Here is a 274,403-nt window from a genome sequence, read left to right as displayed (position 1 = left end):
CTAGCTGGAAACCCTAACCCTAGTTTGAAACCCTAACCCTAGTTTGAAACCCTAGTTGGAAACCCTAACCCTAGTTTGAAACCCTAGTTGGAAACCCTAACCCTAGTTTGAAACCCTATTTGGAAACCCTAACCCTAGTTTGAAACCCTAGTTGGAAACCCTAACCCTAGTTTGAAACCCTATTTGGAAACCCTAACCCTAGTTTGAAACCCTACTTTGAAACCCTAACCCTAGTTTGAAACCCTAGTTGGAAACCCTAACCCTAGTTTGAAACCCTTATTTGAAACCCTAACTCTAGTTTGAAACCCTAGTTGGAAACCCTAACCCTAGTTTGAAACCCTAACCCTAGTTTGAAACCCCACTTTGAAACCCTAACCCTACTTTGAAACCCTAACCCTAGTTTGAAACCCTAGCTGGAAACCCTAACCCTAGTTTGAAACCCTAGTTGGAAACCCTAACCCTAGTTTGAAACCCTACTTTGAAACCCTAACCCTAGTTTGAAACCCTAACCCTAGTTTGAAAACCTAGCTGGAAACCTTAACCCTAGTTTGAAACCCTAGTTGGAAACCCTAGCCCTAGTTTGAAACCCTACTTTGAAACCCTAACCCTAGTTTGAAACCCTAGTTGGAAACCCTAACCCTAGTTTGAAACCCTAATTTGAAACCCTAACCCTAGTTTGAAACCCTAGTTGGAAACCCTAACCCTACTTTGAAACCCTAACCCTAGTTTGAAACCCTAACCCTAGTTTGAAACCCTAGCTGGAAACCCTAACCCTAGTTTGAAACCCTACTTTAAAACCCTAACCCTAATTTGAAACCCTACTTTGAAACCCTAACCCTAGTTTGAAACCCCACTTTGAGACCCTAACCCTACTTTGAAACCCTAACCCTAGTTTGAAACCTTACTTTGAAACCCTAACCCTAGTTTGAAACCCTAGTTGGAAACCCTAACCCTAGTTTGAAACCCTAGTTGGAAACCCTAACCCTAGTTTGAAACCCTAGTTGGAAACCCTAACCCTAGTTTGAAACCCTACTTTGAAACCCTAACCCTAGTTTGAAATCCTACTTTGAAACCCTAACCCTAGTTTGAAACCCCACTTGGAAACCCTAACCCTACTTTGAAAACCTACTTTGAAACCCTAACCCTACTTTGAAACCCTACTTTGAAACCCTAACCCTACTTTGAAACCCTACTTTGAAACCCTAACCCTACTTTGAAACCCTACTTTGAAACTCTAACACTAGTTTGAAACCCTAACCCTAATTTGAAACCCTAATCCTAGTTTGAAACCCCACTTTGAAACCCTAACCCTACTTTGAAACCCTAACCCTAGTTTGAAACCCTAGTTGGAAACCCTAACCCTAGTTTGAAACCCTACTTTGAAACCCTAACCCTAGTTTGAAACCCTAGTTGGAAACCCTAACCCTAGTTTGAAACCCTTATTTGAAACCCTAACCCTAGTTTGAAACCCTAGTTGGAAACCCTAACCCTAGTTTGAAACCCTACTTTGAAACCCTAACCCTAGTTTGAAACCCTAACCCTAGTTTGAAACCCCACTTTGAAACCCTAACCCTACTTTGAAACCCTAACCCTAGTTTGAAACCCTAGCTGGAAACCCTAACCCTAGTTTGAAACCCTACTTTAAAACCCTAACCCTACTTTGAAACCCTAACCCTAGTTTGAAACCCTACTTTGAAACCCTAACCCTAGTTTGAAACCCTACTTTGAAACCCTAACCCTAGTTTGAAACCCTAACCCTAATTTGAAACCCTAACCCTAGTTTGAAACCCCACTTTGAAACCCTAACCCTAGTTTGAAACCCTACTTTAAAACCCTAACCCTACTTTGAAACCCTACTTTGAAACCCTAACCCTAGTTTGAAACCCTACTTTGAAACCCTAACCCTAGTTTGAAACCCTAACCCTAGTTTGAAACCCTAGCTGGAAACCCTAACCCTAGTTGGAAACCCTAACCCTAGTTTGAAACCCTAGTTGGAAACCCTAACCCTAGTTTGAAACCCCACTTTGAAACCCTAACCCTAGTTTGAAATCCTACTTTGAAACCCTAACCCTAGTTTGAAACCCCACTTGGAAACCCTAACCCTACTTTGAAAACCTACTTTGAAACCCTAACCCTACTTTGAAACCCTACTTTGAAACCCTAACCCTACTTTGAAACCCTACTTTGAAACCCTAACCCTACTTTGAAACCCTACTTTGAAACTCTAACACTAGTTTGAAACCCTAACCCTAATTTGAAACCCTAATCCTAGTTTGAAACCCCACTTTGAAACCCTAACCCTACTTTGAAACCCTAACCCTAGTTTGAAACCCTAGTTGGAAACCCTAACCCTAGTTTGAAACCCTACTTTGAAACCCTAACCCTAGTTTGAAACCCTAGTTGGAAACCCTAACCCTAGTTTGAAACCCTTATTTGAAACCCTAACCCTAGTTTGAAACCCTAGTTGGAAACCCTAACCCTAGTTTGAAACCCTACTTTGAAACCCTAACCCTAGTTTGAAACCCTAACCCTAGTTTGAAACCCCACTTTGAAACCCTAACCCTACTTTGAAACCCTAACCCTAGTTTGAAACCCTAGCTGGAAACCCTAACCCTAGTTTGAAACCCTACTTTAAAACCCTAACCCTACTTTGAAACCCTAACCCTAGTTTGAAACCCTACTTTGAAACCCTAACCCTAGTTTGAAACCCTACTTTGAAACCCTAACCCTAGTTTGAAACCCTAACCCTAATTTGAAACCCTAACCCTAGTTTGAAACCCCACTTTGAAACCCTAACCCTAGTTTGAAACCCTACTTTAAAACCCTAACCCTACTTTGAAACCCTACTTTGAAACCCTAACCCTAGTTTGAAACCCTACTTTGAAACCCTAACCCTAGTTTGAAACCCTAACCCTAGTTTGAAACCCTAGCTGGAAACCCTAACCCTAGTTGGAAACCCTAACCCTAGTTTGAAACCCTAGTTGGAAACCCTAACCCTAGTTTGAAACCCCACTTTGAAACCCTAACCCTAGTTTGAAACCCTACTTTGAAACCCTAACCCTAGTTTGAAATCCTACTTTGAAACCCTAACCCTAGTTTGAAACCCCACTTTGAAACCCTAACCCTAGTTTGAAACCCTAGTTTGAAACCCTAACCCTAGTTTGAAACCCTAGCTGGAAACCCTAACCCTAGTTTGAAACCCTACTTTAAAACCCTAACCCTAATTTGAAACCCTAACCCTAGTTTTAACACGAGAAAGACTGAGATTTTCTCACCCCCCCCATACGTCTAGAGCACAGCCAAAAGACGGTGGGATTTTGAAGTAACAACTCACCAGCCTACAATTGGTAAAACTCTGTGATACCATGAGAAATCCTCTTTCTTCTGCAGCCAATATTCAAGCGGCCTTGTGCCAAACATTCCCACGAGACTCCCCCAAGAAACAACAAAAACAGTCACTGCCATTTTTTGCTTTAGTTTTCAGTAAAAAAATAAAATAAAAATGTTGAAAGTATTTTAAATTTTCATTGTGGTTTTATTTTTCATTTATTTTAAAGTATTTTATAGCAGTTCGACCTGTTTTGCTGGCAGAAAATGTTGGTTAACAAAATAGAATACAAAAATACATATAAAGATAGATGGAGTATGTAAATGTGCGGTGTGGTCATACATCACATATATGGTAAGGTGTTTTTTGTGAAAAAAAAAATGACCAGGTATATTAAGGCATTTTTTTTAAAGAAAAAAACGACCATGGCGTATTTTGTGAAAAAAATGTATAGTAAAGTGTTTTTTGTGGAAAAAAACGGCCACGTATGGTAAGGCGTATTTTTTAGTAAGCCGTTTTTGTTTATTCATTATATCAAACAATATGAAAGTTCAGCTGAAAGCTGTCTTGGGCTGCAATCGAACCCTGGTCATCCACGGCACAGTCACCTGCTCTAACCACTTAACTATGGTCATCTTGATGCTGACCAGCTATTGCAACAGAAACAAAGTGTTAGCATCATGTTGAATGCTAACGAATGCATCATACAAAGGCATTGTTTGATAGGAAACGAGACGACCAGTAAGGCGTATTTTGTGGAAAAACCGACCACGTATAGTGAAGAATCTGAATCTATAAGAATGGCTTTATATGAGCCAACAGGTTAACCAAAAACCAAATTGAATTACACGTCACATAATCAGTTCAAAGTCTCAGAGTCAGCTTGCCCTGATCTGAGCACGGGACCAGCAAGTGAAGATCAGCCCCATAGGCAGGGCCAGCCAGGGAGGAGACCAACCCGCATTATGTTTAGATTTTGAAGAGGGGCTGCATGTTCGACGGCGCCCCTTTTCTGCCCTCGCCCATCTCGGGTGAGTGGATTCGCGAGGATGGAAAAGTGCCCAGATCTGATCATTGTATGATTCCTGAACTTCAGAGACGGTCAAGAAAACTGACGAGAAAATTCAATCGATTTGTGTGAGTCTTTATTATAATTAGTATTTACATATTGGATGCCATCTTGAAAGATAAAACAAACACGCAGTGAGTTGTTTTTGTGAATTGATAATTGGGCTTGCGCCCTGGTGACCTTACAGCAAGCAACAACTCCAACATTAGTAAGGCGTTTTAAATTTAAAAAAAAAAAAAAACATGTATAGTAAGGCGTTTTTAAAAAAATATATATATATATATATATAGTAAGCCGTTTTTGGTGAAAAAAATTGACCATGTATAGTAAGGCGTGTTTTGTGAAAAAAAACCAACCATGTATAGTAAGCCGTTTTAAAAGAACAAAAAAAACGATCACGTATAGTAAGCCGTTTTTTTGAAAAAAAAAAAAAAAAAAAAAAATGATGTATAGTAAGGTGTTTTGGGGGGAAATAAATGACCATGTGTAGTAAGGATTTTTTTGTGAAAAAAAAATTGACCATGGCACAAGGCGTATTGGGGGAAAAAAAACAACCATTTCTGGTCCTTCCCTATGTAATGACCTCCCATTGGATGTTAGGCAAGCCCCCTCTCTGTCCATTTTTAAAACCCGTTTGATGACACATTTCTATTCTTTGGCTTTTAATCCGACCTGAAACTGACAACTTTTCGGCTGTTTTCCGGTGTCTATTGTATATAATGTTTTATGTTAATTTATTGATTTTATTTGGTGTAATATGTCTATTTTGTTGTTGTATGTCAAGTGCTTTGTTACAGCTATAACTGTTGTGAAATGCACTATATAAATAAAATTGTATTTAAATTGAACTGCATTCAAATTCTCACCGTCAATGGAAAGCACCTCTAAATTATATTTTCTTAAAAAAAAAAATTGAAAAAAGTATTGGCATGACAGATGGCAAATGGGTTGAAATCACAATTGAGTTTATTAGTGAATTCATTAACAGCAAATTGTCTTTTTACACTCAATCACCTGAAAATCTGACTGAAATGTCAAATTGTAATCACAAAAGGTGATTCAATGCAAATGAGACTTCAAAACTATTAAAACTATTTGTCATCAAGCTGTCACATACAAATGTCAAATATTGAAGAATCACTGTTTTAATGCAATGTAGAGCTAATACAAGAAAAAAAAATGAGACAAACAAATTGTTCAATTAACTTGATAAGAAAGGTTTCAAACTTCAGGCTGCTTACTGTTCATCAGCAATAAAATGAAAACATTAAAAACACGCAAGTGGTGCAAATCATCAATGCTTTGAAACACGAAGCCACAAAAACAAACTGACCATGAAACCGTGTGCTCATTTGTTTAGCTTAGTTTAGCATAAAGACAGGAAGTAGACAATCAAGCAGAACTCCCTTCATTAGGTACACCACTGAACAAAAATAATCCATTCTGAAAATGATCATGTTAACGCACAATATTTATCATCCCGAGTACGTATTGCGTAACAGACAGACGTTACTGATAGTTTTGTTTTAATTCTTGAATTGCGTTTGCATTAGTTCTGAACGGAGGGCGTACCTAATCAAGTGACCACCCCTCAACTTATCAGGCTTTGCCAGTGTTGGGCGAGATCGGGAAGGTCAGAGACTCCAAAGACGAGCGCACCTCTGGAAGAAGTCCTTCCTTGTCACTGAAGACACACAAAAAAATAAAATAAAATCACAATTTGGGCCGTTGAGGACAGGCGTCATAGCGCCACCCACCTGAGGGCAGAGGCGCTGCGAGACAGACGCAGACATGGCAGCTTGGTGACCATTTGAGAACAGACCCAGGTACTGGTTGTCTCGTACCAATCAAAGTACGGACAGTGGTACTAGAATTAGGACCGACCCAAGTGCTAATTACACTAACTATCATAGTGCTGATCCAAGTTCTGACGGTGGCACTAATTCTAGGACCAACCTGGGTACTGATTTTACAGGTAGCACTGATCCCAGTATGGACTGCAATACTAATTCTAGTACTGACCCAAGCACCAAATACAGTACCAACTGTAGTACTGATCCTAGTCCAGCAGACAGTGGCACTAATTCGAGGACCAAGCCAGGCACTGAATACGGTACCAAATCTTGTCGCGATCCACTTACTGAAATCGGTCATCATTTGTTAGGCCAACCAAAATACACTTCTTATTACTGATCATAGTACCAACAGTTGTACTAAATCTAGTACCAACCCCGACACTAAATACAGTACAGATGCTTGTACTGATCTTAGTACTGATCCTTGCACTGACATTAGTCATATTTCTAGTACCGACCCTGGTAGTGCAGATCTTGGCACCGGTTGAGTGCTTTCAGTGGTCTTATTTGGTGTGAGGCCAGGAGTCGTGTGTGGCGCGATGGCTCCACCTACCTGACGACGGAGGCTCTGCGGGTCGCGCTCAGACGTCTCAGCATGGTCACCACCAGGGTGGACACCAGGACAGTGCAAATGGCCGCCAGGGTCAGGAGAACAAAGAAGGCTAAACAACAGCATGAGGAAGAGCAAACATACCATCAGTATTGCTAATACAAGTATTACCGTGCACGAGTTCATCTGGAAGGAGCCGGAGGGGCAAGGCTTTTGAGTGCCGCCACTACGGCCAATCGCGTAAAAAAAAAAAAAAAAAAAAAAAAAAGCGGCAACTAGTTGTTGGAGAGTTGTGTGCTGCTGTCGAGGTGCTGGCCAATCCAAAGCGGTGTTTCTGCGTCTCTCTCTCAGGGCATTTTACCACCGTCTCCTCAATCGTGGTCAAAGGGGGCTCGGAATCAAACGCACAAGCTTCGGGTTGGGAGACGATCACTCGACCACCCGATCCACGCCGCCAAGTAGCTGTGGAGTTCCCCATGGCTCAATTCTGGGACCCCGAGTTGTTCTATGCGTGTGTGTGTGTGTGTGTGGAGGAGTTGGGAGCTTGAGCATATTTTGTTATGTATGTTGTTTACATGCCAACTGGAAGTGAACATGACACTAGCACTGCGTGCATTCAGTCCACTGGCTCCAGAACGGAAACGAAGAAGCTGGCGTGTGCGTGCAGATCATGAGGACCAACCTGCGGTCCAGCGACTGCGTGTTTTGTCCCGACCCGCAAAGGAACCTGAAGGAACAAACACGGCAGGACAGGAGACAACATGAGAGACAAAAGCGAGGGTCCATTTTAGTAGCCATCCCGGCGCTGTTGCTTTTATCCACCTTGGTACTAAATATAGTGTGGCCCACGGTATAAAGGCAGCACAGAGCCTTGTACTGACAACTGCGCTAATTGTAGTACCGAACCACAAACTAAATATCGTACTGAACGTAGTACTGATACAAAACCAAGAATGAAAGCGCTTATACTGGTACTTTACCTTGTCACCATCTTGGTACTGATCTCACTAACAACCCCGGGAATAAATGTAGTATCAAACGTAGCATGGATCCTGGTACTAATTCAAGTACCAACCCAGGGATTAAACATAGCACCGATCCTAAAACTGATAGGTGCACCAACTTCAATGCCGACACTGGTACTGATACTGTTACTCTTCCAATGACCAAATCGAGTTTCTACCCTGGTACTTCTCCAAGCAACAACTCACACATCCTAATAAGAGTGCTGGCCAAGGCACTGATTCAAGTACCAATCGTGGTACCCATTCGAGTACAGAGGACCGCGTGAAAACAAAAGCGTGCGATTACCGTCCGCCGCGCCGCCGCATCGGGTCTGACACTCCTCGGCGCTGTTGTATCGGTTTTTGTTGCCACCGCAACCTCCGTAGATGAATGATTGACAGCTGTCCGTGGCCGGGTTGTAGTAGAACTTGGGGAAGGCGGCGAGGCAAAATCCCGGGTCGGGAGATGACAAGCATTCTTCTTCTGTAACACCAAAAAATAGATACAGTGGATAACATCCAAGGTCAAGCCACGGCACAGTCACCTGCTCTAACCACTTAACTATGGTCATCTTGATGCTGACCAGCTATTGCAACAGAAACAAAGTGTTAGCATCATGTTGAATGCTAACGAATGCATCATACAAAGGCATTGTTTGATAGGAAACGAGACGACCAGTAAGGCGTATTTTGTGGAAAAACCGACCACGTATAGTGAAGAATCTGAATCTATAAGAATGGCTTTATATGAGCCAACAGGTTAACCAAAAACCAAATTGAATTACACGTCACATAATCAGTTCAAAGTCTCAGAGTCAGCTTGCCCTGATCTGAGCACGGGACCAGCAAGTGAAGATCAGCCCCATAGGCAGGGCCAGCCAGGGAGGAGACCAACCCGCATTATGTTTAGATTTTGAAGAGGGGCTGCATGTTCGACGGCGCCCCTTTTCTGCCCTCGCCCATCTCGGGTGAGTGGATTCGCGAGGATGGAAAAGTGCCCAGATCTGATCATTGTATGATTCCTGAACTTCAGAGACGGTCAAGAAAACTGACGAGAAAATTCAATCGATTTGTGTGAGTCTTTATTATAATTAGTATTTACATATTGGATGCCATCTTGAAAGATAAAACAAACACGCAGTGAGTTGTTTTTGTGAATTGATAATTGGGCTTAACATGTATAGTAAGGCGTTTTAAAAAAAAAATATATATATATATATAGTAAGCCGTTTTTGGTGAAAAAAATTAGGTAGGTGCTCCATTGTTCTTCTTCTGTAACACCAAAAAATAGATACAGTGGATAACATCCAAGGTCAAAACTTGTGTGAGGTCATCCGACAAGAGCGACTATAGAAACATTTTTTTTACAAAGAGGGTCAGAGTTGAAAGAATCAGAGAGTAACCGTACCTGACGGCGAATCAGATGGGGAGAGCTTCTCGGGGGCGGGAACAACGCCGACTGCAGGACGCCACACACACACGCGTCATAATTATTTCAAACATACACTTGAACTGTACAAATACTTATCTGAGTACCATCGCCATGACAGAAGCTTACTCGGCTTTTTAGCATTTACCTATCATAAATCGTATCGCAATACAAATGAACTTATTGCTTGTTGAAAAATCGAGAGAGGCGCTACACCTCGCAGCGCCCCTTGACCCAAATCTATGAGTGAGCGGCAGAGTAGTAAAGGTCGTGGTAGCGCCGAAGCGGGCTCGCGCGGCCCCGTGGCGGTGTTGTTGTTGTTACCGTGGCACGCTTCCAAGCAGCTCTTCTGGCTGATGTAGTTGTTCTTGTTGCCTCTGCAGCCTCCGTAGAGGAAAGTCTTGCATTGGCGCAGCCGGCCGTCGTAGTACCAGTGGCGTAACGCCGCCCTGCACGGACCCGCCGTCGGCTCCGCCTCACAGCGCTCTGATTGGCCCACGGCGAGTCAAAGGCAAGCACGTCAACTCTTTGGCCAACGACGGCGACTGAATGTCACCACTGTTCGACAACTACTTTGCTTGAGAGCAAAAAGAACACAATAAAATAGCGGGAAAAAGTGCATCGTACCAGAATATTCCTCAGCAGAGATCACTACAGGAGGGAGAGAGAGAGAGAGAGAGAGAGAGAGATTGAGAACTATGTGTCACATGACACAAGCGCCGTGCTTCATCAATCCATCAGTAAATCAATCATCTCTCAGTATTGAGGAGACCAGTCACCCACACTTTACCTTTCTCCTCGACATCGTCATCGTAGCTCAGGGCACCTGCAAAGACAAAAGACTGTTCCTGGAATCTAGTAGCAAACCAAATCCTGATCCTAGTACCAATCCTGGTGCTGGTCCCACTCCTGATAGTTGTTACAAATCTTGTAGAAAAACAAGTACTAATCTGAGTACCAACTCCGGTTTTGAATACTGGTAGTAAATAGAGTGCGGCGCTATCATGAAGACTGCTAGCTTAGCACAGTTATCGTTGCTGCGTTCCACCTTCACTGTGCTGCTACGACAGTTAGCCGCATGCTAACACGGCTAGAGTGACCGCGGTTGCGTTGTCGTCAAGTCTTAAGGAAATGCTAACCCGCCATTAGCATAGCTTCCGCCGCTACACCTTGTAGCAATTTGTAGAGTTGTAAATATTTACTCAGTTGGGAGACGGGAGGCATTCGAACGGATTTGGCTGAACCTTCTGGTGCCGCTGCTGTCGACCCCTCGGGAAGAACTGAACCTGAGGACAAAAGCGGAGACGACTAACTTCATTTTCTCTGACAATCTAGGCCACGTGCTCCTGTACCTTGGAGTCAATATGACGGATTCGCTTTTATGACAGTCGTACTACGGCAAGCCATTTGAGCTGTGCAACTGTGCACGAGCGGACCTCAGTGCACTACCAAGCACGAGTCATGAAGTGCTACGTGTTGACTCGCAGACGTAGTAGCTTCAAGAGGATAGCAAGGATGTGGAATCAAAGCCCCGATGGACAGCTGGTGTTTGTTTTGTGATGACGTCTTTTGCGCCTGTAAAATGAGACTCTGCGGCGCAATGGATAGCGCGTTGGAGGTTGTGGCTTCGAATCGCACCAGAGTCGACTTTTAACTTTTTCACACATCTAAACACATGGGGTGGGAGAGTTCTTTTTTTTTTTTTTTTCAAATGATTTATGATTAACTCCATTGTAAATAATTCACCAGCCGTTTCAACAATGGATACGGAAATGTTCAATTGTAAAATGTACCAGCTTCAACGTTAAATGCAACATTTTTAATTCATCCTCTTCTCTTCTACTTTATCATTCACAATAACTTCAATTATAGTATTACAAAAAACAGTGCAGAGTGCAGAGGTAAAATGTTATTTTACAGCATTTTAAATGTATTATTCACAGTAAATTATACACCAATTTCTTAATGTTAAATGCATAACTATAATGGGTTACTCTACTAATATTTTTGTATTTTATTTTTATCTTTTTTTTTTTTAAACAAAAAAATCATGCAAGCCTTTAAAAAAAGTTTAAATATTTTGCATCAATTTTTTAATAAATTACATTTTATGTTAAAATAATTGAAATTTATTCTTTTCACTTTATCAACCATTTTTAAATGTTAAACGATATGTAAAAGTGGTTATTTTATGAATGTTCTTTATTCTATTCAATAATAAATTGACAAAGTTATTTAATAACTGAACTGCATATGTAAAATTGTTTGTTTGACAAATATTTTCTCATTCTATTTACAAAATAATTTAAGTGATGGAACGCATTTGTAAAATTATTTTATGAATGTATCTTTTTGTTTACAATACGTTAATTACCTGGTTATTTTTAATGTATTTATAGCTTACTTCTGTTACTAATATATTGTTTAAAAAAACATTTATACTGAACAATTTTAGGAAATAACAGCAGAATGAACGCCTCAAATTTAAACGGACTCTTGCTACAGCTTGTGGCCAGATCAAAAATGGCCTTTTGACGAATATGGGAGCCAATAATAGGCCCGGCCCGGTCCGGCCGTCAAAATGCCGAATATCGGTATCGTTCTTTTTTAAAAATCTAATAGTCGAAAATAAATCAATTTAAAACTGTGTTTTCTTCAAGGAACTATTTATGTACATTTTCATTTAACTTTAGAAGACATGCTGATGACCCTGGTAGGTCCCTGAACTTTGTTAGAATTTTACAACAAAGATGTATATTGTCAAAAATGTATCATAAAAAAAAAAAAAACTCAGCAATATGCAAATCTGAAAAAAGTTCAATAAACATGTACTGTACTTGAAGATGTTTCGCCAAATTTATGAGTTTTCATTTTTTTCATATTTTGACACCAATATCTTCCTTTTGCCGAAAATTAATATCAGCTCCAAATATCGGTTATCGGCCTCCTTGACTACTAATAATCGGTATCGGTATCGGCCCTGGAAAAACAATATCGGTCTATCTCTACCTGTGACTCCACGACAAGTGGCCTCGCAGTCCTCACGGCTGTTGAAGTTGTTGCCGTTGGCCTCGCAGCCGCCGTACAGGAAGCTGCGGCACGTCTGATTGGCCACGTCGTAGTAGAACTTGGGAAAGGCGGCGCGACACGATCCCACCTTCATGGGCTGCAGACAGGGATCTGAAACAAGAATCCACATATAGTGATCATGTCAAACGTCACTGAAAGGAAAGCTACTCAGGTAACGCGCTCCAGCTCACAGGATAAATCCACCCACGCTCTCATTGGTCCAGCTCGCGCACGCGGCTTGTACTGCCCGTGGGTATGTACAAAGTCTCAGAGTCAACTATCTCTTTGGAACAACACGTCTTTCCGCAATATGGCTGCCCATATGGCTGTTTTTTTTGTTGTTTTTTTTTTATGAACGCTTCCGAAAAATCCCCGATGCAAGTCGAAGCGCGAAGTGGCGAGGGATCACTGTACTGTATATAAAATTAAGTACTTGAGTAAGTGAGACAAGATCATTATTTCAGTATGCATACTGTTATTTTTCTTTGGTTGTTTACCATGACGTTTTTCGTACACAAAGTCCCCGCCTTGGCGCCGCAGGTTGGAAGACACTGATCTTATAATTACTCGCCTTTATAAAAGCTCAAATGATTAATTAAGATGTGTCATGATTCACATCTAATATGGATAGAGAAATGAATGTCATTATAGTGGCCATTAGTTGTAATGTCTAACAAACAAAGGAACAAACACTAATAGAATATAAAAGTGCTGATGTCATTCGAAAAATTGGTCGGCCCTACTTTGCATTGCTCCTTTCTGCATTTGCATTCTTATTTGGTGCAGATGCTCACACCGGCAAGAGGGAAGAAAGAAAAGATGAAGAGAAAATTTTCCACAGAGGTGACATCTCACCTCAATCTTTTTATGTGCCTTCGGATTGGCTTTGTTTCCGTTTACAGGTGTCGCCTTGCGAGCTGGAAGGAACCGGACCGACCGGTCTGACATGACCACACGTTGTCGTTGTCGAGAATGACAAATATGTTCCCGGACGATTGTGTGAGGACAAAAATAAATAACAATGAGTAAGACGAAGGGTGTGCTCGTGTCAATCGGAGTACGTTGGAACACACATTACTTCCCGTTGAGTCAGTTGAACGGTTCATTCACCGTACTTGAAGATGTCAACACACAATACAAACTTGCTCACCATTTGAGGTCCACTCGACGTTTCAAAGCCGCTACTCAACGACAACTTGCTTGGGGGCATTTCAGAATAAATTTACCGGAATATCAAATCAATTGTCCCAATTGAAATGCCAGTCATCTGTTCAAGCTCCACAAAAAACAAACAAACAAAACAAAAAAAACGACTTTTTTTGTTGCAAGTTTTTAAATAAAGAAAAATAGCACTTTATTATAAAATCTAAATAAAAAAATATATATATATCATAAAACAGAAGATAAATAAATCATTTGGCTTCATAAGGTTTCATTATCCAAAAGATCGCACGCACAAAGTCGTACATTCGTATAATGTGCATCGTTCCGTAGCCTCGGAACTGACGCTTAGCTCTCTGCAAGTATATGCTCCATGCTCCTTGCGAGTGTTGTCATTTTGTATTTTTGTCTTTAACTATCACACTCAGTAAATGTTGGGAGTCTAACAGTAGCAGTGTATTGGACTTTTTATTTATTTATTTTAAATCACTTCACTGATTGGCAACATATCTGAAGCTCACCAACTGACAGTTATTGGGGCCTTAATAAATCAAGGTTGAAGGTACCGCCGCATTGTTTCAAGTAAGGAAATAAATAGCACAAAGTTTTGCCTCTTCGGCGCCAATGAACTCATTTATTGTTTGACTTCCTTCTCCATCTGCCAGCAGATGTGTGCTGGTGCAATCACACAAACATTTTCTTACATCCACCAAGGAAGTTATGTTGTGGATCTCGTTTGTTTGTTTGGGGATCACAGTCTAGTACACAGACGATCCGCACCCATTGTGACCACAATCCAGTATTATTTGTTGAACATACATTTGACATGTTTCTATCCTTTTATCTCATTTGTCTGTGGATTAAAATCCCGGAAAATACAGTCAGGGGTGATCGAAAGTAGGAATGTTGGGCCTTGAGGCAGGTCAACTAAGTGTCATTCTGGTCACAGAATTAACTTTTACATGAATTAAACTCCATAAATCTTTAATTTAGCACAGCAATGATGAAGTGGGTGCTGTAATTGTTTGTTTTTTCAATGACAAAATGACTAGATTGACGTAAACATTCAATTGTCAAATGAACAAACGTATTGAATATTTGCCATTTAAAAAGGCAAGATCTTGCTCAAAATTAAGAATGTAACATGTTTCTAAGACGTAGACGTACATATACAAAATACAAAAAACAACTCATTTACTACAAGTAAAAATAAAAAGAATAGTCTGAAATGTACTCAAGTCCAAAAGTAAAAACAAATGTCAATCGAGGTTTTGATAATCGACACAATTAAAAAAAAAAACTATTTGCGAACCCAGTATGTACTTGTACAGTAAGGGGCTATTTGGACTTGTGATTACTGTATTTGTACTTCGTCACTAGTTGCCACCATTGCTGTACAATACAGCACTTAAAGACAACATTCTAATGGTTGGTGCTTACTTGTGCTGTCGTTTTTGGAGGCTTGCGAGGCCGCCACTAGTGGGACGGCGAACAGGAGCTGGTCGCCGGTTTTATTTCTGGATGGTTCCGAGTTCCCATCAAGCGGGACGGCCATGAGCGGCTTCTTCCATCCGACCACGCGAGACTGAAAGTTGGGCTCCAGTTTACACACGTCGCGGCCGCCGCTCAAGCACTTCACCAGCTGGCACTGCGCCGGGCCGTCTGCCGGGTAGCCCAGCAGAGCCATCTGGCAAAGGGGATTCGAGCAGCAACGCTCCCGGCATTCCTTCTCGTCGGAGATATCGATCCAGTCCAGGACTTCAGCATCGGTGTCGAAGGACAAGGATTGCCAGTCATTTTCGGGCAAGTCCTTCCAGTCGCAACAAACAACCAGGCCGACACAGAGGAGCCACAAAGCACACCTGAGGGGCGCGCGCTTCATATTCTTATTTGATGTTAGCTTAAAAACACCCGAAAGGAGACGAAAAAGAAAAAGTAAAAGAAACGGGTGCGCTGATTCACTTCCTGCTTCTTTATGTCGCAGCAGATTCAACCTGACTCACAGGTGAGGCGGTTCTGGGCACGCCCACAGAAACCGTGCCCACAGAAAACTACACATGACGTTTTCCAAACAAAATCACTTTTATTGATTAAAAAAATAAATCTATGTAACATACTTTCCTTACAGTGAGAACGGGAACAATGAAACGTTGTGATAGGCAGTTAAGTCTCCATTTATTTGATATGTTCGAATTTCAATTGAAACTCAAAATGGACGCCCCCGTACGCATACCACGTGATGAGTCCTAGCCAATGAGTGAAGAGTATTGCTCATCATGAAAAACGTAAATAAAGTACACTCCTGTTGTGTACGGAAATCGGGATGACAGACTGTACAATTATATTTGCAGATATTTTTTATTTTATTTTGTATGGTACACGGTATTTTATTGTTTAGTATGAATATTACAACAATAACACGTGGTGATTTTCAGTTAAGTCACCGATTTATTATGCCTTTCTTTCTTTCTTTCTTTCTTTCTTTCTTTCTTTCTTTCTTTCTTTCTTTCTTTCTTTCTTTCTTTCTTTCTTTCAAAGAAGAAACCATATTTGGACGCCACACAGCTATCACATGACTTGTCACAACCAATCAGCAAAGATTATTGCTCATCATGAAAAACGCATTAAAAAACATATTTATCAACCATGAATAGAAATACTGTACAATTATTATCACGAATGTCTATATACAATTGTAAAAAAGGACTATAACAAGTAGTTAGCAATCATTTACGTGGGTAAAATAAAATTAAAAATGAGAGTATTTCATTGAGTATCTCTTTTTAGCTCCTAAAATAATCTAATATTAAATGCTATTCAAGAGTCGTTAAGTACAGTACAAGGTTTATGCATCACGTTCAGTTAGGAGTCATACCGGCTTTCTGGCTTTTAATTGACATTTTAACTGACAATACAGTAACCTAGGCTTTGTCAATTTAATAACGAATAAAAAAAACAGACAAAAGAAATAGCAGACTTTCCAGTTCAGTTTAATCGTCATATACAATGATTATACTATGATTATGTTGATACATATAAAGACTTGAAATAAACAACTTCAAGCATATCAAAAATCTTTTTTTTTTTTTTTTTTACAATTTTCAGAGACTCATCTTTCTATCTTTTATTGCCATATTGAGTAATAACCACGCGTGTACTTGTTAAATTGAGCCCGCAGGTGACGCTGTTGCTGCCTTTTCCATATTTTTTTCAAATGCAAAATAGGCACTTGGACCTCGGGAGCATGCCTTCTGCTGCCCGAAAGTCTAGTCGTCAATTAGACAATATAAAAACGAAATCAGTATTATAGTAGCACTCCGACCGTAAATTGAATTAGTATGAAGTTAGTTATTCTGTAGTTTCGATTGAATATCATTTAATTGAAAGTGAAATAAGAAATTCCCATTGTTGGCTGCGTCGAAAGTCAGAGAGAGTACCGCCGGTACTGTCCCGATTTCCCACAGCCTTTGAAGGCACCGCGCGCGAGTCACCGCGTGCGTGGTTCCCCACCCTGCTGCCTGCTGCCTGCTGCCTGCTGCCTCCTCTTGTCTCCTCTCCTCACTCCTCAGTCCTGTGTGTGTGCACGCGCCTCCGCCACAGTCTGCATCCTTTGCTTATCATTACCTTTATACCTTTATTTTCCTGTATTTTTTTACATTAGTTTTCATACTCACTTTTGTTCACGCCTCAACTAAAACAACACCCACGGTGTTAGTTCCTGTTGTTATTATTCATTATTGTAGAAAAGCAGTACTTAAGTCTTTCTCTTCGTGTCTGCGCCTTCCCGATGGCGGCGAACCGGGTGGGGCGGCGGGTCAACAAAGTGTGCAACCAGCAGTCACCCAACCGGGCCCGCGGCGGCAGTGGAGGCGGCGGCGGCGGCGGCGGCGGCGGCGGCGGCGGGCGTGAGCCGGGCGGCCACAGCCTGCAGCGGCGCCAGGCTCGAGTCACCGTCAAGTACAACCGCAAGGAGCTGCAGAGGAGGCTGGACGTGGAGAAGTGGATCGACTGCGGCCTGGACGAGCTCTTCAGGGGCCGGGTGAGTGCTGGACTTGTGACGTGCATGGCCCCGCTCAACTCAACTGCCGTTGCTAACCACAATAGTAGCACAGAGACATTTAGGAAACTCTCTGACAAATCAAAGTGCGGAGGGCTTTAAACGAGTTCCCGATCGTCGTAGTAAAGATGATCTTAGGTGACTACTAACTGCTGTACTACCACAATATGACTACAACTCCAATCAGTACCACCACTACTACTACTACTACTACTGAGCACCGCCCCGCCACTACTGCAATATTACTACTGTAGTTCTCTTACAATATTACTACTACTACTACGCCAATTAGTATTACTACTACCTACAACTACTACTATTACTACTGTAACACTATTGCAACTACTGACTACTATTACAACTTGGACTATTACTACAATTACACTGCTGCAAATACAATTAGTACTACTACACTACTACTACTACTACTACTACTACAGCAATTAGGATGACTACTACACTACTACTACCCAAATTTATTCTACTGCTATACTATTGCTACAACTTCAATAAGTACTATGGCTGCAACTACTACACTACTACTACACAATTAATTCAAATACTATCATTGCCGCTCCTACAAATGGTACTGCTACCACTACTACCAATATAACAACACTATAACTTCTCCATTTATTTTACAAATACTCTACAGTAATTACCACTACTAATACTCAAATTGCTACGACCAAATGCTGCTGCCACAGCTATTGTACTATTACAAACACTCTACTGCTGCAAGCACTTGTATTACTACTACTACTATTACTTCTTATACTACTACCACACTTGTACAATTACTAATACTAATACTCCAATTAGCACTACTACCCTAATTATTACAACTACACCAGTACTAATCCAATAAGTACTGTGACTAAAACAATTACTACTACTACTATTAATTGCATTAGTTATTGTTCGTAAAAGTCGACCATGAGGTCATGCGGAAGTTGATTGTCCGTGCGGATGAAAATGTCTTACTGCCTGTCACGATACGTAAATAAAGAGATTGTTAGTAAAAAAATAAATAAAAAAAGTTCAAGATGACGAGAACGTGCAGTAGAAACGTTGTTAAAGATCACACGGAGGATTGGCAGCGTGTTTGCCGTGTTCAGAGTGGACACAAAGTGAAGCTGACAGCGCAGACGCAGCTGCAGGGTGTGTGCGCGTGCGTGCGTGCGCGCGCGTGCGCGCGCGATTTTGTGCAGACATCCAAGCAGCACTTTTTGACATCACACGAAGGACATTTTGGTCCGTTGACTTTAGCTTGCTACTCGCCGTGGTCAGCTTGAGTGTTTCTATCGCGCAGTATCAAGTAATAAACCAACAGTTTCGCTATTGCTATGACAACACACTATTACCACTACAAGTACTGCTACGACCTTAGTACTAATACTAACAACAAGATTACTATTGCGGTATTAATATTTGTAATACCACATTACTGCTGCATGTACTACTGCAGTACCACAAACACACAACTGCTACGAAAGCTATTCCTTCTATTTTTGACTACTTTTACCATCACTTTTACCATCATATTGCTACAAGCACAAATACTGCTGCGACAGAAAGACTGCTAGTAAGTACAATTACTAGCAACCTGCCCTCTACTAGTACTACTACTGTACTATAAACATTCTAGTCATTCTAGCAGTACAATCGCAACGCACTTTTATTACCGGTACTACTTTGACGACTACCACGTGGACTTCTTCGACGGCGAATAATACAATATTACTTCCACTACTACTGCTAATATAATATCACCACCAGCACCACTACTGCTTCTGTTATCATATAGTACTACTAATTTTGCCACTAGTACTACTTCTGCAGCAGTACTATTAGTCTCTAGAATGCATTTTCTAATTATGTGAAACATTTTGTAATGGAAAGTTGTCAATATACTTCCCGAAGTTGAGTTTGAATACTGTTGATGTTTTGATCTACTCGAATCATATCAACTGTTTCCTTTTTTTTTTTTTTTAAATCAGACTCTTGAATGCGTTTGATTTAAAAACCTGGCCCTCCGGGGACGGTGTGGTTGTTAATGCGTGCGAAACAGGAAAAAGGCTTTAGATTGATCATGTGACCGTCCAAACGGTCGTCTTTGTTCATCTCACACACGCACGCGCGCGCACACAGTGATGCATAATAGATGAAGGGATGGAGGAAGACAATTATTTGTCCCCTGATGTTAGCCAGTTAATGTGTGTGTGCGTGTGCGTGTGTCCAGTGCTAAATAGATAATTACATCTGGCCGTTTGCTTCATTTCCTGTCAGACGTCCCATCTGCGGTCATACACACACTCGCAGACACCCACACAAGTGAGACGCACACACATCAATATGAATACACGTTCTATACAAGACATATAAGTACACTCACTCACAAAAATACAAGTACACAAATGTATACATACACAAGCAGACATAAATACACACATGGTCACAGTAATCCATCAGTGTGTACTGCGTCTCACAAACAAACACACACGCACACACACCGGCGACGACGCGCTAACACTTGGCGCTGGTTTGGGTGAGGATGTTCCACTGGTGATGTCATAGTGACGATGAGAGCGTTTGTCCAGTGAATCGGCAATCAATGAAGCAATGGGGCGGGCCAGCCAATCGGGGAAGCCTCCGACATGCAAATCAAGACCAACGCAAAGAAGAAGACAGATGCTAACGGCTATTACTGCTATTGATTGATTAGCGTGACATCTGTCTGTGGTGTGTGTGTGTTGTCAGTGATGGACCCTCCTCCCCCATTCATTCATTTCCCCCCACCACACGCACACATACTACACTACTACTACTTTTAGTATTACTGCTATTACTGTGAATACGACTACTGTTTGTGTCTCCACTAATAGTCCTACCGCTACTGTTCCATCGCTACTACTAAACTACTATCACCGCTACTACTACTTGTTAGGGCTGGGAAAAAAAAAAAAATCGTATCGCGATGTATCGTGAAACTTTTATGCCGATACCAAGTATCGATACGTTGATGAAGTATCGATAATTTCGATACTTTGTCATATTTTATAGGTTCTATAACATACTTTTGGAACATTTGAGATCCTTAAAGTTGAGCTTTGTGAATGGAGTTTTATTTATTGCACTCTTGTGTTGATGCACTTTTCAGACGTGACTCTTGACTAAATGTCAAATGGCACTTCAGTTAAAACTTTGAAACACGTGACTCATTTTTATAAAAATGTCAATCAATATTTTTATAATATGGAAGTATCGCAATATGTATCGGATCACAACCCGACAATCGGGATCCGTATCGGATCGGGACAAAAGTGGGCCGTCCCAACCCTACTACTTGTGATGCGAAAATGTCTATATGATGAATGTGGGACCTGTATTAAAGTCTTTGTTGCAGCTGGTCCTGTTTTTCCTAGTTTGGACCTTCCCCCACACACACGAGTCAGCATTAACGAGGTCAAATGGCGCTTCTATTATGGACCAACGCGCAGATTAGCGTGTGCGCGAGCGTGCCTGTGTGTATAGCGACACTTGCTGACACCACAAATCAGTCAGTGAACAATAATCTGAACACATACACACTCCATCAGTTGGACGTTATGACGTCATACTGATGTCTGCGGCAGATAAACAACAGGGGGCGGAGCCTCCGCACAAACACACACACCTGCTACTCTCTGATGATTTGGGTGACCAAGTTGTGTGGTCACCTCAAAAGTTATGTTTGTTGCAATAATAACAATAATGTCATAGTTGCTCGAGACTATCACTCATCAGTCATCAGCATTCAGCACACTGTTTTGACACACACACACACGTGTCTTTGGCTTTTGACCATATAGGGACAGAACCGACTGTGAGAATGGAACAGGAAACAGCAATGCGGCAAAGGAATGGCAAATAAACCCACACTGCATGTGTGTGTGCGTGTGTGCGAGAGAAAGTGATAAAGTGGGAAAGGTAAACACGCGCACTTGCACACATGCGCAGACGAGAGCATGAAACGTACCTGCCGCTGTGGCTCGCTTTCATCTCCCTTCTGTTGAATTTGTCTCCCTCTGTAGGCACACACAGGAAGTGCAATTAGCACATTTTGCATTTTTGGCACATTGAGCACATTGTGTGCTAGGCTAATTATTGTGGACTGACAGTTGTTGTTGTTGATGATGATCAGGAGGAGGACATGCCTGAGGAGGTGAACATCGACCATCTTCTGGACCTGGACACGGACGCTGAGAGGACGCGCAGACTGCAGGTGGCGCTCTTCTTCTCCTTTCCTTGACTTCATTAAAGACACGTCATTGTTAGCTTTTCTCCTGAGGCGGAATCTGGAATGTGTCATTTTCATGGAAGTTGGTCGTCGGAAACGCTAACGGAAGCCCGTTTAAAAGGATGGTCGGAGCGGCCTATAGACGATTGCTATTTGCTGCGGCCGGACAAAATGGCGGATAAAGGCGGAAGGCGGAAGGCTACCCTGGCTGTAGGCGACAAACGGACTGCACATTTTTAGTCAAATTCCCAGCTCTAATTAAAACTAACAGCACCACTAGTGCTACTAATAATAATACAATTAATACTACTAGTACTACTACTATATAGTACTACTACTGCGAACATTACTACACTGCTACTACTAATACTACTGTTACTGCTATTAATTCTACTGCTACTGTTATTACACTACTACCGTAACTACCACTACTATCACTACTACTGATTTGACTACTTCCCTTATTCCAACACGAGTACAACTATAACCACCACTAATATTACTACTGCTACCTCTACGATGACTACAACTACACTAATACTACAATTATCACCGCAGTAGACTGCTTCTACAACCACTATTCTAATAACACGCTATTACTGCAATCCTTCTACTTTGACTGCCATTGCGCCTACTAATATACCTTAGTACTATTTTTACTACTACTAAACCTAGGATTACTATTTCTAATACACTACTACGATTACTAGCTCTTACCTATTGAAATGTCCAGAATCAATTTCATTGTGATGCGTTGTATGTGTGTGTGTGTGTGTGTGTGTTCATTCCAGGAGATCCTTCACTCGTGCAACAACAACACAGAGGTACGCGAAACATCGCAGCTTTCAACATGTTGTAATAATTTTGATGCACAGTATTACCATCGAAGTATTGTGGTCCCTCAACTCGCGAATGCCACAACTATCAAGTTTTTCAAGTTTTGAGACGTCCCTCGGTCCATTTTTACTTGGTGTTGCGAGCAGAAAAAAAAGACATGTTGTGCATTTTAGAAAAAAGGACAGGTTGTGTGTTCAACCAAACCACATAACTTTGTCTTACAAAAGTTTGTTAGCTTAATGCTAACTCATAATGCGAAACATCATAGATGGGCTAACAAAAATAGTATCAATATTCGGGTAGTTTTAAACCTTTAAATTGCTGATATATGAACGCAAACAGTACACAACAAATATGGGCGGAGCATGTCACAAACACACAGGCATATATTCTTTATCCTTTGCAAAAACAACTAGTATCACCGCGGCTTAGTTGCAACGTCTTCTTTGTGATTCATCGCCAAATGTACGTGTAGTGTGTTTGTATGTATTACTGTATGTGTGTGTGTGGTCCTGGCAGGTATTCATCAGCGACTTGGTGGCCAAACTTCACGGCCTCCAGAAGCAGGAGGAGCTGCACAACGACGGCATCGACCTACCGCAGCTGCACATCTATCCCGCCCGCCCGGGATCGGCCGACAGGGAGGTGCTGCACTGAAGTGGGAGGAAGCCAGCGTACCCCTTCTACTAACCTCGCCTGGGCCACTTGCCAGGAGGGAGCTGGACTACAAAACGAGCGCACCCAAATCCCACATCCATCCACCTGCAAGTGTTTTGAGTCAGTCCAAACACCTTCGCCGTGAGGCAAAACAAACGCACCCCCCAAAAGACATCTCCCAGAACCAGCAAGAACCTCGAAGCACAACAAGAAGTGGATCGTCACAACTTTGATGCTGATCCAAAACCAGTCATTTTGCACGACAAGCAATCTGATCACTTACTTGGTTTTTCTTCCATTTTTGACGGGTTTCATTTCCTGGTTTCACTGACAAGCACACGCACGCACGCGGACACGCACTCTCACTCACACACGTCTGTTTGAACTGTAAACGTGTGATGTCATCTCATAGACCTTCACAAGGCTGCGTGTGTGCGTGCGTGTGTGTGCGTGGCCTCTTCATGTTTCGCACACAAACATTTATCACATACTTCAGCCTCAAGCCTTGTTTACTGCCACCCACACACGCACACACACACACTTAAAATATACACTTTATACATAGCACACACACACACACAGTTAATGATATGCAAACACAATGCATACACACATTAGTGTGGTCCAAACTTTCCAGCTGTGTTCGTACATGTTTTGAAATAAATAATAATTAGGAAAAAAAAACGTTGAAAGGATTCCCGTTAAACTTGTATTTTATTTTGTGATTTAGCCGTGGTTCATAACCGTGTCAACTGATCGCTGCCACCTACAGTGGCACGGAAACAGGAGTTCCGAACAATTGACCAAAATGAATCATTTGGCTGACAGAAAAAAATTAAATGTAGTTTACAAAATGAGGAAAAAATAAGGTTAAAGTATATTTTGAGTCATGAGGTTTTACAGAGGTGGAAACAGCACCATCCGCTGGCGTAATTCTGTACTGCCAGTCACAAGCGTAAACGAGAGGATGCGAATGGAACTAAAATGCTGCATTTCATTCATATGAACACGTTGTAAATATGTTTGGAACAACTTGTTAACTTAAAAATAATATTTAATTCAAAATGCAAAAATATGTATACATAATAAACATTAAAAATAAATAGTTAAATTAAGGAAGATTTATAACACCATTGAATAATACGTGATTTAAAAAAAAAGTAAAAATGTATGAATGATCATGATCGTAGAATCAACATTAAAAAAATAAAGAAACAGGTTTAATCAGCAATTACTAACAACAAATAAATACTTCTATTTGGACCTGCAATCATGTCAGTATTTTCTAATCAAATCAACGTGAATGAATGATGAAGTTATGTACAAAAAGTTCATGACACATCGATAAGCTTATTTTCTTCAAGTTTCGACCTCTTAATTCAGCTTCATTGGTTGGAAAGTGCATCAGTCAATAAAAAGGATTTGTTTTAAAGTGGCGTTGACGTCATCGTGATGTCACACCAAAACGGGGCCCAACTGAAACACACAAACGTAAATACTCTTAATATGGGCTTGACAAAATGTTTTGTTGAAAGGCCACATATGACTTTTATGTCAGCGTGGAGATGAAAATGAGAAATAGATAAGTTCATTTGGACAAAATGCGAGATGATTCATTCTATCTTAATTGTATTAATTATAATTCATGTGAATATAGTTAATTAGCCAACCACTTGCACTTGGATGCAAAACAGCCAATTTTATCCATTCATTACATTATATTATTTCTAATGAAATAAATGATAAATATAATAATAATATTTACAAATAATAATACATATTTTTTGAAAGACATATTTTTGAAATGATCCAGTATGTACCTTCTTGTCGCCCGCGCCGCGTCCCAAGATGACGCCCAACAGGGTGTTGATGACGTTGGCGGCGCAGAGGAGCGCCTGCAGCCCACTGGCGCCCCCTAGTATGCTGAAGAGAACTACATTCCACTGGACCACACCCTTGGGTTCCAAACACACACCCGACCACAGACTTGTGTTGTATAGGTACCCGGCGTCCCTATAGCAAAGTAATAGTAGTAAGGTCAGTAGTAAGTCCTGTAGTAGCAGCACTAGTAACATTTTTTCCAACTAGTGTCTTTCCACTATTTCTCGGTAGCATGCGACAACTTTGGCATACTAGTAGGACAACTGCATAGCGAGACAAAACTACTGGTGGGCCTTTTGGTGTCACGAGAAGGCTCCAGGAGGTCTGCAGGAATAATTATCATGGATAGTGTATGTGCGTGCGTGTACAAGTTAGCGTGTATCCGTGTGAGCACAAACGTGTGTGCGCGCACGCGCGCGCGAAAGCGTGTCTACGTGCGTGCGTGCGTGTGTGTTTGTTACCTGTCGGCGGTGGGCTTAAGCGGTACGCCCCAGGCTGGTCCACTCGTAGTGTTGTAGAGACAAAGAGGACCTTGGACCAGCCCTGTGACGCTAACCAGACAACACAAGGCAGAAGACAGCAGACACGCGCACGAGTACAACGCCTGGCGCAACATCTGCAAACACACGCACACACACAAACAAACAACAATTACTACAACTACCAGTTCTATCAATATAATAGTACTACTACTACTGCGCACTGTTATTACGTTCTCCTGCAAAATGACAAACATGTACCGGTAGTTAGCCCACTCTAGATGTCCGTGGCTCATTAAAGTAAGCAAGAAGTGTGTACTATTAGAAATACACTATTCCTATTTCTAATATAAAACTAGCATTACTACAGACAACCAATACTTCTAACATGCTACTACTATTACTACTACTATTAGTAATACAGTCCTATTATTAATTCAGACTAGTACTTCAAAGATACTATCACTAATACTGCACACTCCTATTTCTACTTCCATAGAAACAAAAGAGTACTCCAAATACGCTATAACTTTTTGCAACGAGGACTACAATGGGTCATTTCCAATTCCTTGTGATGAGCGTGCAGCGTCACCTGAGTCCTGAAGGCGCAACATCCCGGCGTGTGACTGCTCTGCAAAAACGCTCGAGCGCCCAGCACAACCTGAGAAGACGAAAAAGGCAACGCCACGGCACATATCAGAGATGCAAGATGCGACTGACAACGCGCAAGCTACCGGCTGCATTTGACAACAATAGCCAATAACGCAATCTCAAAAACGGCGGCTGCTCACACAAGCTAAACACATGCGTTGCATTCGCCAGATAGGAATGATTAAAGCAACAGTTAGTACCGATGCGACACACTGTAAAAGCAAAGAAGAAACTAAAGCTGCGATATGCAAAAGGAAAATTATTTACAGCATTTCAACAAATTAACAAATTCAATCGACCATATGTAACAATGCCAGCAAATGAAGGAATTGATTGTAACAAGCTACTAATTGAAAAAAGAAACTAAATTAAGGCTACCAAATAAAAGGGACAAATAAATAAAAAAACAAACAAACAAAGGAACAAATGAAAGCGACATTATGTAACAACGTCATCAAATTACGGAGCCAAAGCAACAATTTGAAACAACACTAACAAATGAAGGGAAAAAATGAAAGCAACCATAATGTGATTTAACACAAGATGTTGCAACGCTACGTTAATGAACAAAATAAAAGCCGAAACATCTAACTATGCTCCCATATATGGCCAAGGGAAATTAAAGATGTCGTTCAAGTGGTTTTCCAAGCGCCACAAGAATGACGGAGGAGCCCAAACATCACAAGACGCAAGTACAAAGTCACACGGCCCCAACATGACGAAGGCGACGACCGTGATGATGATGATGATGATGATGATGATGATGATGATGGCGTGTGGTCTCACCAGGAGTCCGGAGCTCCAGAGTCCCGTGGCCCAGCAGGCCTCTCTGGTCACGTGAGCCTCCAACAGGAAGTGCACCTTCAGCTCCGGCAGCAGCAGCAGGAAGTTGGCCACGGCGCATACGGTCGCCAGGGCAACCAGAGCCACGCCCACGCAGCGCAGACACCTGGACACGCACATCTGCGCCGCGTCGCAGCAAAGCAACCAATTTGCTTCATGAAATAGAACATCTCCAAAACGCTGCCGCACATTCCCAAAATTCTTTTCACGATGAAATTCCTCAATTGAAGAGCTCTTTTACACGTTTACATTCAGCTTTCTCAATTCTTGACCAATTGAAACCATTCCGACTTCAAATTGTTAAGCTTATCTGGGACATTTGGGGAACTTGTTTCCACATTCCAATAATTCTTATATTCCCCACAATTGCACGCCTTTGACAATAAAAAGCCCCCAAATCAGAGATTTTTCACATATTGATCTCCTCTGTCCACATTTCTTGACCAATTCAAACAATTGCAACTTCAAACTGTTGAGCTCAGACAAGACATCTTGGCAACTATTTAGAACGTTCCCCAAATTCCAACATTTTCCCAACAAAATTCCCAAATTTAAAAGCTATTTTACTTAGTTACCAACTCCTTCAATATTTTTTTTTTCCAAACTATTCCCACTTCATGTCTCTCATTCTGCATTTCAACAATTCAGTTCATGGCACAGCATTTCAGTTCAACTCTTCGGCATTCACACGCAAGTTGGGAGACAAACCGCAATCCTCTAGTTGCTGCATTCATTTTTGTTGTTGTTATCATGAAACGCACACGTGCAGGTCCACTCACCATCTGATGGACGTCCACCTCGGAGTGGACCAGGAGAGGAAGCTGAGGTGTATATAGGAGGGCACGCACGCACGCACGCACGCACACACGCACGCACGCACACTACCTTATAAGGATGCAGGAAATGTCCTGTTTCCTTATAAGGAAGCGGGAAGTGTCCTGCGGTCAAAAATAACAGAGGGGGAAACACTTCCATCACACTGCACTGCCCCGCATTCGATCCCAAAACACATTAACGCGATATAGGGAGCCACGCTTCCATCACACCGACACGCTAACAAATTCAAGCATCATAATGGAACGACAACCGTAAAATATTGGCTGCACCCAACACATCAAAACGCAAAATGCAAAATGTAACGTTACCAAAACATAGAGGCTGAATTGGACAAAATGAATCATTTAAAGCAATAACATGTCACAAAAGCAGAAGCGATGCAACCTAATAATTTGCTGTGCTCAATTAAAGTAACAACACAATCTGAACACACTCATAAATAAAATCAAATTAACTCTATGTAACACATCAAACTAAAAATATCAAATGTAAAAAGCCAAAACATGTAACGATGCTACTGGGGTGGGGGAGTCTAACCCTAACCTGACAAATTCAATCAAAAACAACTTGCTAAATTCCACGCAGCGACCAAATTAAAGCAACAATGTGTAACAACGCAACGGCAAAACTGTGGCTGAATTTGAATCGCTGACTCAATTAAAGCAACACTATGTAACAATGCAAACTAAAATGACGGCCTGCATTTGACACAATGAGCAAATTAAAGCAACAACACAACCTGAACATATTGGCTGCGGTTGACGTCACGAAAAAAAATGAAATAATTTGGAAATACGCTACACGAAAAGTACTATCTAGCAAATGAGAACAACAATATATAAGAGCACTGTCAAAAACTTTTGTGGCCACGACTCAGCTCGACCTTGCCAGGCTCACTGCAGAAGAAGACAGAAGAAGACCTACTTTTGCGCTCAAATTTTTGTGGACCAGCCTGGGTGCCTCTTGCACTTTTAGCACCAGCGTCGGCACCACTGTAGCTGGTGCTTGTACTAAAAATACGCTTAAAGCTAGAAAATAGACACTTCGTGTTTTTCTATTTTCAGTTCTTCTTAAAATGTGTCGTCCAAGTTTGAGTCACGGCGTTGGCAGCAAAGGCTCATGGGAAAACTATCCCACATTTGACACTTAACTCACTGACGGCATCCAGCAACGTGTTCTCCGCCGTTAATGTCACATGAGCAAGCAGGAAGCGGCAGAAAGGTCCACGGCCACAGGATGATGAAACTTGCCCTATGCGCTGACAAAATGACCGTATACAAATGTGACATTTATGGGTGAGACGTGTTTTGTCGCTTACCTCGACAAATATCTCCAAGTGGTCATGCCCACTTTGTTACTTAGTTCGTGTCTTTCACACTAAACTCGAAAATATATATATTTTTTAAAGATGTACTTAATCTTGTTTTGGAATCAAACAAAGAAAAGTTTACTTGTGTCAGTGACACAAAGCGAAAAAAATAAATAAATTGAAACTGGCTAAATTCGAGAGCGGACCCGGTGGGATCACACTTCCCTTTTTTGGGAGAAAAAAAAATACAAATATGCTTAAGTAAGGGAACATTTTCACCTTAAAAAAAACAACCTCAAAACAACTGACACTCAAATTGAAAGAGACGTCAGAACCACCCAAGTAAGGAAGTGATGGCGTTAACGACAAACTTGTAACTATTTCAACCATTTTAACATAAAATAACTGATTAGCTTCTTAAATACTTTTAGATTTTTTGAACGACCTGTTACCCTGTGGTAGTTTGCTATGATTATGGATGCTGCTCCTTCTGGAATCTTGATTCTGCGGAAAGATGTGGAAAGAAGAGCCTGTTAAATCTGGATCCTAAAAAAAAAAAAAAAAAAAAAAAAAAGACAGAACATGAACACCATATTAAGATCAAGTCAAAAAACAAGAAAGCCGTTAAAATTATTTCTTTATGTGCTTTGTTTAATGTTTGTATTTGAAAATGCCCTTTCTCTTTTGTTATTTGATACGGTCAATAAAGATTGTTCAAAAAAAACGGGTCACTTCCTGGATTCGTTCACACGATTCGAAGAGCGTCACTTTGAATGCTTCCTCGGTAGCATTAGCATTAGCATCCGACGAAGTAACAGCACAGAACCGAAAGTAAGGCAATTTTCTATCTTCGACAACTATAGAACAGACAAGCACAAGTAGCTGCTTTGAGAACACAATCGGAAGATTTGTTATGAGTTTATTTCCTCGGTACACGAGTACTTTATAACTGTAAACCAAATGTTGTTCTGTAAAACGTAAACAAAACCGTACATTGCACCAGCTGATTACGGTATGGTAGACAAACGTTACAACGCATTTATTTGAGTGTTATTATTATTCATACGGAAAGGTGATGCAACGCAGTGTTAACTATCACGCTGTCTGTGCTGTTTGGAACGTGGGGAAAGGCACGAGGGAATATGAACAAAGTTACAAAGTTGAAACATTCGTAATGGGAGTGGGACAAGTCTAATCATTCAGTACATGTGTACAATCTAAAAACGTACCTGAAAATAATTATTAAACAAGAACGTGTAAATAAATGTTCGACGCCAAAATCGACAATAATTGAAAATATTAGACGAAAAAATAATTACATAAAAATAAATGTAGAATGAAAAAAAGTAAAATATATTAGTCACAAATACATTTAACAAAAACAAATTCAAATATTCGCAAAACATATCAATGTATTACAAAAATGAAAACAATACTACAAAGATTTCAGAAAATAATACAAAATATTAGATGGAAAAACGCACAAATATTGGACACGTGCATCAAAATATTAGCCAAAAAATATCAAATAGACAAACTGCCAAAAAAACAAAAAGATTTGTTTAAAAAAAACACAACCTTCCCACTGCCTTCTACTGATTGACTGTCCCATTTACTTGAATTTGAATATTATTTGCTTTGCATTAGTCACATGCAGCTTTTTCAGCAGATGGTCATGAATGGCAATTGACATTTTGTGTTGATGCTCCGAAGCAGGTCGCGGCAAATTTTGAGCATGCGGGGCCGTCACAGGAGCTCGCATCTGGGCCTGCTGCTGCTGCTCTCGCAGCTCTACCAGGTGGGCTTGAACAACATCCCCCCCGTCACCCTGGCCGTGCTGGGCCTCAACGCCTACCTCTTCCTCTTCCCCGTAGCGCCGCTCATGAAGGTACGCAACGCAGCTTCATCGGATCCAAATTTAAACTTAGAGAAGTCATATCCAAACAACCGGAACCGTACCAAAGTGCTGTACACCTTCTTTCAAACACACAGGATATAAAACTGACAAGATTTGACAAGATTTAAAGACATTTAATAAAAGCAAAGGAAAGAAATAAAAAGTAGCTTTCTGAAATCACTCTGTTAAGATCAGAACCGTAAAAAAAAAACAAAAAAAACAATCTAAAACCAAGAAAACACTGGATACCATAGCATAAGTTTAGAGTGGAGCGCTAAGCACATGAACAGTAATTGCATTTGTCTTTTTGATCAAAAACACACAAATATATAATAAATGAGAAAAAAAAAGAAAAGTAGACAAGAAAATAGAAAAGGTTGGAGAAAAATACTAAATGTTTGAAAGAAATATTCAAATAATAAAAATCTAAATAATATTAGATGAGAAAATACAAAATAAAAAAAATGAAATGAAAATATAGACATTATAAAATAAAACAGTTCATAAAAATGAACGGTATTAGATGAATAAATATTAAAAAATAAATAAATACGAGTATTGGACTAAAAATGTAAAGTATTTTAAAAATGATTCAAATATCAGAAAAATGCAATTATTAAAATGAGAAAATACAAAAATGTTAGAGTAAAAATATAAGACAAAAAACTGAAAAAATAAACCGATGAGACAATACATAGTTATTGAAAAAATACAAATTCTATCGATGGAGGAATACCAAAATATTCTTCAACTTCAAATGTATTATATGCGGATATGTTTTTTGTCGAAGTAGACTCCAGATAAAAACAAGGATTGCGACACGCTGACCTGTGACATGACGGCTCACCCCCCCGCAGGCGTGTGTGAGCGTCCAGCAGGCGTACTGGTGGGGCGAGTGGCGCCGCCTCCTCCTGTCTCCTTTCCACCACGCCGACGACATGCACCTCTACTTCAACATGGTGTCGTTCGTCATGAAGGGCATCCGTCTGGAACGCCGCCTGGGCGCCGTTTGGTTTGCGTACGTGCTGGCTGTCTTCTCGCTGCTGACCGGCGCCCTCTACCTGGCGCTGGAGGCGGGGCTCACCCAGCTGACCGAGGACCAGTCGTACAGCGCCGCCTGTGCCGTCGGATTCTCAGGTCGGACTTCTACCCAAATGAGATGCAATGAGATGATATTGACTGCGTTCGACCCAGCTAACAAATTCAAGCAACCGCACACAACAGAGTAACTAAACAGGCTGTATTTGACACCTGAAGTAGCCAAAAAGCATACCTAACTATGGAATGTACAGATACTCTATTTGGCCGAAGGAACAAACTGAAGCAACAAATCTGCATTAACAAAAATACTGGCTGCATATGACACAAAGAACACCTTGAAGCAACAATGTATAAACCCAAATAAACCCAACAGACTGAATTTGACACACAAAGTAGGTATAGCGTGTAAGATGGAACCTACAGATTTTGGGCTACATTTGGCAGAAGCAATAATACATCAAATGTATTTATTGCGTCCGACATAACTTACAGATTAAAGTAACAGTATGTAACAACGCAACTTAAACATATCGGCTGAATTGAACACAATGAACAAATTAAAGCAACAACACAACCCATACTTATTCGAAGCATTTAAAGCAACTGACAAATTAAAGCAATAATTATGTAACAATAGGATGTAAAATATTGCCCTCATTTGAGACAATGAACAAAGTAACAATAAGTAGCAACACAACCTAAACTTTGAAACAATTCACCAAATTGACACATTTAACAAATTTAACCTAGAAATATTGGCTGAATTTGACACAGTTGACAAATTAAGAATATGAAACCATGAAAGGCAGATTAAAAAAAAAAAAAAAAAAAATGTTATACCCACTGAACAAATTAAAGATAAAATACACGACAGAAACATTGACTGCATTCAGCAATGAGTGACAATGTGAAATGATCTTTGTATCGATTACGTATGAACATTTGTTCTGCTGTGTCTTAGGGGTGATTTTTGCATTGAAGGTGTTAAATAACCACTACCACCCCGGCGGCGTGACCTACGTGATGGGCTTCCCGGTGTCCAACCGCTACGCCAGCTGGGTGGAGCTGGTCCTCATCCACATCACAGCGCCGGGGTGAGTCCTCGTCGCTATGGAGCCAAGCGGCCAGCAGGGGGCGCCGTTGACCTTTCATATTCCTCCTCACCAGGACCTCCCTGATTGGTCACCTGGCAGGTATCCTGGTGGGCCTGCTCTACACTGCCGGACCGCTGAAGAAGATGATGAAGATGTGTGCTGGTGAGCCGGAGCATTTCGAACACAGCCTTGATATCCAAATTCAGGTTCATGTCGAGCCGGGCAACGAATTGACATTTAAATCCTGGTTTCAATTTTGGCTTCCCTCCATCGTGAAAACGTTATAAAATGATCAATGTGCAGAACGGCGCGGTGCATTTGCAATTCCCGACGTTGTGAAAGTGACCTGAATGCAACGTGTAGTTCTGCCTTCCCAGAATTCTGCCGTCCTTCAGCTCCCAGTTGAAGTTGACTGTAAAACTGACACACAAAACCCTCGACAATTAATTCCAATAATCTGTGTAAATTTAAACCCCAGAATGTTCAACCAAATTCCATCATTTTGTCAACTGATAGTCAGCTAGCTTCATGCTAACATGTAATAGAATAAAGGGGGCCCTAGGCTAACAGAAATTAGCATTGATGTAAAGCAACTTTTAAACAAGTCAGAGAAGCAACACATACAAACTAAGCACACAACAGTACTCAAGGACTTATACTTCTTCTACAGCTGTAGCTGTTGTGAAATGCCCTATATAAATATATTTGTATTCTATTGCATTGTACTATGTACTGTGTGTACTTTTCTCATCAGGGCTGATGTCATCCAGCAACTTCACATCCAGAACATACCACAGATCCTCAGGTAACACACTCACCATGTAATCCACTTTTCTTTTTTTTTTTTTTTAAATGACCCTGCACCAATCTCTCTGCGTGCGTGTGTAGGCTACAGCGGCAGACACTCCCAAAGTGATCAGTACACAGCGGATGACGGGACATCAACGTACACGGGCGGAATGACGGAGGAGGAGCAGCTGGCGGCGGCCATCAGGAACAGTCTCCACGAGACAGGTGGGCACGGGGGCTATAGAGATAGATTATTACCACAGTGACGACATTTCTCATTGAGAGCAAATAGCTCTAGAGGCTAATTTGGAGTCAATCACCAAATGGCAAGTAGCTAGTAGGCTACATTGTTACTCATATGGCAGCTAGCTAGCCAGTCGAGCTAAATAGCCGGTAGCACAAAAGCAGGAATAAAAAGCCAGAGTCTTTCTCGGAGCTAACAACATAGCGCTTTGCTAACGTGTTTTTCAGGACGCCACGGAGACGGTGCGGCTCGGTTTGCGGCTCCACCTCCATACGGCTTCCGCTTAACAGATGAGGAGCTTCGTGCCAGGAGGCTGATGCGATTGGACGGATTGACGTGAGAAAGAAAACAAGGAGAAGAGGGTTGGCGTACTTCTCCCACCACAAGTATTGGCCACGGAAACTGATGAGCTTTGGCCTTTTGGAAGCTGGAATGTCAAATTTGAGAAGCACTTTTTTCTATTCCCATCTTTTTTTGTCTTTTTATTTATTCGCTAATGGCTCCCGTGTGATCATTTACATTTGTAATAAAATCTTTTTGGGTTCCAGTCAAAGTACGGAAACAATACCAATGAAGTGCATTATGGCAACAGTCCGATGGAACCTTTTGTAGGACTGTTGTGTATTATAGCAGTTTTGTGGTCATTTATCAGGGCCAAAAGAAGGGGTAGTACTTTTCCAAAGTTCAGAAAACTTTGGGACGAGGTCTGCAGCACTGAACATACCTGATTGGAACCTTTTAATTCCAGGAACTACAAGTACCAAGAACTAAATTTGGAAATTTGATGCAACCCGCGCATATATCGTATTGTCCTGACAGACCAGTCTAAGCAAAACGTGTTGGTAGACTCTGATCTTTTTCATCTATGGTTTGTCACTTGAAGGAGCAGGTCGTCTGGGATGCATACACCCTTGGGCCCAAGGACTTCTACCCCTGTCAAACATCCCTCAAAGTCACATTCCATTCTCCACTATACAAAATTGTATGCGAGCGCTCGTGAATGTCTGCTGGTGAAAGGTGTATGGCATTTTTTTCAAACTCTGTGCCAGTGTGCCGCGAGATATTATCAGATGTGCTGTGGGAAATGATCAAATTTGTGTGCCTATGTGCGGTCTAGCGCCTGGCAGCGTAATCATGTCTTTACTACATTGTAGTACTCTTCCATACCAGCAGGGAGCAGCACAGCAGCAGGTAACTTAATTGTCTTTGTTTAGAGACAAGCGAATCAGTAACGCATTTTGATCCAAACAGGCCCATGTTTCACACTTAAGTATCAATATGAAACATTATAAAATACTTTTTTCTTTGTGTTTATTTAATTCCTATTCAAGACGTTATAATGTAACGTCATTCTTCAATATTAAAAAATGCGTATATAAACAATATAACACATTGTTAAAATAAGCTTTTTTTTTTTCAATATTTCAGATGGTAGTGTGCCGCGGGATTTTTTCAATGAAATAAATGCGCCTTGACTCCAAAACGTTTGAAAAACATTGGTGTATGGTGTGTGTGTGTTACACAAGACAGAGTTTCCTTTATTCCCTTACTTCGATTGTCATACGACTGCTTGCATGTGTAAAGACATTTAGCTGTTTGAGTGTGATGACCATAAATGTGTAATGCAATTACCGTCTGATCAACATATGGCTAACATATTGGCTAATATAAAGCCATCCATCTCAAGTCAGCATTTTCGATGTGTATTGTTCCAAATGTTAAACACGGAGCTGAGTGGATAACACAATGCCTCACATTTGTAAAAGTAGTTCCGTGTCTTCACTGGAACTTCTTGTTTGGTGAGGTACTACACTTACGTGTCAAGCGTTGGCTACGTTACATGCTAATTAATTAAAGACACATGATTAGCATGTGTCTGTTGAGAATGATGCGGTGATCGCCCGTGAGATCCAACAACTTCCTTAGGGTGGCGCACCTGTAGATGTCAGAAACGTCTTTTGAGTGGGGGAGGGAGGCCTTGATTGGTGCAAACCCTTTTTTTTTTTTTTTTTTTTTTTTTACAAAGTTTTCATATCAGATGCAAGTCAACTTTTCTAGATGAATTTTTGAGCTGATTCCGTATCTGCCCTCGATTTTTTCCCTCTACCACATCAAGTTGTCATAATAATAATATTAATAATAATAATTCAACCTTAAAAAACAAAAATGCAAATATCTCAAAAAACGGATTACCTGAACCTGACCTTAAAAGCGTGCACAATAAGGACTTTACCATACGTTGTAATTTATCGCTATGAAAAAAAATCCAGTTGTTCCTGAACCTGACCCTTAATTCATAAATACTATTAAATATATTATATTACATAATATATTACTGTTATGTTATTATTGTGAAAACTTGATGTGCTAGAGAAAAAAAAAATCAAGGGCAGATTCAGAGTCCGTGCAAAAAAATTCTCTCGAAACATTTATTTCCATCTCTGATAAAAAATTTTAAAAAGTAAAAATTTGTTTGTTTGTAATGTTTAGAAATAAAACCGCAGACAATGGGGACAAACCAATAGTATTGATTTGTGAAAAACAAAAAACGGACCATATTCGGACATACTTTGTTTCTGCCAGAAAGCAACAATATACAATATACTCCCTTTTGATCACAGGTGTCAAACTCAAGGCCCGGGACCCAGATATGGCCCACCACATCATTTCATGTGGCCCGCGAAAGCACATTATGTGCATGCATGGACTTCCTGTTTCTTGCTGAAGTACCAAAATTGCAAATTCTCTTTCACTTTTAAAAACGCAAGCATTTCTTTTTTTTTTTTGGTTACCAATCCCCCTTTTCAAACAAATGTTTTCATGAACATTGAACAGCTCACAAAGCAACTGATATGCGGCTCCGATATATCGGCTTGATTCCAAAAATCAACGTCGTGTTCTTGAAGCCGGCCTTCAACTGCATATTTGCATTCCAAAAACGTCAACTATCACTCAACGCCATGATGCCATCCGTGCCAATCATCGTGATAACAGGACTCAGCCGGTCAAAACGAGACGCGTGCCCGTGGCGACATTTTCATCAAACAAAAGTTTGGCAGGGGTGCACAAGTTGCTGCATCACCCAATCAGCGCAAAGTATTGTACTGGATGTCGCGCTTTGACCCAGCAGATTGGAGCAGGCCCAGTTTTGATACTGTGGAGAAGGTCATTCTTGCCAGGATAATAATATGAGGCAATCATACATTTATTTGGGTTCCAAGGCCTCCCCCCACCCCCCGAGGAAAAGCCGCCGACTACGACGTGGCCCCCGACAAAAAATGAGCTTGACACCTCTGCTCAAGGTCTTGCTATCCCCGCAATAAACGTTGTTGACTGTAGCATCTTTTGGAGTCCTGTCTCACCCAACTTGACTTCCAAGTATCATGCAAGAGGCGTGGCCTCCCCTCATTTCTGGCATTCTCCTGACAATACCTGTCTGCTAATTACACCTTAATGACTCGGGTGTGTGCGAGGCGACCTGACGGTGTGCCACACACCTCGTCCAGTTTGTTCGCTCTCGCACACGTCGCCGCCATCAACTCGTCATGCTTTACATGTGGAGAAAATGGAAGTTCCTAATCCTGCTCAACATGCTGGGGCTGGCGGTGATATTCTTTCACTCGACCAACATCAAATGGTTCCAAATCGGTCGTCCGGCTTCGGGTGCTTCTCGGATGGAGGCGGAGAAGTCGCAGGCGGAGGCAGTGACTGAGCCAGAACTGGAGGAAGAAACCGAGGAGATGGAGAGGAGCGGCGGGAGCACGCAGGACACTGCCAAGAGGCTCCACTTCCTGGAGGACATCGTGTTCAATCACCTGGGCGGTAGGACTCAACCAATCCTGACAGTACTTCCCGGTCACGTGACCAACTTCAACATCACCTGCTTCATTTAACTTGTGCCCTGACATTGTTTGTCCACACACTAAAAAATGCTGGGCTGTTTTCCTAACCCACTCGCCTGTGGATTTTGAGCAGATTGGGTTACCAAGGTTGGCTTGATTATTTTGACCCAGCAAAGTGGGTTGAAGATCGCCTTTGGGCTTGCTGAAGCTAATCGCCATTTGGGACAGATTTGTGTCCTACTAAAGATGAAGTACATTTGATGTAACAATATTCAAAACCGCTGGTGGCGGCTCAATCTTTCAGTGGGTAAACCCCACTAGGTTGGAACACGAGGATCAGGTTTGAAATCCCTGTCAGAGTGAACAGTAACATCCGGTCGGGTCTCGAGCTGCAACCCCGGACTAGAGCAAGTTGCTACTTTTATTTGAGCAAATGTTGGTAATAAAACTTGTATCATTTTCAAACACAGCTACCAGAGCTGGGCAGCGACCCTCCGTCCACGGTTTCCGTCCCGCGTATTCAATCGACCCAGGTGGGCCCAGTCGGTCGGAGTCAGCCAACCGGCGTCCAGAACGGATTTTACCGATACCGCGTCACATGCAGGTGCGGCACTCCTGACACGCGGTCGAGTAAGGAAACAAAAAAAGAAATAAAAGGGTGTGGTGTACCTTGCGGTCCCACAGACACAATGACATGTGCCCCATTTTTTTTTTTTTATTTCACCGGTCATCGACCGCGTGTGTGCGCCGGTTGATTTTGTTTGATATTTTTCCTTTGTTTGGCGGCGCGTCTGCTCGGGCGGCACCTCCGTGTGACGTAAAGATCATGTTATCGGCGCCGATGGGCTGTCGGCGGCGAAGGACGGGCCGGGCCCACGTGGGTCCATTGAATAGGCAGGACGGAAACCGGGGACGGAGGCTCGCTGCCCAGCTCTGACAGCTACAGTATACTGATAACCCAGGAAACCGTTTCTTGGAAGCTTTAACTCATCGGAATGGCTAGTTTTGACCACTTGTTGGATCAAAACCTTGACTCAACATCCATACATCCATTCTCCAATCCGCTTCTCCTCACGAGGGTGGCCGGCATTCCGGAACCTATCCCGGAGCCTATCCAAGCTGACTTCGGGCAGTTGGCGGGGGACACCCTGAACCGGTTGCCAGCCAATCGCAGGGCACACACAGACAAACAAAAAAACACTCTCACTCACAATCACACCCAGGGGCAATTTAGAGTGGCCAATGAACCTAGCATGCACGTTTTTGGAATGTGGGAGGAAACCGGTGTACCCGGAGAAAAGCACACACAGGCACGGGGAGAACGTGCAAAACTCCACACAGAGAGACCGGATTCGAACCCGCGACCTCTGCACCGTGAGGCGGACGTGCTAACCGGTCGACCGTCAACATGCTGGGTCAAGTTGTCAACACAGTGTGCTGGGTATTAATAACCTAGCACTGGCTCAGTGCCTTTGTGACCCCACGACGCTTGGTTAGCTCTATCAAGCAATTTGCGTTACTTGGAGGCCAGCCGTTTTAAGAGCGTGCCCTGACATTGACTGGTGACCGGTCTGCATGACATTTGTAAGTCAAGGTACCACTGTCGCGTGCAGTATCGTGCGAGACCTTCAGACGACCGAATCGCGGTTGTTGTTGTGCTCAGGTCTGTCGAGACCTCTGGGCCTGGTTGAGGGCTTCGCGGCTCCGGGTTCAGATGGCGTTCCCTTCACGCTTTCCCCGAAAGACGCCATCCGAGCCGGCGTCATGAAGAACAATTACGGCTACAGCGCCATCATGAGCAACAAGATCTCTCTGGACCGAGCAATTCCGGACTACAGACCCAGCAAGTGAGTACGCCTCAAATAATGCTATGCCATTGCTAGCTAACAAAACCAAAAATAGAATAGTACATACGTATACTAATAATACTAACATCATCGTACTGACGTAAGGCCACGTGGTCGTCACTATTGTCATTCGAGTCAATCCCAAAAAAGTCCACCGTTGCGCACAATGGACTTACTACTCAACTAACGCTATACTATTGTTAGCTCAAAATGCTACTATATTGCCGAGTTGCTCCTAACATGAGGTGTATGATACGTGAAAAAATAAATACTGTGAATAAACAGGCAGCTACCTCTCTGCTCTGAGGTCAAATGGCCTTTGATGCTATGCTATGCAGGTGTTAGCTTAGCTCAATGTTCACATCATGCTACTGACGTGGTCTAAAAGCAATGTGGTGGTCCACAATGATCTGTGCAATTATGCAACGCCGTTGGTAGCTCAAAATGCTAATGCAATGCTTTTAATGTGCAGTTTCATTCTATGATAGGTCATCGGCATAATCCTTTAAATCATAAAAAAAAAAAAACGAAACAAAAATAAAAATCTGTAAAAACAGTCTGCATGCCTCGGTGCTTGACTTTAAACACCCGTGGCCACGGAAGTGATTGGAACATCTGATTCGGATTATTTGGGTGGCTGAGCGAAGGCCTTTGGCCCTACAGTGTATGGCGGGCCATTCACAATAAAGAATCAGGCAAGAAGAAGTGTGCGTGCTTACGTGAGCGTGTTTGCGCGTAGATGCAAAGAGTACAGCTACCCGACGGATCTCCCCACGCTCAGCCTCATCTTCATCTTCGTCAACGAGGCCCTGTCGGTCATCCTGCGCTCCATCCACTCAGCTGTCAATCACACGCCGGCCCACCTGCTCAAGGAGATCATCCTGGTCGACGACTACAGCAGCAACGGTACGGACAAACAAATACTTGCCGTCACCTGAATGCGAGCGTGAAATCAGTCAAAAAAGGAGCATTGAGCGTTGACGGATGGATGAAAAAAAAACAAAACACAACAGAGAACAATGAGAGTGAAACAACCAGGTGACTCGACTTACGAAAACTGAAGATTTGTCGATTTTTCTTGGGCCTTGCGTTGTGTAATGAACTGCTCGAGGTCTCCATTGTCCCCGGAAAAGAATACAGCCGGATGTCGAGATCGGCGCATGAGGCAATCCTCCGCTGACACGGGCTCACTAAACAAAGAGGACTTTATTTCTTAGCAAGCCAAGTACGCACCAGAGTCAAATGCTGCGGCATTTGAGCGAGAGGCCCGGCCAATTTGGTAAGTGGCCTGACCCAGCCCAAACACAAGCTTGGAAAGCCGACAAGCTCAGCTCACTGGGACAATGTCTTTCTTTTAGGATTTGCTCTTACCTGGTTTGTAAAAAGTAGTAGTGTTTCCGTCGAAACCCCAGATGAAGCCCCCAAATGGTTTTTATGCCTGAATCCCGATCACTGTCCCTTTAAGGCCCTTGAGTGGTTGGGCTATTGTTGGGCTATCACTTTCTCAATCGGCTGCTCATTTGCTATAATGGCTCGCTGCCTACGGATGGGCTCACACATTTAACAATGAGGGTCTTTTTATTTTTTTGATCACATCAAACAGATACTTGAGTTGCCAATGACACCATTTTGAGTTGCAAGGCCAGTCACGGAATACATTAAGCTCAAACTTTGAAATAGAAAGTCTCAGATGGGCCAGGACAGCGCTAGTGAGTCATGTAGTGCTACAGCATGTGGGGAGGAGTTGCAAATAGGGCCCGGTGGTATGGGACAGGACAGGGGGGCACAGCAAAGGCTGGTATGGGAGGGACACTGATGAAAAGGAAAGGACAGCGATAACCAGTCAGGCACTGCTACAACCTGTGAGGGAGGGGCCCAATGAGTAGCAAAAGCACTGGCCTGTATATAACGGAAGAGGACAGAGATGGCGATCCAGCCAGTACGACACTTAGGGAGGACGGGATGCAATGAGCAGCAAAAAGTAAGGGACAGGATAGTCAAGGACAGGACGGGAGGGTACATGACAAATTGTGAGAGGATGGGATAGGATGGAACAGGACAGGGGAAGTGAGCCAAGGAATACTGCACTCAACAACTACAAGAGACGGCAGGCGTGTGAGGAAGACACGCAACAAGTTCCAAATAGAACAGGATAGGGCAGGAACGGTTGGGACAAGATAGGACAGGGAGTGTCCATGTGTAAGCGCAGTGGTCATAAACTGACACGCTAACAACATGCCAAGTCTCTGATGGCAAATGTCAGCGCACGGAGGTCAAGTGGCATTTAGCAAAACAAGCATTTTGACATTATTACTTGACGTTTGCCTCGCCTTCATGTCAACCGGAGGGACAAGTTTCTCTTCTTTTTAATGACTATCACGCCTTAGCTGTAATTAGACTTGATCAGCTCCAAGTGCTCAAACCATGTCATTAATGTGAGGTTTATTCAATCCAATCCAAGCAAGACAAATGTTTCAATTCTGATTTCCATAAAAATGCTCCTTTTCTGCTTCACAAATGAGCAATTAAACTGGCCTTGCTGCAGCTAATCCACACAACATGTCACACAACACTACAGAGTTCTGTAGTGACATCGGGTGCCAGCAGGGGACGCCAAACTATTGTGGTAGTGTCTTAATGGTCACATCTGACAGTATCACTCTGACTTGGCTGCTCATTTAGTGTATGACGAGCTGCCTACGGATGGGCTCACACATCAGCAGGGGGCGCCGAACAATATTTGATGATGATGATGGTGATGGTGATGATGATGATGATGATGATGGTGGTGATGATGATGATGATGATGATGATGATGTTCGTGTTATGTTGCTGTGTTGCAGAGCAGCTGAAAGGACCGCTGGAGAATTATGTGAATAAGCGCTACCCTGGTCTGGTCAAGTTTGTCAGGACCAAAAAGCGGGAGGGTCTGATTCGGGCCAGGATCGAGGGTTGGAAGGTGGCCACCGCCGAGGTGACGGGAACCTTTGACGCCCACGTGGAGTTCACCCCTTTCTGGTGAGGCCATCAAATGACTTTTGTGTACCAGCTACCCCTTGTTCCATCGGGGGAAAATCGGGTCGTAAACTGTAAAATAATAACTGTCTGATATCCATTGAAATTCCCTTTTTATACCAAAACAGCAGTAGTTATTAAAGCACGTCAAGAGTTTCTAAGATGAGAATGGGTAGTAAGTGTGATCCGGGTTTTAAGTCACCCACTTAAGACAAAAAAACACCTCCCTTGTGTCACCAGAAAAACAAACCAGGTAATTGTCAAACTAGGTCAAACAGTAAGACTAATCCACTGGAATTCGGTTGCTAACCAAAACAGCAGCCCCTGGCGAGACGCGTTCACGAAAAACGCCTACGTCCGATAAATGCCTCCCTAACCCAGCGGAACTGTGTTGCTAACCCAAAGAGCAGCACCTGGAAAGGGAAGCAAATGGCAAACTCTCAGGTGAAGTGTGGTGAAAAACTGGAAACTGAAACTCTGTTGCTAACACAAAACAGCAGCACTCCCTTGACATACATATAAGGGAGACATTCTTTATAGACAAAAACGGCTAGTAGGCATGATCCTATCAGTTCTTGTGCGCTATCGTGCAGACATTACAGAAAAGAGTTAGTTGGACGCCTGTTGCGAACAAAGCTGTGGGATTGCTCTTCACTCAGGGCCGAGCCCGCTCTGGCCCGGATCAAGGAGGACCGCACCAGGATCGTCTTGCCGGCCATCGACAACATCAAGCACGACGACTTTGGATTGGTCTCCTACGGCCAGCCGGCCCACGGCTACGACTGGCAGCTGTGGTGTAAATACATCAACCCCTCCAAATCGTGGAAGGACCTGAAGGACGACTCTGCCCCCATCAGGTGGACCCGGGTCACTACGCGTACCCCGCAATATGCCTTTTCATCATGTCTGTAAACCAGGGGTGCCCAAGTCGGGTCGGTCCTCAAGAGCCCCTATCCAGCCTGTTTTAGGAGTATCCCTTATCCAACACACCAAAGCAAAGCTTACTGATGAGCTGATCATTTGAATCAAGTGTGTTGGAATAGCGATACACCTAAAACAGGCTGGACGGGGGCTCTTGAGGACCCGACTTGGGCACCCCTGCTGTAAACAATAAGCACGAGGTGTACGTCCACGGGGAAGAAAACTGATTGACTACCACTGACCTGAACAGCAACCATGACAAAAACTTGTGTTTGTGGTTGTACCGCCAGATATTACGTATGGAAGAATGGAAACACGTCTGACGTCACGGTGAAATGTCTTACAGAAGACGTCTTTGTAAACCTGTTTTTGTGGGTCGTGTGACAGGAGTCCCGGCATGATCGGCTGCTCCTTCCTGGTAAACCGGCTCTACTTTGGCGAGATAGGCCTGTTTGATCCTGGCATGGAAATCTACGGGGGAGAAAATGTGGAACTGGGCATGCGGGTTAGTATCTCATAACCCCCCCCCCCCCCCCTTCCCCCCCACAAAAATAAATAAATAAATAAAATAAAACAACTTCAAGGACAATTATACAGCAGCGGATAGCTGGTTAGCAGCTAGCGCTAGAAGCTAATGCAGTAGTCAACCAACATCTTCAGTCCGTGTGCCATCTTGTCAAACATCATAAAGAAGATGGACCAAAAATGTGAAAAGCTAGCCACTGGCTAAACACAAAAGCTAGCTACCTAGTGGCAAGCACAAAAGCTAACATAGTAGTTGACAGTCTCTCAGTTCTCCTTCGTGTCAAACATCACAAACAAGAAGGACTGAAATGTGAACAACATATGGCAGCTAGCCAGCCAAGTCTAACTAGCTAGTGGCTAACACAAAAGATGGCTACTGAGTGATAAGCATGAAAGCTAATGTAGTACCGGTAGTTGTCTTTCACTCAGTGCTCCTCCTTGTCAAAAACATCAAAAAAACAAGATGGACTTAAAATGTGAAAAGCATATACCATATCAAGTAAGTCTAGCTAGCTAGTGACTACTTCAAAAGCTAGCTACCTACATAAAAGCTAACACATAGTAGTACTAGTTGACATTCACTAAGTGGTCCATCTTATTGGATATCACAAAGAAGACAACACGCAGGACACACTCACACAACACCCCAGTCAATCAATTATTGTTCACAAAAAGTGATCGGCCAACTTTTTTGTAATATTGTGCCCGACGACGTCCCCTGCAGGTGTGGATGTGCGGCGGCAGCATGGAGATGCTGCCGTGCTCCCGCGTGGCTCATATCACGCGCTTCAAGAAACCTTACCTGGAAAACCCCCTGGCGGATCTCATGCGGCGCAATGGCATTCGCGTGGCCGAGGTTTGGATGGACGAATACAAGTCCAACTTCTACATGGCATGGAACATTCCAATGACGGTAACGCTCACACATCCAATCCGATCCAATGCAAACACGCCAGTCACAAAAAGTGGGGAATATTTGACTTGGGGGTGACATTTCAGTTTGAGCCAAAATGCACTGTGTCAGATTTTCACACCAAAGCCCAACCACTCTCACTTTTTGGGAGTCGTGTATTTGTTGCAATTTCCGGCTGTAGCCACTAGGGGCGTGATTTTTGTGATGGCCGAACATCCACATTTGAATGACACAAATCCACTAACACATCTACCACATTGTGTGCTTTTAAATGAACGATTGTTGTGATGTTGAGAGGTAAGATGCTAAACTATCCATAAAATAAACGAATGTATTTACAATCCCAGTAAATTGACCATAAATTGGTCTTGTAAAACTGACACACCACATAGAACAGTGTTAGTTAAAGAGGAAGTCAACCCCAAAACATATTTTTTTCAAGAATATGTTCTAAGCAGGCCCAATAGATAAATATTGCGTTTGTGGAATAAGAGTTAATCCCGTTTTCTTTTTTTTTTTTTCAATTAAAAAACATTTATGTGTGGGCTGGGACGGGTTAATGGCATTCCCATTCATTCTCGTCAAAGGCATCTGAAAGATTTAAATGAATGAATAAGTCATCAAACTTTGCCACTTTGTTCTTCCCACAAATCATCCATCTGTCTCGGAGAGGTGGTTCAAATTTCTGAGCAAAATCTACAAGGGTAGTTTAGCCTAAAAATATCCACTTCATACAAAATATCAGACTTCCTGTATCTTTTCAGGTGTGTCTTTTTGAGACACTCAATTGAGCTGAATTTTCCAATAACTCTTACTCACGAGTCATTAGAATTTGGTCTTGTGATCAGACAAAATTAATGACGTTAAAGACTGACAAAGTTAATCATCTAAGGGAAATTATTTTGGATATTATTTCCGTTTGTTTTTGTTTTTTTAATCTGCAAAAAAGGAGTTTTTAGAAATTGATCAATCATTCTTCAAATTGGAGTTGTTGTCAGTGATGCAATGTATGTGAAATACTAACCTGACGTGATGTCTGCTCCAGGGTCACGGGATCGACTACGGAAACATCAGTGACAGGGTGGAACTCAGGAAGAGACTGAATTGTAAGAGCTTCAAGTGGTACTTGGAGAATATTTACCCTGAGATGAGGACGCACCAAAACACCATCTTCTACGGCATGGTGAGTCCACACATCTCATTTAAGCGTCGTCCATCCGTCAAAAATATGTGGTTGCAATTTGGTAGCAATTGGACAGAATCTTCACAAGAAGTCTGTCTTTCAAGAGCTCCTGGAAATGGCCCAAACGGCCACATTGAATCAAAATGGCAGACTTCCTGTGTCTTTTCAGCCTTGGCTTCTTGAGACGTTTTTGTGGGTCTACTCACGTGTCGACCAACTGTTATGTTAATTAGTCAAACTGGCATTGGGAGCCCCCAATTCCAGTTTGACTAATTCAAATTTTGTTTTTAATTATTTTTAATTTGGATGAGCCTAAAATGGCCACTTCCAATAAAAATAGCGAATGTTCTGTTCAGAATTTTTGGGTGGGTCTGCTCAACAGAAACATGACTATCAAATTTTATGCTGCTCAAACTGGCTTCGGGGCTGATTTTTTTTTTTAATCCAGTTGAGCCTAAAATGGCCTCTTCAAGTCCAAATGGCAGACATCCTGTGTTTTTTCTAGTATGGCTTTTGGAGGCTTTTTTGTGGGTCTGTCTACTCATGTTAGACATGTCTACCAAATTTTTAGCTAACCCCTTCCTGCAAAGTGGTCACTACAGTGGACAGCCATTTAAAAGTTGCTTTCGCCTATATTAATTAATTGAAAAAATATATTTATACTTTAAATAATATCAAATCATAATTAATGCATGAAAGGGTTACACATATTTTTTTAAATTTAGATGAATTAATATAGGCCAAAGCAACTTTTAAATAGCTGTCCACTGTAGTGACCACTATGCATGAAAGGGATGTCTAGTCAAACTGATGTTGGGGGCAGAATTTTTTATGTATTTTTTTAATCTGGTTGGGCGTTGGACTGAGCAAATTGAGCCTTAAATGACCACTGCCAATAAAAATAGCAAATGTTCTCCTTTATGGGGGATGCCTTCCTGGATTTCTTTTGTGGGTCTACTCAACATAGACATGTCTACTAAATTTTGTGCTACTCAAACTAGCTTTGGGGGCTGATTTTATTTATTTTTTATAAAGACATTCGAGCCTAAAATGGCCACTTCAAAACAAAATGGCAGCCGTCCTTTGTCTTTTCTGATATGCCTTTCTGAGACATTTTTGTGGGTCTACTCATGACCTACATGCCTATACCAAATTCTACGTTGCAAAGTCAAATTGGCTTTGGGGGCTACATTTTCAAACGATCCGATTGCACACGACCAACCCAACTGTTGGGAGTCACAACTTGTGGAATACTGTCCTTGACGATGTCTTGCTGTTGTGTTGCTGATGGCTTGGAGATGAAAATGGCTTTATTTGTCACTTCAGATGAACAACTTGATTGCCCCCGACCAGTGTTTGGACCAGGGTATAAGGGAAAACCACGCCGTCATGCTGTACAAGTGCCATGGCTATAGTCCTCAGGTAGCACTTCCTTATGCAAACAACACAACATCTTTTTTTTCAAGAATATGTTCCCAGCAGGCCCACTAGTGGAAACGGGGCATTCTGATAAATATTGCCTTTGTGGAATAAGTGTTAATCCACTGGTTTTTCGCCATCTCGGGGGGCGGCCATTTTGTCTTCTGTCGACTGAAAATGACATCACATGTGCTCACAACGACCAATCGCGGCTGACCTGTTTTCTGAATCTGAGCCGCGATTGGTCGTTGATGTCCTTTTCAGTCGACAGAAGTAGACAAAATGGCCGCCCCCGGAGATGGCGAAAAACCAGTGGATTAACACTTATTCCACAAAGGCAATATTTATCAAAATGCCCTGTTTCAACTAGAGGCCTTGCATAGAACATATTCTTGAAAAAAAATAGGTTTGCGTTTGACTTCCGCTTTAAGAAAATATTACATCAGTGTAGTTACTTTTTTTGGGTTTATGTTTTTTTTCCTAGTATAAAAACTAACTGAATATTTAACCTTTGACATTTTGACCTTTGCTTCACAGCTTGCTCAAGCCATTCTTTATAGCAGCGCGGTAAAATGTGAAGGATGATTGGTCAATTTAAGTGAAGAAAACTCAAAATATTCAATATTTCATATTTAAAAAGCAAGAAAGTGTTGATTTCATCGGATTTATTTATTACATTTGTAGTGGCCCAGTCCGGCCGGTTGTTAAGGGTACACGTTTTTTTTTTTTCATCTTGGTCTTCACGTGCCCTCGTTCCGTGCGGCGTCTACAGCTGGCGCGCTACACCCAAGACAATCAGCTTTTCCTGGGTCCGCTGGGCAACAGCTACTTAGACACGCGCTGCGTGGTGGACCTTCCCCCCAACGACACACCGCAGCTCCTTGACTGCAAAACGGTCACTAACGTCAAGCAGACCAAGTGGAGTTTCAGTCAGGTGACACCTTGTTCTCGTGACGTCAAATTTGAGAGGACAGACGGTCTGACAGGTAGACTTCAAACTAAGCCTCTGCCTGTCAACCTTGTTCCCCACGCAGGGCCAGCCGCTCCTAAACTTGGCCACGGGGCGCTGCTTGGAGGTGCAGGCCAGTCCGACCGGTTCATACAAGCTGGTGATGCAGGAATGCTCGGGCCAGAGCTGGAAAATTACGATCCCCCCCGTACAAGTCTGAGCTGTTGTCATCTATTTCCTGCACTCTCCGCAAAGCTTCCGGCGAGCTCGTCTTCAACGCTAGTGCAGTTCTCCCTCTATCCTGCAAGAGGCGCTTCAGGGCATTGTCCTGGTGCAGCCATCTTTTGTAAATCGCACTGTTCTTTCCGAATTTATGCCGCGTGCCCTTGAGATCAAAAGGGTCCATGGAACCATTTCTGATTGTGTGGGCAAAGTGGTCAACCATGCCTGGCTCCTGTATGGGTGAACCAAAGCACATAAATGCTGAGTTTATCATAAATATACCACTTTTAGCCTGTACCAAAAGTATTGTGGGTGCTACAATTCCAAATCTTAAGAAATGGCGGCTTTTGCAACCCTTTGCAGATTTATGCTTTATTTCTTGACAGTTTCTGAATTACTTTGGACGGTGTAATTTTGTTGCAGGTTTTTTGACTTTTTTTATGATCATTTTCTTTTTCAGATCTTTTGCCCGGTTTGATTTTGCTGGGACTGATTCTGTTTTAGTGATCTCTTGATGAACAAGTTTGTTTTCTTCATTGATGTGGTTTTGACTGGAAGAATTTAGTTTCATCATGTCTTCCTGGTGTAACCTTTGTCTGTCTGTCTTGTTAGGTTGTTATTATTATTATTTTCCCGCTCCCTTGTGTCTTCCAATCAGCTCCCTCAACCACTTTTGTCTCGTCCAGGTCTTCCTCGCTGTGTCGTGGGTTTGTTTTAGTTTGTTTAGTCCTTGTGGGTTCACTGTCGGTGTCACGTCTTGTTTGTTTGTTGTCTCGGCCCTATGGCCAAATCATGTTGGTTTCCTCGTGTTTGCTCCGTTACTTTGAGCCTCCTTTTTTTGGACTTTCTTGATGTTGTGTTTTTTTGATTAATCCAACAACCTTGTTTGCATTTTTGTTCTTTTGAAATAAAAGTGTTTTTATGTGTACACCAGCCTGGCCTCCCTGCTTCCCTGCAATCGGGTTCTCATCCGTGGCAAACTGTGACAGAGATTGGTTCATTCAGTCACAGTTTGGCAAGGAAAAAGTGTGCAATATCTGGGGGTGAAAATGGCCTGTTTGCTTTGACGATTCGACGTTGAACAACCTGCTTTTTGGGGGGTCTCCTGAAAAGTGATGACTTTGGAGGTACGAGCATTCCGCCCGACGCCAGCGATATATATTAATGGGCCCATTTCAACATTTCCCAAAACGTGTTACTTTTGAATTTTTCTGTTATTTCAAGTGTAAACATATCATGTGGTGCAACCGTCTGGCCATGAGTGGCGCTTTGAAAACTTTTTTGAAATGACTCTAAATGTATTATAATTTGTTTTCGACATTTTTGGACACGATTTACAAGGTTTTTTGCATGAATGTCCAAACTGACAGCATTTGCAGTTGTACCGCCATCATCATACGTAGTACAACAAACTTTGTTTGATGGTGCAACTGTCAAGTTTTGCCATTTTGTGACTTTTATGTACAAATCGACCCAAGTGAGGATAAGCTGTTCGGATAATGGATGGATGAATGTACAAATCGACTCAGACAGGAAGTGACATCACATCATTAGGACTTAAGAAGCAAGAAGTTACACACGTAGCTCTCTCACATTTTGGATGAACCCCCCCCCCCCAGCTATTGCCATATTCAAATGTCACGTTGTATAATCCCCCCCCCCCCCCCCCAAAAAAAACCCAAAAAGTTGTTTGAATAAAAAAAAAAAAACTCTTTTATCATAACATTTAGTGGGAAGCGACCTTTCTTTGCTAAGATGACAAAGTGAGCCATGTAATTTATTCTGGTATTTGTTATTTTGCTAATATTTCAGTAACAACAGATGATTATCTTTGCACGATAAGGAAATAATAGCGCATGCCATGCACTCATTAGTAATGTATTGCGGGGTTTTCAACATTTGCATTTCAACGTTTGAATTTACATCGCTATAAATAATTCCATCAACCGGTTTTATTCATTTTAATACAGATGAAAAATGAGTCAGCACGTGCACTCATCTGTGCTTGCGCGTGCGTCTGCTCGACGCGCACGGAAGCCGCTCGCGTGCACGCGCATCCTCATAATTACCACCTTCATCATCGCCGGCTACGACAGAAGCGAACTCGAACATGAACACGAACACGTCGACGGCGGTACCGGTACGGGGGAGAGGGCATCTGCATCGGCATCTGCATCTGCATCTGCATCTGCTGCCCGCCTGAGATCGCGCTCATCCGCGGGATGCCTCGTCGACGCCGCCCGGCTCAAAGACGCCGAACCGCGGAGCCGAAGCACGGAGCTCCATCGTGAACCACTATGGAGCATCTTGCCGAAAATCAATGTTGATCATCTCGTTTCCCTGCAGTTCCGCCACGCGCGCCGCATGCACCGAGTTTTCCTCTTATTCTGCTCGTGGCCGAACCCGAACCCGCCCTGGCTGTCCATGGCTCTATTGAGAAGATGGAGGCTTCTGCTGGTGCTCAACGTGCTGGCGGTGGTCTGCATCATGACGCTGTGCAGGAGCCGCTGCAGCAGCGCGCGCAAGGCGGCGCTCCGCGTGGCCGCTCCGGCGGACGCTGCGGACGCTGCGGACGCTGCGGACTCTCCGGATGCCGAGCGCGGCAGGCCGAGCCGGGCCAACGGAACCGCCGCCGTCAGCCACCAAGTGCTGCTCGAAAGGCTCAGCTCGCTGGAGGACGTCGTGTACCGACAGCTGAACGGTATAGCAAGCTGCAACTTTTGTGGCCATTTCATCAGCACTTTTTGGGGCAGGCATTTCAAATGAGATGACGTCAAAGCAAATCATGTCGATCGTGTAATATAAATGATACAAATCACTAGAGAATGCCATTTGTGTGCGTGCAAATGCTGAAGAGCTGACTGAAAGGACCCAAGTTGACTTTTAGAATCAAGGAAGCAGTTTGTAAATATGTTTCCAAATGTCTTCCTTTGTGTCTGATATCGATAGCTTCGTGCATGAGCTGAACAGCATGAAGTTGGATTGTTGTGGAAGGAGGAAGACAGTATCGGAATTCATGATGAACTTTATGGGGAATTTTATGGGGAAAATGGAAAACTTGTCCTGAATGATCTGAATATTTTGACATTGGTCCAAAAAGGGTGCTCAAGCTTATCTGCCAAAACCGTCTCTAATTTGGGAATTTTCTTTCAGCACCCACACTTTTCCCAGTGAAAGGGTTCAACACCCACACTATTCCAGTGAAAGCTTTCAGCACCGACCATTTTTGTTGCACCCACGGGGAATTTTAGTGTTACAGCACTCAGACTTTTCCTGAGCACGATGCTAAGCTAATAATCTCCTAATATGTTGTGTTGAGGTCTGTCCAAATCTTTGGGCCTTATCGAGGGTTTCGGGGGCCGGGGAGCCCGCGGCCTGGCCGCCAGCCTTTCTCCGGGTGAGGATAGCGATGCCAAGTACCTGAGGGACAAATATGGCTACAACGCCTACCTGAGCAACACCATCTCTCTGGACCGAACCATCCCAGACTACAGACCCGACAGGTCAGTGGACGCACAAACGGTATATCGATATACCACCAGCAGATATCAATGCACTTGTATCAGATACAAGTATCGGGACACTAGTATCAGTATTGCATCATATATTGATACTTTCACATCAGGTATCAGTACACTACTATTGTGTATCGATACACTATCATCAGGTATCGATATGCTATCATTTATCAATCAAATTTGAGATATTGCTGCATATCAGATATCAATACTCCAGCATCAGTTATTGATTCACTAACATCTTACATCGATATACCAACATCGGACATTGACAAGTATCGATACTAGCAACAAATAATGATAAACCAACATCCGAAATCAATAGACTATAGCAACAAGTACCAATACACTATCACCCTTATTGATAAACTACTATCAGGTATCAATGCATGATCAGATGTCGGCAAAGTAACCACAGGTATGGGTATAATCCGATATCAGTACAGTCTCATCAAGTATCTGACGATATCTGATAGTAATCTACTGATACCTGATCGAGCAGCTGGTATCAACACATTACTATCAGATATCGTTACAGTAACATAAAAAAAAATGTTAAACCGGTACCGATACAATAGTGTCGGATACCAATAAACTTGGTAGAGAATAAAGTGAATATTTCAGCTGGCATAAAAGTCATAACTGGAGATCCCACCTTCACCAAAGCCACATTTGAATCACAACCTTCGTACGCGCAGGGCGCACTTCAGACATCACTCAAGTCAAAAATGTTCTTACTTTGCTTTTGGCTTGTGGCGAAGAAGAGCCGTCGACCGATTTGCGGGGGTGTCCATTCAAAAGCAACCTCGTTCTTGCTCAATCAAACCTGAAAATTGGAAAGGGCTTGTTACAAAACGGTGGCATTGAGTTAGTCCATACAACTGGAAACGTCCTGGGGTAATACACACACAACACGTTTTTGTCATAGTTTTAGCTCAAGGTCGGCGGTCGTCACCGTCGTAAGTCGTTTACAAGCATTCTGAAATGTCCTCTTTGCATACTGTCTCGACGTCCAGGTGCAGAAACGTTAGCCACCCCCGGGATCTCCCCCAGATGGCGCTGGTCTTCATCTTCGTCAACGAGGCCCTGTCGGTCATCCTGCGCTCGGTCCACTCGGCTGTCAATCACACGCCGGCCCACCTGCTCAAGGAAATCATCCTGGTGGACGACCACAGCGACGACGGTACGCTACGGCCAACAAACACTTACCAGACCGCCGAGGGGGTTCCGGTTCTAGCCGTACCCAAGACGTACAAAGCTAAAGATGCGACTACAGACTTTACTATTGAGTATTCATTTGGGTACTACAAGTCCCAAGACGTACGCGTTTCTGGAACTTCAGGTGGAAATGCGGCCATAGTCGAGTTCACTTCTGTGGTATTAACATTGATACTGCAAGTAACAAAGGGTAAAACAAACAATGTAGATGCAAGTTCGGGGGGAAGTGCTGCTGCTACAATTCTTGAACAACGTATTAATTTTTGTGCTATTTTGGTGAGCAACTGTTGACTAATTAGGAACACTTCCTCATCAGGACACACACGTTAAAAGTGGTGAAGGATGACGATGAAGAGGAGGAAGTGAGTACGTGCGAGCGTTTTGGCCAAGCAGGAAGCATCTGACCAGTTGAGTCACAGATCAAAAGGCGCCGGTGTGTTGTTTCGACTCCGTCCATTCCGAAAGACCGCGGGGGAAGTGCCATGAGTTTGGCAGAAGAACTTACACTTCAATCCTTATCCGGCAATTACATGGAAGCATTGAAAATATGTAGCTCAACAACGGAAATGCGATGCTGGAACATTGATATCGTGTTAGCGTATCATTAAATCACAATTTGATTGAAGCGGATGCATATTTGATGCTAGAATGTTGATACCTGGTACTAGTGTGTCGATACCCATGCCAGTTGTCACCATCTAATACTTGTGTAGAGATATCGAGCGTATCAATACTTGACGCTCGCATATCATTACCTGTTGTTACTTACTGAATTGACACCTGATACTAATGTATCAACATCGGATGTTAGTAGATGGACTTGAATACACTAGAATATTGATACCTGCTTGCGTATCGATACCTGATGCGACTGTATCGCTCCCTGATGCAAGTGTATCATTACCTGATGTTAATGTATGAATAGCTGATGCTAGCGTATCCACCTGACGCTCAGGTGGATCTCATACTATGGCATCTTAACGACCGTGGTTTTGCATTCCAAAAGAATGATAGCGTTCGTGGTTTGGGGCACGTCTCCAACTTGGAACACAAAGAGTTGATGAAGTCTGTTCGGATGAGAGGTAAGATCTGATACTGGCAGTGTTTCGATATTTGTTCCGAGCGAATCGATATCAGATGCCATTGTATTGATACCTGATACAAGTGTGTTGATATATGATGCCTGCAGTCCGACAAAAGCTGATGTGAGTGTTTGGAATCTCACGCGAGTGTAGTGGTACCTCATGTTAGCGTAAGGCTATCTTGGAATGCACCGGCACCTGTAACGAGAACCGCTGCCAGTCGTGAGCGCCACTCTCATCTACACTTGTTGTCTAGAACGTCAAGACCAAGTTGATGGTGTCGTTTTGTTGCTGTGTTGCAGAGCAGCTGAAAGGACCTCTGGAGGACTACGTGAAGAAGCGCTACCCAGGCCTGGTCAAGATCGTCAGAAACCACAAGAGGGAGGGTCTGATCCGGGCCAGGATCGAGGGCTGGAAGGTGGCCAGCGCCGAGGTGACGGGATTTTTTGACGCCCACGTGGAGTTCACGCCCTTCTGGTGAGGCATGCGATAGCATGGCTATCGCGTATCGTCGCTTTCACAGTAGGCCTACCGCGCTTGGTCACTGGTGCGACATGCCCCAAAAATGACGCGGTGTGCATTTATCTTCAGGGCCGAGCCGGTTCTGGCTCGAATCAAGGAGGACCGCAGGAGGATTATACTGCCGTCCATCGACAACATCAAGCACGACACCTTCGAGGTGGAGCGTTACGAGAACTCCGGCCACGGCTACAGCTGGGAGCTGTGGTGCATGTACATCAACCCACCGAAACAGTGGTGGGACGATGGGGACGTCACGGCGCCCATCAGGTGGGCGCGCCTCACGCGGGGACCGCGTCATGCCGATATCATCTCAGCCAATAAACCTCCACGAGCTCTCGTCGCGTTTCCTCTCGTCGCTGCTGCTTCTTCTTCTTGCGTTTGATTCCCTTGCGTCTCTTTCATTAGAGCTCGGTGCTGCCCTCTATGTGGTGGCACAACGCGCACTACACGAAGGCACGTAACTCTAAATTCGGACTTATTCAGAAGTACTAAAAACATTTTTTGGGACAAACAGTCAAGCGTTTCTATGGCGAATACAATCAAATGGATATAAGTGGTGTTGAACATCCGCAATCTAGTGGGCGAACACTAAATGCTTGTGTGCTTTGTTGCGACAGGAGTCCCGCCATGATTGGCTGCTCCTTCGTGGCCAATCGTCTCTTCTTTGGCGAGCTTGGGCTTCTGGACCCTGGCATGGACGTCTACGGGGGAGAGAACATCGAACTGGGCATCAGGGTTAGTGGAGCGAACTTCAGTTACGATTGTTTTCGTCTAAATGTTACAAGACTTAGTGCCCTATTTTGATGGACAGGCGCCAGTGCACTCATTTTTGTGCCAGCGCAAGTCTAGTCTAGCGTGTTTGGGGCTGTGTTGGGCCGATCCGGGCGTTCCGGTGCACAAAGTTGCCTCGCCCCCGACTCATCTGACCATTTGGTAAGAGAAAGTAGTCAGCGCTCAGTGTAGAAACGAGCGCATCGTCATTTTCGTGCAGGGGCAATGGTCTAGTCCAGCGTGGTTGTGAATTTGCTGGATGTGCTTCGTCTCACTGGGTGTTTCTGCCTTGCCCCCCAGCGCATCTGCAAATTTGGTTACACAAAGTAGACTAAATTATAAACAGGCTAAAAGGAGAGCTGTTTTGCAGCACAGGTGGTCCAACGCAATTTTGGTGTATATGATCGAGGGGCAGGCGGAGCCGGAGGCCTGGACTTTTAGCTGAGCGGGTTGTTTCCCAAGTTGGGCGGTTCAGTCAGGCACGGCGTACTCGGGTGTGCGCTACCGCCGCCCCGAATTTGATGCAAATGAGGTATGCCGCGAGGATTGGTCGGGAAAAGTCTACTTGCATCCCATAACGGGGCACAAGCGTGCAAACGCCCCCGTTCTGCTCAATTCTACCAGTGGAAAGTCTGGCAAAATACCAAAAGACTTATGCCCGACACGAAAATAGGGCCCTTAGTGAGTAAATATTTATTATCTAGTGTGCTTTTTTTTGGAAGTGGCAAAAAAAGTGTTTGAAGTCTTTTCGCAATGAGAGTTGCGTGACTGCGCCCCCCGCAGGTGTGGATGTGCGGGGGCAGCATGGAGGTGTTGCCGTGCTCCCGCGTAGCTCACATCGCCCGCGTGAAGAAGCCCTACCACAGCAACATTGCCTTCTACATGCGGCGCAACGCTCTGCGCGTGGCCGAGGTGTGGATGGACCGCTTCAAGTCCAACGTCTACCTGGCCTGGAACATCCCCATGGAGGTGACGCCCACATCATCTACCATCTTGTTGTTCCACGATGCATGTGAATCGCTCAGCTGATGGAATGTGACAACGGCTGCAGAACCACGGCATCGACTTTGGGGACATCTCTGAGAGGGTGGCGCTCAGGAAGAGTCTGCAGTGTAAGAATTTCCAGTGGTACCTGGACAACGTTTACCCGGAGATGAGGACGTATGGCAACACTCTCTACTATGGCGAGGTGAGTCCGCACAAAACGCGTTTTCCAGCCATACCCTGTTGAGGGATTGGCAAAGGTAGACCATGTCCCGGTCTGGTCTACAGTCAGAGTACAGTGGTGCGGGTAACACTGTTAAGTCCATACCTCGGTTTTTGGTCCATGCTTTCGCACAGTGCCGGTCTGCAGATTACACTCTGGACTGGTCTCCAGTAGGGGTGCAATAGTGCAGGTAACCCATGTTATGGTCCGTACCTCAGTTTTAGGGCCACGATTTGGTTCGCTTTCGTGTTTTGTGCATCCGCACAAACACAAACATCCATTTTCTATCATGTATCCTTTTCGGTGATTGCCAAAGATAGACGACTCCCCGGGGTACGGAAAATGTCACCGTGAACTGTATCGTAGGCCGAAGAATTTAGGTCCCTTCGAGGGATGTCTGGGTGAGGAGCATGTGACCTGGGAGCCCTCCATGTTAAGAGAAACCAAACCAGTTTGCGTGTATGGGCCATTTACCGTGGAAGCCAGTTGGTCTTACGGGTAGGTGCAACCGGGAGTAGACCTAGGGTACAACCTAGGACTTGCTGGACAGATTATTACTATGTCTCACAGCCAGCCTGGGAATGTCTCTTCCATTTGGTCACGGCAGAGACACTCAGAAAATGGGGGAAAGGACTCAAATTATTTTAGCCTTCTTCAATGTGTGAAGTGTCAGTCAGAAAGATTTTATGTAAGGAATATTGCACGGAAGTGAGAGGGAACACCAGCCATAGTTACATTTCAACTAGGAAGTTCAATTAAAAATAGACACGGTGGAAATTCAGACAAAAATAACATCACCGAAGCACTGGCTAATGAATTAACTTCTGATGCTCAGACGATAGCACAGACCCGTACGTCCTTTTGACTCTGAAATGGAGAGCGCGTTCTAGCGATACTCAGCTAGGCACTGACCCAAACTAAACTCACGATGGTGATGAAACCATTGCACTAAGCTTACCAATGGAAACTGCTATTTGTTAGCCTGGACCTAGACATTAATTGTACTTACAGGTACTTGCTTGCTTTACACTGGGCAAAGGCGAGTTAGCATTAGCACTGCCTAAGGTAGAGCTGATTTTTAGCTAGCATGCTAGTCACAATGTTTTGCTAAATACTCCAACACGTTTTTTTTCTCGTATCTTGTAAGTCAAAAGTGTTATGTTTGTCATTTCAGATGCGCAACTCTAAAGCGAGCCACCTGTGTTTGGACCAGGGCATGAGAGAGAACCACACGGCCACACTGCACCCTTGCCATGGCTGGGGTCCCCAGGTAGGTGGGATACACCCAAGTAACCTGAATTACGTACCTCTGGGGGTGTCAAAAGTTCTCACACTTTCTACTTAAGTAGAAGTACCAAAAAAAAAAAAGACTAGTAAATGTAGAAGTACTGATTGAAGAGTTTCTCTGAACTAGAAGTAAAAAAAAAAAAAAAAAAAACGGTGAAATGTAGGCTACTGGAGTCCAAAAGTTCAAATGAATTTTTTACTGACCAATATCTTTTTTTACGCCGCCATTTGCGGAGGTTGAGAATAGTAACAAAAATATTCTATCATATTGTCAAAGTGAGGAGTAGAAAGCACTGATAGTTATCAACAAACAAAAAAGTCCAAAGTCATGAGAAAACGAACACTCAAGTCAATTACAGACACCTAAAAAAAGATGTAGTTGAGTACTGTTATGAATTTGTTCATGTTACCTTGAGGCGCTGGCGTCATGCTCGTGTCTCTCAGATCGGACGTTACACCAAAGAGGGCCATCTGTTCCTGGGCCCGCTGGGCAGCACCGGGGAGGACACTCGCTGCGTGGCGGACGATCCCGCGACCAAATTACCGCAACTCCTGGACTGCGACAAAGACCAGGACCAACAGCGCACCAAGTGGATTTTCACTCAGGTGACAGCTTCTTCTCATGATTGTTACGGTTTGCTTCGTCTCTTTTATTCAGAGCGAACAATAGGCAAGTAGACATAACGTGGGATAAGACATTTTACACTTAAACGAGGCACGTTTACCAAATGATGTTAAGCCAGCAAGATTAAGGCAGACAAAATTGTATTGTATTTGTTCTTCTTTTGCTATGAACATATTGTGACCTGGTGACACCCTTAGTAAGCAGTCAGGGCGTTGTGTAATATCACGGCCTGCCTTAAACATGAGCAATACATTTGTACCACAGAGAGACAGAGTTGGAATGAAGTGGTACGGGCACACTATATGCACTGATTTCTAAACCGTTCCGCAGGCCAGTGGCAATTTGCCAGAACAAACAGATTACCCGATCCGGGCCTGCTACGACTACTATCTCTAATACTACTATTACTACCGCTACCTGCACGATCAGCGCTGCTACTTGTCATGAAGGTTGGGGTCTTGGTTGGTTCAGAAAACTGATCTTCCTGGTTTTCCCCCGTAGGGTAATTCCATGGTAAACTCCGCCTCGGGCCGGTGCCTGGAGGTGGTGCCCGCCAAAGTGTACTTGGGCCACCAGGTGGTGCTGCAGGCCTGCTCCGGACAGCGGTGGACCATCAAGAACACCATGAAGGATGTTGCCGTGTCCGGTTAGCAGGACCACTGCAGCTTCGCACATTCAGATGATTAGATGCGTTGGGGGGGTCGTCAGGGCCAGTCCTGATCTCCTTGGATACTAAGTTGGGCAAATGCACCAGTTGACTTCTACCAGGACAGGGAGGTGGCAAAACTTCAACCTGGATGGCTTATGGTTTGGAAGCAGGTTCTTAGAGATCAGAGGTACCCCTCTGACGGGTTTCGAGTACAGACATACTTTGACAAATCGGAATTGAAAAAATGAAAAACAATTGACTGAAAATACACCTTACCATTAGACACCCCCCCCCGCCCCCAAAAAAAACCCCCCCAAAGACTTGTTTTTTTGATGCTGGGTATTTTTGGGCTTCATGTGCCGAAGCACTTTTGACGGCTTCAACGCCTCTTGTGACATATTAAGCAGAGCGGGTTTGGTGCGTGCCAGTCAAGTAGCAATAAACCCGACTGCCGAGATTGTTTCATTGTTTGGCTTGTTCCCATTTTTGAAGAAGCTCCGTGAACACATTTTGTTTTTGCTAGCTCGGGGCTTACTTTGTTCCATGTCGCGTGACTGAGATGAGACGTTTTACAGACACGCAGGCAGCACCTGATTTTCAAAATAAAGCTATTTTCAGACTCTGGTGCTCAATAAAATACTTTGTGTTCAGCCTCTCCTTGTGTCCTGGGTACCGATCCACGGCCCAGTTGTAGGGGACTGCCGTTGTAGACCATTTCATAATAATAATAATATCAACAATAGGTGTGGGGCTAGGTACTTTCATCATGTCCATATATGTCCTTCGGAGACATGTGCAAATGTATAAAGGTGAACAATTGTATTGTGTTGTTACAATGATGTCACTTCCTCTGCCAACCAGGACAGTCTTCCAGTAAACAAAGTACTTGATACTTTAAACCATCTTTGTGTGCCTAACCTACTGGTTTAGCTTGTTGCTAACAAGCATGCAGACTAGAGAGGACTCCGGATTTGGGAAAGGGACCTGTGCCAAATAGCCCAAATCTGCCAGTAATTGATGTCCGTCCACCAATCGATGGTGGCAAATAACTACGTTTGTCTAAATGAAGCCCCTTGATCCACTTCAACAGAGATGCTTGGCACCAAAATGCCACAACATGGCAGAAAAGCAATGTACTGTATTGAGTCGAAATGAAGTTGCTCAACTGACTTCAACATACTTTCCAAAGTCACTTCATCATTTAGTGATTGTTAGCCTTGAGATACATCTTAAGGTCAGACTACTAGTACTGTCTTTGCCCTTCTAAGACAATTCAGTGCACTAGTAGAAAGATGAGGGGGCGCTACGAATGTTTTTTTTTTCTACTACAAGTTTTGTCCGAATAGTATGCCATTAAACATTGTTAAAATGTAAACTACTGTGCTGCACTAGTGACTACGAGGCCCAACTATGTAGTAGGCACGTGTTATGCAAGAGTAGTCTCCAGGAACAGGATGGCGGCAGGATTTTTTCTCTCCCGGGGATAAGGGGGGACTTGACAGATACGTAGTGGGGCTAGGAAAATAATTCATAAAGATATTCTAGAATATCAAACAAAATGCTGGAGGGGCTTAACTGGGGCTACGCAGATTTCTGACGGGTCAATCGCCCCCCCCCATAGCCCTGCCGTAGTGCCGTCCCTGCTCCTGGACCCTACAAGCAGCTACAAAATGCCCACTAGTAGTTGTGCATCATGTAGTTTGAGTTCTAATTGTGTCCAGAAATATTAAAAAAAAAAAACTTGTTTTATATGGCATTGTCATTTTGTGTTTTCTAGAAGGGAATGGGCAAAAGATTGATTAAAATTGGACATTTTTTGGAAAACTATGAAGAGATTTTCAGGCCATTTTGGCCAGTCCTATCGCTATGCACGGGGGAGCGAACTTGAATGACAGCAAAGCAAAAAAAAAAAAAAAAAATCAATAAAATAAAGTAGGCGCACACGGCGGATATTGGAAAAACAAAGATTTATTGCATCATCTTGTTTACATGTTCAGTATTTACACACTGAGCCTTGTTAAATATTACAATTGAAAGTCTATACGTGTTTGTTCAGTGTTGCACATGCAAAGTGTGTGTGAGCGTGTGTGCTTGGTTGTTATATTGTGGAGAGTGTCCACGCTACTCCAGAGACACCCGAGCATCCCTTTCCCCGCCAAAATAAAAGCCCAGGAATGGAGGCATGCAAACATTCCTGCAAGGCTGGTTTTCAAGATAAGAAGTTCCCCTGAATGGAACAAGCGCACACGCGCACACACACACGACAACTAAAAAAGTGTGACTCCCTGTGGTCTTCTGTACACTTGATAATATTCTGTGTTTCAAAAATAAACGGGAAGCTTTGAGAACAAAATTGCAAAAGCTGTTGTAAGACCACCAGGGGTGGGCAAAGTGTACGGCCCGCTGTGTTGTTTGTTTCATCCTTTCATTGTGAATAATGAAATGAAACCAGAATGAATTACGGTAGCGTATTATTAAAATAAACAATTCTATTCATGCATTTACAACGGAATTATTTCTTTTAATTAGATAATTGGTTCATTCACATTAAAAAAAATATATAAAATGAAAATGAATTCTTTTATGATTACAATACTTTCTTTACACATGCATTTGACATTTAGTTCTTCTTGTAAACACATTATTGGTCCGTTATAAATATAGATGAAAAATCAAATGGAAAATGAGAATGAATTATTAGTTTATTGTTTGAATAAACTATTTGGCACATTTAACATTTAATTATTAGTTTTATTGAATAATTGGCAATTCATCATAAAGAATTCTAAACAACAAATGCAAACAAATCCATTATGTTATAAAACTATTTTACATGTTTTACATACAGTATATGTTTGCACTTTAACATTTATTTGATCTCATCTACAAAGGACATGGCCCATCCGTCCATTTTTGAAATCTCGTTTGCCCACCCCTTGATCTTTCTCACCGGACACGTCATTAGGTACACCATCTAATGACATTCAATACTACAACGCAACCTAGGATTGATTCTCACTTCATTATCATTCATGTAACAAAATGTTTATTATTGTGCTTGTTCAAGCGTCACAATGACAATAATAAACACATCGTTGAATTCAAATCTGTTTTTGTTCGTGTGAAGCAACAGGCTGTTTGCGCGATGTCCACCAGAGGGCGCGCTTGTATCAAGCTTGCTGGTCATCCCGTTTCTCTTTGCTTCTGTTATGGCTTGGAACGCGCATTCCGCCTCAGAGTGACGTCATCCGACGCAAGCGTGTTACTGTAGTTGTGCAGTCACAGTATTTCGTTATGGCGTGGGCGGGGCCTAAGAGACCTGGTGGCTTTCCCTAAGTTATTAGAATTAAGTGCAGTGGAGGCGTATGGCGACTTTGATGCTGCTTTTCCGACTCAGTTCTACGGTGAACGTCCGCTCTGTGGCAGATTTATAAGCCATCGTTTTGGGTTTTTTCGGAATGGACTTTTACAGTATAGTCATGTCCCGATTTCGAGGTGCGCGCCTTCCCTGCAGTACCGCGTTGTACCAAACACGCCCGGCATGATGCAGCGTAATTAAAAGCAAGACGACCACACACGGAAGGTTTAAAGCTCCGCTAGCCGTCGCCGCAGAGCAGAGACAATATATGTTGTGTCGTTGTACGCGTTGCTGCTCCATGTGTGTTGAAGTAGCAGTTGTTGGAAGCTACCCCGTCTGCTGCTCATTATCGCATTAAGCTAGCTAACTTTCAATGCACTGCTGAGTCAGTGTGAGTGGGAATGATTTGCCTCGCCGCGTGTCCTGCAATTGGCTGGTGAGCAGTCGAGGGTAACTAACTCCCTGTTCCTCAAACAATTATGGGCGCGACTCCCTGTGCGGTTTCTTACATTTATTTGCACGTCTTTGTTGTTGTTGCTTTTTTGCTTTTCGAATCGATCACGAGCCCCCGTGGCGTTTCAAAACGACCGACACGAACATTCAAACACGAGCAACTGGATTACTTTGTAGGCACCGATAGGCCCCAGAGCTTGTGAGATTGCTCGTGGCCTCACAACAAGTTCACAAAGTCGCTCAACAAGTGACTGTGACGTCATCCGCTTACCCGGCCGGCTACATTAGTAGGGACTGGAACGTTATGGCTTTTAAAGCCGCGACAACCCCGGTGTTACTGTGGCCACATTGCTCGTGTGGAGTTGTCATGTGGCCAAACAAAACAAAGTTGCGCGGCCGTATTTCACGCAAAGGCTCATTGGGCCCAGGACTAAGGTGGATACCGCACGGTGTCCAAAAATTAACTGGGAGGAGATGAAGCTCACTTGTCACCCTAAAGAGGAGTCACAGCACGGTGAACAAGCGCACGTGCTTCACTCTTGCGAGATTCGGGGGCTGGAGTACTTCAGCCTCCTCCTTTCACATTTCTAAAACATGCACGTTAGCTTCCTCGCTGACGCTAAATTCTCCACGAATTGCTCTTTGTCTATATGTGGCCCGGCCGGCGAGCGGTCCGGCGTGCGCCGCGCTTCTCTTGCCAAATTGGGTCAACCGGCCACTTCAATGAGGACAAGCTATACGAAATGGATGCACATTGTGTTGTGATCTCAGTATTGCTGCTCCATGTGCTTGATCGTGCGTAAAGCTTAAGAAAAGTCACCTACAGCATCACTCGTCAATCAATCATTCATCAGTCAATTCATAATTCATCAAGTCAGAAGAAGGAAGTGGACATGCGTGCACGCACGCACACAGAAACAGCACAGATGGACGAGACGGGACGGCGCCGCCTGCTGCTCTCCTCAACACACTTGGTCGCCGTGTGAAACAGGAAGTCAGAAGAAGACGGCGACAAACGGGAAGAATATTCATGCTCCGGGGAGGCGGAGGGAGGAGAATCAGAAAGACTTGAGAGAGGAGGAGAACAAGAGAGGTGGATGGGGAGGATGGCAGGAGGAGAAAAAGTAAAAAAAAAATTTAAAAAAAAAAAAAAGGAGGGGAAAGGAGGAGGAGAGGATGACAAAGAGGGAAGATGAGGATGTAAAACAGGATGAGAGGAGGACAAGAAAAACGAATGAGAAGACAAAAAGGGAGGAGGATGAGAAAGAAGGAGGAGGACAAGGAAGGAAGATGAGAAAGGAGGACGTGAGGTGTTGGGGGTCCTTGACTCAGAGAGAGAGGCCTGTTCGTTCGTCCACTCGGAGGACGTAAAGTCCGGACTAACAGATTATAATAATAATTAAAAAAAAAAAAAAAACTTTTTTTTTTTTTCTTCAAACACCACAGCAATTCGCCGCACTCATGCGGCAGCCGCAACGTGTGTTTGCCATACTTGTGTGAGGTTTGGCAGGTTGGACGCGTCCTGTCCCTCCACACGCGGCATCAGGCCAGGCGCTCCTTCCTGTCCCCGTGTGTCCGCGCGAGCAAAAATTCAAGCGCTCCTCGGTGCCGGCCGGCGCCGTCTTATTGCATCATCACAAGAGGACAGAGGAGGATTGTGGGTAACGGCAGCCCTTGAGAGTCCCTGCTGTCGGAGTAAAGGGGTGGAGCGCGAGAAAAAAAAAGAAATCAACGTGTGCGTGTGTGTGAGGGTGTGTCACAGTGGGTGCGGCTACTCCATGCCGTTCCTCAGCATCTGATTGGCTGCGATCAGCATGACGCTGATGATGAAGGCCATGGCGAAGGCGCAGATCAGGCTCTTCCTTACGCACGTCTGCCGGTTCTTCTTGGACGGGTGCACTACGGGACAGAGACACAAACGAGAACAACGCTCAAGCCGCAGTGCCGGCGTTTACGGCGTGTCCTTGAATGCGGCATTGCAGTCGGCGCAACCTAAAACCATTTCACGCTTCATCGCTGGCCTCCATAATTGATGGCAGCCCTGATCAGGACGCCTTGAAAGCCTTCAAATTTGTCTTGCAAAAGCAAAAAAAAAGAAAACAAATGCTTCATGTCCGCTGTGTGACATCATGACGCACTTTCGGCAGAAGTCCTTCCCCATTGACTGACTGAAATCTTGACAAGCGGCGCGGGTGTCCAGGTCGGTCGGGTCCTCAGGCGCCCCCACCCACCCAGCCTGCTCACGATGTCGCCCGAGCTCCAACGCGCCCGATTCAAACGGGGGATCCTTGGCGGGCTTGCGCAAAGCTCGCGGATCAGCCGCTCACTTGACTCGGGTGTGTTGCTCGGAGCAGGGAAACATCGGAAACGGGCTGGACAGGGGCTCCCGAGGACCGCACTTGGGACGCCCGTTTGAAGCGATCGATAGGACGGAGGGCAACATTCCAACTCGCTAGCCATCTACCGAGCTAGCACGGTAAATGGCTAGCTAGCCCTAGCCATGGACCTAGCTGGTGAGCCATTCACCGAGCTGTCGCCGATTCATCCCTTCCGTCTGTGTAATCGTGTCACGGTCCTCCTCCCAGAGTTGACAGCATCTTCAAATCAATAAATCAGCAGGTGACGGGAGACTTGAAGAGAAAATGTCAAATACCTTCTGACAGCCCCCCATCCCCATACACCCTTACAGTATACACACACACACACACACGCGCGCGCACCTCCTTCAAATTCGGTCTGACAGTTTCCTGCGTTCTCCTTGAGGCTCTCTTCCTCGTTGATGATGATGTTCTCGATGTCCTTCATGGTCAGGTGGTCTCGGAAGGCGTAGAAGAGGACGTGCTTCAGCTCCTCCAGGGTGATCCTCTGCATATCAAACTGCGCACACACACACACACACACATAACAGTGAAGGTGCGCCACTCTCAATTCAGACTTTCCTGGAAATGAAATCAAGAAAGGATTGTTTCCACATCAGCCATTTGGAGTGGCTTTCACTCTATTTCACAGGTAAACACAATGACATCGCGTCAGGCGAGGGTGTGGCCTCCTAACGGACTCGGGAGTCATTGTCAGGACGACATGAAAGAAAATATGCTGAGTGGGCGTAAACAGAGCGACGCACGTCTGGCGCCGGCCGAGCCAAACCTGCATGTCACCTGTCCTCGGGGGAGGTCGGTGGCCCCATTGCTGCTGCCTGAAGCTGGTTGCCCCCGGCGATGGGGAGGAGCAGGCGCTGGCCGATAAGCAAAGTATGAAACATTTATTTCCCTGCGCAAGCCAGTGTCCACTGTCCTCCAGCGACCTTTAGGGGACAAAATGGCTGCCTGTGATGACAGCGGAGAAGGAAAAAATAAAAAATAAAAAAATAAAAAAAAAAGAGGCTGACGTACACATCAATCAAATTATGGAGCAAAAGCGTCCAATGGGGAAATGACCAGAGTCGATGAAATAATTACATGCTGCTTCCGGCTAAAGCGGCGCGACAAGAAATGACTCGAAAAGACAGCGAGGCACACAAGTTCCACCTCAAAATGTAACGCAGCATTTCAAGAAACATGACACAGGCGTGTAAACGCACACAGGCAAAAGCCGGAACGTGCACGTGTAAAGTACGGCCGTCAAATCCAGAGAAGTCTGCGACCGTCACGAAAGAAGTTGAACACGCAAATCGGTAACAAAGACGTTTAACGGCGCGAAACAGAGACACTGCATGCGGAACACACGTCTAGTTCACAACGCGACAAAGACGTCATACAAACAAGTGCGGCTCCCAAAAAGTGGAAGGCATGCAGCACGTCTATGTGCCCAACAGAAAAAAGTGCAACACAGACCTCGCTAACACAAATCGATTGTGTGCAACGCATGTGTGACTCAAATGACAGCAAAAATGTGGAATGCAAACAAGTCAACAGATGTGGCAAAAACGTGTGACACAAAAAAAACATTCTAACAAGCGGTAACATAGACCTGTAAGACAAAACAAGTGTCATGAAGCAGACATGGAACAGAATGGTAACACAAAAAAACGAAACAGTGTCACGTGTAACACAAACACAAAACACAGACGTACACTACAAGCAACTATAACAGACATGCAACACATCAAAATTGCGCAACACTAACAAGGAACTATAACACAGAGCTGCGTAACACGGAATACACGCCAACCACCCAGACATGTGGAACGGACAGATGCTAGTCATGCTAGCAAGAGGAACTGACGTGCAGCAAAAATATGCAGAAAATGTGCGCATTCCGTCCGTCCCTGACGATCGACTGGAAAATGACGGGACACTTTTCGGGAAAACGGCGAATGCCCGAAGTGGATTTGCCTCCGTCAGTGTCATTGCCATTAACTGCTTCCGTCAGTCACGGTCTTTCTGTCTTTTACTGATGGACGCCCATTTTGCTGATGTTTTTGGGGGGGGGGGGGATGAGGAACTGACGGCCCGACGGACTAACTGACGATTACAATTGGGTTTGTCACGAAAAATGAGGAGAGACGAATGCAAATGTTTTTTTGTTTTTTTTAAGTTTGCCACAGAGAGCGCACGCGAGGGAGGGGGAAAAAAACCAGGCCGTGAGATTGAGAGTCCTCTGTGTCTCTCGACGTCGTTTAGCAGCTCAAAGGTGAAGCGCAAAGTCATCAATAGCCAATTAGTGTCAGCGTGATTGATCATTAGCGAGATTAAGCCCAGGGGCCTCGTCGCTCGTTAGCCGAGCGCGCTCGATAAATGCCGCCGCCGCCGCCGCCGCTGCTGCAGGCAAAAAACAAACAAACAAATCTGCCTCACACTTCTCTGTCTTTGTCGGAGGGAACACAATACGTTTCAACCTTGGGACAAAAAAAAAAACATGACAAACAATTGGACCATTGCATCACTTTTACACTTCATCGCAAAATAAAAGCATCCCCTCATGTAAACAATGTCGTGTCTGCCAGAAGACGCACGCACGCACATTTCATCTTTCTGTCGGCATTCAAGTGTTGCGTCACTTTGGCTTGATTCATTTAAAGTCAAAGTCATTCATTCATTCATTCATTATCCATACCGCTTATCCTCACAAGGGTCGCGGGCGTGCTGGAGCCTATCCCAGCTGTCTTTGGGCAGTAGGCGGGGGACACCCTGAATTGGTTGCCAGCCAATCGCAGGGCACACAGAGACAAACATCCGCACTCACAATCACACCTAGGGGCAATTTAGAGAGTCCAATCAACTTACCATGCATGTTTTTGGAATGTGGGAGGAAACCGGAGTACCCGGAGGAAACCCACGCAGGCACGGGGAGAACATGCAAACTCCACACAGGGTGGCCGGAGCCGGGATCGAACCCACGACCTCTGAACTGTGAGGCGGACGTGCTAACCAGTCGACCACCGTGCCGCCCAAAGTCAAAGTCAAGCCAAACATATTTTTTTCCAAAAATTTGTTCTATGCAAGCCCGCTAGTTGAAAGTTTCAGGCATTCCGATTAATATTGCGTTTGTGGAATAAGAGTTAATCCAGCGTTTTTTTTGTTTTTTTTAGCCATCTCCGGGCGCGGCCATTTTGTCACTTCTGTCGACTGAAAATGACATCACAGTTGCTCAGGTAACGACCAATCGCAGAAAACCTGTTTCCTGAAGCTGAGCCGTGATTGGTGGTTACCTGAGCCCCGAGCAACTGCGATGTCATTTTCAGTCCACGGCAAGTGACAAAATGGCCGCCCCCTGAGATGGCTAAAAAGGGGTGCATATTGCTGCTTAATTCTGATTCCACAAACGCAATATTCGTCCGAATACTAGTGGGACTACTGGGAACATATTCTTGGAAAAAAAATGTGTTTGGGTTGATGTGAACTTGAAGTGTGACACAGATAGTCTGTTGTTCAGCACCCAAATTCTTGATTTTTGGCATTCTACTCCTTCCACATTTCCCCGCCGATTCAAACCATTGCAGCTTCGCAACTATTTTGCTCATTCCCCAAAGTCTCACATGTTTCGTGATGTCACATTTTCCATGACATCATTGCCGAATCGAAACAGATATTTGACGTATTTCACTCTTCCATCAATATTTCTCCACCAAATTCGACCATTCCAACTTGAAAATGTTGCCCTCTTTCAGGCCATACGCAGGACTGCTTCTCACATGATGGAAATTCCCACATTTGAAAAGAATCCAATTCACAATTGGAAAGAAACGTGACATATTGAAGTCCTGGTACATCTCTTGAACAATTCAAAGCATTTCAACAACTCAAAGCCAACTTCCAGTTCATCAATAATTAGACAACAACGCCAAATGCAGCCCACCAAACACGTTTCGTCTTTTGATAATAAAATGAAGCGTTGCGTGCAAAGGTGAAGCAACACGGACATGACATTAAAAAAGACTGCAGGCCGCTTTTCAATGAGGAATGTTTTCATTTTCCTCCTAATGGCCTATTATCATGTAACGTGACGGATGGAAACGGTTTGAAAAACAAATCAGTCCAAAGCCACTTTCATCAGAACGACTTGGTGTGATTGATTCGATATTTGCGGTTTTAAACGTGCACTTAATCAAGTGTCTGGTGTAACACACAAAAAATGGTAGGCCACAAGTGTCGCACGAACGTGTAAGACGGACGGACACACGGAAGACAAGCATTTAACACCAGGAGAGGAAGACAAAGACATGGAACGGGCACGTCGGCATTTTCGTGTTTCTGGACTCGAGTGTAAACAAGGGAGAACAGAATTGGAACACAAATCAGTCAAAACTTTCAAAACATGGAACACAAGAAGAGGAACAAACACAGACAGGTGAAACACAGACATCCAAGTATCTGGTGAATATAGATAACAAAAAAAAACTAACAAAAAAATCGGAAACAATGTAGCTATGTGTTTTTTTGGAAGCTAAGCCAACATGTCATCAATAAAAATACACGAGGGCAAAAAAAAAAATCAAAATGCATAAAACAGTAGTCAGTGTCACTCTGAATGTATGCGTTTCATTTGCATGTGTTCGTTGTGCTGCGTTGCGTGCGACAGCTCATTTGCATACGGATGAATGAGATCATCAGAGTACGCCGCATTGAGCTCTAATTAAAAAAAAAAAAAGGGAGCAGCAAGTTAAAAGCGCTTCTGACGGCGGGTCAGCCCAGAGCGACGATGATTAGCGCAATCAAAGCTTCCCGGGGGGGAGGGTCACTTCACGCTCACTAAATGAGAAAGAGAAAGAGAAAAAGCAAAAGCAAAAGCAAAAGCAAAAGCAAAAGCAAAAGCAAGCTGCGCACACGCTGACCCTGCCTGCTCCAAACGGAGACAAACGGGCAACACACAAGGAGTGCACCGCAAACATATTGAACGCAACAGGCGGGACGCAGATCTGGCGTGCCGACAAGAGCTGCATGTGTCACACAGACCTCCGGGAAACACAAAAAGAGGCGGCGCAAACGTGGAAAAACGTCAACCCGAACGCAAACATGTTGAACAGGTGCGCGGTGTTGGTGCACTTCCGATACCTGCCAGAAGATGGTGTCGATGGTGCTTCCCAGGAAACCTTCTCTGGTTTCCGACGACAGAAGTTTTGGTCCCAGGATGGTCATGAACTCCTCAAAGTCCACCTGGCCGTCACCTTCGCAATAAAACACAAACTGGAAATCAACTTGTGCTTCGTCCTTTCAAAATAAAGCTGCCTCGGCGCACATGCAAGCTAATTCTTCATCCGCACAAAATAAAAGCGAACACGCCGCAAGGTCACACGTCAGCTGATAATTCATCCTTTCAAAAGAAACGTTGCCGCTCCACAAGTTTAGGTGGTGGACGGTTCCGCATCCTTTCAAAATAATAGTACAAGGGTCTACGCCGAAAATACAACAACAACAAATCGAGCAGGCCGTTTCGTCATCCTTACAAAATAAAAGCCGGCAGTAACACAAAACAAGGTCACATCACGGCTAACTCTCCACAAGGTCATCATCGGCTGACTATTCTTCCTTCCAAAATAAAAGCTATTACAGGACAAGGCCACATGGCGGCAGGTTCTTCATCCTTTCAAATTAATTGCAACCTGCCAGAGGGAGGCTGATTCTTCATTCTTCCAAAATAAAAGCTGACCCACTACAAGTGTTTCATGTGGTTTATTTATCCTTCCAAAATAAGAACGACCTCACCACACGGTCACACGTCGGCCGATTCTTCATCCTTTCAAAATAAAAGCTCCCACCCAACAATGACATTTAGTGGCAGGTTCGCCATCCTTTTCAAAAACAAAGTCAGCAATCAACAGGGTTCTTCATTTTTGCAAAGTAAAAGTTGCCACACAACAAGTTGTCACGGCGGCTCGCGTTTCATGCTTTGGAAAGAAAAACAAAGAGTTGCGGGAATTTTGAGGCGGACGAAGCGGCGGCGCAAAGTTGCGCTCGGCTCGGCTCACCGTCCATGTCGAGCCGCTGCATGATGATGGCGAGCTCCACCTCGCTGGGCATGTAGCCCAGCGAGCGCATGGCCATTCCCAGCTCCTGCTTGGAGATGAAACCGTTGCCGTCGCGATCCAGAACCTTGAAGGCCTCCCGGATCTCTGCCACACAAACGGGAAGCCGGCGCGGCCAGTCAAACGTGCGCGGCCATTGTCCAGAAACATTTACAATCACACAAATGGACACGCCGACCCAATGAAGCAATCGTTTGAACCTCAAAATCACCCAAACGTCAATGCTAATTTCTGTTAGCCCATCTATGGTGCTTTGCATTACATGTTGTCATCAAGCTAGTCAACTTTGGGTTGACATTTTTGGGGGTATTAAGCACAATACAATGTTTGAGTCGCTTTTGTTGCACGTGTCAGTATTATAGCAAAGTTCAACCGACAAATTAACAGCTTGAAGCTTTGCGTCTTGTTTGGTGAACGGTGCGAGCAAGAGCCTTTTCATTTCCTCAAAGTGATGTTCTCCGAGTCTCCCATTTCTTGACGGGGAAAATAAACAACTACCGTAAATTGGGACGTGCCTGCGCACTGTAAAAAGCCATGAAAAAAATAGGGCAATATATCAACGGTGCAGCGGAGGAGCAGCGCTAAAGCAGGGGAACGCCGCTTTACGTGTAAGATATGAAGGGATTCATAGGTTGCAGATATTGTCCATGCTGATGAATATGAACGCAATAAGGATTTATTAATGCAGCGCTGATGCTTTCCAGCATATTAACACTCTTGACACAGCCTCTCGCTCTCGCCGCACAAGCAATTTTCCAGGTGGCGCCTTCATGTGACACCATTGGATTCCCATTACGTGCGCGCATGTGTGTGTGCGCCCGTGTGTGTGCGTGCGTGCGTGCGTGCGTGCGTGCGTATAATCCGCCAGGTGCTGGAGCCTCTTAGCAGCCGCAGCGCTAAACAAAACACACAACGTCGGCCCGTGTAATAAAAGTTAACGGCGCGCGTGTGCTAATAGCGCTATTAGCAATTAGCGGCTAATGCCGTCATTAAGTATGCAAATACAAAGTCAGCGACTATAAAGCCAGGACGGACTTGTCACCAAAATGGCCGCGGGAGCACAGACAGGCCCACGGCCTTCAAACGACCTTCGCGTTTGACGTCAGGGCTACAAGCTGCAAACGCAAACCAATACGACGACATTTCTTTCTTATGTACAATACGAACAGTAGATGTGTTGTATGCTCATGATACGCTACTGTATATGTTGCAAAAATGTGCACACGTTCCTTTCATTAAGTGTGTTCGTGATGTTGTCAATTGATGATGTTGTATGTTTTGGACAAAAGATTCTTTCTATACAGTGTGTTATACTATACGGGTGGCCGATGTACAGGGGCGGAGACGGACATTTTTCAGCAGGGTGGCCAGGGTAACTCACTGAGAAAAAAATGTTTGAAATAAAATGTGTGCAAACATACAGTGTGCACTTCCAACGAGTGCCAGGCTTCCCTAGGCATCAGACATCGACCGGGCTGCCTTGCCTGGTTAGCAAACGTGGCCCGAGATGTCATGGTTTAATCATACTATCCGCAGTCAGGGTTTCGTGAGCTAAGATGCGCACAGAAAGCACACGTAATCCAAGCAGGAAGCCGTCGAAGTGTAAAACGTTAAGCAACCTCTTGATACGCACACCCGCGAGGTAGCCGAGTAATCTCGGCAAAAGAGAGGCGCTCGCCGACGCCGACTTAGAGGGATTTGGGAACAATGTTCGGGAGAAATCGGCCTTTTCTACATTTGTGTGTTTACGGTCGATAAATGGCAGTCAAAGTGTTGTCTCTCTACTTTGTCCGCCTGTCATCTCTGTAGCATTCCGTTCGTGCTGGTGTGTACGTTACATACTGCCTTGCGTGGTGTGCAGCGCTGCGGCAGTCGGCGCGCGCACGTGTTGATTAGTATGCAGCCCATATTTTTCAGCTCTGACTTTGATGTGTTTAGTTGCACTGCTCTCCGGCTTCTTGAAAAAGTGGAAAGGCTGTGCCGCATACGCACGCAAACAGACTCCGCACCATTACCATAACAAGCTTGAGAGAAAATAACACAAAACATCTTCAGGCTAACTTGAAAGTCCTGACAGAAAAGATGAACGACGTGCCGCTTTTGAGGAGAGCTTGCGCTTTGGCTTCATAATGAGATCAAATGGAAACTCTTTGTCATTGCGCTTGCGCGCCGCCCTTTGGAACGGTGCGCTGACGTCAAAAAAGGAGCAATATGAAATGGAAACAGGATGAGGGGCGACTCACCGTGGAGTTCCTCCACAGAGATGCTGGCCAGCACGTCGCTGTCGGTGTCGGAGAGCGAGCGGCTCAGGTAGTTGCCTTTGTACAGCAGGCCCGCCGTCACGTGGTGGAACGGCATCTTCTCCCTAGCGACACCGCACTAAGCTGTAAGATCAAGTCCTCGGGTGAAGCAGCCTGTGACTCGTCGCCAAAGGTTGTCGCGTCTGCTTCCAACCGAAACGGCGGCCTTCCCCTGTCTCTTCAGGCATGGCTTTTTGACCTTTTTTGTGGGTCTGTGAGTCTATTCACGATTGACACGACTACCAAATTTCAGGCTGCTAAGTCAGATTGGCTTCGGGGGGCGAAATTGGCAAAACATTCATGACCTAGTTTCATGTGTCATGGCAAGAGACCAAACTTTGGGGCCCAAAACGAGATGACCTGTACAAAAACTAAATAAATAAATAGATAAACTTCACAATTTGGCATCATATGTCAACATGGTATACCTGATTCATATTTGGTAGCAATAAGACAAAAACCATACGAGTAGTCTGTCTCTGAAGGACACCTGAAAATGTCCACTTGAAACCAAAATGGCCGGCTTCCTGTGTCTTTTCAGTCATGGCTTCTCGAGACCTTTTTGTGGGCCTATTCACGACAGACGTGACGACCAAATTTCATGTTTCAAAACAGTCAAACTGTTTTCAAGGACTGATTTTATTTGAATCCTCTTGGGCGCTACTGAGCCAATTGAGTTTGAAATGGCTGCTGTAGACCAAAATGGCAGACTTCCTGTGCATTGTCAATCATGGATTTTTTGGGCGGGTCTATTTACGATAGACATCCTTCCGTCCAATTCTCGGAACCGCTTACACCAACCTAATTCGATGTTTCTAAGACTCATTTGATTCAGACCAGAACTTGTTGTGTCTTTTCAGACATAGCCTCTTGATATTTTTTTTTGTGGGTCTACTTAGGGTAGACCAAGTTTCATGATGCTAAATCAAACTGGTTTCTGGGGCTAAATTCTTTTAAATGAATCCATTTGGGATCAACCGAGCTAAAAATGGCCACCTCGAAGCAAAATCTTTTCTGGTAAGGCTTCTTGAGACTTTTTTTGTGGGTCTACACCCGTCTACCAAATTTCATTCTGCTAAGTCAATTTGGCTTGGTGAGTTGAATTTTTCAAAGAAATTCTTCATATTGAATTGGAAGGTGACCTATACTGTATATGAATGTGCTCTAGCGGTGTGCAGGTTGTGATATGAATTGTTGCCTAGTTTTGCCCTAGTTTGCTTGAACTTGACTTTTTTGCGTCGTGAAATGTGCTCCCTGTAGTGAAATGTTGTCGGAGGTGACGAACAGCCTCCTGGGGCCGCCGCTTGGGGATTGTGTGCCAGCTAAAACAAGCATTACCATAAAGGGGGCCATAAACAACAATAAAACAAGTGCAACTCATCCGCTAAATGGAAAAGTCGCACAGCGGGACGCACTGCTAGACGATTGAGTGTTTGTGCGTGTGTGGGTGGGTGGGGGTGCATGTGTGCGTGTGTTGCAAGGACACCGGGGGGTCCTGAGGAAGGTGGTCTCCTGTTGCTGTGGGTCTGAAAACATGACTTTTCTTCAAAGATAGTTTTTCATTTACAAAAACAAACAAAAAAAACAATACATCAGTATTTTGGGCCCATTACGATTATTCAAAAAAAAAAAATAAAAAGAAAGAAAGAATTCCTGTATGACAGAAACTTTTTCTTTTTCCCCTATGGAGCCCGACAGGGGACATCACGAGAATATTTTGGATCGCGATGCAATATTCTCATGATGTCCCCTGGCGGGCTGCGAAATGACTTCTTCTCTCCAAAAATTGGACTTCAACGTTGTTCGATTACGACTGTTTCCCCCCAAAACTCAAACTTAATTTTCACAACATAAGAACTTGCCCTAAAATATATATGAATTTAGTCTTGTGCAAGTCGAACTTGTTTCCTGGGGCAAAAAAAAAGGAATATATAAATACTTTTAAAAAAGTCTTACATTTTAATCTAAAACTTTATCCTCACAAAATTTTGACATTTGGAAAAAAAATTGAAAAAGTTTTTATGCTCAAGATTATGACTTCTTTCTTGTAAAGTGTATATATACAGTACCTTGCAGGATTAAAACTCGTTTTTTTAATAAGATTATAAATCTAGTTTTGGAAAATTCCAATTTAAAAAAAACCAAGTTATTCTAACAAGCCCTGTTCTAAAAAAATTGTCTTTGTTGTATGGTTATTCCTTATTTCAAAAAGTTTTTCCTACCTTTAATCTCACAAGATTATGATTTTAAAAAGACAATTAATATAAGATATTCTAAAATCTGAAATTATGACTGTTATTGTGTGATGGTGCAACTTTATCCTCGTAAAATTATTCCCCCCAAAAATCGGACTTTAGTCAAGCAACAAAATGTAAAAATGTTGCAAAATGTTTCTTTAAGATGAATACGACTGATACTGTATGATTACACTCTTTTTTTCTTGAAAAAAAATGTTACTTGCGAAATAATTTTTTTTTTTTTTTTAAATCTCTCGAAAAAACATGTCCGTGTACTTGTAAAATGACAACTTTTTCTTCTCAAGAAATACGACTTTACTCTTGTTAGACTTGCGGCCCTGGAAGGGTCTCATTGCCATGGCAACAGGTGACGAGATGATACAATATACATGATAAAATATACATACAACATTCTCTCCTAAAAGAGCCATTGTGCTCTCTCACCACATCTCTCATATTTGCATATTCCACATTTGACGGAGTGTGAGCCTGCGTGTGTTAAGCATATTTATATTTACTGGCGCGTGCACTAAAACAGCGTGAAAGTGTTTTATGTGCGGCATAAAGGCACTTAAATATGACGCCGTTTAACGCCGCAGCGGCGCTGACATCCAATAATAGTAAATCAGCTCAACAATTCACTGGCTGCGAAACACACACACACACACACACGCGCACAAAACAACGGCAACGGGATGCAGCACCACTCAGGGGTTGGCGAGCAGTCCTATAGGTGCCCCGATGTTGACTGGCCACCAATCCATCGTTCCAGCCCGTTGTTTGCCCACATATGTTTTGACGTCGGCCGGCGACCACTTCACTGTTTGTCTATCTGTTGCTTGCCATTCATTGGCTGTTGCCCAATTCAATTAGTGTGTGAGCTGACCGCTCCATTTTTATGGTCTCGACCCAAATGGTGGACCGGTCCGGGCTAGATCCCGCCTCCTGGCCAAAGTCAGCTGGGATGGACTCCGGCTCATGAGGGCAAAGCCCACGGAAAAGGAAGGGTTGCAAAGCGAGCGCTCCGACTACAACGCTGCAGCAAAACGCGGCTTCGCTTTGCATCCGTCAGAGCCACCTGCGCCCCGGATCAAGTGGACCGCGACAAGCCGGCGGGGGTTCTTACCCGCGCAGGGCGCCGCGTAAATGGGCGGGATGCTGCGCAAGAAGGTGGCGTGAAGCCCCGCTGTCCTTCAGGTAGCCTGGCAGGTCGCCGTTGGCCTCCTCCGCCGCCGGCCCCCCTCCCCCCTCCATCACAAGTCCGGCCGGCAGCCCCGCAGCCTCATAACGCGGGACGACGCGCGCTCCACGGGCATGTTTGCCGCTCGCCTCCCGGCCGCCGCGCGGCTTTGAATATTGGAGCGTGGAAGCAGCAGGTAGCGAACGCCGAGTCCTCGTCCCGCTCCCGCCGCCGCCGCCTCTTCATCCTCCCTCCCTCCCTCCCTCCCTCCACAGCCTCAAAGCGACTCCCGCCCACCCCGCTGACATTCCTCCAGATGCAAGAAGCACTCCCCGAGTCCCACGTACACACTGAGAGACAGTCCGACAGACTGCACATTCACGCCAAAGCGAAGGTAAAGCGACGCAGGAGAGAAGGTAGAAGGAGAGACACACTTGAAACACAGAGACTGTAAACAGACGTGAAAGAAGGTAAGGAGACACATGAGAAACAGATGAGGTCACGAGACATTCGAAAGAGATGGGAAAAAGACAAGCGAAGGGAGATGAGGCACGCGGTCCACCTTGAAGGAGGTAGAGACAAAGTCGAGGGATGAGAAACGGAAAGAAGGCAGAGAGACAAGAAAAGGTAGAGGGACACATTCCAAACAGACATCCTGTCCGCAGATCTGAGAGAAAGCAAAGGTCAAGGAAGAGATGAGAGAAACGGATTGCTGGAGAAAACGTAGAGTCACACAGAGAAGCTGCAGAGGCAAATTGGAGGGAATAGAGTGAGCGACGCACGGGAAAGGGAAACAGGTAGAGACGGACAGGAAGGCGTATGTCAGACGAGGAGGAGAGCCGGTCAAAAGAAACAGAGACCAAAAGAAGAGACATGAGAGGTACAGTCGAAAGAGAAAGGTAGAGACGCACGCTAAAAAGAGGCGGAGACCGCAAGAGGAGATATCAGAGACAGAGAAGAAGCAGAGTGAAGAGACCAGAGAAGGCAGGGATGCACAAGAGAAAAAGTTGAGACGCATGGGAAATGGAAACAGGCGGAGACGGACACAGAGACGTATACCAGACGAGAGAAGGTAGAAAAAAAAAAAACAGAGGCGGCATCAAGAGACATGAGAGGTACACGGAGAGACGTTCGAAAGAGAGAGAGACGCGCGAGAGAAAATAGCGAGAAACGGAAAACAGACACAGACAGGAGACAGAAACAGAGAGCAAGAGAAGAGACGCAGACAGAAAAAGAGACACACTCGAAGGGAGCGACGCGTACAACAGATTACGGAGCACACAAGCTTGTGACGCTTGTGAGTAGAGAGTCCTTCGAGATTGGGACAGAAATGTCCAGAAGAAAGAAGCTCTAGAAAAGCAGGAAAGACTCACAGCAGAGAGACTTTCAAAAGAGAGAGACGGTAGATGAGGACGAACGCCGACGTGCCGCGCGCAGAGAGGCCGCGCCGCCGCGGTCGGAGGCAAAGTCAGCCAGCTCGGCGCCCCACCTTGGTCCCCACCATCGCTTGCAATCAAAAGGAGCTAGGGCACATGGCACACTTTTAAAGTGCAACGGAATTGCACCAAAAAATTGAAAGCAAAAATACTTTGCATGTGCCAGCACTCGTCCAAACATTGTACTCTTGATTAATATTACATTCATGGGGAAAAAAGATAAAATAATTCATCAACGCATGGGGGGGGGGGCGCCATGTCTGCAGCTGCACACCGGAAGTGACGTTGCTTCGCCCGCTGTTACTTCAATCGTGGACGTCAACCGACAGATTTTGAGAGCGACAGATTGAATCGAGACAGGAAGACACACTGCCGCCGTCAGACGAAGCAGAGCCAAGAGTCAAAGGGTCACATCACACCGCGATGTGAAAGGGACACGCAGAAAAAAAAAAAAAAAAAAAGATCAAATATCCAGGTCGGCTCCAACTGTCAATATGAGCGGTCACCAAGCATTTGGAAACTGAGAGCTACTTCTTGGCGATGGATTCGTGCAAAGGGCCGCCGGCTTGATACGCACGTGTGAAATGACAAATGTGCTCAAATGACCTTCTTTGATCATACCAATGACTTCTCACACCAATTAGGAAATTACAATTAAAATGGTCACTTCTACAAGCTATTCCTAGGAAATCACAATACCCCATACCTGGTAAGTTATTTTTAGAACAGGCCCACAGAGGGAGTCGCCAGAGCCAACGTACACAAAATCCGACAACGTGGGAAGGAAACCACATAACTATGCACAAGGTGTCCGAGAAAGATCAAAGATCTTGTCAACAATTTTCCTTTTTTTGGGCTTTGTTTTCAAGCGAAGGTAACGGGGTGACCGCTGTCAACGGCGGAACCGTGGATTGGCCAGCCACCACTGGGAGAGAGATGCAGTCAAAAGGTCGAGATCCGAAGAGAGTCAAGTGAGGAAAAGACAGAGAGAAGGAAGTGGAGAGACAAACATAGCATGAAAAAAAAAGTAGCATGTCAAAGCGGCAAAGAATGTCTAGCGTGGCTCTGTGGAGACCACACAGACAGTTGGAGCAGACATCCTATGATGCCAGCCTCTTTTCAGAGGGACTAAGTACACAGACAGTGAGAACACCCCCACCCGCCTCCCCAGCACCACACACACACGCACGCACACACACCGCATGTGTCAATCATCCAACAGGTGTAATGAGATGAGCCATCCATGGACGCTGCCAACTTACCAGTATGTGTATGGCAATGTCCTCTGTTCTTTCGGTACGGCTGTGATCCGCGCCCTTCCAGTTTCTTCTCTTCTGCTTCTTCTTGTCCTATTTCCTAAAATTTGAAGCCGTCTGATGCCTCCATGTCGCCAACGTGTCTCATAAAAAATAAAAAAGAAATATTACATTTCCGTGAAGACGTGTTGCGGGTAGCTCTCCCTCCATCCTCCTTCGCTTCCTCCTCCTCCTCCTCCTGCAGCGGGAAAAAAAGATGATGAAGATGATGGTGAGGATGATGATGAAGAGGGATGAGAGAGCGAGAGCGAGAGAGAGACCACTCGCGCAGGTTGGCTGTTTGCGGTGACGTCACCGCTCCGTCGGTTTTCTGTCCGTCAATGACACACTTTTTTTGGGTTGATATGCCGCGCACGTGTCCGGTATGGATTCAGCGCCAACTGCGGTTGTGCTTATTAAAAGGCGCGAAAATCGGGACTTCAAAGACATTCGCACACGTGGGTTTCCTATGTAAATCAAACTGAGGGAAAGTTTGAGTCCGTCTCAAATGTTGTACAGCGGAAATGAAGTGTCGCAAAACGGCCAATGTAGGTGGAATTAAAACTGCACTAAAAGCATCATTTGCAACGCTTTAAAGAGCTACAGAGTGACATTGGACACAAATTAAAGACAGTGAGGCGGTGACACTGTAGTGTAGAACATGTAACGAGACAAAGACAGAAACAGAGAATTCAGAGAGGCATAAGACACAATATAGAGCCACTCAGACTCAGATGGTAAAGAGACAGAGAGAAGGTAGAGAGACGTGGAGAAAAGGTAGCAAGAAAAAAAATCTGAAAGAAGGTAGCAAAACAAAGATGAACAGGTAAGGAAACACATTTGAAACAGATAAGGGAGGGACACAGAGTTAGAGAGAAGATGGCAAGAAAACCAAAAACAGAGAGAAGATAGAGAGAGAAACTAGGGAGACGCCTTGAAGAAAGAGAAGGCAAGGACAGAAAAAGAGATAAGGAAGCAAGACAAAGATTCAGAGAAAGTAATGAGACACATTTGAGATGGAGACAAGGTAGTGGGAAAAATTAAAGACTGAATATAGCAAATCAAAGTACAGGAGAAGGTAGTGAGACACATTCAAGATTGAGAGAAGCTAGCGAGAAAAATTAAAGCCAGAGAGAACGTAGCGAGACAAAGAGAGAAGGTAGCGAGGACAAAGAGAGAAGGTAGCGAGGACAAAGAGAGAAGGTAGCGAGGACAATTAAGAGACAAAAGGTATTCAAAGATGGCAAGAAGCTAGCAAAGCCACGTGAGAGGAGAGAAGTTAGCGAGAAAAAATAAAGGCAGAAGGTAGCAAAACAAAGACAGGGCAAACTAGCAAGATACATTCGAGATGCAGAGAATGTAGCAAAACTAATTAAAAGACAGAGAGAAAGGTAGCCAGGCAAAGAAAATAGCGTGAAACACAGAAAGTAGCCAGAAACTTAGCGATATGGATTTGAATGGCGAGAAGGTAGCAAGAAAATTAAAGACAGGTTAGTAATACAGACAAGGATGGAGAGCTACTGAGCCACATTAGAAATGGAGAGAAGGTCGCAAGAAAAATGAAAGACAGATCGCAAAACTGATTTGGAAAGAAGTTAGTGAGACAGTCACGATGGAGATGTTAGTGAGAAAAATTAAAAACCAAGAAGGTAGCGAGAAAAATTAATGAAGAGAAGCTAGCAAGACGAGAGAGAAGCTAGTGAGAGAGAAACATACGTAGAGAGAAAAAATAAATACAGAAGGTAGCAATAAGAGAGAGAAGCTAGCGAGACAAAGACACAGAGAAGGTAGCGAGAAAAATCAAAGATGAAGAGAAGCTAGCAAGACAAAGAAACAAGCTAGCGATGCACAGAAACACAAGGTAGCGAGAAAATTGAAAGACCGAAGGTAGCAAGACATGATAGAAGCTAACGAGACACAGAAACGCAAGACAAGTTAGCGAGAAAACTTGGAGAAGCTTGCAAGACCAAGACAGACAAAAGCTGACGAGACAGAAACACACAGAAGGTGAGGAAAAATGAAAGACGAAGAGAAGCTAGCGAGACTCTTTAGTGACAGAGCAGATCGCAAGACAGAGAGCAAAGGGAGCAAGAAAAGGTAAAGACAGAGAAAAGCATTAAACGGAATGGTTGTGACAAAGTGCTGATTTGAATGTGATACCACTTCCCGTGTAAAGTCTTCTCTACTCATTTGATCTCTCCCCCAAAAAACACACACAAAAAAATAAAAAGCTAAAGGACCTGCAGATGGATGTGTGTTAGACACATAAGGAAGCAGCATCTACTATTTGATATGTTAACACTGCTCCAGACTACATCGAGCCACGAGCTAATTTAGCATAGCGTTGTCTTAAAGGTGTGAAAAGAATATTTTGGCAGACCATATGACAGCTGACAATCATCCCACACTCGCCTGTGAGTCATCGCACTACTGCTGTCCTTTAGCTCTATGCTAAGCTAACGTGCAGCCATCAACGTGTAAGCCTCATTTAATCATTCACGCGCCTAATAATGATAATTATGAATAAAAACGTATTTGACATGTTAGCCTTAGAGGTGTAGCATAACATCACACTAACTCAAAATATACTCAATTTCGACAAATTTCATTTCTTCAATAGCGCCCCGTGGAAAGCTTGAAGAAAAAAAATGGGTTAGGGATGAGCTGATGACAACCACTTTCACCCATTGACAAAATTGGTTTGTAACAGGACGCACCAAAAAGTCTCCAGGACTCATGTTCCAAATTGACAGCAAGTCAGCCATTTTGATTTGAAGCGGGCATTTTGGTCGATTTGCTTCGGTCGCATCTGACCCCTGCCTAGAAAGTTGGACAAAATTAGCCCCGGACACCAATTTCACCCATCGACGCAAAATTGGTTGATGGCAAGACGTACCAAAAAGTCTCATATTGATTGGCCATAGTGTTTGACGCAGCTAATTTGGGTGAATTGCATCTTAGTGTCTCATGGAACGTTAGGAAAAATGAGCCCTGAACCTCATTTGACCAATGGACGCATTCACACATACAATAAAAAAAAAATACACATACAAAATAAAATACACTGAAAAAAAAATGGAGGCAGACTCAACAATGCAGGCTCACTATGTTAGGCACACGCAGTCGTATGTGTATCGTATCGCTTGTATTAGATAAAGTGCACGTTCACGTGTAATCACACGCACAACTAAACAACACGCTTTCCATTTTCACACTCCACTGTGATCACCGAAGACGCATGTTTAAAATATGAGCAACAGCTCTCCGTGTTGCCAATAAAGACGTCAAATGCCGAGCTCACCGTGTTCAAATGAAGTGGCCCTAATATCGATTCACACAACTTTTTTTGTGTTCAGGATTCTGGCACGCGTTCCACTGAACCCTCCTGTTGTTTGTTTCTGTGCTGGGAGCATGTTTTGGCTCGCGGTCTTGTTGGATGAAGAAGCTTCTCCCGATTAGTTTGGATGCATTTTTCTATAAATTGATAGACAAAATGGCTGATGAATGGTTTGCATGCAGTGATGTGGCCTGGATATTTCTTCTTCTAGGAGTGGATTGTGATACCGTCAGCCCCGTCAGTGATGTCACTGACTCTCGGCAGACCTGTTGGATGTCTTTTGCGCCGCACACCAGTAGTTTCTTTCTTTTTCAGGACATTCCACATTGTTGCATTGGCCATATATGTCCAATCTTTGCGCAAGAGTTCTGATCGATTTCCCCTTTTCTTTCAGCTTCAAAATGGTTTGCTTTTCTCCTGTAGACAGCTCTCTGGTCTGCATGTTTGCTTAACAGCAAATGCAGTTTTGACAGGTAAAAACAAACAAGTGTCCAATTTTAAAGCAATCAATCTAAAAGGCAACACCTGAGCAACTACTTGCAGAAACGCCCACCAGTCACATGTTCCAATTCAAGTCACTTCACTTTATTTATCCACTAGGAACTTCATTTGCAGACAGCGAGGCAAAAATGTCCCAATACTTTTGCTCACTTGAAAAGTGGGTGGATGAAATGCCCTGTCCTGAGTTGTTTAACACATCCGGATTCAAATACCATGAAATAAAAGCAGTGATTCTTAGCTGTTGTCTAATAATTCATCTTATGAGCTAAAACCCAAAAGTCTTCAGCATACAACAAAGCAATTGCCCTTGCAGTTCCAATAATTTTAGATTGTTTATAACATATAACTAGTAGCGACACAAGGGTTTGATTTAGCCAACCATATTTGTGTTCGAGATTTAAGCATTTGACAGCGAATGAATGAAGAGTGTTTTGTGTTACCACTTTGAGGCCAAGAAGTTGTGGCGGTGATAAAGATGATGAAGCCAGTCTGAGCGCTTCCTCCCGAATGTCAATCACACAGCTTGCTGTCAATCAAAGACCAAAGTTAGTCAGAAGAACACAGTAAGTGCAAGCTAACGTTTTCGAGTGGATGTACTGCTGCATGTTTGTGTGTGTAAAACAACAGAGAAAAACAACAACTTGTACATTCAACTTGTATTTGAACGAGGAACGCGTGACTAAAAAACAAACATGACGTATCCCCACTTGTTTTTTCCATTTGTAGCCAAACAAACAAAAAACAGATTTCTATTAAAAAAAGAAAAAAATGAAAAAAGAACTGGATAACAAAAATTGATTATGTAGAATAAGAGGTTGCTACAATAAGGTCAGTTAGATGCAACTTAAAAAAAGCCACATTTGTGGGGGTTTTTTTCCCCCCTAGATAAAATGAACAAAATGCAAACTTGTGTTACAGACAAAACCAAATCTCTGCGGCGGATTGATGGCACAGAATTGAATGTCTCCATAAGTGGGTATCATAAACATAGAACATGAATCATGTCCACCTGTCATACATCAGCAGTATTTCATGTCTGTTTCCGCATTTCTAAGTGTAAAATACCCCAAGTGGGAAAATCATAAAGTTCATCTGAAACAATTTAGTTACATCCATTATTGAATTGTTCTACATTTTAACAAAACATTCAATTTGAAATCAGTGCCTCCCAAAAGATTTAAAATGGCTTCAAGATGCCACAAATGGCGGCAAAGCACTACATGAAGACCCTCAACTCACTTTAACATACAGTAGTTCCTTGGCACCAAGATCAAGATCAGGCCACATTTTCAACAAGTAACAAGATGACAGCGCCGCGCACCCGCCTCCAAAAACAAAACAAAACATAGGTTTAGTGTGTGTATGTGGGTATCAAACAGTGTTCCCCTACTCTTGGCGGACGTGCACACACTGAGCCCTGCCGTTAATAACCAAAATCTGCAACAAACTAACAAACCAGCTAAAACGGTTCATAATAGGCTGTGGATGCCACAAGACGGTGGCAAAAAACTACTTTTGTCTAAATGAACCTCCACGACTCAATTTAAAAGAGTGCCTAGGCACCAAGATGCTACAAGGTAGCGGCAAAGCACTATTTTTGTCCAAACGAACCAGCACAACTGATTTCAACATAGTTTCTTGACACCAACAATGCTACGAGATGGTGGCAAAAAACGACTTGCCAAAATGAAATTCCTCAACTCAGTTCAACATTGCTTTCTTACCCCCCCACCAAATAACAGACGATAGGTTCACAAAAAAGGTACATTTGTAAAATGTCGAAGCACAAAAACTGATCCGTACAATTTATGTAAGAGGAAGGGATTGGGTGGGGAAACAAACTTGTAGTATCTGTAAAATGTGAGGAAGTGAAAAGAACAAATCCGTCTGGCAAGATGCCGCGGCTGCTCTCTGGCCCGCGGGCCTTGAGTTGGACAAGTGTGCTCTGTCATGAGGCCGCTAATGAAGCTGCAGTGAGGATCAATTTCATTTAATCAACCAGCATCAGAGACTCACCAGATTTAATTCTGCCGTTCATTAGGAAAACTTACATGTAAAAAAAAGGAGAGCGAGAGAGAGAGAGCGAGCGAGCAAGGAGCGCAATAATGAGGAAGGAAATGTCTTGAAAATAAAAGGCAATTAAAAGTCCTCATCCAAGCGGCGCAATCAGCATCCAGAGACATCTTTGCCTTTGTTGCGTCTCTGGAAGCGGGTTTCGGCCGGGTCGAAGCCCTGCTGACTAGCCCCAAAGAGCGCCCAGTCGGGGGTCCGCGCCGTGTAGTCCGACGCGGAGAAGACCTTGAGGCCGCCGCTCTCCTGGTGGGCCCTGGCCAGGTCCTGGAAACGATCATAGTCGATCCACGTATGCCACTCGCCATCCACCTTGAACTGAAAACGGAGAAGGACAAAAGATGAGCGGATGGCAGATAAACAGTCGGCTGCTAACGTAGTTGTCCTCATCGTTACTTGGTGCTCCGAGACTATATTTGGTCCCAGTAAACAGGGTCAAATTTGAGAGTAAAATATTCAGCGAGTAAATTTTATACTCAATTTTACGCTAAATATTTTACTGGGACCAAATATAGTCTTTTTAGTGTAAAATGTCATCTACGAAATTTATTGTGTGTGGACAGTTAGACCAGCGAGCTAGCTCGTGAGTTGCTAACATCTCAGTTTACATCTTTACTCAGTACTCCATGTCGAACATGAAAAAGAACAAAGAGTAATTGGGCTGAAACGGGTCCTCGAGTAATTTGGATACTTTGGTTCAAAACAATGCTGAAGGCATTTTTTTTCCTACCTTTAATACCCGCTTATTTACGTATACACTGTGAGGAAGAAGCCAAGCTAATCGCAGGAACGACTGTTCACGCGATGCATGACAGTAACACGCCACCAACGCAATAAGAAGGCCAACCTCAAAATAAACCTTACCCCAACCAAATAATATATGGACATCAATGCCTTGGCGCGCTTTTACTTTGAAGTTGTTCGCGGCAGCCTGTCATGCATAATGGCTGACTTGACTCGTTTCGACATCAACAACACGTTGTCCTGAAACAATGTTCAATCGCTAATTAAGGGCGCTAAAAAACCCCAAAAAACTTAAATATGCTGCCACCGTACTGTTTAGCGACAGCACCCGCGTTAGCGGCTAGCTGGCAAAACAGTGAGAGCCGTCAGATCAAAGCTAGTTTAATAGATGTAAATGACTCGGCACACTTTGGTGCTGACGGCCTGACACAGTTGCTGCTGATCACTTTTGAACAAATCAGGCTCATTCAAGTGCGTCGGTTCAGCTGGCAAGATGGCTACTGCGGCTCTGTTGTCACTTTGTCTCATCAACCTAAATATGGGGAGAGATTTGTCGAAAATCTCGCTCATGTTTCCAGAGAGGCGAATAGCGTGCTGCAATGCACAGATTCAATTGAAGTATTAAATGTTGATTACCTAAAAACGAAAAATGTTCATCATTAAGTGGAAATTAAGTTTTTTTGTTTTTTTTGTCTTCTGTATTTCTAACCAAGCAAAAATATCTTTCGATTACTCGATGGAATTTTCAGGAGGCTATCCAAACACCAAAATATTTGCTAGCTGCAGCCCATAAGACCAATGGCAGAGCCACTCAAAGACTGTGGTCTTTTTTTCTGGCCAGCTTTCTGTGACGACGCTAACTTCTGTGGTCATTTGTCTCTTGTGTCGCCCTTTCGGAATAAATGTCGCAAAACTTTCAAGGTTGTGCTGTATTTTGTTAAGACTTCCTCCTTATCAATCACGACTCTCACAGCCAAGCTGCCATCCATCTTGTTAAAGGGCCCACAGGAGGCTGATACATGGACCTGCGTGTGCCTGCGTGTGCCTGCGCGTGCGTGTGCGCGTGCGCGTGTCTCACCAATCCAAGCAAAACATGTAAGCGAGCAACCTCTCGTCTTGGCCACAATGCACCGGCGGCAGATTCAATAAACGGACACTGAGGCGCTAAATGGTGCTTGCATTCATGTTTCATCTTAAAAAAAAGGTGCATGGAGGAAGAGTCAAATGCTTTACACGTGGTGAGGGGTAAAAAAAAAAAAAAAAAAAAAAAAAAAAAGAAGATGAATAGAAATTGCACGAACCATCAGAGACAAAAATCAATTGACTGATTGATTGATGGTGAAGAGAGTGGAAGAGACTACTAATTGAGTCCGGCATGCTAATTGGAAGGAAAAGGAAGTCCTGCAAATTTCTCTCTGAAGGGCAAGTTTCTTTGCGGCCGCACTTGTCTACACGTGGCATTAGGGCTGCTCAATTAAGAGAAAATTATTATTCATGTAATAAATGAAATCACGATTATTCAAACGATCATTTATTTTTTGATACCAAACAAGAAAATGTTTACAAATATAAAGGCAACTAAATTGAAGTAAGTTCCTTTTGGACCAAAAGAAATTTGTAAAAATAATTACAAAATCAAAAAAGGTGCAAATGTATGAATTCAAACATGATTTACTTGTGTAAACAAACATGGCATTGCATACAAATGCACATGAATAATCATTTTTCACGATGATGCCAATTTTGTAATTGTGGAGTGAATACTCATGATTGTAATTGAATTTCAATTCATTGCACAGCCCTACACGCCATTCGGATGAATATTGCGTTTGTGGAACATGAATTCAATGGCAAAACACACCCGTTTGCAGCCATCTCAGGAAGCGGCCTTTTTTCCACACACACACGACTCTCAGAAAAGCTCTCTCATAAACTTTCACACATTTGCCATCTCACACTCGCTCAAACTCAGTCACATTCTCACACAGACACGGGCGCATGCACACGCAAACAAACCAACACACACACCTGCGTACTCACACACATAGTCACACCCTCCTTTTGCTCACACACAGTTACGCGAACGCACATTCAAATCCCCGCCCCCCCCCACATAAATGAAAGATAAGAGTGCATCGTCCTGAGAGCTTTCCAACAACTTTTGCATGGTTGAGGTGTACCTAATGAAGTGTCCCGCGCCTTTCTGCTTCGTGCTCCACATGTCACATGTCGAGTGAACGCGTAGCGAGCGTGTGAACAACGCGTAGCGGGCGATCCAGCTGCGCTAGTGCCGTCTCATTGGGCCTCACCCGTTCATTGGATGGAAGAGAACGGAAGGTCCTGTGAGCTTGTAGGGCACAACATGGACCCACAAATGATGCGAGAGCACACAACAGGTCAATGCATCACGTCCGCACTGCTGGTGTGTTTAACGTACCGACGTCGTTCGCCACTATGTAAAGACACAGGGCACGTGCACGCGTTTGTACTCTTTGATTGATTGATTTTTTTTTTTTTTTTTTTTTTTTCATGTGATCGACAAATAAGCAGGCATCTGTTTTTACTTGAAAAATCCTATTTGAGCACAAAGGTTTCCCGGGCCAAAAAAGAAGCGTCCATTTTGAAAAGGGAGGCGAGGGCGACAGCTCGGACTCGGCTCGTCTGCTGGAGAAAGCGTCACGCCGCAACACAACAATCTGGGCCGCAAGTGCAAAGATTGGGAGTGTGCGTGTGCGCGCGAGTATATTAGGAAACGCTGACAGGCGTGGGCGAGAAGGACGTGCAAATGAAGCAAAGTCTGAGGCTGTCGCACTAATGGCCGCGGCAGCGCACGACGGGAAAGATGACTGGCTTGGAATATTGACTACTGTGTGTGTGTGAGAGTGAGCGAGTGAGGGAGTGAGCGCGCGAGCGAGCGAGTGCATTTGCGAGTAAAAAGGAAAGAGCGAGACGGAGAAAGAGTCAGAGAAACAGTGGGATAGAAAGTCAGCATGTGTGAGAGTGAGTGTGTTTCACAGTGCGTGAGTCTGTGTGTGTGTTTGTGATGTGTAAGAGAATTAGTTTGCGTGTAGGAGAGTGTGAGAGTGAGTGAGTGAGTGAGCATGTGTGTGTATGAAAGGTAGTGTGTGAATGAGTAAGAGAGCGAGTGTGAGCAAAAGTATGAGAGAGAGGGAGTGTGTTGTGTCAGCGTGCGTGCGTGCGTATGTAGCCTTCCAGCAGGCTCCCAGGGCCCATGCGGTGCCACTGGATCACATCTGCAGGTGGTGCCCAAAAGTAAAACAACAACACATAAAAGACGACGACACTTTCAACATTCCAATATTGTGTGTGTGCGCATGTGTGTGCGTGCGTGCGCACCAAGACAATGACTCACCATTCGATATTCAAACATCTGCCCACGCCTCAACTGGACAGTTTGCCCATCAAAGAAATAATGACGCGGTTTAAGAAAGCCGGGCGCAGCCACAAGGAATCAACCGTTACACATTAAAGGCGCTGGCCCATGCGAAATGTGTAAAACTCTATTTAAAAAACGTACAATTGGCTTAACGGGTGGGAACGAGATGGACAACAAGCATGGCGGAGTCCTGGGGCAGGACAGGGCAGGTGAGGACCAAATAAGACAGCAGAGGGCAAGACAAGACCAGATAGAAGAGGAAAGGGCAAGACAGGGTAGGATCGGTCAGGAGAGGACAGGACAGGACTGGGCAGGCCCCGGCAAGATAAAGCCAGACGAAATAGGACAGGACAATGCGGGATTGGGCAAAACGGGACGGGACCTGACAGAACAAGAAACAACAAGTCGAGGCAGGAAAGGACATGAAAAGTCACGATAGAAAAAGATAAGACCTCAAGACAGAAGGACACAAAACCGGAAGACGAGAAAGGACAGGAAAGCCCGCCAAAAGACAGGAGAGGACAGGGTCAAGGCGTTACCTTGTTGTGGGCAATGAGCAGACAGTTGGAGTGTTCGTGTTCGCAGGCGATTTGGTAGTCAGTCAGCATGTCGACCAGCTGCTGCACAAAGGCGACCACTTCCTGGTGCCACGGGACGTTGGCCATGGTCAGACTGCTGGCTGAACTCTCACCGCAGTACGTCACGCCCTGAAAACGCGCACACACACACACTTTTGTCAAGATGTCCGAGATGCAGAAGATTTTGGTTTTCACAGCCGGAACGCAAACACCAAACCAAAAGGCGACGAACGCCAATCAGGGACGAGCGCGGGACAGGCAACCTGACTGTGTCAATTCCACTCAATGAAAACTGAACTGCTGGACAAAACGGGCAAAAAGGCAGAGAAGCACAACGCTTCAACAAAAACAAAAGAAAACGCTAATAAATTGAAATGTTACATTTATAAAACTAACAACACAACAACGATTTCTAACTAACTGAATTTCCAAAAGAAAAGTCAAACCAAAAAGTAAAGATAATGAAAAATCCCAAAGACTCCTAAGCCTCGTCTGTGTGTTCAAGAAAAAAACCCCAAAAGGTGGCTTTGTGAAGCCGACCGCATACATTTTGGCTTCATCGTGAAATATTCCCCCGAAGCTCCATATCCCCGACTTGCTGTGAGTCGTGACGTGTATAATGAGGACAATTCCCCAGGTGGGACGGCAGACGGCACCTTGGCGAAGGAATGATTGGAAATCGGTGCTTAGCGGCGACTGGAAAGCTTTTCTTTTTGTTTTTTTTTAAAAAGGCTGACATTTGCTCCCTTTGCAGACTGTTTGTGCAATCGGGACGCAATTGATGACGGCGGCTGCACCCGGAGGCCGACTGAGTAACGGCCCGGCGCACCGCCGTCGCCATCAATCACTTGCTCCGGGCCCAGACGACGGCCGGCCGGCGGTCGGGCGGGCGGGCTGGAATTAAAGTATGTGTCACAATATGGATATAAAATGCGCTTTTAAACACATTTGAACTTTTGAAAGTATTCCTTAGCACCTGTTCTGACTTTCCTTCGCCGTCAAGAGGTTGGAGATGATTATGGAAGATGACTTTGCGTGCTCGTTTCAAGCTGTATTGGTCACTTCAAACTTGAAGTATGCAGTCAAACTGACCCATACAACTCCATAACTCAATATTGTACAGTTCACCAAATTTGTCAAACTGCATATTTTTTTATGGGCTTTTATAAAATTTATAGTATTTTTGTAATATTTTGCTTTTTTTTTTATACCTGTGCTATTATTTCTCTTTTTAATAACCTCTGTATTTTTTAAATCCAATATATTTTTGGTGTATTTTGTATCATATTTAATGTGTAATCTCAGAAAATTACAAATATTTTTGTCTTTTTTTTTGCAATTGTACATATTTTGTGTGATTTTTATAATCTTTTAGAAACGTTCCCAAATATATTTCAGTTATGTTTTTTCCCCCCCAAACGTTTCTCTGTTTTTATACTTGTATTATTTTGCTGTTTTATGTATTTTAATATTTTCTTTTTGGTTTCAGCATTTTTGAAAATTTGTTTTGTAATAAAAATACTTTCGATCCGTTGAAAATATTACAAAAATAGAACGCTCAATAGTTTTGTATTTTTGTCATATGTCAACACATACAAGCAAACACGGTTCATTTACTGTACACACCAAAATGTTCAACCAAACCACAGCGAGTATACATGGACCCATGTATTACAGTTCAATCGGAACAGCAGGCCCTAACTTGTGAAAAAAGTGAAAAAACACACACACACACACACACACACACCCCAAAACATTGCGGTGGCCTTTTGGGGGCTAAAGTGAAGGCACCAAAGCCTTTTTCATGGCCACAAATGAAAACTTTGGGCAAACGTAATACTAGATATTGCTTTCAATTTTCCACCCCCCATTCCACAATGTGCAGCGGGTTGTGTTGAAGGCAAGTTTATTGGTGTGTCTGTTGAATCAATAACGCTTATTGATGCAGCAGAGAGACAATCAATCAGGCCTCCAACGAGCACAAGACACCAAAGAAGAAGAAAATGATTAACCGGGGAACCTCTGACAAAAGGCCGAAAATGTGACACCGACTTCAATTGATTGCCTGCTTTCTGCACCGCAAGCACGCACACGCATGCTGATAAATTCAACAACACGTTATGGACACTCACCGGACACTTCATTAGGCACACCAGGGATGCAATACGCCGCACTCGTTCTGCTGTGAATTGCTTTGTTTTTGCCAAGGACATCATTTGGGTGATTAAGGCGGAGACTGTTTGTGCTAATATTCTTGTCAATAAATTGTGACATAAAAAACCCCCACACTGTTTTGCACGACAGGGTATTAGGGACACCCTGAAAGATTTAGAATGTAAATGTGTTATAAAAAGTGTTTACATGGCCAGAATAAAGTCGTTGTTTCAAGTTAACAAGTCCGCTTTTTCAAGTCAACTCGAGGTCATCTTACTTTTACAACTGGGCTGCGGCCGTGTTAGCAAATTGCCAATCACATTCCAACTCATGTGAAACGGGAGTCACACCATTAAAAGTCCCTCTGGTTAACCCCAAATAAAGTTCATGTGCTCTCGTAAGCTTTTCCTGACATCGCGCTCTGAAATTTTCCTTTTTCATGCATTCATGAAAACAGGCATTTGACCAGATGGATGGATGTGGTTACACTGAAGGAGTTGATATCAAGAAGGAATTGGATATGAACAGTTTGCCCACTCTAGTTCTCAATAGCTCAAAAGTCCCCAATGAGTGCATCAGGTAGCATTATTGGTAGAAACATTAGTCAGCACTTGCTGTCAGTGACAAATGAAAAGGTCTCAGCGCTAATCGATAGCAGATTATCATTTCGCAGGAACACAGCAATGTTCTCGGAAGGCAAGGCTTGGGCGGCGGACATGTAAACACAGCATGCTTAAATCGATATTTCGAGACGAAAAAAAAAGAGATATTGGGGAGCCCTTTGAACAGCTCTCACACTGACTCAACACTCACAAACGCTTCAGAGCGCACTGAGCTGCGTTCAACAACATCGTTTGAATCCGCAAGACAAAGTTTACAGGACTGAGCAAAAGTCTTGAGATAAAGGTGTTAACTATTTTGGCATTTGCAAATGAGTTAACTGCCGAGTCCATTTAAAGTCTCTTGCATCATCAAACATCAGTCAGCTGGCGAGAGATAAGAAGCGCCAGCGACACTGGTGGTGCACAGCTTCCTCGCGCCACAGTTCTTTCGCGCCCTCACACTGTCACATCAGCAGTAATACACAAAGAATGGAAAAAAATGCAAACAGACAAAAGAATTCTGAAAATATGAGTTAAAAAAATACTAGATAAAACCCCCCAAAATATATGTATACGTTTGGGCTGCGACTATTTTAGTTTAATAATCGATGAATCCCGTCGATTAGTCGAATCTAAAAAAAAACATGTTTCCATTTCCATTGCTTTATTCAAAATCCGGACATGATTTCAAACTGGCCGTACAGAAAATGCACATACATAAATTAATCATGAATTAGCTCCTGGTTTGTTTCGTAAAATGTCCGAAAATACACAAAAATGTTGATCATTTGTTTGATCAACAAAGCAAACCTTTTCGAATGAACTCAATGATCAAATCTGAAATTATTTACTCTCCAGAAGCTGAAATTCAGAGTATTTGGACAATTTTGAATTTAAAAAGATATATTAAAGCATAATTATCAATGAATTTGATATTCAATTAGACCTCGACTATTTAGACCTGCGAAGAGCAGATTTAAAGATTAAACGTCATCGTTAAAGATGGTCAACACCTTTTTTTTTCAACAGTTGCAAGTAAACTTGATTTTTTTTTTGCACAGATTCCACATCTAGCCTTGTTTTTTTTCTTGAGCACAGCAGTAGTTGAAGCCTTCACCTCCTTGTAATTTAAGTGCACAGCGACTTTTACAACATCAGTGGGTGTCGTTAGGGCAGGTGTTCCTAATGAAGTGGCTGCTGAGTGTATGATCTGCAAATGATGACATCATCACACTCCGAATCATCATTCAGGTCTGCTTGTTCACACTGGATAAGCAAACACACGACGGGCCAAATGGGGAAAAGCGACGAGCCGGGCAAACAAAACGCACAGATTGTCATCAACAGACGAGGCGCTTGGAGGAGGATGGATGAGCTAACGCGGGTTTAGCTTGTTACTTCTAATGTGGTTGCAAAGTGCAAAGCGAGCAAGACTCCAGAGCCCCAATTCGTTACAGGAAACACGCGCGCACACAAACGCACGCGCTTGTCAACAAGCTAAAAAGTTTTGTTTCTAATTACAGCGATACGTCCCTGGACTCACTGCTGCCCTTTATATGCACCGCAGTGGTCTGCCACACTGTGAAAAGCACAAACACCTTGCATATTATTATGCAGCAGCATCCGCATTTTTCCTCAACTGGCTCCCAGTCAATCCAGAATCGTGCTCGTTGCCATAGAGCAAAAAGCGGATGCAGCACACTTAAGTGTTGCCGCATGCTCGTGTTGTATGTGTTGCTGCCCAATCGCAGTTGTTTGAAGGTTTACAGCCATAATATTCTTGCTAATTTATGTTAGCTTCTCTACAGTTGTTTATGTTAGCATTAAGATAATGGACTTTTGGAAGACAAACGCATCTGGTGTGCTGTTTGAATGTGTTGAAATATTACAACACGACAGAGAGTCTTGTTGCAAGCAACGTATAACATTTCCAAAATACTGTGACAAAAATGACAAAAGACTAGAAAAGATATGAATCGCCCAAGAATACATAAATCGTAGGCAAAATATAGAAAACTTTTCAACAAAACAAAAAAATGCAGGATTAGGAAAAAATACATAAATAAAATTATAATAAAATATCACAAATACAAAATCATGAGAAAAACAATATTATAAATTCTTTTTAAATGCAAAAAAACATTTTTTTTAAAAATGCACACATCACCTAAATTGTTACAAAATACGTAAAACATTTCAATATCATGCAAACAATAACATTTATAAAATAAACGCATGATGATTTAGAAAAACAAATCTGAAATATGCAAAATTACAAAAATGAGAAAAATCACCACTTGTATCTGAAATTACAACAATACTCTGACAAAAATATTGAAAGAAATAATACAAAAAAAGGAACAGCCACGTAAAAACAAGTAAATATCAACCAAAACAAAACATGGGGAAAAAAAAAAATTAAATCAAAATTACAAAAATACAACATTATAAAAATACATAAAGAAATGTACAAACATATATACATATATATATATACATATATATATATACATATATATATACATATACATATATACATATACATACATACAAATATACATACATATACATACATATATATACATATACATATATATACATATACATATATATACATATACATATATACATATACATATATACATATATACATATACACACATATATACATATACACATATATACATATACACATACATACATATACATATATACACATATACATACATATACATATATACATATACATATATATACATATATGCTAAAATATTACAAATAATCTAAAACTACAAAAATTATGACAAAAATACATTTTTTAAAACTACTCAAATAAATTCAAAAATACTCAAAACCACTTCATTATTAGGCAAGACATACACAAGCTATAAATAAAAAATGGGGGAGCATCATTAAGAAAAGTTATCAAATTACAAAAATACACAACCATGATGACAAAAATATCTAAAATAAAATACAAAAATACACAGAATTAAAAAAATATAACATTAGGACAAATGATCAAATGACTAAAATTCAAAACTATGACAAAAATGCATCTCAAATATACCTAAAGTTACACAAATAATACATTCTAAATATTAGTCCGAAAATGCAAAAACACTTGGAATATTTGGCTTTCCTTTCAATCGCGGAACTAATATTGAGTTGTCTAAATGCCGTTGGCGACAAATGCTTCACAGCTGTGTTGCTGTCCCACCCCACCCGCCTTTGCTCTGTTGTTAAGTGTGAAAACAAGCACAGCGCAAACACCTGCGAGGAGCTTTTCTGCCCTCTTTGCTCCGGCACCTGCACAAAAAACAAAAGCCTCACGCGACACTTACAAGAACAATGAAGGCGTGGCGTCGCAACGTGTTCAATTATTTACTCCAGTTGGTCACACGTGCGAGGCGGCCGTGCGCTCGCGCCCTCCATCATCAATTGGGGGCCCTTCTGCCACCTGATTACCACAGACGGACTCCAGGCTCACCCTGGGGGAAGTAATGGGCCAAGGGGGGCCGGCGCGTCGCGCTCTTGATTATAAATGAGGGAAAAAAACAAATGTGTTCTTGCGAGGGGCTGCCTCATGAATGCCAACAAAGAGCCGTGCATGCTCTTTTGCTTCTGGAACGGCACAAGAAAAACAAACATTTGGCTGCATTGTGAGAACAAGTCAAGCATCATCATTTGCCACTTTGAAGATTTATTTCACCCTCAGCAGGGCTTTCAGCTTGCTTGTGGCCATTTTTGACCTTGTACAGAACTGCAGTAGCCTGCCTGCTTTTTTTTTATTAAGTGGATTCATCTTTGATATCAAGGAACTATGTTGAACTGACTTAAAAAAAGCATTGCTTTGGACTGATCTTGTAGCATCTTGGTGCCAAGGAACTAAGTTGAAGTAGATTTTTACCAAAGCTGTGCTTTAGAATGATTTTATGGAATCTTGGTGTCAAGTGAATTTGGGAGCTTCATTCAGACAAAAGCAGCAATCATTTTTCATACATATTTTCAATAGTATAGTCTTGCGACAAATATGAAAGTGAGCATATCTGGACATGTTAGAATAGAATCGATCTCTTTGGCGCTAGACTTGTTGATTGCTGTGACTTTCTCGACTCGCAGTCCTTTGTCCAGTCATTCATCGTATAGTGAACATTCAAGACAAATAGCCAGCAGATGTTTGGATGGAACCTATCAGACGGTCATGCGGGGCAGTGACCGTAATTCAAGAGCTGAAGTTGGAAACGACAAAATCCGATCGTCACATTTTTATCCACATTTGGAAGACACCTGATTACGATTTGTACATCCGATTTTTTTTTTCTCTTTAGGCATATTCCAATTGTGACACTTGCGAAATGCAGCCTGGGCTGCTGACGAGAGGACAAACGCTGTCTGATGAGGACACGTGTCACAGTCCCTCACAGAGTCAATTATTCATCTGCGTGTTCAAAAATAAAATAGACTTGCATGCAAAAGGGCCCGCGCGTTGTTAAATAATAAAATCTTCATGTCTTTTTGACTGTGTGCTAAAAAGGAATCCTAATACTTGACAAGAGACAGTTTTAGTGGGCTTTTCAACTCGGAATACAAGATGTGATTTGAGTTTTGACTCGCTTTTTTCGCATCAGATGATTTCAATCATGCGCAACATGTTACAAAAAATATCAACATTACATTGAGGGAAATGCTCAAATATTATAAACATCAGAAATCATTAAAAAAAAATCTCTAATGAAATTTAAAAATTGAAATATTTTGGACATATATTTTTTTTAAATACACAGAAAATAAATACTGGCAAAACACAACACAACAATATCACAAACGCTGCATGCCAAAAAAATTTAAATGATTAGAAATAAAATCTAAACATGGAAAAATATTGAGCCAGAAAATCAAAGTCAAAAAACAACATCAGAAAAATTACAAAAACATTTAAACAGTATGTTTGTGAAATTGTGAAAATTTGAAAGAAAATTGGAGGTTTTTAAAATTAAATTAAAACAATTTTGAAAACTGTTAAGACAAATTACAAAAATATTACAATACAGAACAAAACAATAAATAAAAGTAGAACAATAACAGACAGCCAAACAGGTCACAACAGAAGTATTTCCCAAAAAAATTACAAAAACATCAACAAATTCCTAAAATTACAAATAACAAATGTATTTGGACAGAATATTGCAAAACACATCTGAGTACCAAACAAAAAATATACACATTTGCTTCTAGTTCTTTGGTTGTAAAACTTTGGAGTGAGCACAGACGGCAGACTGCTTGCCAGCCAGCCAGCCGCCAGCGCTCTTGGCATTCACCCGCATTATCAAAAGAAATACGAGGCTTTTCTGTCTGATGTCTCCCAAGACGCCCGCCATGTGGATGCATTCCAATGAACACACTCACACCCACACACACACACACACGAACAATGACATAGAACCGTATCCTACCTTGACCTCGATAAAGTCGGGCTGGCCTAAGGCCACAAGCTCCGAGTAGGCCGTCATCTCCTCCACGTTCCACGCCTTGACGAGCGTCAACCGATACACCGTCCTCTGCCTCTGAACCACGAAAAAACCACACATTAGAAAAATGCAAAAAATAGACTAAAATAGAAAAACGCTAAAGAAAAACATCCAAATTATTCAAAGAAGAAAAAAATACACCCAAAAAATATGAATTGTTTTAAAAAGAAAAATATGAGAACAAAGAATATTACAGTACAACTAACATATGACAACATTATAAGTAAAACATTAAACTAATCCATCCATTAATTGCCATTTTAAAACATGACAATTTCTAAAAACAATTTGAAATGTGGACTCGTCAGACCAGAGAACACTTTCCCCAATGTGCATCAGTCCATCTTAGAGGAGCTTGGGCCCAGAGGCGCCGGCGGCGTTTCTGGGTGTTGTTGATAAATGTGGCTTTTGCGTTGCGTAGTCGAGTTTCAAGTTGCACTTCCGGATGTAGCGCCCAACTGTATTTACTGACGTTGGTTTTCTGAAGTGTTCCTTAGCCCATGCGGTGTTATCTTTTACACACCTTGGTGTCGATGTTGGAGGGATGGAAGGTCACGCGCAGCCACTGATGGTTTTGGGCCTTGCCTCTTACATGCAGTGATTTCTCCAGGTCCTCTGAACCATTTGATGATATTATGCACAGTAGATGACGAAATCCCTAAATTCCTTGCAATTGTACGTCGAGGAACATTGTCCTTCAACTGTTGGGACTATTTTCTCACGCAGTTGTTCACAAAGAGGTGACCCTCGCCCCATCTTTGCTTGCGAATGATTGAGCAAGTCAGGGAAGCTCCTCTTATAGCCAATCGTGGCACCAACCAGCTCCCAATTAGCCTGTCCACCTGTGTTTGATGAGCATGCCTCAACTTTGTCTTTTTTTGCCACCTGTCCCAAGTTTTTGGGAACGTGCTGCGGCCATCAAATTCTAAGTTCATGATTATTTGCGAAAAACAATCAGGTTGATTACGGTACTTTGAACACCATTACATATCGTGTCTTTGGTCAAACACGATTTGCAATCCATTGTATTCTGTTTTTATTTATGTTTAAAACAACGTCTCAATGTTATTGGAATCACGTCAAAAAATACAACAAAATAGCCCTTCAAATATCTATATATTCCTTTCAAATGTAAAAATATTACAACATAACTACAGTACATGTGTGTTCGAAGTGATGTACAAAGTGGCAAATTGTTAGTAGCACAAGAGCAGGGCGTGTGTGTGTGTGTGCTATCATCAAGGACATCCTGAAGTGTAATTTGCAATAAAACAAAACACCTTCCCTTTGGTGCCTGGCCAGGACTTGATTGTTGATTCTGGGAACACAACTGGCGGCGTTGCGCGTGAAAGACGCCGCAGCGCTGCAGTGAGCGCCCGGAGAGCGAATGGAAATAGAACGGAAAAGGAGGGGTCGCCCAGCATCTTAATGCTACAACAAAAGCAATTGGACGAGGGAATATGTTGTACACAGTCAACTTTCCCTGGGCGGACTGCATAAAAGCAGGCCAAAACATTGCACTGCTGCTGTTGGAATGGTGCAGGATGACGTAGGCTGGGGGGGTGCTGTGGCGGGGGTCAAACTAATTTTCACGGTGGGCCACGCGGTATTTCCTTGTAGCTTCATTTTTACAAACAATGTCACCACGTAACAAGCACATTCAGAAACTAGCTGCACAGCCACGACCGATGGCAAGAGCCACTCAACGCGCAGACTGGCTAACGGTTAGCCGGTCTGCAGCCCGCCGCTATCCCGAGCCAACTTGACACTCGCGTTCATAGATGCAGAAACTACAGTGCACGACGTCAGGGTGGTGACCAAAAGTGGACAAATACCTGCACCTGCGTTGGTAATGCAAACTACATTTTTTATGGGATTACTTCGGTAATCAATGCTACTTCGGTAATCAATGCTAACAAATACTCAGTAGAAGCAGCCGTACAAGCGAGCCCTGCCACCAATAGCAAAATTCGACCAGTAATTGATGCGCTCCCAAAAAGATTCATAAATGTCTATAGATGCCACAATATGGCGGCAAAGCACTTATTTTTCTACTAGGCAAGGCTAAGGCTAAATTATCACATAATTCCTTGGCCACAAGGTGGCGCCAAAGCAATGTAGTTATTTTAGACATTGCTTTGGCCTGAGCTCATGAACAGTAAACGGGTGATTTTTTTTCTGCAAATAACGGTGGACATGTTCCCTCCAAAAATTTGCAAGCGGTCGGTGATGTACATTTTCAGTACGGTGCAACCCTTCCATAAATAAGACCACTGTTTTAAAAACATGTTGGCAACCTGTGACTGAAAAAAACTGCACCGGCAGCTTGAGAGCCACATTCACTGTGGAGGGGAAACTAGAGCAGGCGAGAGAGAGAACAGGTGGTGGAGGAGAAAGAACAGGTGGAGGAAGAGAGTAGCGAGAGAAAACGGATGGAGAGAGAGACACAGAGACACAGAGAACAAATGCAGGTAAATGACTCGGCTGGACACCAGTGGAATGCTTTTAAAAATCAAATAAATTGCGTTGAATGGAGGAAAAAAAGAAAAGAAAAAAAGAGTAAAGTATTTGTAACAATACATATTCAAGCTGTAATGGAATTGTAATACCATGACACAGGTGAAACTGCAATACTTTTGTACACCGTTATTATACTGTTAGAATCTGATCTCAATTTTTTTTTATATTGTCCTCTCTAGTCTCTATATTAGGCTGAACCATTTTGAAAAGTCATCTAATTTCATTTTTCTCCCTCAATATTGTGATTGTAATTTAAGATCAGATTCTTTTTCAAGGTCTTGTTCCCGTCTGTTTTTTAACAAACACGAGCAATAAATTAATTTGTATTACACTACACAATATCGGCTTTATTATAAATACAGTACATGTTTTGGTCTTAAAGGTTAGGCTAATATAAAGGCAAATGAACCATGAATTTATAATATAATTGATTAATTTATCAACTTCAATTGGAGTTGTTAACTTACTAAACACTTTGACGTGCAGTCTTTTAGGCGTTTACAACGACAATTTCTACCCAACAAGCGAGGCGCCAACTGTCGTCAGTAAGTGATCAAATCTGTGGCTTTGTCTCTTAACATTTCACGTCTCATGAAACAATGATGTAAACATAAGCAAGCACTGAACTTACCGACAGAAAGCCTCATGGAGCCATATGCTAAGCCTAAACAGGAAGTCCGTCATTTTGAATTTACATATCTTAAAAACATATTCATAAAGCCCAAATCGCAGTCTTTGCATTCGACTATACTGGGATATTAATTTGACTTTGATTCATTGTTCAGTCCTACTAGATATTGCAGATTTTTACCTATCACGGATGGGCCAGGAACCTATCCCCAACGACAAACATGTAAACAACTCCGTCTTTAGAACACGTATTGACAGAGGCTGCCGCAGGACGCCGGCTGCGCTAATGGACTTTTGTCTCTTTTCTTGAAAAGAAAAAGGCCAGCCAGACCTTTTATCCGGGTGCTCCCGCGAGACGAGGATACGTTGCAAACAGAAATGGAGGCACGCTGGCACAGCCTCGCATCCAGCGGGAGCCGGCACAAAAGTTTGACGTTTTAAACTCATCGATGAGCGTGGGTCGAAGCGGGTAAAGTGTTTTGGCATTTACGGTCTGACGCAGTCAAACGCAAACACACACTTTGTAGGTAGTGACTTCAGTGAATATGTCAGTGCTGAGGTGAAGCATCGCAAACGTCACTAATTCTCTTTCAAATTACAATCCACGTAAACAATGCAAACAACATGGCAATGACTATCAATGACATATCATTTTTCAAAAACACGACTGTGAACTTAAAAAAAACAATGCCTTTTTAATTACTTTGTTTGTGGAAAGCCTTGAATCTTAAATTGACTGTCAAACTACGACTTTTTTCCTTGAAAAAAATACTATTGTGGTCGTAAACATAACCATATTTAAGGCAAAAAATGTGACAATTTTTATCGAATGTTTGGAAAAATGTGATTATTAAAATTACCTTTCACAAAAAGGACATAGGACTTTATTCAAATCTTAAATAGACAAATGTCTTCACCAGCCCCCCCCAAAAACACTGAATTCTGTCAAAAAACAGCTCTTTGAAGAGAAAAAAAAAGTCAAAAATCAATGATGCCCCTAACCCCCAGAAATGTTAAACTTATATCATTATTAAGACTAAAAACAACAACAACAAAAAAAACTTGTTCGTAGAAACTTTTAGCCCAAAAACCTTATAAAATGACTGCCAAAGTAATATTATTTTCCTGGACAAAACGAGACTTTATTCTTGCCTTCATGACTTCAATCGTGGAAATATACACCTTTGTGACTTTTTCGAAAAAATATACTTTTTTTCTCACATTTACATGTTTGAGAATTTTTTTTTTTTTTTTTTTTTAAATCACTGTCAAAATACACCATTTAACTTCTCATAATATTGGGATGTTTTTTAATCTTGAAAAAAACCCGACTGTATTCTTTTAAGAGGACGGTTAAAAAAAAAAACTGCAAGCAAGACTTTCCAATGTTAACAGGATTCATGTTTGTCATGTGGTAAAATGTGCTGACCTTCTCAGCCAGGGCCTTGAGGCTGTCCAGGAATCGCGTCCAAAAGTCCTTAAAGAGCGGCCTGTCGATCTTCTTCAGGCTCTCCTTGGTGCTGGCGTCCACGCTAACATACAGCTGAGTGACCGGCTCTAGGCTCCTGAAAGCAACGCATATTACTGAGCCTTCACCAATTAACTCCCACAGACATTGTGGAGGAGGTGGATGCACAAGTCATGTCGCGTACAACACACTAATGGCATTTTAATTCCCTTCAATGGGGAAAATTGATTTGATATACTGTATAGAGGATTTCACAATTCATCCGCTCCAAAAAGTCTGACTAAAACCAAACTGAAAAAAACCAAACAATATTTCTCAAAGGAATTTAGGTAAATCCAATCAATCTGTTCCAGACAAGCAGACACCCGCCTGTATTAACAAAAAGACACATTTTATAGATAAGCAGAGCTGGGCACTTGATGCTTTTTTGCCGGTCTGTCCTCCGTCCGCCACCTGGGTAGCCTTCCGTCCTCGTCCCTCCGTCCTTATTCATAAAAATAATCATCTTCCGACCCCGTCTGTCCTCATTCTTTTAAAGTGTTTCCGTCCTTACATTCCTTCCGTCCGATCTGAGATGGCTGAATTAAACATAATTTAGTTTACCTTTATTTGAAGTTCAAATGACAAATAAACCAATGCAAGAGTCTCTTAGCACCCCGTAACGGCACAAAGTTTATACTGCAGCGAAGTAGTGACGTTTGCAGTTCAGTCCGCAGTCGAACGCGTTGCAGCCCGGAATACAACAACAGAAAACTGCATCGGGACTCTGAGTAATAAATCGAGTAGAAATTGGCCGATACGTCCATAAAGAAATACGGCATGACGGCACGTTCGCGAACCCTGTAAGAAAACGCTAAATAAACTTGCTCATGTGCATGGAATGCTTTGTGTGGGCGCTTGATTCCAGGAAATGAGTGACTGAGCGGGCAGATGGGCGAATTTGGCACAGACCGTTTTCAAACCGTCAAAAACGGGGATAACATCTTGGTAAAAAAAAAAAAAAAACACAACACAAAAAAAAGACAACCGAATCTTACGAAAAGTCCTAAGTGAAGGTAGCCGTGCTACTTTTGGAAGGCTTTGACGAACAACACGACACCAACTGATGGCAGCTGGCTGCAAGGCAGTGAGAAAGGCAACGCTACCTGATTTCCTCGGGGAACTGAGCGTTGGTGACCAGGAAGCTGGAAATGCGCTGGGAGTGGAGGAGGCGCACAAAGCGGTTGATTTCGGGGTACATGATGGGCTCGCCCACCAGGGACAGAGCACAGTGCTGCACCGTCAGACCCTCCTCAAAACGATCCTGCTTCACGCCGGGGACGCCTGGCGGGACAGAACCCAGCGCCGTCATTTCAACTGCCGCTCCACACAACAATATGTGTGAAAGAAAGAAAGAAAGAAACAAACAAACAAACAAAAAAAAAAAGAAAGAAAAAGAGGAAAAAAAGTTGTACGATTTTTTTTTTGGTATATATTGTCTCTCTATGTTGTGGATCTTCACTCGTCACAGGTGGGTCTGGAAGATATCACCCACAATTAATGGGGCTTCACTGTATTTCACTATACCACAAGACAGGTGCAAAGCAATTTACTTTATGTTAACAAAGGAATTTCTGTTTTGGGTTTTTATCTTGTCTCTTTTCTTTGGTTGCAAAGTGCTCCGCACTCCGATTCAGGAGACAACACAGTACAGTACAACAGAACGCATGAGTAAATTCGGTAAGGAGGAATATTTAATTCATGCCTAAAATTTGCCAGAAAAGTCGGAACCTCATGAATAAGCACAGCAACCAGAAGGCTCCTTCAAGAGCATCCCACGCCACATTTTCAAACTTCGCCTTGTCGCACGTTGCACCGCTGACCTCGAAATTGTCGGATCATGTTCTGATGCTTGTCCAGTGCGTCCTGCAGGATCTTCTCAGCGGGGTCCATCTTCCAGCGCCACTCGGTGCCCACCGGGTTGGTGTGGTGCCTTGGTGCCGAGCGCACACAAAAAAAAAACATCAAACTAGGATTCATCTGAGCTTCTGCTGCAAGAGTTCCTCACCTGAAAGATATCTACACTCAAGGGACACAACATTACGTACACCTGCAGAATTTAATGGCATCCAGGACAAGAGCTCTATTAAAAATTGATAGTTGTGCTTGTACGCTGGTGTAGATGCTATATTATTAATTGGAAACAATAACTCTGTTAACATTCAGGCCTTGTTTTGATTTGACTACCCTGTTCATTGTCAAATTTCTTTTTTGAGAAAAATGTCATGAGATAATTCTAGAGAAAAAAATTCATGAGACAATACAATTTTATTTATATAGCGCATTACATAACAGCTAGAGCTGTAGAGAATACAGTTGTATTTTCACCATAAAATATGCACAAGATTATGGGATCACAGTTGAATTTGCTTCTAGATAAAGGCTAATTTGGATAAATATTCTTTTTTTTACATTAAAGGATCTTTTATATAGAGAGAATAAAAAAACTAATCTTTCATGAATGAAGTTGCATTTTGTAAGAAGAATTGAATTTATGGGATTCAAATCTAGATTGTCCAATAAAAAAATAGTCATTTTATGAGATTAAGTGAGATTAATAAAACAAAATGTTTTCTACATTGTGAGGAAATAAAATCTAATCTTAAAAGAATAAAGTCACTTTTTTTTTAGAAAAGAAATACCAGTAGGTATTCTATGATCTTAAATTTGAAATTATTAAATTACAAAAAAGTTATTTGACGCAAATCTACCTATTTTTCTGTGATGATGTAATATTACGGGATTAAATGTTATGAGTCGTATTAGCCCCCACCGCCTAGATGAAAATTTACATATTACTTCCTATTCCAAACATAACATTGGAAAAGTTAAAAGAAAAAAAGTTGTAACCTAAAGACAATAAAGTCCTTTCATTCATTCGATTTGGCAGACGTCACAGCTATTCTTCCTGGGATCCACTTCAACCATTTTTTTCCCACTATTACAAAGTCCTGTGGTGATTTAGTTTGAATTTGAACACTTGTTTTCATGTCAGCAAACTGACCCTACGATGACACAAGACATTTTCAGCAGGTTATCAGTGGGGAGGGGGCGCAGGGTGGGAGCAGACGGGGGGGGCCCGCTGATTTTCCGTCGACCTCCATTGTCGCTTCTGGACAAAATGTCGTACATGTGGCGACAGGGGGAGCGGCACCCTGTCAGCGACCTTTAAGCGTGGGGTGACAAACACCTCGCCTGTCACCAAGGCTGCCATGACTCAGCATCCACCTGTTAGTGTTTGCCTCATTACCTGTATTTTCCGGACTATAAACCGCTACTTTTTTCCTCGGTTTTGAACCGTGTGGCTTATATAAAAGGTGTGGCTATTCTGTTCATTTTTCTTCCACCGCTAGGGGCGCTCTAACCTATTTTTATTTTTTCTGTTTAGTACGTTCTACTGATGATTCCTGAAGAATGGAAAAGGGTAGAAACAAACTTTTTTTTTCTGGTGAAAGAGGAGTCTACTTTATCTTTTGGTACTTGTACAAACCACACAATAGTTCTTGAAAGATTAGCCAAATTGCTCTAAAAATTTTGGGAATGCTGCTTTGAAAACGGCTGGCAGTGAATGAGTTAAGTATCTATTTAGTTGCATACTAAGGATTTGACATGCTGACAGGCTCATATTTCGTTCAAAGAATCACTCAGTTATGGTCTTACACTAACATTTCAATTACCTCGGAGCCTCAGATTGGTTCCTTTACGCTTTAGCGTTGACTCAAGCAGATGTCTTCCAAATCCCACTAAGGACAACTGTGAGGAGTGTGGAGTGAAGTAGATGGCGGTCTTACCTCCAGCAGAAGACGCACTTGTTGGCACAGGCCAGGCTAGGCGTGGTCTCCATGCAGCGGTGGGACTGGATGCCGTAGAAAGTGTGCTTGTAGCAGCCGCCGCGGCCTCGCAGCATGGACTGCAAGGAAAGAAATGAACACACAGCCAAGCTGTCAATCATGCCACTCAAAAGGGTTTTCAAAGTTCAAATCTAGTACCTTGGTCCAGCGGCACAGCTTCACACCTGAGTGACTTCCAATCAACTTGTACCCTGAGACAACAAACAGGACTGTCTATTAGGTACAGCCCCTGTGAACACTTCATGGGCATCATTTGCTTTGGCCCCGAGAATCATTACAAATGTGCTGCATTGGATGAGACAATTACCTGGTATGACATTTACTATTCCCCCCCAAAAAGGTTTGTTTTGAGTGAAATTTCAGGATGAACCTGAAATGCACTATAACCAGAGGTCGGTACAGTAGCCAAAATTGGTACTCAAGTCAAGAGTACTGTTACTAGACTAATATGACTAAACTAAAATTTAAAAAGAGTTCTCCAATAATTACCTGAGTAAGTATTCAGAAAAAAAACTACTAGTACTGAGTAACTAGTGAGTAACTTATGATTTTTATTTTTCATCAAAGCATGGACAACAAAGACACTAGCTAGCTAGGATGTGCGCTAGCCACGAGCAAGCTAGACTAAATCCATCACTGAATCTATCAGATTTGTTATGTTAGGCAAGAAGGAGCACTGAAAAAAAAGATCTAGACTGCTATGTTAGCTTCTTGCCCTAGCCACTAACTAGCTGCCAGCACTGGGATCTCGCATTTTGAGTCCATAATGTTTACAATATTTGACAAGGAGGATGGTGTGAATATTAAGATTAGACTAGGCTCCATAGTTAGCTTCTCACACTAACCGCAAGATAGTAGCTCGTCAACTGAATCTTGCTTTTGAGTTGATCTTGTTTGTGATACTTGACATTAAAGAGCATTGTTTGGGGATGTAGCCGTTAGCTTCTTACACTAGCTCCCAACCGGTTCGCTGCTATGTGCTTTAATGTACTCTCCTCAAATTAAGACGGATTAATTTCAGTTGAAATCTTTGACATTTCACAAAATTAGAATAAGGACCGCAAATCTCTCGCTAATAAAAGGTTTCATGATGGCGGACAGCGTTTTGTTCTCCGGCCATGTTGCACAACAACAGCAAGCAATGTCCCGTGTTCCTAACAAAACGCAGCAGGTCAACATTTGGGGTGGACAGGGAGTGACAGGTTGCTATTTATAGCGTGGATGTTGTGTAAGGCTAGCAGCAGGAGCAGAAGCTGAATTGCTGCCAGAGGCTGCTCAATGACTTCTGCAGGTTAAGCGAGCCAAAGCAGTGGCTCGGGTGCTAAATAAAAATGTTCCAGACAAAGACACCTCCATTAAAAAAAAATAAGAAAAAAAACAAACATGGATTAAGTGCTTCATAATTCAAGCGACAAGGTGAAGCAGCCTCTAGGAAACACTGCGGCAATGCCACAGTTGCCTCCAATTATGCCTCCGATAGGGGCTTCGAATTCTTCTTCGGTTTTATGACAATTTTGCTAGTCTGAGTGTGGGGCGGAAAAAAGGCTACTAAGTGTTTTGTGGTTTTGTTTTTAGTCTGAAATAAGTGATAACATATGCTCAGCCATCGGTGCTGTAACGCCCGCCACCCGAAACACCCCTATACACGACCACAAATGCAAATGTTTGTTGTGTATTCTTCCATGTCACTGTTTACTGAGGTTTTTTTTTCCAAACCCATACGGTGCCCCTCCCTTATAGGAGCAAAGTTTGGGCCTTGTTTTTTTTCCCCCCCATCCCCTTTCTCGCGTTTTTCTTTTTCGTCTCAGAAAATCAGGGTGCCGCCGTCAGGCGACTTCCTTTCTGTCTCCCGCCAATGTTTTTTTTTTAATTCTTTTATTTGTTTCTTGCATGGGCTCAAGTCACTTTGCACGTGGCTCCACCTGCCGCATCAAGGCTCGCTCCTCTCTCAAGTCGCGCCTCTCACTGTACGGCTCTCAAGTCAGGGCTCACAAGTTACGGCTCTCATATTAGGCCTCTTGTAGCACGGCTCCTACGGCCCGGCCCTCAAGTAATGTCTCTATTGCTCTCACATTCCAGCTCTTAATAGAGAAGCAACGCACGGGCGGCCTCTGGCAGAGTTGACCACATTGTGTTTGATTTATGGTCGAAACGAAGAAAAGTTTGGGGACTTTGGTGTCCTTGTGGAGACAAGGTGAGGCAAGTGGCGGCAAACATCTGGCCGCCTTCCCTCAGGGACGGCCTTTTATTTTTATTACTCCCAAGCAATGATGCTCTGGCTCCATCATCATCATCATCATTATCATTATCATGATGCACAAACACCTGGCAGATGCTCCTGTGGAGAAAAAAGCTATTCGCCGCTACATTAAGGACTCAGTGGAGCACGGTGGCGCAGCGCTACCTTGTTTGCTCAGAGCTTCTCTCAGGGCGGGCGTGATCATCTCCCGTCGCGCTTCTTTTTCCTCTTGCTTCTTGCTCGCCGCCTTCCTGGAGCGCTTGGCTACCTGCCCGCCGTCTGAGGGAATCTGGGAACGCATAGAAACCGCAAAAGATATATGATAATGGACAAGAGTATTGTTGCAGCGGTTATTTTTGGTTGACACTTCATTTAGCTACAAATAAATGTAATCCACGCATGCATGCGTGAAGTGATTGATTGAAATATACAAGTCAGGAACAATCACGGGTTGTACTGATCAATGAACATTCTATAGTGGGTGATTGGAGCATCTGTCTCTGGGTAGGTTGTCATGGTTTGAAGGAACAAAAAGTAACAAATGTAAGCAGTTGCGAATGTTGCTCACACACAGAATGGGAAGATGTCGCCTGAAGACAAACTCAGTGACCTGACCGGCTGCAGACTCCGTTTTTTAACTCATTCAATCCCAAAGCCATATTTAAATGTCTTTTCACAGTCCAGCCATTCAATCCCAGGAATTTATTGTTTTTTCAAATTTTTTCAAACGTTAGGGTAAAAAGAGGGTCGGAAAATGTCTGGTACTGACGGGAAGTCAACTCACAAAAACTCTTTGCAAAATGTTCTATGCGCCTTCACTAGTCTGAACATGGCGTTTTGATTAAGGTTGCGTTATGCAAATATGGGTTAAGCGACAAAATCCACCCGTTTTAAGCCATCTCAGGGGACGGCCATTTTGTCTCTTCTGTGGCCTGAAAATGACATCACAGTTGCTCAGGACTCAGGTAACGACCAATCACGGATCCTTTTCAGAAAACAGGTGAGCCGTGATTGGTCGTTACCTGAGCAACTGTGATGTCATTTTCAGTCGACAGCAAGTGGCAAAAAGGCCGCCCCCGGGGATGGACAAAAACTCATTTCACAAATGTAATATAAATCAGAATGCCATGTTTTGACGAGTGGGTCTGCATGGAACATATTCTTGTAAAGACAATTTGGGGGTTGACTTCGCCTTGAAGTATTATTATTGCCATACCTTTGTTATGTTTTTGTGATTGGTACACAGGGGAACCTCGAGTTACGAACCACCCTTTTTACAAATATTTCAAGTGACACACAACATTTTTGTAGAAAATCAGCTTCCGGTTACGTACATGTTTGGTTAAGGTCTTAACTTGAGGTACTACATTCAAACACAAAAATGAGGATGGTGAATCCAAAATGCGACCAAGCGCCAGAATCATTATTTGACTACATGGACACACGTCGGCTCTTCTAATGAAGAGAAATGGGTCCTTCAGTTTTGAGCCCACAACACTAACCAGGCGCTCTTCCAAATCAATTCATGAATCAATTGAGAGGTGTTGGATTCGAGAACCAAACTGTTCCAGTTGGCACTGTTCCCAGTTGACAACGCAAGCTCCGGACAAGGCGAGTCGGTGCGGGAGAACCCAGAGATGGCCAACAACCATCAATATACATTTTTTTTTCTCTGAAATATAGAAGAACCCTTCCATTCAACAAGATCAAGAAAGCTGTAAATTGTGAAAAAAAAAAAAAAAAAAGATAATCTAAATAAATGAAAACCGAGTGTCTTCCATGCTAAATGTCCCTTGAGTCAGTGTTCATGTCGGTGGGCGTCCGCGCTCTTACGCAAGACTCGTCTTGACGCCAGGGCGGGTGCGTGGAGTCTACCGGGCCATCTGCCGTTTCCGCGCAAGGCCAAGCTGCTTTCGAGGCACGCAAATAAGAGCGGCCGCACACTGACCTGTTTGACGCTGCTCATCAAGCTGCCCAGATCCTCCACGTCCAACACGGAGGGGGAGGTCGACGAGGAGTCGTCGTCACTGCTCGACTCCACCGGTTCTTCCTGAAGGAAGCCGCCACAAAAAACGCAAAAACTTCAGAGAGCGAGTAAGGAATTACAAACTACACATGACAAACAACATGCTACACTACATGCTAGCAGCGAATGACTTTCTTGATGGTTTTGAGCATTGCTGAAGACTTTAAGTCTTTTGAGAATGTCATTAAAGCGGAACATATTTTTTTCAGATTAATTTTGCGTTTGTGGAACATGAGTTAAGCAGCAAAATGCACTCGTTTTTAGCCATCTCTGGGGCCGGCCATTTTGTTTTCCGTTAACTGAAAATGACATCGCAACTGCTCACAACAACCAATCACAGCTGACCCGATTCCTGAATCTGAGCCGTGATGGGTCCTTGTGAGCAGTTGTGATGTCATTTTCAGTTGACAGAAAACAAAATGGCCGCCCACAGAGATGGCTAAAAACGAGTGGATTAACACTTATTCCACAAACGCAATATTCATTAGAATGCCCTGTTTTGACCATTGGGCTTGCATAGAACTTGTTCTTGAAAAAAATGTTTGCATTCACTTTCCCTTTAAAAAATAAATAAATAAATAAACTGAATTGAATGAAATTTTATTATTATAGAAAACCATTTGACATGTTTTACATTCACATTAAATTGTCTGATATAATTAAACTCATTATAGATGATACAATAAAACGAGAATAGAAAAGAAATTCAAGATAGTAACTCTTCATAATTCACAGCTGCAAAGTGAAAGTCATCGCAGGTGATAAAGTTTTATCCATAACCATAAAGCGCCACCAAGTGCAAAGCTGTCATCTTGGCAAAAGGTGGCAACTTTGAAGAATCTAAACCAACGTGGGCAGCCCTCGTGCATGTTGGAAAAAATAGCTAACCAGTGATGGGCCATTATGATTTCCTAGGAATGTTGTCGAAGTGACCATTTGAAATTGGAAACACTAGCAGAGATTTATAGAAAGTCTTGCATATTGGCATCTATCGGTTTCCTAATTATTGTGAGAAATCATCAACATGATCCGTGTCTTCAAATACATGAATGGCATTTATTATGAATAATCCCAGTAATGATACTATTAGAGGTCATAAGAGCAAATATGGGATTTCAGACGTGGTAGCCTTTCGCATTAATCAGTAGCCACTGGGTAGCTCTCGGAATTATTTCTACATGCTAATCTCAAAGCCATGCAAGGCAGCCAGCTACAGGGATTTGTTCATCATTAAAACGGTTCACAAACCGAAAATTCACAGACAACCAGGGCAAAATACTTTTACACGCCTACCCATTGAAAACATACCGCTACGTACAGTATATACGCCGGTGTCAGCAAGCAGTTGGATTCGAGTTGACAACGTCCACAAAAGTGAAGGAGTTGAAAATCAAACGCGGCCCTTGGGCTCAAAATTTAGCCTCCATATAACAACACCTTGTCTCATTCTGCTACTAATCAGTGACCAAAGTGAAACTCCTCGTGTCGGTGTGACACTGGTTTGTCAACGCAACATACTGACAGACATGAAACGCGTCATTAGCAAGCAAGTCTAATCTCCCCTCAAAACCGTCTGTGTGTCGAACCTGCCTCTCGCCATTGTGAGGCCGTCAAATGAAAAACTCAAATCGGCGTCAAACTCAAAATCGCTTTAAACGACGAAAAAGGTGACGGCCACGCTTGTCGGCTGCTTCCAGAAACAAGTCTCGGCGACACAGTTGTCTTCCGAGGTGTCCGCTGCCATGACAACGGGTCATCTGTGAGCTGTCACACTGTTCGTGTGTATGTGTGTGCGTGTGTGAAAATGCAGTGATTGGTGAGAAGAGCAAAGAGTGTGTCTGGAGGACGGACAGAAATGTCACATGTGAGGCGTGTGGGACATTTTGTAACCAAATATGTATGCGTACATACAGAGCTGGGCATTACGTTCCAGGGATGAAACAGTCCGGATGGATGCACATTTGATGGACAGATGGATGGAGGATGATTTTCTTTCTTTATTTATTTTAAAAAGGACGGACTAAGCATGGACACAAGTGGGTTTTGGTCCGTCCCTCTGTTCGTCCCTGACCGGGTCAAGTACCGACTAAATGTTGTGTCCTTTCAAAAAGCAAGACCACTTCTTCTACGGAGCCACCTTGGGCTGCAGGGCTGTCACTTGCTTTCGTCTTCTTTGGTACTCAAAGCACTTCACACTGTACGTCCTGATGACACAGTATCAGGAGCAAGTGGGGGTTCAGTATCTTGCTCAAGGTTACTTCAACACCGTCACAATGGCCGGGGATCGAACCCACAACCTCTTGGTTGGGAGACGACCGCTCTCTCACTGATTCAAGCTACCTTCATTAATTGCCTGCACACCGCTTTTCATGCGATTCCAAGTAGTCACATTGCACATGCATATTCTGCCCTCTAGTGGTTCAACTCATGTAATACCATGACTAATGCCACAGGAGACAGGACGCCATTTCACTGACTGACAGAAACACGCCCAGCCTGTTTTGTGTGTGTGTAACCCAGGATAGCAATTTTGTTTTGTTGACATTTAGTACCGTATCCCTTTGCATGCCAAGTATGTGCTTGTGTGGGACATCTTTAGACCGTAAAAATCTCTACCGGCGTATATATTTAAACGACTCGGAAGTGGAGGTCTTTGTTACTTCTTCAAATAACCTTGCATTATTTCGTAATAATTATTTTATAAAAACTGAAAACGTCTTGCTTTCAAAAACGAACAGTATCGCGTTATTACTCAATCTTAAATATTCTCCTGATGTCCCCTGGCTTGCTCCAGCCGTCGTCATCATCATCATCATCATCATCATCACCACCATCATCACCACATCACAACGGCCTTGTGTTGCAGCTAAATGCTATCTTGATTAAACTGTTGTAAACAATTCAGTCCACTCACGATACTCCCAGCCGGTAAGTGGATGTGCATAGGAAATTAGCTAGCTAATGATATTTAAATAATAATGTAACGATGCTCACCTTGTCTTCTTATTCGTGAAGTAGGTTAAAGTTTCCTTTTTTTCGACAATAATCTTAATTTAGTAAAGAGAAAAACTCTCTTTTGTCTTTAAATAATGTTTATGAGTGCACACAGTATTTGGTATATTATTATATTAAATGAAATTGTTTTCTAATGTTTTGTTCTCCCTATGTTGAGGATTTTCACATTCTGTTGGTGGGTCTTGAACGTACAGTATCCACTGCGATGAACGGGGGATGACTGTAGAGTAAGGCGGCAACTAATGTCTATTTTAATGATTGATTAATCTGTTGATTATTTTTCCAATTACCCGATGCATCGGATGTAAACAACATTCTTTATTCCATCCCTTTATTCAAAAACAGGACATTTCAAATTGACAGTCGAGAAAATTTACTTCCACAAATTTACTATGACTCAGTTACGGGTTGTGCTGTAACATGTCAGAAAATAGGCAAAAATGTTGACTATTGTTTTCAAAAGGAAAAGCAGATCTTTTCAAATGGCTTGTTTTAATTGATCACAAAGCTTCCACGGAGGACTATAGAAAATGAGAGAATATTAACTGTTGAGAGACTGAAATGAAAAGAAAGGCTGAAAAGGATTTGGACAATTTGAAGTTAAACAACACACAAAAATGAGGTTGGTCCTAACACTCGATTACCAAAGTAGTTGTCGATTTAGTTCATTAGTTGTTGATGAATCAATTGTGCCGCCTCTACTGATGTATCGCACTTTGTTTCAGCTCTAGTTGTTTATGAACACCTTACCTCAGAGCGGTCCTTATGCAGAGCGACATTCTTCGCCTCTTCTACTTCCTGTCCATCCGCCTTGATGCAATCAGTGCCCTCCTTGCGTTTCCCGCAACAGTTGTCGTCGTCCTTGTCCAGGCAAAGAACCCGCAGACGTTTGAGGAACTTGAGCTTCCAGGCCAGGAAGTCGGCTTGGATGCTGCCGTGGACACTCTTGGCCACATTGCAGTCGCCTTCGCCGCGGGTTAGGATGCGAGAGGCACTCAGCATCCACAGCCACTTGTCCACATTTTTGCCCACCTGGACAGAGAGAGAGAGTGTTACAGTAATACGCCCGCATAGTCAGGCTTTGGTGTTCACAAATTCTACTAGTAGTTGTAGTAGATATTTGGGAAAACATTGCGACTTTTTTTTAAGAGAAAGTCACAGAAAAAGAAGTTGGAGCGGGAAGTCATATAGTGAAGAAAAGAGTTACTTTTTGAGAAAGAGTCTTACTCTGTACTTCCAAGAGAAAAAAATATATATATATTTTCTAAATATAAAAAGTTGAATATATTTTTCAACTATACAGAAAATACTTTGTATACGTATATGTATGTATAATTTGGAGCGAAAAACTCTTACATGTTTGAGAAAAAGATATTTCAAAAATAAAAAAGTTGTATACATTTTTCAAGAAAACATACTGAGAAAAAAAATATTTTCAAGAAAAACCATCCATATTGAAATAAAATTGTTGTGAATTTGAGATTTTCTATGGCGTGTGTGTGTGTGTGTGTAAAAACGACGGCTATTTTGAGTGCATGCCTAACCGTGTTGTAGTGGGCGGAGTAAAGGGAGTTGCCCAGGCCGAACACGGCGTAGCGGAGGCCCTTCAGGTACGTCTTCCCATAGCGGAAGTCGGTGGATGCCTCCTCCAGCCACTTGCAGAACCACTCTGCGTTGTCGGTGGGCTGCCCGTCCGTGTAGGTGGACACCAGGAACACGCACACACACTTGCTGCCGCACTGGGTGACACAAAACCAGACAACACAATCAATCAACACAATCAACACAAAGCAATTCCAGCTCGCAACGACTCACAAAAAGTCGCAGATTCGGAGATTGGGCTTTGGGGTGAAATTTTAGGATAGATCTAAAATGCAGTGGAACCTCTACAGGTGAACTTAATTTGACCTTGCCTCAACTTTTAAAAGCACATTTTTTTCAATTTAATGAAACACTGAAACATTTGTTGAATGCTTGAGCAGTATTTTTTGCCCAACTTGGTATTCAACAACAAAGAGCTGAAGGGAAAAATTCACAAGTTTTTTTTTTTTGGGAGGGGGTTTAACAGGGTTAGCCAGTTGACAAACTCTACATTCTCATTGACTGATTGTCACGTCACTCACCAGGACACACTGGCATGGGCCAATTACCGGTTTGACGGTTTAATGTGGTTTTAAAAAGGCACAGTTTCAATAACCGCTAATACTGTCTATCACCTGTAATGCGCTCTTCTTTTCTTTTTTTTGAGGGGCTTTCTAAGCAGGGCACAATATGATTGGCTGCCTGAAAAGTTGAGTAAACAAACCGCCTCACTGATTTTATTGGTAAGTTAATGGGGCCAGTCGCCTTTTGTTTTTTCTCCTTCTCTGCTCGCAGAGATGGGAGGGGTGATCATTTACGCACGGGGAGGAGGGAGGGAGCGAGACAAAAGAGACACTGCAAACATAGATGCCTTTTTGCTTAGTTGATAAATGTGCATTGTCCTAAAAACCTTTTTTTTTATTTTTTTTAAATGCTGCCAGTCGGTACTAGTTAGCCCCGAAGACAATATGAGTAGCCCACAGGTATGTTCTAAAAATAGCTCAGCAGTGATGGGGCACTGTGACTTACGAAGAGGAATTAAAACAGAAGAAGAATGTTAACATTTATTTATTCTTGATATGGTACGCATCTCTTAATGTACCAAATGCTCTCTATTTTGTTGAAAAACAAAACAGATTGTGTTCAATGGAAAACAAATCCTGACTATATGAACACGTGGTCTAAGTGCATCCTTGTGGGCGCTGCCGTTGTTGAAGTACATACTGCATTTATTTTTAAGATCTCTGAAGAAGGTCTCAAATGTCCTAGTTTTCTTGAAGGCAGCTTTTTCAGAATACAAATGTGCTGAGGCTCTTATGATGAGTACAGGGGGCCAGGTTGGTGCAGCCTTGAAACTCTTCGTCTTCTTATGGGCCCCTTATGGGAGACCACAAGGAGCCTCGGTCTTACCTCGTCAGCCAGCCGATCGTCTGGATCATACTCCTTCATGTCGATCACTTCGGTCGCGAGGTCCAGACTCCTCACGTCTGCTGACAGCTCCTTTGCGAAACCCTGCGGGGTTGTGCGGTGGATGCCAGTGTCACCATTTGAGTTTCAAAGGGGTGGAATATTACCGGTACAATTCAGGTAAGGTAAACTGGGGAATTTTGGAAATACTCCAAATTGGAAACCTGGCAAAAGAGCCAACCTGAGCTGAGTCAGAGCTCCTGATATCACTCAATAGGCCACACCAACACAAATTCTACAATCCACATAGATGGCTTTTTCAGATTCTATATTTGTATTTTACGATGGAGATACATTTATTTTATTTAATACAAAGCGAAAAATGTTTTTGGGAGGGAGGGGCTGGAACGGATTACTGGCATTGCTGTTTACTTCTATGGGGAAAAATGATTTGATAGACATAAATTAAGTTCCAAGCTTGATCACAGAACTGATTAATCATGTCAAAGTGTAAATTTAAAGTTTCCCACTTTGGAAATCATCTGTATTCTGCAAGCCAAGTAATAATGCAAAAGTCAGCTTTGTGGATGAGCAATAAGTGTAAACAAAATTCATACTTGAGCTGTTCCAGTCTGAGAGCCAAAGAAGATTTTCACTCCTGACACGTGAACTTCAGCTCGTTTACCACAGCACTCGTCTTTCTTCATAGCATCCTGGACACAGGAACTGCTGTCCTTTGATAAACTTTTCTAAAAGACAAAACAAAAATGTGTTATTTTATTAATATGAAAACAATATCACTGGTGACACACACCACAGGTTGAGATCCCCGAATACACTCGCCAATGTACCTTCTTGAGGATCATCTTGAGCAAAAGCCAGAGCGCAAAGGCGAGCGTGGCGGCTGTGTACAAGTACAGTCGGTTGTGCCATATGTACGTGGCATAGACTTCGTAGGCACTGTGGGAAGAGTGTGACACTGGAGACAAAGGGCATATCACAATCAAATAATCAGTCAACTTGAGCTTTGCTTGGTTGTTTGGTGGGTGGGCAGGCACTCTGGAGACTAAACTATTTGCATACATAAATTAATATGTTAATTTCGCATAAAATGTAGCTTTTAAAAATAGTTAGCATTGGGTTTTGCGCTGATGACTAAAAAGTAAGTAGGGGGCGCTAATTCGATAATTTAATGATACTTTGATGTAGAGGGGATACATTTACAAGCATTTAACATTTAAAAGATTCTTCCTCGCAAGACATACGTGTTTATTTCGACCAGTAAAAGCAGAAATCTGGTTGAATTTATCCACAACACAATATGACGGCACCTGCTGTTGCTTTGTGAAATGTATAATGAACGTGTATGCTAGCTAAAAGCGTTTCCAGTTCACACAACTTTACAGTCCGGCTGAGTTAAAAGTTTAAATAAACCCACCTTTCGTGTTCGATGTAGTCGTACAAGTTCCGAAAAGTATGGCGAGGACGATAACCCCATGCATGGCTGCAAACGTTTTGGTTGAACACATATTTGAAGTCATCAGTGGCGGCGAGTGATATGCGGAACCATTACTGTTTGGCCGAAGAGCATCACGGGAGATGTAGTACTTAGCGTCTCAAGTTACGCACACTGCAGAATCATTTTTTGTTATTTTTGTATAAATAAACACCAAAAATAACAAGCGATTATATCGCCTATGCAAAAATACATGTCGAAATGCATGAAATATTCCCAAAATCGAAGAGCATTCTGGGAAATGTATTTCTTAAGACCACTGGCATCTTACGCGAAAGTATACCGCCACCTGTCGCCAGGAGATGGCGAAGCAGATCAGAAAAGGCAGCAAACCGAACAAATTGAAATTGGAGTACGAATAGCGCATGTTAATGCTACATTAATGTTATCATTATATTAGACCAAGCCTAAGGCAGAAACTTTATTTAATGCTTTTTCGATATTTGAAGTACCGCTTTAATTACATGCAGTAAAACGCCAAAGTGTTAGGAGGCGGTAAATGTCGCCAGTGGAGTCGTCTCAACATTTTAAAATTCAGCCAAAGAAGATGACACCTTCCATTGGCTGTTTGCAGTGCAGTGTTGCTGTCGTTCAAGCTTTAGATTATGAGAAATTAACCATGATTACAAATACAAACGCCGATCAAATTTTGATCTGCTGAGCGAATTTGATCGTATAATCTTACCTGTTTGTAAACTTTACTTGTTATCGTGAGTACGACGTTCGCCGGTGCAGACTGATCGGCGGCTAAGCTAAACTAGGCTAGTCTTGCTCCGGAGAAGAATGGATCTATTTGACGACCTACCGGAGCCCACTCAGACCGGTGAGTGACGGCAGGTTTCTAGGTTAACACGAACCTGGTAGCAACCCCAGTCTACTGACAAGTGACAAGGTGGTCGGTCGTCACCTCATAAAATGCTCGTTATGGGTCACTGAAAGTCGTTTTATCTCGATGGGGAAGAGATGAGTTAGTGGTTCATTGATGATGAGAATGAGAATAATAACATAGATTTTATAGCGCCTTTCAATTGACCTAATGAACTTTACAGGTGAAGAGTTAATGTAAACAAGGTGCTGCTGTTGGTTCAAACTTTGTTGTTTTCACCGTGGAGTTATATATTGTTTCTGTGTAATAGTCGAGACATAAATTCCATATTAAGTTTATCGGAAGACAGTTTGTGTGTGGCAAGTGATGGGTTTGCGCAATGTGTTCTTGAACTCACTGAAGACACAAGGTACACTTTTAATTACATTTTATGGGGTGGTTGATATGGCCTTAAAATATCGTCTATGTATTCACAAAAAAAAAATTTTTTAAACATTTTTAACTTGATTTACTGTAAGATCAATATTTGCCCTCAAGGGGTCATTAAAGAAAAATATTATTTAAACATGTTTAAAAAAAAAATAAATGAAGTGACTATTGTTGTGACTAAAGCATTTTAACCACTCGTTAAGAGAACTGCTGTATTTGTGTGTTGTCAGGTCTTGGCTCAGCCGCTGTTACAGTCTCACCGCGATCTACCAAGGACATTGATGAAGAGGTGAAGAGCGTCAAACGGAAACGAGAGGATGAAGAATGTGACACTCCTCCGAAAGATGATGAAGAGGAGGAGATCAAGAAAGTTTGTAGAGAAGGTTTTCACTTTTGCCACCATGTCAGATAATGCATGGCATCCATGGCGCAGCTTGGCTTATTCTGCGTGTGTGTGTTCATGTTCAGGCCTCCCCATGCTACGAGGCTACGTGGCTGCGAGGCGCGGCGAGCGTGAGGAGATGCAGGATGCTCACGTTATACTTCCTGACATGAGCGGCTGTCTATTAACGCTGCCTGCTCAAATGTAACACACACATGTGATATTTAACTTTTTCTGTGGCTGCCAATGTTTGTGAATATTGTCTGATATTTCCGAAGATCTGGGGCGTCGTATTTCGCTGTGTTTGATGGCCATGGTGGCACTCGGGCGTCTCAATTTGCGGCCGAGCATCTTCACCACATTCTGGCCAAAAAGTTTCCCCGAGGTGAGTAGTATGGACACAAGTCATCCCTTTACATGCAAATTTTAGTTTAAAATCATCACCTTACTTGAAAATTGTCTAAAGGGAAAGTCAACCCCCCCAATATTCTTTGCAATAAAACGTACTCTGCGCATTCACTAGTCTAGTCACGGCATTCTGATTAAGGTAGCAAAATCCATCCGTTTTTAGCCATCTTAGAAGGCGGCCGTTTGGTCACTTCTGTCGACTGAAAATGGCATCACAGCTGCTCAGGCAACAACCAATCATGGCTCACCTGTTTTCTGAAGCTGAGCCGTGATTGGTCATTACCTGAGCCACTGTGATGTCATTGTCAGTCGACAGCAAGTGGCAAAATGGCCGCCTCCTGAGATGGACATAACCGGGTGGATTTTGCTATTTAACTGGTATTACACAAATTCAATATTAATCAGAATGCCTTGTTTCAACTAGTGGGCCTGCATAGAACATTCTTGTAAAGAATTTTGGGGAGTTGACTTGCCCTTTAAAATCACATCTTCCCCCAAAGCGCACAAGGACATCATACAATAAAACTTTAAAATCAAAGTAACATTATTTTGATGAAAAACACAAGACACACCAATGTAAAAAGCAAGTAGTCTTGACTAGAAAAACAAAACAAAAAAAACTTGCGTGTGAAAATTCAAAGGCCAAAACGCGCAGAAAAATATGATTTAAAAAGCTTTTTACATACATATTCTGTATTATAGATGTGTGCTTCTTTTTAAGGTGAAAGTGAGAACCTGGACAAGCTGATTAAAAAATGCCTGGTGGACACTTTCCGCCAGACGGACGAGGACTTTCTGAAGAAAGCGACCAGCCAGTAAGACTCTTGATTAGCTGCTGCTAAGTGTAAAGTAGCAATCGATTGTGTTCCACAATTACTGTTTTTGTACTTTGTAAAAACGAAAAAAAAATCCTAGTGTGTTTTGTTTGATTCTATGTATGTTTGTTTAGTGTGATGTGGTTTTCACACAAAAAATGATTTCTTATTTTAATCGTCCCCCCCTTTGCCAAATGGAAAAGGCAATGCTAGTTTTGTTTTTGCGCCCTTCTGGGATTTTCTTTATTTGTCCTGATAGCAGAACAGCTTTGAAACTGTATTTTTCCAAGCATTACATTACATCATCTTCCACAGACATAGTCAAAATTATGTTTGTATTTAGAGATAATGTGAAAATAAGTGCTAAACCTAAAAAAAAATAAAAGAAATTCCCCAAAATGCACAGAAACGCAATCCTTACAGACCCTGAAAAGGGAATTCTCTGATTTGTTTCTAAATATATTATACATGTCTGAAGATTATTGTTGAAAATGTGCAAAGCCTGAGAAATGTGTAACATTCAATTGTGGAGATTTAGTAATAAATTCTTTCACCATGCCCACTTTAGAGCGCCTCATTGTGTGAGTGAGTATGAGTGTGCACAGTGTGAAAGTTGAAAGCAAGAGTAGGAGAAAAGAACAAGAGATTTGTACAAATCCCGACTTGACATCCAGCATGTAGGCCGGGTCTTCAGGCTGGTTAGCTGCTTTCAAGCACAACGTGGTCTTTTTAAAACATCAGTTTGTGCACGTGCTCATGAATTCATCGTCCTGCATCTCCTGTTTGTGAAACAGTAAACCGGCGTGGAAAGACGGTTCCACAGCAACCTGCATGCTGGTGCTGGACGACGTGGTCTACGTGGCCAACCTGGGAGACAGCAAGGTAACTAACTACTGTGCTGCACGAGTAAGCCCAACCAGTAGGCATGTGTCACACACACTAGTAGACTTTTGATAAAACAGTTTGAGCATTTATTCTTTGTCCTCACTAGAAGGACAACTACATGTCATAGTGAGAAATGGCTTTCCGAGTTGTGAATGTTGCATCTTGGCAGGCCGTGTTGTGTCGCATGGAGGAGGAGGGAGAATCCCCGGAGGGGCGGCCGACCACTCTGGCGCTCAGTCGAGAACACAACCCCACCATCTACGAGGAGAGGATGAGGATCCAGAGAGCAGGAGGAACCGTCAGGTACCACATTCAACACTCTTGAGGGCGGAGGGTGTTTTCTTTTAGTGTGGATGTTCTGTAGGACTCTTCAAAGGCACAATCGGCAATGCCGAGTAGGAACTGCTCACGGATGACATTTTTATTGACCGCTATGTCTCTTTGGTTTTTATGGCGATGGATAGTTTTTTGGTATGGATGATGGATATGTTGTTTGTTGCAGGGAGGGGCGGGTGCTGGGCGTCCTGGAGGTGTCGCGCTCCATCGGAGACGGCCAGTACAAGCGATGCGGCGTCATTTCCACCCCAGACCTCAGGAGGTGTCAGCTGACAGCCAATGACAGGCAAGAGCAGGGGCGCACACGCACACACACAAAGCGGCAGAAAAACAATGTGTGTCTCCTTTGTCATCCTTAGGTTCATCATTCTGGCTTGTGATGGCTTGTTCAAAGTGTTTTCTGCAGACGAAGCCGTCAGATTCGTCTTGGACGTCCTTCAGGTACTGGAAGGAAGTTACTTTTAGCTCTCCTTCGTTCTGTGTCATTTTGCATTTGGACTACTAGCATCGAAAATAAGTCTTTAAATGTTGGACTAGTCAGGACCCCTGGAATTGAGCAAAAATATTCTTAAATGACTGCTTCAAACCAAAATAGCACATTTCCTGTCTCTTTTCAGGCATGGCTTTTGAGACGTTTTTTGTAGGTCTCAACTAAATTTCGTGTTACTAAGTCAAACTGTCTTCAAGGGCTGAAGTATTTATTAATAAACAATCCAGTTGGGTGCAACTGAGTCAAGTGAGCCTGAAATGGCCACCTGAAAGAAGACTGGCAGGCGTTTGTGGTTCTACACAAGATAGAGGCAACCGATGTTTATTTCTCACCAAACACGTTGCCTTGTGTGTTGTAGGACAGTAAGTTGACGGACAAGGAGGAGCAGTTTGAAGCGGCCTGCCAGCTGTTGGCCAGCGAGGCGGTGCGACGGGGCTGCGCTGACAACGTCACCGTCATCCTGGTTTCTATTGACTTCTGAACACGCACACACACTTATGCATTGACTTTGTTTTCCAATAAAATACTTGACTTCCTCTGTCAAAGTCTATTGTTGTGTGTGTTACTCACGTCAAGATACAAATGATCACTGAAGCCAGAAAGAATTTGTGTAGCACAAATGGATCCATCAATCTGGGCTGTACCCTCAAACAGTGCTGTCTTATAGCAACAGTTTGGGGAAGAAAAAAAAATGTCTGATAGCACTGAATAAAAGAGTCAAGGGCTCCGGTATGCCTCTTCGCAATCGCTGTCCTCGGATGCCGTGTCTGTGTCACTGTCCATGAAGCTTGTAAGAACTGCAGCATTAGGGGCGATAACCTTCAGTTCCAGTATGTCATCATCATTCAGTGCTAATGAAAGGACAAACAGGAATTTATTCCGTGGATTCAGAGTATTTAAGATAAATCGAATAGCCTACTGTCAGTATAATAAAATACCTAATTGTTTAGCTTAAAGGGTTAGGCTTTTGTGGTCTGTAGTGTGAGAGGATGCAGGGAAGCGGTTTGCAGATGAATCATATTCACAGTGACAAAAGAAAACACATCTAGCCATACATACCTTTAGGGCTGACACGGTGCCTCACACATTTCGAAGCTTTTGGTTGCTTGTCTAGCTTCTTTGGATTCTGAAAGCAGATGTCCATAAGACGAGTTGGCTGTACTTTCCGTCTCGGAGGCTTCCATAAGCAAGCTTCCTCTGAAACTGCTGGCTTTTCTGTTCCTCCCATCCTGACACAGAGCTCGACTTTAAATAAAATTGCTGCTGCATGGCTGCAACATGAAGCAAGTCTTAAAATAAAGAAGAGGGAGAAGAAGATTCAATCATTACAATTGTTGCATTTATCATCATTTCTGTAGCAATACAATGAGGTCCCAGTAAGATCGTCGTCACATTTTGAGGCGATTTCAGTTCCCTTTTATAATCATATAACAAGCAGCAAATCAAACTAACAGACTCGTTAACAACGTTGCTCACCCTGCCATGCAAGTACAGTTAGCTGTGAGGATGTAGTTCTCATTTCTGTTGACGATGGCCCAAGCATCATACGTTTCTGTTGGGTGTCCTCGGCTTGACGAAACTTTCGATCGCAAAACACAAAAGTCAGAATCGAAATCATGATGTTGTATGGTCTGTACATGACCACGCATCACATATTTGTAAGCATCCAAAGACTTATAGGCTCGCAGTTCCTCTCTAGTGTAAACATTCTCCAATAAATAAAGATGAATATCTGGCCATTGGACATCGGGCCAATTTGTAACATCTTCCTCCCACTCTGCAATCCTATAAGGGTCGGAAAGTTGCTTTCCATCTGACAACGTTAGTTTTTTAAAATAATTTTCGCGATCCTTCACGGTTAGTCGACTTGTGTACATATTAACGAAGCCCGCCATTTTTTTATGCTCCAACAGTGCCCGCGCATCCTGATGACATCAAACGCGCGACAACTGCTGCCGCTATGACTCAAACCGCACACGGACCTAGATCAACTTAAGATGTACACTTTACATCACCTCCTTTAATTTTTTACAACAGTGTTAAAACGTTTACTGTACATCTAAATGGAAAACTGCCCCAGTCTTGGACGCGGTACCACTCCCGTTCGCCAGGGGGCTCTTCAGGCTGAAGACAACCCGGATGTGGGCTGGAGGCGCGGTGCAGTCAGCGTTAGCATCACTTTTGGATGTGTGAGATGCTGACAGCTGTTCTGTCCTCAACACGAGTTTAGCCACATGCGACACAACAACAGAAAATCTCGTTAGGTTTCGTCTTTGTCGTTTTTGTTTCAATTATGAGCAGGCTTGGTCAGTGTTAGGTATCCGACGGACGGGTTATTGTGGGGGCAGCACACTCGTTGATGGTCAAGTTTCCAAGTGCCCTCACTCAACATGGACGCGCTGCTGGACTTCTCGGAGTGCGTTGCGGATTCTCCTGGCTTCAGGTGAGCAGCTTTCGTTCGATTAGTTGGCATCTTCAACGAGCATTCACTGATGCCTCAACTTTAGTGTGTTGTGTTGTTCAGGCTGCACCTGGATCAGTTCGAGGAGGACGTTTCTCTGCTCCAGACACAGCTTAACAAGGTGCGGCACTGACAGTATAGACCAGCGGTGGGCAATTCCAGTCATCAAGTGTCCTGCCTGTTTTCCATCTCTCCCTGCTGCAACATACCTGATTCAAATGATCAGATACTGTAATCAGCAAAGTCTGCAGAAGCTGGATAACGACTCTGATCATTTGAATCAATTGGGTTGTAGCAGGGTGACATAAAACATGCAGGATCGGTATCCTGCATGTTTTATATTTCACCCTGCTACAACCCACCTCCTCGAGGTCCTCGAGGACCGGAATTGCCCACCGGTGCGACAGGCGAACCTTTGCCTAAAATAGCCAAATGTTAGTTCTCCACGTACCATAATGTAGTTCTTTGGCACCAAGATGCCACAAGATGGTGACAAACAAACATTTGTCTAAATGAAGTGACAAAACTCACTTTAATGTAATTCCTTGTCACCAAAATGCAACAAGATGGTTGCAACCAATACTTTTGCCAAAATGAAGCTCCTCAATTCACTTTGACATCGTTCCTAGGTACCAAGATGGCTGCAAGCAAATACTTTGTAATAATTTCTTTGCATTTTTCGTGTGTTCAAATATATTTACAATGTGTGTTTTTAAATGTTTAAAGCATATGGAAGAGATCAAAAACGTTTTTCAGTGTGGGCTCTCTATGTTAACTTTCACATATCATGGGTGGGTCTTAAATGTATGGCTCAAAGTACTGTGCAGTAATGCTTTCAAAGTAGTTTTTGTTTGAGAGATCAAAAAGCTATTGGTCTAAACATTGTCTGTCATGCCACCAATCAGGTGATGAGGTTGTGCAGCAAGATGGTGGAGGCGGGACAAGCGTACAACGCAGCCAATCAGATGTTCCTCGCCGGCTTGTCCGAGCTTTTCGCACGACGCAAAGAGGACGGCGTCATGGCGGTGAGGACCTGTCTGATCTGAAACCCTCTAGAACAGTGCCTCTCAGACATTTTACATCAAGTACACTAAAATACTTGAATAAATGAACATGTAGTTGGCTCTCCAAGTGATACTACTTGACAACACAAATAAAAAGTAACCAATAAGGATTGTCATTCATGTATCCTAGTTAATGTGCCTTATGCAGCTGCTGAATGTAGCTAATAAAGTAATGTGTAATCTAATTTATTTACTTTTAGTACTGTTCCCGCTATTTTCTAGCCATGGGAATATATTTTCATTTATTTTTATGCTTGATTGCATTTCATCTTTTAAATGTTTTTTTAATTGTGTACGTTCTGGAGGGATTCTTCCACACACCACTAGAGAGCGCTCATGTACCGCTAGTGGTACGCGTACCCTCAGAACGATTGCTCTCCAACTTTTTGCCATGTCTTCTTAGAACTGCCTGAGCCAGTTCAAGCAAGGACTGCAGGAACTGCTCACTTTCCACACTGTGAGAACACACACACACACACACACACACACACACACACACACACACACATGCACACCCAAGTCACGCTTTTGAGTGTGTGCTTTCAGATGCTGCTGGATCAGAGCCAGCGAGCTATCAGCCATCAGCTCAGCAGCCTATGCAAGCAGTAAGTACACACACACACACACACACACACACACTTGCATTTAATTCTGGCCTGACAACCTAATGCAGGGCTGAAGCACCGATCTTCCCACATGTTTCTTTGATGACGTCTCAAAATAGAAGCAAGTTGACTACTTTATCGATTGATTGATTGATTTGTTTTTAAGATTTCTGCCTCAGCTGGCGGAAACGCGTGATGAGTTTGTGCGCATCGGTGAGGACCTGGACACGGCGGCTCTGAAAAACGCTCAGGTGTCCCGACACAAGACCGCAGAGGCCGAAAGAGCGAGTCACCTGCTCATTGCCACGCGGAAATGCTACCAGCACTTTGCCCTGGACTACTGTCTGCAGGTATCGACCCCGGGATCATAGATGGCGATGACGCTGAATTCAACGTCTCGCGATCGCAGCGTGCATACATCGCTCGCATTTGCTGCGAGCTAAGTTTGGAAGTAAACAAGCGACAGGAGTTTTCTAATAGATGGCATCCGATAACATACAAGCACACACACAAATACAAGTACAGTACACACAACACACACACGCAGATCCAAAGACTTAACACGAACCAGCAGTGCTATTTTGATAATATGTTTTTATTCTTTTTGTTTTGGGCATATCTTTGGATTGTTTTTCTTTTTTGTTTATTTTTCTTCTTTTTTGTCATTCAGCTCAACACATTCAAAACACAGCAGAAAGTGGACATCTTGAACTCGGTGAGACAATGACTGCACTCATAACTTACCTGAGCTTTGCTTAGCATTAATATTGGGAAGCCGCTCTTAATTGGGACTTGAAGTAAAAGTTAAGTTTAAAAAAATGTTGGGTTATTTTTGTAGCAATATGTTCAATGTGCTCCCATTAGTCTAAATACGGTACACTGATTTATGTATTCGTTTGTGGAATAAAAATGAATCCAATAATCCACCCGTTTTCGTCCACTCAAGGGGGCTGCCAGTTTACGCAGCACTGCCCCCTACTGCTGACTGAATTTGACGTCAAAGTGTACCTTGCTCAGACTATTTGGGGGGGGACATAGAACATGTTATTGTAAAGATTTTTATTTTTTTTTACTTGACTTCTGTTTTAAGTAAAATGCAGAGTAATTTTAACACTGATTTGAAACCTTAACCCTTGTTTGTCCCAATACTTTTGTCATGCAGTTTTCTCTTGAAATGTCCAGTTATTTCTTTTTAGCCATAATGCAAATATGCAGACTGATGCGGATGAAGACATACATCAGCAGTGCATAATAATCACAAGAATATTTTTTTCTTGTTTTTATTATTATTGTTATCATTGGTGTCAAAATGCGTGTGGTTTGTGTTGTTGTGTTGAGGTGTTCTCCTTGGTCAACGCTCAGCTGACGTTCTTCCATCAAGGCTTCGACCTGCTCAGAGACCTTGATCCCGCCATGAAGGTCATGGCTGCGCAGGTAAATGCAAACAAAACAATCGACACCAAGTTCACTTGTTCCAGTTTGCACTGGTTCCACTCAAGCTGATTCTTGTGACTCTGCCTTCAGTTGTGTGAGCGGTCGGCCGAGTGTACAAGCAAAAGGAAAGAGCTGGAGAGCAATCATCTGCTGGTCCAGCAACGAGTACGTCACCTACTTTACATCACCAACACACATTTTTACATTTGCACTTTTGGCACTTAGGGCACTTTGGACTTTCTGCCACTAGATGGTGGCAAAGAACTTAACAACATTCACCCACCATCAGTCGACAAAGGGAATGTAGAATAGGAAGCGGTTGATCCTTGCATGGCGTTCATTCATGTATTCAACTACTGGTGGTTGACAACAAAAAAATAGAATAAAAAATATCAAAACTCTACTAGACAAAGCTAAATAATGCAGAACACTCATAGTTGTTTACATTCTCTTTTATTATGTATTGAATGTTTTTATACATTACAATACTGTACAGTGCAACACTTACTAAAAAAAAAATCATGTTATGAAAAATTGTGTTTTGTGGGCTGGAATAGATTAATAGTGTTTCACTTCATTTCAATGGAAAATAATATCAATTTGAGTTTATATTATTATTATTATTATTATGGGACAAATAAAAATGCATAAAACATACATATTAGTATTATATAGGTAAATCTCTTTGTCGTTTCATGATGCAATTATTTGTATGAGTGTATTAGCGTGCTATATATCGCTGGCCAAAACCTTGTACCTCCGAATTTCAGGAGACCCCAAAAATATCACGTTTGTTCAACCAGCCATTAGCATTGCATCATGAAAGAGAGCAAGCCATTTTCGATACTTTAGATTGGTCAATAATGTTTAAAAGCGTGAGCAATGGCCAATAGTATAGATTTAAAAAAAAAACAAAAAAACAACTAAATTCACCAAATTTGTGACTTATGCTACTTACAATGACAATTTGCCCTTTTTTTTTTTACATTGTTTTTATTTGTTTGATTAAGAACAAAGTCCTATTTTTCTCAAAAACATTCTGACAAATTCAGGAAAAAAGTAGTTTTTTCTTGTGGAAAAAGAAACATGTTATTTTGAGGATAAAAGTCATTTTACCAAAAAATATCTCTTTTTTGCGGGGGGAGAAAAGACCTAATTGTGTGTGTGTGTGTGTGCGTGTGGGTGTGTGTGTGTGTGTGCGTACGTGCACTTGTGTGTAGGATGCCTCAGGAGAGACGCTGTTCCGGTTGTGTTGCGGGACAGATGACATCATCCAAGGTTACCTCTTCAAACGCTCCCGACGGAAGGCGAAAACATGGAAGAGGTCACGTGTCTCCTTGTGTTGATGATGGATACTGTACTGGCTTCCTGTACTCATCCGTACTAATCCAGTCAAGGCATGAACTCACCTTGTGTGTCCAGATACGCAGGAGACACAATCACGCCAAAGTGACACAACCCGGTGTCTTACAATTAATTGAACAAAAATGAAGGCCTGAATGTGTTCCTTTATCATTTTAAAAATGTGGGCATTTTGATCAGTTGTTCTGGAAGTGAATTTCTGTATTTTGGCAGCTGCGGTTCTGTCCTCGTGGTCGTATCTAGTGTGTGAGAGCTCTCATATTTGACGATTGATATTTGCTATCCTTCCGCCTGTAGCTGCTGTAGCTTTAAGGGGCACAAAGGAAGACAATCCCAAAAGGCTCCACTAGGGGACGCCGAAAGCAGAAACATGTTTGAAACGCCAAAATGGAAAATATATATTTTATGTACAGATGCTGGTACTCCATCAGAGACAACCAACTCATCTACAGGAAGTCACACAAAGTAAAAAGAAAAATATCTCCTTATTGGTCGTCACGTCATAACATTTCCGCTATTAATTTTCACGATGCCAGGGAGTTGTGACGTTTCAGTTTCCGCTCGGCTCCTCAGGAGGCGTCCATGCTTCTGTTTGAGGACCTGCGATTGTGTGCCGTCAAGTCTTTGGAGGACCTGGACCGCCGATTCTGCTTCCAACTGATGTCCGTGCACAAGTGAGTCAAAGACTTAACACAAAGTGTACACGATTGTACGCAAAGAATGATGGACGACCGAGTAGACAAGAAAACCACAAAGACAAGTCAGACAGGATCAAACTTTCACATGACGGTCTCTTTATTTGCTGGGTCCCCATATTGTGTCTCATCATGTCCCACATTTTGACCAATAGTCACCCATAATGTCCCTATTTTATGTTGCAGTGTCCCATAATGTTCTATAGTCTCCCTGACTGTCCCCTGTGATGTCCCATCAGGTGTTGTGCCCTTCAGGCCGACTCTGAGCAGGTGCGGCTGGCGTGGATGGGAGCGTTACAGGGCAGCATCGATATGGCGTATCGAGAGCGAGGCCGAGCCACCCCGACGCAGGCATGCTCCTTATTCATTCTGCTACTTCAGCAAATCAATAACACTCACTCATAAGAAGAATATTCCTAAACATCGTCTGTATCATCAGCAGCCACACCCGCCAAGCGACGGAGACAACGCTGCGGCCAATCAGAGGACGGCAGTGCTGGGCGCGGCTCTGCAGGGCGCCGGCAACCGCCGCTGCTGCGACTGCGGTGAGGAGGAACCGCGATGGGCGTGCGTCAACTTGGGCGTCACAGTATGCATTCAGTGCTCGGGGATTCACAGGTACACAAAAAAATGTATACGGTATATATATTAGGGTTGCTAAAGCGTTAACTATGGACATTAATTTAAATTTTATAACGCATTACAAAAATCAACTCAGTTTTATTTACGTCCTGTGGCAGCTTCCCTCTGCTCACTTTGCTGCCAAACTTAGAGAGTCACTGTCACAAAGACGAACTTTTACGTAGTTTTACTTTAAAAACTTACTCGACTGCTCATTGGAAAAATCCAAAATAATTTGCGCACTTCGCAAAAGCAAAACTCAAATACCATATTGTATGTCTTTGGTGTATCATTCAACAGTTGTATTTTCCAGGAAAAGAATCGTATTCAAAGATCAAAGTAAGCTATTAGAGCAGTCTTTGAATCAAAATATACGTTACATTTTTTTCCATATTAATTCCAAGATTTTACTCAAGTAAATATCGGTTCCGAGCTTTGTGAAAAATTGTAGTTGAAAAATAAAGTGAATCGCAATTAATTATGGATTTTTTTTGCAATTAATGAGTTAATTCGTTTGACAGCACTAATATATGCATATGTACGTGTATATGCATATGTACGTGTATATGTGTGTATGTTATTTGTTTGTTTATTAAATTATTTATTTTTCCCTCCCGTGATGATGCATGCAGGAGTCTGGGCGTCCACGTGTCCAAGGTGCGCTCCCTCACGCTGGACTCGTGGGAAGCGGAGCAACTCAAGGTGAAACTGAGACACAAATGATGGAGTCATTTTTAAACTCCTTTCACACAGCCACTTGCCAGCCTCTGACAGTACAGTGTTCCGCCACTATAGTGCCGTTCATTATTCGCACCCCTGCTTTATCTGTTTTTTGAGGGGGTTTTACGATACAGGAAAGTTGCAATTTAAAGTTGCGCAGCTTCTGCGTTGTGCCACAACATGGTGAGCACCACTGAGCTCATAAGGCTGTGTGAAAGGGGCTCCCCATGGCAAAAAAAGTTTAGTGTCATAACAACAAGACTTCCTGTGTTTGTGTCATAGCTGCTGTGTGTCCTGGGAAATGACGCCATTAACAACATTTACGAGGCACGATGTTTGCACAGAGTCAAGCCCACCACGGAGAGCCCGCAGTAAAAAACATACGCCTGTCAGTCAATCTGAAATCAATACTGGATGATTGACAGTCCATCTCTTTGTCAGCGCTGAGAAGGAAGCTTGGATACGAGACAAATACGTGGAGAAGACCTTTGTGAAGCGGAATGGCGACGACGATGGCACGAGTAAGGTTCATCAACAAAATGGTGGCAGCGTTTTGTTTTTTGTGTACAGTGGATATAAAATATCGCCACCCCACTGTTCAGTTGCCGAGATTTGGTGTTGTAAAAAAAAAACCATTTGACCATTCTACATCATTTCAAGACTTTTTTTCCTCACCATTTATGTGACCTATCGCCTAAAATCTTTTTGAGAGATGAAGTAAAAATACTTAACTTTATTACACAATACTAAGGGACTTTTTTCCCCGATCTTGCACTCTCCAAATAATCCATATTAAAATAACTAAAACGTATGAAATCTCAACTCAAGGAATTAAAAAAAATATATAAAAATGAACAAACTTGTTCTAAGAAAAATTAAAACTAACTGAATTTAAAAAAAACAAAATAAAAAACTAACTCTAGTGAAACATCCCAGAACTTTTATAACCTCGGTGCATATTTATGCAATCTGGTTATTTTATGATTGGCAGATCAACGGCTGCAATGATGCCAGAAAGTGGAAAATTTCAAGGGTTCTGAATACTTTCTGTACCCACTGTAGGTCACATGAACGGTGAAAATTATTTTACAATTTTTTTTTTTTTTGTATGACTCAAAAGTCTGTCAGGGGGCGTGTATTCTGTATATGTTGTTGTGTGTTCGTTGAAGCGCGTCATGACAACGTTGAGGCCTCGCTACTGTTGCATCTCTACCGAGCCGCGCTGACTGGAGACCTGCTCGCCTTGGTGACGGCGCTGGCCCAGGGGGCGCCGGTGAACGGGAGCGTGGCCCAGGAGGAAGGGCGCACTGCCCTCATCGGGGCCGCCCAAGGGGTGAGGGCGCACGGCACAGAGCTTACCGAACTGTCACCATTAGCCAATTGCATTCATGAAACAACATTTGTCGAGAGGAGAAAAGCGATGTAATATCATGAAACTAAAACGGGTCTTTTTTGGGAGGAAAAACTTAATGTGATGAGGGTACTTTTTTTGATGATGAAGAAAACAAGTTATATTATGTACAATGAGAATAAAGTCTTAATGCATAATGTCAGACTAAGCACATATTTTGGGACTAAATGTGTAATACTACAAGAATAAAGGCATAATGTTACAACAGTAAAGTCATAGTTTTTCGAGCATCCATTTTGGAGTTTTACAAAAATTCTGAGTCATTTTTTAAAGAGCGGAGTCATAAGATTACAGACATTATATGACATGTGAATGAAGTGAGAATAAGTTTGGAATATTCCCAGGGTAAAGCGTTGTGTTTTTGACAAATTGAAAATATTAACAGAATAAAGTCTATTATTTTGATAATAAATTCCGAATATTACGATAGTCGTCAGTTAGGAACATTACAAGGCGCGGTTATATTTATTCAAGAATAAAGTAGTAATATTACAACGATTGTCTTTTTCTTTTTTTTTCTTTCGTCAATTTGGAATCGTATGAGAGCAAAGTATTGTTATTTTTTTTCCAAGAAAACAATTATCAAAATAAACTATAAAACGAGTGCATATTGCGGCTTAACTTACTTTCGAACGCAAAATGAATCAGAATGCCGTGTTTCAACTAGTGGGCCTGCTGGGAACATATTCTTGAACAAAAATATGTTTGGGTTGACTTCGGCTTTAAAATGCGTTGCAATGAAACAAAATTGCAAGTCCATTTCTCTGTAGGGGTCGCTGTTGGCGTCCGAGTTCCTGCTGCAGAACGGCGCCAACATTAACCACAGAGACCGAAGAGGACAAGGAGCTCTGCACGCAGCAGCCACCGCAGGACACACCGGGTCACTACACGCACGCGCACGGGCGCACACACGGGCGCACACACACACACACGCATACACAAATGTGACGTTCATATTGGCCCCCACAGGCAGGTGTGTCTGCTGCTGAAGCGAGGAGCCAATCAGTACGCGGTGGACGAAAGCGGACGCGACCCGCTGGCCATCGCCGTGGAGACGGCGCACGCGGACATCGTCACGCTGTGAGCCGGAGAGCAGTGCGCTACACAAAAGTCAACAAATAGGTTTCATACAATAAAGCACCCGTGTATCGCTGGAGGATACATTCCAGACATAAAAAATGGCTAACCGAATCACGTCGTAGCAAAGGTCCGCTGGTTTATTGCTAACATATAATGCCATAGATGGACAATTTGACACCGCCCGACACAAATACCGAACCGGCTCCATGTCATCACCTTAACCAAACTTTTAAGTATGTGGTTGCTGCTAACAGTTTGCCAACACTAATCTGCGCTAACACTGCAGCTCTGCTTAGCTACCTATTGACTTTGACAGTGTTTGCTTGCATTCTGGCGATTGAGAACGGACTGTTGCTTGAAAGTGGCTCTGGGTTTTCAGCCAACCTATCCTGCAAGCCATGGGCAGAGAAACTGTGGGGGTGGGATCATGTAACTTTGCCCAGTTGTGACGTCACAGTGGGGCAAAAGGTCAGATAGCAAAAGATTGACGTGCTTCATTTCACACCCGACAGGCAGACAGTAAAAAGTCAATTTTACATCATATATCCCCTTTAATTGGGTGATTGTGAACTCTGTGTTTCTTCTTTGTTGGTCGCACCAGGCTGCGCATGGCCAGAATGAACGAGGAGATGCGAGATTCCGAAGGAGCGTTCGGAGCTGTGGGTGAGTCCGTGAAACGCTAACGTTTAACTTTGGTATTCGCTGATCGGCGCCCGTGCGGTCCTTCCAGGAGACGACCAAACATTTCAGGACATTTTCCGAGACTTCAGCGATATGGCGTCACACGACCCGGAGAAGCTGGCCAGACGAACGTTCGGCCGCGGAGGAGACGACGGGAACCCGTGAACGTGTTACCCGCTTGGTACAATTTTGGTGCTCAGTCTTAATTGTAACTTGACTCAAGTACACGAGACAGGATCCTCGCAAATGACGACCGTACTTTTCAGGGATTCCGAAAAAAAAAAAATCATCTTACTTGAGTTAACAGCATCGCATCATTTTAAGTTGATGTTGCACACCACCACCCCAAAATCGGTATCAATCGCGAAATGAATCCATTAGGTGGGGGGTTGCTAAATTACGGCATTGATTAAAATGGGAGAATATGGCGCACCGCCCGGACAAAAAGCTTTTAAACTTCACAAAAGTGAATGACTGTTACATCCTCCTCCCTAAATTCGTTTTTAAAGGTCTTAGTCATGAGTGGTGCAATAAATAAAATGACGAGCTAACAACTAAGCAGTGTAACAGGTAGAAATGAATCTGCACGCACTTAAGCTAGGTTCACACCGCAGAAAAATGCGACCCAGATCGGATTTTTTTGCCCACATGCGACCTGTATCTGATTGTTTTTATAACAGTCTGAAGAGATAAATTACGTTGGGGTTTTTTTTTTTTTCAAATGCGACCTGGGCCACTTTCCTATGTGGTCCTAGATCGGATACGTAACAGATTTTTTGCAATGCGACCGCAGTCTGAAGGGCCAGGTGGCATATATCCGACATTGACGTCATCCTCAGGCCAAAATGCGCTCCGAAGGGAAAGTGCTGGCAGCGGGGAGATCGAATCTGCAAAGTTGTTTTGACTGGTTTACTTTGAGCTTTTTTTGTTTTGTTTCCGGTAACGCCACCAACAGGTGAAGACTGGAATTGCAATAACTGGCTAAGATGCTAAAACTCTGGAGTGAACTTGCTAAACCAGAAACGTTCGTGCTCAAAGGCCACAGAATTTTAGAACAGATTGGTCAGCTCATTCGTCAAAAACATGTGCTATAAACATTTCGTTTAATAACAAAGAATAGTTATAATTTTGGAAATAGTATTAAGTTGCATTATAAATAACCAATTATTTAAAATTGTTTATTGTAATGAAATAATTCTATTTTTGTTATAATTAAACTGTCTGGTAATACATGTATTTCCTAATAATAAAATACATTCTGTCCATTCTATTGGTTAATGTTGTTAATTAGCCAATTATTTAATCAAAAACTAAATGTTTAATGTATGGGTAAAAAAATACTTTTACCAATAAATCAATTAACTACTACTACTATTATTACATTAAATGTTTATATTTTTCACTTACATGTTTATGTATCCATCCGTTCTTTATGGAAACACAAATATTGTTTGGAATTGTGAAGTAGTTGATGTGAGCGTAAGCCGTTACACAGCATGCATGTGAATGTTACACGCAAAGTGTAAAAAGTGAAAACGTATACTTGTTAGCCTCATTGCTAAGCTCACGTATGATGTGGTATTTTTTACATTTGCGAGTTTGCAAAGGGAAATCTTGCCTCATTTGAACATTTCATCATTTTGGAAGTCACAAATGTTTACGTAGCAGCTACGTTGCCTTTTTTAACATTTAATAATGTTTTCAAGTGAACTTCTCACAATGCTGCTCACACGTTTGTTTTTATCATACTAAAGAATTACAAATGAGCTGCTAAAAAAAAAAAAAAAAAAAGTCATTTCAATGTCTACTAGGATGAATTTCATTTTTGACTGTTACTAATGTAATGCTATTTGTGTATTAAACAATTTAAAACCACAAGATAGTCTTACCTCCTCACCTATATTCTCGACATTGTAATTTTGTACAAAAATACACAACTCCAAAAACGTTTGTGATTTTTGGGCTTGGGGCGGAATTCCAGGATGCACTTAAAATGCACTAAAACCTGTAAAACTGGTCAACATAATCTGATCTGAAGCCAACCTTTGAACTGAAACAATATCTCCAAACAATTTTTGGGGGACTGCTGTTTATAGATATTTCATTGAGTTCTCATTGTGTGTAACTGTACTTGACAGATCCCAGCTTCACAATATCTGCTTTCCTTAAAATTGAATGACTTTTTTCTGAACTGCTGCATTCGTGGGCCGTCGCATTTTCCTGTTCATGTTCAAGAGAAAGCAGCTATAGATAGGCACTTGAATACAATGACGTCAAAATTACATTTTAATACATGTGATAAAATGAGAAAAGATGCAAATCCTCCAAGGAACACTCGCACGGCATAATCTATCTTTCAGTCTGAGGAGCTTGGACTTGAAATGTCCCACGTTCTGAGTGCACCGCAAATGGCTCTCACGCTTGAGCTTTCCCTCTCTTCTTCTTCTTCTTGTTTTTCTGCGGCGCTGCTTCTTCCTCTGGTATTTTCTTCTCGGGATTCTCTCTTTCCTCCTCGGAATTCTCCTCTCCTAGTGCTTTCCTCTTGGACTTGTCTCGTTCTTTGGATGTTTTCCTCTTTGAATGATCCGTTTCCTCCTCTGATGTTTGCCTCTTCGGATCCTGCTGGTCCTCCGCCTCTGTTTTTCTCTTGAGATTCTCTTCTCGCTCCTCCACCTGCTCCATGGCGTCCCAGACCTCGTCCACTTCCTCCTCCTTCACCTCCTGCGCGACGTCCCCCAGGGCGTCCGCCGCATCGTCCAGCTTTCGGCTGGCGAGCAGCAGGCAGTTGAGGCGGGATTTCAGGTAAACCTTATGCTGCACCCGCCGGTCCTCCAGGCTGTGGATCCGCAAGAAGCGGTCCAGGCCGCAGGACGCCACCAGGGGTTGCGAAGCGTGGCACTGCAGACCCCGCACGCCCCCGGACAAGCCCTTGAAGCACCCCCGCACGATGCCTTTTCGCAAGTCCAGTACGGCGATCTGACCGTGCGTGTTGCCGACCACCACCGAGTCCCCAGCGGCGGGAAGAGACAGCGTCGTCAGCGGATACTCCCCGTAAGTGGCCTCCAAGACGGGGCGACGTTGCGGTGTGGAGGGGTCGTACACATGAACCTGGCCGGACAAAAATATAAATATACAGTATGATGAGCAATTCCAAACAACTGAATTCAAATCGACATCAGGATGTAGCAGAATGCATTTTTCAAATCGCAAAGGCTGCAATTTGGGAAAAGACAAACATGCTTCATTTCCGTAGGTAGGCTTTATGTCTTTTGTATACCTGTATGTCTATTTGATTATTTATCGTGTCTAGATAAGTACAGTGCCTTAGAAGCACAGTCCACATTTACATTGTTTTATGAATTATGAAAAGTTGACGTGATAAAGCCACGCATTTGTTTGCACTTTTGTCGTAATGACTCATGACTTATTGACTTGTATATGCCTCACTTTTGGTAGAATTTTGTTGCAGTGAATGCTTCAAAGACTGCGAGTTTAAATGTTTGGTAAGTTAACTAAGTAGATAAACTGTCTTTAATATTAATTCATGGTTCATTTTAGCATAAGCCTAAGATATTCGACCAAAACTGTATAATAAATTCGAGACAGACGGATTAATATATTGCTTGTTTATTAAAAACACATGGGAAGAGGACCTTGAAAAAAAATAATTACATATTGAATCTCAATATGGTGGTGTTCACAATTACAAAATCGTTCAGTTCTAATAATGAGTACCTATAACGAATTTAACTTGTCCTATCTTTCATGTTAGACTGACGCATCAGTTTACATTTATATCTTTGAACTTGTAAATATAGTTTCTATTTCGTCCCTGCTGACCGTTCGGAGTGGTGCCCGACAGCACGAAATGCCCTTTTTCAGTGCTTCCTGCCAAGGGGTGAAGGATGTAACTCTTGAATTATAAACTAAAGGAAATGATAACGAATAGCAATGCGGATCATAATCCTCATAAATCAAAGTGTTCCAACTGTATCAACCTCGTCCTTTTTTGTCGGCCGTCAGGTAAAGATTAAAACAGTCTGTTTTTCCAAAGGCGCCCGGCGCACTCACCTGGTGGTGTCCGGTGCAGGTGACCACCTTGTCGGATCCCGGTATGAAGGCCATGTCTTTGACCCAGTGCGGCTGCCGTAGATCCAGCCAGTCGTTCCGCAGGTTCTTGGCGGTGAACACGGGCTTATCGGGTTTCTCCAGGTCCCACACTTTGAGGCAATTGTCCTTCCCGCCGGTCGCCACCTTTTGCCTGTGCTCCGGGTTCTGCCTCATCCGGGCCACGTCGCTACCCACGCGGATCTCCGTGGCGGGCTCGCCGCTCTGGTCCCGCCACACTCGGAGCACGCCGCTCTCCGCGCACGTCACCAGCGCTGCGCCGCCGTCGAGCACCGCCAGCCCGACGAAGCAGCCCTCGGCGGGGTCGCCGCAGCTGCGCGTGTCGGTGAAGGCTCCTTTCTCCACGCTGAATGTCTTGACGCTTCCGTCCACGGCGCCAACCAGCAGCTCACTCTCGGCCGCGTCGGCCCAGCACAGCGTCCGGACCTCGTGCTGGCGGCTCAGCTGCGAGCTGTTGCAGAAGTTGAAGGCTTGTCTGCGGGACACGCTGACGCCCTTCAGGATGCCCGTCTCCGAGCCCAGCCACACGGTACACGGTCGGCTGCTTTCGCCCATCTCGCGGGTTCGAGGACGGCGTCTACTCGATGAAGTGGCGGAATTCTACTCGAGGCGTTGATGTGGACCTCCTCTGGATCCAAACACGCGTTTCCTTACTAGTTACCAAGTCGCATGTCAATGAAATCATTTTTTTTCTTCTGTGGTACGTATTGGCGGTTGGTGCTTCACCGCCACCTACTGCATTGGGAGAATGCAGATATAAACGAATCGAGAGGCACTTTAATGTAATGTAATGTACAGTAAATGTAATTTCATTTGGAAAATTATATCAGATTAGGAAAACTATAGATTATTTTTCAATTTGCTTTTTTTGACTAAATTGAAATATTTGCTTATACAGGCATTTTAATTTCATTTCGGTGATTCGTTTTTTTTTTACTTTGTGATTGCAGACACTATGAAAAGAGGAGAGCTATAAAAGTGTTAAGTTACTACTTAAAGGACCTGTGAATAAACGTCATGATGCCTGCCGTTTGACATTAAACTGTCAGTTCAAACGGGTAAAAAATATCGTTACCCCAGAGCGGACATTCTGGCTGGATTGCTCGGTTGTTTATTACGTCACTACAAGGCGCCGGTGACCTCTGCGCATGCGTATGTGGCCAGGCCGCTCCATTTTAGCTTGTCTTCCGACTACAGGCAGGCACCGAGTTGGTGTTCTACCGTTTCCCCCCCCCCCCCCTTTACGTTTTGTTTGACCGCATCGATACAAACAAAGAGTGGATAGCTACAAAGTGGTTGCGCTTTCTTTTTGTCTAAACTTGAAGCCGTCTTCGTCTGGAAATGGACGGGGAAGAGGACGAATTCGTGTCTGGGAGTCACTCCGGTAAACACTTTTGTCTTTGCTACATAAGCTCACGCAGTTCTTTTAGTGTACTAAATCTCATTTACACTCTTGTACACGCGGTGTAATTGTGTTTATCTATAGTGACCTACTTACTAAAAACGTCCACTTTACACCTAGAAAGAAGTGTCTTAGGGAAGTGCGTTTTGGTCGTCTACCAGGAAACGAAGGGAGCCAATATTGAATTCGCCAACATTTCTGACGAATTTTGGCGAAAATCGGGGGACCGCCTCTTTCATCAGCGACTTTTCCCGATGCTTACAGACAATTAGCAACATTTGCGTCAAAGTAGTGTTTGCGACAGATGGCGACTATTTGGGACCCTTTGCCAATTCTTGGACTAGCAGTGAATATATATGATCCCAATCAAAAGGGTGTGCACACCTTCCTCAGCATTCAGTTTTCTGCTGTTTACCATCAAAGATATATTTCGAGAATATGGAAATGAATTTCTGCCAGGAAGGAGTCCAACGAGCTGCTGCTGCCGCCGTTGAAGAAGTGCTTTGGCTGGCTATCGTCATGCAAAAAAAGAGAAAGAAAGAAGAAAGAATTCAAAAGGAAAAGAAAAGAAAATCTGCTTGGGTCAGAGAGTGGTTACTGCAGAGGGACAGACCTTGGTCAAAATGAAAAACTCCTTAAGCATGATTATCAATATGGAGAATGTATTTATTTCAGTATCTTAACAAGAGTGACTGGTAATTTGGTAATTCAATAGTACACCTCTACCCAATGTGTCACACTTGATTTGTGATGTCTCTAATTTCAGGATTTATTTATTTAATTAATTTATTGTTTTTTGTGTTGTTGCTGTTTTAATGTTTTATTCCACAGACGACGGAGGCGGAACTCCAGTTCAGGATGAACATCAGGCATCAGACGGCGAGGAGATGAGCAGCAACAAACATCATTCTGAGGTCAGACTTATTCTTTTACCGTGTTTTTTGGATCTTTTTTTTTTTTTTTTTACAAGGATTTTGGCTGATTTTGCAAGGCCTATAGAACATTGTGCTCAATGGCTATATAAATATGGAACCTACCAAAAGAAAGATTAGACACTCTTCTTTCATCAGAAGAAAAAGTATATTTATATATTTTTCCATTGTTTCGCAATCAGCATGAGAATAAAGCTAAGTTTCATCAAAATTCCCATTTCCGATGAAAAAACTGAGAAAATTAGCTTTTTGTTAAAACATAAATTTCAAGCATAACTTTGACTTTAACACTACTATTTTTTTCTTTTGTGACAGCTAAAACATCGAAATAATATGATATTGAAATGATCGCCCAGCCCTTCTTGGAAAATCTAGTTTGTAAACTGACTTGTTTATAAACTGACATTGTAGTTAAATTGTTCGCGATAATGTGGTCTGAAGACACGATTTCATCGTTTGCGTCATCAGGACGAGGGCAGCAACGACGAGGAGGCGCCCTGCAATAAACGGCGGTACGACAGCGACTCCGACAACGATGTGCGGCGAGGTGGCGACAGCGACTCAGAGGTGGACGCGCCCGGCCGCCGTGGCGACAACAACCTGGGGAGCGACTCCGAGGCGGACGCTCCCGTCCGCGGGAGCGACTCAGAGGCCGAGGCTCCCGTTCGCCGCGATGTCCGCGGGAGCGACTCCGAGGCGGAGGCTCCCGCTCGCAGCGATGTCCGCGGGAGCGACTCCGAGACCGAGGCTCCCGTTCGCCGCGATGTCCGCGGGAGCGACTCCGAAGCGGAGGCTCCCGCTCGCCGCGATGTCCGCGGGAGCGACTCCGAGGCCGAGGCTCCCGTTCGCCGCGATGTCCGCGGGAGCGACTCCGAGACGGAACGTCCAAGGCCCGCCGACAGCGATGACGATGATGACTCTGTGGGCAAACGCAGGATGAGCGTGTCGGAGGACGAGGCGCCAGTCAAAAACGGTGCCTCGGACAACGAGGAAAGAGGGGCGTCATCCCCCGCGAAGCGCAGGGGGAGCAGCTCGGACATGGAGGAGGGCGGCGGCGGCGGCGGCAAAGCGGCAGCTGCGGAGAGTGACTCTGATAACGAGGACGCCAAAGCAAAATCGCCCGCCGACAGTGACTCTGACACAGAGACGCCGGCCAGGCACAAGGCGTCGGCAATGGCGGCGCACGACTCTGACGATGAGTCAGCCGCGCGACAGGGGGAGTCTGAGAAAAAGGGGCGAGGCAAGTGGAAGGCTGTCATGCGGTCGGACAGTGAGGACGAGGATGAGGAGGAGGGCGGCGGGAAGGGCAAGAATGCTGCCAATGTGACGGGAAGTGACGGAGAAGCGCAAGCTGCGCGGAAAATCTCAGACAACAGCGACGATGACGAACAGCCAGGTAATCATCTCAAAATGCTGCCGACCTCCCCCAAGGCTTCAATGTCTTATGTGTAGAAACTATCCCAACTGTCGCGATATGATGGATTCACGATATGAACCTCACGATACGATAATTATCACGATATTGTGGGGAGGTTGGCGAAAATATAAAAAGCTCACGATGAAAAAGAAAAAGTGGGCTCATATTAAAAAACATAACAGCATTCAGAAAGAAATCGGCATGGCCAGTCATGCGCTTCTATTGGCTCAGCAGCGCAAAGCATCATCTATGTAGTTCACAATTCTGTGTTGCCCGATTAGCGGGGGTCTTAAAACAGGTGGCATCAAATGGAAGTGCACTAATAAACTAACCACCAGAGGGTGCTGGTACTGCACAAATGGAAAACAACTTTGGCTTCAAAACATATTTGGTGCTACTCGTGGCAGTTTTAATATCGCAATATTGCCGATATTGTGACATACCTCGTAGGAACATCACATGAACCGTTGTAGGCATGTGAGGGAGGTGGCCACATGGGGGATTCATGGTAAGCACATCTGCTTCACAGCTGAGGTCCCTGCTTTGAATCTGGGCTCTGGCCTTCTTGTGTGGAGTTTGCATGTTGTATGGTTTTCCGCCAACATGCCAAAAACATGTGAGCACGTAAGCATTGTTAAAGACAGACTATACATTTTTCGCAAGTTTAAGTGTGAGTGGCAAAAGTTGTCTTTTTGTGCCCTGGCTTTGAGGAGGAAGTTGTACTGATGTAAACATTCCATTGTGAATGGTGGTGTGCCAAAAATCAATCAGTCAGTCAATCCATAACGGATGTTAATGTCTTGCAGTAAAGAGGAAGAAGGCCATCCTGTCCGACAGCGAGGAAGACCAAGAGACAGAAAAACCAGGTGGGACAAAGACGCCTGACACGGCTGTGTTTGTTGCATGTAGTTAGCCCTTGAATGGAATTTGTCTCATGAGATGAATTCACGCAAATAAAAAAATATTTGTAAATAACTTCTTTTTACTTGGTCATTTAACCTTTTTTATATGTATTTTTAAAAATAATTAGTTCGGTAATTAGAATTGAATTTGTCTCCAACAATAACACTTGAAAATGTATTTCTTTATTAATTTATTTTGCTAATATTTTATTATTCCCAGTAAAAAGTTACATAGATTTCATCCATATTGTATCGCTTAATTTTTTTTTTTTTTTTAAATGACCTTATCTACGAATGACTTAGCACAGCTGTTGGTTTTAAAATACAAAGCGGGCACCAAAGTTTTCCAATCTGGTCTCGTTGCACGCTCAGCTGTGAAGAGGAGTCGCGCGGTGTCCGACGACGACGACAACTCCGACAGCGACGCGGAGTCGGGCGGAATCGACAAGAGCATGGCGGCCAAGCTCCGGGAGCTGGGCTCCGACAGCGACGCGGAGTCGGGCGGAATCGACAAGAGCATGGCGGCCAAGCTCCGGGAGCTGGGCTCCGACAGCGGCAGCGACGACGACGAGCGCTCCAAGGGCGCGGCGGAGAACAAGGACGAGAAGGCGCTGTTTGGGAGCGACAGCGACGATGACGACAACCAGGAGGAGTGAGTGCGCCGTACAATGTACACAAAGCGTGAACACAAATATAAATGCCCCGCTTTTGTTATCGCTCCCATTTTCATCAACTCAAAGATTTTTAGTATGCACAAAATATTTTTCACAAATCTGAATCTCTGTCCGTGAACACTTCTCCTTTGCCAAGATACTCCATCCATCTCACTGGTGTTTATACTTTGCTCAAGGAGTGATTTATCCGCATGGTGAAATGTATTGACCCAAGGCATGTGATTCCGAGTTGCAAATACTTTGTCGATATCACCTTGCCTGTGATCTGTCATTGTGTATTGAAGGAAAATGATTGCCGACATCTTTGGAGAGTCTGGCGATGAGGAGGAGGAAGAGTTTACGGTGAGTACAACTGTATTATGTGCCGCCACAAAGGCCTGCTGCATGTACACCTGCTCTTCCAAGAAACAATCATTTATTATAAACACTGTTGTTTATGAACAAAACAAACAAAAGTGTGGCGAAAGTAGCAGAGAAGTTATAAGTAACACATTTACCGCGACCATGCAATGTTAGTTACATTAGAGCCGCTCGGAGCCAAGTCTCCCCAAAGCTCACGTGAGCACCCACAAAGACCATGAAATCACTTCTACCCGGTGCAAATTTATATGCATGTATTTTTTTTAATAATCTGCATTTTCCCACGTGAAAAGTATTTTTAGACATACAGCAGTGCTCAAGTCTTAATGCAATGCGTCAATTTTAACTTTCAGCAAAACTTTGTAGAAGCAAGTTCAAATTTGATGAGGATCGGAATTAAGGTGCAGATACAGAATAGCATTTTGAGTCTGCAATACTTCTACTTTCCCTTTTTGCCACTGTCTTACTTGTATGCGTACGTGGCCTATATTTGTCGAGAGCGACAGGCGCTACATGTTAATGCTACATGTGTGTTTGTGTGCGCAGGGCTTCAACCAGGAGGACCTGGAGGGCGACAAGAAGGAGGCCAAGGTGAAGCAGCAGGAGATGGAGGACTCTGACTCTGATGAGGGCGTCCGCCGCGGAGGCCAAGAGTACGTGTTACGCACACGCATACATGGCCAAAGTCCGGCCAGGGAGCCATTTGCGCCCTTCTGCGTATTCCAGTCATGATATTTAACGGGGAAGTCAACCCCAACATTTTCACTACAATAATATGTTCTATGCGCCTCCACCAGTCCAAATACGGCATTCTGATAGATATTGGTTTGTGAAATATAAGTTCAAGTAGTCAAATGCACTCGTTTTTAGCCATCCCAGGGGGCGGCCATTTTGCCATTTGTTGTCGACTAGAAAATGAAATCGCAGTTGCTCAGGTAACGACCGATCACGGCTCAGCTTCAGAAAACAGGTGAAAATTTGGACGTGCCTGTGGTAAGCCAAAGAGCGATTTCTTTCTTTTTTTTTTTTTCTTGCAGTTAACTTTGGCCTTTGATTCTGTGTGTATTCAGTACCAGCTTCATGTCCGACTTTGACATCATGCTGGCTCGCAAGAAGGCCATGAGCGGCAAGCGGCGCCGCCACCGAGACGGCGGAACGTTTATCAGCGACGCCGACGACGTGGTCAGCGCCATGATCATCAAGATGAACGAGGCCGCCGAGGTCTGACCGGCAAACTTGTACAAAAACAACTCTGAGCCGCTTCCACTTATTCACCGTCCCAACTTTGATTTGTTCTTCTCGTTTCAGGAGGACAGAACATTGAACAGTGCCAAGAAACCGGCGCTGAAGAAGCTCACGCTGCTGCCTCAAGTGGTCATGCACCTAAAAAAGTACTTTTTTTTGGTTTATTTAGGAACTTACAGTGAATAAATTGACTACACGTGACTCTGTATATGCCACGTGATGGTGGCAAAGCGCTATTTTTGTCCAAATGAAACTCCTCAACTCACTTGAACATAGTTCCTTGGCACCACGATGCCTCAAGGTAGTGCAAAAGTTTTGCCTTTAAGCGCTATCGTTATTTGCGCAAGTCATTTTGGAATGTTTTGGGGAAACAATCAAAAATACAAAACAGATTCAACAATCAAGACTAGTCAAGTCGCTTGGATTCTGATTTTTAGCTTTCCGTAAAGGATAACGCCGATTTTTAGTAAGCACCTTCGAAAGAAGAGCCCCTTGTGGCAGCGTCTTGTGGTGACACAGAAAGACGTGAAAATCTGCGTTTTTCAGTTGAATAGTTGAAAGGGGGGGGAAATGCAAGTGGCTCAATTTGTGTTCCCTGTGAATGTCTCGACGATACGTGATCCAAACCCAAAGTGGTGTTGTGCGCTTGCTCAGGCAGGACCTGAAGGAGACGTTCATCGACAGCGGCGTCATGTCGGCCATCAAAGAGTGGATCAGCCCGCTTCCCGACAAGTCGCTGCCGGCGCTGCGCATCCGCGAGGAGCTGCTCAGGGTCCTGCAGGAAGTGAGTACAAACAGAGCCGGAGGTTCTGCTCACTCACAGGAGCTGAGATTGGAACCCTGAACCTCACAACTGCGGGGCTAACTAGAGATAGACCGATATGTAATTTTTCAGGGCCAATACCAATTATCAAAGAGGCCGATAACCGATATTTGGAGTCGATATTCATTTTCAGCAAGAAGCAAAATATTTCCGTCAAAAAAAAAACCAATTAAAACTCTTAACTTTGTTGAAACATGTTTAAGCATATGTTTATAAAACAAATTTTCAGATTTGCATAATGCAGATTGTCTTTTTTATTATAAATGTTTGCCAATATGTCTTTGTTGTAAAATTCCAACAAAAAAGGAGCTCCCAGGCTCAGCAGCGTGTCTTCTTCAAAAGTGAAATGAAAACTGAAACAAGAGCGCCTTGTCATTTTCTACAGAAAATATATCATCCCAAATTTCCAAATGACAGAAATGTTCAAATGTCACTTCTCTTTGATTTGGTTTCAAACTAAAAGTGCAGTGTGTTCCCATGCAGGCTCAGTAGAATCTCTTCTAAATGGAACTGAAATTTGAAATAAATCCTTCCTTAAAGTTAACACACTTTTAAATTGATTTATTATCGGCCATCAGAATCTAAAAAAAAAAGGCCGATGCCGATATTGGTCAAAACGCAGAATCTCGGAGCCGATAATGGGCCCGGCCGATAATCGGTCCGAGCGAGCGCGCTGCCGCCCCTTGATGGGGGCAAAAATGTTGCACTTGACGGTTGCGAACTGCTTTCCCGGCAAGCCCAACAGCCCCCTGATGCGTTTGCCTCCAGCTGCCCAGCGTCAGTCAGGAGACGCTGAAGCACAGCGGGATCGGTCGCGCCGTCATGTTCCTCTACAAGCACCCCAAAGAGTCCAGATCCAACAAAGACCTGGCCCTCAAGCTCATTAGTAAGCGTGCCTCGTCGCACGGCCCGCCGTCTCCTTCTTCCTGGTTGCTCATCCTGGCTTCCCCCCATTGCCTTGGCAGACGAGTGGTCGCGGCCCATCTTCGGCCTGACGTCCAACTACAAGGGAATGACGCGAGAGGAGCGGCAGCAGCGCGACCTGGACCAGCAGATGCCTCAGCGCAGGCGACTCAGGTAGCCCCGCCGGCGCTTTCTTGCTCTTGCTCGGCCGCACTTGCTGCCTCGACGTTCCCTCTTTCGCCGGAAGTACGCCGACTTGCGAGAGTCCTCGCGTCACCGTCGTCATCGCGTTCTGCACTCCGCTCGGGCTGGGCATTAGAATATAATGTCACGTTTGTTTTGTCTTTGACAAACGTCCGATTTAAACCACTCAAAGAAAAAGCTGTCATTCAAAAGCATCTTGCTATAACTAAGTCTACTAGCCAGAGGTTGAGCTGCACTGTATTTGTTTACAGAGTAGCTAGGGCAGCAGTGAGTAACATGGGGGGCAGGAAAGAAGCATTTTTATGTCCAAAAGTTTCCAGCTTGTTGAATAGTGTACCGCTTTTGCAACATATAAACGGCCAAAACACGGAATATCGGAGCCGACGATGGGCCCGGGCCGATAATTTAAAGATTATTACATTCATGATAATTCATGTCTTTGGCAACTTTCAGCGCCATTGATGCTGTGATTTCCTTCTACCAGGGCACCTTTCTTGTCATTTTGCAACACAATGTGGCAAAAAATGATTAAGTAAGTAAGCGGTGTACGTCGACATGGACACGCATTCAACTGCGAGGAGCTGCTGGAAAGAAATTGATTTAGGATAAAAACAACCACAAAGTGCTCCCGACAAATAAATGCGAATTTAAAGCTCAAGCGGCGACTTTGCCCAGCCCGACTTTGCATTTTCTGCTCTCGTCTTTTCTTCGCCCTATCCATCTCCTTCCTCCGTTTCCTACTCTTCCTCTTCTTCGTCCTCCTCAGTCAGCCTCAGAAGGTGGAGAGGGCGGAGGAGCCGGACGTCTTCTCTCCACCGAGCAGGTTCTCTCATCGCTATCATCCCGCATGTTACATGTGAACAACATGTGGCCCACTCACTCCGCTCGCTTGTTCGTCTTCCCTCGCCTTACTGGGAGCTCAGAGTGTGAATCTGACGTCCCCAAATCGAGACGTGGAAGTCCAACTTGAATGAGTTTTGAGGTGGTAGCACGGGCCTAACTGTTTGGTAGCGGTTATGAATTTGGTGTGTTGTTGCTTGTTCTGCAACACGCGTGGGCAACCAGATTATTAGAGTTAACAGAAGCAAGCGGACTAAAATGCTTTTTAAAAAGAAAACTGAAACTACATCTTGCGTTCATAAGACTAGCACTAATTATTGTGGAAATGTCCTTGGTTTTCATCTTTGTCAATTAATATCAGACATCATTTTAAGTCCGTGCAGAAGAAGGAAGGTCAGTCGTTGGAGAATTGTACTTTACTTTATTAAACAATTCTTATTGACCCTTTTTTACCTTTTGTTTTTCTTGCTCTTGACAATTACTCTATTTAAAAAAAAAACAACCTAATACTAAAACGTATACGATCAAAAATGAGGCATTTCCAGAAAAAAAAAAAGCAAATGAAAACTAACCCAATTTTAAAACAACAAAAGTCAAAGCGAAATAAAAATGAACTATAATGAAAAACCAAAACCGATTGTAACATTAGAGCAACTACAGTGGAACCTTCCGAAAAGAACAGCAGCAAAATCGAGCCGTTTTTAGCCGTCTCAGGGGGCGGCCATTTTGTCACTATCTGTCGACTGAAAATGACGTCACAGTTGCTCAGGGCTCAGGTAACGACCAATCATGGCTCAGCTTCAGAAAACAGGTGAGCCTTTTATTTTTTTCACTATTATCAAGCGTAATGTTGCTACTATTTTAGTTCAAAATCATTTATTTTCATATCCATAAAAGCTTCTAGAAAATGAGTTGAATCTGTAGTTGTTATGGGGCACTGCACCCATTTTTTTGCCTTTCACGGGAACAACGTTGCGATACAAAACGACAAGGCAAAGGTTGAGGTTTTTAGCATTGATCGGTGGTTCCCGAAGTTGGCCGTGTGTTTGCGTGTGACGTCACACCGGCTGGTTTGCAGTGGTAAATAACCGCATGAGAGTTGGGCCCAGCGGATCCGGTCGCGTCCGCGTCCACGCTGACCTCGTCGTCTTCCTTCTTTGTCTCCGCAGTTCTGGAGGGCAGACTCCCCGTCGAGACCTGGAGAAACAGCTGACGGGAGAGGAGAAGTAAGATGACTGACCAAGCTTCTACTGCAAGCGTTGTTTCAATGTAGTCGGGTGCCCCTGTTGCCATGGAAACAACCTCCTGTGTTGTTTGAATGGGAAAACGTGCTGTTTGTCAGTGTTTTCGGAATTTTTACTTGCCATATATCTACACCGGCTTCAGCCTAAACAAATCACTTTTGGTCAGGCCCAAATTCCATAGAAGTTATTTTATTCATAATATGTTTATTAGATTAATTGGTTATCTGAATTTTTTCCTGCCAAATGTCTGACTCGGCATCGGCCTAAAAATAATTCCTATATAGAGTGTGTATTCCAAAGCAAATGTTAATTCCCCTGCTAATGTGTCCTGATGATTTAGCTGTCATGGTAACGACCTTCGACAAGTGTTATTTGAACTGCTCTGATAATGTTCAGTTAGCGTGGTAGCTGCCTCCTTCAGAGGAGGAGACCCAAAGCCTTGACAAAGAAGACGCTGAGAACTGAGATGATGATTCATTCTTGAAAAATGTTTTCACGTGTGTTTGCTTGCGCTCATGTCCGCAGAGCGCTCCGACCAGGCGACCCGGGCTTTTGCGCCAGGGCTCGAGTACCGATGCCCTCCAACAAAGACTACGTCGTTCGACCCAAATGGAACGTGGAGATGGAGTCCAGCAGGGTGAGCGGCCGTGTTTTGCAAACCTTTCACGAGTCGAATCTTTGCTTTTGGGCGGAGATTTGCAAAGTACATTGTAAGGCTGTCGCTGACGCATTGCCGGTAAATGAGCGAACGTCCCTGACTTGCCGCGTTTCTCCCCAGGGACCTGTGAAAAAGGGCATGTCCCGGGTGGACAAGCAGATGCGTCGCTTTGCAGACATCCGTCGCCTCACCAAGACGGGACACGCCGTTAAAATCAGCGTGGAGGGAAATCGCATGCCACTCTGATTTTAACCTCGATAGGAATTGTTTTCTTTTCGTTACTTCTCTCACTTTATTTTTTTTTTTTTATTTTGGGTTCAGCTCTACACGAAAGAGAGTTCTTACTCTGTTGCCGTTTTTAATTCCCATCCATTAGGACCATCCGCTTGGTCGCACAGTCTCAGTTGTTGCCTTCGAAAGTTGATGTCCTCTCTTCTAACGGTGAGAGTGTCAAATAATGGTCGATAGGGAAAGGCAGAAATCAAATTGGAAGTTACCAGTGATGTCGCATCCTCACTGCTGCTGCTCCAATCAGGCCTCCTCAAGTAATGCTGATGTCCCAGCTTGTCCTGGGTCACTTTGTAGAGCCTTTATGTGCACTCTTTTGTTGTGGGTCCAGGATAATTTTCTAAATAAATAACTAAAACCAACTGACCTCTTGTTCTCACTCATACTTGAATGCAGAGGTGGGCATTACGTCCCTGGGACGGAACGGAACGGACGGACGCCCATTTTGGGGATGAGAACTCTTTTAAAAAGGACGGACAAAGCAAGGACGGCGGTAGGTTTTCGTCCGTCCCTAACCGGGTCAAGTACCGGCTGACGTTTTGTGTTGGCTTCTTTTAAAAAGCAAGACTGTGTACTAATGTGCACAACACGAGTGCTCTTTCATGTGCGTTCCTTCCCTAAAGTATTGTTGTCACAGGCATAGTCTGCCCTCTTGTGGACGAGGGGAAAAAAACACTAAAAGCTATGACCCGGAAGTGGAAGAATGTTTGCTCTCCCCCTAAAATAGCATTGCCTTATTTTGCAATAATTATTGTTATTGCCAAATAATGCAATAAAAGGTGAAGAGGCAACAAAATGTACGCAATCTTAAAAATTCCCGTGATGTCCCCTGGCTTGCTCCGTTTCGCAATTCCACATCATCATCATCGACCATCATCGTTAAACAGTTGTAAACAATTCAATCCACTCACGATACTCCCAGCCGGTAAGTGGATGTGCATAGGAAATAATGAGCTTGGAATAATGTCATGCACAGGCGCTTTTTGTTTGGGGGGACGGACCGACGCAATGTAAGGAGGGAAGCGCTTTGAAAGGATAAGGACGGAAGGGGTCGGAGGACAATCATTTTTATGAATAAAGACGGAGGGACGAGGACGGAAGGGTACCCAGGTCGTGGACGGAGGGCGGACGTATCAAGTGAAACATGCATCCGGCTACTTTTGTGTGGTGTAAAAAAGGAGCGGGCGCTTGCTGTTTCGTGGGGATCAAAGGCGTCTCCAGTATGTAGCTTTCTTTATTGTTTCCGTCCAAAATATGGAGTCATCCGTATTCAAATAATCTGCTCATGTGTTTACCCCACAGTCAAACACACAAATGCAAAACGAGTACACGGGAATGGAACGTTCTGATGTCATTCCCTAGGCCACGCCCTTTGAGGGCACGCATCCAACACACACTGCGGTGGCTGCAGCAATTAAATACACTTAACAAAACCTGTTTTTGTTCCATTCTTTAATGTTTTATTACAATACCGTACTATTCTTCTTTAATAAAAACATTTGAAAAAGTGGTGTTTGAGGAGCATGAACATATTTGGACACATTTAGAAACATTGTTTTTGTATTTAAAGTATAAAAAAGGTTGTTTTACTGCTTGCCTTCCAGGTGCGTCGATGGACGGCGGCGAGCATTGCAGCCGCTGATTGGCTGCAGCCTGTGACAAGGGGCGGAGCATCCATCGGAACGATGGTGAAATGAGTGCGTGACAGTGACATGCAGTACTTTAATTGCCCAGAGGTGGGCGTTGCTTAGCCTCGTCTGTTTGGCAGGCGTCCCATCCCAATCCCAATCCCAATCCCAATCCTGTCCATGGGAGGAAGGCTGATGCGTCGCCGTAGCAACTCAATCACCCTGATAGCCACACAAATGACAGCTACGCTTCAGGTACTACACTACGTACATATTTTTATACTCACTCCCTTTTTGACAGAATAGTAACACATCCCAAGAACTATTACAGCCACTATTGGAAAAAATACCTGGCAAGATCAAAGTCATAATCTTAGGTATTCTCAGAAGATGACTTCACATATTCTCAAATGTTTGTTACACTTATACACGTATAGTAAACGTATGCCAGTTTTTCATGTTTTTTTTCCCCAGGAACAATTCTTCCTGAAATGTTATTGAATCTTCTCTTAAAATATTTTTTAAGCAGTGTCATCTAAAATAAAATGTTGATCATATGATTCGTGTTTTGTTCTGATGATATTTTTCTCTTAAAAATATGAGTATTCTCGATCCCTTACTTTTTTCTCAGCGGGGGAAAAAAATGCACATTTTTGCCACCCCAAAAAATTCATGATTCTGCAAATTACCAAAAAAAATCTCACAAGATTACATTCTTCTTAAAAAGACTTTTCTCCATGTGTTCTGACCTCTGGCGGTTTGCCGCATGTTTGCTGTTGCTAGCACCGACGGCCAGCCGATCCAATGGCGCCGCGTTCCCGGGGAACGTCGTCTTCCGCTTGGCCTCCGTCACGTCGTTCTCTGCCTTGGCTCGCCGATGTGGCCGCGGCGTTCTGGTCCCGCCCGGATGGGCTACTGCAGCGGGCCCAGACCTGATCCACGCGTCGCTGTCTACATGCTGCAAACGCCAACACAGGTGGGTGAGATCAGCCTGCTTCGGTCGGGGAGCACCACGTGGACAAAAGAAATGGAACGCGCTTCTTCCCTTATGGCGAGAATAACTTCACCACTGTAATAATAATAATAATATTAGTTCGCCGTAAATTTGCCATTTTGTCTTGGAGGTCTAGAAATGTTGACAACAATAACCTTTGACTCACCTTTTACTAAAAAAACGGAGATATTATCATTGAAATAATGATTGAAAAATGGCAGGAACTTCCCCGCATTTTTTGGTAGAGTGACTTATTGGTCATCACTTTGAATTTGTTTCCCTCCTTTTTTTGCAATGCGCAATCCATGAAGAACCAAAATGCTAATTCCGCATCGCTTCCGAATCTAAGGATCCTTCTCTGCTTTTGTTGCCTAGTTTTATGACCAGTTGTTGGCCAATAAGAGATGGATATTTCTTTTTTTTTTTTCTTTTTTTTTAGCCAGAGGTGGATATTCCGCCATGGTTTGAGCAAAGCGTCCGAAGCCCAAACTAAGAGTTGCTGGCGATCGGCTAGCGGTGCGCCCGCGAATGCGCGGCAAATGATTGACACCTCGTCAGTCACGGCGACCGTCTCTGGCGGGTTGTTCTTCCTCGGGCACGGCGGTGACTTGCAAAGTCCCCCCTTGAATTCTCCTTGCAGCGCGTGTACATGTTCTGACCTGTTGCGGTTGCGTCGGCTCGCGGGCGTTGCATTCAGGCGGCGCATTGACGGACAGCAGACAGATGAGCAGCAGAGGGCCGCACAAGTGCATCTGCAACACACGGCGCCACGACAGCATCACTTTTGCCGCCCGGGCGTTAGCATATTAGCCTACAAAGACATTTGCACTGCGCGCTAACACCTGGAGCGGCATCCACGCACGCACACACACGGGCCGCTTTTAGCTCTGCTGACGGGGATGCGTATTGTCCAGCAACGTGGGGCTAATTTTAGCATTTTCCATCCCTGCAAATAAACGCCTTTTGAGCGTCCAAAAACGAGCTCCCCCGAGACACGCTCGCATACAGCGGGCCGGCGCGCGCGCACGCGCACACATGCCGCCGACGTCAAACGCATTCTTGATGACGCACGATGTGGCTTCACGTGCACGCTCGCACGCACACACTGCTAACGCATGTCCCATTCATGACACACACACACACACACACACAGAGGAAATTCTTCCATTCACAAAAATACCCTGGTCGGGTCTTCCCTGACCTTCATCTTCAACATCGGCCAAACTTGCTTCACAATATCGGAGTTTTATTCTTCTTTTCGATGACATTGAATATTGTTACATGAAAACCCTAAAAAAATGCCATTGATTGGTGAATAAATGAAATAAGTGTATGAAATACGCGATCAATCAAGCTGCCTTGCCTTGCCTTCATGCACCAGGATGAGTTTGAAATACAATTTAACGATTTAAAATAACACCAGCATGCAAACATGAAATCATGCACAAAACAAAACTCAAATTCTTTTCATGTAAAAAGAAGAGTTGAGAAAATATCAGCATCTGATCTGCAGAAGGCATTTATTAATGAAGCATTTGAAAGTATTCATATCAAATAAAACTGCAACTCTTGCAGCAACGAGTGCGGGAAATGAAGACGTTTTTTCTGGTGGAAGTGACAACACGCACGCACCTGCGTGCACACACACACAAACACACGAACGAGCGCCTTACCTTCAACGTGTCCTCGTGTCTGTTGCCGTGTGCAGACTTGATGTCAGGTTTTATAGCAGCTGTCCATCCAATGTGCAGCCTCTGCTGTGACATCACTTCCTGTCCCCCTTTTCCACTTGTGTAAATGTGCGTGTGATGGCATCATCAGGCGGATTTGCTCTTGATAGAATTTTGTCTTTCCTTGCGCGGCTCCTTCCCTTCCACTCATGTCCTCGTCTCCTAAATACTTCCGAGTTCGGGAAAATCGTTTTCCAAATGTGGGCCTGAGTGATTCTCGCAGATCAAGATGATGATATTGTCCACCACTTGTCCCCAGCGGAGAGCGCAGGTCGAGGTTAGTATTCGATACTGTATCATTTTTGATGTGAAATTAAAGGTAAAAAAAAAAAAAAAAAAAGCGTGATGTCATAAGACGACGCTTTATTAAAGCTGCCAAAAAAACGTTTAACTAAAAAAGACAAGAAAAAAAAGAAGGCGCTTCGAGGTCGCCATTCCATGTGGGCGGAGTCAAACGTTAAAGTCCACCCCACGTTGAGCCACGCCTCCAACGCTTTAAGCAATGGATTTTGAACACCAACAGTGGAGCAACACATGTAGACAGATAAAACATGATTGACAGGCTCATTTTCTTGATCATCTGCAAAGATTGTCTACTAAGATTTCTGTGGCTTATTGAGAGTTTCGACCAACTCCATGTATGTCAACTTGTGAAAGTTGACTTGAAATGTTTGCTAGCCAGCGAGTGAACTTAAAAAACACGTATATTCCGTGGTTTTAACAGTGGACATGCTTTTGTCTTCTGCTTCCATCGCCGCCGGCAACAGCCCCCCCGCCCCACGTCAGACGCACCCCCCCCCCCCCCCGGCGACCCCCGAGTCCTCATCTCGCTCGCCCTCATTGAGAAAACACACCTGCGCTATGAATAGCAGCTAACGCGCTAATAATGACGGAAATAACCGCGCCGCTAATTGGCGATGTCCTTCTCGGGTCGCGCCGATGTCACATCGCTTTCATATCAGGCTCCGTTTTTCATGTGTGGACATTCATGGTGGTCACGTACGCACAAACAAAATGGAGGAACACACACTCAGGGCTCCATTTTGATTTGTATGCTTCCTGTACTTGGCTGCTGCCATCTTGCTCCGCTAACGTGGCACCTGCGAAAGTTTTTCAGCAAAGAGTTTCCTGACACAGAAAAAAAAATGGAGAGTAGGTGAGTGAAACGCACGACTGTACAACATTCCTGTTCTGCCCAATAAAGCACTGGCATGGAACGGGAGTCCAGAAAAATCCCAGAGAAATTGTCTCTTCCCATTAAAAAAGGGGAAACAAACGGCACTTCAATTTTCCGCGCAGTGGATCACATAAATGTAGTCTGCTACCATCCTTTGTGCCATCCAAATCGCACGTCTGAGTGGGACAAACAAGTTGCGAGCATTTGGCCCCTTTCCAGAAGAAAGACAAGCTCTGACTAATACCTGGAAAACAACTTGTCACCTTTTCTTGTTCCAGTCCAGTTCCGACTGAAACGCGCTTCCCAGAACGTTTACAGAACTCGATACCGCCATCTAGCAGCTGAGCTTTGAAAGTACAACAGTCAGGGTTGAGCCTCAGTTTTTCCACGTACGGCCGCTAAGGGGCAGCAGAGAACAGGACTAATCCTCTTTCAGTGTGCACTTCTTGCTCTTCTCTTGGAGCAGGCGATGAAAGGCCTCATCATGACGATGATGATGATGACGATGACGATGGTGATGATGGTGATGATGATGATGACGGGGGCAAGTTAATGAAAGTTGCCATTGGGGTTGAAAAAGTCGAAGAGTTGTCAAAACCCCAAGTAGCTCTCCTGTCTTAGCTGAAAGAAAATGGTAAAAAAAAATCATCATCTTCAACCTGTTTGATTATCCCGCTTTAACATTCATACACACACACGCGCACACATTGATCATGTGGGACAGGTAATACGGGTCGTGAACACAGGAAATGCTTTGCTTGTTGATTGGACTTGGAGCACGTCAATTTCAATGTTGCCTTTCCTTCACTGCGCACGCACTTGTTGTGATACAATGCACACACGCTTGTGGGCCGGACTCATCCAATCTCGGAACGTCTCGTTCTCACGCGACGAAAAGAAATTCACAATGCCGGCGTCCGCCACGCGCCGGCAAACAGCCAATCAGAAGACTCGCAGAGCGGCGATGTCACCCGGCATGCCGCCGGGCGACATCCGAGCCCTCTCGGCTTCCGGTAGGGGGGGGGGGGGGGGGTGTTACTAACATGTCATTAGGCCGCCGCCCAGGCTGGAATTAGTCCTGATGATATTGAATGTAACAAGAGCGGAATGAAGGTGGAGCACTCAAAAGAAAAGAACGTCGAAACTCGGATTTGAAGTGAAATGCATTCGCAGTGAGCTGGACCAACGTCTGGGGCAAAATCATCCCTTTGGCCAAAACTTCACTTGGCAACACTAAAACGTTTTTAACCTTCTGTGCTGTCATTGTCTTCATGTGTTCATAGCTTTTAATTGTGATTTTTATTGTGTGCCTGCCATTAATTACTTGTTCTAATGTATATTGTAGTGCGAGCGATGTCACTTTTTGAACTAATGAATCGCAAAATTTTCCATAATTGATCGCGATGAATCATATTTTCCAACGACATTTTTTTCCGAAGCTTGGAAATGATATTTACTTGAGTAAAATCTTGGAATTCATGTGGGGAAAAAATAAAAGGATATTTCGATTTAACGACCGTTCCAATAGGTTTTTTTTTATCCTTGAATACGATTCTTTTCCTGTAGAATATAACAGTTGAACCATACACCAAAGACGTACAACTAATACGGCATTTGAATTTGGCTTTGCGAAGTGTGCAATTGATTTTGGATTTCTCCAATGAGCCGTTGAGCAATTTTTTTTAAAGTAAAATGACATAAAACTATGGAGTTAACTGGGTAAAAAAATGTTGTGTGTTATAAAATTTAGTTTAATCTCCATAGTTAATGCTTTAACTTTGACAGCCCTATCGTACATTGTGAAATGTTTGAAGGAATTTGTGTCTTGCTATTCATATTTATATTTTGGAATTGTATTTTAATGTTTGTTTTTTTACATCAGGACTACAGATGAAAAATAGCCTTTTGGCTATATTCTGGCTTTTTTTCCACCATGAGTTTTCATGTGTTATGTGAAATTGCACTGCCCCCTTTCAAATGAACTAATCAAATCCCCCCCCCCCCCCAAAAAAAAAAAAAAGCACGATCATGTCAAAGCCAAAGGGTAAGCAGAGCTGCAGTGCTGGCACATTAGCAGGATCCGTTCGTGATCATCTTGTATTCAATTTGGCCACGTCGTATTTGAGCGGCTTGGTGGCGAAATGCTGATCATGGGAATCTCTCATTGAGTCCGACAATAGAACACGGACACGTTCCAGCGGTGAGCTGCTCCAGCTCAGTGCAGGAGCCAGAATGGAGCCGCTGACTTTGTTTGAGCTCTCGGAGTCACCAAAAGACCAGCATGTCGCCAGCCGATGGAACATATGTTTGACTTGCTGCTTTCATTTGACGCTCCGTAGGTGGGCTGCCACTGCAGACGCACGCGCGCACTTATTTGGATACAACACAGCAGAAGTCATTTTTTCCTCTTGAAAGCAGCTGCTTGCCCCACCCCAAGTTAGCCCCCCCCCCCCCCCCCACGCACTTTGTGCATCGGTGATGTCTCGCTCGCTCTTTCTCATGGTGCTTTAATTGGCCTCCAGCTCTCAGCAGGCTAGCCGCCATTATTGGGGATGGAAAAGGGGTCTTAGTTTAGCTGAGATTAGAGGCAACAAGCTAATCACTACTTTCCTATGGAAGCACATACACACGGAAAACAAAGTTGGTGTGCGTGTGTCTGTGTGCGGCACTTTCCCATTTTTAGGACGGGATTTTCTGTGTGGCCTCCTGTGCAGAAGTCAAATGCTCCAGCTTGTCGTCCTAAATTCACTTCGGCGGGGGGCAGCCTCACACGCACTCAACATTGAACCAGGCACGCTAACACACACGCAGTCATGCGCTTTCAGGATTTTCTCGGACAATTCACTCAAGTCATAGTACGAACTTTGAAAAAGACCCAAGGTGTTCTCGGTGTTTAGGTTCATTCGAGTCCATATTGTCTTTGTGTCCAAAAACACTCGTTACGTTTTCATCACGTCAGTTGTCACGTCGAGTCTTGCGCGATCCGACGCACTTTTGGGACTTCTTCACGTAAACGTTTGCTGGCCGTCCGCTAACGTCGACGCGTGCGCCGCCCTGAGGAGTCAAAGGAGTCCGGCCGCCGGCGTTGGCCGACAAATCCCGTCAGCCGTCCGCCCCCGGGACGCCCCCCCCCCCGCCCCCCCGTCGTTCGGTTCCCAGCGGGCACGCGAAACGGGAGGTGGGCCGGGCGGGATTTAGCATCTGTGCTCACAACCAGAGTGAGACCAGCAGGTAGACCGCCTGTAGTCGCTTATTTAGGACACTCGCGTTTTTGTCCGGACCAGACGCGGGCCGGTATCAGCTCGTAAAATCTCCCACTTATTCCACAAGGGCAAAAGTCATCGGGGATGGGTTGTGACTTTTTCAAAGCGCAGTATAGCTACCTCATGCCTTGTGTGGCTAGCGATACTTTTCCCTCCATTTGACTTGATTACCATGTCTTCCGTTCCTGACCTTTGCCTTACCCACTTGTCTCGTCAGACCCGAGCCCGCCCGTTTGTTGTACCCCACTCTCTCTGTTTTGGTCGACTTTTGCCGATTTGCTTTGTCTGCTTTCTAGCTAGCAGATTCCTGCAGATTTTGCGCTAACTGGCGGCTTTTTGGAACCGTTCATTCTTTCAGCTGGCCTCATGCGCTCCTTCCGGCCCCAAAGCGTGTTTCACTTTCGCTGTAGCCTTGATGAGCGGTGATGTCGTGTTTGCGCCAAGCATACCTGTTGGATGATTGGCCAGAAAGTTCAACCTTGATTTCAACATTTTGCAAAAACACTTGAAAAGCCTTAAAGTCGGGTTGGAAAATGTGTACTGGTGCGATGAAAGCAAGGTCGAACTTGGTGTCTGTCGATGGGCGGGCGAGGGCCCGCCCACTTGCGGGGTACAGGCTCGGCTAAAGGCTAGCAGCTGGTCGCCGTCCTTTGCGCCGGGTAATCCCGCATCCCGCTGTTGGCCGCTGGCATTTGTCCAACTATGGCAACCCGGGGGCTAATTGGAAAAGGAGCGGCCCGGCCCGTCGCCGCGGCAACAAGTCGGACATCAAAGTGGCTCACCTGCTGCGCGACGCCCTCCTGACACGCGTCCGCTCTCACAATGGCCGCCGAGTTGGATTGGCGCTTTTGGTCAACGCAAGCTTATTGTGCCTGCCATCCCATAATAGTCACTCCGCTGACTTCTCCGCATGACACAGATGAACTCAACAAGCGCAAGGCATGATGGGAAGAGTCACATTTCCTGCACGGTGCGATCAGTAATGACAATACATTCATCAATACTGAGGACTCAGCGGTTCATCTCGTCATGTGCTGTCCGTCTTTTCACTGGTGCCTCGAGTCCTTGCTTTATGTCCTCGTCTCCTCTCCTCGTGTCCTCCTATATTGTCTTACACTAGTCTCATTTTGTCCTACATTTTGGGGCTTCATCTGACCTCCTCGTGTCGCACACTTTTTCAACTTCACCTCTGCTCATGCCCCCTTGTCCTCCCCATGTCCTCGTCTCCTTTGTACTCTTTCAATGTCTCATTTCTTGTGTTGTGTAAGTGACAGCGTTTCCCCTCGTGTCCTCCTTTAGTCTCCTACATTGTTGTCCTCGTCTGATTTCTTTGTGTCCTACGTGTGCCTTCTTTTCTCCTTGTTTCCTTCCTTTGTCATCTCACGTGTCTTAACTTTCCCCCCTTGTGTTGTTGTCTTTGACTTCATGTGGTGTCGGTGAATTATGAACGAGTTTAGTTTGTTGCTTTGTGAAATTTACTTCTAATGACTTTACACACTCCCGTGTGTGTGTGTGTGTGTGTCACCCATAGACGTGCACATGTAATTAAATGTCTCCAAATCCTTTCAGACAGTAAATTTGTTGACATCAGATCATCCGCTGCTCGGTTTCCTACCTGCATCGAGTAGTGACGTCACAATAGCGCATGAATGTGATTGGGCGACCTGTGATTAGTTGTTCTGTGTGCGTGCGTGACTTTTATTGCGAGCAGAGGATATTCCGAGGCAGCAGCATGTGTCCCTTTCATCTTTTTTCTGATATTATTTCTACATTTTAACAACTTTTTTTTTTTTTTTTACTTGCTGTGACTGGACGTTCGGCAGCGCGCGTGCACGTGGCGAACATCCGTGAGTGCGCGTGTCTGCGGTGAGTTCACGTGTGTCGGTGCCTTTTTCTATGTTCACGCTGTGGCGGGAAATGCTGGACGTGGATATTGTTTATTTTAAAATTTGGACAATTTACTCATAACACTCAAGACTACATTCGTTAAGAGTCAGTTGTCACATTTGTTATTTGACTTATGAGCAGGATCTGTGCGTTTCGTGAGTGTAAATCACCAGCTATGATAATCGTCATAATGTTGGTGCAATGCATCTATCTGCACGTGAACCACATGAACGTAAAAATGAATGAATTAGGAACATGTTTGGGTATCTTTTTTCCACCTCGAAGTTGCTTCAGCATGTGATATCTTATTACAAACACACGTGTTACTAATGTAAGCCTCGCTACTATATATTATATTACAGTATTTGTGTTGTATAATAATGTGTATTTCGATGTACTTATGGAGTCAACAAAAAATAATCCCAGCAGGAAATTTAAATTATTTCATAATTCATTTGAAATAATTATTTAAAAAATAAATAAGTCAAAGGTTAAACTGTATTATTTAACTGTTTTATTTTTGGGTGCCTAAAATTAAAATGTGTAATTGTATCTTAACATTTCTGTATTCAATTCCTATTCAATAAAACAATAAGGTGTTGTTATTTTATTGTTTGTTTTCTGGGGTTTTTTTTTGCACGTGTTTAAGTTTTTTAATAATTTCTGCATCATGTTGTTGAATCCCCTTTCAGAGGGGTCTTCGGCTCCTCGTCTGTTTCCGTTTCCATGGAAACCCTAACCTCCACGTGGTCCCCGGTCGATCAATGTGACGTCACCGTGGTCGGGGAGAAGCGTCGCAGTTCCTCGTATGCGTGGGGTCAGTCGAAAAATAAATGTGTATTTTTTTTCGAAAGTGGTTTTAAAATTATTATTACGAATACCGATGCTATCATGTTGTCGATTCCACATGATCGTATTTAGGCTTTAATTGATGTTAAAAGTTCATGTGCGTGGGTGTGTCAGACGAGTGTGTGTTTAGCAGGTCTCCCCCTGCTGGTGGGCTGTGGTCAGAGCAGCTCTCTCCTCACCTTCAAAGGAACAAACAGGTAGCATGCTAATCTACAACATGTCTTGTATGACAAATCCGTTCAAAATGTGCTTACAGAAAAGTGCAAAGGTTGCTAAATGTGTTGTGTGTGCGTATGGAATGGGCGGCCGGCGTCAGCTTGAGGACATGCTGCTGCAGCGAGAGGAGCAACTGAATCGCCTCCAGGAGGAGAACGACACACTGCGACAATTCCTCAACTCATCTTTCATCAGGAATTTGGAAGACAAAGCTAAAGTGAGACCAACTTTGACGCCTTATTTTATTTGCGCTGCGTTGATCTAGACAAAGAACAGACTGGTCATCACAGTCAATGTCTCAAACAGATGAACATTGGACTGGTCGCCAGTCAATTTCAGGGCAAATAGACAAACAATAAACGGGTCAAGTGTCGGGCCACGTGTAAACAACCGAGCATTGGCACCGAGAGTATCTCACTCAAGTCAGTACGCCCCTGACATGAGTGTGAGAACAAGAACCTCAGATTGAACACACCTGCTCCCCATTCACACCTGAGACTTTAGAATACGACTGAGTCACATGACACTGGGGGGAGAAACTAGCCAATTGGGCCCCATTTGGATATTTTCACATAGGGGTGTACTCACTTTTGTTGCCAGTGGTTTGTTTAGGCATTTGTATTGCGTTATTTTGAGGGGACAGTAAATGTTTGTCGTCTATATCTTTCTACTTCTATTCAAGTCAAGAAATGAAAACAATGACTTCTATTTCAACCAGAGTATTTACATCACACAAGTATCTGTACTTATACTTGAGCACTTTTACCATCGCTTCATCAACTTCTATTTCAACCAGAGTATTTACATCACACAAGTATCTGTACTTATACTTGAGTACTTTTACCATCGCTTAATCAAGGTCTTCATCGAAGCTAAGCAGACTTTTCACGAGAGATGCGGCGTACAGCAACTGTCACTTGCATGAAAGAAAAATGAACCTGAATTTTTGACACCGAAGGAATGAAGTACTCAGAACACCAATGAATGTTGTTGTACAGAAGTTGAGTGGCGACAGGACAAGCAATCTGAACAGGAAGCGGCCGTACCACGTTGGCTCGTTCCAAAATTCCTCTCGGCGCCACCTTCAGGTCAGCAAGCGCATTTGTCGGAACCTCAAAGCGGAGTTCAGTTCCGCCGAGTCCACTTCTGCCGAATCCGGTTCCACCTCTTCCGAGCCCACGCTGGACCTTTGGGTTCTGAGGACTCTTGGCCTGAAGGACCCGGAGACCATCGACACATCCTCCTTGCCGGCTGCATACCAGCAAAACTTCTCACCGGTCGCCCACCAAATCCAGAGCGACCGGTCAGGCTGCAGCGACGGGAGCGCCGAAGAAGGTCCCCCTGAGAGTCATCCTGCCTTCATGGCGCCCGCTCCAAAACACAATAGTCCACCACCAGGACGTCAATTCTCCGAGTCTGCCACTCCCTTAAGACAGGCTCCTTTCAGCAGTCCGGTCCTGAACTGGTCTTGGACCCCGCAGAGTCCGTCACAAGTTGGACGGTCTGAAGGCGGGCATCCGGACATAGCCTTCGCGATGTCCCTGAGTCCTGCCAGTAGCGTAAAGACCCTCAGCTACCCTCAGGGACAGGCTTTTGTGAGGAGGGACCCCCAAGGACGCTGCAACTTTACTTGGTTGCCCACACACACCTCCAGAAACCAGGAGCCAGGAGGTGCTCTTTAGCGGGGCGTAGAACCAACAAACTAAACGTTGAAGGCTACTTCTTAAAAGCTGACTTTCATGGCTAATTCACTTTGCACTTACTCGCAACAAGTTTGAATTGTGACTTTTGTCCTACCAAGTGTCTTTGCAATGCTAATAGCTGCAGTCAACTAACCTGACGAATTCTGGACGAAAAAGGAACACGCTGAAATACATTGAAATTGAAATTGTAACTCCACTGAACACATTGGAGGGCTTCACTAAATGTATTTTGTCTCTTTAAGGCCACCGTAGTTGGGCGCCCGGCTTGTTAAGCTAATGGCTCCGCTATCAAAAGGGTACCTCTGTCAAGAGCGAACAAGGGAAAAGCCTTCTTTGATGTTGTGACGTGCGAAAGGGACTACTGACGCATTACAAGGTTGACTTGTGCTTTTTGTCCCTCTGTGGCAACCGTATTCAAGTGTTTGTGTTGCTAAGCTAATAGCTCCAGTGAACTAACCTGACACAATTATGACAAGGAGATGAGCTGACTGAGTTCATTTTGAGTTTGAAATTCTAACACCACGATGGGGAGCTCCACCAAATGCCTTTGGTCCCTTTCAGGCCACCGTAGTCGCATGTCTCAGTTGCTAAGCTAATAGCACCTGTCTCGCGTCGGTTGCCACTGGACAGCGAGCCAGCCAAAAGCATTTTAGAATGACCAGTGCCAAAGGGGCTATGCGCTAGCAAATCAGAACAAGTTTGATGTATGCTTGCTGTTTGAATAAGAACACCACTGATGGCTGAATCAAATGCGTTTTGTCCCTTTTGGCCACCGTAGTTGAGTGAGTGTCTTGATTGCTACGATAACATTTCACCTGTAAAACAAGTGAAATGTTCCATAATTTCATAAAATGTTGTTCAATAAACTTCTGACTTCCACGTTCACACTTGTGTGCTTGTCCAAAACCAAAAGAATTCTTCCAGTGGTAAAACCAAGTCAATATAATATAATAGGCAAAATACAGTACATGCAGCACATTTCACTTAAGTGAACTGACATCACTGTTTGCAAAATGACCAAAAACTTGTGATAATCGGGAAAGATTGCCATTGCAATTCAGACAAAGTAAAACAGCAATTATTTTTACAATATTTTGAATATGAGAAAATTGAAATACTGTCATGACAATCCAGAAACAGGGAATACTTATTTCATATTTTTTAAATAGAATACAAAACAATACAAATGTATTTATATATGCCAAAAACAGCAAAAATAATTGGTGTAGCGCCATCCCTGACTGCTGGTTTGTAGTTATTTCATATTTCATTTTTATTGCTAAAAAACAACAAAATATGATGGATTTTTCACATTAAAATTTAGAAACATTAATATAGTCATTTCACGTTTTTAAAAATGCTATAAACAACAACAACAAAATGATGAGACAGCAAAATAGTCATTAAAACGAAAAAACAAATCTGAAAGTTGACGATTACAATTTAGAGCCCGTAAAGAAATATATAAAATATTTCAAATGACAATGACAATTCATTTATTACATTTGGAATTGAACTGTAAGAACTATTTCAGGTTTTGATTGAAAGCATTTGCGCCAAAGCACGTTAGCATGTTAGCTGCTCCTTAGCTCGCTTACAAGCTCGGGCGGAGTGCCGCCTCCTGGTGTTTCACAACAGTTGGTGGTCCATGGCTCCCCGGAGACCCCCGCCTCCCCGCTCCTCCCCGCTCCTCCCGGCTCCTGCCTCCTCCTTGGATGTAACAATGGAAGAGGTTCATCTCCCTGGGTCCCCCGAGATGCGTCAGGGAGGCCGCGCGGAAGCGGGGTGTCCGAGCGGTCTATCGCTAATAACACGGTGAGGCCAGGGGTGGGCCGCAGATGTCAGCCAGATTGCTCGCATGTGAGCGGAACGCGGGAATGTGAAGGAGGGTGTGCTGGGGATCACACAGAGATCACGCAGCGACCCTCTCCGCTGACGGGTCATTAAGGAGGACGGACATGAAACTCAATCTGTCCTCGGACGAGCGTTCTCCAGCAAGTTGACAGCTTGAACACTCAACAGGTCCTACAGTACGACGCCCACTACCCACCTTACCAGAAGGAGAGAAAAAAAAAATAAAAATGAATCGACACTTCTCACGATTCACTTCTTCTCAGTGGTGTGCAAAGCGCAGTGGATGCCCTCTAAAAATAATTGGCAGATGAAGATTTTTTTTGACTGATATCGTTTGACGCCCCTTCAAAAATGATCGCTGACAGGAGGGTTGAATATTTTTCTGTTTGACGTGCGCCAGTTGTATTGGTCACAAACTGCTTTTGTGATGTTGGAGGACCCAAGTGCAGGGAAGAAGGGAGGCAAGGCTGGGGAGCAGTTACGATCTGTAAACAAAGTATTAAGTCACAAAAACAAGGAGCGTGGAAGACTCACAATAGCAAATTAGCTAAGCCCAACACAACGAGATTCAAAGTAACAAACTGAAATGCACGACAAAGAGGAAACAAGACATGACCATGCGGGAAACCTGACTGACAAAGACAGAAAGAAAGCAAGTTTGATCAGGATCGTTATCAGGCTTCTTCAGAGCTTGCTGATGATCTGATCCTAAATGAATCAGGTGTGTTGGAATAGGGAGACATATCAAACACTCAGGACAGCAGCCCTTGAGGACCGGAGCTGGACATGCCTGTATTAGGACTAGCGGCAACGGCGCTGGCCGAAGCTAGCAACATGAGGCTAACACTGATAATGGCCCTTTACGCCTGTCACATTTCCAGATTTGGCCGGGTTGTTTTTGGAGATAAATATCTTTTGGTCCGAAACCGGGAATGCACTTTTGGATCATTTTCGGCAGCCGTGACATAGAAATTTGGACTGACACGGACCCAATCTGAATGTAGGTGCTAGCCCGACATAGTGGCCCTAGGCTACCGTTTATGTTGAACCTTGTGCTAATAAATGATGTAATAGTGTTGTTGTTGTGATGGTACTAATGATAGTAGTAGTAATTGATGGTCGCAATGAAGCTAATGAATATGCTGGCATTGTGGCTAGATGCTCAACGTCTTCTGATAAGGTTGTATGCGCGCGTGCCAGGATGACTAACCGGAGCTGGGCATTTGACTAAAATTTCACGGACCGTTTATCGCCCTCCGCCTGCAGCCAGGGTACCCGTCCGCCATCCGTCTATTCGCCTCTTTGTCGCCTATAAGCTGCTCCGCCCATCAATTTAAACAGGCTTCCGTTAGCGTTTCCGTCTACCAACTTCGACTGTGACTAACTACATACCAACATGCTAACTGCTAACAACCATTAATATGCGTGCGATGAGATACACTCGCACGCTAAAATTCACTAATGAACCATGTACGGGACGTTATACCAAAGCATTTTATTTCACCAAATAACGAAGTAAAATACACACAAGACTAAAGAACAATGTCAAATACACACCAGGGAACAAAGTGAAATACACAAAAACGGAGAACGGTGAGTGTTTGAGTGGTTTGGATCAGATGTCAGCTGGCGCGTGTTCTAAGCGCGCAACTCCATGGCGCAAAACTTTGACACACACACTGAATACAATACATTACAATACTGCCATTAGCTTAGTATTAGCGGTAGCCACCAAGTACAGTACAGTGTAATTAATAACCAGTTGAGCAGAAGTGTTGAATTCCACCCTAGTGCTGACTTACATTCCACTCAACCTTCATCACAGATAAAATGTCACGCTAAAAAAAAAGGAAAAGAAAGAAGTGAGAACACGTTTGCAATTACAAAAAACTAAACATTTTATTTCATTTATTTCCGAGCATGCCAATTAAACCGTTTGCTGTTGGAGCGGCGTTTGACTTTTCACTAATGTCAGGGCACATCGAGAATCTGTCGTGACTCAAGGCCGTGAGGCAGAAATGCAAACCGCTTGCACACTGTGCTGCCTTTCGGTAATGTAACTAAACAATGTAGGAAGTGCTCTCTTGTGTTTGTCAATGCAGTCGCTCAGGAGTGCGTCGCCCTTTGTGGCCTTTGTGCAGCTCTGAAACTGAAGCTATCCAGCCGAAAGGAAGTGAGCGAGCTGCTTTGGGTTGCGGTTTCTGTTGGCTCTGCTCAACTTCTTCATTCATACCACACAAACTAAATCTAAATCTAATTCACTTCGCCTGCGGGAATAAAGTTACAGTCTTAACAGAAAAAAATTGATGTCATAGTACGAGAATAGTTCTACTTGTCCCTGAAGAATGCTTCATTTTTGAGAATTGTTTTTCAACAAAAGTTTTTTTTTTGTTTTTTTCGGGGGAGGACTCGTATTATTCGAGAACAAAAACATGCATTTTTTTCTGAGATAAAAATCAACTTTTTTTTAAACAAAAAGTTTTCTTTTTTCAACAAGGAAGATTTATGTTCACATTTTCTTTTAAGTTAATTTTTTCCCTAAAGTTTCATTTCAAGATACTTGAATTTTTCAACATTTTCAACAAAAGTCCACTTTTTTATTTTTTTAAGCAAAAAACATTAACAAAAGACAACTCCCGCATACTGGCTGTTCGGCACCCGCGGATTCGCATATTTGTGGATTTTTTTTTAACTAAAAAAAAAATGTTTTATTTTTTGTTAAGGGGGGTCAAATAAGTGTTTACTCCCGGCTTCCCTCTGATTTCTGTGGAAAACGTATATTGACCTTTTGACTTTTTTAGATCTGCGCGTGTTTCTCTAAAGGTTTTTTTGGAGGGTGTAAAAAAAATAAATAATAATAATCCCCTAATGCATTAACTATGTGTTCGCTTTTTGCATACAATATTCTAAACGTTCCTTTTACAGAGCAAAACGTCTGCATTCGTGGATGCCAAGTCATCAGCGGCCTGCAGTCGTCCTCAAGCATCCGAGGCTCCCTCTTGTGGTCGATTATCTCTGCAGTGACGGTCAAATGTCGATGGTTGTGACGTAAAAACGAACGCGGCAGGGGCAAGCGCTTTACGGCACAAAAGCTGCACGAGCAGACGAAGCTAAACTAAGCTAAACTATTTACCGGTTGACAACATTTAGCTACTGACCCCCGAGTCACGTTGTGACACCGTGTTTATACGTGACCTCATCAACTCATCGGTCGCCGAGCGGCTGTGCAACATGTCATCTTGATCTCCAAATGTGTCTGAAAAACTTTGGGCGACATTAACACGTGAGTACGTCGAACAATGAAGCGCTCTCGTATTTCAGTTGTGCGTTCGGTGTTTTAGTCAAGTGTGTACAACACACTAGTAATAATTGCCATTTTGACTCGGAGGGTGCGTGTGCGTGTGCGCGCGCGCGGTAATCATGAAGCCTTTGTTAAAGACTGAAGCTTCGTTTCTCGAGGCTTCGTGTGAACGCAACCCCAGCACCCGCTGGCCAAAACTTTGATTGTGATGGCAACGGTGTCCGCGTGGGTCTAATCACGGAATTTGAAACACCGGCGTTTAGGTTTTGTGGCGTAATCTGTCTCTGGTTCCTGTGTGCTTAATCGTGTAGTACCAAATCAATAGGATTTGCCATGTTAATGTTAAAACTAGAGGTGCCATGATGATCAAATTAATGGGAAAGTGATTAATCGCTCAGAAGAATCTTGCCCAGGGCGCCACATTGGCTCAGGCCGGACTTGGGCTGACTCCAATGTCAAGTTTTTCAAACTCGAAATCGTACGAACCGCAATTGGAACCCGAATTGTTCAAATAGTCAGCATACAAGAGAAACACATTTGTTTGAATTTGATGTTCTAACTAACGAACATATTGCATGCGTGCGCGTTTATTTAATGTGGTAGGTAACAGCCGAATGTTGTGTTGACAGAGCGGAGATGTCTACCAAAGAGGCGGAGTTTCCCGTCCGGGCCGTTTGTGTCAGTCAGTGTGACTCCACCCCCCTGCTGTGGCGTACGCAGGACGTGGCTGCGGTGCGCTCCCTTGGCCTCGTGGGGGCGCTGCTAGGCTCGCTGCCGCGCACCCCCAGGCAGAATGTGCGTCTGGGCCGCCCGTTGATGTTGCTGCCCGAGGAAGAGCGACTTCTGGGCCAGTGTGGCGCCCTCGCCGCCGCCGGGCCCACCGTCCCGCAATCGGTGAGTGGCTGTGCTGCTTGGAGTCAAGTTTGATGATTTTCCTCTGTGTTGTGAACTTCGGCAAATACTGATGGACAAAGTATTCATTTCTTTATTGTTGTAAGTGAAAAGGGACCCAGAAAAAAAAGTCATGTTATTCCTGGTGTTTTTTTAAATTATGCGGCGGACCTCCACGGGCGGAAAAAAGGTCAAGTTGGCCAGAGCCATCACAGATCACCGCTGTGAGCTGGCCACTTGGAGACCGCCTTCCACCGCTATCGTCCGTGTCCATGTATGATGTCCCTTCGGCACCTCCGAGCTGTGCCGCAACCACGCGGTGTGATTTTAAAAATATGATGATAATAACGCGTTCGAGCTCAGGGCATTGAATGGATGGCAACCGGACTGTTCCATCTTTTTTTATTTTTTCAAAATATTTTTTCAAAATTTTTCTAAAGACATTTTCTTTTTCTTTTTTTTCAACAATGATATGTTCTGTGCTACCCCACTAGTCTAAACACAGCATTCTGATTCATATTGGCTTTGTGGAATATGATTAAGCGGCAAAATCCACCTGTTTGTATCTATCTCAGAGAGCGGCCATTGTGCCAATTGCTGTCGACAGAATATGATGTGACAGTTGCTCAGGGCTCAGGTAAGGACCAATCACGGTTCACCTGTAAGGACCAAGGACCAATCACGGTTCACATCGGTTTCCTGAGTTTGGTCGAATAGCATAATGTTGTACTTAAACTCAAAGGAATGACGTCATTATGTGGAATTGAAAAAAAATGAAAGCATTTTTGTCATGTTGCATCAATTGAATGTGGTGTGTTCTGGTGTGTTCACTTTGGCCACATGGGGGCAGTGCAACACAGACAGGGGGCATTCCCAGCTCAGTGAGGCCTTACTTTGAATTCCAAGGCTCTAATGTTTGTCATTCTATGCAGAAGATCAAGATATATAAATGTCAGTACTGTTATATTGTCAGTGTACCTGTTTTTGCTACACTGTTTGTGTTCAAACTGTTTACTAAAGGGGGTTCAAACGCCGCAATATGGATGCTAATTAACATTTTGACAACAGAGCAGACTGAACGGCTGAGCTATGGTTGTTCAAATAACGACGGACTCGCTCGACATTGGGAGCTCGATGACTGGACTCGCACATGCGTGACCGGATTGTTGTTGGGGCTGGCACGTGACTAACAAGCGTGCGCTGTCTTCAGGATGCGCAGGAGCAGGAGGAGGATCCCGACCGCCAGGTGGCGCTCTACCAGGAAACTCTGCGGCGAAGCTTCCAGGAGCAGCGAGTCCTCGTTCTCCAAGACAGGAAGGCGGCTGTGCTGCGTGCGCTCGGCTCATCGCCAGCAGGTCAGACGGCCGCCGTCTTGCCGACTACCCTGCGTGTGCGTGTGAGATGACATGAACACGATGAGTCAAATGCCCGAGTACAAAATGACAAGACTCGCAAGGAGCTGCTCTAGGCCACAAGTCACACCCGGCTGCTCACTCACTTGCACATTACCGAGTCATTGTCCTGACGAGCTCGGTGGTTTGCGCTCAGGGTCGGAGGTCGACGGCGAGGAAGACACGCGGCGCCGCCTGGAGGCTCTAGAGCGTCACTTCAGCTTCCCGCGCTCGGCGCTGGCGGTTCAACTGAGCACGGCCAGAGCGGGGCCGGCCCAACTTTGGACGCCGCAGGCCTGTCGCGCCGAAACCACGCCCGCCGCTGACGCCAGATACCGGGTGTTTGAGGACCTGAGGGGGCGGGGCTTCTTCCTGACCTCGGCTGGGAAGTTTGGCGGAGATTTCCTGGTCTATCCTGGTACGTTGGTTGCTTGTCCTCTCTGCTCCAATTACTACTTTCCTATTCTTGATTTTATTAGGTCCTCAGTTTTAAAATCTGTAATCATGTTATGAAGGGCTTATTGTCAGGAGTCAGGCACTTCCTGCACCTTGCTTGAAGGAAACAAGGGAGCAAGGAAATATGAGAAGAAATGACAAAGGAAGGAAGGAAGGAAGGAAAGAAAGAAAGAACGGAAGGAGAAAAGAAAGGAAGATAGGAATGAAGTGAACGAGGAGGAAGGAAAGAGTCGAAATGAAATGAGAAGAGGGAAAAAAGCGAACAAGAAAAGAAGGAACCAACTAAATAAAGATGAAAAATGAAATAAAAGATGTGGACAGAGGGTAGAAAAGAAGGAGAGCAGCAAGGAAGATAGGAATGAGTGACAAAAGGAAGGAAAAGGAAAAATGGAAGGATGGAAAGCAAAGATTGGCGGAGTGAAAAAGGAATAAGAGAAGGCCAAAGATGCAGAGGAAAGTCAGGAGAAGAAGTGTAAAGAAAGAAAAGACTGGAAGGAAGGAAATGCGAAAAGGTGGAAGGAATGAAAGAAGGAGAAGAGGGCGGATGGATCGAAAGAAGAAAAGGTAAGAATGAAGGAAAGAATGCAAGACGTGGCCAGAAGGCAGAAATGAGAGAAGACGACAAAATGGAAGGCAGAAAGTGAGGCGACAAGCCCCCGGTTGTTGTTCTTATCTTGTTGTTTTGTGTTTGCAGGCGACCCTCTGCGCTACCACGCGCACTTCATCTGCGTGTGCGTGCGCGCGGACGAGGGCGTGCCGCTGTCGGACCTCCTGGCCGCCGCTCGCCTGGGTTCCAACGTCAAGAAGACGCTGGTCTTGTGCTCGCCGCGCCGCGGCGGCGTGACGTACTCGTCGCTCCAGTGGAGCGGGATGAGCTGATCGGACGGCATGTGGCCTTCCCTGGCCTCGGCGCCGACGGCAGACTTGAGTGTTGCCCCATTTGGAACGGCGCCGTTTGCATTGTGACGACGGAAGACGTGGGGCAGGATTGTCCTCGCCAAGACAATTTCCGTTTCTTCAGTCTGCGTCAAGTCAACTCTTGAATCGCAGCTACTCTGAAATGTCGGACGTGAAATCTTGCGGCTCGGTGACTTTGATAGCCAAGCCGAAAGACGCAATTTCTTCTGATTCAGCTCACTGGCAGAGCCCTTTTTGATCTTATATTTGTATTGTAGAATCGCAGCGTCGTGATCTAGTAACTTTGATTTATAGGACACAAAGAGCGACTCTGCCAGTCAGTGGCGCAAAAAGGAGGGGGGCGGGGGGGGGGGGGGTCCATATAGACCCAAAGAGGTACCAAAGCAATGGGGGGGGATTATTTTGATAGGTATTTAATGTATTTAACAGGTGTTTGTTACTGATCGCATCAGCACACGTTAACAGAGGCATTTCATTGATTAGGCGTCCATCTACCCCATGACCGTCACCCCCTCTACTCTCACCCCCCCTCTCCTCCCCGCACTCACAGAGTTGCATGTAAATATAAAATATTTTTTGTTTGGGATTGAGCTGATCACCTTCTGTAAGAGGTAACTTCAAATTGAACTTTGTAATAAAAGTTTGATATACCTTGGAAATTCAATGTATACAAAGAACCAAAAAAAAAAAAAGAAAGAAAAAAATGCCGGGATCTGTTATGTGTCTGCATACCGCTCCGAAAGTCCGGTGTGCACTGTATATAATCATTTGTTTTAATGTATTGCTTTCACTGTCTCCGTTGCTGTTTTCTTAATGTAAATGTGCTTTGTTACAGCTGTAGCTGTTAGGAAATGCGCTACATAAATAAAGTTGTATAACGCAGCCAGTCCACTTCTAAGAGAATGTAGAATGGTTCATTTGAATCTTGACATGCATTAAAAAATGTAGTCTTTGAAATATGCCTATATGTAGTATAGTATACAAATATACCTTTTTTTAATATTCAAACTAATCCAATTGGCATTGCAACACCAGACCAGTCCTGAATGAAACTGATCACTGCAGATGGTCACCAAAGAGGTCCCATCCAAATCTGACGTTGCCTGTCAAAATAAAAGTTCCTTGAAGTTTGCATATTTCACTGTTGTCACCCCTGCTTAAAAAAGTCATTAAAAATAATCCTTTAGCTATCGCAATACCAGACCAGTCCTGAAGGACATTAAACCACCTTAGGTGTCCACCAAAAAAAGTCCCATCCAAATCTGATAATGCATGTCAAAATAAAAGTCCTTTCAAATCTGCACATTTGACTGTCATCACCCATGATATAAAAAATACAAATAAAAACTATCCTTTAGCTATCATAATACGAGACCAGTCCTGAAGGAAACTAGATCACCAAAGAGGTCCCATCCAAATCTGATGTTGCGTGTCAAAGTTAAAGTCCCTTCAAATCTGCATATTTCCCTGTCGTCGCTTCAAGGCCGAGAAGCCGTGTGGGCGGAGTCAAACGTTTAGGTCCACCCCACGTTGAGCCGCGCCTCGAGCTGCGCTCTTCCAGGGCTACTCGGTCCGAATCGCCAAACAGAATCAGAGAACTTCTATTGAAGTGCTGCCTATAGGGCGAAAGTCGCGAAACTTTACAGTGAATGAGGGGGTAGGGGATAAGGGATAAGGGTGGACATTCGGACACAACGATATATATCGCTCAAGAATCCGTCCCCCGAGGGTATATTAGTTGATGCAATGCTCCAAATGGCCTATAGGGGGAGGAGTGCCTCCTCCGATTGCCGTAGCCGAGTAGTAACACGTCCTTCCTTGAGCGAGGGTGTGGACGAAGGCAGTCGGCTTCTGCACCGCTCAGTCTCTCCGAAACGCAAAAGAAAACCGCGATCAACTGCTCCCGAGGCCCCCCTTTCACTTCTTTACATTTGGTAAGTCATCGCCTCGGACTGTCTTGGTGGCATGAAGTCGTCCGTCGTGTTTGTTAAACGGCGAACCGACACTGACTTTTGTCGCTGTCCGACAATTGCGGATGAGCGAAACGAACCGTCAAGAATGGAGGTTAGCTTGCTAGGCTACAGCTGCCACAATGTTCCTTTTTTTTTTTTTTTTTGCTTCCTCTTTACTCGAGTGTGGTGTTGGCTGCTTTCCTTTTGGGGGCAAGCGCTCCGTGTTATGCCGTCTTGCGTGGAAATCAAATCAACAAGTTTGCATGTTTCCCCACCGCGTTTGTTTTAGCGCGATAGCAGGCGTTGCTAGCCAAACAAAATGGTCAATAAACTTCGCCTTCATATCGAAAACACTTTTCACGATTTGAACTCATTTGGATGATCTTTAATCGTCTTACAATCTTGCGCCCATTCTGTAGCTCTGAATGTTTAAATATTTAAAACACAAATCAATTATCAACGCAATTTAGTGCAAGTAGCACTCAACCTCTCAACCTGTCCCTAATACTACAAGATATGTTGGTTATTTTCCCTCAAGTGATCTTCAATTATCAAGTTAAGCACATTTACGTTACTGTCACAGGCAATCAACAGCAATTCCTCCCTTTGAAGAAGCAACGACGTGCAACTATTTGGTTGAATCAAAGCGTAGAATAGAAGTTTGTTGAAATGCAATTTTCTTGAAGTTGTCCTTAAAGTGCCTCAAATTAAAGTCTGTGTTTTTGCTCTTGAGTAATTCGTGTCATTGGAAATGATTAAATCCATCGCAAAACATTTGAAAGATATGCTCATGCTCCTTGACCACTGTAACTGTGAGTTGCTTGCTGGAAGAAACTTTGGTCAAATACTTAATAAATTAAGCTTGTATGGGGTTGCTCAATTTTGGTTGTGTTTCTTGACAACTCGGGACTGTCGTCATGATCGTCTTTCAACTTGGGATCAGAAATGAGCTAAATTATTTTCACAAGAAAAATGTCATTTTCCTGTCGTAGGGTAAAATCAGAAATCTCAATTTTATTTGAAAGCCCTATGGCCCGGCCCAATTATCAGCACAACTTTTTCCAACACAATTGTTTCAACATTTTCCATTTTAGGCCCTTGCGAGTGCCCCCGCCCGAGGCTAAGCGATCGTGTCCCTCACTGGCCCCGGTGAGGGACGGATGAAACCTCCGCCTTGCTGCTTCAGCTCCGCGTTGTGTCGCTCAGGTTAACGTCGGTCACCCCAGAATGGACGACATCTTCACGCAGTGTCGAGAAGGCAACGCGGTGGCTGTGCGCCTCTGGCTGGACAACACGGAAAATGACCTCAACCAAGGGTGAGACGCCGTTTCTTGCACTTTCTCCTGAGATGGAAAATTGTAGGCTCAATCCCGTTGACATGAAATAGAACTGATATGGAAAATAGGAAGGGAATGGTAAAATGGGCTACGGCCTCTTTGATTTGGTAAATTGCTGTGTCATCAAAAAGGTGCTGCCGACAGATTGACTTTGCTCTCCCACTTTGTCGTGTTGGTGCCATTCATGCGCAATATAAAGTTGGAGAAAAACGGCGACTTTTCCAGGCAGTGGAAAAGGGACTCCGTCTGCCCATGGTAGAAAATTGCCAGGTTGACTTGGCCCTTTGGCTGCGTCGGTACAACAATGCGGCAATGGCAAACTTCAGCACGGTCGGTCGGTCCCTCCGCTGACTTAGCGTTGGCACAGCAGCGACTCTTAGTTTGTCTCCCGAGGGCCGCTGGCCTGGGATTGAACCCACTTGCGCGGAAGTGCGTGTTTATAGGTCGGGAATTCCCTTCCACAAAGCGTGACGCCAGCACAGGAAGCTCGCCGTGACGCTCGCGGAGACGCCGGACGGCCGTGCGCGACTGACGCGGTGAAGACTCAGCAACGGTTCTCTTGAGCCAATTCAAGCGGCCAAACGGCGTCCGCCGCAGTCCACTGCATACAGAGTTGGACTTTTCCATTAGCTGATCAGCACGTCGAGCTCCTTTCTCCCCGGCTGGCTGATTTATCGCCTCGAGTGGGAAGAAGAGGAGCGCACATCACTTTTCCGTCACGTGTCGGACTTAACATCACAATTCACTTGGTTAGGGAAAATATGCTTCTCAAGTTGCAAAACGTTTCCAAGTTCATGGAAGTTCAAACTCAGCAAGTGTTTTGTTCCTTTAGCTTTTATAATAAGTTTATAATAATAAACATATAATCCGCAAGATGGGAGTTCGGAGGAATTTGCAACGATACCATGATTTATTGCTTAATGCATTGTGTGGCTAAACCTGTAATTCAAGTCACTTATACAGTATATCAAGTCGGCGTTCCCAATTGAAATGATGAAAATGAATGAATGAAATGCCATGAATGCGTTCCATCCCCCCCAAAACACCACACAATTCTCAATATAGATATACTAACACTGTTCAGTGTTGTGCATTGGAAAAACAATAAAGGTAGGATGGGGCTGCCACTTGCGCTTATTTTAACAATCAATTAATCTGTCGAGTATTTTGTCAATGGATCGGATTAAAAAAAACAAAACGTTGATTTCCATCCCTTTATTCAGGGCAGGACATTTTCTCAAATTGACAGTGCGGAAAAGAAATATGAATCAATTTTCCTATTACTCAGTTGCTGGTTTGGTCCATAACATGTCAAAAATAGGCTAAAGTATTGATAATTGACGTTTGCAAATATCTTATTTTGATGTAACACAACGTCAATCAGTCTAATTTTCTCGAGGACTAAATAAATGAGAGAAGATTTACTTGAATTCTGAGGATTTGTACAATTTCAGGTCTCTAAATGAATAACGGACTATCCCAAATAATTTTCGATTCATTTGCTTATTGATTAGTTGTCGATGAATCGTTGCACCCCTCAATACAAAGAAATAATGAGTTTTTCTTGAGCGTTTGACCTTCCCCAGTACTTGAAATGTCTGCGCGCAACACTTTGCATCCTCCCAGATTGTTTACACCGGCGCAGCGTTGTGGGGAAAGCGTGCCGGCTCAATGCTGAATCTCCTTACAAGGAATAACACGCACGACGCCTGCAGCGGGCTGCACTGTCCAAGTCGTGTTTGGCCAGACAGACAAGTGTGCGTGGAATGCGCATCGCTGCAACCAACCCCCCCAACCCCAACCCCATGGTTCCTTTTCCGACATTCCTCTTTATTCCAGCGGTTGGAAGACTGCTCCTCTCCTTTAGTTTGCGCTCAAATTTTCAGCTGCTGCAGTCGAAGCTTTGCGCTGTCCTTTAACTCGCCCTGACTGCCTCGTTTTCCAAATGTTTTTCCCCAAACTAGCGCTTGGCCTGTTCGTGCTTTCCTTGGACCGACTGCTCCGGTCCTCGTCTTTATTTAGCCGGCACCGGTAGCTGCGCAGGCTGAGCTAATGCGGATTGAAGGCTCCTTGTTTGGGAAGGTGGGGATTTTACGGGGTGATTGCTGATTTTGATATCTATACAACTCCCTTCGTCAGCGCGGCGGGAAGTGGACATTTAGTGGTCGCCATAACTCCCGCTGACACTTTTTATGAATGAAAGTCGGTAGGAATGGGTGCGTCGCGGTCTCGAGGGATCCGTTTACTTTGCCTTTAGTCGATCGTAAAACCAAATGAATCATCCGTTCTCGTCACGTGACGCTCATTTCCTCCGATTTAACCGAGCCTTTTAAAGAGCTGGCGGTGACACTTTGTTTCTGTCGCATCTGCCAGACTGAGGCCCGTTGGCAGGTGGAAGCGCCTGAAATAAATGACCGCAGCTGGCCAGGAGGGGCTTAGAGCGGGAGGGGGCGGTGGTGTGGACCAAGGCTAGCTCAAAGGGAAAATCGGTCCTGTGAAAGTCTGCCGCGGTGGAAAATACACATGAGAAACTGGAGCGCTTGAAAGTGCCTTGCTTCAAAGCTGTTTGGAAGTTAATGCTGCCGGGAGTAGGAAAGTCAATGTTTAGATTTTGCTTTGTTCATCGGTTGCACGATTTTGCCATAAAACAACAACTGAGTTCCAATGAAACTTTATCAAAACCGCTTGACACATGCGCTCACTTCTACTCCGAGTAGACACATGAGCGCAAATGGACACACGGGCAGAGTTGGCACATGCGCCAACTTGACACGGGATCCGAGGCGGAGTTGTCAAATGGTCCGTTTGACACAGGGGTCGACTTGACACATTGGCACGGTGGAAATTCGGGCCTAACGTGAAACGCGGAAGGGCCAGATTGACACTTGGGCCAATTTGACGCAGTGCTCTAATTGACACACGGCTGACATGACACCTGGAGAAGATTGGACAACTTGACCCACCACATGTTTGTTTACATGGACAAAATCTCTTGAATCCGATCAGAGTTTGCATTCAAATGATGATGGGATTCATGGACACTCAAAATATTCATCCGATTGGGACTTGCGTGTTCATGCATCGCACTTTCAAGCAAGCCTACTTGACGCGTGGGCTAAGTTGATGCTCGCGTTTTCTCCACGCACCCTCTGACTTGACCCACCGGCCCTAATGCCACATCACGGACACAAGTCCAACGTGAAAGGCGGGCGGATTTGGCACATTGGCTGAAGACGGCTCTGATGAACGCTTGGTCCTTGGTGGCGGTCCCCACTCATCTTGTTCGCGGTCAAGATCTTACTTCCAGAAGCAGCGGACCTCCTTCCGGGGCATCATGAAGTTGAGCGGGTGACTTTTGAGGCTTTGGCCTTTTGCTCGCACAGGAAATGAGCCTCCTCCCACCCGATGCACAGATAGACGTGCGTCGCGGGACCGAGAGGGTCTCCCGCCACACGGGCCAGCGACGGGGGCGGAAGCTCGACATTCCTTCATAATGCCCCTTCAGTTCTCTCTCGGGGTGATTATTGTGCTGCGTGCGTACGTAACTTTGGAATTTGAGGCGTCGGCGGAGAGATGGAAAAGAAGGAAAGAAATCATACATTTCTCGCTGGCCGAAGGACTGCGGCGGCTTTTGACTGCTTTGATTCTGTCATCCGGCTGACGTTCGTCTGCCGCAGGAGCGCACAAGGCTCGCAAGGTCACTCGGCAATGACGGCGGCCGGAGCGCATTGGAGTCGATACACGAAGTCGCACAGAACCTCGTCGGATGTTTGCGATGTGTTATGCGCCGCCCCAATAAGCGCCGTCCGTTAATGAGCCCATCGGATGCGTCGCGTCGGCCGACCCGAGGCGCGTCCCGTGCCCGATTGACGCGCGGCCCACGTGAGGCACGGACGGAACGGGACAAGTTGACGCACGGATGGGATGTGTTGTTTGTCGTAAGAAAAAGTGCCACTCGTATTGCGAGTTTGCGGGTGGGGAAATTGCAATTAGATGACTTTCCATACTGGTTCAGCGCCGCTCTTTGCGTTTGACGCGGCTCGTTCCCGCAAGTGAAGTCAAGCGTGCATTGGATGCGACGTTGAACACCGCCTGTGACTTTGCAGGGACGACCACGGCTTCAGCCCCCTGCACTGGGCCTGTCGCGAGGGCCGCTCCAGCGTGGTGGACATGCTCATCATGCGGGGCGCCCGCATCAACGTCATGAACCGCGGGGACGACACGCCCCTGCACCTGGCCGCCAGCCACGGACATCGCGACATTGTGGGCAAGGTACTGGACAAAGTGGGTCACGCGAGCGAGCGAGCGAGCGAGCGCGAGGTGACTCGTCCGACCGCCTTGTCCCATTGACGCTTCACAGACAGACGGACGGACGGACAGATATTGGGAGGGTCTTCAAAGGCTCCGTTCTTTACATTCATCTGTCTGTCTACTGCACAAAATGTCCCGTTCAAAATGTTTTTGATGGCTTGGGACAAATGGCATTGCTTTTTGTGGCTGTGCCATTTTAGCCTCATTTAACCGTTCCTCTGTGTGCTTTATTATGTGGTCTATTTTGTTGCCCTTTTTAAAACATTTTTTTTTTTTGATGAGATTCATTGGCAAACACCCCGCGTAAACCTGTCGAAATCCATCTGGTGCCTGTATTGTTGGCGGCGCTTGTTAGTCTCGGATGCGTCTGATGGCATGAGCGGGGTGTCGGAATTAGAAACGCCGCCCGCCTGAGAGGCCGTCTAATATTAGGCACGTCTCGAGGCAACGCGCGGTACGACGTTAGGAATACTTTGTGCGCGCTCCGTCTGCAGCCCAAAGCGAGTAGAGCCACGTCTCACCCTTTGTTTGCGTTTTGTAGCTGATTCAGTGCAAAGCGGACACCAACGCAGCCAACGAACACGGCAACACGCCGCTGCATTACGCCTGCTTTTGGGGACAAGACTCGGTGGGAGAGGTTGGTGCGCCCCCCGGTGGCCTCAAAGCGCAATTTGTCGACTGCTCACGTCCCGCCGTGATTTGCTCGTTGTCCGCCTCGCAGGACCTCGTCAACAACGGGGCTCAGGTGAGCATCTGCAACAAATATGGGGAAACGCCCCTGGACAAAGCCAAACCTCACCTGCAAGAGCTTCTCAAAGGTATCCGGTCAGCCCCCTTGCTTGTTTGCTTCTTACCATTTCCCGCTCCCTCCTGTCTTCAGTTTGTCTTTTTGTTGGGTAGAAAAAGCTGAGAAAATGGGACAGAACTTGACCAAAATCCCCTTCAAGGACACCTTCTGGAAGGGCACCACCAGAACCCGACCCCGTGAGTACAGAACACGTACTGAGAGATACTTTGTTTCTTCATTTATTTTTTTTACATTGCTTTATGAGGCCAAATTTGAGTTAGAAGGGAGCTTCGGACACTTCAAATGAAAAGAGAGCAATAAGGGAACGAAATTGCCGTCACAACTGAGGCAAGGGGAGCCGTAGTTGCGTTGCAATTTCAGCCGATTATTGAACAGTCAAACCGACATACAAATGAAGGCACGCATTCAACACGCAAATGCTACAGCACGGATAGTAATGACAAATTAGATACCTGTTATTTTATTTTTCTCCTTTGTCTTTTAATTTGTATACAATACCAGCACTACAACGATACGTTCTTTTTAGGGCGGATGCCCAGGCGGATTATGAGTAGCCAAGGAGGCTGATAACTGATATTTGGAGCCGATATTCATTTGCTGGGAAAATAACGGCGTCAAAACACTTTGTTTAAATGCTTTTTGAGCGTAATGCTTATAAAACAAGCTTTTTCGTCTTTGCAGCATCTTAAAGGATTTTGTTTGTCTTTTGACAATAGACGCGTTGAGCCCGGTTCACACGGCAGGATAATCGGCTTTAACAAATAAGTAGCGCTCTAAAGGTTTCTAAATCAACTTTTCCAAAATGTCTATACAACTCAAATGTTCATCGTTCACTTTTCTTGACGTTCAAACAAAAGCAAAAGCTGAATGGAGTTCCTAGCGTGCTGCGCGGCTGCATCGAGGCCAAAGTAGCCCGAAATGATCTCAAATAGGCTGTCGGATTTATTTATTTTTAAAAAAAATAAAAAAATAAAAAAAAGGCAATCCCGATACGCATCAAACCGACGAATATCGGCACCGATGATCAGCGAAAGTTATTTGCCGAGCCCATTTCGACTCTTGCTAACCAAATAAACATTCTCTCTGATAAATTCAAGTGTGGTGGAGTCTCTCCTTGTGTTGTCGAGTAAACAAAGGCCCTCCCGGCCACTATTTGCGTAATGGTGCTTTATTGCTCATGGCGTGATTCAAATGTGCCTCCATTTTTATCTTGAAATTGTCACGTGACTCATTCTTAACAAATGTTTTTTTTGTATCCCTTCCGTTTCTAGGCAACGGTACTTTGAACAAACACGCGGGCATCGACTATAAGCAGCTCTCTCTCCTGGCTCGAATAAACGAGAACCAGTCCGGAGAGGTACGTTGACAACCAATCGTGACGCCAACCCTCGCAAGGTTTACGGACTCAGGCCAATACCTTTGGAATTGCTTCGATGAAGTCATACCTCATTGGCTACGTACACCGAGCGCACCCAAAGTAGAATCCAAAAACATTTCAATATCTTTTCATACTCATCTTAAAGGTAAACGATACTGACTAGAAAACGCAGACTTTGTGATATCGAGATAAATCATTTCAAAGCATCTTGCATCATGAATATGACTTAAGCGTACGAGCGACCCAGTTGTATCATTCGAGATGAAAAGCAAATGCCCACAACTGAGAAGACGGTTGGTTGCACAAGTGTGCACACCCTCTTATCTTAACCAGTGGCATGAGGTTGAATAGGAGATGGCACACACACTTGCCACCAGTTAAAGAAGCCCAACTCAAGTTAAGCTGTTTCTCGGCCTAATACAATATTGCTGGACTTGTTTTGTTTGAATGAAGACAAAAATCCTCATGTTTTTGTCAACATGAAGTTGCCGTTTGCTGTCAAGTCAGCCAAGGTGGGTTTTTTTTTGTTTTCTTTTTTGGGGTCGGCTAACATGGTCCCTTAGAAGGAGCTCAGCACGTTGGAGCCATCTTTGCCCGTTACAGAAAGAGAACAAAAATACACAAATAGGTGCCTTTTCAGCAAACATTTTTGACCAGGCGGGCGGGGCTCGACTCTACCTGCAATACGTCTGTGACCCGTGTAACATTTCATTGATGACGTGCAGTTGTGGCAAGGGCGCTGGCAAGGCAACGAGATTGTGGTCAAAGTGCTGAAGGTCCGCGACTGGACCACGAGGAAAAGCAGAGACTTCAACGAGGAGTATCCCAAACTCAGGTGCCCGTCTGACGTGCGTTTGCTGTACTCTTGTGATCGTGCTCACCGTTTGTCTTGTTGCCGCCTTTTGTGACCGGTAGTAAACTGGAGGCAACGGGTGCCGGGGTACTTCCGGGTGGCAGAAAGCGAATGACTACCGCTGGCTAGAGCTCAAAACAATGACAAATATTTGTCGCGTTGGGCCTTGCGCCGCCAGATGCGCCCCAAAAGTTGTATTCTTTGTCCTTTGCCTGTCCGTATTTGCCTCATAGAGTGGCAACTTTCCGTCACTTCCAAAAAACATGACCGGCTGTCACCAAAATGGATGTGGACATATATAAAAATATGACAACCGTAGTCCGACAATAATAGAACGAACCTGGCAATGTTTTGGGAGATAGTCACGTCGGAAGCTTTGCCGCATTCCTACACATAATGAACGCTTCCAACGTGAACATCTTCCAAAATCTTGCCAGGTTCGTTCCTTCTATTAATTTTAGACTACGGTTGTCGTTATGGCTGCGCGATCTATTTGAATTTGACCAGTCAGGTGCAAATTGAAATGTGCATTGCCCCCCCAATAGTCGGACACTATCTAGGGGAATTACAATTACGAGCTTGCTTATTTTGCTACGTGGTAAAGAAAAAGTCTGTCTTTCGTTCGATAATAAAAATGTCATTTCTTCCGGAACATGTTCAAAATCGCAATAATATCGATATCTCTGTATTCAACAACCAGATGACATGTTTTTCCAATACGGTGCAGCCCTTAATTTAACGACATGGAAAGCCTTGGTGGCTGCCACCCGGAAGAACTTGTGACGTGGTCATGGCAAAAAGCTCAGTTGTCCACTGTTTGCTTGTGTCGCCCACTCGTGCTTGATGTCAGCTGTGCCGTGTTGTTGTCCTCCCTCCCTCCCTCCCTCCCTCCCTCCCTCCCTCCCTCCCCGTCACCATGGCAGGATCTTTTCCCACCCGAATGTCCTCCCCATGTTGGGAGCGTGTCAGTCTCCGCCGGCCCCCCACCCCATCATCATCACACACTGGATGCCGTACGGCTCGCTCTACAACGTGCTGCACGAGGGCACCAGTGAGTACTTTGCACTCCTGCAAGTTCCGGGGTCCGAATGATCTTTTGCTGACGTCGGCGCGTCGTCCCGCCGTCAGACTTTGTGGTGGACCAGACGCAAGCGGTCAAGTTTGCTCTGGACATCGCCTGCGGGATGGCCTTCCTGCACACGCTGGAGCCCATGATCCCTCGACACTATCTGAACAGCAAGAGCATCATGGTGAGAAGACATTGACAGACGCGGCTTGCTAAAAGTAACTACGGTGTTCAGCCGCCACATCGCGCTTCCATGCCCGCGCCACCCGGGGGAGCGATAAAACAGTGAGCACACTCACGCCGAAGCCGCTGTCGGCCACAGCTTTCGCGCGGCATCTCGCGCAAGCCCACCGGGTAGCGCCTCTTAAAGGTACACAGACACTCTAATATGGGCAGTATTTATTTTCAGTACGCTTGATGAGTGCTGTGTGTTTTTTTTTATGTCTATTTACAAACTGTTTAAAAAAAAAAAAAAAGTACAAATCCTATTTTTAAATGGTTTTATATACCGTTAGTCTCTATGATGCAGAGTTTCACCTCTTGCAGGTAGGTCTGGAACGTAACGATAGACGGGCTCACTGGATCGCACAACACTTGGTTTATTTCGGCGGTTCAGTTGGCAACATGAAACTCCGGTCATGTGGCTTCATTAAACACATGGCAAAATGTTTCTCAGAGGGCAAATTCCTGCTTCGTTTCCGTATGAAGTCACGTCGTCATTTCCTGAGATTGTACTTTGGGGTTCATTAGCCATAAACTATAAGCATCAAAAGGATTGTATACAAAATAAAATCATAAAATGTTTCACAGTTTGAATCTGACACACAGGTGTCTTTTGACTCGAGTTTCTATCGGCGATCTCACACAGAAATGTTGCCGACACAAAGCAACTCCGGATCTCCAGAAGCCATCATCCCATTTTCAGAACTGCGATTCCTCCGGTCATTCCTACCAGGCTGCATTTTGACACGACTTTTTCATTCCCGGGAAATCTTGTCACATTGCTAGTTTAAGCCTTGCAAAATGCACCTGGCAATCAGTGAATTGTAATCCCGTTGATTGTGGAAAGAAAGGACACTTTTCGGAACCCGTTGTCCACAACAACTTGGGTTGCGCTTTCACCCACTGGCGTGTTGGAATCCATCGATCCATGCCAAAAGGAATGCTTGCTTGAGTTGGGTGTGGAGGAACGAGCCCTTCAAACTATGAGCGCTCTCACAAGTCTCGGCCCCTTTGCTGTCCATAAATCCCCGCCACGCGTCCCTTCCACTCAGGAGTGACATCTCGCTCGTGTTTCCTCCGCAGATCGATGAAGACATGACAGCCAGGATCAGCATGGCGGACGTCAAGTTCTCCTTTCAGTGTCCTGGCAGGATGTACTCGCCCGCTTGGGTGGCCCCCGAGGGTGCGTGAGACGCAGTGCACACACATCCAAAGTGACAGCTTGAGCGTCACTGCGGGAGCGACCAAAATGTCATCTGTCTGCCATGTCCCGTCTAAACGGATTAGAAAGAAAATGGAAACGGCGCACGGCACCGTATTTGGCAGCTAGTGAAATGTACCGTGCTGGTGAAATCGCAACGTTTGCAAGGTTTTTCCTGCCTGAAATTGAAGCACAGGTGGCGCTATCCTCATCATTTCCATGCATGCGAATGCTGAATAGCAACCTTCATCAATTGAATCGGAGCAAAATGTGTCCCTGTTAGATGTAGTTGAACATCGGGCGGAGAGCAAACGTTTGAAGACCTGTTTGCAATTCTCATCTGCTAAAAATTTCTCAAGCCTTGTCACCACCAAGGAGTTGACCATTGTCGTTTTGGTCGTCACCTGTTGCTGGAGATATTGTAAGATCTTAAATGCCAACCGTTTTGGTGTCATTACCCTGGGAGGGGTGCAGTAGTCTAGGAAGTGGGCAGGTCAATGCCGTCGTAGGACTGACTCTTCTCCCCCTTTGAGGCGTTCGACGACGTCAACAAATTCTTCTGATTTTGTTTTGTAGCAACGAACCTGGTTCGGCGAAATGCATCGGAGTCAAAGCGCACGTTTTACTTAGGCAAAGTAGTGGAGTAAAAGTGAAAATTGCCAGAAATGTAAAGAACAAAGTAAATGACAGCTATGTGGAAATCCTGCTTACGTTCAAAAATATTTGTCCTCGTACATGACAAGATTGTTGACGGGCGTTAACGTCAGCGCACTGGCTCTAACTTCTTGGCGCGGTTCATTGTTTGCAGCCCTGCAGAAGAAGCCGGAGGAGATCAACCGGCGGTCGGCGGACATGTGGAGCTTCGCCGTGCTGCTGTGGGAGCTGGTGACCAGGGAGGTGCCCTTCGCCGACCTCTCCAACATGGAAATCGGCATGAAGGTCAGCAAAGAGATCTTTTACTTTTACGGTGAATACAGAGACAGTTTTACAGAGTTTTCTCGTGAGTTAAGTTTGACATTTTTACTTTTGGAAAGGGTTAGGAGGTTGTTGAAACGGTATTTTACAGCCAGCCCCACACTCCATTTCAGAAGGTGGCAGTAATGCACCACAAGTTGCTTGCCAACCGCTAACAGACAGACAGACAGAAGAAGAACAAAAAAGACAAATTCGAAGGAAAAACATTCATTTACTGTAATGGAAAGTTTCGGCACGGGCGGACGTTTAAAAATAGAGGCGGACCGGCCAATTGATTTTAAGATATCTACTTCCTCCTCAAACCAAAACCATATGATGACTGTCACACTGTAAACGTCATTGTGGAGTAATCTAGTGGATTTGTTGGCTAGTCTGCACAACTCCGATTGATGCCTATTTTTCCTGTTCAGGTTGCCTTGGAGGGCTTGAGGCCCACCATCCCTCCCGGCATCTCGCCGCACATCTGCAAGCTGATGAAGATCTGCATGAACGAGGACCCGGCTAAGAGGCCCAAGTTTGACATGATTGTGCCCATTCTGGAGAAAATGCAGGACAAGTAAACAAAAACAACAACAAAAAAAGCGGACCTCCCCACTCCCCCCACCAGGGATGTTGCCTTAAACTATTTTCCTGACCGCAGCATCGTCACTACTACAATCCAACAGCGGTCATTTCTTTTTTTTCTTTCTAATTGTACATGTTGAATGTAATCGTATGGACTGAATACACGTGGCTGAATAATCTGTGGAGGGCATCGATGGGTTTCATTTGGATCTGAATGGTGTTTATATATCGCTGGCCTTGAGCGGAATCCTTGTACCTCTCAAATCATCACTTTAAAGGAGAGCCCAGAAATGGCATGTTTGTTCATTGCATCATAAGAGAGCAAGCCATATTTTCACACTTTGGTTTGGTCAATATTTTGGAAAAATAGCACCCACTGACTAATAGTATGGATGAGCGAAAAATATGAACTTGACCAAATTGTGACAAATTGAGGCTTCAACCCGATGCCAGCGATGGGCTAAAAGCAGCTCTTATCCCAGCAGCATGAGTTGCTGTGTCAGCATTTTGCAAAGCATTTCACTTTAATGAGTAAAGCTTTTTTTTTTTTACTGTTTCCCATACACCTAAAATATTACTACGGACTACTACAGATTGTCTGTTTATTTTGTACCTCTAATTTGAAAATGTAGCCCGAATGTGCTTTTAGTTCTCATTTTTCATTTCATGTATAAAAGTGCCTGAGAGGAAAATTGAGTCTTCAATTGTTGAACTATGCCAGCAAACGAAGAACAAACTTACTGTAAATCCTTTTTTTTGCCATTGCATCCTGCATGCCATTATATTTTCTTTTTGTCTACTCCTCACAAACTCGTCTATCTTGTCATTTCTGTGCCTACATCAGCTTCTTTACGTCCAAGCAATATCAAAAGCAACCTATACAAATGTATGTATTTATATCTATATATATTAAATTGAAAAGTATGAATAGATTTGGTGTGTTCATTTTGTTTGGGAGTCACAGAAAAGTTTGTTTGTGGCATACAATTGGCAATATACACCGCATTAAGGAATTATTCGTGACACTCACGTTTTCGACCTTATGTCATATTCAGTCATATTCCAAAATGGAAATTATTCATTTTTCGCCTCCATCAAAATCCTACACAGTTTTATTTATTTTACAAACTTGATGAAATTAAAAAATATTTCACATGCACATAAAGTCTTACCAGCCTTTGCGTAACTGTTTTGAGTCTGCTTTGCTATGTCACGTCCACTCCAAACTTTCCAAAAGCTCGGAACACCATTCTTTGGACACTTGTCCCGCTAATTCCTCTTTGCAGCATCTCTCAAGATCTATTTCAAAATGTGGAAAAGGTATTACTGTAAAAAGGCAGGCTAGTTATGTAGCTAGTATCTGATAAGACACAAAAGGTACTGTGCCAGCAACTTGAAGTCCTAAACTGGGAAGAATCACTTAATTTTGTTGGACCTAACGCAAAGTCAAACTTAACATTAACCTGATGACTTATCACAATGTAATGTGATAATCCCCCCCTCCCATGTTTCCGCTTTTAGGTACTATTTACATTCAATGTTTAACTTTTAAAAACGTTCCATATTGGTGCATAACTTATAGTTGACATGAATTCTATTTTTGTTATGCTGTATAGATATTGATAGGGTGCATAGATGAGGTGTAACGAAACGATTTGAATTATAAAATCGGTTTTGATTTGACAAATCAAATTGTTAAATTTTAAAATTGCTAAAAAATTGTATTGCATGTATCGAGATACGTATCAAATCGTGTTTAATGAGGGATGTAGACCAGATATAAATCAGTTTGAGGTTGCTGATGATTCTTCTTTCTTTGAATTTAATAAACATGGATAGTTTCAGGGTTTGGGAGGGCTTTTACATGTTGTTGCGTGTTAATAAACATGACGAAAGCTACAAATCGAATCGTAATCCCACTGAATCGAACCTAATCCAATGGTTACATTTCAAAATTGTGACATTCTTGAATCGCATCGTACCAATGTATGGAGAACCATATCGACTATCGACGTACCGCCTTTAGTGGCGCGATGTACAGGTACACTCCTGAGAGGCTTTGGTTGCGAACCCTGTAAGCGCATCCGTGCTCGGCCGTGACGTGAGCGACTGACGCAGGCTCGGCACCAGCGGAGCCCAGCTGCCGCTGCTGCTGTCACGACCCCCACCACACCCCACCCCACGCCACGCCACGCCACGCCACGCCACGCTACGCCATCCCACCCCACCCCACCCCACCCCCCGCCCCGCTTGGAGAAGGACCGTCACCGTGGGCACCGTCGCCATCGCGGTAACATGGAAACATGTAGCTAGCTCGCTCAACTGGACGTCTTTGGAAGCCAAGGAGGGTCCGCCGGTAAGTGAGAAGGCTTCCAGTCGGGCGGGTCGCGCTTTCATTCGACGTTCCGCTCCGGAGCTCGCCCGAGCAGCTAACGTTAGCTTAGCCAAGATGACGGCGGATGGATGGACGCGGTGCCCGACTGGCCGTTATTATCATCCGGCTGCGGGCCGAGGCATCCGAAAATTGGGGCCGACGTGGAGGGGTTTCATAAAGCCTATTTAATTGTATCATATGTTATTTGATTACATAAGGAGCAGTGACTGTCACCGCGATGCCATGATGGTGATATTTTTGGCAACGTTATTATTTATAGATTAACTGTGGCCGAAAGTACGTTTCGGATTCGAAGAATTAGAACGTAATAGCGAAATGTCAGTCTTCGACGGGTGGCTTGAATCGGTGATATGATTTAAAAATCCAAGTGTGTATTTCGTGCAGGCTGTTTTAGTCAATTGGACTTGATTGGCGATTAAAACCCCAATGGACCGAGCCAGCCTCGCTAGCTTTGTTAGCTAGTATGCTAACAACAGCCAAGCTACTCTTGAGTCTCGTTTTTTTCCCGTCCTCAAGAGCTTGCATGACACAACGACCAACAATTACCACTGCGATGCCATCGTGATATTATTTGAACATTTTGAGTTATTTTGGCTTGGTAGCATGTTAACAACAGCCAATCAACCCCCGGGTATTTGCGGGGGTTAGGCTACGCGAATTATAGACGCCCGATATCTTAAATGGTTAGATGGCCTATGGTTAATTCATTCACTGACATTGACGTATTTATTTGTCTTCTCACAGTCCAACCATTCAATCCCAGGAACGCGTTGGTATTTGTTTCCAATTTTTTTCAAACGTTATGGTAAAAGAGGGTCTGAAAATGTCTGGCAGTGATGAGTTAGCACACCATGCACCACCTAAAAAAAGTTAGCAATCCAAGTACCAACATAATGGCCAATATTAAAATAGGAGTGGGCCCAGTTTTCATCAAAAACAAGGCAAAGGTGTTATTCCTAAAATGTATCTTTAATAGCATTGTAATCCATTGCAACAGGCACAGTTTGAACATTACCACTGCACTTAAATACAGGAAAATAAAAAATATATACTTAATGCAATAGTGTGTACGTTTTCTGTTTGTAGAAGTTATATAACTCGGTCTCTCACAACAAAAACTGCAGGTACCAAGTGCGATTAGATTTCACGAGATGATCGTGTATCACATATGGCCACTAGCTTAATGTTAACATATAGTGCAAATTGTGGAAATGAACATCAACCTTGCGATAGTCATAAACCTTCAAACAACTCCTACTTAAATGCACACAGAACAACAACACATACAAACAGTGCATCCAGCAACACTCACAGGCATATATTCTCTCCCCGTCTCTGCCTGCAGCAACGTGGAACGTGAAGCAGCGATGGGCGGCCACGACGACGACGACGTCAGGCCGTACGTGGCCAACAAGCAGCGCGACGAGGAGCTGAAAAAGAACAAGCTGAACGACTGGTGCGAGACAGAGTCGACGGGCAACAACGCCAAGTGGCACAAGGAGGGCCAGAACCAGCTGCGCAAGGTGAGCGAGAACCAGCAGGAGCAGGACCACAACTGCAACATCAGCCACAATGGCAACCCGGACGGGGAACGGGACGAGTCCCCCAAAGCGGCCACCCGGGAAGAGGCCAACAACATCCTCAATGAGCCGCTCCTCATCCACGCTATGGACGAGGATGAGGAGAAGGAGAGGGAAGAGGAGGACAAGGGGGAGAAGTCGGCGGAAGCTCCTCCAGATGGAGAGGAGGCCCCCAGAGGAGGCGGAAGAGAGGGAGGCGTCCCCGGCAGGAACGCGTGCCTCCTGTTCGCCAACGTCAACGGGACGCCGAGCGACGACGAGGCCAACTGGCCCGCCGCCACTCAGGACAACGCCGCCGACGCTTCTTCTCCCAACGGCAACCGAGGTAAGCGCAGTCGAGTGCCGGAGAACTTGGCTGGCCCTACTTACTCCGTTTTTGTCATCTTGCAGGAGAATGATTTCAAGCCGCAATAAAATCTGGCCCGTTTACATTATGGTGCTTTATTCTAGGGCCCGACCGCTAAGGATTTTTTTCAGCCTGATTACAAATTAATTGGTGGAGGAATTTAAAAAGTATACCATGCAATCATTTTCTCCCCCGCAGCTCATTTCAACGGGTGTCAGTTATATTTTCGCTGTTCGTGGGCCACCCTGGTCAACTCTAAATGTATTGTTGGAAAAAAAAAAAACAACCTTTCTTTATCCCAGTATAGAATTTCCTTTCAAATTGCATGAAATTAATGACGGAATTCCTATGATCTCTTTTCCATTTGTTCATACGTTACATAATTTGTATAGTACACACAATAAAATCAAGTAAAAATAAATGTATGAATACAGTAAAACACAAACATCCAGTGGCAGGAAAATGTGGTTTAGTTAATGAAGTTAAAGGACGTTAATCCTTGTCATGTGTGTTTGTCTTACCAGTAGTTGAATGTGTGTCATGTTTCACACGTTCATGTTGGATGTTTTTATTTTTCAAACCAATTAAAATTGTGCCAACCAGGTCACTTCCCTGCACTAAGCTTTTTTGAATGCTAAACTGCTTGTTATTCCTTGACGAATTGTAAGCATGTGACAATACAATAATTGTATTTTTATTTTTTTTAAAGTGGAATCCAATCCTCAATATGTCCTCATTTGCCCCCCTCTAGACTCCTTCTGGGACTCGAGCGCCTTCGAGACGGACACGGACCTGCCGGCCGGCTGGATGAGGGTGCGCGATACGTCGGGCACCTACTACTGGCACATCCCCACCGGCACCACCCAGTGGGAGCCCCCCTCCCCCCCGGGGAAGGTCGGCGACCCGATGCTGGCCTCCACCATGTCCCTGGAGACCACGCCGTGCGAGGAGCTCGAGGTGGGTCGGCTGCCCCGAAGAACCCCAAACTCTTTGTCTTCGTTTTTTTCCAATTTCCAATTTGGAAGACCTGAGTGGAGCGTTGTCGGATCCGCTGTTGGAAGCGCGTGAGGCACGCGGATTCGAATGGCAAATGTCCTATGTGTTCTCAGGAATCCTGGGCTCACTTCTCCAGCACAGATGAAGGCGGCGCTGACGGAGAGCTGTGGAAGGTAACCCAAACGATCCTTTGTAAATGTGGCGCGCCGAAAGGAGGTTTGAAGGCGTCGTCGTGTCCGCGTCCTCAGGAGGAAGGCGAGGCTGCGTCCGATCAAAGTCTGCGAGAGTTTGAGGGGGCAACTCTCCGCTACGCTTCCATCAACCTCAAGTATTTACTCCTGCTGTCATGTCAACAGGTTTTGAAATGATTCAAAAGAGTGGAACATTCTTACTTGTTCCTCACTCTGCAGCTACAACTGCTCCCAGTCTGAGGATGAAGAGAAGCTGGCGCCACTCTGCACTGATTTCGAGAGCAAGGTAGGTACCAAAGTGAAAACATACACACACTTTTGAGTGAAACGTCAGGATGAGTCTTAAAATGCAGTCTTCCCGGTGAACTTAATTCGACCCTCTTTAAAGTTTTCAAAGCACATTTCCAAGTGTTCAGCGTTTGCGTCCTTTTTGCGCAACTCGCCAGCATATTGCAAATGTCCGCTCCAGACTTTCCAAAACAATAGATCTAATGAAATTGTCTTGATCAAGACACGCAGACACATTTTGAGTCATTTCTTCCATATGTAAATTGATTTTATAATCACACGTATCCGTCAAACGTAGACAAAATAATAACGAGTCAAAAGAAGGCAATCGGACAAATTTCTACAACAGGCAAATATGAGCTGACAACAATTTGTTGAACAAATTGAAAGTTCAGATGAATATCGTTGAACTGAAAAACATCTCTCTATTTTTTTCTGATTGAAATGTTCCACAATATTTTCAAATTGAATGAATTGACTTCAAATCTTCCGAATGTTAAATCGCACTCGCTTTTCAAATCCCAAATCAAGATGTAGCTACTGGAAAACTATCTACCGTAAAGAAGGTTGTGAGAAGTTGGCCTGTGAAGGTTCTAGCGCATTTTGGGTCCATCCTGATATTTCAGCTGACAGCCCAAGCGACGGCGCCGGTTGACTGTCTGGCTTGCGTTGGCGTCGCGCGGCAGTGCTTCGCAGTGCGTTCGTTGGGCTGGGTGGAGATGTCGGAGGACGACATGGCGCCGGGCAAGAGCAGCGTGGCCGTCAACAACTGCATCCGCCAGCTGTCCTACCACAAGCACAACCTGCACGACACCGCCGGCATCTGGGGAGAGGTGACATTTCATGGACATTTCAGCCATTGCTTTTTTTTTCTTTTTTTTTTTTCCTTCCGCAGCTTCTGTAGGTCAAAGTGCGTCACTGCTGACGTGCACTGATTACACTAACAACATGGCAGCGAACAGAGAGTGAAGTGCGCGCATGCACACAAGAATGCACAAGTTGATTGATTTGTATTTGATCTTTAATCAGTCTTATTTTTTCCTTATTTTAAATAGGTTAAAAAATCTATTATCAGTAGGCTGATATGAAATCCATACGCTGTGATTTGCGCAGCCCTCTTAAGCACATTATGTTGAAAAATGTGTTTATTTTCCCTTTATATTTGACTTTTTCATAGTTGCGTCGATCTCTTATTAGAGGTAAAAATTGTATCAACTGAGCCCGAGGTTAAAAATGTTTGTTTATTAAGGATCATGTTTTGCCAAAGTGGAGCTCATTTTCACATTGTCAGTAAAGGCCAATATAGAGGTTTGTATTTTTTCTGTAGGGGAAAAAAAACAAAAAGCAAAACTTGATTCGAACGAAGTTAGTCATTAGCTTTTCTACAGGCAAAGCGGAACAATTGTTTAAATTAGCAATGAGTTTTTTTTGTTGAAAAACATTTTGAGATTTTGTTTGGAGGGCAATGGCGCCCAACACTATTATGTACCCCAAAAAACAAAACGCGATTATTTCTGTAGAAGTAAAGTAAAAATATTTTGAAGCTTGTTTAGTAACAGAATAAATGTCAGCTCCTAGACCAGAAGGAACAAAAATCCAAAAGAAAACTTGTTTGATCATCATGTGTTTTTTTGTGAATTGGGGGTGTTCATGAAAACATTGTTGCTTTATATAGCCCACCACTCTTATTATGAAAGCACCACTTTTAATACATACGTTCCGTATAACACTAGCGTACACACATTGTCACACAAAGTTGTCTCGGATGAAAATGAAATTAGGCAAAGGCAAAGCTTGTTTGGTTTCAGGATAAATGAAGCATATCCCAAAACTGAAAGCAGGGCTCTTGGAGGTTTAGGGAAAAAAAATGGGGGCAATTTTTTTTCTGGTCATATTGCCCAGCCGTCGATGTTATTGGCTAAAATGCTACGTGCTGTTCTGTGCGTTTTTTTTTGTTTTTTTTTTCCCTCCGCAGGGTAAGGACATGCTGATGGTGCTGGAGAACGACACCATGAACCTGATCGATCCGCTGGGACAGACGCTGCTGCACACGCAGCCCATCGGCAGCATCCGCGTGTGGGGCGTCGGCAGAGACAACGGCAGGTGCGTTTACAACCAAACGCAGCCAAAGGGACTCATCATTCGACAGTGGCACCTTCACTTAGCGGTACCCCGAGTTTTTCCTGTGAAAGAATCGCGACCAAAGTACAATTCAGGTCTAGTCCGAATTGTTTGCTTTTAAACTAGTGGCGAGTGAGGTGTGAGTTGCTCTCTTTGCACATTGAGGGCCTCTGCTGGACATTTTTGCGTATTGCATCTGCCTCAACCACCACCAAACAAGGAGCGCTCGCTTCACATTGTTCTAACACTTGCCTTTTTCTTCCATGCTGCTTTTTGCCCATGCGAACAGGGAAAGGTATACTTTAGACTTATTTTATTTTTTAGTTTTTGTACTCTGTCGTGCGTCTTGTATATCTGTACACGTACGTGTTGCTGACTAATCAAAGTAGTATGATAATATTTGTGCGCTTTGTCCCACAGGGATTTTGCCTACGTGGCCCGGGACAATCTGACGCAGGTCCTGAAGTGTCACGTGTTTCGCTGCGACTCGCCCGCCAAGAACATCGCCACCACTTTACACGAGATGTGCTCCAAGGTGGGACTGCTGACGCGACGCGACGCTACGCGCCACATGCTTAAAGATGTTGCTCTAGTTGGGGGCCAGAAAACGTCATTGAAAACAAACCAAAAAATGTTTTGATAGATAATGATGGAAAGGAAGGCATCCAAGCCAGGCGTGAGTCGTCTCAGCTCGGACACGGGCAAACCGTTGTCTGTTGAAGGTAAACAATTGCGCGTTTTTGAAACGGTTGTGAATCGGTCGAATGGATCAGCTAATTCCTTCTAATTGTTCACCAGAGTTTCCAGCTCCCAAAAATGAGCTTTTCCAGCGCTTCCAAGTCTATTACCTGGGCAGTGAGCCTGTGCTCAAGCCAGTGGGTAAGGAAAGACTGACTCCTTTTCTGCCGCTCACATGCTGCCTCTCGCGGGGTAGCGCATATATATATATATGACATGCTGAAATGTTTGCCAGGCATGGACGTGATCAACGAGGCCCTGGAGGCGGCCGTGGAGGGCAAAGACAAAAACGGCTGGACGCCAGTGTCCGTCAACGTGGCGCCCGCGACGCTCACCATACTCGCAAAACAGGTTCAACAATCATAGCCAACGTCCCCTTGTAGGAAAATCTCTTGAGTTTGTTTGTTTTCCTGGGATCCAATCATCATCATCAGTATTTTCCCTCGTCATCAAAAAGAAAAGGCAAATCACATTATTCAAAACAAGTTTTGCCTTTTTTTTCTTTCCCTTTTAGGCTTTGACTTATTTATTCTGCGACCAAGTACAAGCTTTGGTTTTTTTTTTGCATGATTTTTTTCTAGATGACTTAAATACAGCAGTATTCATTAGAAATGTAAAGGCAACACCATCAAGAAGGTGAAGAAAATAAGCCCAAAAGCAACCCAGGCTGTCGACGGCAGAAGTGAGGCTCCGCTCCGTGTTCTTCCAAGTTGCTCTGGGTGCAACTTGGAAGAACACGGAGCGGAGCCTCATTTCTCCCGAACGGCTGCGTGCCAAATTTCAAATGTGGCCGCTTTGCCTCAGCCTGTTCTTCACTCATTGTCTGACACGGCAAACGCAACCCAATTCCAAATGAATCTCTTTTGCTTTCCGTCGACCACCATGTCATCAGTGTAAGCATTGAGAGTCATCTTTTAATATGGCGTCAAGAAAAAAGAACATCATTTTTGGGGGGGGAAATGAGCCTGCCCCGCAAAAACGGAGCTTTGCGATAATGAGCCGCTTCGCCCTCTGATGTTCATATTCTTTAATAATCACTAACAGATACCATATGATTGCTGATTTCAGACGGACGAGGTTCTGTCGGAGTGCCGGGTGCGCTTCCTCTCTTTCATGGGCGTCGGCAAAGACGTGCGCACCTTCGCCTTTATCATGGCCGACGGCCCGCGAGACTTTACCTGCCACAAGTTCTGGTGCGAGCCCAACGCCGCCAGCCTCAGCGAGGCCGTCCAGGCCGCCTGCATGGTCAGTCTTCGTGCATTTGTGTGCGCGCGCGCGTGTGCACTCAAATTATGTGTGTGAAAAAATGCGTCCTATTCCTTTTCATTTCACTTTAAATAAGTTACTTTTTGCCAACTGTCTCAGCCTGAAATCTTCATATCATACACAAGTTATATACTGTAAACCATATAAAGGCCTTGTTTACATTGTTTTCATCTCCTTTGTCAGATGAAAGTGAAACTCACTTAAGGTCTTAGCGGACAGAATGTCCCTTCGAAAACCAAACTGAAATTGCCATTGTATGTATGGATTTGAGTGTGTGTGTGTGTGTTTGTGTTTTAATTTTTAGAAAAAAGTCAAATCACTTTTGTAAAAAGAACGTTTTGAAGAGAAGTTGAATTGTCAATTTAAACTAATAGTCACACTTGAGGTCCGAGTGTCCAGCTACCATTCTGGAGGAAATGCTATTATTAAAAAAAAAGAATATTACGTCAAAAGTTTTTGGGGACAATGTCAGAGTGAGGTTTAACTCCCACTCGAGGTGCTGCCAGCCCCAAAACTGAAAATGGATTTTCCATGTTTTTCAATTGGACACCCAGAGAGGACGTGTTTCTATTTTTGGTTGTTGCTGAGCTATTTTAGGCAAATTCATGTCATGTATTTAAATGGGTGGTGTTTTGAATGAACTGATTTTCTTAATTGTTTTTTGTTTTTGAAGCTGCGCTACCAGAAGTGTCTGGACGCACGTCCGCCCAGCCTGGCGTCCTGCTTGCCCACCCCGCCCGCCGACTCTGTGGCCCGGCGCGTCAAGAAGGGCGTGCAGAGTCTGCTGGGCAGCTTCAAGAACTACAGGTCGGGCTCGCAGTCGCCTTGACTGACGGGCCGCAACACCGCCAAGGTCCATGCAAAACATCTCCACGTCACCCTCTTTTTTTTCCCGTCACACCTGACACCTTATACACTCGTCCCGTCGTGTTGTGGAATAGCTCGAGGGGGAAAAGACGACTTGATCGCTCCCTCTGTTTTTTTTTAACTTTACTCTCCCTTATAGATGGAATTCCAGCCTTACTGGGATTCTTTTATGTGATTTTTTGTGTTTTAACAGAAACAACACTTGGAATGTTGGGACGTAATGCACGTCATATGCTAAAAGATGCTCGAATGAGCGCTACAGATTGTCTCACACTCGCACACACTAAGTTGTTCCTATTAGGCCTCAGTGCAACGTCTGTTTGAAAGAGAAAGTCCGCGGTATGCTCTCTCGCTTAACTGGCACTTGAACACGCGCAACATAGGTGCCACACACTTGATGCTCCATTTGCGACTCACCATGTACAGGAGAAATGACTCCGAAAAAGTCAACAGCAAGCTCGGTCAGTTCCAGCCACATGCTCGTATGCGTCATATAAAGAATCGGCACTTATTGCCGGTAACAATAGAAATGTGTACAACTATGAAAAGAAGCCATCGCTCTGCTGTCGTTTTGCGCTTCGTGCCCCAAAACGGCACGTCGAGCCGCTTCGTCTGCTCTTAGCATTATTAGCAGACTTGCTTGAAAATGCTCATCGCCGCCATCTTCAGAGACTTGAATAGAACGACAAGGCCCATGTCCCAAGGACAATGTCCCATGCCGCGTTTTCATCCGATCCGGGGCTGCGTTGCAGTTCCCTCGGAGAGCTGTTCTGAGTGTGAAAATCAGACAATCGTCGCTGTCCTGTGAAAAGCACGGCCGTTTTTCTCGTATCTCTTATTGATACTTGAATGGTGTTTCCGCAATAGACATCGCTTTAATGTGAACATTTTTTTTTTCAATCCAAAATTGGACATTTGCGTTTTTCACAGGACAGTGCCGAAATGCATAATTAGCTTATTGAATTCATACATCAATAATCTATTTAAATATACAACATTGGTATTTTTGGTACAGATTTTCTGCCAAAACGCCAATCAATTGAGCAAGAAACATGAAGTGAGCGTAGTTGGTTCTGGTCAGCAGACCACAAAAAAAACAAAAAACGATGCGGCAGGCCGGGCTTTGAATTTTACGCCTGCGGTCGAAATGAAAGGTCTGGACTCACTTCATCTCACTTCCCGGACACCAAAATGCCACGAGACGACTGCGAATATGCCGGGGTGCGCTCTCCGTGTTTTTCTATGGGATTGTCGTGCTGCAAATCTACGTCCATGTTTAGGCTAAGATACAGTAAGTGTGCCACGTAACTCAACACACATCATGTACATTTTAGTCTTCCAAAGAGATTGTCATAATTCATTCACTGATTTGCATGCAAGTTGAGTGGCTCAAGTGCAATAACGACCTTTTGAAAAATGTCAACAAGAGAGCAATGGAACAACACAGCCATGTTGTGAATACGTGCGTGCGCGCACGCACACACACCTGCTCAGTAGTACTTTAGGATGCATGTTTTAAGTGTGGGAACCCTTCAGTGTATCCTCTGCGTTCTCTCTGTAGTCGCTGTGTGTGTGTGTGTGTGTGTGTGTGTGTGTGTGTGTCCAATCATAACCTAGCCGTAGAAAGCCACCACAGAGCAGCTTGCTTGCTTTGTTTGTACAGAAGACAATTAGCAGAACTTCCACACGCTCAAATGGATGATTCATGTTGGGTTTTGTATAAGGAACAAGTGACTGATCTCATCCTTGATGTCTATGTAGCACCCTAGAAATAGTCATTGCTAATGGTTTCCCCCCCCAAAAAAAAACTGTATTCTGTATATATTTATTTCTATATTAGCAACACTAACCCACCCACGATGATCACGTAGCCAGCGCCTTCCTCGTCACCTTTGCCCACGTCCGGCCGGCTAGCGGGATTCATTTATTATCTCTGCTCATGTACATTTTAGGTGTTCAAAAATGGATGTGTATATAAATATAAGAAGTCAGTGCACAATAAATGTCAACATATCATTGCTGTCTTCCGTTATCATGATTGTTGTTGTAATTTTTTTCTTTTTTGGTCACCTACGCTACTGGGCTTGACCGATACATTGGCGGGCTGAGGAAATCATTTAGAAATCTATTTGAGAACATCCCAAAAATGCTGGAGGGGCTTCAAGTGGGGCTCCACCGATTTCGTGCCGTGATCGATTTTTGTGGCGTCAGATGAGGGAAGTCGGTGAAAGCGTGCTGGCGACACCGATGAGCATTCATTCATTCATTCATTCATTCATTCATTCATTCATTCATCGTACTTGCTCCTGTTGTGTCGTTTTCAAGCGCTCAGCTGCGCTAAATGCGTCGCGGGCTAATCCCGTAAGACGACCGTTGACCGCGTCCTCTTCCTGATTAGCGTCTAAGTCGGCCGCGCAGACACAAAAGGTGCGCTCAGCGAGACCTCGCCGGCCGGCCGCCCGCCGCCCGCCGCCCGCCGCGGTCAAGCTCATGAAAGACGCCGAGGCGCGCGGGGCTCACCGTCGCCTTCCTGGGTGAGTTCGCCCGAGTCGTGTTGTTGATTTGCGCAAAGGCCACGCGGACGCGGACGCGGACGTGCTTGTGCTCGGCTTCAGGCTTGCGTCGGCTGCGCTAAACAATTCAACCTCTGATTGATTTGAACGAGCCTGTTTTATTTAGGTATTTGTATCATTTCTTTCTTGAAGCCACAACCAAGTTGTCTTTGCTAGGAAGGGTTTTGCTCCTTGGTGCGTCTTGTTGTTGTTGTTGTTGCTGCTGCTGCTGCTGCATAAGAAGCTTTCCGGAGGTCAGCAACCTGCGCTTACACGGACGTTAAAAATCAACTTCGTTCAAAGTTTGACTGAATACGAAAAAGGAGGAGCAAGTTCGGCGTCATGTTAAAATGTGATCCATTTCACTTTGATCAATGTCACGTTTGAATGCGATCCATGCGTTTGTTCAGCGCAATTTCAAAAAAGAGTGCGAGGAGGGAATGAAGTCGAGAGGGCTTGGACAAGGTTCCGCTCACCGCCGACAGAAAATCAGATATATAATATCAGATGAACATTGGTGGATGAGCAAAGCAAGTGAATAGACTCGTTACAATAAAATGCAGACAAAACAGACATTGGCACAAGTTCCTCAATGCAGAATTGAGATTGCATTGCAATGACAGTGAAGGGGCAATTGGCCTCAAATGTCAACATTTAGTACAAGTTGAATTGTAGTTTCAGGGACTTTTTAAGGTTTAGGGCTTTTCAGTGTAATATTGAACCAATGGGAACAAAATTCATGTTTTAATGTGATCAATTTCACGTTAGAATCACGGAATCCTCTTCAGATCAATTTTCCAATATAATGTGATGACTTTCATGCACTGGAAAACACGTCGGTTGCTCATGATTGAAATGCAGTCAACCGATGTCCTTTTCTACTCGTCTCCGCAAAATTATGCAAATGATGTAAACGCATTTTAATCACGTGCAACCGATGCACTTGTGCGAATTAAGCACATCTAATGGAGTGTGTGTCTGCTATATTGTGATGAATTTCACTTTATTACTTGATACGTTTCATGTTATAACGTGCTAATTTTTTGTTAGAATGTGATAAGATCCACACTAGAATGTGATTCTCACTGTTGCTGAGGGCTCAGGTAACGACCAATGTCAGGGTTGCTCCCGTCATCCTCAAAGTTGCTTAGTGCCAGTAAAAATCAATACAGACCCCCGCCAGGGCATGACAAAAGTCCCATTCAACTAATTGTAAGTCAATGTTTCATCAAAAGAGTTGTGATAAAAATAAAAAAAAATGTATAAGGGTCGAATTCTTGCCCAGTGCTGCTTTAAAATCAGGTTGCGTGTCCAAATAGGAGTTTTAAGACCAATTCAATCGAAATTCAAAAGAGGGTTTCAAATCATGACTGGGGTTTCTGGCCCCGGTTCGGGTTTCCAACAATTGTCTGCTCCCGTTTTTCAAGCCAATGAAAGGTTTTGCTCCCGTCGGCCGAGTAGCGATGCGTCCGTCGTGAGCGCCGCCGTCATGAGCGCGACGAGCGACGACGCCGAGCACCACGGCGAGCTGGCCGACATGCTGGCGGCCATGAGCGTCAACGTGGCGCCCGACACCTACCGCCGGGCCCGCCTCTCCGACAGGAAGTTGTCTCTGCAGGAGCGCGGCGGCCGCGTGGTCAGGCAGCCCACCGTCGAGACCAAGAGGGTGTCCATCACTGACGCGCAGGTAACCTGACCCTTCATTTCACCCCATCGGCCATGAGAATTCTCTTGGTCCGTTTCGGTTCTATGACAACTATCGGGTCAAGGATCCGGTAACAACCAATCGCGGCTCACCTGTTTTCTAAAGCTGAGCCACGATTGGTCGTTACCTGAGCACCGAAGCAACTGGGATGTCATTTTCTGTTGACAGAAAGTGACAAAATGGCCGCCCCCTGAGATGGACAAAAACGTCCTGCTCAACTCGTATTCCAGAAACGCAAATTTAACATGATGAATAATTGTGAATCTTTTTAAAGTTGATCATTCCGTCGATTATTTGAGTCATCGGAAAAAAAGTATATTCAAGTCTTGTCGATGAACCAAATCTTTGGTATTGTTGAATGACACAACAAAAGCAAAAAAACAACAATGAGGCAACGTCATCCAAGCGCCAACATTTTTCAACGTGAGAGCTGAAGTTCACCACGTCTGGCTTGAAAAAATACTTGTCGATTCATTGCAGCGGACGGCTTTTCAAAAGGCGCACGGGCGAAAGACACTCACGGACGGAATGGTTTTTTTGTGCTTTTTTTGCTGTCAGGACTTTGTGCAGCTCAACCAGTACAAGCTAAAGAAAGAAATTGGAAAGGTAGGAAGTGGCATTTGTCTGTTGCTGAGTGAGCGGCACCACTTGATGGCTGCGTAAAGCACACAAGGCATCAGGAAGCCACATTAGGATGCAAGTCCAAATTCAAATGTGCATCATCATCATCATCATCATGAGCATATTCCTGTGCCGAAGGGTTCGTACGGTGTGGTGAAACTGGCTTATAATGAAGACTCTGAAGAGTATTATGTAAGTGGCAAAATGCCTCTGTTGACATTTTCACATTTTTGGACTATGCACATATTTAATCAGAGATATGTGTTTGTCTGCTTTTAATATTTAGTGTTCTTGTTTTTTGTTTTTTTTCTGCATTCCAATCAGGCCATGAAGGTTGTCTCCAAGAAGAAGCTCATGAAGCAGTTTGGTTTTCTGCGTGAGTTATGAATGTAGAATGAATGCACATGTTTTTTAAAAAAAAAATTATTTTGGGGTAATCTCGCAAGACTTGTGACTTTTGCATACATTTGATTCCCCCTTAGAACAGTTAAATTTTTTTTCTAACAAAAAGGATTTTCAAGTACATATAATACAAAAAAAACGAAAATGAAAACTATAAGAAAAAAGTAAAAAATCGGAGTCTTTTTTTGCACTATTTAAAAGTAGTCGAGATCTGTTTTACAAAAAAGTTTGTTTTTTTATTATCAGGGCTGGTCAGAAATTTTTTTGACAAATTTTTTTACATGACAAGTTTTATATATATATATATATATATATGTATATATGTATGTGTGTATATATATGTATATGTGAGTAAAACATAAGTAACAAGTAAAGGCTTGCGAGGTATTGTCTTGCGAAGCAGCACGTGGCTGGTCCCGCCCGTTCCGAGTAGCAAGCCGAAGCCGTAAGCAGTGTTGCGTTTGGCGGCCGCGTGCGGTTGACTTTTGGCGCGTGTCGGGGTCACTTCAGGTCGCGCGGCGCCGGGCCGGCAGGAGGCCTTCCCCAAAGCTTCCATGCCGCTGGAGAAGATCTACCGGGAGATCGCCATCCTCAAGAAGCTGCACCACCGCAACGTGGTCAAGCTGGTGGAGGTGGGTACCGCTAAATGCCATGCGCCCGTCACAGCCTCACCCCAAAGATTGCCGGGAAGAAAAACGGCTCCGGAATAGTCAAAAACAAGACATGAGGCCAAATTGTCCCGTCACAGAGCCACCTTGTGACCGCACGCGTGCAATTGTTGCTTACACGCGTTGGGCTCGGTGAAGCTCGGTGAGTCAATTTTGCATGTTCGCCATCATGATGCGACCGGCTGTTTCGTAGGGATACTCCATGGCGCTTTTCTTCGGACCGATACCGCTGCGAGTATTCACAGCTTGAGTACGCACCGATACCTGGTGTACTCATCAAACTGAAACTTGTGAGCAAAGGCCTTCCCTTTGTGACGCGGAGGACCATTCCCCGAAACTGCCAACTACCGGCCAGGGGGACTTACTCCACGTCCGATTTTCTTTGCCTTCCGTATGGGATGTACGCTAAGGCAACAATTTGTGGCGTTCCCCCGGAAACAATCGCGCGTCTGCCATGAGGAAGTTGGGCCCCGTGTTTTGTTCAAGTGTGAACTGGGTGGCTGCATGCCTTTGCCAATTTTCCACAATTTCTCCCGTGTGTGGCAAAATGACGGCCGGTGTGCTTGCAGGTGCTGGACGATCCCGATGAAGACGGCCTTCACATGGGTAGCGAGCGAGCGAGCGCTTTTTCATTCTCATCTTTTGTCAGCGCTTCGGGGTCATGTCATGTCTTTTCTTCTTCTTGTTTTCTTTCTGCTCTGTAGCCTTCGAGCTGATGACCAAAGGGTACGTTGGCTTGCTTTTTGACACTTGATCAAGAGTCGATTGTGAGGTGTGAGGTGAGGTTTTTTTGGGGGTTTTTTTTCAGCCCGGTGATGGAGGTGCCCACGGACGAGCCGCTGACGGAGGAGCAGGCTCGCTTTTATTTCCGAGACGTCGTGCTGGGCATCGAGTATCGTACGTTGGTCATCAATCACACCATCTAATCCGTGTTGCGTTTCGATTTGGAATTTACAATATGATTGGATTTGATTCGTTCATCTTAATTTGGAGTTTGATTTGAATTCAGATTGTTGGCTTTTATTGGAATGAAGTTGAAAGTTTTTGGTTTGGTAACCATTTAAATCTAAAAGGTAAATTCCAAAAGTCACACTGTGGAATTTTGACTTAATTCAAACTTGAATTTGATGCTACTTTTGAGTTTGAACTGGAGTTGTAATTTTTTCAAATTGAAATAGATTTTTTTTCAAATTGAAATCGAATTTTGAATTTGAATTCTGAGTTTGAGGTCAGTTTTGATTTTTAATCTAAATGAAACTTTGAAATTGTGATTTTGTGTTGCCGTCAGCCACAAGAAGCCACTTTATTTTCATTTTCTTACAGTTTAAAAAAAAAAATTCTTTTCATCTTGCTCTCAATTTGGGGTTCGTCTTGAATGTAAATGGTTGAATTTGAACGTGACCTTTACATTTTCAGCTCAATTGGCTTCAAGTTCAAGGTTTGAATTTTGGTTGTAACCTTGGTCTTACTTGAGTGGCCATTTTGCTGCTTGTGTTTGCGTGCGTTCGTGCGTGGCCAGTGCACTACCACAAAATCATCCACCGGGACATCAAACCGTCCAACTTGCTTCTGGGCGACGACGGCCACGTCAAGATCGCCGACTTCGGCGTGAGCAACGAGTTTGAGGGGGCCGACGCCCTGCTGTCGGGCACGGCCGGCACGCCGGCCTTCATGGCGCCCGAGACCATGGAGGAGCACCGGCCGGAATTCAGCGGAAAGGTCAGCCGCGCCCCCCTAGCCCCCACCCCCGCCGCCCCCGCCCAAACTCACAAACGCACCGCTGCTTGCAGGCGCTGGACGTGTGGGCCATGGGGGTGACGCTCTACTGCTTCGTCTACGGGAAGGTACACACGCTGTGTTCGTGCGCAAAAGATAGACAGAGACCTTTTTTTACCGATTATTGGTCGTCAAGGAGCCCGATAACCGGTATTTGCCGGCGATATTCATTTTCGGCAAAAAGGAAAATATCGGCATCAAAATCTAAAACAAACTTTTAACTTTGTCGAACCGTCTTTAAGCATTATGTTTACTGAACGTTTTTTCCAGATTTGCATAATGTTGATGTTTTAAAAAATATATATTTGCCAATCAATTCGAACAAAAAGGCAGCTTGCAGGGTCATCGACGTCTTGAAAAGTGAAATGAAAACAATCGCCCCCTAGATTTTCTACACTAAATACCTCAAGTCCTCCAAAATGACAGACATGTTGAAATTTCACGTCTCTGTTGTTTTGATTTCAAACAAAAACAAGAAGAGTGTGGCCAGGCTCGGTAGAATCTTTGATCAAGTTAACTTGGAACGTAAATAAATATTTCCTTGAAGTAAACGCCTTTTCAATGATTTATTATCGGCCATCAAGACTTTTTAAAAAGGCCAATGCGGATATTCGTCAAAAGGCAGAATATCGGATCCGATAATCGGTCTATCGCTAGCATGCGCGCGTGTTTGTTTCCTTGTTTGCGTGTGAACGTGTACGCGTGTTTATGAGTGTGTGGTTGCGGGCGTGTGTTTGAGTACGTCCCCATGTGTGTGCACAAGTGTGGCTGCGTGTGCGTGAGCGTGTACACATCCTGCTTCATTCCATTCACCTGGTAGCGGCTTTTACACGTGCGCGCGCGTACGCGCACGCAGCGTCATCATGAGCGTGCGCCGTGTCGTCCGGCAGTGTCCTTTTTACGACGAATACGTGGTCTCCCTGTACAACAAGATCAAGAACAAAGCTGTGGAATTTCCACCAACGTAAGTGCAATTTTTGGGGGGAACGTTCACGTTGGAATTTCCTGCCTTGAAATGCTCGCAAAGGTCTGAAAGACGCGTTTTGTCTTGGCGCAGGCCTCAGACAAGCGGCCAGCTCAGGCATCTCGTTGGCAACATGTTGGACAAAAACCCGCAGAGCAGGATCACGCTCCCAGACATCAAAGTGAGTCGTGTGCGCGCACGCGGCGCCGCTCCGCTACGTATGACTCACGTGTGTGTGCGCGGCCAGCTCCACCCGTGGGTGACAGAGTGTGGCGCCCACCCGCTCCCCCTGGAGGAGGATCACTGCACGGCGCTGGAGGTGAGCGCCGAGGAGGTGGAGAACAGCGTCACGCTGGTGTCCAGCCTCTCCGCGGTGGTGAGTCACGCTCACCTCTGACATGACCACGCGCGTTCTCCACGGGGTTTTTGATGACTTTTGGAGGGGGGCGGCGGGGGCGGGGCAAAGAAGCAAATATCAAGATCAAGGTGAGAAAGTTCCGATGAGTCAAGAATGGATCTGCATCGGCGTTTTCCCTTTTCTTTTTTTTCTTTTATTCTTTTGGGCACCGGGTCGACCGGCGCTCCGGCCGGGCCGCAGATCCTGGTCAAGTCGATGCTCCGCAAGCGCTCCTTCAGCAACCCCTTCGAGTGTCAGGCCAGACGGGCCGAGAGGTCCATGTCTGCCCCCGGTGGGCTTCTCGCGTAAGTGCAGGCGGGCGAGCGGGGAGAAAAATCCACTCGGTGTTTCGGGGCCGGTCGGCAGTCTTGTGTTGAGTGTTTCGATGAACGGCGCGTGTCTCTTGCAGTGGTACTTGGGCTCTTTTGGGCTCGTCGGCTCATCTCCATCCGTCTTTGAGGTAAATCATTTGAGGCCCCACGGGGCGCTTTTCCCTGACCCCCGCCCCCCCCATTTTTCCTGGCCGTCCTCGTCACGATCCTGCCCCCAGCCACTTGTAGTCCTCGTGCTGAGTTTTTGCTCATCCCAATTTGTCATCCCCAAATCCCCCCCGCCCCCCGCCCCCCTTTGATCCCGACGCTCATCTTTTGTGGCGAAATCAGGGCCAGCAGCGGCGACGGCAGCCGCGACGGCGAGCTGGAGGACTTGTACGAAGACGAGGCCTTCGCTGAGTGCACGGACGCCGCCCGGACCTGAAGCCGCTCTTGTTGTGGCGCTGTTGCCATGGTTACTTACCGAGCTCACAAGATGAGCGGCGCGGGACATACGCTAGCTAACATTAGATTCTACTGCATTAACAAGAAGGGGGCAAAACGCTCTGTGAAGATTTTTGTTTTCATTTACCTGCGAGAATAAAAAGATGTCCGCCAGATGCTGCTCATGTGTTTTTTAGTCTTGAACGCTAGATGGCGGTGTTGACTGCAAATCATTTCGATCCAAAGAGCGAGTGCCAGTGCGGAGAATTCATGTGCGCTTTGCATCTTACCATGGAAAAAGTTAAACAGATCACGACTACGATATTTTTTAATTGCTAGCCTAATAGCATGATGGACTATGTCGATTTTAACTTACAATCTGTATGAGAAATACCCATGCGCTTGCTAAAAAAAATCTGCCTGTGTAGCCTCCAACTGGACGCTTTTTTTGTGAGTGTGTTGAATTAGTCTGACTGATTTTGTTTGTTTCTGAAAACATTCAACAATGACTTAGGCAATTGGGTGAACCATCTGCAGCAGCACATTTTCTAGTTCCATTGTCGGCACGTCATTGAAGTTAGCCATCTGCTTGCTCTGGATTTTTTGGAGGAACTCTACTGGAATACTTTCTACTTGTATTTGTAAAAAAATAAAAATAATCTATGACTAAGAAGTGAAAGTCGCATGTACATTTCTTTCCATGTGACAGCACTTCTCTGCTCTACGGAAGCATGTGGCTCGGTACGTTCCAACAAGAGAAATTTCTAACCGCAAAAACTAACAAAACTCAAACTCCAATTGAAAAAAGGTTTTCATCAACACAACAAAATTAAAAATAAAAACGCTTTTAATGGTACTCCCTACATTTCGAAAACGGAAACAAATTGTAAAACTAACTATAATGAACAATGATCCCAGACTATTCTAATTTTGGTTCGCGATCAATTTTCCGTGATAAATCACAACAAAGCGGGTTAAATTTGGGCGACACAAAGCGAGGCGATTCCTTCCCGTTCCCTGCAGTTGACGGGCAGAGTGTGACCTCTTGTTCAATCTGAAATCTTTTCAAACAGTGTTTTCGAAAAAGCAGCGTATAGTTACACACCGAGAAAGTTTGATTCATCAAGCTGTGACCATGCCAGCCCGAGGACACTTTGGCGTCGATTTCAGTTGTCAAATCGGCGTAATTCTTGGTTCATTTTTTTCATCTTGTCTTCTTATACATTCACTAATTCGTTTTGTCTTTTCTTAAGACGATGAGTTTTTTTGCGGCGTAAATCGTATTCATGTGAATACTGAATGAAGACAGATGATATTCCTGCATAGAAAAATGTTGCCTTGATATTCCTCTTTAAACAGCAAATGAATCTACAATTCTACCTTTACCAAAGTCTTCTTTCCACGTCTACTTGAGTGCAAAGCGCGAGTGCTTTTACCGTGTCTGCGGGTCTATGTGCTTTGTGTTTTGATTTCACGTTGTACTTTTTTAAATAGCTAAAGTAAAATAATTGTATAAGTACTTTCATTAACACAAGTATTGATACCTTTCCTTGAGTAGGAGTACTTTAGCACCTGTGGTCTGTGTGTGCGTGTTTTTGTAAATATCCAAGTCTTTTCTCTTCCAAATCCATACTCTGTGTTATAAACTAATTCAGTAATAAATGGCTGAAATTGCCTCAAATGTAATTATTTGCTAAGTTTTCTGATGATAGTGATGTCTGTCCTATATTGCATAGAGTCTGCCTACCTTACTCTTACTTACTTTATTATTGACTGAATGTACGTACACGATGCTCTGGAGTCTCTATTGTGATCTACTGCTGCACTTGCTTTTGGAGCTGAGAGAGAAGATTTCTCTGAAAACGGTTGCTATGCAACAGCACAAAAAAAACACCTTGGCAGTGCGACACGTTCGCAACTTTGCTATGAGACTCCCCTTTTTTCATTTTCTTTTTTTTTTTTGTCATTTCCGCTCGCACACACAAAGAGCTCGCTCGGGCTCTACTCAATTTTTTCATAATAATCTCAGCCCTCCTCCATCGCTGCTTTTCATTTGAGTGTCGACCAAAACGACTTGTTTGGCGTCTGCATATTCGGGAAAAAATGCTGTGGCCGCAAGATTCATGGCATTCCCGTTCATTTGTCTTGTGTCCTTTGATACATTTTGTCATTTTGCTTTAATCCCCTCACTAAATTAATCCACGCTTCAGGTTTGCGAAAGTGAATCGTCAGTTTTTATACTCAGTGTGTGTTCCGTATTGCTCAAGGGCCATCCAAGCATGAGAAAACTTTGAAGGATTCCAACCTGCGAACGCCCGCCCGCCCGCCCGCCCGGCATGGCCGCTCCGTCACCCTCAAGCGCTGCGCTGCGCCGCGCCGCCGTGTGAGGACACTTTGCTCTCTTGTGCCGCCGCTGCTTTGTATAAATAATACAGAGCGTAAAAAGGGAGCGTGAATAATTAATGCCGCCAAAGTCTTTGTGCGTCACGGTGCCGCAATGATGCCATGAAGGAAGGAAGAAGGGGGGGGGGGGGAAACAACGTAAAGCGTCTTTGCAATACGAAATGGATCAAGTGGGCCTTTTCCTCACAGATCAGTTTGAGAGAGCGAGGCAGGCCGCCTGTCACATGGATGTCGTTGGTTTACTTCCTGTCTACGGGCAAGTTATTTATAGCCATGTCTTGGTTTTTTTCTGTACTAATGTGGATTTATTTCTGGAATTCTTCTGACTTCCTTTAAAGTGTGCAGAAAGTCATTTTTTCTCGGCCTCATACGCCGTTGTAAGCTAGCTAGCCTTTAGCCGTAAATTTGGAAGCCATCTGCCTTGCCTTGGCTGGAAGATGGCTAATTAGCTAAGATAGCTAGCATCTATCTGTCGTATCTATTCAATTCCAAGATCAGGACAAATTAAAGTGAAACACACACCCGACTAGTATGAAGAAAGTACCTCATTCTGCTTGCCCATTACACTAATCTGATTCTAATTCTGATGGTTTTGCCCTATTTGGCATTTATTTGAATTTTTTTCATGTTCAAGTGGACAGTACATTCTGATTTTGTTTCAAATCCAGTCCAGGCCTCTTTCTTCTATAAATCTGCTGTGTGTCCAGTGCGATTGCAGTCCAGATCACGCTCATTTGACCAAAACATTATCAAAAGGCAAAACAATATCACAATTGTTTGACAAAGCAGACGGGCGCCAAAAGCAGTGCTGGATGAGGTTAGTAGAAAAAAGCAAGTGACAACAAGCAAAAAGAAGATGCTTTACAACTGATGAATAATTGGGTGGATCCTTGTACATTCTGTTGAAATTAATAGTCACTTTTTTTGAGGTTGATGTCAATGACAACATAAAAAGATTGGATTAACCCTAACCCCCAAAACCAAGCATTTTGGGGTCACTTTGCTCATTTGTAAGGTTATCTCAAAGACGATTTCCTCGAGATTTTGTGCAGTAGCTTCCAAATCGTAGCCCTCAACAACGCGAGTCCTTCACGTGCTCCTGATGTGTCACCAAAATGGGGTACCAGAGCATGAAAACGCAGCGTTAGTGCTGAAGCCTAAAGCCATTTCCCCCCCCCCCCCCCCCCCCCCTTCATTACAGGATGCAAAAGGTGTCAGCTCGGTGCAGGAGCAGTGAGGATCCTTTTTATAGCCCTAGCAACAGCCGAGTGATTGGCCCCCGCGCCTGGCCGGCCTCTCGGCGATTGGCTGGCGAGACCGAGCGCTCCAAGAGCACAATTTCATCTGGTGAGAATGTTCAGTGCTGCAGAGAGACAGAAGGTAAGTGAAGAGCGAGCGAGGGGGGGGGGGGATACGGCCTCAGCTAGGCCATCAGTGTGACGCTTGAAAGAAAAACACGCCGCCCACAAATGCACCTTCTGCTTGGAAAAGCCAAAGACATTCTTTAGGGCCGAGATGTCCTCCCTGTCCGGCTACATACAATATTTTGACTCGTATTGTTATAAGGTTTATTAGAAGCTTTGAAGCAAATGAATGGCAAACAAATAATTGACATGAGCTTAGTAGTATTTCCGCTTGAAATCTATTTTGGTGGACAAACAAACATGTATGTAAGCCTCAAAAACAGTTGTCGCTGTTTTACGTAAAGAGGAAGTCAACCCCCAAATTGAAATATGAGATAAGCACTAAAACCCACCAATTGCAGCTCACCTGTTTTTTGTTTTTTAAGCCGAACCATGATTGGTCGTTACCTGAGCCCTGAGCAACTGTGATGTCATGTTGGCCCAATTCCAAGCGCCACACTTGCACCCTTGTGGCCCTCATTTGCGCGAGGGAACACGTGCGTAGGGTGTCCCGATCCATCCATGGCCCCTCAGCCGAAGCATATTACCCACAATTCATTGCGGATTTGACCAAAATAGAAGGAAACTGACGAAATTCGCTGGAATTCCTGTACCTGTGCCGAAAAATGTCTTCCCAAAGGCAATGGCCAGATTCAATCGTGGCGCAAAATACAAATAAAAAGAACGCACAGAAGGAGGGCAGGAATCTGGCAAACGCTCACGTGTTGTCATGCAACGTAATGTAACGTAAGAGCGGCCTTGAAAGTCATCTTGAGCTAAATGAAGCCCGCGGATACTTTTGTGGTGTGATGAAAGGACTCGTGTGGCAGCCTGGGGAGGGGGGGGGGGGGGGGGGTAGTGCGTGGGGGCAACTTTCTCCACTAAAAATAAATGCGGGCGGCTGTGGAAATAGTTGGAGTCACGGTGGTGACATCACTTGGCGTGCCTTGAAGGCAATCTCCCAATTAATCTCATAAAGAACAAAGGCTTTTTTCCCTTTCACTGTTATTCTAAAAATTAAAAAAAGGCATTATTCTTAAGGAAAAAATATTAGTTTCCTTTTTTATTTTCATTTTAAAGCAAAATAGTTTAGTTTTTTTTTTTTTTAAAGCATGTAAATGACTAATCAATCATCATCAATCAGTCGCTAATGATCATAAGAATGAAAGTTACTTCTTGGAAATACAACATTCCATTCATCCATTTACGTGATCCGCTTCTTCTCACGAGTGTCGCGGGCGTGCTGGAGCCGAGCCCAGCTGGCTACGGCCACGTCAAATATGGAAAAAGGACTAGTGTGGTCGCCATCTTGAAAAATGATAGCATTCTTGTTTAATGGTAATGGTGAGGAAAATGTTTTTGGACAAATTATTGTATTGTTGTATTTCTAATAATTGTATACAGTATTAATGTGTATGCCCTTTGTATATAATTATATGTTTCGAATTCAACATTTTACTACAAGAAAAATACTCATCTGTGCGGGAAAAATCATTTAAAAAAAAAACAACAAAAAAACCATTTAGTTCTATTTTAGAAAAGAAATGTCAAATGACCTTTATTGGTTCTAGGGGTAGTTATCAAACCACAAATGTAGTTCATTTGTCCTTTCTAATTTGTCCAAATGACGCAGACGACACACGCGCGCCACTTCAAGTACTCTCTGCCGTATGCAAATGAGGCGATAAATACAAATGTACAACCACACACGGGAAAGGTGCTTTGATCAGTCAGTCATCAGCCTTTCTTTTTTTGTTTGTTTTTATTCTTCTTCATCAGAGCTAATATTTTTGTTTCTTGTGCAACTGCTACATCATGACTCACATTCAAGATATTTTTTTGTCGTTGTCACTCGGGAAAAACAGCGAGAGAGAAAGAAAGAAGGTAGAAAAACAAATCCAATCCAATGTGGTCCAAACACGTTCGTCAAGGCGCAGAAATAATCCAAAAATAAGAAAGGTAGTTACATACTGCCGTGTGTCATAATCATCTTTTTTCTTCTCTTCAGCATGTGACAAACACCAGCTGGCGACAGAGAGTGAGCACTGGTGAGGTTCTAACATTCTTTCCCCCCCCCCCCCCTCTTCTTTTTTTTCTCCGGCAAATTGAATACACATATTGCATGTCACTAAAGCAACGCCCGATACAACGCTTTAAAAAATTTTCTCTTTTTTTTTGTGTGTGCGTGTGTGGTTTTTTTTTCATGGCCATCAGTAGAGAAAATAATCATTAAATTAAAAAATAAATAAATAAATTAGAAGGCTGCATTTTTTTTCTCAGTCATATGAATACTTAACATCCACAGTATACAGGAAGTGAATCAAGTCAAGCTACCGTATAGAAATACATCAACAGCATGCACAATATTGAATATTATCATTATTATTATGCTTTTTCATCATCATCATTATCATCATCATCGTACACTGAAGAAACAGTATCGTAGTAGTAGTAGTAGTAGTAGGAGTAGTAGGCAAGTGCATTTCATGAAATAACCACAAAGCTGCTTTATTACATTTTTTTTTTTAAATCTTTTTTTTTCCATGTGCTGCAAAAAGAATTAATGACAAACAAAGTCGAGTGCTATTTTTTTTCAATAGGTATTTTTTGTAATACTTGTAATGTTTTGTTGCATATTTGGGCCGATTAATGGATTGGTTGTTCATTTTTTCGGCCGGGAATACTTACTGGGACTGAGAAGCAAAGGAATGACGTTTGGCACAATCGCTGGACTGGGACTACTTCCTGAAATTGACCAGTATCCCAGCACAAAATAAATAGGTTTGCCTCGACTTTCTGGAGCAGACTAGTGTGTGATTTATATAAAAAAATAAAATATAAAATAAATAAAATAATGGATCGTTTGGATTAATCTTGTGATGCAAAGTAACTAATTGCCTTCCCCACACATTTGGGTTGGGACTACTTTCTGGAGCAGACTAGTGTGCGTTTTTATTTATTTGTCTATTTATCCATTAACAAGCCTGGAATTGAGGTCACTTTTCCTGGGTTGGGACTACTTCCCAAAACTGACCAGTGTTGTGACACAAACGAGTGTGTTTTTAAAAATGTTTTGTCATACTCATTTTGTAATACGGGGAAAGAAGGGGAAAGTCAACTTTTGGTTCGTCACACTTTGTGAGTGGGGACTACTATCTGGAACGAGTACTTAAAAAAAAAAAAAAAAAGTATAGTCTGTTGCACACTCACTGTAGGCTGTCACTTTTCCTTGGGCTGGGACTACTTCCTTGAACCGAGCAGTGTCATGCCGCAAACAAATGAGGTTGACCCCCCCCAATTTGGGGTTGCAACTACTTCCTGGAACCGAGCAGTGTGGCGATGCACAAGCAAGTCATAGGCTAAGAAAACACATCAAATGTAAGCAGCGTGCCTGGACGGACCAATGCCGAGCGAGCGAGCGAGCGAGCGTGACGTCGCCGTTTGGACCCGACGACCAACTCTGATTGGCAGATAAGTGTTTTGAAGTGGCGCAAAGGAAAGCGACAAGGTGGAGACCCTTGCGACCGCATATATTATTCTCTCTTTCGCTATACAGTATATTCCTATTTGTGAGTTAAAGACCTTTTCGTAGCATTTGTAAACAATAGATGTCCGGGTACTTCCGGGTGGCAGAAAGTGCGTGCTGAACTCAACTGGACACAATGAGCAAAAATGGCCTTTGGCCCCCTCAAAGGTAGAGCTGGGGCGCATCCAAATCTCAAGGAATGGGGCGCAACGAGTGGCTGTGGTGACTGGTTCTAGCAAGGCGCGGTGGCGGAGTAGCCACTTCCTTGGGGGAAGCGTCATCAGGTTCGCCGAAGCCGTTTTCCCGCAGGCGCAGGATGTGGAAAAGGTTTGCCCGTGAGAGGGCCGTGCCATCATTCATCGGAGGAACAGGAAAGTCCATTCGTTAGCGCCTCTCTCTGATTTTCCGCATCAATGTAAACGACCGGCAGAGTTGCATCGGACGCGTCCGACATTTTAGAAGACGGCTAAAATGGTCACGGAGGCTATTTATCGTGAAATGCTTTTGCCTCAGTTCAATGACTTTGTTTATGATGAGGACGCGTGAGCTTTCGCCACCCGGAAGTACGTCATGGTGAAAAGGTCTTTTGTTTTTTTTCCTCTTTTGTAAACCACCGCTCACTTCTGTTCTTTTCTGGAAAGGCATGGAAAAATAAACAAGGGCTGCTGCGCGAGCGAGCGAGCGAGCGAGCGGGGTCGGCAAAAAAGCGGCTGCCAAAGTCCACCGGCCTTTCCTTTTCCTGCCGCCATTCTTTTTGGTCATCTGGGCCTTCTGGCGGCGGCGGCGGCGGCCTTTTAGTTGTTGCCCTCGCCGGCCTCGTCGTCCTGCTGGTCGCTGGTCCACAGAGTCAAGTTGTCGCGCAGCAGCTGCATGATGAGCGTGGAGTCTTTGTACGAGTCCTCGTTGAGGGTGTCCAGCTCGGCGATGGCGTCGTCGAAGGCCGTCTTGGCCAGGTGGCAGGCCTGCTCGGGCGCGTTCTGGATCTCGTAGTAGAAGACGGAGTAGTTGAGGGCCAGGCCCAGCCGGATGGGGTGCGTGGGCTGCATGTGCTCCTTGCTGATCTCGTGCGCCTCGTTGTAGGCCTTCTCCGACGACTCCACCACGCCGGCGCGCTTCTCGCCCGTGGCCACTTCGGCCAGGTAGCGGTAGTAGTCGCCCTTCATCTTCAGGTAGAAGACTTTGCTCTCGTGCTGCGTCTCGCCGCAGTTCTTGATCAGGAAGTTGTCCAGCAGGTTGAGGACGTCCTGGCACACGGCCTCCAGCTCCTTCTCGATCTTCTCGCGGTAGGCGCGCACCATCTCGATCTTCTTCTCGTTGCCGTCGGCCGAGGTCTTCTGCTCGATGCTGGAGATGACGCGCCAGGACGAGCGCCGGGCGCCCACCACGTTCTTGTAGGCCACCGACAGCAGGTTGCGCTCTTCGTTGGACAGAGCCTCGTTCAGCTCCGTCACCTGAGGCGGAAAGCGCACCGTGCTTTAATGCGCCCTTTTCGCCGCCGCTCACACGGACGTTGGAAACGCTTTCGCCCCGTCCGACTTGGGATCAAAATTCCGACGCGCGTCTTCATGCGTCACGGTCTAGGGGTCTAGGGGAGAAATTGCCGCGAGACTCCATCACGTAGCGAGGTGGAGGCCCACCATTCCGTTCGATCCCCATTCACAGGCCTGTGATTCGATTCGACTTACATTCGATAGTCCATGTGAAGCGCCGGCACCTTTTTATTGAAACAAAAAACTCAAGGAAGAGCCAAGATTTGTATTTCACACTTTGACTTTGCTCCGCTCGTATGAGCTTTTGCTTGTCACGTATTAGCTTAGCCTAGCACAGACGTCTGACCTACAAACGCACATCATTGCTCGTGCGTGCTTTTAGTTCAACTTGAAGTATCGATTATTAATAGCTATGAATCTTTTTAATACGCCGAACGATGCATCGGAAAATCGTTCCCACCCCTACGTCACACTTTTGGAACACAACAACTGATTTCAACATGTGCAGATTGGCCAAATATACCGGATTGGTAGCAGAAGAAGAAGAGGAAGAAACAGCCGTAGCGACTTTTGAAACATTGCTCCGTCCGTTTCTAATTTAAACGTTGGGAATTATTTGCCGGATTTTTCCCATTTGCGCTGTTACGTGGAGTTAACGTTTCCTCACGAGCACGTCAGTCTTGCGCCCGCCATGTCTTTCGCGAGCTCCGCTAGCTTCCGGGAAGAACACAAACACGTATACTGACGTCACAGACATGTAAAGAGGGTTTGTTCCCAAATATTCATTCCGATCAGGCTTTTAATCTGAATAAATGTGTCCATGTAAACGTAGCAAGTGAGAGGAGTCGCGTCGCGTCGCGTCGCGCCGCGCCACGCCACGCCACGCCACGCCACGCCACGCCACGCCACGCCACCCCACGCCACAATTCCAAATCCAACGCTCAGAGCCCAAGACGGCAGGTAGGTCAACATCAAGCCGGACCTGGATCTCGGGCCCCGCGGCGAGGGCCCGGGGATCTCGTGGCAGCCGGGGTCCACGCTAATCCACTTGTAGCCGCAAAGCTAATGCTAGCTCGGTGGGGCGGCGCAGGGGGGAAATTGCATGGAGCAGATGCACGTGAAATCTTGTGACTAACGCGGCAGCTACAATCTTGACAATAACCTTGGCCACTGAGCCACATGCTGCTTCACGGACATGGTGACGCGCTCACATGTGGTCAAGTTCCACTCAAGTAACGACAAGTATTTCTTTATTGGTAGTTGGGGAGGGCGGGACGGGGCGCGCCGGGCCGGGCCGGGCCGGGGCGGTCTGCAAATGACTGAAATGTTGCCATGAGCACTGCGGGCAGCTGCAGTGTAAACGAAAACCGCGCTCACACCCTTGACCTTAGACAGGGCTAAAATTGACTTCTTGGTCTTTCTTTTCTTTCTTTCCCTTTTTTTAAAACTGTGCAGTGACATCATTTGTTAATCCTTGAGGGTGCCGAGCCGCAGAAAAGCTGCTTGAAAATATGGTATCTACTTTCTTTCGTTTTAAATGAGGATTGCGGGGGGTTAACACTTTAAAGGCTAATATTTAATGACAAAAATTGGTCTTATAAATGTTCTTGTCTTGAATTATGACCAAATGTATTTTTTTGGACATCAATATATCCATTTCCTTATGTTAAGACTCCAAATATCCGTCGTTTATGACCGAAACTTGTGAAGTGTCCTATTTTCGAAACAAATACGTGCAACTCGGACTCTATTTATGGCTTGAAATGTTTCCAGATGTTATTTAAAGACTTTGACTGCTCCAATTCCTCATCTCATGCTTTTCAAATTGTCCTCCTTTCTGAATTGTGAAGAGCTTTCTAATGTTTTATTTCATGTTTTCAATTCTTGAATTTACTACCTCAAAGCGGCACAATGTTATCTTTGGGGCTTCCAATTCTCAAATTGTTTGCCCAACAGTGTGCCTCCATTGATGCCATTTCAGGTCTTGGCCTCCACTGTAGTCACATTGAATGACTGAAAATGAGCAAAGTGCGATGGCGAGGGATTCCCTTTGATTGGGGAGCGTGACAGCACACATCCTCGTCTTGACGACATGACCGTATATTGAGGTCATTATTACACATTGTCATTTTCATGATCTGTCAATATGATCCTGCGCCTGTCTTTGCTGTTGCTAACGTGACACAGCAGTTTTCTCCTGGAAGGCAACGCGATCTTATCATATTGGCTGCACTGCAATATGACAAAAGAATATTCCAGAAGGCTGCTTCTTCTTCTACTGCCTCCTACGTCTGCGTGGAGCAAAAGAGACGCCCCCCCCCCTTTTTCTCCCTCCATTGCTCTTATCTGAAACAGCTTTTGGATATTATATTCTTCATTCTAAGACAAGAGGAGGAGGGAGGGCACGAGCGACCTCACGTGCACCCCAGTGAGTCGTCACTCTTTTGGGGGTGGCTTTAAATGGAATCCCCCCCCCCCAAAAAAAAAAAAAAACGCTAAAGAAAGCAATCTTTTAAAAAAAAAAAATTAAAAAAAAAAGACCGTAGGGTGATGCAGTCCTGCTTGCGTGGTTAGGAAGGCACCGCCCAAAGGCAGCCGGCGCATCACAAGAAGCCGCAAAATACTGACAATATCACCCGAATGGCACAATAGGACAAGACAAAGCGAGGGAGGGGCTTGAACGTCATGTCAGCGCAACAAAAAAAACCCATCGGAATATTTCAAATATGCAAGCACTGAATGGCATCCTGGCGCGCAGATCCCCGACGAGAGTGTCGCGAGCGATGTCAGAATGAAGCCTTGAAAGGCACTCACCGATTTCATGGCGGCCGCCATGTCGTCATACCTCTCAGCCTGCTCGGCCAGCCTGGCTTTCTGCACCAGCTGCTCGCGGTCGACCATCGTTGGACCAGCGGACACGATTCAGTCCGAGGAATTGGGATTTTTACGAGCTGTTCTCTTTTAGGGGGGGGGGGAGCGAGGGGGCCGTCAAGGCGCCGCGCCACTCGCCTGGAGATTTCGGAGGGGGTGGGGGGGTTGTTTGAAATATCTCGATTTGGTTTTTGTTTGGTTTTCAGCCAGCTTCAGTGAAATTCGCAATGCGGTGAAATTCCGACAGCAAGTGAACGCTGCAGCAGCTGCTGTCTGCTCGTCACTCTCGCTCTCGCTCTCGCTCTCGCTCTCTCTCGCCCTCTCTCGCCCTCACCCTCGCTTGCGTCATCCCGCAGCACTTAAGTGGGTGTCCGTGCCAATGATGTAATAGTCGTGGCCGCCCGGGGATCAAGGCATTGTGGGAAATGTAGTTCAGCTCCTCAACTTGTTTGGCCATTTGGGCAAGAGGTCGCGGAAACGTGGCAATGTGGGTAAGGAAGTTCAGAACGAACGAACGAACGAACGAACGATAGATCGGTAGATAGCAATCAAATTCAGTATCGCATCAGTTTGACCCACCTACAATATAGACATTGCCATCGTGTGGCCAACCTGAGGAATGCACAAGGATTGTGATTTGTCATCCTTTCTACATAATAATCGATGATGACAATAGTTACCATACTTCAAGTGTCATCAAGACAAGGTTTACCTGAAAATAGAAAAAAATGTATAAACTATGCACAATTAACTTTTAAGTAACTTTGTATATCGCCGGCGTCAGGTCAAAACCTCGTACGTCACATTTTGGTGAATGTCAAAGTTTTCAAAAATCTATACTGTTGGTCAGTCCACACGTGTGGGTGTTACTTTTACACATTACTGACCAATCTAAAGGGTTGAAAATGCTTTGCTGTCTTTCACGATGCAATGCTAATGGTTGAACAAACGTGCCATGTTTGGGGTCTCCTGAAAATGGACTATTTGGGAGGTACGAGGTTTTGGCCCGACGCCAGCGATCTATTGTACTGTACGTATTGCTTCAACAGTACAATACATGTGTATTTTTGATGAATAACTGCAACAACAGTGACACACGCACAGAAGCTAATTAGCCGGTAAGCTTAGCTTGTCGAGGGTCAAAAGAGGAAGCGTTGTCTTTACTTGAAGTGGGTCAAGTCGTCATGGGATGAGGAGCCAAGTCTGGCCAAGAACACACACACACACACACACCATGGACGGATGGATGAAGCAGCATGTGGCTCATTAGCCAAGCTTACGCCTGGGTGATCACGAGTTAGTGGGAGAACAGTTCGTGTGTCGTGTTACTTTGAAGACCTGTGCAGCATTGTTCGCATCTGCTGAATGCATTTCCTCCTCTTCCTTGCAAGGAAGAAACTAGAAGGGCAACTCCGGCTGTTTCCCGGTTCACAATTGCATGTTAGTGACGACGGGACGCCTCCGAGTGTGACGTCAGCGGCAGACCTTGCTCACTGCATTCAGTGCATCACCTTATGCAAATTTTTTTTTATTTTTTTTTTAACAGCGACGAAGAAGGCAGCGGCGCTGTTGCATGTGCACTTTGTTGAGGCGGGAGTGGCGGCAATGCAAAGAGGATTAGCCGCTTAGCTTAGTTAGCTGAAGTGAGGCGGACCATCTGGAGTCCAGATCGCGGACGGTGAAGCGGCTCGGCGTGGACTCCGGCATGGAGCTGGACGTGCTGATCTACCCCGAGCGGGTGCGGGCGGCCGCCCCCGAGGACCTCCGCCAGTGGGAGCTGGAGACGGCCAGCCAGCGGTGGGCGCCGGCCGCCGAGCCGCGGCTCTTCGTGGCGCTCTACCCGTACAACCCCGCGGCCATGTCGCCCAACCCGGACACGGCGGCCAAGGAGCTGCCCTTTGTGCCCGGGCAGATCATCAAGGTAAGGCCAAGTGCGCACATCTCCGTTTGGATATTCATTTCCCGGTATTTATTTGTTCGCTGTTTGCGAGCCGTCAGGTGTTTGGAGACAAGGACTCGGACGGCTTCTATCGCGGCGAATCAGGCGGCCTATCGGGTTACGTAGCCAGTAACCTGGTGGCCGAAGTCCCCGTGGACGACCGCTACCTCAAACATTTGCTCATGCAGCAGGGATTCATCCCCGTCGATCAAACCGGTCCGCTTTTTCTTTTCTTTGCGGTACTTGTTAGTCCCTTCACGCATGCATTAGTCACTTCAGATAGTTTGTTGTAGTTAGCGTAGTTCGTCTGTTTGTGTGTTGGTCATTTTTTGACGAGCTAATTAGTTTGTTAAAGCATTCATGTGTTGCTCATTTGTCTTAACAATTGTTTGGCAATTGTCATTTTGCACGTTTGCCTGTTAGTTTGTCATTTTTGTTTGTCCGTTACTTTGTTTTTTTAGTCTCTATGTCTGCTGGTTTTTTTTTTTTTCCATTTCATATAAGTCGGTGCCCACCAACCAGATCCGGCACATGCGCCGGTCAACCCTCATTTTTTGACAGCGCCGCCTACTGGACTGGAGTGTAACCGTCAGTTGTCGATCAAATGTTTGTACAGGAATGTCTTTGAGTCCCGACATGAGCGACGCATCCAGCGTTCCCGAAGACATCATCGTACGTCGCATGGTGGCCTTGTTCGACTACGACCCGTGGGAAAGCTCGCCCAACGCCGACAGCGAAGTAAGAAACACACACGTGACACCAAAAAACAACACAACAGATTGTAATTGAAACCAATTGAGGGACTGGCTAATGAACTGACTTTTATGTTACTGGCATTAATGCCGCTGACGTGTTATATGTATATATGAGGGCTGGGAAAAAAGATCATATTGCGATGTATCGTGATACTTTTTATGCCAATACCAAGTATCGATACTTTCGATACCTTATGTCATGTTATGTTTTGCACGTTCTATAACATTCTTTTGAAGCATTTGAGGTCCTTAAAGTTTATACATAGGGGATGTGCATCTTTCAAATATAAGGCAATTTGATCTGTATGTCAATACGTGGTGCAATATGATTTAAAGACCCGTTCATTAGTTTGTGTAGCAATTCACTCACATCTTTTAAATCAAAACCAATTGTCCCCCCAAAATCGTCCATCTGTCCCGCAGGCTGAACTGGGCTTTCGTTCGGGTGACATCATCTACGTGCTCGGCGACATGGATCCCGACGGCTTCTACTATGTAAGTCGTCGTCATTCTTCTTCTATTTGATGATTTCTTTTTGGCTCACAAACTTTCTTTCTCTTCAGGGCGATCTGCAAGGACGTCGGGGTTTGGTGCCGTCCAACTTTCTGCAGCCGCTACCGTGGGATTAGTAATTGCCCTAATCTTCTGACATGTACTAGTCAATACAATTATCAATATACAGATCTGGAAAAAATGAAGGGACCACTGCAAAATGATCCCTATCTCAGATTTTGCTACATTTGATATGTTTGAGTTAAAGGGCAAAAAATGTAGTCTAGCGTTTCTCTTTTTTTGAGCTGAGCTGTATTATGTAATAAGTAACATAAACAAAATATTCGATTGCAAAGGATATTATGTTAGCCTTAAGGATTAAAAATGTGTACGTGTGTGTGTGTGTGGGGTTACATATTTATACATTTTATATTCTGGCCACTTTTATTATTTATTTTAGTATTTATTATTTTACTATTATTATTAAGTAATATATAAAACAAAGTGATTTTTTTTCACTACTCACTGTACAGTATATACTGTTCATTTATACAGTACACACATAAAGAATTGCCGTTTGTGATACAATCAGGTTTATTAACTGAATATTTAAAAAAAATCACCATACAAATTGATTCAAAAAAAGAATACAGTATATAAATTATTCAAGTTGTAAATAAGATGTGCTCCATGTTCGTGCATTTTAATCTTTTTCAAACATGTTCTGCTTTTACAAATAAAGAACAAACAAAATACGTTACATGTACATTTCATTTGATTTGTTCTAATAAAAATGCATGTGTTTTATTTTTCTTTATTTATTTTTGGTCTAACCCATTGGTCCCCTACCACTGGGCCGCAGCCCGTTGCCAGTCAGTGGGCGCACAGATAAAAGAAAAAAAGTACTTTCAGATGATTTATTACCTGAAGCTGAAAAATGTTTTATTTTGAAAAGTGACCGAATTCTCTCCTTTACATCCATCTATGACCGTTAACGCATGTCAAGTTGTTTTGGTCGCGTGCTATGCTAATATTAAATGTGCAAGCTAGCAAAATGAGTCAAATAAACAGACGTATTTGCAAAGTTTCTTTGCAATGGGGAAAAGGCCCAGTGAAAATTCACCACAAGAGCCTTTGCCCAAGAAGAAAAAGAAGATACATTTCACAGAAGACCGACTTGTAATGTGGATTTTGGCCGACAAGTGATGCCCACGCACGAAGGCGGCCCGCTCTGCACAATATGCGCAGAGTCACTGCGGACTTCAAAACGGATTCGTCAACAAATGGAAGTGCCTTGGAGCGTCATACATTGCATTCAATATTGCTGACAAAAAAAAGAGCATTTCAGTTTATTATTGGAGCATAGCGCATCATATTTACCAGTATGTTTAAGAACCATATGGCATATTGTCGACCGTATTGTCTTTATGTTTTTATATGTTTATTTTACAATACAATGCTATTGTTCTTTCATCAAAATACTCGACCGAAATGTTTGTGTTTTGTGTGTGTGTGTGTGTGAGTTGGGGAGACGGACTCTCGCTCAAATTAAGTTTTAGTCATAGTTTAGTAGTACTCGTGAGTAAAAAAAAGACTCATGAATGTTCGGGGATTAGCAATTAGTTGTTGCGAATCTGCAAAACCTGCCTGGAGAGGGTTAACGTCATTTCATGAGTCACGATAGCGTTTGGATGGGGGGGGGGGGGAAGAGCGCTTGGATGTGGAGTCGGTGACGCTGCAGATTAGCTCAGCATGCGCTTGCATCATGGGCCGTCTATTCTTGCACAATTGGATTATATCCAAAGTGGTCCTGTTCCTGTTCCTGTGTGACACATGTGACGTACACTCCACATCGGCTCAATACATTAAAGAAACGCCCACATGGTGTAATTGAGAAAATCGTGAAAAGAACTTTTTCGCAGTGGGCATTCTTTGGATGCACTGTAAATGTGGACTGCTTACGTGTTTGGATGTGTTTAAATCACTTGGTGGTCATTTGTTTTGGGGAGTACATTTAGTCACGTTTGTTTATTTATGGTAGGGGTAGATATTTGTTTTAATACGAAAACCAAAACATCATAGTTTCAAAACCGCAAATAAATGCTGTGAAAAGGAGACGGAAATGTGCCATTCTGATACTGTTTGACGGTTCAGCTACACGAATTGAAACAGGTCCAGACTTTGGCCCTGAGAAAACTGCAGTGGACCCCTCCGCATTCCCTGTAGTGTACACCTTTGGCGTCAGGTAAATTCCAGGAGGCAGAAAAGTGACTAACGGAACTCAAAAGTGTTCTTGGTTGCTCCGCCAGACGTTACCCGAAAGCCAAAAGCATTCAGTCACCGTTGAAGAGTGCTGCCACCCAGTGGACAGTAGTGTAGATGCAACTTTTTCAACCTCACCGTCATGTTCCAATTCATATTGATTGTCTGTTATTTGCATGCAAACTCATTCGTAAGTCAGTTGGTGTGTTTGCTAGTCACTCATTCCGCTGGTTACTGAGTCGGCTCACGTCTGCTCGTATTCGCGCTTCAATTTCTTCAGAGAAGATTTTTTTTTCCTGTGCTCTCTTTGTGCTCTTTTCCAGAGCTGCATGTTCAGAACAATTTAAAGAGGAAGTCAACCCCCCGAAAATCTTTGCAATAACATGTTCAATGCGCCTTCACTAGTCGAAACACGGCATTCTGATTAATGTTGCATTTGTGGAATAGGAATTAGCAGCAAAATGCACCCATTTTTTAGCCATCTCGGTGGGGGGGGGGTCGGTCGTTTTCTCACTTCTGTCGACTGAAAACGACATCAGAGTTGCTCAGGTAACGACCAATCACGGCTCACCTGTTTTCTGGCAGTAAGCCATGATTGGTCGTTATCTGAGCAACTGTGATGTCGTTTTCAGTCGATAGCAAGTGGCGAAAATGGCCGCACCCTGATGTGGAAAAAAACGGCTGGATTTGACTGCTCAACTCAGATTCCACAAAGGCATGAATTCATCAAAATGCCGTGTTTCGGCTTCATAGAACATATTCTTGCCAACAAAATGTTGACTTCCTTTTAACAACGTTGTCTTTTGACGTGTGTGTTTCACGGCGACTCGAGCAGCGGCAGCATCAGCAGCGTCGGCAGCAGCGTGGAAGTAAGGACGAGGGCGGGGCTGAGCGAAGCGGCCACGCCGCCTCCGGAGCGAGACAGCCGCCTTCCGTTCAGAGGCTGCGCGGCTCGGAACGTGTTCACCATCGGCCTCCCGCCGGAGAAGCCAAGCTGGGAGAAGGCGGACAGCTGCCACACGGACACAAAACAACAACAAACAAAAAAAGAAGAAAAACAAAGGCAGAAGCTCAAACATTCTCCTCGTCATTAAAGCCGTCATGTCATTTCATTTGACCGATCGAGGCGCAGCAGCCATTGAAAAAACAATTGAGGGCAATGAGGATTTTTTACAAATTATTATTATTATTTTTTTGCCTTCTTCATAATCCGAATGTGTGAAGTGTCAGCTAAAAATCAGATGTTGCGTGAACTCAATTGATTGGAAGGGAAACGGCCCCGATTTTACACTTCCACCAGAAAGGGATCGAGTGCAACTTCAGACATTTTCAATATGGTTGTGTCGGCCGTCAACGTCTTTTCAGACAAACTTTTCACCAATTATCCAGTTAGGTCGTCAGCCTAAAAAATTCAAATGTTATATACGACCCTCCCAAAAAACGTTTTATTTTCTATTATTCTTTTGTGGGAGGCGCAACCCGTTTTTCGTGGGAAACACTTATTGGTGGCATATCCCCAATCATTTCATGTTTTCGTTTTGTTAAAAAAAACAACAACAATATTATTTCCGCGGATATCTGCCTTTCCCGGGCCAGCCCGGTCCATATCTCCTACGAATAGCGGGGGTCCCCTGTACAATGATAGACTTTCAACTTGAACCTAAACATTCAAACACGTGATTGTAGTAGTACAATCTTCTACGTAAGTAGAAAATTACAAATTTATCTACCCAATATCACTTTTTTTTATAAACAATAATAAACGTTTCCTCTGAATACCGGAATCTCGTTTTTTTTCCGTCATATCATGTCAACTTTAAACGTCCAGTTTTAGCTCAAGAAAAGTGACGTTTTTCCATACGTGATTTAACGACTTGGGGATTGTTTGGAAGTGTTTCATGTACATATCCGAGCCCCTAGGGGGCAGTAGCTTGCCTCTGCCCAAATGCGCTGAGCTCCATTCAGCACACTTCGGCATCTCTCAGCATTTTCCTAAGCATTAAACGACTTTAATTCATTAGCATTTAAGTCCCCCCCCCTCAAACCCAAGTAGAGATTAGAGGCTTTTCATGGCAAAAAAAAAGTGCATCTAGCAGTTTTTTTGTCTTTTTCTCCCCTCCTTCCCTTACTACTATTAATAATTTAGCTTTACAACTTTTGTTCGAGAAAAGAATAAAATTCTCTTGTACAATGACAACTTTTTCTTTGTGCTGTTTTTTTTTTTTTTTTTATCTGCTAATATGAACCTTTTTCAAACAGATAATGCAACTTTTTACTTTTATTCTCAAAACGTTTTTGTCGAATGATTACAACCTGAAACCAAACTTTCATACCCCTAAGAATTAAAACAAAAAATATGACTTTCTTATTGGAAAACACAGAGCTGGGCATTTTACAAGTGTGTACCCTTGGGAAGAAAATAGGCCGCGAAAAATAGACTCATGCCGGACTGCAGACGAACGGCGGACTAAATAACGGGGTTTGCGTCTATTTTCAAATTGTTCCCGTCATTCGTCAACCATCAGCAAAACGGGCGTCCGTCAGTGGCGGCTAGACGGAGCGAATGCCCAGCCGGGGGAAAACCTCCAACTTAACTTGTCCGATCATCGAGCGACTTGACTATTTGACTTCACCTGTCGCCTGCTGAGGGCTACGGCGTTTTCAAAGAGGGTCCAGACGACAGCTTGGGCGCAGTCGGGCGTGGTGAGGGAGCCGTGGTAGCGGAAATAGCGGCTCATGTCGGCGGGGGCCGGCAGGAACATTTGCAGGGAGATGCCCTCCACCGTCGTTTTGTTGGCTGCAAGCTCAAAGGGAACAGCAGCAAATCAATCAACAGTCCCACATGACAAGGAGAGCAGGCTAACTCCATTTGGGTCCGCCTTTTTGAAATCACCCTTAAAAAGAAACGAAGTTCCGTAAATACTAGAAAAGTATTCACTTCTATTTGATGAGAATTGTATTTTGTTTAGCTCGATTTAATTCGGCACACGCTCCCTAATTAAATCAAGCGAGCACGCGTCAAACTTTAGAAGCGCTGTTATGCACTGAACTTATTGTCATTCAAAGTCTGTGGGCTGTAAACGGTACCCTGTATTATCAAAATGTTTGCAAATCATGTTTCTGTTGAATTTATATGACGCAATAGTGACCACGGTGTTTTTTAAAAATCCTGCGCACAAGTAAAACGATTGAAAAAACAAAAGGAGAACTAATACTAAAAGTAACCAAAGCTCATGCAGTGTCTTTGAAAAAAAATAAGTCAAACTCATAAAAACGAGCAAGGGCGCCCTGGAAACCATTTAAAGCTAACTCAATGTCTGATTAAAATTCCAAGAGGATCATAACCCTGGTCCCAAATACGCCATCAAAAGTCGCAGCGATGGATCTCCGAAGCGTGGCGCTAAATGAGCACGATGGACGTTTGTACTGGAAACGATGAGGAAGTAAGCAACAAGTTTGTCACTCACCGCTGCAGCTTTCCTGCGATTTATGAGACGCCGCACGACTTGCCTTATCGTCTCGCAAATTGTACTTTGCCACTTGACTGACGATCGCACGTGTAACGTACGGCTAAAGTTATCGTATCGCCTTTGACACAAACACACCAACTTACACTTTGCCACTTGACCTCCACATATGCCATAGCTCGTGTTTTACGCACACACTCACACGGGCGCGGGATTCTCTTCAGAGCTTTTACGAGGGGATCAAACTTCTTGTTGGCAGAATTTGATTCCTGAAACGACAAGTGGATTGAAAACACAATTTTAGTTGGATATGTTGTTAAAAGTCAACCTGACAGCTCTGGAAAGAAATGAGGAGACCAAATAAGCAGCGGACCGCTTTGAACATTTCCAAGTATAGAGTCAATTCATTGATAAACGGCGTATACGTGTGCTTTTATTCGCCACACAGTCGGTCAACGTTCTTTTCACGTGCTCATTTCAAATGAATGAATGATTCAAATGACACGACGAATGAATGTGTTGCGAGATCCTTTGTCTAAATTTGCAATCTATGACCGCACAAAAACATCAAATTACTAAAAAGAACGAAGAACGAATAAAGGAAATCCCAACAACGTTTCAATCATCTGATTCACAACTATTTAACGCAATAGTTGATCAGGTTGAATAATGTATCAAATAGTCCATTTGATCATATAATAATAACAAGTCTCAATACAATAAACTTCTACAAGTCAAATACAATAATGAAATGAAGGATGTCAATCTTATTCTGTATCTTTTATTTTCCTTTAAATGTGTATTGCATTCTTTAATTCACACCGCTAATGTCATTTATGCAGAAGAAGACATATCTTGAATGATTTCAAATGTATAATTAAAATAATGAAACCCCTTCTTTCTATCCTCTCTTGCTCCTCTTTTCTACTCATTTGCTTTTGTTGGCATCGCACCCGGCTCTGTTGCGGGGCCATTTGATGTCTGTATGCATTCCAATACATATTGCTTGAAAATGTTGCCTTATTGATGATTCATATCAATGAATTGCCAATGATTGTTTTCTTTGGAAAGCCGATTACCTGGAAGAAGAAGCCGAGAACGGCCACGCCCGCTGGGTCCCTCGCAGCCTGGGACAAAGAACTGTATTGCTCCTTGATGTGCACAATGTGCATCTGTAGGAGGAAGCCAAGACCGCGTCGACTTTACCGTCGCTTTGGTTCAACGTGTACAAACGCTTACCTCCATTGGATAGCGTTCTCCGTCGATTGTGTGCTCAGAGCCCGGGCCGCCATCTTTGCCCCAGTGGAAGTGGAGTTGGAGTGCTTTGTACGTTCGCAGCAGATTTCCTCCTTTGATTTGCATACCGGCGGCTAAGTCCAGTTGCACTGCAATGAAGACGAAAAAGAGCCAATCAATCAATCGACTTCCGCCAGGAAAAAAAAGAGACAGCAGCTGCTGGAGCTTCGTTTCCTGTGTCTTTCTTTCTTTCTTTTTAAGTTTGTTTTTTAAGGATGCATTGATTTTTTTCGGGGCGAGGGTGGTGGCTTTTGGAATTTTTTTTTTTTACCCTTTACATGACAATATTAGGGCTTTTTCCTCAGAAAACACAAAAATGTTCCTGTAAAATCACTTTGTCGCAAAGGTTTCGGACTTTTTCACTGGGGAAAAATACTTTTCTATTTGCTCTTAGTGTAGTTGGCGTAGTTGGCAATCAAAGATGGCCGACCTCCTGCGCATGCGCCACTTACATCTTGCAGGGGTCACACGACGTGATATTGTCATCGACCGATGAGCCCCGAGCAGCTGTGATGTCATTTTCAGTCGACGGCAAGTGACAAAATGGCCGCCTGACCGCCCCCTGAGACGGACATTAATGGCGGCATTCATTCGAATTGATCAAGGACAGAAAGGCCCTTAGCCTATTTGCTTTATTGGAAATATTTCATCTGTTATAGAAAGTCTTCTTACAAGTACAATTATGTTTGATGTTTTTATTTCATTATTTTTTAATTTTTTTGTATTTTATAGGTTCATTCACATTGTTACGAAACTTATGTTCAATCTATGTCAAGTAATTGATTGTCGAGAACATTTCGGGGTTGACTTCAGCTTTAAGAAAAATATTTCAGTGGAATAAATCGATCAAATTTAATTTAGTGAAAATGCATCACACCAAAAAAAAAAAAAAAAAAAGAAAAGAATTTAGAAAGCCTACAAACAAAGTGCTGTATTTGGTCAAGACAAAAGTTGGAATGTGACAAGAGAAAAATGTCATTTTGTCATTTCTGGCTCTTTCCAGAATTCTGAATTCCGAATTCTCATGCGGCTCAAGTGGGTCACTTGGTCCGTCCGTCAAAGTGCACCTGTATGGCCGTTGTTGGAGAGGTTTCCGCCAAAAGTGTGTTGATATCCGACAAGGTGCAGCGGAGTGAGTCGTTGGTCGGGCAAAACCTTCCTGGTGACGATGTTGACCGGCGACTGCGACCTGCCGCCGCATTGAGGAAAAATCACGGGCCAGTCGTCGGGCCCTGTGAAACGCAAGACCGTTCGTGAGGCCGCGCCGCTGCTCTTTTTTTTTTTTTTTAATCAGGCCGCTCTTTGACTTTTACCTGAGCAACTGTGATTGCAAGAAACTTGGGACTGGTAGCACCAATCTAGAAATCAGACACTTGCTATTTATTTTTTTTTTTTAAACGATGACATGATGAAATAGATGTCTTTTTTTAATAGTCATTCAAGAAGCTCCTACCTGCCCCTGAGCCAATGTGCAGCAAGGAAGCCAAGAAAAAGATCCACATCCTCGATCCTCGAATGCTGAGGCTGGCACCTTTTTGGTCCGAGGCGTCAGATGAGCTCCTGTTCTTAAGAGGTCAGGACCACCTGAGCAGCCCCCGCCCCGCCCACTTTGCTTTTATGACACCTCATTCCAGATATCAGGTGAACAATAACACACACAAAAGATAAAAACGTCCAATTGCAGGCTTTGGACTCAAAGAACAGCCCGTTGCAATTGGACGCCGCATGCGCTTTAGGTTTGTCGAGGAAAAATGGAAATACTCCGACGTCATGTACTGCAGGGGTCAACAAACACGGTGCCAGAGGGCCTTTGGATATTTAGAAGAACTTCAACCTGCTCCTTTTCAATTTCAAAAAAAATGTAAATGCTTTATTTGCATTCAGTGCTACCCCAAAAGCAACATTGGCCTTCATTCAATGTTCATCCAGTGTAAGTGAACGCATACGTGATTGTTGACCAAGCGTCAAAGGACTACTTGAACTTTTCAGCGCACTCTTTATGGCCATAGTTGCTTCATATTTGACTTGCTTGATTTGAAGTCGAGTGCGATGCCGAGGGTCGGCTGACGGGCGCTTCGGGCCACAAACCTATCGACGACTGGACTATCAATGGGCTGAAGCCAGACGGCGGCCATCTTACATTGCCACTGTTACTGACGACTTCTTTCTTTCACTGAAAACACCATTCAAAGTGCCACCATCCCTGGATGGACTAATGAGAGCCAATGTCTCTGTTTGCATCAAGCAGTCTGACGATAGGACCTCCATGTCGTTAAGATGACATTTTGCAGCATTTTTGTTTTGGTTGTCCTGATCGGCTTTGCTTTCATTTCATTGTTGATGCTTCTGACAACGTGATGCGGGCAAATATTTAAGTAGCACTCATTACAAGAGTCATTTCCTTTTTTTTTTTCTTACCAATGAAATGTGCATTTAGTGCTTCTCCCAGATTTATTGGTGCAACTGTATGCCATACACGGTGGCATTTTCGCCGTGGCGAAAACGCGGCGGAGAAATCGCTTTTTTCAAGTTAAGCGGGCGTAACGATTGGCAACGTAAGATGGCCGCCGGTGGCGTCGCTCCTTCAGTTGCCGTTTCATTTTGCGCTAGATTTTCTTGGTGCCCCGCTCACATGTTTAGGATTACAGTATTAGTACTTAATTGCTTGCCTAATTTTCCGTTTTTTTCCCTTTGCTTGCCTTTTTCTGGCGCTATTAACTTGACGGACAAAAAAAAAATTCCTTTGGTGGCTGTGAAAATGCCTTAGTTCCTTCGGAGTGCCAAGGCACCCTAGAATGCTTGGGTGTCTTCCCCAAAATACTCCCGAGTGGATTATGAAAGACTTGATTGTAACGTTCAATCATCCGATGCTACGTCAGCTAGCGTCTTGCTCTTCCATATTGCAGAGGTGACGAGACAGATGGAGACAAGGCAGACAGGTGCCTCGTGTGTTCCAAGTCTCAGAAGTCTCAGGCGAGCATGTGAGAGTCAGCTGATCGGCAGGATTTGGCCCTTTTTGGCAGGAAAGTAATGCGCTAAATCTCCGCGGGGAATGTGACCTCGCCTCCAAATCACACGCAGGTTTTGCGGGCGCAAGGTCAGAGTCCGGCTGGAACAAAAGAGCCCGGTTCATTCAACGCGTGGGTGCGTTCACTTGGGATTGAATGAGGTTAGGGCAAAGAGCAATGCGCCTTTGAGGCCAGGGATCCCGAGTGCAGTTTCCAAGCCGCGGACCCCTGAATCCGCCCCCCGAAATCAGAGAAAAGAGCTTCCCGTTTGGAAACGGTAGGTGCAAAAGTGCTCCCGGGCGGCAGAAGAGTGATCGACTGCTGAACACGGCAAGACTTAGTAGCCACTCCTAAAGGGCGTTTGTGGAAAACCTTTTCTCCAGGTATGCAAAACCTTTTTGCTTGGGTTGTCTTGGAACACAGGCGACGGCAAACACGCGAACCAGTAATGAGGACAAGCGGCAGGGAAAATGGATGGATCATCTTTTCTTTGGAACTTTATTCATTCTTTGTTAGTCACTCCATCAAGTTGTACCAAACTTCCATCAATAAACTCAAAACTAAACAAAAAAAACCAGATGTAGGCTACCTATTTGTTAGCTTTTTTCACAATATGCTCAAGATACGATCATCGCATTCCAATGAGATACGATTTGTTGTGCGTGGTGATTTCAAACGCTGAAGCTTGGAAAGGCGATTGGGTCCGACTGAACCAAGTCAAGTGCGCGGCAAGGCTCGACGCGGTCTGGCGGTCAGAGCGGCTTTTCTTCTCTTCTTCCGGGCAAAGTGCTCTCGGGCTCTCTCGATTGACCGCTGCGCGGCGCTCGCGCGAAGGCCGGCGGACACCCGGGGTGGACACTTTTGCGCTCTCTCCTCGCCGGGCGCGGGTGTCCGGGTCAAACCCGGGGAATCCGCGGCGGAAACGCCGTCCAAACTTGGAGCCATCTCGGCCGTCACGCTCCCAGCCCCTGAATCCGCCGGCGGCATTCGCCTCTTTTTCTTCCGGCCCTCATTGTCTCCTCCCTCTTGCCATGGCTTTCCTTTGACGTCGGGCTTGGCCGGAGGGCCACCGGGGCCGCGTTGCTGAGCTGGCGAGGCGACGCCCGTGGTCCTTGACGATGCGGGTTGCGGGATCTCCTGAGCAAGCCGCCGCTGCTGCCGCAAGGTCGGGATGAGGAGAGCGGAAGAGACATTTGGGATGTCGGCGGAGTCCACCTCCGGTCGGGGGATCTTCTCGCCGGGGTGCCGACGTTGCGCTTGGGACGTGACAATGGCATGAAGATTGGCGACGTTGTGGACCGGCGGTTGAGCGACCTCCCTCGGGGGAGCCACGGGTACGTCGTCCTTCCTCGCCGGCCTGTTTTTTGGGCCGGGAGAGCCGAGCGCAGGAGCGTTTTCTTCTCTTGTCGGAGACGCGGCACTGAAGTTGTTGGCGAAATGCACGGCAGGTCGAGAGATGTGTGCGTTCGGGACGCGTTGCGCCGTCGGGATGGTAGGGCGGGCGGTGGCGCCCGGGTTCTCGGCGACGTCGAGCGCAAGTCGAGGGATCTCCTCGCGCGGCTTCTCCGTTGCCCCGCCTTTCCGCGGCTGCTTGCTTTTGGACAGAGAGCCGGCAGGCGGACCGGACTCTTGCGCCGTCAGAGGAGATGTGACGGCAAAGTTGTCGCTGGAGTCAACGGCAGCTTGGGAGATCTCCTCGCCAGGGCGCTGTTGTTGTAACATTGGGGCGACGGCGAGGCTTTCGGTGGAGTCCGCCGCAGGTTGAGGAATCTCCTCAAGGGAAGTCGCTCGAACGTCGTCTTTCCTCCTGCTCTTCCTTGCCGGAGGTCGGCTTTCTCCTGCTGTCCGAGGACAGGGCTCGCCACTTAACAAGTCAAGCGAGTTGACTCCGGGTGGCGGGAACTCCTCACCAGGGCGTTGTCGCACTTGCGACGAGAGGATGGCAGGGAGGTCGATAGTGGCGACTTGAGCGATCGCCCGAGGGGAAGCCACAGGTACTTCCCCCCGGGCGACTTGAGCGATCGCCCGAGGGGAAGCCACAGGTACTTCCCCCGTTCTCGGCCGCCCGTCTTTTGATGGAGAGCCGGCAAGGGGACCGCTCGGTCCCGCTGTCGGACGCAACTCGGCAGTCTCCCTTTGAGGCTCATCCTTCATGACATCCTCGGAGGTCCGGGCATCGCCCAGCCTTTGCGTGCCCATCTGGTTGCCCGTGGAGTTGGTCAAAGGAACGTCTTCTACCTGTTTGTTGCCACCTGAAGGTGAGACTGTCACCACTTTTTCAACAACTTTCTGCTTCCTCCTCTGCCCTTTTCCCTTTTTCTTCATCTTCTTCTTCTTGGCGCGGCCTTTTTTTCTCTTCCTCTTATTGATGGAGCTTTGTGACTCTTTGACGGAGTCGGCGGCGGATGTGGAGGAGACGGTGACGAGCGCCTTCGTAAGGTCCTCCGCGGCGTCGGCCGCGTTTCCGAGGGATGCTTCCTCGGGGCCGGACGGGGCGGCTTGCGTCGCGCTCTCCCGCCCGTCGGCATCCTTCGCCTCGGGCGGGGCCCCGGTCGGCGCGTCGATGGCGGCGATGCCGCCGTAGTCGTACGGGACCGCCCGCTTTACCGCCGCGACGGGCAGCTTCTCGTATCGTTTGCACCTGGTGTCGTCGGAAGCAAAATGAGAGTGGAAGGCGGAATGTAGGGGCAGCGCGTCGTGGACGTCTAAGCGGAGGAAAAGGTACTTACGGTCCGTACCAGTGGCGCTCTGCGCAGCGCTCCTCGTCGATGAGCTCAAAGCAAGGAGCGCCGATCACGTTGAAGAACGCCTGCCCCACCACCCGGGAGGACGTGTCATTGACCCGGCGGAGGCAACCCTTCAACCTGTGCGGCAGGACACGGAAATGACTGGCAAGCCCTTTTCTGACGCTCGTTCCGTTCGATCCAGCAAGTCGATCCCAAATGACTCGGGGCGAAAGGCGGACTACGCCCGCCATTGAGAAAGTCTATCCAGAAGCACGAGTCGACTTACGATATATGACTCGCGCTCAAGTTTCTCGCGCTTTTCTTTCCTTCGGTTGGTCTTTTTCTACTTACGCCTCGTCGCAGTCACAGTGACAGATGGAGTGCCATTTGAAATTGGTGTATCCGTATTTGGTGGAGAAGGCGTGGATGACGTGGGGGCAGTGGTCATGAGTGCGGCAGCAGCTGTCGGTCTCCTCAAATTCACCTAAAAAGAAATACGTATTGTTGCAGTCCTGTGAAAAACACTTTTGTCCATTTTTTCCAGCTTTCTGTTTTTTTACGTGAATGGTGTTTCATGCGTTACGGACATCGCATTAATGTAAAAATGTAAAAAAAAATCCAAACTTGGACATATGTGACAAAACGGCCGCCCCCGGAGATGGCTAAAAACGGCTGGATTAACTCTTATTTCACAAATGCAATACTTACCAGAATGTCTTGTTTCAACTAGTGGGCCTGCTGGGAAAAAAATGTGTTTGGCTTGACTTCCTCTCGAATAAAGTATTTGCATAAAAAAATCAATCCTCTTATTCATGTTGAGGCTATGAAAATTCCATCAAATAACGGGACAGAAAAATCAAGGGATTTTTTTTTTACAATAAATAAAATGTGTGATTAAATACGAATCTATATGAAGGGTGGACAATGTCCTACCTAGTTGGTCGTAGTGGTCGGCCATGTTGCCAGCTCCGCACCACAAGGTCCCGGGGTAGGTGAAGCCTCGTTTGGCTCTCCTCGTCACCTCCGGAGGACCCCCGGAGCCCCTCCTCTTGGCCTCGTCCATGCGCGTAAAAGGCTGGGAGCCCCGCGTCCCGCCGCACTCCTGCGACAGCCTCCCTCGGGACGGGCCCACCCCGGCGCCCGCCACCAGCTCTCTGTCCAGGTAAGACAGAACCAGCAGGACGACGCACCACATGGCCGAGGGCAGGCAGAAGTAAGCCCTGGGGCGGGGGGCGGGAGGGGCAGCGCTCAGCTCCTCTGGGGGGCTTTTGAGCCTTTCTGGACGCCCTCCCACTCGGGTGGTGTGATTTTTAATACCCGGACTACACGAGGAGGAGTTAGCCGCTAATAGACTTGATTGAATGCCCAACTGGATGTAAACATGGAGGGGGGCGGGGGCAACCTCTCCATGCATTGACAGATGACCGCCAGTAACCGACCGGTCGCCCCCCTTCCCGTCCACTACTACTAACGAGGAGGAGGGACACACCGAAAGGACGAGAAAACAATTACGACTGGAGGGGATTTGAGTGGAGATTGCCTGCGAATGCGGAAAAGCTGAAGTCGAGATCAAACGCTGCGCAATCGATTCAAGCCTTGCGCAATCGATTCAAGCGCTCAAATGGAGACGGGGAGATTTGGAGTGCTTTGAATCGGCCGAGAAAATGTGGTCGACGGGAGAGAATTTGGGCAATATCTCACATCATATAATCGCTGGCGTTGGGCCAAAATTTGCTACCTCCGAAATAGCGTTGCCTCTTGAAAGAGAGCGAGCCATTTTCAACACTTTGGATTGGTCAATAATGTGGAAGCATCACACCACACGAGTGTGGATTGACCAGTAGTAGAGATTTTTCAAAAAATAGGAAACTCACCTAAATGTGACTTAGCAGGTTTTGGCCCAAACACCAGCCATTTTCATTCTATACGTATATGGGCTGGGACGACACACTTTTGTCCCAATCCGATACGTATTGCGATACTTCTATATTAAAAAAAAGACACATTTAAAAAAACGGAGGCATGCGTTTCCAAACGTTGGACTTATGTGCCATTTGACCTGTGCAAAACATAACATGAGGTATCAAAAGTATAGATACTTTATCAACGTATCGTTACTTGGTATTGGGATAAAAAGTATCACGGTGAATCACGATACAATATTTTTTTCCCTGCCCTAATATATACATATATATATACAGTATATATAAAGCCCCCCTTCCCCTTTGTCTCCCTCTGCGGCGGAGATTTACTTTGGGAACACATGGAGAGGTTCCCGCTTCACCATGGAAACAAGCATGCGTTGCCCGTGAGTGCCATTGCAATGCAGGGAGGCGAGAAAAAGCTTTTCTTTGTGGAATGCGGCGCAGGCACGGTTCCAGGATCTCCTTGGGGGGCTTGACCCATACATAGGGGGCTGAGAAAATCTCTCCTAAATCCATTTTAGAACATCCAATAAAATGCTGAAGGGGTTTAAACCCCGTTGTAGCGCCGTGAGGCGAGGCGGCGAGCAAGCGAGGGGCCAGTTGAAAACGCGCAGCACAATTGGCGTTGACCTTCAAGCTGGTGTTCGACTGACTCGGTCACGCATTGAGTGTGGCCGTACAAGCGGCGCCCTCGGACTCGCTCGCGCTCCTTTGGGCTGAGCGGGCCAGAAGAAAAGGCCCTTGTCAGCTTTGGCGTCACATGGTAGGCACAGGATGGCAAGCTGACAAGGGCCTCTCCTGCTGGCGAAGGAACGCGAGCGGCGGCAGGCGCGGGGCAGTGACGTCACATCAGCAGAGGCAGCGGACGCGTCAATCGCCACGTTCACTGTGCTTGCCGCGGGAGCCGATCAGAGACCGTTCCACCTTCATTGTCATTTGCCCTGCGGCCTCAAAGTTGGAGGGGCAACATCGTGGACAAACCATTGCAATTGTTCGAAAAGATATAGGCTAATTGAAAGTTTTTATGCCTAAACGCATCGTCGTCCTTTGTGACAATCTTATGTTAAAAATGTTACTTACACAAAATGTGAATTTCCAAATCCCTTTCATTTTTTTTACAGAATGTACATAAATACTTTGAAATGAACAAATAACAAGAAGAGTACTTATACGCTGCAATGCCTTGGTGAGTTATCACTAATTGACAGAAGATTATTGTTTTTATATTCCTTTTTGTTGAGTTATTTTTTAGTTGCTTATTTCTTTCATTCCTTATAAAGTTATATCTATGTTCATGCCAAAGTTTCAATAACTTTTTGGGAAAAAAACAAAAATGTGGGGGTGAGATGAGCAAGTCAGACTTACTTTAAAACCTGATGTGTACTGCCCTCTAGAGGTCAAGAAAGGCACTGCATGTGCGCGACTTGAACGCGAGCATACCGTACAATTTACGAGAATAAGGTTACATTTTAAGGGCAAGTTTGTATTTTTTCCTGTGAAAAGTCATACTTATTTAAAGATTAAAAAAATAATTATTTTTAAAATGTATTAAAGCCAGAAAATTGTTCGAAAATAATTTTTGAGAGATATAGACTTAACAGTTCGAGTTTTTTTTTTCGTTGACGTAATTTGCAAAGTCATTTTTCAAAATGTGTTTTTTTTTTCCAAGACAAAAAGTACAGTATATATAAAAGTATATAGAAGTTTTTTCATTAAAAGAATTTTGGGTATTTTTTTCATTTTTATACTCTAGAAAACGATGTATTTTCAAAGGATTTTTTATTTTTTAAATTCACGGGAGTGAGTCATTCACGCACATGTGGGTGCTGAGTGTACATTCATGAGAAATGACCTTTTTTGGGTTTTGGCAAATAGCTGCATGGATATATATATATATATATATATATATATATATATATATATATATATATATATATACATATACATATATATATATACATATACATATACATATATATATATATATATATATACATATACATATATATATATACATATACATATATATATATATATATACATATATATATATATATATATATACATATACATATATATATATATACATATACATATATATATATATATATACATATACATATATATATATACACATATACATATACATATATATATATACACATATACATATACATATATATATATATATATACATATATATATATACACATATACATATACATATATATATATATATATACATATACATATATATATATATATATACATATACATATATATATATATATACATATACATATATATACATATACATATACATATATATATATATACATATACATATACATATACATATACATATACATATACATATACATATATACATATATACATATACATATATATATACATTTAGCTAGCTTTGACCAAGTGGGCAATCAAGCATGTGCGTTTGCGTGAATTGTGCTCTCCCTGTTTCTTGTTACTAATTTAAGTGCGTCAAGCAGCCCCTCCCACTTGGCCTGGCCCCTTTTGCAGGGGCTGCCATTTGACTGAATCCTCCTCGAGCGGCATGGACGTGTGGGCGCCAGCCCCGGCCGACGGTGCAGCCAAAGGCTGGTATCTGGCGCTGATGGCGCCCAACACCAAAGGGCCGGCGTACGCCTGGCTGGACCCGTCCAGACTCTACTGCAACTCGCAGGTATTGGCTTCCCTTGGCTTGACTTGAAACGCTCCGCCCGCCCACCCAGCGGCCGGCCGCCCACCCACCATTCGTGCCCCCCAGGCCCTGGCGGACTGCGTCCAAGACCTGCTCGGCCCCTTCCGCCACGATGCCATCGACCTGGTGGCCGGCATCGACGCCATGGGATTCATTCTAGGTACCGAGTCGCTTGCTTGCTCATTTGACCCAACAAGACAAAAACAAGGGGGGGGGGGGGCTGTTACTTGAAACTTTGCATGTCAAAAATGTGTACAATTTTGATGGGGCGGCGGTAACAGCTCCAAACAGGGCACAGAACAGTCTGACTTTCCGCACAATGGCGGAGCTAATGGGGGGTCCGCAAGGGCACTGGGCCCCCCTGAAATATGCTTGGAACCCCCCCGGCAGGTGCCAGACCAGATCATTGACTTTTGGGTATTTTCCGATTTTTGTCAGGGAATTTTTTTCCACAATTACCCCTCTCCTGAGGGGAACATTTTTTATGAGCATTAAGTTGTATTTTTAATTTTTTTTTTAATTTAAGTTGTATTCTCCTAAGAATAATGTTGTAACACTACCATAAACATTAGGTGTTAAGATAGAAAATATGAGAACAAGGTTCTATTGAAACAAAAGTAATAATGGAAGGGAAAAATAGTTTCATTTTAGCAAAATAAACTAATGGAAAGAGAAAAAAAAACTTTTATTCCAGTATTATTTTTGAAAATAGACATTTTGTGAGACTTTTCTAGTAAGAGTTGCAATGTTGCAAGAATCAAGTAAAATGTTTATAAACATTAAGTATGGGCTGTAACCAACACGAGAACCAGAGAGCCAACGGCGGACACAAGATGTAGTTGAATAAAGTTTCTTTCTTTTTCCTCCAAGAGAAAATGTCCTATTTAATGAAAACATGGAGGAGTAAGCGCAGCTGTCCGATGGCCAGAAGGACGCATTTTAGTTCAGCGGATGGACGGCCCCAAGACAAAACTTGAGCTCACCTAAAAACAAACAATGTTGAGCAGCTGACCCAACCAAAGCCAAACATTTTCAGTTTCAACAGGCCTGAGGCGTTCCAATACTTTTGCAGGGGGGCTGCGCGCTGGCCTTCTCCGATGTCAGCGAAGCGGCCAGAGTCCCTAAAATTAGCTTTGCCAGAAGGCCAGCCGCCACCTCAGCTCAGCTCAGCTCAGCTCAGCTCAGCACTCACTCCATTTGTTAAGCACCTTTCACTTGCGACTATATTTGCATTCCATCTTCAACAATGGCCTTATTTCGAAACATTTATGCGGAACAATTCAGTTGACATGAATCATTATTTGAGTGCCGTGTTATTTTCCTACATTTAAACAGCGTGATATTACCTTTTGACCTAAAAAATATTCATCATCCAAATTCCTTAACCTGATGTGAAATTTACCATGTTAAAATGTAATACTGAACTTACAAAGTTTTAACGTACAATTTTCCTCATCCAAATTTGCCACATTAAAATAGGAATCACATGTGGTACTGAACTTATCACATTTAAATGTGAAATTTAGCATGTTCAAACATGCATTTTATCACATTATAACATGATACTGAATCTATCATGTTTTAGTATAAAATATTTGTTTTCCAATTAAAATTTCACATCATAATGTGACACTGAACTGCGATACTTAACCCATCAGGTTTTAATGTAAAATATTCGTTATCCACAATTCTCACGTTACAATGAGAAATTGATCGCATTATAACATAACGCCGAACCGATCATATTTAACTTCAAATATCCGCTATACAATTTTCTCACGTTAAAATCGATCACATTATAACATGATGCTGAACGTACGTTTTCACGTGAAATTTCTCACGTTAAAACATGCAATTGATCACATTAGAACGTGATACTGAACCTACCGCGATTTAACGTTAAATAATCGTTATCCAATATTCTCTGGATCAAATTGATCTCATTGTAAGACGATACCGAATTGATCACGTTTTAGCGTGAATGTTACCATGTGAAAAGACGAATGTCCCTCCTGCAGCAAAATTGCAGCCGCTGTTGGGAAGCTCAAACGCTTTCAAGCAGGGCGGACGTGACCGTTGCCCCCGGTGCTCGTGTGTAGGAGCGTCTATGGCCAGCGCGTTGGCCGTTGGCTTCCTGGCGGTGCGCAAGGCAGGACATCTTTGCGTGAGCGGCCGACGGCAGACGTACAGCGACTACACGGGCAGGGAGAAGACCATGGAGGTCCGGGACGACGTCATCAAAGCGGGTGAGCTGCCGCACTAGCACGCGCGTCGGGCGGCGAGCGGCGAGATTAGCAGCCGGGCAATGGGACCGGCCGGCTTCTCGGGACTTGGCCCCCTTTACGTTTGATGAGCCTCGAGTGAAGGGGCTTTGTTTGTTTGTGTTGAGAATTTCACCGCGGAACACCGTGATTGATTTCTCTAACGTGGGTTCGCGCTTATTGTGTGCGTGCGTGCACGCGTGTTGATGCTGAGATGTCTTTGCCCGTGTTGGTTCAGACCGCGGTGAGAAAATAAAGAAAGAAACCCAACGGAATGGCGGCGCGGGTTCTTTAGATCTGTACCTCGCCGGGCTGAACATTTGACCTGACATGGCGCAACCGCTTGTTTTATGCTCGTTTAAGCCCGTCGCCGCCATTTTGTGGCGTCCGTAGGCATTTGGAAAGAACGCCCTCGACGACTTTGCGGGTTTTGGCGGCAGCGCTCGCTGCCCTTCTGTCGCAGTGCAACTTGTTGAATGTGTCCTGAAGGCGTGCGGGTGTTGCTGGTGGACCAGTGGATCGAGACCGGAGGAACCATGACGGCCGCCATCCAGCTGCTGGAGAGCTTGGGCGCCACCGTCGTAGGTAAGGCTTTCATTTGCCTCGCCGCCTTGTCACTTGCAAATCACAGACAAATATCGCCCGCACAGACAACTGCTCGCTTTACGAACATTACTTACAAAAAAAAAAAAAAATCTCAATTTGATGGCTATTACCCCACCATTGCTCCTTTTATCTCAATACAATTTGTTCCTTGTGGTTTTCGCACTTTGTTATTCCAACTGCAAAAAAATCCTCTCAAACCTTTGTTGTAATATTGCAGGGTTTTTTTCATCTCACATTACTTTGAAAAGAAAATTCTCTGAATTTCATGACTACCCTCCTAACATTGCAACTTTTTTTTTTTTTTGTAATTTTGTTGACTTTATTTATCTAACTTTGGAACTTTTTACAACAATACAACATTTTGTCTGACTCGATTCCATAACTGTGCAACCTTTTCCCCATTTGCTATCATTCAGAGTTGGCAAATCCAGGTCCAGAAAGTCAAAAAGCCTGTCACAATTTGTCTTGAGCCACAGTTGCTTCTACTCAAGCGGCGGGTGGACGAGCTCAGCTGACTCGAAGCACCAAAAGTGTGGCAGGCTTTTGACTTTCTGGACCTGAGTTTCCCATCTATGCTATCATTACTTGAAAACAAACGTTTTTGAAATTTTCTGACTATCCTAACTAACATTGTGACTTTTTACCAAAAACACCTTTTTTTTCCACCTTTCTTTAACTTTATTGTCGCAATTTTACAACTATTTTGCAGTGTTGTAACATTTGACGTTAAAATGAAAATTCTCTTAATTCTCCCAATTTGACAACTTTTGTTGTTGTTGTAATAGAACTTGACTGCACTATTACATTTTTTTATATCGCACTTTCATGAAAAAAAACCCCAACACTTTTCCCTGTAATTTAATAACTTTTTTGTAATTTAATAAGACATTTCCGCATAATTTTGTATTTTTTGTGTAGGTATGGCTTTTACCGCCTCCTGAAAATGTTTTTTTTCTTTTTTATTGCTTTAAATAATTTTCTTCTCACATTATGAAGACTTCCCGCCCCTTCTCAAAAAACCCACTTTCTCTTTAGTTGATTTTAAATGTCCGGCCACGGTGAGAGTGAGTATTTGTTCCGTGTGTCGCGCAGGTGTGGCCGCTGTGGCCATTGAGAACACGGAAGGCGGCAAGTGGATTCAAGGGCATTACAAATGCTCGCACTGCATCCCTGAGGAGCTCCAGAGCCAAATCGATCGCAAACATTTGGACTCCTTCGAAAGCTTTGGGAAATGAAAAGAGGACTTGACGACATGTTCTCAACATTCCTTTCAAGGAAAAACGTTTTATTGTTGACGTTTGAAGCATCGTAGTAGTTGCAGCAACATTTGAAAACGTTCCGTTTTTTTTAACACTCATCGGCAACAAGAGAGCAAGTGGAAGTTACTCAAAGTGTGTATCTTTTTCCTGGCACAGTGTCGTTTGCGAGAATTGTTTCCTTTCTATGATTGACGACAAATCTGAACGGATTGTGTTAATGTGTGAATTTCTTTGGCATAGTGGCAGCGGTATGAGTCTCTCTCACATGAATGCAGAAAATGTACTGGTACTTGTTTTTTTTTTTTTTTAAAAATGCATTTCACGCCATTTGCTCACACGTAAATTGTGATTTACGCCACTGACAACTGACATTTTGCTTGGCTGGTCTGCTTTCTTTGCTGTTGAAATACTTGATCTGACCGCAGAATGTGTTTGCTACTATTATCTCCATACATGAGACACTTTTACGTGGTCTACTTTTCTACTTTAATATTAGTAACGCATGTTTGTGTCGGTTAGCGGTTAAAAGCCTCGGTTCAAATTCTCGACATAGGCGAATGCGTCACGACAAGCCTTCTGATGTCACTCCGTCCTCTTATTGGTCAGGATCAAAACAAACTGGAACGAGGAGCACATTTTTGCCCCCAGAGGAATAGTATTTTTTCATATCTATTTGTGAGAATCAAGTAGTAAACATTAAAGGAGGAAAGTCTTTTTTTTTTCTAGAATAGCCTTAAATTCTTGAAAAAGTAGTGACATTTGCAAAGCCACTTGGTTTGTTGTGCTGCATTCAGGCACCTTTGGAATTAGCAATTCAGACCAGAGAAAGCAAAGGCAACACGTATGCAAATTCTATATGCTGTTGCTTGTACGGGCTAATTTCGGATCGGCTAAAATAACACTTGACAGCCTGAAAATGCATTTGAGTGCAGACAGATTTTTGTTCAAAGTATTGGAACTCCCAATGTACACGGGGACTCACACGTTAGCACGGCAGGAGGAAAAGTGGTCCCCGGGCCGGGAAAATGCGGCAGCTTCCCCGCTGCGCCGTGCCTCCCTTTTTCCCCTTGCGTCCCTTCTGGCCTTGAAGGCCGCCCGCCGCGTCACTGACAGCAGGCCGGCTGCTTCCTCTTCTTGGACAGATTGCTGCTGGTGCTCTGGATTTCTACGAGGACCGCGCAGTTGTCACACGCTTGTAAGCGGCGGCGCGGGGAGGCGCTTTGATTTGATTCTTGGTTTGCTATACTCACTGACTACGTTGCCTATTTGCCTGGTTGCGCTCTTCTCCAGCTCGGCCAGGACGTTGCTTTCGAAGGCCAGCGACGCCACACGGAAGAAGAACTCTTTCACGTTCTCCCCTGTCGGAGACGTCAAAATAAAGTGGGAGTCCAGTTTAAGATACACTCGATTTATTAGCAGCATAAAAAAACACCATTCATGATATTTTGGTTTAACATGATAACTATTGGGAAAATATCTCATTCTAAAAAATGTGTTATGGAGACGGGCCTAGGTGAGTGACCTCCTCCCGCAAAGCACTTGAAGCCGCAAGACTTTTCAGCAAGTTGCACCGCCGTGCACCTAACCTTTTTGTGAGGGCGCATTAACAAAAAAAAAAGTTTCAAAAAGTTACTGTTACTCTGAATGTATGTCCTTGATTTTTTTTTAAGATTAAATCCTTACTCTTAACTCATTCACTGCCAGGCATTTTCAGACCCAAACCGTAAATTTGTCAATGGCAGTGAATGAGTTAATTCACTCAATGTTTTTGTCGTAAAAATGAAAAAAAAAAACTAGTAAAAAGAACAAAACTTATTTTTGTGCTTTTTATTGTTTTAGAAAAAAAAAATAACGTGGCATGTCATGCATTTTTTTTTTTTTACCCCTTCCCCAAAATAGCACTTTGTCATTGTCATTGGCTGACAACCTTTGGCGCTTGTCCGCCGCATTCACCTGTGAGCGACGACAGCGTCCAATACTCTGCTCGCATCTCCTGCGCCACCTGGAGGGCGTCTCGTTCTATCTGAGCGTATTGAGCAGGAGACTGCCAGACAAACAACAAGATAATCGGTGACCAATCCAAAGCTGGAAAGAGTGCGAGACTTACGCTCAGGTCTTTCTTGGTGCCAACCAGAAACAGTTGAACTGCCGTGGGGTCGTTTTCTTTGAGTGCATCTTCAAGCCACTGCCTGAAACGACACGACAACAACTCACCGATACACATTACTGCACCATGTCACGTCACATGCTAAGCCTAACCAACCCTTGCTCTAACTAACACCGACTAACGCGAATCCTAACCATTCGGAGGCTAACCCTAAAATCAAGGCGAACCCACCTCCCCTCCTAACCAATCCTCATCATCCCTAGCCAGTGCTAAACAAACCTAGGCTAGAACCAATAATCGTTTTTTATGATGATGGCAATTTTGTCATCGCGGAGTTCAATAATCGTAATTGTAATTTAACTCAGATTAATTGCACGGCCCCGACTTTGCCACATTCAAAATAATAAGCGCTTAACAGCCCCAGACCCAAATAGCCGCAACCAATCGTAACCTAACCCATAGCCACCTCGAACCAACCCTAGCCTCGACCAATCTTACCTGACACTAAGTGCTAAGGAACTCCAATCCGCGAGCCCTACCCGAAGCGCAACCCTCCCTTTATTTTGGAACTTACCAACACAAAACAATCGTAACCGGAAAACTCCACCAAACCGTGAATACAACCTAACAAACAATATTCCTTAAGAGCTCCGAGTCAAACTAACTCCAACCAAGCCTAATCCAACCCGAACTCCGGCACTCAAGCAAGCCCAACGGTACCGACGGACGGGTTCAAAGCCTTCTCGACCAACCCGACCTCAAATCTGCTTTGGCCAAGATGCAAAAAAGAGCCAACGAGTGCGACGTTACCTGCAGTGTTCCAAAGACGCCACGTCGGTAACATCGAACACGATAATCACCACTGCAAGAAAAAGCAAGGCGACGCCCATTAGATACTTGGGAGGAACCTTTTCCGCATGTTTGTAACCAACGGGCACCGGCAGGGTACTCGCGGGTGGCAGAAAGCGAGTGACGACTGCTGACCTGACCACCAGATGTACCCCAACATATAAATGTATCCGACATAACATAACAATGGAGCGACGTGCAAACATGAAACGGGAGTCCCGCCCCTCCACTGCATTGATTTCTATTGAGACTTTGGGAATGAACACACTTAATTGTTAAGCGATTTTCATGCCTTGTTTTTTGTTGTTGAAAATGTCAGACAGGTGGCCATGAAAAAAAAAAATGACGGTGTGTTAGAAGATGTTTTTTCACCAAAAAAAAACAATTAAAATCAACATTTTTAACGAAATAAGTTGGGCCCAAACTTTGATCGTCCAAAACAGCCACTTTTCAGCAGATCCCAAAAATGGCAAGTTTGTTCAACCATTAGCATTGCATGGTGAACGAGAGCAAACCATTTTCGACACAGTTACATGGCACTCCAATTCATCCAAGAGCAGCGCTTTAGCAATCATTTGGCGAGCGCTGCCGCTTTGGAACTGTCGTGATTTTCATTTTCAACTGTGGACACGGTCAAACATAAAATGGCGGCTGAGCCGAGCCTGCCCGATTTGAAAAGGCCCCGCGTGTCTGGTATCATAACTGCATGTCTGATGTTTCTAACAACAAATTGGTAACAAATCTGAGGTGGTCTGATTACTTTCATTGACGAGTTATGATTAATTTATTGGAGCCAAACAGAGTTAGCTGAGTACTAGTGAATGGAGAGCCGGCTGGGGACTCCCGGTCCAAGGTGGCCGCATGTATTTTTTTTCAATGTATTTTAAAAAAACAAAACCTACCACTAGCCAGTTTGTAAAAAGAAAGACTTGGAACCAAATCCCAGGTTTTCTTGATAGCTGTGCTCTGCTCACATGATTTTCCAGGGTCCACGAGCGGTGCCACTGGCGCTAAATGCCACCCGTGGAGAAAACGGGGACGGATGACCGTAGCCTTTCGCTCACTCACCCTGCGCTCCTCTGTAGTACGTGGAAGCGATACACTTGAACCTCTCCTGACCCGCCGTATCCCACCTTAAACGAGCAGAGCAAGAGTGCAGAGTCCCAGTCGGTCCAGGTGCAGTGGCGACCCGGCGATATATGAACGGTGAAGACTTACAGCTGCAGGCTAAAGGGGACGCCGAGCACCTCGAAGCGCTCCATCTCAAAGTCCACACCGATGGTGGCCTTGTAGTTCTTGTCAAAAGCGTCCTTGCAAAACCTGAGCGACACATCACCGACTGTTAGCACGCTAGCACTTGAACCGCCCTCGTCCGAAAACAACATGATTTGAACGCATTAGCGACAACCCCCGCCGCTTGTACTCGGGTTTGCTTTGAGTTAGCATATCAATTGACTCGTAACACGCAGCTCGAGGCGCCGCTGTACTTATTAGAAAAAGTTATCGGGCTACAGGGCATGACGTGAAATTGTCATAAGTGTATTTGTACCCTGCTCAGGTGGCTATATGTGAGCACAATAACTGTTAGCATGCTAACCATTCTCATTTGGATCGGCATATGATGGGTCCACGCAGGTTGTCCGCATGCTGTTGCTGCTGTTAGCTAGTCACTTGTTAGCATGACATGACATCCAAAATCCTTTTCCTTTGTAATCCTGCCCACTTGAATGTTTACACTGTGCAGTATTGCTTAGGCTTCCTTCCCTTAAGTAATTATCATTCACGCTGCTGGCTGAGGGAGACTCGCAAATGAAGAATTTCATTGCTCAGTGCGACCGTGCTTATGCCCCCCCCCCCAAAAAAAACCATCTTGAATGTTGACACGTTACCTGTTAATCAGACAGGTTTTGCCCACGGCCAAGTCGCCCACTACAATGACCTTGGCAATTTTAAACCTGCAGTCAAAAGAGGAGGCATCAAGCCGTGAACACGGCATCATCACATCTTTTTCTTCTCTTTTTGCCCTTGAACGCACCTGACCGTGCCGGTGCGCTGCTCCTGGCATGCCGCCTTCACTTTGGGGTTGAAGTCGCGCTCGACGTGGAGCGCCGCATCTTCGCGGAAACACTACAGACACACGCATGGATTTGGGGTTAGGGTTTGTTTTTTTTAACATACTACATATTGTTCAGGTCAAATTTGAGCCATTTTGACATTTGAGATGAATAGAAATAGAAACCCCAAATGTCATTCTTTTACCCAGAAGTGTGTTCACTTTTTTTGTAAGAGGGTGTAAAGGTAAAGAGTGGTGTTGATGATATGAGTGTTTTACTTGAGGGAGCTGTGGGATGATGCGATCCTTGCGAACGGGCGGTAAGACGCTCATGGTTGGACCCCGCGTCGACATCAGGCCTGTTTGGTCAGTGTTGATTTATTAGGGAGGGCTGCTTGAATGTCGGCTGATTCATTTTTTTTTTTCTTTCAATCAAGTACCCCCCAAAAATGTGTAGCTCTCCAAGTAGCCTCATCAGGACCAACATTAATCTACAAGGGCATGGGCTCTTATTGTTCATCAGAAATAAAGCTGAGATATTTCTAAAAAAATAATAATATTATATCCACCGTAACATGATGGACAGTTTGAACATTAACGCTCCTTGTACTGTTATGGATTTTTTTTAGGCAGATGCTGATCCTGATATTTAGTAAGTAATTACTCAGCAGATTCATTTTAAATGTAATTGTATTATAATCGTTTTTTGGGGTCCCAACAACAACAACTAAAAGATATATTACAGACAGAACATATCATTTTTCTAGAACAAAAACATGCAAAAAAACATTAAATGATGATTCTATGTGATGACTTCAAAGTCATGTGATGACTTCAAACTCATCATATACATATATTTATGGACATGTACATATACATATAATTTCATATATACATACATACATAATAGTCGATTTTCACAGATGATAAAGAATATAGGCCTGTGAACAATATTACATTGTCTGTCTACATGTGTTGACGCACCGTTTGTAATCAAATATCTGTTGCTAAAAGAGTTAGAACGCCGCCACTAAGATGTTATTCATTAGGCTGTGTGTGGGGTTTTGCATCGTTTGTTACCAATAGGCTAGCTCTATTTTAATGAGGCACAGCTAGGTGGTTCTTACAAACAGACAACGTGAAAAGTGGAGTTGAGTCTGTTGCCATGGTGACACTAACAGGCCAGCAACGCGTCCAACCCCTTTCAAACTTTGCCTAGTCGGCTCCTAAAAGTCTTCGTTGACAAGCACAGTACACGACTTTAATCACATTTCAGATCCGATGGTGTTGAATTGTGTGAAAATGTTTTTCTAAAAATCCGCAACGATGTGTGTGGTCCTCCGCGAAGGCTCGTTTGAAAGAATGCTGAGGGAAAGGGTGACTCACGGTGAGGGGGGGGGGAACAGCAAAAGAACGTTGAACGTTTGTATCAATGGCTGGAAAACCCCGAAGGACCAGACAACTTTAATCGGTTTATCATCTTACTTTAAATCCTATTGTTCGTAAAATGTGGAAAAGAAGACCAAGAAGAGTTGCCCGTTTCCAACTGGACTTTTAAAAGCATCATCAACCCAAATGTGCCATTAAAAAAACGGTATAGCATAAAAGCACACTTCTATGAAAGGAAGCTAGTCAAATAATTAAGTGGCCGTGAACGGTGAAACTGGGGGGGGGGGGGAAGAAGTAAGGAAAAGAAAAGAATCCCTTACCTTAGCAAGACGAGGAGGTGCTAGTGGTGGTCGCTCTCCTTTTTATCTGTCTTTTTCCTCCCTTTCGGATTCAAATCTCAGTCAATGTGAGGCCAGCACGGTCATGGTCATGGCAGGAGTGATAAATTATGGATTTGTATGCGGGATGGTGGCGAAGAAATCTTATGAACAAAAGAAGAAAAGGGGAGAAGAAGCAGCAAAACTAAAACCGCAGAAACGAGATGTTGCCATTTCTCCTCAGCACAGCGCGACCTCTGCTGGACCAAAGAACAAAGTACCGGACGTGATGTATGCGGAAACGGCTGTCGCTTGATTAAAAAAAAAAAAAGTTACATAATTTTATTGTTGTAATGCCTAAATTGTTTTTAAGGTATATGTATCATGTCTAACGCCTCCGAATTGTATTTACAGTTTTTGTGTTTCCCAAATTCGTCTGTGTTGGCTCGGGGGGGGGGGGGGGGGGGGGGCAACACATTTTGACCATATGCAGCGTTCAGGTCCCATGGGGGAAAAAAAAAGTCGGAATTTCCTGCCACCTTTTCTACACCGATCGACTTGATCTATTATAATTTTCTGTGTCTCAATGTGTGTAATAGTCCCGTTAAGTCCCGTTTGGGTTACTACCACACATATGCTACTGAAAGTCAAACTCTTTTTAATGAAACATTCTTTTCAATAAGATCACTGTAAATACGACCATGCATCAATTGTGACTTTGCGCTTCTCCGGAGCTTAAAAAAGTTCAAATTAATAGATCAATGATGACCATCATTACGTATACCAACACCAGAAACACATTCAAACACGTTTAATTTGCAATTTCACGAATAGAATCAAAACATACACTTGTCGTCACTCCTTAAAAACACACGCAGTCAAGTGATTAAAGAAATGTCAGCTTTTTTTAACAAGTAGAATGCAATTGTCTTTGTTTTTAAGAGGCACTGGGGTCAAGGCACTGCAAACAGGTCAGATATTGCTTCATCGTCATTTCTGTCCGTGCGCCATTGTTGCCTTAAATGATCTAAAACCATAAATCATTTAATATTTTTTACGGTGTGATTTGTATGTGTAAAATGCATTTTAGCTTGAATATGCACTTGCGGCTGTTTATATTTGACAGACATCAATGATAACATTGAAAAAAAAAAGGTGTAAAAGTACACTTGTGTTGAAAACATTTCAGTCTTTAAAACCTGCAAGTCACCTGAAATTGACCTAAAAGGGGGGGGGAAAAAAGCGCAGCCGTTTCCATTTTAATATGATCTTTCTTGCGACAAGGCCACTGATAGTGTAGTGGTACACACGCCTGAGTTGTGCGCGGGCAGCGTGGGATCGATTCCCGCTCAGTGACGGTGTCTGTGTGCGCCCTGCCACTGGCTGGCGACCAGTTCGGGGTGTAGTCTGCCTTCGCCCGTTGACGGCCGGGATAGGCTCCAGAAACCTCCCCGCGACCCTGTATAGGAGAAGCGCTTTGGAAGATGACACATGACACTCTTTCTTGCTACCAGCTGTCAAAGAACACTTAAAGTGCAGTAGATCACGGAAAAGCTTCTGATAACCCACACGCTTCAAATATTCGTCAAAGTGGTCAACAAGGGGCGAGTGGGCTTTGGGTGAGGGGTATCAGTTTGCCAACGGGTGCTTTGTCAATGGGTCCGCGCCGCGTAAACCACATTCACCAATTGGTTCATCTAAATTGGCAAGTGGACCTTTGGCGACTTCGGGCTGGAGTGCTGCCTTCATAAGAGAAAATCCACTCAATAGACACAGCGTTTGCCGTTTTTTGGTGGGCGCTTGCGTGCGGCGGCGCATCGTAGTTCGCACTTGAGGCTCAAGAGGGATTCAAACCCAGAACCTTGTGGCTGCGTGGCAGACCACTTTGTGCGCCCAAGGACCTCTTTTAACGCTCGGCGAGGAGGAAACGCTATCAGTTTGGACGTGCATCTGGAGCCTATCCCAGCTGGCTTTGGGGCAGGATCCGGGCCGCAACCTGGATTGGTCGCCGGCCAATCACAGGACACAAAGAAAAACAATGGAATGGTCACCAATCAACGTCACAGAAACAAGTCATTTAAAAGAGTCTCCGATGAAGCTGGCATACGCGTCGTTAGCCCAACAGCATAATTGCCCAAGTTAGGGGTGTCAAATGTGCGGACCGTCAATTTGGCCCGTGGGGATAGATGAAGTGAAATTTCAAGAAGATTTACTGTTGTTGCTCATTTTGTCCACTGGATGGCGCACTGGTCACCATTTAAATGACATTCTGAAAGAGGACCGAATTATCGTCGTTTATAGCTTCTGACAATTGACACGAATTGATCCCGGTCGGCCCGCTTGAGGTCAAATTGAGGTGAAGGCTGGCCCCTGGACTCAAATGAGTTTGACACCCGTGTCTTAAGCCATTTTAATTTACCAAGACAAATTGACAATATTGGTTAAAAAAAAAAAAAGAAAATTAAATCCATTGCCACCCACTACAAAGGCTGATGGGAGGCAAGAAGTCCCCCCCCCCCCCAAAAAAAACCCCCAAACAAACCTTCAAATATGACTTGTCGGCAACCATGCGCAAAAACCGCTACGACCGGGCGCTTCCTCGCCTCTCAATCGGTGATAAACTTTTTGGAGCCGTGCGTCCCGATGCGGGCCGCGTGGCGGAGGAAGTCGGAGCGGATGAGGCGGTAGAAGTAGACCAGCATCATGACGTTCGTCACCATCAGGGAGGCCATGAAGAAGGCGGCCCCGTTGAGCCGGGAGTAGTTTGTGCCGATGTACCACGTGAGGTAGAACTGCACGGCCAGGCGCACGGCCACGAAGGTGCACAAGTTGAGCACCTTGTTGACGTGGTAGGCGGCCGACGAGGTGGCGCCCATCATCTTGAGAAGCATGCGCAGGTGAAGCGTCACGCTGTTCACCTCCACCAACAGCGCCACCACCGCGCCGGCCACGTACAGCTGCGTGTAGAGCGCGTACACGAAGCACCAGATCACCTGGCACACAAGGCAGTGGAGAAACGCGTGAGCTCAAGGGACGCACTTGATGCTTCAAACGGGACCAAGGATGACGTTAAAAAAACAAAAAAAAGGATGCAGATTTAATTTAAAAAAAAAAAATCATAGATTTCTAATTAGCTTAGTTTGAATTCTTGATGCACTCGATGCTTCAAATGGACGCACGGGACCAAGGATGAGATTAACAAAAACAAAAAAAAGGATGCAGATTTAATACAATTTTTTTTTTTTTTTTTAGATTTCTAATTAGTTTGAATTCATTCACCAACTATTTAATCATAATGCTTTATGTACAGCCTTTGCATAATTGCAGTTCAGCAAGCAGACTTACCTATTCACTAGGGATGTAACGACTCACTCGAGGCCCGATTCGATTCGATTTTCCATTCGGTTCTGCAGCCGTCCGCAAACGCAATACGCGATGATGTTTGGCGCAAAAGCATCATTTGAGCTACACATTCAAAATGTGCTATGCATCTAGAATGAAAAAACCTTTCAAGACATCCTTTTGTAAATGAATAGAAAAAAAACCCATTTTTCGATAACCGGCAATCGAATCGATTAATCGGAGCGAAACGATTTTAAAGAGATGTTTGATTCATCGTTACATCCCTTCTATTCACTGATTTTGAGGGGGTCAATATTTTTTTTTAAATGGGCTGAGCGCAACTGACCCTGATTTTTGGTGTAAATGTATTATTCAAGATTTGGAGGGTGGGGATTTGGAAAAGAAACAAATGTGGTTTTTTTTTGCAATGCAATTCTAATGGCCGTCAATCGGTGTGAATTTTCACTATTCACGGCCCCTAACCAGCGTGAATAGTAGAGGCCCACTCTGTATATCGTCGCTGTCCTGTGAAAAACACTTGAGTCCATTTTTTTCTTCAATTTTCCGTGAATGGTCGGGCTGTGACGATTCATCGAAAGTCGATTTAAAATCGAATTAACCTGCTTAAAATATGCACCGATGGGGGAAAAAAAAGTACAAATTGAAGAATTTGAGTCGATTCCAATATACTAATTTAGAGCGCTAAAAAATGATGTTCTTGAAAGTATTTAAAGTATCATTGCGTATTGCGTTTGTGGATGGCTGCACAGAGATAAGCAGGGTAGCGATTTAAAAAAAAAAAAAAAAAAAATGGAATCAAAAATCGTAAACTGAAAATCGAATCGGGGCTTGAGTGAATCGTTACATCCCTAGCGAATGGTGTTTCCTCGTTCCAGACATCGTATTAATCCAAAAAATCCAAAATTGGACATACGTGTTTTTCACAGGACAGCAAGGATATGAAATTAGGGGATGGGCAGTACTGATACTAGGTTTCATTATCGGGCCGATACCAACCTTACGTCGATGTATCGGGTACTCGCGGAGGCCGCCGATACCGCCGTACGTTTTTCTGTGTGGACGGCACCCTTCATACGCCCATTAAAATGCAAGATCTGTACGTGCCGTATAAGTTCATTAGGCGCAGAGTGCATCATTATACGTTGCTACCAAAATGTTGATTCGCTCACTCGGTTTGGGTGCTCTGATGACTTTCTGGACAGCTAACAGGACATTTTGCTGGCTTGACTGAAGTCTTTTTTTTTTTTTCTAGGCACACATTAGTCAATGTGACAAACATTGACTTTTTATGATTTGGTTTTCTTACAAGTGCATGGTGGACGAGGAATTCCCAGGATCTTCTTCCGTTTCCCGTCAGGACGATATCGGCCACGTCCTGAATGAAGTACCCTGACGGACAACGGACAACGGGGGGAAACAGTCAGCCACGAGACAGGCTTTTGACATCTTTTTCCATTGCGATTGAGGAGATAGACGTACGTCCCGCCGACTTTGGCTCCGGAACCCGCCGTCGCGTTTCCTTTTGTTTTTTACACTCGATTTCGCCATTTAACAAAGTGCCTTGGATTTATCGGACTTTGTCATACATGATTTGATTCTCACTGACTCCGTTTGAACTTGAACCCAATTTCTATGTATTTGTTGCGACGGTCAGAATTCAACTTTTCCTTTTTTTATTTCACTTGACTGTGCTCAATGTTACGGAAGCGCATCGCTGCCAACACCGGAACAAAAACAAAAAAACAAAGTTCAGCGTCATGTTGTAGCCCGACTTTCAGGAAAGTCATTTGTCGTGTTAAACCGCAGCGCCAGGCGCCAAGCGCAAGATTTAGAAAGTGACTTGAAGTTGCTGTACAGCCGCCCGTCTGTTTGGCTGGGTTTCTGGGTTTGGTCGAGCTGAGCCGCGATCGGTTGCTACTGTACCCGAGCACGCGATGTCACATCCCGTCCACGGCAAGCGGCCAAATGCGCTTTTCATAGTCCATGGAAAATGAGGAAGTTAGCAAATTCCTCAGAGACAAAATGTGAACTGCTGAAAATGGCTCAATAAGAAACGTGTCCCTTTTTTGTGGATTTTTTTCACATTTTTCCAAACGTTCGAGGCTCTGAAAATGTCCGGCAGTCAATGAGCATAAAAACAAACGGCCGCTTTGGCTAAAAGGCGCATTTTCAACGGTGATGTTTAAGAAGACAGGTTTGATTTGAAAAAGGAAAACGGAGAGAGCTTTTTGTAAAATGCAACTTTTGGCGTGCGAATACAATGTCCAAAGTCTTTTGCGAGCCGGCGTATCCAAGTGTCGCCACTGTAATACACGTCGCTCCCTTTTGTAACAGAGTGCCGATTGCCCGCGATTGTCCGTTCCGAGGTCACGTCAACGCGTCTCCTTGCCGTCCTCGCGACTCGGCGCCGTTGGACGGCAAGCCACTCGTGGCCGACGACTGAAAGTGCAAACGCGACCGCCGCGGATGTGACCTGACCCCGGAAAGTGCTCATCTTCCAAAAGTGCTCATCTTACAGTATTGGACTGGGCTGGGCCGGGCCGGGCTGGGACGACTGACTGTCAAGTGCTACAAATGAGGCCAATCTCCAGCTAATTGTGTCCTTTTTTTTTTTTTTGGAAGCGCATGTTGGCTTGCTTGGGCTGCAGCAATCGCAGTCACTGAGAGGCCTTTTGTGTTTGGGAATGACTGGCACGCTGTGGCTCACACACACACACACACACAAGTATTGTGTGTGTGTGTGTGTGTGTGCGCGTCTTAAACAACAACACAAGGAAGTGTTGTCAGAGATTTGCGTCCTGGTGGTGACACGCAAGACGCAGTGTGCCAGTGAGTCCCGGGGGCAAAAACCAGGCCAGGTCAGCACACCATCAAGGCTGCTTCCGTGTGTGCTTTGACTCGGGGTGTCATAGTTTCATAGAGCGCCGCCCCTCCCGATTTGCGGCCCGGCGAGCCAATAGCGCAAATCCCTGTGTAATTGACCACCCGTTATACTGGACGCATACGCTGGGAAAATAAATACAAATATTTGAAACCCCCAAAAATGCCTTGAAAAAATGTTAAGAAAGCACCATTAAGAATTGTTCCCCCCAAAAATAAATCATAGAAAAATATTGACTATATATATATATATATATCAGATTTGACTGACCTGTGGAAACGCACACAAGCAGGTAGGACGGCGGCGTGTGGTAAAACTGGATGTCGCGTAGCGTCTCGGGCCACAACAGCACACTGGCAGGAGGGAAAAACAACCGCAACATCTTACAGCGAGCAGGAGAATAGAAAGAAATCAAGAAACATTTGGGGGTTTATGATGAAGGGTTCCAAGCTCTCACAATACCCCCCCCCCCCCCCCCAACTTGCATAACATAAGTCAACATAAGCCAACGACATGGTTGAGGTTTGACATCTATGCAGGTTGTCGTTTGTTTGCAATCGGCTATTGCGCAATTCCCTAATGGGCCGCACCCATTCGAGGGTTGCGTCCCACACCGCCGCCGCAATTTCAATACTCTCCAGGCAGGCATTTATGTTTTACTTTCTTTTTTTTCAGGATTTTCAGGATTCTTTTTGGGAGAAAAACTAAAAAGGAAAAAAGGTCATAGGTCAAAAAAAGGCCTTATTTTTTTCAAGGGAAAGTCTTCACGTTTCAAGAAGCAAATCTTAAAGCGGAAGTCAACCCCAAAAAAGGCTTATCGTGGAGGTGTGCTTGTTGTTGAAAAGCAAAGCTAGCGTCACTTTCCTGCGGAATGTGACAAGTCCCCCAGCGGTGAAGTGAAATGAGTCACCCAAAGTTTGTGTTTCACGGGGAGCGGGTGGCAGGTTTTTCCAGTTGGCGCTCAACCAATACCAGTCGGACTTGTACTTCCAGCGCTTGCAAACCCCAGCCAGATTTTTTTTTTAACTGGCTTCTACCCTCGTCCAAACATGCCCATTTTGACACCGGCGCGCGCGCACACGCGCACACACACACGCACACACGTGACTAGACAATGGTGCCGCAGTGTCCCAGGCAACACGCACACGCGCACGCGCAGTAATCAAGCAGAAATACTTTGTCACCGCGCTCAAGTTGTTTTTTCACTTGTCAGTTGGTAAAATGTTGTTTTCGGAGCACATTTGGAAAACGCCTAACTGCTATCTGTACTTTCAACCCTCCGCTTTGTCGGGGCGAGAAGCAAGACATTCCCCATCCGAAGCCTTCTTTGAGACAAGCGTTTGAACACAAGAACCATGCAGGCAAGAGTGTCTTTTTTTTCAGTCGTTACTCTCATCCGATTTTGTCGGTCGACCGCCAATGTTGGCAAAAGCACAAGTGACTGCAGCTATCGCTTTTGAAATGTAGCGGGTCCGCGAATAAATCCTCACGCGGTGAATGAATGAATGAATACTTTGGACGCGTCTACTCTGACAAGGCGAAGTGGAGAATGCGGACCATCTGTTTCCAAATGGACGGATAATCACTTGCACGCTTCCGGCTATGTGTGAATTGGATTTCGTGTCAGGCAACAAAGTGAGGATGGTCAGATCAAGCATGACTTCTCAGCCGCGTTATTTGCTTGCTATGGTGTGAAAAGAAAGTCTCTTAGGGCAGAATGGAGTCAAATAATCATGAAATAGCACCGCGTGTAGATCTGTTTTCAAACGTCAAACTGCTTCAGTGCAGGAAGTAAGTCACTTATTCGTACTTGTTGACTCTCCCGCGAGAGTACTTGTTTACTCACACACGCAGAGCCAGCGAGTCGTCGTACCTAGAGACGGCCCAGGTCCCGGTGAGGATCGAGTGCACCATGGACGCCGAGAGGTTCCTCCACTTCCACGCTTGGAACTCGTCCCGGACCACCTCCTTGGGCAGGGGGATCTTGTCCAAAAGCAGGTGGGGCAGCCTGAAGAGGACGGAGAAGAGCACCAACGAGGGTCCCGGGTGCCTCTTGATCACCGCGACCAGGGCCTCCATCCCGGCTCACCGCGCGTGCTCGCGCGCGCGTGCGCCGCCTCCTTCCTTCCTTCCTTCCTTCCTTCCTTCCTTCCTTCCTTCCTTCCTTCCTTCCTTCCTTCCTTCCTCGAGCTGGAAGCCTGGACGCGCGCCTCGCCGACGAGTGGAGCCTGCTTGCGACTGCACTTTCTCTCCGGTTGCCTGCACGCCAAGTCCAAAGGGAAGAAGAAGAGGACGAGGAGAGGAGGGTCCGGACGATTTTGGGTGCTGCAGTTGGAAGGAGGGGAGGGGCTCCACTCGCCTGTTGCGCCCAAAGTCGCCGCTCCGAGTGACCGAGAAGAAGAAGAAGAAGAAAGAGGAGGAGAAGGGAGGAGGAGAAGGGAGGAGGAGAAGGGAGGAGGAGAAGGGAGGAGGAGAAGGGAGGAGGAGGCTTGAGCGGAGGAGCGTCTTGTCGGGCGAGCGTGCGCGCGGACACAAACACGGAGGGCGGGGCCGGGCCGGGCCGGGCAAGACGCACGACGTTAAAACGCGCACAAGACTTACAAGTGGGTGAAACAAAGGCACGCACTTGAAAGGAGAATACTTTGTTGCCTTGCTGGTCAAAGAGTACAAGCTGGCCACCAAAGTCCTTCTTGTCAAACTTCAAAGACTTGGCTCGACCTCCAGGGACCGTCGTCATGGCCGACAGAAGTAGAACGACGCAAGCGTGCATGTGGCGAACATCATCGAGAGACACAGTTTCATTAGCACTGCAGCTTTATTGCTATTACACATTTTGTTACTCTGTATGCTTTAAAAAAAAAGAAAGAAAACAACTCAAACGAAACATGCCAGGGGGGATACGAGTTTGGAAAAAAAAGTTTTGATCGCCTTTTGGTGAGGAAAACACTTTTTCTATCTATGAATTTACACTTGTGAAAGTACAATTTTGCCATAGTATGATGAGATTGATAAGTTTCATTGGCCTTTGCCTAATATCTTTTAAAGTCGTAGAGAGGAGTGAGAGGAAGCAGTGCATCTTTCCAAAACAGCTGAACATCTTTATCAATATTATTAGCAATACAATGACATGTATATGGAAAATAGGGCAGTGCACTGTTTTGACATACAGTGCATTTCACATCAACGTCAACAATATTAGACGGGTAAAACCCATGAAGGATCTTAAATGAAATGTCTCTAACTCAGTTGCTCAACAGACAGACAACGGTCGCGTAACAGGCACCCTTTTCCTTTTCCACCGCGTATTTGTCCGGCATGAAATCACATCTGGAAGTATCACGGTTTCCCTTTCAAACAAGGTTCTGATGAATTTATTGTTCTTAATTGCAGGAAAGCAAATCTTACCAGCTGTAGTGTCAGTCAAAGACGACGAGGATAATTGTTGGCTTTCCACTGTCGTTTGTAATCTACAGTAAATATCCTTCAAATACCAGACATGTTGGCCAACATCGCCTTCTGCTGTCCACCAAAATGAACCACGCAAGTGCTCTCGCGTTGAGTAATTTAAGCCGTGCCTGCTCATGAGCGCAGTTCGAGGAGTGGCTCATCCTAAACGTTTGACTCCGCCCACACGAATTCTTGACATGAAGCGCCTTCTTTTTTTTTTTAGTTTTTTCTGTGTTAAACTATTTCCTTGGCGGTTTTATGGCGCGCCGTCTTATGGCGTCCCGTCACGTGTTTTAGAACACAATTTCACAGCGCCCTCCGCTGGGGACATGTGGTACGACATATGCCACTCATTTCTAGATGGAAGACGTCATTTGAGCCCCACTTTTGAACCCAATGGCCGAGACACTCAGAACCAACAACCAAACTTTACAATTTGTCATGGCTCTACAAGCCTCTTTTCAACCAGAAGGGACGTCACGACCACTTGCAGTTCATAGCCGCGCCCCAACTGACTGAGGGTTGAGAGAGTGTCATTTTCCATGTTCAGTAAAGTGTCAAAAGGAAGCGTGGCGTCATAAAACGCCACATTAAAATTTCGATGGGAGGCGTGACTTCAGTTTGACAGAACAATTTTAACTTTGAAACAAGCCAGGCCTTCACTTCAGTTCTGTGACCACTTTTAAATCATTTGCACCTCAAATTGTTTTGAAAATGACATCTGCTGTACCCTCCTAAAATAAGCACCAACAAAATTGCAATGAGTCTGAAAATGTTAGGTAGAACAAAATTTGGTTAAACGGCAAACTCCACCCCTTCTTAGACATCTCAGGGGTGGCCATTTTGTCACTTGTTGACCGAAAATGACAGTTTCTCAGTTAACGGCTCACCTGTTTTCTGGGGCTGAGCCTTGAGCAACTGATGTCATTTTGAAGCCACAGAAGTGACAAAATGGCCACGCCCTCAGATGGAAAAAAATACAGGTGGAGTTTGCCGCCAACTCCTATTCCTCAAATCAGAATGTTGTGGTTAGACTAGTGGTTATCTTTTCTTTTGATTGAAGATAATTCTATGTTTTGCTTTGAATGTTTTAAAGCACTTTGAGTTGCATTTTTATGTAGGAAAAGTGCTATATAAATAAAATGTGATTGATTGATAGTGGGCCGGCAAAGAAAATATTGGAAAGAGTTGTTTTTTTTGGCGTCGACTTAATGTTAAGGGTGCATTGCATAAGAGTTGTGACCGGTTCGGGGTGCTTGGCCGTTTCAATGAAATTGTGCCTCGCTTCCAAATATCTTTATTTCAGGAAACAATTTGTTTCAATACAAGTCCAGTGATGTTCGTCAACTGGCACTGACCTTACAATCAATGCTGTATAAATCACTAAAATTAGCACCATATTGCAAATGCACAAAGACAACAGTCCCGTAGCAGTGCCCCACTTTTGAGGGTTCTCAGGCTCTGCAAAAAGCACAAAAGTTGTTAGTGTATGCAAGCATGTGTTCAGAGTTATGTTTCTTTTCTAAAATTGTTTCTTCAAATGCAGTTTCATGCATGCATGTCAATTACATACAAAATTCATCTTCCATGTGGCCACCTTCAAGTACTACACACTATGACAAAAAGAAAAGCTGCCACACGTTACAATTAAGTTTCTATGATGGTTGCCTAACGCTGAATTCATTTAATACAGAAGCAGCTTTCCTCTCATACAGCACAAAAAAAAAAAAACAACGGATTACTTACAAAGACACATGTAGGCAACCTCCAAGTACTTGTAGGTGCCATAACAGGGGTCTCCAAACGCACGGTGGCTGGCTAGAACGCTACAGCTCTTTTTCCCATTGCACCTACGGATGCAGAGGAAATTGGCTTAGTACTAGTGATGCAACCATTAATCGAAAATAGTCGATTAAAGTCATCTAAAAAAAATGTCTAAATGTTTCCATTCCAGATGCATGGACATGCCGGTGACAGAGGATGCAACACAAAAAGGTTCAAACTTAGAACCATAAACTAAATCCAATTTTCTTTGGGTGGGCAGAGCGTGTCCGTGGGTGGGTACTGACCCCCCCCCCCCCCCCCCGGTGTACATCAAAATATGCACTTGTGGATGGCTGCAGTGCCACACAAACATGGAAGCCATTTAAAAAATAAACTCAAATCAGGGCCTTGAGTTAATGTTCCATCCCTACTTAGTACTGTATGAAGAAAAAAAAAACACACTTTGAAGTCATTGAATAGTATTAAACATAATATTAAGGAGGGCAGGCCTTAATATTCAAGTAGCATTTGAAAAGGCAGTCAAGTGCTAATCTACTCCAGCAGGAGGCGGTCATGTGACTTAAAAAAAAAACAAAAACATAACCGCTTGTCAATATATTTTTGTTTCCCATCCATTATTAAACCTGACTAAATTTTGCGTCTGCAATTTCTTCCAGAATGCCATTGTACCTGTTGGCGACGAACGGAGATGGGCCGAAGCATTCAATAAATTCTGTTTGGCCCTTAGGCCTTGCGTAAGCGCACGTGCTACGGTCGCGGCGTCCGTAGTCGGCACCCAAGACGGAAATCACCAGTCTTCCATCTGAAAAACAATGAAAATAACCATTCAACATTCAAACACTAATAGATAATGTTCAAGTACAAGAATCCATCATTGGGGGGCGTCAATCTTACCACAAGACAAATGTGCCAAAGAGCCTTCACATGCCAGCACAGTAACTGTTTTAAAAAAAAAAAAAAAAAAAAAAAGAAGAAGAGGAAGAAGAAGAAATTAGACATGCCACACATTCTTCATGTCACACGGGTGACTTACTTGCAGACACGCAGGTGAAATTGGTCTGCAAATATTTAAAGGTGCCAACGCAGGGATCGGGAGTGTTGAAAGCCGCCATGTTGACGTAACACGTGCTTTTGCCGTTGCACCTGCGGACACACATCACAACACCAGTCGGCAGTCACGTTAGAGTTGGCCTTTCGCAACAAATTCCATGTACCCTACATGTGCCAACACTAAAAATTAAAATAAGTCACAGCAGCTTGCAAGTGGAAAAAAAAAAAATAGATTATTCGTGTGACATTGTGTTCCCTTAGAGGCTTATCAAGCGTTTCATAGTCATCAGCAACAACTCAAATATAATCATGGGCAAGACAGGCCAATTGAGGGGAACCCCGAATCTTAAAACTCTGGGGCACATTTCCCAAAAAACAGAAGCGTTATTGATCTTGTATGTATAGTATAATTGACAAATGCAAGTTCTTTTGTTTGTGGGACAAAAAGGTATGTCTCACAATTGCACTCACACGGTCACACCCGCAAGCCTACCTGGTCCTGAGGCGATCCTCGACGCCTTGCTGAGCGCACTGAGTGTTGGCCAGCTGCTGTGGAGGTCTGCCCTCGGCGCACACCAGCGAGCTCGAGCGGCCGTACAACGCATTCAGCACGCTGATGACGCCGTGTTCTGTCACAAGGCGGGAAGGAGACACGATAGTCAACGGGGAATTCTCTTGCCAAGAATATGCTCCATGTGCCTTTACTAGTCTTTAAAAAATAAATAAAGGCATTTTGACCAAAGGTTGCATTTGTGGAATACGAGCTAAGCAGCAAAATTCACCCATTTTTAGCCATTTCAGGGGGTCGGCCATTTTGGAAAAGTGCAGCTATGTGCTGACCCGAATGTTGTTAAATGCAAGGATCTCTTTGACGAGCAAAACAGCTTCATGCATTTGAGTCCCTGAAAGGACTACTGAAGACTTACTGCAACTGAGGCGATGGACGTTCAAAGGGTACGAATCACAGGTGGTCACTTGCTCTGCCGAATGGACAACTGCGAAAAGTCCAAATGTATGAACAGGTCGTTTTGGAAAGACGGTAATGTACCAGACATGACCTTTGATAATCACCTGCTGTCAGGAGAAAACACGTTGCTGTCAGCACTGGAAAACAAACGTGACTTTAGACACAGTGGAAGGACAAATTGGTACATTTTCAACCGCAAATGACTTCTCGTTTAGTCTGTTGCGCAATAATGTGCAACTTTAATAACGTCACGCGCACATTGTACCTGTCGGCCAATGTTCTGGATGACTCTCTTGCGCAAACCTTCAGAACTGGCGAGACATGACGTGGACGTGGATACTCACACAACGCTGAAGTGCACGGTCTCAAGCAGGAGGCCATGTTTCACAGCACGCGAAGGCGGAGGAGGACGAGGATCACCCGCATTTATAGTGGCTGCAAGTGCTCCACCCAAGCTGAGATGGCAAAAGCCACAGGTGCTTCTACTCAAGCGGCAGTGGATTGGAAGCACCTGTGGCGCACAACAAACTGGGGCAGGCTTTGGACTTTCCGGACCTGGATTTGACACCTCTGTCAGAGAGGAGGATTTGCGTTTCAGCCGTCCATATTGGATCATCGCTTTCATTGCTTGAAAATCATCTATAGGCTGCCTGAAAGAAAAGAAACTAACTGCCTGGGATTTGGTTTGTGCAATTAAATAAATAGATAAAGACACGTGCTGTTTTCTACCTATTTTAAGCTTCAACCAGTCTGCATCGTTCTCTAAATGTAGTCAAATAAAGACCACGTATCAAATGACAAAGACCCAAAGTTCAATGAATGCTTTTCAATGAGCGGAGGGTTTGTTTTCACCGCCTCGTCCGCCATCTTGACTCGTGACGCCATTGTCCGGAATTGTCAATAGCACTCACTTATGCTAACACAAACACAAGGTGATACGCAAAAAAACGGCAATTTTTTAACAATCCAATAAAACCAAGAGTGATGGAAGAAAAATATTGTATTCATAGTACTGTAATTGGAAGCTTAAATGGAATGATATGGTGTGATGTGTTCGGACTCAAATGGGAACGTTCCGAATCGGCGTGTGTGCGTGTGATATGTCATTTGTCATACATGACATGATGATACTAGAAAATAAATATATTTCCGTGTTGTTGTTTTCTTCCAACTGTACTGAAACCCTTTGGGCTTTCAGAGCCATCACTTTCCATCAGAAGGATTGCTGCCTGGGGAGTTTTGTTGCGATGACATATCATTTGGAAATTGATCGCGGGACTGAAACGACAGTCGTTTTGGGAGGAAAGAAAAATATTATTTTGGAATCAAAAGGAGGACGTTTTGAAATGATATATTGAAATGCATAATGTGAGGTAAAATTACTGTGTCAATCTACAGGTTTCAATATTTAAGAACGATTAGAGTCATCTTATTATGAAACTACATTTCACTTTCCCATCACGGGCTAATCTGCAATTTTGAAATTTGTTGGCACTGAACCAAGTTTTGGGTGGGCCAAATGAAATGATCCGCTGGATGTCAGCAAAAGCACACGTCGAGAAGACTTGCTGGAGGGTTCAAGTGTAGTGCAGTCCTCCACCCAACCGCTGGGTGGCGCACGGAAAGTGCAGGTAAACCTCTGAGTGGAAGAATGATCTGTGCCCTATGAGTTTGGTTCGAATTTCTAGCACTGCATATTCATCAGCACAGCACTGATTTTTCTTACCATCAAAATATTCACTGTCAAGAATTCAATGTTTAATTAATATAACAATTGAGATTCAGATGGCAGAGATGTAGCTTGTTCTGTTTTTGTGCATCTGAGTTTGAATTCAAGGTTTGTTCTTTTTTTTCTTTTTTTTTTTACAATGATTTTCTTTTTTTTTGATGGCAAGAAATTCCAGTGTTAGAAATTCAAATTCAAACACAGATGGCACAGATGCATCTCTGCAGACGATAAAAACATTGTTGTACATACTTGATTTCTTTCCTGATTTGTAGAAAAGGATTTATAAAGGAAAGAAAAGGATTTATATATTTAGGTTTGGGTATATATTTAGGTTTTATACCTCTTTTTAGGGTGTGAAGTGAGGTCCCAAGTCTTCTTTAGGGCATTAAATTAGGGTTTCAATCCTGGGTTATAATTCCATTCAAGACTTGGAGTTTTAAATTAAGATCTCAAGACAGGATTAGGGTTTCAAAGTAGAGTTTTGGGCCAGTGTTAGGGATTTAAGTGACGGTTTCAAATCTTTTCAGGCCTAAAAGACAGCCTTTGGGTTTTAAGACAGAGATAGGCTTTCAAGGCAAGGATAGGGCTTCAAGGTTGATCTTCAAGACTGAGAGTACGTCAAGGTAGGGATTCAAGCAAGGCGTGGGCTTTCAACCCCGAATTAGGGTTTCAAACAAGGGTTTGGGGTTTCAAATGAGGGTTTCAATGACTTGCACCTCATCTGCACATGTGCAAACGTTGTTTCCAGTAAAGTAACGTATCACGTTTTTGAAAAGTAACTCCAATCAGACAAGTGTAGAAGATATGTGGGTTACTAAATAGGGGTTTCATTTAGGCTGGGTTAAGGGTTCCAAATGTTTCACCGGCCACTTCGTGAGGGACAGCTGCGCAACCACCACATTGGTTCCATAAAGGCCTCTCTCATGGGCGAAGACGTCGGCCGGGTGTATAAAAGAACCTGTCTCGTGAGAGTGTGCGTTGCTTCATGTGAGAGGTGAAGAGTTGAGCCTGAGTATTTGTTTTGATGGCAGCAACACACGTGACGTGACCCTTCTCGAAGTCCTCTCCAAACGCATCCTGTGTGCAAGTTTCAGTGCGGCGCATTCCCGGACACAGACTCTGGCCTCACACCCTCGAATATGTTGCCGAGCCGGTCCGAGGAGCGGCGGCGGCGGATGCCGCGCAAACTTCCTCGAGCTGCTTTTTCTCCAGATATGATATTCGTGAGAAAGACACCGACCGGCTCTCTCGAGCCGCCCCCGCTCGGCCGTCTTCATTCCTGCTGCAAGATGGTCTGCTTGCCATTACGCACTTTGAGATGGATGATAATAGTCGTGGTGCTGCACAGGCCTTTCTTTGTCACAACACAAAGCGTTTATTATCCCTCACGCCGTCTCTCTTTTCGCATCGCTTTCCTCTCGACGGCACCCAAGTCGGCGTCGGCCATTTTGGGCTGCGCCCGGCACCGTTATCCAACAATACACACAGAAAAAAATAATAATGATAAAAATGAAAAATCCTGGGTTACTTGGGTTACTTTTAGCCAAGGTTGGGCTCATTATTTTGACCCAGCAGATTGGGTGGAACAACATTGGATTAGCTCAGGCAGAAACTGGTCGCCGTATTTAAAAAAATCAGTTGGATTTACTTAATACATCGCTTGCTAAAAATGTGTTAAACTAATATTTATTGGAATATTTTCGGGGAAACTGGTAGAAAATGACATCAGTTAACCACTTTTTAACGTGCAACCAAATGTATGTATCAAATGTAATGTACGTAAGTATTTTTTTTTCCAGTACGGCAGCTCTTCTCAATTATTTTCCGTTACAGACTTAGATTTGATTCTGAGAATTTTACTCGTAAAATGGACTCGTTATAAGTACATCTCATTGTTCTGTATCATTGTATCACACCTCTCGTCCCATTGTATCCTCATCCACATAGGCGGAATGCCCAGCTCGGACAGTTTGTTTCGGTTTGAAAAAATGACGGACGACGGATGTGTTTCCCACGCTGACGGACGGGCAACTTTTAGTAAAATGCCCACCTCTGTACAGTTTCACACTGCCACCATCTCTAAGCGATTTTAGTAGACCTTGAATAGCTTCAGTTCGTATAGCATGCGTACAAAACGATGTGTTTCGTATATAGTTTCAAGTTCGCGTATTATGGGTACACATTTTCAGACTGAAACAATAACGGCAACATCATTGTAATTTGCGTTGCTTTTCGCGTGTTATGTTGCTCAACGCTTGCCGTAGCCAAGGCTCGGGTTGCCCAGGGAGACGGCGGAAGTGTTTGTTCTCCTCCGCCGCGATGGAGAAATACGAGAAAATCAAAGTTGTCGGAAGAGGAGCATTCGGGTAAACCAAACGGCGTTCAACTCGACAATTCATACCTCGACGCACTTTTTTTGAGTACTCAGGGGAAGAAAGTAGGCGCACGTTTTACGTGCAAAAAGTCACGATGTGAGACCAGAACGCTTCGCTAAATGTAACTAGCTTGTTGTTTTGTGGACAACACGCGCACGGCCAGTAAACATAGTCATTCGAAGGAAAGCACTTCTTGGTGTTTTCTTCTACTTAATTTGAAACGTCCCCCCCCCCCTGTAACATTCTTTTTTTCCACTTGTATTTTCAGGCAAGACAACAGATAGTACACGCAAAGTTGGCAACAATTTCAGGCATCGAAATTAAAGACAAAATGGAAATATTGCGAATTGAAGAGTTAGACGCAGAGGAATGAACCAGATTGACATTGGCAAAAATGATCAATATATGTGTGACATCTTGTAACTAATTCGAGTGTATTTTAATATGTTGATTAAAAAAGTCAATGTAATGAATTTTACAGTTCTATCTTTTATGTGTTGAATAAAACTTCCATTTTTAATATTTCTTGAATAAAAAACAATGTTGACAAATTCAAAAACTATATTTGACAAGTCTACATTTTGAAATGAACATTTCTTTTACATTACTTTTCTTTCCGTAAAAATAATTAAAAATAAATAGTTTTTATACTTCATAAAATATCTTGTTCATTGAACTTTTCAAAATGTATTTGTTGCATAAATGTTTTTTCATTAGTAGAAAAACCACGTTATCTTATAATTGAAAACTAGGGGATACATTTAACTTATTTGACTTATTTGAATTTTAAAAATAATTTAAATAATTGTGTTTTTTTTACTTTTCTTTTTTGATCTAAAATGGCACATCCAAAATTAAACTTTTCTTTTTTTCCATTGAGTAAAAAATTGAATTTGTAAAAATGTCTTATCTAAAAATAGTGTAATACCTTGTAACATTCAAATACTTAACAATCAAAACAAAAAACGTGTGACCAGTTTCAGACAACATTTTATGAACATAACAACCACCAAAAAATGCTTTTCTTAAATTAAAAAAATTGTTTGAAGTCTTGAAATATATTTTCTTGCAACCTGCTAATGTGAGGCAAGCTTATCGTTACGTTTGGAATATGCAGCGGCGGGTCAATAGAAAGGGCCAGCGGCCCGCAAATGGCCCCCGGGTGGCACTTTGTACACATTTGGTCTATACGCTCCAAATGCTTGTTAATCTCCCCAAATTGTCCGTCAGGATCGTCCACCTGTGTCGGCGGCGCAGCGACGGCGGTTTGGTCATCCTGAAGGAGATCCCCGTGGAGCAGATGTCCCGCGACGAGCGCCTGGCCGCTCAGAACGAGTGTCAGGTGCTCAAGTTGCTCAACCACCCCAACATCATTGAGTACTACGAGAACTTCCTGGAGGACAAGGCGCTCATGATTGCCATGGAGTATGCACCTGGTAAGCCACGTCGAGCCCGCGTGAAACTTGCCAGACATATTCGGCATGCGTAGACCCACCCCAAAAAAAACAAAACATGGCTGAAAAGACACAGGAAGGCTGCCATGTTAGGGTTTGATGACACTCTGTAAGTGCCTCTTGAAATTTCTTAAAATCAGATCTGGAGCGTGACATTTGTTCAGCATATCTCTCATGAGTAGACTTACAACAAAGTTTCAAGATGCCATGCGCCAAAACGACATAGGAAGTCTTGCGTTTTGCTTTGAAGCAGCCATTTTAGTGTCAATTTGGAAATCACCATGTTCCCTTCAAAGAAACGCAGCGTTCTGATGAATATTGCGTTTGTGGAGTATGAGTTAAGCAGAAAAATGTTGTCAAAAACCAATCCCAGCTCACCTGTTTCTTAAAACTGAAAGATGATTGGTTGTTACCTGAGCCGCCCCGGGATGGCCTAAAAGGGGTGAATTTTGCTGCTTAACTCATTTTCCACAAACACAATGTGAATCACAAAGCTGTGCTTGGACTAGTGGGGCTGCGTAGAACATTTTCTGGTTAAAAAGATTTTGGGATTGACTTCCGCTTTCATTTTTGGCAAAGTTCCTCCCCTCGCGAGCGTGAATGCTTGTTTTTCTTTGTGTGCCCTGCGATGGGCTTCTTACTTTGGAGCCTGAAATTTGGTTGGCGCGTCTTTGATGCGCAGTCCCACAAAAGTCTCGAGAATTCTGGAAGCACTTTGGTTTTAAAGAAGTTGATGTTGGCCATTTTGAAAGGCTCTTCAAAGGCAAACTTCTTCTTGAGCTTTTGTCCAGTTTCTCCCAAATTGGAACCACGTACACTAGGGAGAAGGACGTCGCTCAACTGCATGTGCTAGCAACCTTTCTGGGACTCCAAATAAAAGACAAAGCTCTGAATATGGACACTTGATTATTTCCAACTCTGATCTGAATGTTGACATGTAGGTGGCACCCTGGCAGACTACATCCAGAAGCGCTGCAACTCCCTGCTGGATGAGGACACCATCCTTCACTTCTTTGTGCAGATCCTGCTGGCCCTCTACCACGTGCACAACAAGCTCATCCTGCACAGGGACCTCAAGACGCAAAACATTCTGCTGGACAAGCACCAGATGATCGTCAAGATCGGCGACTTTGGCATCTCCAAAATCCTCGTCAGCAAAAGCAAAGCGTACACGGTGAGTTCCCTTTCACTCTTCGCCGTTTCAACAGCGCGCGTGTGGCCGTCGGACCGAGGAAGATGAGGGCCACGCGGGCGACGATGAGCGGCCGCGGTGTCATTTTCAGTCGGCGGGTGTGACAAAATGGCCGCCCCCGGAGATGGCTAAAAACGGGTGGATGAACTCTTCTTCCACAAAGGCCATATTGATCCGAATGCCTTGTTTCAACTAGTGGGGCTGCATGGAACATATTCTGGAAAAAAAAAATATGTTTGGCTTGACTTCTTCCACTTTCAAAAGGAAAAAGGACAAGTGTACTTTTGCGCGTTAGTGTGGCCCTAATGGGCCTCGGTACAATTGCATGCAAACTCTTTTATAGAGTCGTAACATGAGTGTATTTCCCTCTGCAGGTGGTGGGGACGCCATGTTACATTTCTCCAGAGCTTTGCGAGGGAAAGCCGTACAACCAGAAGAGTGACATCTGGGCTCTGGGCTGTGTCCTCTACGAGCTGGCGAGCCTCAAGAGAGCCTTTGAGGCCGCGGTAGGACAGCCTGAAGACACCCGCTCACGGTCCCACCCAAAAAGACTGCATGTGTATATTTTTTTTTTTCAGAATCTCCCCGCCCTGGTGCTGAAGATCATGAGCGGGACGTTCGCCCCCATCTCGGAGCGCTACAGCCCAGAACTGCGTCAGCTCATCCTCAACATGCTCAACCTGGATCCCTCCAAGCGGCCTCAACTCAACGAAATCATGGCGCTGCCCATCTGCATACGCCCGCTGCTCAA

The 274,403-nt window shown here is 44.3% G+C and overlaps 28 protein-coding genes and 3 long non-coding RNA genes across 70 annotated transcripts in view; 17 read left to right on the top strand and 14 right to left on the bottom strand.

Annotated features, from left to right (window-relative positions):
• LOC147144296 (queuine/queuosine transporter SLC35F2-like) overlaps window positions 1-3,514 on the top strand; it is a 10,487-nt gene extending 6,973 nt beyond the window's left edge. For all 3 annotated transcript variants that reach the window (XM_086034819.1, XM_086034818.1, XM_086034817.1), the window contains one exon: window positions 1-3,514. This exon is cut by the window's left edge. The gene's annotated coding sequence lies outside the window, so the exon portion shown is untranslated.
• A 1,827-nt stretch (window positions 3,515-5,341) lies between these two features.
• spint2 (serine peptidase inhibitor, Kunitz type, 2) lies at window positions 5,342-15,480 on the bottom strand. 2 transcript variants are annotated; one of them, XM_086034815.1, is made up of 11 exons: window positions 14,907-15,479; window positions 12,246-12,416; window positions 10,439-10,522; window positions 10,027-10,062; window positions 9,864-9,887; window positions 9,561-9,722; window positions 9,216-9,266; window positions 8,115-8,291; window positions 7,486-7,530; window positions 6,807-6,915; window positions 5,342-6,081 (listed from the first exon to the last, which is right to left on the bottom strand). In XM_086034815.1, exons 1-11 carry the CDS (start codon window positions 15,346-15,348, stop codon window positions 5,997-5,999), a joined length of 1,386 nt encoding a protein of 461 aa, XP_085890941.1. In that variant the 5' UTR covers window positions 15,349-15,479; the 3' UTR covers window positions 5,342-5,996. The 2 variants fall into 2 exon arrangements, with proteins under 2 accessions (XP_085890941.1, XP_085890942.1); XM_086034816.1 differs by lacking the exon at window positions 10,439-10,522 and having other exon boundaries at window positions 14,907-15,480.
• Window positions 15,481-15,689: 209 nt separating this feature from the next.
• On the bottom strand, window positions 15,690-23,700 carry LOC147144294 (uncharacterized). Its single transcript, XR_015087343.1, has 4 exons — window positions 23,580-23,700; window positions 21,682-23,491; window positions 21,542-21,590; window positions 15,690-17,557 (listed from the first exon to the last, which is right to left on the bottom strand). It is a non-coding gene; the product is annotated as an uncharacterized LOC147144294 (long non-coding RNA).
• On the top strand, window positions 15,768-24,679 carry LOC147144293 (protein phosphatase 1 regulatory subunit 14A-like). Of its 2 annotated transcripts, XM_086034823.1 has the most exons (5): window positions 15,768-15,900; window positions 17,291-17,505; window positions 21,707-21,787; window positions 22,594-22,626; window positions 23,159-24,679. In XM_086034823.1, coding segments are annotated over exons 1-5 (468 nt in total). In that variant the 5' UTR covers window positions 15,768-15,899; the 3' UTR covers window positions 23,297-24,679. The 2 variants fall into 2 exon arrangements, with proteins under 2 accessions (XP_085890949.1, XP_085890948.1); XM_086034822.1 differs by lacking the exon at window positions 15,768-15,900 and having other exon boundaries at window positions 16,915-17,505; window positions 23,159-24,678.
• LOC147144292 (transmembrane 4 L6 family member 1) lies at window positions 23,925-27,653 on the bottom strand. Its single transcript, XM_086034821.1, has 5 exons — window positions 27,094-27,653; window positions 26,249-26,317; window positions 25,639-25,793; window positions 25,117-25,309; window positions 23,925-24,772 (listed from the first exon to the last, which is right to left on the bottom strand). Exons 1-5 carry the CDS (start codon window positions 27,268-27,270, stop codon window positions 24,752-24,754), a joined length of 615 nt encoding a protein of 204 aa, XP_085890947.1. The 5' UTR covers window positions 27,271-27,653; the 3' UTR covers window positions 23,925-24,751.
• A 2,386-nt stretch (window positions 27,654-30,039) lies between these two features.
• On the top strand, window positions 30,040-34,914 carry rhbdd1 (rhomboid domain containing 1). 3 transcript variants are annotated; one of them, XM_086035693.1, is made up of 8 exons: window positions 30,040-30,127; window positions 31,010-31,184; window positions 32,051-32,330; window positions 33,196-33,328; window positions 33,402-33,490; window positions 34,083-34,133; window positions 34,217-34,342; window positions 34,589-34,914. In XM_086035693.1, the coding sequence occupies exons 2-8, from the start codon at window positions 31,032-31,034 to the stop codon at window positions 34,699-34,701; spliced, it is 945 nt and encodes a 314-aa protein (XP_085891819.1). In that variant the 5' UTR covers window positions 30,040-30,127; window positions 31,010-31,031; the 3' UTR covers window positions 34,702-34,914. The 3 variants fall into 3 exon arrangements, with proteins under 3 accessions (XP_085891819.1, XP_085891820.1, XP_085891821.1); XM_086035694.1 differs by having other exon boundaries at window positions 30,050-30,127; window positions 31,013-31,184; XM_086035695.1 differs by lacking the exon at window positions 30,040-30,127 and adding an exon at window positions 30,160-30,308 and having other exon boundaries at window positions 31,013-31,184.
• Window positions 34,915-37,833: 2,919 nt separating this feature from the next.
• Window positions 37,834-50,125, top strand: LOC147144290 (polypeptide N-acetylgalactosaminyltransferase 17-like). Of its 2 annotated transcripts, none has more exons than XM_086035691.1 (11): window positions 37,834-38,183; window positions 39,867-40,050; window positions 40,790-40,956; window positions 42,894-43,068; window positions 43,725-43,922; window positions 44,374-44,491; window positions 45,236-45,424; window positions 46,470-46,607; window positions 47,934-48,029; window positions 48,799-48,960; window positions 49,061-50,125. In XM_086035691.1, exons 1-11 carry the CDS (start codon window positions 37,907-37,909, stop codon window positions 49,193-49,195), a joined length of 1,839 nt encoding a protein of 612 aa, XP_085891817.1. In that variant the 5' UTR covers window positions 37,834-37,906; the 3' UTR covers window positions 49,196-50,125. The 2 variants fall into 2 exon arrangements, with proteins under 2 accessions (XP_085891817.1, XP_085891818.1); XM_086035692.1 differs by lacking the exon at window positions 37,834-38,183 and adding an exon at window positions 39,178-39,787.
• A 1,085-nt stretch (window positions 50,126-51,210) lies between these two features.
• galnt17 (polypeptide N-acetylgalactosaminyltransferase 17) lies at window positions 51,211-62,534 on the top strand. The gene is made up of 11 exons (XM_086035103.1): window positions 51,211-51,898; window positions 52,517-52,700; window positions 53,732-53,898; window positions 55,318-55,492; window positions 55,607-55,804; window positions 56,155-56,272; window positions 57,092-57,277; window positions 57,360-57,497; window positions 58,690-58,785; window positions 59,247-59,408; window positions 59,929-62,534. The coding sequence occupies exons 1-11, from the start codon at window positions 51,562-51,564 to the stop codon at window positions 60,076-60,078; spliced, it is 1,911 nt and encodes a 636-aa protein (XP_085891229.1). The 5' UTR covers window positions 51,211-51,561; the 3' UTR covers window positions 60,079-62,534.
• Window positions 62,027-81,174, bottom strand: caln1 (calneuron 1). 4 transcript variants are annotated; one of them, XM_086035108.1, is made up of 7 exons: window positions 80,932-81,116; window positions 80,767-80,860; window positions 74,595-74,716; window positions 72,295-72,438; window positions 71,381-71,493; window positions 66,608-66,764; window positions 62,027-65,786 (listed from the first exon to the last, which is right to left on the bottom strand). In XM_086035108.1, exons 3-7 carry the CDS (start codon window positions 74,707-74,709, stop codon window positions 65,659-65,661), a joined length of 657 nt encoding a protein of 218 aa, XP_085891234.1. In that variant the 5' UTR covers window positions 74,710-74,716; window positions 80,767-80,860; window positions 80,932-81,116; the 3' UTR covers window positions 62,027-65,658. The 4 variants fall into 4 exon arrangements, with proteins under 4 accessions (XP_085891234.1, XP_085891233.1, XP_085891232.1 ...); XM_086035107.1 differs by having other exon boundaries at window positions 74,595-74,735; window positions 80,767-81,174; XM_086035106.1 differs by having other exon boundaries at window positions 80,767-81,115.
• Window positions 81,175-85,278: 4,104 nt separating this feature from the next.
• tyw1 (tRNA-yW synthesizing protein 1 homolog (S. cerevisiae)) lies at window positions 85,279-120,211 on the bottom strand. Of its 2 annotated transcripts, none has more exons than XM_086036782.1 (16): window positions 119,928-120,211; window positions 119,341-119,468; window positions 119,107-119,238; window positions 118,493-118,594; window positions 117,046-117,240; window positions 116,252-116,533; window positions 112,409-112,510; window positions 110,626-110,749; window positions 108,360-108,412; window positions 108,162-108,280; window positions 106,194-106,303; window positions 105,477-105,654; window positions 104,293-104,428; window positions 99,639-99,749; window positions 91,388-91,555; window positions 85,279-87,025 (listed from the first exon to the last, which is right to left on the bottom strand). In XM_086036782.1, the coding sequence occupies exons 1-16, from the start codon at window positions 120,028-120,030 to the stop codon at window positions 86,804-86,806; spliced, it is 2,265 nt and encodes a 754-aa protein (XP_085892908.1). In that variant the 5' UTR covers window positions 120,031-120,211; the 3' UTR covers window positions 85,279-86,803. The 2 variants fall into 2 exon arrangements, with proteins under 2 accessions (XP_085892908.1, XP_085892909.1); XM_086036783.1 differs by having other exon boundaries at window positions 119,341-119,449.
• A 128-nt stretch (window positions 120,212-120,339) lies between these two features.
• ilkap (integrin-linked kinase-associated serine/threonine phosphatase) lies at window positions 120,340-125,121 on the top strand. 2 transcript variants are annotated; one of them, XM_086034808.1, is made up of 10 exons: window positions 120,340-120,828; window positions 121,491-121,643; window positions 121,729-121,846; window positions 121,921-122,027; window positions 122,772-122,865; window positions 123,660-123,747; window positions 123,920-124,053; window positions 124,253-124,372; window positions 124,446-124,527; window positions 124,935-125,121. In XM_086034808.1, the coding sequence occupies exons 1-10, from the start codon at window positions 120,789-120,791 to the stop codon at window positions 125,055-125,057; spliced, it is 1,059 nt and encodes a 352-aa protein (XP_085890934.1). In that variant the 5' UTR covers window positions 120,340-120,788; the 3' UTR covers window positions 125,058-125,121. The 2 variants fall into 2 exon arrangements, with proteins under 2 accessions (XP_085890934.1, XP_085890935.1); XM_086034809.1 differs by lacking the exon at window positions 120,340-120,828 and having other exon boundaries at window positions 121,490-121,630.
• On the bottom strand, window positions 123,274-126,570 carry LOC147144285 (uncharacterized). 3 transcript variants are annotated; one of them, XR_015087341.1, is made up of 4 exons: window positions 126,053-126,570; window positions 125,636-125,865; window positions 124,909-125,427; window positions 123,274-124,632 (listed from the first exon to the last, which is right to left on the bottom strand). It is a non-coding gene; the product is annotated as an uncharacterized LOC147144285 (long non-coding RNA). The 3 variants fall into 3 exon arrangements; XR_015087342.1 differs by having other exon boundaries at window positions 123,274-125,053; window positions 125,147-125,427; XR_015087340.1 differs by having other exon boundaries at window positions 123,274-125,427.
• A 147-nt stretch (window positions 126,571-126,717) lies between these two features.
• LOC147144284 (arf-GAP with coiled-coil, ANK repeat and PH domain-containing protein 2) lies at window positions 126,718-138,580 on the top strand. Of its 3 annotated transcripts, none has more exons than XM_086034801.1 (22): window positions 126,718-127,019; window positions 127,101-127,158; window positions 127,943-128,062; window positions 128,505-128,558; window positions 128,648-128,706; window positions 128,873-129,056; window positions 129,377-129,421; window positions 130,045-130,140; window positions 130,231-130,305; window positions 131,361-131,464; window positions 131,916-131,967; window positions 132,076-132,176; window positions 132,437-132,548; window positions 132,640-132,815; window positions 133,451-133,520; window positions 133,821-133,909; window positions 133,980-134,059; window positions 134,708-134,871; window positions 135,720-135,829; window positions 135,919-136,029; window positions 136,631-136,692; window positions 136,760-138,580. In XM_086034801.1, exons 1-22 carry the CDS (start codon window positions 126,967-126,969, stop codon window positions 136,873-136,875), a joined length of 2,091 nt encoding a protein of 696 aa, XP_085890927.1. In that variant the 5' UTR covers window positions 126,718-126,966; the 3' UTR covers window positions 136,876-138,580. The 3 variants fall into 3 exon arrangements, with proteins under 3 accessions (XP_085890927.1, XP_085890926.1, XP_085890928.1); XM_086034800.1 differs by having other exon boundaries at window positions 132,637-132,815; window positions 136,760-138,579; XM_086034802.1 differs by lacking the exon at window positions 128,505-128,558 and having other exon boundaries at window positions 132,637-132,815.
• A 403-nt stretch (window positions 138,581-138,983) lies between these two features.
• Window positions 138,984-141,582, bottom strand: wdr74 (WD repeat domain 74). The gene is made up of 2 exons (XM_086034803.1): window positions 140,782-141,582; window positions 138,984-139,818 (listed from the first exon to the last, which is right to left on the bottom strand). Exons 1-2 carry the CDS (start codon window positions 141,391-141,393, stop codon window positions 139,126-139,128), a joined length of 1,305 nt encoding a protein of 434 aa, XP_085890929.1. The 5' UTR covers window positions 141,394-141,582; the 3' UTR covers window positions 138,984-139,125.
• Window positions 140,862-153,092, top strand: iws1 (interacts with SUPT6H, CTD assembly factor 1). Of its 2 annotated transcripts, none has more exons than XM_086034799.1 (15): window positions 140,862-141,367; window positions 143,072-143,154; window positions 143,641-144,568; window positions 145,396-145,455; window positions 145,864-146,143; window positions 146,450-146,507; window positions 147,072-147,178; window positions 147,596-147,746; window positions 147,834-147,916; window positions 148,425-148,554; window positions 149,362-149,479; window positions 149,559-149,670; window positions 151,710-151,766; window positions 152,310-152,421; window positions 152,563-153,092. In XM_086034799.1, exons 2-15 carry the CDS (start codon window positions 143,128-143,130, stop codon window positions 152,686-152,688), a joined length of 2,349 nt encoding a protein of 782 aa, XP_085890925.1. In that variant the 5' UTR covers window positions 140,862-141,367; window positions 143,072-143,127; the 3' UTR covers window positions 152,689-153,092. The 2 variants fall into 2 exon arrangements, with proteins under 2 accessions (XP_085890925.1, XP_085890924.1); XM_086034798.1 differs by having other exon boundaries at window positions 140,862-142,222.
• Window positions 151,134-157,108, bottom strand: ostn (osteocrin). 4 transcript variants are annotated; one of them, XM_086034811.1, is made up of 4 exons: window positions 157,026-157,108; window positions 156,012-156,104; window positions 155,108-155,316; window positions 151,134-154,383 (listed from the first exon to the last, which is right to left on the bottom strand). In XM_086034811.1, the coding sequence occupies exons 2-4, from the start codon at window positions 156,102-156,104 to the stop codon at window positions 154,317-154,319; spliced, it is 369 nt and encodes a 122-aa protein (XP_085890937.1). In that variant the 5' UTR covers window positions 157,026-157,108; the 3' UTR covers window positions 151,134-154,316. The 4 variants fall into 4 exon arrangements, with proteins under 4 accessions (XP_085890937.1, XP_085890939.1, XP_085890936.1 ...); XM_086034813.1 differs by lacking the exon at window positions 157,026-157,108 and adding an exon at window positions 156,195-156,643 and having other exon boundaries at window positions 154,103-154,580; XM_086034810.1 differs by having other exon boundaries at window positions 154,149-154,580; window positions 157,026-157,103.
• Window positions 155,132-167,062, top strand: gmnc (geminin coiled-coil domain containing). 3 transcript variants are annotated; one of them, XM_086034804.1, is made up of 5 exons: window positions 155,132-155,334; window positions 164,102-164,226; window positions 164,373-164,455; window positions 164,575-164,691; window positions 165,473-167,062. In XM_086034804.1, the coding sequence occupies exons 2-5, from the start codon at window positions 164,136-164,138 to the stop codon at window positions 166,154-166,156; spliced, it is 975 nt and encodes a 324-aa protein (XP_085890930.1). In that variant the 5' UTR covers window positions 155,132-155,334; window positions 164,102-164,135; the 3' UTR covers window positions 166,157-167,062. The 3 variants fall into 3 exon arrangements, with proteins under 3 accessions (XP_085890930.1, XP_085890932.1, XP_085890931.1); XM_086034806.1 differs by lacking the exon at window positions 155,132-155,334 and adding an exon at window positions 156,952-157,359; XM_086034805.1 differs by lacking the exon at window positions 155,132-155,334 and adding an exon at window positions 161,422-163,388.
• Window positions 167,063-171,094: 4,032 nt separating this feature from the next.
• Window positions 171,095-175,318, top strand: tsen34 (TSEN34 tRNA splicing endonuclease subunit). Of its 4 annotated transcripts, none has more exons than XM_086035810.1 (5): window positions 171,095-171,314; window positions 171,962-172,226; window positions 173,434-173,578; window positions 173,772-174,032; window positions 174,765-175,318. In XM_086035810.1, the coding sequence occupies exons 2-5, from the start codon at window positions 171,969-171,971 to the stop codon at window positions 174,947-174,949; spliced, it is 849 nt and encodes a 282-aa protein (XP_085891936.1). In that variant the 5' UTR covers window positions 171,095-171,314; window positions 171,962-171,968; the 3' UTR covers window positions 174,950-175,318. The 4 variants fall into 4 exon arrangements, with proteins under 4 accessions (XP_085891936.1, XP_085891935.1, XP_085891934.1 ...); XM_086035809.1 differs by lacking the exon at window positions 171,095-171,314 and adding an exon at window positions 171,476-171,557; XM_086035808.1 differs by lacking the exon at window positions 171,095-171,314 and adding an exon at window positions 171,600-171,810.
• A 1,409-nt stretch (window positions 175,319-176,727) lies between these two features.
• On the top strand, window positions 176,728-190,587 carry LOC147144278 (scaffold protein ILK). The gene is made up of 13 exons (XM_086036278.1): window positions 176,728-176,922; window positions 178,035-178,256; window positions 182,384-182,549; window positions 183,130-183,225; window positions 183,310-183,406; window positions 183,489-183,572; window positions 184,668-184,753; window positions 185,500-185,609; window positions 186,551-186,678; window positions 186,756-186,877; window positions 187,999-188,098; window positions 188,925-189,055; window positions 189,502-190,587. Exons 2-13 carry the CDS (start codon window positions 178,168-178,170, stop codon window positions 189,649-189,651), a joined length of 1,359 nt encoding a protein of 452 aa, XP_085892404.1. The 5' UTR covers window positions 176,728-176,922; window positions 178,035-178,167; the 3' UTR covers window positions 189,652-190,587.
• Window positions 190,588-191,731: 1,144 nt separating this feature from the next.
• Window positions 191,732-202,459, top strand: apbb1 (amyloid beta (A4) precursor protein-binding, family B, member 1 (Fe65)). Of its 2 annotated transcripts, none has more exons than XM_086036003.1 (14): window positions 191,732-192,011; window positions 193,396-193,955; window positions 194,728-194,933; window positions 195,086-195,145; window positions 195,221-195,300; window positions 195,383-195,449; window positions 196,078-196,284; window positions 197,427-197,554; window positions 197,993-198,107; window positions 198,216-198,294; window positions 198,371-198,451; window positions 198,546-198,661; window positions 199,379-199,555; window positions 200,250-202,459. In XM_086036003.1, exons 2-14 carry the CDS (start codon window positions 193,418-193,420, stop codon window positions 200,403-200,405), a joined length of 2,010 nt encoding a protein of 669 aa, XP_085892129.1. In that variant the 5' UTR covers window positions 191,732-192,011; window positions 193,396-193,417; the 3' UTR covers window positions 200,406-202,459. The 2 variants fall into 2 exon arrangements, with proteins under 2 accessions (XP_085892129.1, XP_085892130.1); XM_086036004.1 differs by having other exon boundaries at window positions 191,734-192,011; window positions 196,138-196,284.
• A 360-nt stretch (window positions 202,460-202,819) lies between these two features.
• On the top strand, window positions 202,820-210,457 carry camkk1b (calcium/calmodulin-dependent protein kinase kinase 1, alpha b). 2 transcript variants are annotated; one of them, XM_086036832.1, is made up of 17 exons: window positions 202,820-202,977; window positions 204,423-204,682; window positions 205,259-205,306; window positions 205,460-205,513; window positions 205,646-205,697; window positions 206,234-206,355; window positions 206,961-206,997; window positions 207,096-207,117; window positions 207,200-207,288; window positions 207,911-208,110; window positions 208,182-208,235; window positions 209,058-209,131; window positions 209,225-209,312; window positions 209,379-209,507; window positions 209,730-209,833; window positions 209,938-209,988; window positions 210,191-210,457. In XM_086036832.1, exons 2-17 carry the CDS (start codon window positions 204,485-204,487, stop codon window positions 210,282-210,284), a joined length of 1,416 nt encoding a protein of 471 aa, XP_085892958.1. In that variant the 5' UTR covers window positions 202,820-202,977; window positions 204,423-204,484; the 3' UTR covers window positions 210,285-210,457. The 2 variants fall into 2 exon arrangements, with proteins under 2 accessions (XP_085892958.1, XP_085892957.1); XM_086036831.1 differs by having other exon boundaries at window positions 202,821-202,977; window positions 204,457-204,682.
• Window positions 210,458-212,624: 2,167 nt separating this feature from the next.
• LOC147144275 (uncharacterized) lies at window positions 212,625-216,143 on the top strand. Its single transcript, XR_015087581.1, has 3 exons — window positions 212,625-212,942; window positions 213,888-214,066; window positions 216,098-216,143. It is a non-coding gene; the product is annotated as an uncharacterized LOC147144275 (long non-coding RNA).
• Window positions 215,827-222,330, bottom strand: ywhag2 (3-monooxygenase/tryptophan 5-monooxygenase activation protein, gamma polypeptide 2). The gene is made up of 2 exons (XM_086036833.1): window positions 221,920-222,330; window positions 215,827-219,066 (listed from the first exon to the last, which is right to left on the bottom strand). Exons 1-2 carry the CDS (start codon window positions 222,004-222,006, stop codon window positions 218,410-218,412), a joined length of 744 nt encoding a protein of 247 aa, XP_085892959.1. The 5' UTR covers window positions 222,007-222,330; the 3' UTR covers window positions 215,827-218,409.
• Window positions 222,331-223,621: 1,291 nt separating this feature from the next.
• Window positions 223,622-225,922, top strand: LOC147144273 (RIMS-binding protein 2). Its single transcript, XM_086036835.1, is given in 5 exon segments — window positions 223,622-223,897; window positions 223,975-224,131; window positions 224,532-224,653; window positions 225,094-225,183; window positions 225,186-225,922. Coding segments are annotated over 5 exon segments (699 nt in total). The 5' UTR covers window positions 223,622-223,681; the 3' UTR covers window positions 225,300-225,922.
• A 2,136-nt stretch (window positions 225,923-228,058) lies between these two features.
• On the bottom strand, window positions 228,059-232,589 carry ca4b (carbonic anhydrase 4b). 2 transcript variants are annotated; one of them, XM_086035843.1, is made up of 5 exons: window positions 232,131-232,589; window positions 231,971-232,063; window positions 231,038-231,160; window positions 230,058-230,228; window positions 228,059-228,436 (listed from the first exon to the last, which is right to left on the bottom strand). In XM_086035843.1, exons 1-5 carry the CDS (start codon window positions 232,251-232,253, stop codon window positions 228,242-228,244), a joined length of 705 nt encoding a protein of 234 aa, XP_085891969.1. In that variant the 5' UTR covers window positions 232,254-232,589; the 3' UTR covers window positions 228,059-228,241. The 2 variants fall into 2 exon arrangements, with proteins under 2 accessions (XP_085891969.1, XP_085891970.1); XM_086035844.1 differs by having other exon boundaries at window positions 230,058-230,221; window positions 231,094-231,160; window positions 232,131-232,580.
• A 3,077-nt stretch (window positions 232,590-235,666) lies between these two features.
• Window positions 235,667-241,705, bottom strand: proca1 (protein interacting with cyclin A1). 3 transcript variants are annotated; one of them, XM_086035425.1, is made up of 6 exons: window positions 238,855-241,705; window positions 238,630-238,656; window positions 238,273-238,405; window positions 237,925-238,059; window positions 237,238-237,836; window positions 235,667-237,189 (listed from the first exon to the last, which is right to left on the bottom strand). In XM_086035425.1, the coding sequence occupies exons 1-6, from the start codon at window positions 239,333-239,335 to the stop codon at window positions 235,913-235,915; spliced, it is 2,652 nt and encodes an 883-aa protein (XP_085891551.1). In that variant the 5' UTR covers window positions 239,336-241,705; the 3' UTR covers window positions 235,667-235,912. The 3 variants fall into 3 exon arrangements, with proteins under 3 accessions (XP_085891551.1, XP_085891548.1, XP_085891550.1); XM_086035422.1 differs by having other exon boundaries at window positions 235,667-237,836; window positions 238,855-241,704; XM_086035424.1 differs by lacking the exon at window positions 238,630-238,656 and having other exon boundaries at window positions 235,667-237,836; window positions 238,855-241,702.
• Window positions 241,706-242,389: 684 nt separating this feature from the next.
• Window positions 242,390-247,021, top strand: LOC147144270 (uncharacterized). Its single transcript, XM_086035427.1, has 5 exons — window positions 242,390-242,550; window positions 242,635-242,728; window positions 244,668-244,814; window positions 245,319-245,414; window positions 246,528-247,021. Exons 1-5 carry the CDS (start codon window positions 242,422-242,424, stop codon window positions 246,668-246,670), a joined length of 609 nt encoding a protein of 202 aa, XP_085891553.1. The 5' UTR covers window positions 242,390-242,421; the 3' UTR covers window positions 246,671-247,021.
• On the bottom strand, window positions 246,691-253,711 carry LOC147144269 (ras-related protein Rab-34-like). Its single transcript, XM_086035426.1, has 11 exons — window positions 253,413-253,711; window positions 251,983-252,062; window positions 251,686-251,777; window positions 251,540-251,605; window positions 250,869-250,970; window positions 250,719-250,783; window positions 249,612-249,663; window positions 248,802-248,883; window positions 248,648-248,738; window positions 247,945-248,052; window positions 246,691-247,859 (listed from the first exon to the last, which is right to left on the bottom strand). Exons 2-11 carry the CDS (start codon window positions 252,055-252,057, stop codon window positions 247,798-247,800), a joined length of 795 nt encoding a protein of 264 aa, XP_085891552.1. The 5' UTR covers window positions 252,058-252,062; window positions 253,413-253,711; the 3' UTR covers window positions 246,691-247,797.
• Window positions 253,712-254,205: 494 nt separating this feature from the next.
• tlcd1 (TLC domain containing 1) lies at window positions 254,206-263,219 on the bottom strand. Of its 6 annotated transcripts, none has more exons than XM_086036167.1 (6): window positions 263,059-263,203; window positions 262,255-262,371; window positions 261,500-262,012; window positions 259,924-260,006; window positions 258,079-258,161; window positions 254,206-256,402 (listed from the first exon to the last, which is right to left on the bottom strand). In XM_086036167.1, exons 3-6 carry the CDS (start codon window positions 261,730-261,732, stop codon window positions 256,016-256,018), a joined length of 786 nt encoding a protein of 261 aa, XP_085892293.1. In that variant the 5' UTR covers window positions 261,733-262,012; window positions 262,255-262,371; window positions 263,059-263,203; the 3' UTR covers window positions 254,206-256,015. The 6 variants fall into 6 exon arrangements, with proteins under 6 accessions (XP_085892293.1, XP_085892292.1, XP_085892291.1 ...); XM_086036166.1 differs by having other exon boundaries at window positions 262,255-262,980; window positions 263,059-263,193; XM_086036165.1 differs by lacking the exon at window positions 262,255-262,371 and having other exon boundaries at window positions 263,059-263,219.
• A 1,162-nt stretch (window positions 263,220-264,381) lies between these two features.
• Window positions 264,382-267,370, bottom strand: LOC147144267 (L-rhamnose-binding lectin SML-like). 3 transcript variants are annotated; one of them, XM_086035641.1, is made up of 9 exons: window positions 267,168-267,298; window positions 267,007-267,056; window positions 266,862-266,930; window positions 266,429-266,564; window positions 265,919-266,028; window positions 265,780-265,824; window positions 265,555-265,687; window positions 264,847-264,950; window positions 264,382-264,561 (listed from the first exon to the last, which is right to left on the bottom strand). In XM_086035641.1, coding segments are annotated over exons 1-9 (765 nt in total). In that variant the 5' UTR covers window positions 267,284-267,298; the 3' UTR covers window positions 264,382-264,559. The 3 variants fall into 3 exon arrangements, with proteins under 3 accessions (XP_085891767.1, XP_085891768.1, XP_085891766.1); XM_086035642.1 differs by lacking the exon at window positions 264,382-264,561 and having other exon boundaries at window positions 264,839-264,950; window positions 267,007-267,039; window positions 267,247-267,370; XM_086035640.1 differs by lacking the exon at window positions 264,382-264,561 and having other exon boundaries at window positions 264,839-264,950.
• Window positions 267,371-270,905: 3,535 nt separating this feature from the next.
• nek8 (NIMA-related kinase 8) overlaps window positions 270,906-274,403 on the top strand; it is a 14,430-nt gene continuing 10,932 nt past the window's right edge. For 2 of the 3 annotated variants that reach the window (XM_086035791.1, XM_086035792.1), the window contains exons 1-5: window positions 270,906-270,997; window positions 272,237-272,442; window positions 273,402-273,634; window positions 274,027-274,158; window positions 274,231-274,403. The exon at window positions 274,231-274,403 is cut by the window's right edge and continues 36 nt beyond it. In XM_086035791.1, the coding sequence (XP_085891917.1) occupies window positions 270,951-270,997; window positions 272,237-272,442; window positions 273,402-273,634; window positions 274,027-274,158; window positions 274,231-274,403 (791 nt within the window). In that variant the 5' untranslated portion in view covers window positions 270,906-270,950. Of the gene's footprint in view, window positions 270,998-272,236; window positions 272,570-273,401; window positions 273,635-274,026; window positions 274,159-274,230 lie in introns of those variants that run through there. The other variant, XM_086035794.1, reaches the window with a different exon arrangement.

This window comes from Filicampus tigris, chromosome 7, assembly GCF_054856515.1.
Source record: "Filicampus tigris isolate MCC_2025a chromosome 7, RoL_Ftig_1.0, whole genome shotgun sequence".
Taxonomy (NCBI): Eukaryota; Metazoa; Chordata; class Actinopteri; order Syngnathiformes; family Syngnathidae; genus Filicampus; species Filicampus tigris.
This window is presented reverse-complemented; position numbering and strand designations above follow the sequence as displayed.

Excerpts from the sequence above, each read along its gene's own strand:
- spint2 (XM_086034815.1), bottom strand. The coding sequence starts at position 15,348 with ATGAAGCGCGCGCCCCTCAGGTGTGCTTTGTGGCTCCTCTGTGTCGGC. Across the intron at positions 12,417-14,906 it reads CTCCAAAAACGACAGCACAA|ATCCCTGTCTGCAGCCCATG; the intron begins GTAAGCACCAAC and ends TTCTTGTTTCAG. Across the intron at positions 10,063-10,438 it reads GCCTCCCGTCTCCCAACTGA|GTGCCCTGAGCTACGATGAC; the intron begins GTAAATATTTAC and ends TTGTCTTTGCAG.
- LOC147144293 (XM_086034822.1), top strand. The coding sequence starts at position 17,254 with ATGGCGGCGAACCGGGTGGGGCGGCGGGTCAACAAAGTGTGCAACCAG. Across the intron at positions 21,788-22,593 it reads AGAGGACGCGCAGACTGCAG|GAGATCCTTCACTCGTGCAA; the intron begins GTGGCGCTCTTC and ends TGTTCATTCCAG. Across the intron at positions 22,627-23,158 it reads CGTGCAACAACAACACAGAG|GTATTCATCAGCGACTTGGT; the intron begins GTACGCGAAACA and ends TGGTCCTGGCAG.
- LOC147144292 (XM_086034821.1), bottom strand. The coding sequence starts at position 27,270 with ATGTGCGTGTCCAGGTGTCTGCGCTGCGTGGGCGTGGCTCTGGTTGCC. Across the intron at positions 25,310-25,638 it reads CTTAAGCCCACCGCCGACAG|GGACGCCGGGTACCTATACA; the intron begins GTAACAAACACA and ends ACTTTGCTATAG. Across the intron at positions 24,773-25,116 it reads GCGGCGCGGGCGACAAGAAG|TTGGGCCCCGTTTTGGTGTG; the intron begins GTACATACTGGA and ends TGTGTGTTTCAG.
- rhbdd1 (XM_086035693.1), top strand. The coding sequence starts at position 31,032 with ATGCGGGGCCGTCACAGGAGCTCGCATCTGGGCCTGCTGCTGCTGCTC. Across the intron at positions 31,185-32,050 it reads CCGTAGCGCCGCTCATGAAG|GCGTGTGTGAGCGTCCAGCA; the intron begins GTACGCAACGCA and ends ACCCCCCCGCAG. Across the intron at positions 33,491-34,082 it reads GATGATGAAGATGTGTGCTG|GGCTGATGTCATCCAGCAAC; the intron begins GTGAGCCGGAGC and ends TTTTCTCATCAG.
- LOC147144290 (XM_086035691.1), top strand. The coding sequence starts at position 37,907 with ATGCTTTACATGTGGAGAAAATGGAAGTTCCTAATCCTGCTCAACATG. Across the intron at positions 40,051-40,789 it reads CCGGACTACAGACCCAGCAA|ATGCAAAGAGTACAGCTACC; the intron begins GTGAGTACGCCT and ends GTTTGCGCGTAG. Across the intron at positions 43,923-44,373 it reads GACGACTCTGCCCCCATCAG|GAGTCCCGGCATGATCGGCT; the intron begins GTGGACCCGGGT and ends GTCGTGTGACAG.
- galnt17 (XM_086035103.1), top strand. The coding sequence starts at position 51,562 with ATGCACCGAGTTTTCCTCTTATTCTGCTCGTGGCCGAACCCGAACCCG. Across the intron at positions 53,899-55,317 it reads GGACGACCACAGCGACGACG|AGCAGCTGAAAGGACCTCTG; the intron begins GTACGCTACGGC and ends GCTGTGTTGCAG. Across the intron at positions 55,805-56,154 it reads GACGTCACGGCGCCCATCAG|GAGTCCCGCCATGATTGGCT; the intron begins GTGGGCGCGCCT and ends TTGTTGCGACAG.
- caln1 (XM_086035105.1), bottom strand. The coding sequence starts at position 78,142 with ATGGAGGGGGGAGGGGGGCCGGCGGCGGAGGAGGCCAACGGCGACCTG. Across the intron at positions 74,717-78,014 it reads TTACGCGGCGCCCTGCGCGG|GGAGAAGATGCCGTTCCACC; the intron begins GTAAGAACCCCC and ends CGGTGTCGCTAG. Across the intron at positions 65,787-66,607 it reads TCAGACCGAATTTGAAGGAG|TGCACCCGTCCAAGAAGAAC; the intron begins GTGCGCGCGCGT and ends TCTGTCCCGTAG.
- tyw1 (XM_086036782.1), bottom strand. The coding sequence starts at position 120,030 with ATGACTTCAAATATGTGTTCAACCAAAACGTTTGCAGCCATGCATGGG. Across the intron at positions 99,750-104,292 it reads TCAAGGCCCTGGCTGAGAAG|AGGCAGAGGACGGTGTATCG; the intron begins GTCAGCACATTT and ends TTCGTGGTTCAG. Across the intron at positions 91,556-99,638 it reads CCGACTTTATCGAGGTCAAG|GGCGTGACGTACTGCGGTGA; the intron begins GTAGGATACGGT and ends GCGCGTTTTCAG.
- ilkap (XM_086034808.1), top strand. The coding sequence starts at position 120,789 with ATGGATCTATTTGACGACCTACCGGAGCCCACTCAGACCG. Across the intron at positions 121,847-121,920 it reads TTAACGCTGCCTGCTCAAAT|ATCTGGGGCGTCGTATTTCG; the intron begins GTAACACACACA and ends ATATTTCCGAAG. Across the intron at positions 122,866-123,659 it reads CTGAAGAAAGCGACCAGCCA|TAAACCGGCGTGGAAAGACG; the intron begins GTAAGACTCTTG and ends TTTGTGAAACAG.
- LOC147144284 (XM_086034800.1), top strand. The coding sequence starts at position 126,967 with ATGGACGCGCTGCTGGACTTCTCGGAGTGCGTTGCGGATTCTCCTGGC. Across the intron at positions 131,465-131,915 it reads AAGGCGAAAACATGGAAGAG|ATGCTGGTACTCCATCAGAG; the intron begins GTCACGTGTCTC and ends TTTTATGTACAG. Across the intron at positions 132,177-132,436 it reads CAACTGATGTCCGTGCACAA|GTGTTGTGCCCTTCAGGCCG; the intron begins GTGAGTCAAAGA and ends ATGTCCCATCAG.
- wdr74 (XM_086034803.1), bottom strand. The coding sequence starts at position 141,393 with ATGGGCGAAAGCAGCCGACCGTGTACCGTGTGGCTGGGCTCGGAGACG. Across the intron at positions 139,819-140,781 it reads CCTGCACCGGACACCACCAG|GTTCATGTGTACGACCCCTC; the intron begins GTGAGTGCGCCG and ends TTGTCCGGCCAG.
- iws1 (XM_086034798.1), top strand. The coding sequence starts at position 142,180 with ATGGACGGGGAAGAGGACGAATTCGTGTCTGGGAGTCACTCCG. Across the intron at positions 146,144-146,449 it reads GATGACGACAACCAGGAGGA|GAAAATGATTGCCGACATCT; the intron begins GTGAGTGCGCCG and ends TGTGTATTGAAG. Across the intron at positions 146,508-147,071 it reads AGGAGGAGGAAGAGTTTACG|GGCTTCAACCAGGAGGACCT; the intron begins GTGAGTACAACT and ends TTGTGTGCGCAG.
- ostn (XM_086034812.1), bottom strand. The coding sequence starts at position 156,131 with ATGCTGTCGTGGCGCCGTGTGTTGCAGATGCACTTGTGCGGCCCTCTG. Across the intron at positions 155,317-156,011 it reads AGCCGACGCAACCGCAACAG|CATGTAGACAGCGACGCGTG; the intron begins GTCAGAACATGT and ends TGGCGTTTGCAG. Across the intron at positions 154,581-155,107 it reads CATGCGGCAAACCGCCAGAG|GGTGATTGAGTTGCTACGGC; the intron begins GTCAGAACACAT and ends TGTGGCTATCAG.
- gmnc (XM_086034804.1), top strand. The coding sequence starts at position 164,136 with ATGGAAACCCTAACCTCCACGTGGTCCCCGGTCGATCAATGTGACGTC. Across the intron at positions 164,227-164,372 it reads CAGTTCCTCGTATGCGTGGG|ACGAGTGTGTGTTTAGCAGG; the intron begins GTCAGTCGAAAA and ends TGGGTGTGTCAG. Across the intron at positions 164,692-165,472 it reads ATTTGGAAGACAAAGCTAAA|AAGTTGAGTGGCGACAGGAC; the intron begins GTGAGACCAACT and ends GTTGTTGTACAG.
- tsen34 (XM_086035808.1), top strand. The coding sequence starts at position 171,785 with ATGTCAAGTTTTTCAAACTCGAAATC. Across the intron at positions 171,811-171,961 it reads AGTTTTTCAAACTCGAAATC|AGCGGAGATGTCTACCAAAG; the intron begins GTACGAACCGCA and ends TTGTGTTGACAG. Across the intron at positions 174,033-174,764 it reads AGATTTCCTGGTCTATCCTG|GCGACCCTCTGCGCTACCAC; the intron begins GTACGTTGGTTG and ends TTGTGTTTGCAG.
- LOC147144278 (XM_086036278.1), top strand. The coding sequence starts at position 178,168 with ATGGACGACATCTTCACGCAGTGTCGAGAAGGCAACGCGGTGGCTGTG. Across the intron at positions 183,407-183,488 it reads CCTGCAAGAGCTTCTCAAAG|AAAAAGCTGAGAAAATGGGA; the intron begins GTATCCGGTCAG and ends TTTGTTGGGTAG. Across the intron at positions 189,056-189,501 it reads ACATGGAAATCGGCATGAAG|GTTGCCTTGGAGGGCTTGAG; the intron begins GTCAGCAAAGAG and ends TTTCCTGTTCAG.
- apbb1 (XM_086036003.1), top strand. The coding sequence starts at position 193,418 with ATGGGCGGCCACGACGACGACGACGTCAGGCCGTACGTGGCCAACAAG. Across the intron at positions 194,934-195,085 it reads CGCCGTGCGAGGAGCTCGAG|GAATCCTGGGCTCACTTCTC; the intron begins GTGGGTCGGCTG and ends ATGTGTTCTCAG. Across the intron at positions 196,285-197,426 it reads CCGCCGGCATCTGGGGAGAG|GGTAAGGACATGCTGATGGT; the intron begins GTGACATTTCAT and ends TTCCCTCCGCAG.
- camkk1b (XM_086036831.1), top strand. The coding sequence starts at position 202,934 with ATGAAAGACGCCGAGGCGCGCGGGGCTCACCGTCGCCTTCCTGG. Across the intron at positions 206,356-206,960 it reads ACGTGGTCAAGCTGGTGGAG|GTGCTGGACGATCCCGATGA; the intron begins GTGGGTACCGCT and ends GTGTGCTTGCAG. Across the intron at positions 207,289-207,910 it reads CGTGCTGGGCATCGAGTATC|TGCACTACCACAAAATCATC; the intron begins GTACGTTGGTCA and ends GTGCGTGGCCAG.
- ywhag2 (XM_086036833.1), bottom strand. The coding sequence starts at position 222,006 with ATGGTCGACCGCGAGCAGCTGGTGCAGAAAGCCAGGCTGGCCGAGCAG. Across the intron at positions 219,067-221,919 it reads TGGCGGCCGCCATGAAATCG|GTGACGGAGCTGAACGAGGC; the intron begins GTGAGTGCCTTT and ends TTTCCGCCTCAG.
- ca4b (XM_086035843.1), bottom strand. The coding sequence starts at position 232,253 with ATGCAAATCAAAGGAGGAAATCTGCTGCGAACGTACAAAGCACTCCAA. Across the intron at positions 230,229-231,037 it reads TGGAGGTCAAGTGGCAAAGT|CTTGCAGCCAACAAAACGAC; the intron begins GTAAGTTGGTGT and ends GTTCCCTTTGAG. Across the intron at positions 228,437-230,057 it reads TAGCCCTCAGCAGGCGACAG|CTGTCCGCCTTCTCCCAGCT; the intron begins GTGAAGTCAAAT and ends TCCGTGTGGCAG.
- proca1 (XM_086035422.1), bottom strand. The coding sequence starts at position 239,335 with ATGCATGGAGAGGTTGCCCCCGCCCCCCTCCATGTTTACATCCAGTTG. Across the intron at positions 238,406-238,629 it reads AGTTGAAACAAGACATTCTG|GTGAATTTGAGGAGACCGAC; the intron begins GTAAGTATTGCA and ends ATTTCTTTTTAG. Across the intron at positions 237,837-237,924 it reads GAGCGCCACTGGTACGGACC|GTGCAAACGATACGAGAAGC; the intron begins GTAAGTACCTTT and ends CGACGACACCAG.
- LOC147144270 (XM_086035427.1), top strand. The coding sequence starts at position 242,422 with ATGGACGTGTGGGCGCCAGCCCCGGCCGACGGTGCAGCCAAAGGCTGG. Across the intron at positions 242,729-244,667 it reads CGCCATGGGATTCATTCTAG|GAGCGTCTATGGCCAGCGCG; the intron begins GTACCGAGTCGC and ends GCTCGTGTGTAG. Across the intron at positions 244,815-245,318 it reads GGACGACGTCATCAAAGCGG|GCGTGCGGGTGTTGCTGGTG; the intron begins GTGAGCTGCCGC and ends TGTGTCCTGAAG.
- LOC147144269 (XM_086035426.1), bottom strand. The coding sequence starts at position 252,057 with ATGTCGACGCGGGGTCCAACCATGAGCGTCTTACCGCCCGTTCGCAAG. Across the intron at positions 250,784-250,868 it reads GTCCCCTTTAGCCTGCAGCT|GTGGGATACGGCGGGTCAGG; the intron begins GTAAGTCTTCAC and ends TGCTCGTTTAAG. Across the intron at positions 248,884-249,611 it reads GCGTCTTTGGAACACTGCAG|GCAGTGGCTTGAAGATGCAC; the intron begins GTAACGTCGCAC and ends GTGTCGTTTCAG.
- tlcd1 (XM_086036165.1), bottom strand. The coding sequence starts at position 261,732 with ATGGAGGCCCTGGTCGCGGTGATCAAGAGGCACCCGGGACCCTCGTTG. Across the intron at positions 260,007-261,499 it reads GACTCGCTGGCTCTGCGTGT|TGTGCTGTTGTGGCCCGAGA; the intron begins GTGAGTAAACAA and ends CCCTCCTGCCAG. Across the intron at positions 258,162-259,923 it reads GCTTGTGTGCGTTTCCACAG|GGTACTTCATTCAGGACGTG; the intron begins GTCAGTCAAATC and ends GTTGTCCGTCAG.
- LOC147144267 (XM_086035640.1), bottom strand. The coding sequence starts at position 267,283 with ATGGCCTCCTGCTTGAGACCGTGCACTTCAGCGTTGTGTGAGTATCCA. Across the intron at positions 267,057-267,167 it reads TCCAGAACATTGGCCGACAG|TCACGTTTGTTTTCCAGTGC; the intron begins GTACAATGTGCG and ends CTGTGTCTAAAG. Across the intron at positions 266,029-266,428 it reads GAGGATCGCCTCAGGACCAG|GTGCAACGGCAAAAGCACGT; the intron begins GTAGGCTTGCGG and ends GTGTGTCCGCAG.